Consider the following 270,684-nt stretch of genomic DNA (forward strand, 5'->3'; position numbering starts at 1 on the left):
TAAGTTTATTTGAAATCTTTAAAAATTTATTTAAACATTTTTTTTTTTAAATTACATGTACTTAAGTATTCACAGCCATGACACTCAAAATTGAGCTCAGGTGCATCCTGTTTCCACTGATCATCCTTTAGATGTTTCTACAACTTGATTGGAATCCTCCTGCGGTACATTCAGTTGATTGGACATGATTTGGAATGGCACACACATGTCTATGTACACAGTTAACAGTGCATGTCAGAGCACAAACCAAGCCATGAAGTCCAAGTAATTGTCTGTAGACCTCCGAGACAGGATTGTATCGAAGCACAGATCTGGGGAAGGGTACAGAAACATTTCTGCAGCATTGAAGGTCCCAATGAGCACAGTGGCCTCCATCAACCGTAAATGGAAGAAGTTTAGAACCACTAGGACTCTTCCTAGAGCTGGTAGCCCGGCCAAACTGAGCGATTGGGGGAGAAGGGCCTTAGTCAGGGAGGTGAACAAGAACCCGATGGTCACTCTGACAGAGCTCCAGTATTTCTCTTTGGAGAGAGGAGAACCTTCCAGAAGAACAACCATCTCTGCAGCACTACACCAATCAGACCTGTATGGTAGAATGGCCAGACGGAAGCCACTCCTCAGTAAAAGGCACATGACAGCACATGGAGTTTGCCAAAAGGCACCTGAAGGACTCTCAGACCATGAGAAACAAAATCTGAACTCCTTGGCATGAATGGCAAGTGTCATGTCTGGAGGAAACCAGGCACCGCTCATCAGCTGGCCAATCCCATCCCTACAGTGAAGCATGGTGGTGGAAGCATCATGCTGTGGGGATGTTTTTCAGTGGCAAGAACTGGGAGACTAGTCAGGATCGAGGGAAAGATTAATGCAGCAATGTACGGAGACATCCTTGATGAAAACCTGCTCCAGAGTGCTCTGGACCTCAGACTGGGGTGAAGGTTCATCTTCCAACAGGACAATGACCCTAAGCACACAGCCAAGATAACAAAGGAGTGGCTACGCAACAACTCTGTGAATGTTCTTGAGTGGCCCAGCCAGAGCCCAGACTTGAACCCGATTGAACATCTCTGGAGAGATCTGAAAATGGCTGTGCACCGACGCTCCCCATCCAACCTGATGGAGCTTGAGAGGTCCTGCAAAGAAGAATGGGAGAAACTGCCCAAAAATAGGTGTGCCAAGCTTGTAGCATCATACACAAAAAGACTTGAGGCTATAATTGGTGCCAAAGGTGCTTCAACAAAGTATTGAACAAAGGCTGTGAATTTAGTGATTTGTTTTGGTTTTTATTTTTTATAAATTTGCAAAGATTTCAAACAAACGTCTTTCATATTGTCATTATGGGGTATTGTTTGTAAAATTTTTGTGGAAAATAATGAATTTAATCCATTTTGGAATAAGGCTGTAACATAACAAAATGTGAAAAAAGTGAAGCGCTGTGAATACTTTCCGGATGCACTGTATATACTTAAGCCTATATAGATGCATATAGATTGTTTATATGATTATACAAATATTGCTATCTCAATAGCTAACAAAATACAAAAGTTGTTGTCTGTACCATTTTGGCAGAATATTGTTGCTTTTTCCCCTATTTCTTTGTTTCTCTCGAACTCGATTTATAATAGATTTTAGGATTATAAGTGGGATTTTGTGGCCAAATGATCCGGTAATAGAAGTCTGTTGTGGAGAGGAGCACAGCTGGTGTGGGAGGAGCAGTTTAAGATTGCAGAAGACAAGGGATCCCATAAGGGTTGTATTGAGAGCGATGCGAGCCATGCAAGAGCTTTTCATTCATGAAGATACAATTCAGCACCAACGCTGTGGACAGCGCACCACCTCCGCCACGGGTGTAGCCCAGCCGAGTGAATTCAACCAGTGTCAACCTGCTCTAAACGACACTATGCACTCAACTAGAGCCACACGCATGTGTACAAACTTGTGGGCTTACTAAACACCGCTTAACGCTATTCAATTCAACTTTCCTTATGGGATTCTGGCGGGCGAGTATGAAGAGCGCTTTCAGAAGCTGGAAGTGGCGGTCGGCAGTGACTCGATAGGCGTTATAGGATTTTTCACTCAGAAGGATGCTGGTGGGAAATGCCTGGAGACAGAGAGGACGAGATTTGTGGAAAGGCGCTGGAGCTTCTGTCCGATCTCTGCTCGAAAGGAGAGGTGCAGAATGAGAACTGTTTGGATTTCACCTATTATTTTCGCGACCTAGGGAGACCGAGATATTCGGACTCGGGTGAGTAGCCTATATTTATTTATTCATAAAACATATTTTAAATTTTTTATTAAGTTTTGTTTAGTGTAACAAATCGAAAACCCACGAAACAAAAATTTTCGTTAATTATGAGCTCGAAGATTTAGCTTAAACAAAAACTTGTTGCCATAACAACACCTCGATGTATGCCCCCCAAAAAAAAAAAAAAAGTTCGCTCGAGCGTTTTTTCGCGATTGTTCCTGTTAAAACAATTTTTTTTATACCAATGCACTGTGTACAAAGATGAAGATGTATTTTGTTGTCAGCAAAGCGAACCTCACCCATCAACTGACGCAAAACAAACAGAATTTTGTTGAAATTAACGGTAATATAAAACCACCTGAACCTACATTTGTCAGTCTTTTATTTCGTTGCATTTTTCTCGTGTATGGTTTTTTATATAAGCTTTTAATAGGCTACTATTTTATACAACAAAAATAGCAAATACATTTTTTTTTTTTATTATTTGCTTATTTTCTATTAAGGTATTAGGCCTATTTTATTACTTATTGTTAAAACAATATATTTTAATACTATAGGCTAAAGGCCTGTGTAGGCAGTTGTGTGCAGTTATATTTTTGTGTTTCCATGCTGACAGACAGAAAGGAGAACTTTACACACATGGCCCAATCATCATTCCCCACAGTCCAGTATTAATGACCTATTTAGAGCTGTCCTGTAGGTTATCTTGGCATTTGGAAATGCAGCCCACATTCATTCAGATTTAATGCTGCAGCATGTTAGCTGCAGTGTAATTTTAGGATTTACTCCTACAAGAACATTCAGAACCCTTTTGTATGTTTATGAATATTGAGGATAAATGAAATAGGCCTATATAAAAAGTTATAGTCAAAGTTCCTGGAGGGCTTAAAAGGAAATTTGTGAAATAAAGCATTGCCTGATTCAGTTCAAAGTACATGGGCATTTAAAAGAATATTCCGAGTTCAATACAAGTTAAGCTCAATCAATAGCAGTTGTTACTTTATATTGATTACCACACAAATTAATTTGGACATTCTCCCTCCTTTTCTTTAAAAAACCTAAAAATCTGTGAGATGCTTACAACTGAAGTGAATGGGGCCCAATCAGTAAACATTAAAATACTCAGTGTTTCAGAAATATAGCCACTAGTAGTTAACAATATGTGTGCTAACATGATTTTAGTAAGATACAATCACTTAATAACCTTTTCTGTGTAAAGTTATATTCAGTTTGAATTCTTTGTTGCCATGGTGATGTAACAACTTAACTCTGTAAAACTGACGATCATCTGTGCATCTCAAATAATGCACAAGGGCTTTTAAAATTTGGCCCCATTCACTTCAATTGACAGTACCTCACAGTACATTTTTTGGGTAATTTACATAATGCCACAAATGCTGTCGATTGAGCTTAACTTGAACTGAAAACGATATTCCTTTAACTAAAAATTGGTTGCTCCATTCACAGATCAAATCTCCTTAGGTCCTCCTCAGATAAAGTATTTTCAATCTTTATCTTTCTCAGAAAGACAGAGAGGTCACAAGAAGCCATTATGATTCCACCCCACCCTGCTACTCTGTACACAGTCTTTTTCCTTAACGCTTTCCCAACACTGACATCCGCTAACACTAAGCCTTTGTACCCACTGGTGAAAGATTCATTCTAATTCAGCCCCTTAAAACAGATTGTACAAGAACAGCTGGGCTTGGGCATCACTGAGCCAGAGTAACCCAGTAAATATACTCTCAGTCCGATGGGAATTCACATGCATCACAGTAAAGTGGCTGTATAGTGGAAAGTCTGTTGTAATGGAACCCATGGGAGCACGGCACTTTGTGAGGTTAATAACAAATCACAGTAATGGGTGAGTTATGGACAATTCACATGGCCAGCTGAAGAAGCATATTGACAGCAGTATGTGTAACTTAAGGCCCAAACACAACAAAGACAACAGGGGAAAATCTAGACCATGTCCTTGAGCAATGTGGCTGATAATATGTGCCAGTGAAAGGCTATTGACTGTGAGGGTTCGGTACCATTAGTTAAGTCATTATTTGAATCTATTCTCACCTATATCTAAACAGCAACTGATGTCTAGAATTTAATGTCATAAAGGTGTTTGATTGGTCGACCTATGAACACTTTTTTTTTCTGTGGTTGAAAAACATCCTGTCTTCGCATCAAATCTTTGAACAGTCTCTCCTTCCTCATTCTGATTGGCTAACAGCTGCTAGCATCACTAGTCCGGCACATACAGTAAATTTAGATCATATTTACAGAAATAGACATAAATAAGTGTGAATGTGAGCTAGGTGAATATGGTCTTTCAAACCACCCAAATGTATGCATGTTCATAAGTCTGGTGTACCATCGAGGGTGAGTAAATTGTGTTTTTGTGTATGACAATAGTGTGAGAATAAATAAATAAATCGATGCAGCACATGTGTCTGCATATGTGTAAACTCAAAACACAATTCTTAACACCTGCTGATGCTTAAGCAGACACCTTCTTAAAAAGACGCATACAAAATAATTCCAGATCTGGAATTGTATGTTATGTATCAAGCTTATTAAAATTAGCATGCAAATCGAGATAGCTGTTGCGATTTGACAGGTAGATCTGGCTTTAATCCACTTGGCACCTTAAATCCAAGAACTTCCATCTGATAAAAGACAGAGACCTTGAAACATGCTTCCCCTGGCAAAGTGTCGCGACCTCTTCTGTAAACATTGAGATATTGACTGCAGACCTCAGCAGGAGACTCATGTTCCTCTGGATCATGCATATATGGATGCACATTATAAAGTTAAAGAATATTTATTTTTGCTCAAAGGAAAAGCTTCACAAGTTTTGGAGGAGGGACAATGCAATCTCGCATTTTTGGAGCTGGTGTCATTAATCAAGCACTGGTTAAGTGAATAATTTGAAGTCACAGTTTAGAAATAGATTTGGTAACTTGTCAGATTGTGTCAAGAATTTATACAATACAAGGTTTAAGAATTCACTTTGAAAACATGAGGTTCATTACACAGTCTAGTTTCCATATTTGTAGCACTTACTGATGCATCATGAAGATGTTTCCATAGAGATACTCTGATCTTTTTGATTGATTGTATTTAATGCCTAAAAATGAAGGAATATTCACATTCAGTCATTACCAAATTCAACTGTATTTTACTATATTATTTTTAAATCAAATAAATATTAGATATATAATATTAGATAACACTTCGCAATATGTTAACATTTATTTATGCATATATGCATTATTGCCATTAACTTAAAATTATAATTTTTTTTCTTTAATGTTGGTTAATGTCAATATATAAATATAGGTACAAGCGCTAACTATCTGGGTTCAAGAAGTTTGAAAAAGAGGAGAAAAGGACCATAATTGCCAAATTTGAAGGAACAGAGCTGTTAGGGCCAAAGTCATTTCATTTTCAAGTCTCGTTTCTTGGTTGATTTTTTATCCGCCGTTTGAGTTTACTTTGTCGAACTTGTCCTAGACCGCTGGTCCGTTTTGCACAAAATCATGCATGAAACATCTAGAGACCCTCATGACAAAATTTGTCAAAACAATTTTGATTAGTCAGTTAATTTAAGAGATATAAGTAAATTAATTGTTTTGGCAGTGACCCAATTCACTAATCAACCTATATCTTCTGAACTATTAGATGAAATACATTTATTTGAGTAACTTAATGTCATGATGGTCTTTAGATGAGGAATGCAAAATTTCAGGTGAATTGTTTTTATTTTTCTGGAAAACTCAAAATGGCGAAAATGTGTGTTACCAAAAAGTGTTTTCAATATGTTTATTTAACAAAGTTGTCTTCAGAAGATTCAGACAAGACTTTGACATCTGCCAGGGCTGGACTGGCAATCTAGCATACCGGGCATTTTCCGATACACTTTGGGGCCGATCAGGGGCGGACTTGCCAGCGGGATAAACGAGCGGGCTGGTGGGTCGGCCGGGATAAGCAAAAATGAGCAGGCACATTATGCAGAACGGACCATCACATTTCTGCGATATGCAGAAAGGGACTCTCCCCTTTTCTCCCCAATTACCAATGCACTCTAGGTCCTCGTGGTGGCATGGTGACTCGCCTCAATCCGGGTGGCGGAGGATGAATCTCAGTTGCCTCCACATCTGAGACCGTCAATCCACACATTTTACCACGTAGTTTGTTGAGCGTGTTACAGCGGATACCTAGCGTGAGTGGAGGCTCACGCTATTCTCCGCAGCATCCACGCACAACTCACCACGCCCCCCACTGAGAGCGAGAACCACATTATAGTGACCACGAGGAGGATAACCCAACGTGACTCTACCCACCCAAGCAATCGGGCCAATTGTTTACTTAGGAAGCCTGACTGGAGTCACTCTGACTTCTCTGTTCATCATTTATTCAGCTTGTATGTTCGTATCCTAACCCTGAGGACTTAGTGATTATGATAAGTAAGGGAATATGATTTTGGTGCAGTTTATTTTAACTTTTAATATTTGCCTTGAGGACCATTTTTTAAAAGGCTTATTGGATTTGTCACAATGTTTCCATTGTATCAAAACACCCTCTGAAAATGGCTACCTAATTTTATGATTAGATTCACAGAAACAAGGATATTGTTGTATTCTAAGTACGCTGAATTTCATGCTCATGGATTATTGCACTATTGAACAAATGAAGCCCTTGATTCATTTAGTGTGTCATTGACACTGTGTGATGTCCCACTGAGTCTTTTAAAGTGCATGGAACAGTTTATAATGCTGATTACACCTTGACAGCATTACAAAAGGAAGAAATTATTAATCCATTCAATTTATGATTTGCCAGTATGAAACCTGCAGGAGGTTTTATCAATTGAAGTGTGACTAATGAAATGTCAGAACAGCCAAATCAAGTGGAGGCCAGCACTTGATATTTTGGTGCAATATTATTTTCTCTGGATTTATTGAGAGATTTAACTCATTTCATAATTAACTCATTGTTCTAAAAACTGTTTAGTTTTTTATAGAATGACTTTATATGAAATCTCCTACATAAAAATACATGTTAAAAGGAGACAGTGGGTCCAAAAGTTTGCGATTTCTATTTTGCATTTTTCTAATTTATTATAAATTTGTTCATTACAAATGACATGATCAGCAAAACAATTTTGTGCAAGACCTGAAGATCCACGTTAACCCAATTTGATTTGAGAATAATCTGAAGAGCATCTTGTGTGCTTCAATGGAATTAAGGAAATCTGACCTTTTGAACAATATAGTGAACATGGTCAATGTTACGAATTTGCTCATTGGATTAGTGACCAAGAAATCTGAAATATTTCTTAATCGCTTTATGTCATATATTTATGTCACAATCATTTATGTCATCTTTGTTTTTCCAGGTTTAAATTCGATTTTGAGACCCAGATATGCAATATGGTCCAGACTTTTGGGCTCCACTGTATATTTCTCAGTCAGTGAATCACAATAATTAATCAGTTTCTTTTTAGGAGGTTGTCTGTCCCTAAAAGGGTCATTCTTAGTAACAAAGCATTTATGTAAGATTCTTGCATATTTACTTGAAACTAGGCTGTGGAAATTCTTACCATCTCCTCATATAATTGTGCATGAGGTGTTCAGATTATGAAATATGATGAACTACAGACGTATTCTAAACTTATGTTCTTTAGCATAGGAAGAAAAGATGGAAGTAGACAGAAAATAAAGCAAGTTGGAAGGCCAGTCTGACAGGAATTTTTTTCAGTCCACACTAAAAGCGTCGGTGACTGGGTGGCCTAATTTAGAGTAACCGTCTCGAGAGAGAGAGAGAGAGAGACAGAGACAGAGACAGAAAGAAAGAAAGAGACAGAGTGGGTATTAAATGTTGCATCTATCACTGTGCATACAGGAGCTATAGTTGGTTCAACTCTAATCCAGATATTGGCAATTTCAAAATATAGCAATATCTGGATAACATTGTATGTTTGAAAGTGGTGCTTGTATCATATGAATCCTAAAATCGTTCATTTCCTGTACTCACTTTGGCTGTTGTTGGTGTAAATAATTCTAGGACCATGTCTAACACAGTGTCCTGACCAGGCATCATTCGACAAGTTCCCATCGACTGTCTCGCTGATCTGACTTTGAATGTCGATTTCTGGGTACCAGAACATTTGGAAGTAACATGTCAATTTGCTGTGTGATTGTGTTAAAACTGCTTTACGACGTTGTAACATGTTCACAGCCAAACAGAATATATGTTATGTTTAATATGCAATAATATGAAACAGGATTTTGGACCAATGAGATTTCGCAGTTAGCTGAGCCACCTGAATGTGGTGTTACAAATAAAATCCGATTGACTAAATGAGCTGTTCTGTTGCTCGTCACAGATGGTTAAGACAAGAACATTACATGGAAGTAATGGCTTTCATCGCTTGTCACTTTACTGGTTGTTTTCACAGTCTTAGACAACATCCAATAATCATCTTTGATTCTTTTTTGGTCTTTGCAGATGTTTCTGTGAGCCTATTGTCCCTTTTGGTGACTACATGTGGTTTGGCACTGTTTGCCGTCTCCCTCTTTGTGTCATGGAAGCTGTTGTGGGTTCCATGGCGCGATCGCATCTTGCCCAGCCTAAAGGACCACCAGGGCGAGCAGCAGCCAGTCCTGAACGAGGTGGAGGGCCTGGAACGGGAATACAGTGAAGACTTTGAGAAGGATCCCTCCGCCCCAACTGTGCTCCCAGAGTCAGCCATGAAGATCAGCCATACATCCCCAGACATCCAGCTGGAGGCTCAGTATAAGGCCAAGGAGCTCAACCACATCCACATAGCTCGCGTACAGCGGCAAGTCACCGAGCCAACCTCATCTGTCAGGTGAGTCATGTTTTCAAAACTTCATCAGGCTTAATCACCCCACCATTGATATTCATTTAGCAATCCCCAGTTGGCATTTGTCAGACAGTGTGTGCTCCTGTGACCTTCAGCTTTAATTAAAGTTCTGCTCACTTTAGTTATTCAGAAGATGCCTAGCATCAACAAAAATCCAACCCCATGAGTTAACTTGAGTGCTTTCTTCTTGCCTCAGGCATAACTCCATCAGGAGACAGATGAATATCTCCAACCCCGATTTCAACATGGCTCAATTCCAGAGACAAGAGTCCATATCTGGTACAGGCCTGGGCAGTATCAAGCCTGAGCTTTACAAGCAACGCTCTGTGGATACAGATGACGATAGGCGAGCAGACAGCTGTGGCCGCCTGCAGTTCATCCTTAAATATGACTGTGATTTAGAGCAGCTTATTGTGAAGATCCATAAGGCCCAAGATCTACCTGCCAAGGATTTTACAGGAACATCGGATCCCTACGTGAAGATCTACCTACTGCCAGACCGCAAAACCAAGCATCAGACTAAGGTGCACCGTAAGACTCTGAACCCCATCTTTGACGAGGTGTTCCTGTTTCCTGTGGCTTACGGCGAGCTACCAACACGCAAGCTGCATTTCAGCGTGTATGACTTTGACCGCTTCTCACGTCATGATGTGATTGGCCAAGTAGTGGTGGACAACTTCTTAGATCTACCTGACTTTCCACAGGAAACCAGGCTCTGCAGGGATATCCTTTATGTTAGTGCGGTAAGTCCTCCTCAATGTATCAATACAGTATGCTAAAAATAAGGCATCATTCAACAAGTTCCCATCGACAAGCAGTTTGTCACTGAACGTAAAAACGTCCTGGCTGATCTCACTGTGAATTCGGTGACATTAGGTTGAACGTTCTGCTGCTGAAATCGGTCTGTGCTTACCAGACATTGGAACCACTTCCCCTAGTAAAATGTCCACAGAGATACCAAACAAATGGCGGCAAATGCAAATAGTATTTTTTGTTAATTGATGTAGCAATAAAGTCAACCAGAAAGTATTTTAATAACTCCACACCCTAACTCAAATCCCAACACTAAACCTAACTGTAAGTGGAGTAAAATAATTACATTAGAGGGGAAAATGCTACCTCCGAATTGCGCTCATAATTGTTTTTGTGAACGTGGCTACTTGCTGGGTCACATGGGATCAGAACCAGGTTCATGAGGCTACATGTGCTTTGTAGCGCCACATGAAAATGATTAGACTTTTGATTATTATCGCGGATTTTAATTTCATAAACACTTTACCCTGTTTCTCACAACATGCTATCTTATGACATCTAAACTCTTTTAATATAGTGCATCTATCTGCATAGGCAATACATTTTACAGTTTGCATTACATAACCAACTACATTTACAGTATAAGCTTGTTAAGGCATGATCAAATTGCACGGTAGCTCAACTGAAGAGCATTGCACTGGCAATGAAAACTGCAGTATGTGCAGACTGATCTCACAGTGAAACTTGAAACAGTAGGTTGACATTTCTGTAGCTAAAATTTGTCTGTGCTTACTGAACTTCGAATCGCTGCCCCCAGCAGCCAAAGCGGTTAGTGTTGTTGGGTGTATGGGCAAGTTTGAGCTCTATTTTCCAGGTGAAATGTTCATGGAGTGGTGCCTTAAAGTGAGTTGCGTTCAGCTATACAGGCTGTAATAGGGTGAAGAGGAATGCATATTTTATAAACCGTTACCCCCAACCCAAACCTTAAACCTAAATCTAACTAGAAGTTAACTTTTGGAAACAACATACGGAATTCCTATGTAATCATGTTGGTTTGTGTCCTAAAGAGCATGTTATTTTCATGAGATCAGACTGGAACAATCACATTTCAGAGACGGAAGCCACATGGCCATGTATGAGGGCAAGGTCTCTTATTTATCACAAGTATTTCGCTTAAATGTATGTTTGTCAAAACAATTAAATTCAGAGTCACTTTTCTTCACAAGTGTATTTTTTTTACAAGTGTAGCAGTGAGTGAAAGTCTTAAATTTGTGGACCACCAACAATAGAACATGTGCAGTGGTGACAGTCTAACACAATATTCTGTACATAACAATATATATATTGTGAGGGTCCTTATATTTATTCTCAGTGGTGTATCAGTAACATAAAACAGTGATTAGGCACAGTATGTGGTATGTACTGTATACAGTATGTTGTAGGTATATGTTGTAATAGCTGCCATACATACAGAGGTGTTGCAACTCTGTGGGGGATTGGAGTGTATGACTCAAGATTATGCTATCCAGGTAGAGTAGGCTGGTGTACACTGATAAAAGTGTTGGATTAAATTAAGCCAAACACAAGCATGACACAAGCATGACCTACAAAGATTAATAGTAAAAGAGTAAAAAAGATTTTTTAAAGCACATTTAAAACTCCTTTCCAATTCCATTGCAGTGTGTACGTAAATACATACAAGAAGTCTAGGAATGATTTTAGATGGATATGTTTGGCAGGATATTTTATTTTATCTCTACTGATTATTAGACACATGTGACTGCTCCGAAGTAAAATCATTTATGAAAACATTTAATGGTCATACTGAAAGTACAACTGAAATATTTGAGGATAGTTTCCTCCCTCCCTGATCACTTCCATGCTACAGAGGTAGCAACATAAAAATATACTTACAGAAGTGTGAATATTTCATAATCACACTTGGCCCACGTAGGGGTGACCCACATTTGAAATAGCTGGAGAGTTTGCTCTGACATGAATATACAGCGGTTGTAGGTTTATTGTTTTAAATGCAGGGCAGCAAGATACAGATCTGACTGTGGAAATTGATCTGACTCATACCTCGGACTCTTAGGAGGGCATGCCCCAGTTGTCTGAGAGTAAATGCTCTGTGACAAGAAAGAACAATTTGTGATAGGTTTCCTTGATAAACATGCTTTTCAGGCAGTTTATCGGTACATTATGTGCATGACCAACTTTGGTTGATTTTTGCAGAAACTTCCACTTAACTCTATAACAGGGATCTTAAGCCTAGTCAGGCCCTTTTTCAGACCCCTTGGTGGATATAGAGATGGAGCAGGGATCCCCTGTCAGACGGATCTCACAGAGAAAGCAGAAAGAGTATGTTGACTGTTCTTTAGCTAAAATAAGTCTGTGTTTACCGAAATGTCAAACACTGTTCCCAGTGTCAAAAGCAGTAAGTGTTGTTGGGTGCATGTGCACGTGTGAGCACCATTTGTCTAATGTCCACTGAGGGGTGGCAAAAGATAATTGGGAAGCAATATGTTTTCAGTTGTATAGGCTGTAATACATTTAAGAAGAATGCATATTTTTTTACCCCCCAACCCTAAAATTAACCCTAAATGGTGTAAATGTTGGGAGGAAATGCAACATACGAATCGCACTCTTCACTGATTATGTGAACACGCTTACTTCCTGGAGTCTATGCAAAAATATCTGATATGAGATGGTGCTTGTCAGTGAGTCGCCATAATGTGGCCGATCCAAGGCTACTAGAACTCTCAGAAACAACATGCCGACTTCCCATATGATCATGGTGTCCCTGTTGTATACACATATAGTAATAGTGATAACAAGTCTTTTTAAATTCTATTAAAAGCTGTTTTTTTTTAAAGAATCAAACATTTCTTTGAAAGAGATAATAAAAGCCAGTGTATTTAGAGACATAGAAGTTAGCATGAGAGTGATAGCGTCACAAGCTTTTTCGGTGCATACTGTACAGTATAAGTGGGCCATTCCTCAAGGGAAAGCCAGCTTGGAGGAACACAAGCCACGAGTGCAGTCCATGCATTTTTCATTTTTGGAGGCTTGATTGTATATCTAATATATGTGTTTTTTAAGGATTTACATTTAGCCTGCAAATATTACTGTAAAACAACTTAACAGTTGTCTTCTGTTGTTTAGTATTTTATTGCAGACATTTATAAATCAAGAGTAAATTTGAAGCGTGTTATTTTTTCGATGTTTAAATAATTTCTCCTATCCCATCTCAATATGCCGAGATATCTATAAGTAAGTCATTTGTAGGTTCATTACCCCCAAAAGCATCACTGTGGCGCTATCAAAACGTTGTTGTGTATTTAAGCATCCCAACCAGTTCGCCATAGTAACACTGACAATCTGTTTGCCGAAACAATGGAAGACAGGGTGAGTGTTCGGGAAACAAATTTTAGCCATTCCTTTTGTTGACTGCTTTAAAGACAAACCTAAAAAATGGATATCATTTAGCCTAATTATGATGAATAATGTTTACACAAACATTTATTGGACTTATTGAATAAAGCCAAAGTGTGATTAATTTTTCAAGGTTCACAAAAGAATTATCATTTGTATCATCCATCTATATCTTCCTGTTGTTCACTCAATGTTATTGTATTAGGTTAATTGTTTTTAATATATAAATGACATCATTACAGTGTGCCAGCCCTGATTTCAGAGTGGCCTTTGCCTCCATACTAACTCTCTAAGTAATAAAGTAATACTACTTTAGGGATTCCGAGAATAACTTGTTAAAAATGCATGAGAGTTTCACAAGCAAAGCCGTTCTTATATTGAAATGAAATACAATCCACAGTACAGAATCATGACATACAAAAATACAATACATCGAAAAACAACCTTAAATATCAGTTCTGCATAAAGCAACTTTAACCTTTGTTTTCTTTTAGCCTAAGTAATCTAAATTCCATCGGAAATAGTGATTATGTTTGCTCAGATCTCTTCAAGGTGTAATTTGGGTCTACCTATTAATTAAACACAAGCTAGTTAAATGTATGAAAAGGCCAATCCAATCCACCCAGCTGGATAGAGAAAGATTGAGGTATCTCTAATCCAGAAGAGTAAAAAGGTCAATCAGCAGGATTTAGTGCTATTGGATCTCCTGTCAAGATTCACCTCAAACCTTTTTTTAACAGAAAGCTTTAGAATGCAACAATTCCAGGCTTTGAGGTATATATAGTATAAAAGACTTTTAATGACTTCAACCTAAGTGTATGTAAACATCTGTCTTCAACTGTGTGTGTATATATGTGTATGTATATGTATTAGGGCTGAAACTATTAGTCGACGTTGTCGATAATGTTTTCGACAAAAATATTCTTTGCCGAATAGTCATTTGATTTCATTTAACGTAACATGAGATCACATTAAATTGTAATGATGATACGCGAGAGCAGCACTGCCATTTGCACCTGATTGAGGAGAGGAAGAAAGAACAGATCACAGTCCAGACACACTCTAAACTTTCCAGACAGCTTCAGGTGATGAAGATCACAAAGTATAAGTGAATAATAATGCAAAATATGTAAATACAGAAGCACTCTCATTGAGGAACGAGCGGAGCCGGAGCTCTTTAAAGGAAACACCTCAGCGTTACATCTTAAATGCAGTTATATTAAGGCGTTATAGCTTTATTAAAGTAAAAATAATACGGAAGCAGATCATGTAAATAACTACAAACTCCAATACTGGCATTTCTCTGTGCAGTCAGTGCGAATGTCCCGATCAAAGTGGGAGAGATTGAAACTGCACCCGGCTGATGTACACGCTGTCGCTGGGACGTTCGTCCTTCGAGCTCACATGCTTAATGCAGCTAGATTATAACGTGATGACTTGTGATTTATTGAATTAGAATATATGTGTCACTGTGCATTTCATATCATGAAGAAAATTGGCAATATGCAGCTTTATTAACAAGAGGGAGTTTGTTTTTAGTGAGTTAAAGATGAATTGAAGTGAACCTAAAGGTGAGAGAGGGTAGTCTTTACCCAAATTATACACTGCAACAAAGTACATTTTTATATGATTTGGTTTTGGCTTGTTTTCCAATATAAATATTTAAAAAAATCTAATTGTTATCTGATGTTGAATATAATATCAAAAATGAAAATATTTTAAAATATCTAAAAACCCTTGAAAAAAAGATCCCTTCATCTGAGAAGTAGCATAAAATATATTTTCTTTTAGAGAAAATATTTTGAATATATGTATATTTTGTCTTTACTGAAGTATAACGAAGTGAAAAAAATACACTTATTTACAAAATACAGTAATATTTAAGATACATTCTCTAAAACACAAGTCTAAATATCTTATTTGCTGCTTCTCAATTAAATGTATCTTATTTTAAGGATTTTTAGACCATTTTAAATGGACAAAAACACTTGATAACAATAGGATTAAACTTTTAAAAATATTTGTTTCCCCCTTTAATTCAGTGAATGTCATTTTGAGGTATTTTTAAAAGATGATTTTGTATCAATACAAATGTTTGATTTTTTAAAAAAACTAAATGTCATGAAAGTGCACAGGGGACATTGGTTTTTTTTTAGGCAGTTGAGAATTTCAAATATATTTTCAAAAAAGTTGCAAAACAGAGTCAAGCCATTTCATATCATTAAAGGTTAGGGTATACCTTTAAATATATATATATATATATATATATATATATATATATATATATATATATATATATATATATATATCGCTATTTGAAAGCTTTTTCATGACTAAAAAATTAAAGGGACATGTTTGTCAACATATTTTACCCAAATGTTGTCAGAAATAATGTATTTTGTGAGACACAAAGCTGAATTTACACAAGGGGGCGCTAGATGGCTCACAAAACTGACTCTTCCATTGATCTGCATTCAAATTTCAGAATGTTTTACATCAAATTTTTTCAGTCTGGAGAGTAATTTGTAATTAAAACTGATAGTTGCAATGATTCATACTTGTTAAATCCGCCGTAGCAGAATCAATAAAATATTTATTTTTTAAATCCTCAAGTAAATTGATTGCGATTGTCCCATTCTGAACAGCGCTGCCAAAAATAACAGGTGCCACGTGACAGTGCTGTCTATGCACTGCCTGCTTCAGTAGTGGTCAGTCGAAAAATTGTAATCACCTCTTGCTATTTTGGCTAAATGGCTATTTTCAAGGGTTTTCCCAAAAAAAAAGGTTTTTTTAAGCACCTTGTACAAAACCTGTAACATGATATTGGAGAAACAAGGAGATGTATGTATGTGTGTGTGTGTGTGTGTGTGTGTGTGTGTGTGTGTGTGTGTGTGTGTGTGTGTGTGTGTGTGTGTGTGTGTGTGGAGAGAGAGCATGTATTTATCACTTTGTGGGGACCAAATGTCCCCATAAGGATAGTAAAACCCGAAATGTTTGACCTTGTGGGGACATTTTGTCGGTCCCCATGAGGAAAACAGCTTATAAATCATACTAAATTATGTTTTTTGAAAATGTAAAAATGCAGAAAGTTTTCTGTGAGGTTTAGGTTTAGGGGTAGGGTTAGGTTTAGGGGATAGAATATAAAGTTTGTACAGTATAAAAACCATTATGTCTATGGAAAGTCCCCATAAAACATGGAAACACTACATGAGTGTGTGTGTGTGTGTGTGTGTGTGTGTGTGTGTGTGTGTGTGTGTGTGTGTGTGTGTGTGTGTGTGAGAGAGAGAGAGAGAGAGAGACTGAGAGAGAGAAACATGGCAAGAGACATGGTGATCAGACGTGGACAGTCAATGCCCTTTGGATTCAGGGATATTTAATTGCCATCACTTAAAAGCTGTAATGTGAAATGTGGAAGAGACTCTAGTGGGGTCATAATTTGGTACAAAGACACTTTAAGGGGGCTTTCACCAGAGGGGTTACCAGGATATCATGTTTGGGGGGGCATTTGGCTTGTATGGGGGGCAACATAAACAATTGAAAAAATCGGCGCAAAATTAAGCTATACTACACACAATCTGTTTTAGTGCATATCTTTTTCTAAGCCAGGAACCCAGAGATAGGCACAGGGCCCTTATTAGACTATAGGGCTTAAACTGGATTTTTGTTGTGTCAGACCTCACTCATCTGCTAGTGATGGAAAAATATGCACAAAACAATCCACTTTTAAATTGTAAAATACATTCGGGGCTACACTCAAAACATTCGGGGCTGAAGCCCTGGCAAAATCGGCTGCCGCCGCCTCTGATCAGATGGACAGATTATTTCTCAAATTCTCAGGGGAGGCAGAGCTTATCCTATGGGAGGTACTGCCTCCCCCAGCCTCCCCCTAGACATGCCCCTGGCTTTCACACTGGGCATGTTTTCTACAGTCCGATTCCATGTGTGATTGTTGAAAATCAGAAAAATGGTAATGAGTTAGTGTGTCTCTGTCGAGGCCTGTGTCTGTGCTTAATGGTAGGATCCGAAAAGACTCTTTAGGTCGATTCACATACTGCTCAGCTCTTGAGGCTAGTGTAGTCAACTATGCCATTACAGACATGGATCTCTCCTACATATGTGCATTCATTGTCAGACCACAGTCTTCCTCATCAAACCACTGTCCTAATGTGTTCTTAAAGGAAGTTCAACACTATAGAATGACCAAGAGCCCAGCAAGCATACCTTTCTGGGTTTTAGTTTCTTAAGTGCATCTGTCAATTCTTCTCTGTGCTGAAAGTCTAGGGTTTTGGTTATTTTTTTTATTATAGATTCTAATTGAATCTTCTGATTTACATCAGAGCGACTCAATCGCTAACTGTTTTTAAATCCTCTCTTAAAACTTTTTTTTTTTCTCTAGCATTTAAAACACTGTGAAACACACATTTTTTTTGTCATGAATGTGTGGTTTGTCCCTGTTCCTTACTTTGTGTACTTTTCAGCACTTTGGTCAGCCTTGTTTGCTGTTTTTAAATGTGCTATATAAATAAAAACAAACTTGAATTTACTTATTATATAGATTTATATACATAGACTTATTTAGCATGTTTCTGATCAGGTCAGATTTTCTATGGAAATTTCTTTGCATATGTTTTTAAAATAGCCTTTCCATAATTCTCCATTTTGTATGGCCATGTCCTGGTTGTGTTGTTTATTCAGACTGTTCCATTTTCCCCAGAACGGATTATCATTAATTGAGTTTAGACAACATTAGAACAGAAATGCTGAAGCACAGCCCTGCAGTAATGTTGCCTTGTTAAAAATGTTTGGTTCTGGAAAATGGCTTCTTTTAGTATGGGCTTAATACACCCTTTTTATAAGAGTGGAGACAAATTTGACCCCAATAACTACCAAGGAATTTGTGTGAACAGTAATCTCTGTTGTATTCTGAATGCCTGGATATAGGCCTTCCTTACCAAGCACAATGTCTTGAGTAAGAGTGTGATTGGATTCCTCCCAAACCACTGCACCACCGACCACATTTACATGCTACATACGATAGTCAACTATCACGTTCATCAAAAAAGCAAAGGCAAAATGTGTTTATGTTTTGTTGATTTAAAAAAGCGTTTGATTCTATTTGGCATGATGATTTAAATCATAAAATACTACAATCCGGCATTGGGGGTAAAATGTACGACACTATCAATCTATGTATTTGGACAACAGGTGTGGTGTTAATATTGGCAATAAAAGAGCAAAATTCTTCACTCAAGGGCATGGAGTGAGACAGGGCTGCAGTTTGAGTCCAACTCTGGACATTAATGAGTTAGCAGTGCTACTGGAACAATCTTTAACAGCTGGGGCCAGATGTATAAACGTTGCGTATGCGCAAAATGGGTATTGAACTGTGCGTAAGCAATTTCCCACAAACATATCATGATTTATAAAAAATAAACGTTAAAGTATGCGCGCACCCATGACTCTGCGTACGCACTCTTCTACTGGTGTTTGTGAATTGGCAACTCCAGCTGGACAAGTAATGACCTAAACAGACTGATAATAAACTCTGATTTTCATTTAATTCACATTTAGATTAAAAATAATTAGTTAAGCACTTGAAACAGAAGTAATCATTATCAATCCAATAGAAGGCTCTATTATTTGTATGTAACTAATATAAAAAGTAATTCAAATATAAGCTGTAAAAGGGAAATTTGGTTTGGGGTGTGCTGGATTTGGAGAACTTTCCCATGTTATCATAGAGAAGGAACATACAGTGATTAAAAATGACAGCGAAAATTTCTTAGTTTTAGATATTTTCTGTTCTATTTCAATCATGTACTGAGATAAGTACAGCATTTGGATGGCAGAAGCTTTCTAAATACATACAAATTGTGCCATTGAGACTTAATGTGGTGAGTAACATCATTTTTCTCACCGTGAACGATATTACAATCAGTGCAACACACTTTGCAAAAGGCGTGGGTATTGTCGATATGGCTTCGAGATATATATATATATATATATATAAATGCGCTTGAGGCAGCGTGGAGGGGGGCTGGATTGTGACATCTGGCCCCTAATTAGCCCTCAAGAGGGATAAAGGCTGACTGAATATGGCAGTGCGACAGAGAGAGAGATTTACGAACAGCTGTCCAACACCTTTGCATGTTTGTCTTTTTATTTAAGTTTTTTATTAAAATATTATTTATATTCTCAAGCCGGTTCTCGCTTCCTTTCCATTAATCCCTTTGTTTGGACCTGCTGGAGAACTATTGTCAGAACAGGGCCCTGACAGTCCATTTAAAATAAATAAATAAAATTATGATCTTCCAGATAAAAAGCCAGATTAAAAGAAACCAGACACACATTCACTCTGGGAAACACTGCAATAGAACTCACCCTACACTATGACTAACTCGGTCTAAAGAAACAGTGCTTCAGGGCAAATTTACCCAAATAGACATTCCCGTAACAATTTTGGTGTAAAATATTTGATAGTATTATTATGCCTATTTCTCTGTAATGTTTGGGGTCTACTCTGTTTGGTATATTACTCTAGATGGGACAAACACCCCATAGAATTCCTGCATGCAGAATTCTGTAGAAACATTCTAAGAGTTCAGAGAAGAACACCTACTATTGCATGCCGGGCCGAACTAGGCAGATACCCCCTAATTATACATATTGAAAAATAATCCCTCAAATTTTGGACACACCTAAATTCAAATTCCCCTAACACACTGCAACATGAAGCCCTTAATACACAAGAGTTTAAGTCTAAAACTGTCCCCTTTGTCAGCTGGCACTGAACCTCACAAACCCACTAACAACTAGCAAACACCAGTTTCAGACCAGCACTGCTGAAAAAACCCCAAATCAGAATAAACCAAATCATAAAAGAAAGCAACAAATGCATATCTGGACCATTGGATAATGTCTTGTCATTATCTGTTTTGTGTATTAATGCTTTGGCAATATTGTATGTAAACACCATCATGCTAATAAAGTACTTTAAAATAAAAAAAATTAATTGAGAGTGAGAGAGAGAGAGAGAGAGAGAGAGAGAGAGAGAGAGAGAGAGAGATGGAGAGTGTGCGATCACCTGTTGATGTTGCTGTAGTCTGTTAGTCAGCTTTCTGAAGATAATGTCATTTTGGTGAAATTCATCCTATTTTCGCAGTGGAAAAGTGGGGTATTCCTCCCCATTTCATGGTAGCTGGTGGAGTCATTCACTATAGAAACCGCAATCCCCTCTGCTACTTTGAACAGTATTTTCTCTCAAATGTGGAAACTCCGGTAAGAGGTAAGTGATTTGAGTTTGTTTAATTAATCAGTCTGTTGTGTCTCTCAGCTGTGATGAGCCTTAATGCTGAAATTTAAAGCTATTTCATAGCTTTAGTAGTAATACGAGCGATCACGGAGTGCTCTTGAATGTAAACACTGACTGACGCTGACTCACTGTTCTTGTGATGTCAAGAACACAATAACCGCTCATGTCTCAGGCCGCCATTTTAGCCGAGCATCAACTCCAGCTCATCTGGTGGAGCTGGAGTTGAACAAATTCTGGTGGCCATTTCTCTCTTCTGATGTTTCTACTTTCGTTAAGAACTGTTCAGTGTGTGCTCAGTCTAAGCCATCATGACAATTACCTGCCGGATTTCTCCAACCTCTGCCTGTTCCTCATCGTCCGTGGTCCCATCTGGGTGTGGATTTCTTTACTGACCTGTCGCCCTCTCAAGGTAACACAACTATCTGGTTTTCTAAAGCCTGCCACCTTGTTCCTTTCAGAAAGCTCCCTACAGCCCTGGAAACTGCTGAGGCTCTATTCCAGTACATGTTTTGTTTCTTTGGCCTTCTGGAGGACATTGTCTCTGATCGGGGGCCTCAATTCATCTCCCGGGTTTGGAAGGCTTTCTGTAACCTTCGTTCAAATCAATGTCAGTCTCACCTCACTCTATTATCCACAATCTAATAGGCAGGTAAAGTGACTGAATCAGGAGGTGGGTTGCTACTTGCGAACATACTTTAGCTACAACCAGTAGGATTGGAATCACTTTTTGCCATGGGCCGAATATGCCCAGAACTCTCTTGGAAAGCTCTCTGTGGGACTTAAAACTTTCCAGTGTGCATTATCAATGCTGTTTTTGCCTGCTCCTTTAATAAACAACACCGCATATTGATCTACCTGAGTCTTCCACTTCTGCATCATTACAACAGTGAAGTGTCTGAGTGCTGATAGTGTAAGATCATCAGTACTCATTGAACGTCTCTTGTCCAATCAGATTTGAGGACTGGAACTAACTGTTGTATATATTGTTATACAACTGTATATGTTGTTTTTATATATATATATATTAGACATGCCAGTCTATTGCATACTGTGGCAACTCAAAAACAAACACAAAGACAATGATAAGCTTCATTTAATGAACCAAACAGTTTTCAGCTGTGTTTCATTTAATTGCAAGTGATTTTCTTGTTCCAAATTAGCAATTTAGCATGATTACTCAAGGATAAGGTGTTGGAGTGATGGCTGCTGGAAATGGGGACTGTATAGATTTGATCAAAAATGACTTTTTCCAAATAGTTATCGTGCTGTTTTTTACATCAGTAAGTCATGACTATATTTTGTGATCAGTTGAATGCCAGTTTGGTGAATTAAAGTATCAATTTTCTTTCTGAAACCGCAAAATATGTACATTATTCCAAACTTTTTGGCTGCCAGTGTATATATATATATATATACACATATAAACTAGGGCTGTCAATCGATTAAAATCTTTAATCTAATTAATTACATGGTGTCTCGATTAATTAATCGCGATTAATCGTATTTAATCGCATATACAAATATTTCCTGATAAAGCCCCTCATATAACAATAATTCAATATATAATGATGAAATAATTATACATAGTTATATTTAAATATTTAAAAAATTATATATATATATATATAAATACAAATATTCAGATAATTAAAATGCTTTACATTCTTGTGGCAAAAGAGTTCATCATTGATAAGACAATACAAAAAGTGGCTTTAGAATACAATGTATTGTTTACTACCATATTATTGATCATAAGCCAATCATTGGAATCCAGTTCACAGCAATCCATTTCACAAGTGAATTTGTCAATCAGTTCGAGATTTATTATGAGGGCTTGTTTAAGGACCCGTCAATTTCAACAAGCGTCAGACATTCTTGTGTAGCTTTTCGGGTGCGTTACGTCATAAACATAAAACTTTTAGGTCACTGTGTCAAGTTAAATATAGTTTAATACTTAGAACACATCTTGAGATCCCTTAGTTTGCATTTGCGCTCCTTCAAGTGTTTTGAACGCAAGAATGTAACATATGTTTGCAAAATCAAAAGTAACAGTCAGTATCTGGTGTGGCCACCAGCTGCATTAAGTACTGCAGTGCATCACCCCAGACCATGACGAACCCTACACTTCCAAATAGATCCCGCTCCAGAGTACAGGCCTTGGTGTAACGTGCATTCCTTTGATTATAAACACGACTCGGACCATCAACCCTGGTGAGACAAAACTGCGACTTGTCAGCGAAGACCACTTTTTGCCAGTCCTGTCTGGTCCAGGGAATGTCTGGTAAGGGCCTGCCTTACAACAGGCCTACAAGCCCTCAGTCTAGCCTCTCTCAACCTATTGCGGACAGTCAGAGCACTGATGGAGGGATTGTGTGTTTCTGGTGTAATCATCCAGTACCTGTCCCACAGGTGTTATATTCGGATGTACCGATCCTGTGCAGGTGTTGTTACACGTGGTCTACCACTGCGATATGTATATATAATTGGTTTGGATTTGTTCACTGATTCGTTAAGATAACCATTTTTGTAAATCACATTCTTACACCAGTAGGTGGCAACAAATCAAGGTCGTTCATGTGTTTCATGAGTCATTAAACCATTGATAGAGCACAGAGACCGAAATAAGTCTAATTATACTTTATTCAAATCAGCGTGTCTACAAAGAGACTATCAAGTGTTTAATTATTATAAGCGTTTTCCCTGCAAATGACAACAAAACATATAATTTTGTGAACTGCTGTTGTGCATGACCATCAAGGAATATAGAGAAAAGACATTTACATTTACATTTATGCATTTGGCAGACGCTTTTATCCAAAGCGACTTACAGTGCACTTATTACAGGGACAATCCCCCTGGAACAACCTGGAGTTAAGTGCCTTGCTCAAGGGCACAATGGTGGTGACTGTGGGGTTTGAACCAGCGACCTTCTGATTAACAGCCCTGTGCTTTTGCCACTACACCACCACCACTTAGACATAGCCTAAACATAGCCTAAAAGTAATTCCAGGTTTACGTCCTGATGTCATTGTAATGTCATTAGCATTAGTAGATGGGGCGTATTCATTCAGTTGGTCAAACCAATGATATGCTCCTTCACAGCCCACACTCCATTGCTATTGGCTCCTTTTAGTCAGTCTTAAATGCAAGAAAAGCCACCAAAGTGCCTTGCGCTTCAAACAAGTGCAGTGTTGCGGTTGCAGCTGTTTAAAACACTTACGTGCTGATTGCAAAGTCACAGATTTTTAGGTGGGCTGAGATTAATTTAAGGGGGGCAGAAGCCCTCCTAAAAAGGGTCTGGAAGCGTAAATGCTCCATGATTTTTTTATTTTTTTGATGTGGTGGCCAGCCCTTGTGCTTGCTAATAGGCCCTTAAACAAATAAAGCAAATGGGGGGTATTATACAAAATAACACTAGATAGACTCTCTCAGATTCATAGCCAACCTCTTCGCAACTGCACTGTAATTTCATTGACAGTGCGGAAGTGACCATAATTTACAGCTGACTTGATTTAAGTGCTTATGAGAGCAGAGGCGTCTGTTATCCTAGAGTCTACAGATGGAGGGCCGTAATTGAATTAGCCTGGGAGGAATTGGTTTCACAATGTCCAGCCCTTAATGTCTCTTCTACACAAAAAAGGTGTTGTTATTATTTGTGCCTAATTAAAAAATAAATAAATAAACCGCGCCCCTCCCACCATGCCCTACCCACCCTGACACGTCCCTAAGAGTAGGACTCGTAGGATATCGGAAATTATATATAACTGAATGTGCCATATCGAATTTGTGGAATGGAGCTGCCACAGAGGGCAAATAAATAATGAATGAACAGTGAATATTTATTTTCCTCGCACAAAGCTTTATTGAAAGACTTAAAATATACTGCACGAGTTGTATGGACTACTTTTATGGTGCTTTTTTGTCCTGTTGGAAATGCAGGCTTCATTGTATTTTTTGCCTCTGTGCAAGGCATTCGTCATTATAATGAAGCAACCAGGATTTGGCTTGATGAGTAGAATCCAATTTAGGCTTTAATCTGCAACAAGAGTCAACTTCTCTTACCTCTCAGTTAATGATGTCAGTGCTTTGTACAGATGAGGCACAGGCATCAAGAGGACACTTTCCCTTTCTCTCTTACCTAGATGCTAATTATTATGTGCAAGAAACAACAAACAAAAACTGCCTTCATTACATCAAGACCTGAGATGATAAAATGTATTTATCTCTCTGAATACTTTAGGTTTGATGGGGATTCTGTACTTGCCACAATATTTGTGCTTTTGGAAATAAAGACTGACCTCTGGTAATTTTGCATGGTGGTAAATGGTTTTCTGGCTGACATTTTCAGATGGTCCCTTACCACACCCTCCACAGTTTTAGCACATTTTAGCACAATGTGTGGACTTTTCAGACAGTCCCTTACCAACCATAGGCAAAATGTCCAATGAATATCAAGGCTAAATTAACAATATTGACGCCATCATACCACATTCAGTATGGGGCATATCGTGTTCCATGTTGATTCCAGACAGAACACATCATTTAGTTTTTAAATACAGGAAGATACCAGATTTTACAGGACGATCCCTTATTTTACAGGATGGGGAACAACCCTAGTCGCAAGTGAGTCTAAGTGTTCTGGGTCTGTGAGACAGAATAACTGTGGCCAGTTGCAGCCCTTCCAATCTCATTCCTGTTGAGCATTAATGAACACAGCTCCCAGCATGGCTGACAGTACAGAACGCAGTGCTGTAACCTGGCCAGATAATAAGCCTATCTCTGCTGCCTTCCTCCATGACCTTTCTGCTCAGCCGTAATATAAGGAACTTCTCACTGTGCGAGAAGCCCAAAAACTCTGAACTGCTCTGGATGATCTTAAGATGATCTATCTTAACAGGCCCTCAGAGCTCCTGAAAAAGCCCGCAATCACAGATGATTAGATTTGTCAAGAAGCTTTAGAAGCTCATTGAGGTGTGCTGACCAGTCATGCAGATCATGTAAATCAAGAGTTCAAGAAGGGAAGACAGCCCATGACCAGCATGCAAAAGAAAGTTTCACTTACACTTCATGGCCAAAAATTATATGGGCACCTCCTTCTTAATTAACAGGTTTGGCAATAAATTTCATTTCAGTGAAAACAAATTGTACTGCTGCAGCATACGATGACATTTGAGAGAATTGTGCGCTTCCATCTTGGTGGCTACAATTTGAAATGATTCATATTTTGTTTCATCATGAAAATGCCCCTGTGCACAAGACAAGGACTTTAATGAAATGGTATACGAAATCTAGTGCGGAAGACCTTGACCAGTCTGAACAAAGCCAAGAACTAAACCCCTTTGAACACCTTTGGGATGAGTTGTAACACCGACTGTGAGTAAGGCCCCATTCCAATTCATGCCAGAACTGTTTAGATGGGGATCAGGTCTGGGCTTTTGTGGAGGCCAGTGAAGTTCTCCCACACACAACACTTGGCAACCCATTTCTTTTTTAAGTGTTGTGCACAGAGGTATTGCCATGCTGGAACCCAAAAGGCCCTCCCCAAACTGTTGCAACAAAATGGGAAGCACACAGTCTAGAATGCCATTGCATGGATTAGCATCAACATTTGTTTGCACCAAAATTACAGGAATAGCCAAACCTGTTAATTATAAAGGTGGAGTCCATATAGTGTACTTTAGTGTGTAAAAGTAAATAGTTTATAATGTCCACTATTAGGCCTCCAACACTCATGCAACTTTGACATCATTCTCTCATATCCTTGGGGGAAAGATCTGAGATGCTAAGTAATGATAAGGGTTCTTACATGCTTTCAGCAGTGCTACACGCCCATCTAATCCCAGTGCAGAGCGTGTCCATTAACATAGATCAGTTAATAATTGACAGCACATGAAATTTCTGGCAGCTGTGGGATCCGGAAATGCCTGGCTGCCACGTGCATTATAAGCCCATTTGGGTTCTGTGCACACTTTGATTTATTACTAATGCATGGTCATCTTCCTCTATTTCATCCTGTTGTGTCATTGCATTAATGTGCCTGGAAGAACCAGAAAGCTGCATGTATGCATACCAGTGGATCAGTTATCTAATGGTAACCCAGGAACTAGACAGTCAACAAGATCACATCAGCTATATTACCTTTATGAATGAGGGCAATAGACTTAACTCCAGTTTGCTCCAAGGAATATGTAATGTACAGTACTGTAGACTATGTTCCAAAACATAGTGAGCTGCCTACATAGGCAGCCTTTTAAGTCATCAAATGTGCTATCCCAACCTGAAGGCTGTTTCAAAATGATTGTAAAGCCTTGTAAATGCTGGATTACACAACATGACTTTTAATAACTGAACTAGGTCTCATACATTTACAGACTAGACAAATACTGGTTATCACAAACCAGTATTTGAGTTGATCTGATCTGGTCATAAACCCCCTCTAAAACACGCACCTTCCTGTTTTAGGAGTCGGATGACATGGATAAGGAACAATGGAAACTGGCTGCAGTTACTCTGTTACATAGAATCATATTCGGAGGCTAAGAAAACAGAGTCGATACCATCATACACTACACTGTCTTCTCAGACTCTGACTTCTCTGAAATCTGCAGAAAAATGCAGACTAGCACCAACTTGACCCAACTGAAAATTGGGGCTAATATCACAGCTAAAGTTGTATAGTTTAATTCAGGCTTTACAAGGCCATCTTTTGGCCCAATTTGAAGGCACCATTGTATGTATTGTTAATGGAGAAATCAATGTCAGTGCTTTGTGAGAAGCTCAATGAAAAACTCCATCCAAGATGTATGGTGGAAGAAGTGAGAAAAATGTTGATTACAAATATAATTAGTTCAAAATCAAACCGTTTCAATAAACATAGTTAAACCTAAAAAAACTGACATTTTATCCAATATTTTGTGGGCTATGTTAGAATTTTTAGCTTACAAACATGCTAATGACAAATCAATTTGTAAAAGTCAATTCTCCTGAACACTTCGCATAAGATTCTGTTTTTGTTTGATGCACTGAGTTGCTGCGTATTCACATCTGACACTTATTAAGTTCTGTTTCAATTAGGATGCTACTTAAGAAGGTATCTGGGTCATTCTTACAATTTGGCTTTGAAACCTTTGAAATATAAAACGTAATTTTACAAGTATCTTTATGTTTAATCATTAAAGGGACATTTTAAAGATTGTATTAATGATACTGGTCAAGCTAAATGAAAAGAAAAAATTCCATCCAGTTAAATGGGCAGGGTCAGGGTGGAACATAACAGGTGGACATTAATTGGATAAATTAGCCATTACATGGTCTGTGAATGATATCTAGCAAACATATTTGGAAACATATATTGATGATTTTATTTCTGTTTCTATTTCTGAAATTTTTAAATTACATTAATTTTCCATTTATTTTCCCATATAGGGATGGACATGCTATTCTTGACCACATATGACTAACATCACAAAATAAAGGAACAAATAATTAAAACTAAATAGTAACAAACTTCAAATAACTCAAAATAATTTTGCTGAATGGCAGATGACCACCTCCAGTATGTGTGATGTCATTTCATAACATTTATCTTTAATTAAAGGCCACAGAGTGGACAATAAATCAGGATACACACCCCCAAAAAAAACTACACTATCACCACAAATGAATAAATCAAGCGTAGTGTTAGTTAGGCAGGTCACATGAGACAAGGTCACAATCAGCTGACGCTGAGCTGAACATGGCTTCTACCAATACAATTCAGAGCAGTTCTATTTAAGTCCTCCTATTCATTTCTTGCTGCCTTTCCATTGCATGGATGCACACTGCACTTAACACCCTTCTACATCCCCAGCTCCACCTCTTGTATGGTAGCTTTGCTTTTAGTTTTTCTTTAAATCGCTCTTATGTTCTGCACTTTTGGAATTTTTTGCTGTGTTACTGTGCCTTGTTATTGATTTATCAACTTGATATACAGTATTTGAAGTTCTTTAAGTGTCTGTTTAATCTATTATGCAATGTTTACCTGTCCATTTAATCTATTATGCAAATTAAGTATTATAGAACAGCTGGATAATTTCTGTGACTCCTGGGGGGTTTTATTTGCTGCACTCCTTGCTCTGGCAGCATGGATGGGCAGCAGGGGCTTAGATTCCTAATCAAATAAGCAAGTACACCCCCATATACATTTGATGGAAGTGATCATGACTGAAATGTTATTGAGAGAATGTAATACTAAACTCTTAAAGGAATAGTTCACCCAAAATATTCAATTATTTTATAATTTACTCACCATTCCAGATGTGTGTGACTTTCTTTCTTCAGCTGAAAACAAACAAAGATTGGTAGAAGGATATCTCAGCTCTGTAGTTCCACACAATGCAAAGGAATGGTGGCCAAAACACTGAATCTCCAAAAATCACATAAATCAGCATAAATGTAATCTGTATTACTCCAGTGGCTAAATCCACATCTTCTAAGGCGTATAATAGGTGTGGGTGAGAAAGAGATCAATATTTAAAGGGGTCATTGTATGCCCTTTTAAAAAGTGTTTATTGTGTGGGTCTACTACAATAGGTATTTATGCTTTTTTTTGTTTTTTTAAACACATTATTTTTCACATATTATACATTTCTGCATTTCCTCACTTCCAGTCTTTCTGAAACGCTTCTGTTTCGTTCTGGTTTCTATGAAGCCCCTCCTTCCGAAAATAGCAATGTGCTCTGATTGGTCGGGTGGGCCAGTTTGTTGTGAGTGGTCGACCACTTAGAGGGTGTGTCCGATATGTCAAGCCCTTTTCCATCACGAGATTCAGCTTCTCAGGTGTAAACATTAACAATGTCATCAAGTTTGCCTTATGAATTCGAGCCTGAGTCAGATCATGAGAATGCAGATTAACAAGCATAATTTATTCCTATAAATCTCCACTTTTACTTTAATTTCTACATTCTTCTTTTGTTTTTTGGCAATTCACATTCTTAGTGCAGATTGCCACCTACTGGTCAGGGCTGGTCAAAGGTGGAGACATGAGCAAATGACTTAAACACTTGCAATATTTTAACATTAATTAAAGTATTTAAAACTTCACTTTTAGGCCAACAGCAGTGTGTGATATTGAAAATTTGCTTATTTATTGGCAAAAGCCAAACCTATTAATATTGTAATTGGGTGAAAATAAACAACATAAATACCACAACTTGTACTGGGGAATTAAAACTGAACTGCCAATGTCGCAGTAAACAGGAAGGCAGCTCAATGTGTGTTGCTTTTTATATTGTTCTTCATTAAACAACAGTATAAATGTGTGGTGTCCATGTGATATAATCACCATTAAATTGATGGCTTAAGTTTTTGGCTCCCATTATAGGCTCATTATGATAAAATGTAGAATATGGCTTGCATTTTTAGTTTGCCTATTCTGTATGAGCATCGCTAATTAAAAAAGAAAAAATTTGTGACTATTTTCAGAAGTGATAATTAGACAGAAGGTTTCACCTTGAACGTAAAAAGTGGAAAGCAAAGTGCAAGAACAGGATTCCCTTGAGGTGAAACACTTGTCTGAACACACATCTATTCCCATACGTCTTTTAGCATTATATTCTTTTCAAGTCCTTACTGAATGTCAAAGCCCATTTCAGTGCTTTATATTTCTTAAAGAGGCAGAATTGTATAGCATTTTAGTTTTCCTTGCCGTCCACAACTGTATGTATTCAAGGTTTCTTGCACTTGCACACAATATATATACTTATTTTATATTATTCCAAAAGTTTGGAATAATGTACAGATTTTGCTCTTTCTGAAGGCAATTGGTACTTTAATTCACCAAAGTGGCATTCAACATCACAAAGTATAGTCAGGACATTACTGTTGTGGAAAAACAGCACCATCACTATTTGAAAAAAAGTCATTTTTGATCAAATCTAGACAGGTCCCATTTCCAGCAGCCATCACTCCAACACCTTATCCTTGAGTAATCATGCTAAATTGTTAATTTGGTACTATAAAATCACTTGCCATTATATCAAACACAGTTTAAAGCTATTTAGTTAATTAAATTAAGCTTAACATTGTCTTTGTGTTTGTTTTTGAGTTGCCACAGTATGTAATAGACTGGCATGTCTTAGGGTCAATATTAGGTCAAAAATGGCAAAAAAGAAACAGCTTTCTCTAGAAACCTGTCCGTCAATTGTTGTTTTGAGGAATGGAGGCTATACAATGCGTGAAATTGCCAAAACAACTGAAGACTTCATACAAAGGTGTACACTACTTTCTTCAAAGACAAAGGACAACTGGCTCAAACAAGGACAGAAAGAGATGTGAAAGGCCAGATGTTCAACTAAGCAAGAGGATAAGTACATCAGAGTCTCTAGTTTGAGAAATAGACACCTCACATGTCCTCAGCTGACAGCTTCATTGAATTCTACCCGCTCAACACCAGTTTCATGTACAACAGTAAAGAGAAGACTCAGGGTGCAGGCCTTATGGGAAGAATTGCAAAGAAAAAGCTACTTTTGATAGAAAAAAAAGGTTAGAGTGGGCAAACACAGACATTGGACAACAGATAATTGGAAAAGAGTGTTATGGATCTTAACCCCTTTGAGCTTTTGTGTGAACATCAATAGCAACTGCTACAGGAAGTGTGGTGAAATGTCACCTGAGTGTCTGGACAAACTGACAGCTAGAATGCAAAGGATCTGCAAAGCTGTCATTGCTGCACATGGAGGATTTTTTATAATTATTATTGTAATAGTCATTTTTCATATTATTAATGTCCTGACTAGACTTTGTGATCAGATGAATGCCACTTTGATGAATAAAAGTACCAATTTCTTTCCATAAGAGCAAAATCTGTTACATTATTCCAAACTTTTGTCCGACAGTGATGTTTAAGCAATATTACACAAGCAAGAGTGTGATGTGGCCCTAGAACAGCTCTGTACTGATTTGAGCCATATAGCACAATCGAGAGTGTGATATTGCTTATATACAGGGCCGTAGCTAATGATGTGAAAGGTGGTTACGATTCTAGAGGCCCACAACAAATGTTAAACTTTTTAATGAAAGTGACCCAGACGAAAATACAGTCAGGAGGCCCACAATTCCTTGCTACGGCCCTGCTTATATACAACAGCTACATGAACAAGTAAATTGAAAATAATTAGGAAAAACTGAGTACGTTCACAAAAAACACATTTGTGCATGCAACTACTTTATTACACAATGGATCAGAATGTGCAATTGCTGGTTCAAACCAAGTGATGCATCCAAGCCTCTTAAAACATCACTTCAGAACTACTAGTAACACAGCTTGGGCTGTTTCTAACATGTTATTGGAGAAACAAGGATAGAGAGAGAGATGGAGTGTGTGCAATCACCTGTTGATGATGCTGTAGTCTGTTAGTCAGCTTTCTGAAGATAATGTCATTTTGGAGAAATGCCTCCCATTTTGTCCCCTCCAATGTGGAAACTCTGGTTAGAGGTAAGTACCTTGAGTTTGTGTAATTAATCAGTCTGTTGTGTCATCTTTGATGAGCCTTAATACTGAAGTTGTTAGTAGTTTAAAGCCATTTAAAGCTATTTCCTAGCTTTAGTAGTGTAGTAGTAATAATAGCAATCATGGAGTGCTGTCGAATATAAACACAGACTGACGCTGACTCAATTCGTGTCACCGGCTCATATTACACAAAAAATTTGTCTTTTACCTCCACCTTATCGCTAAAATGTATAATGTTCAAAATGAAATGCAAAGAGACAGATTGCTCTTAACACATCTGCACTGCTCTTACACTTTAGTTTAGAAAAGCACTAACACACTGTGATACACACAGTGAAGCATTCGAGCGCTGATGGTGTAAGAGACCTGCAACAGACGTCATGGTTACCACAAAGCACCCCACTTTTAACAATAGTAATACTGTAGTTTCCATTTAGTAACCTTGATTTTACTGTAGTATAGTAACCATGACAGTAACATGTTAATTTTGTAGTTTTCTATGATTTTACTACAAATATCATGTTTAAATTATGGTTACTGAACTATACCAAAACACCTAAGACCCTATATAATATATAAATACAGTATATAATAACGTTTTATACTGTATATATATATATATAGAGAGAGAGAGAGAGAAAGAAATCTTTAAGATTTCTATATGTAAATGACCGAATTTATGATTGACTTTTAAATGTGTAATTTCTGTGCCACTAGAGTGTCACCAAATGGAGTTTAAAAAATACTGACTGTTTTCAAACAGCCCCCATCTGCCTGTCTCTGAATATTAAGCTAGGAGAGGATTTTTATTATCATTATTATTATTGTTGTTATTATTATTATTACACACTTTAAATTACTAGAAGCAGCTGTAATGCCCAAAAAAGCAATTTGGTAAATGGTCATATCCAAGTGAATGATTGTTCATAAAATTCACCACACTGCCATGGAATGAAGAAATGAATACACATTTCTCATGACCAGAAATTCAAAGAAGCTTTGGTAAATGTTATTTAATGCACTGAATTAACTATTAAAATATGTCATTTGAAAGTATCTTGTTTCTGTTTGGCTGTGTGTTTTAGGATAATGTGGATCTGGGCGATCTGATGTTTTCTCTTTGTTATTTGCCAACTGCTGGGCGACTGACCATAACGATAATTAAAGCCAGAAATCTTAAAGCCATGGACATCACAGGAGCGTCTGGTAGGCTCCTCACCACCTTCACCTCGAAATGACTTACTGTCCCTGCAATAATGATTTTTTTGCAACATCATGGGATGTTAAAATATAGGGCCCACCCTGGGCTCGGTAAAAGAACATTGATTTCATCGACTAAACACTTGAGAAAATGGCAGGGGATTTTTAATGTACACAAGTAGTGCTAAGCCTCTATTTTAGTAATTTTCTGTTTTTGTTTTCTCATTTAAGATCCTTACGTAAAGGTCTCTCTAATGTGTGATGGTCGGAGACTGAAGAAAAGGAAAACATCAACAAAACGGAACACGCTCAATCCAGTCTACAACGAAGCCATCGTTTTCGATGTTCCGCCTGAGAACATTGACCAAATTAGTCTTTTAATAGCAGTAATGGACTATGACCGGTAAGATCCTGTTCCTTATTATCATTATTGGGGAGTATCTAACTAAAAGGCATTACTTAGCTCTTTAACGTTGTGCTAAACTGTTTTCAGAATACTCTAGCTTTACCAATAACAAGCTACTTATTCTAAACGAGTAGTGGTATAGCGTGACAAAATGCTACATTGCTATTTTTGTCACATTTACAGCAAAGCGAGCTGAGGAAATAATCAAACACACTCTCCAAGAATGTCTCCAAATCTATTTTTTAATGACTTGTTTATTAATATTGTACCAGACGAATACTGCTCAGATATGTTATATAATTCCATAGTTACAGTGTGTAATAAAAATATATATTAATCTACGGTGGCCGAGAGAGCTCAACGTGCCTCAACCTAAAGAAGACGCATGCAAATAGAAAAAAACGCATGCAAATAAAAAAACACCCGCAAATTAAGAAAACATCTTCATCAGTTTCACAACACACGTGTGCTCGAAATATTCACAACACAACAAAATACAGAAAGCAGCTGCAAAAGCTCACAACACAACCAAATACAGAAGCAGCTGCAAAAGTTCACAACACAACCAAATACAGAAGCAGCTGCAAGTAACACAGACCACAACGGAAATGTTTCCGGGGAACCAAATAAGTGACTGAACCCGGCTGGGACGTGCTTACAGCAAAGAACTGATATTGACAAGAAGTGAAAGCCTATATTTTTTTTTTTATAAATAAACTATAATATTAAAATAATATTGGAATATATTGTATATAGAAATAATATTATAATATTATATTGGAATATTATACTTTTTTATAGTTCTTCTACTCTTTGCTTACAGCTCAAAATTCTACTTTATTAATTTTTTATGACATACAACTTGTATACAATATACAAAATGTATTAACAATATGTTCAATGTCATCAGAAATGATAAAAGAACAATGAGCTGAAAGCTAAAATAAATAAAAAAGATAGAGAAGAAGAACATGAAGGAAAGATATTAATCTTTACATCAGTTACACCAGAGCCATTCTCTCCATGGCTCTGAGTTACACTATACAAATTGTTTCATGTTATGTTTAAATTTTCATAAAGAAAAGTTTCATAAGAAGGTGTAGGTAATGTAGGGTCCAATGTTTTAAAGTTGAGACACTGACACACAGCTATATAACGGATATATAAAACGCATATTTTAACAGTTTTTTTGTAAAGTAAAAATACATTTATTTGCAACCGTTATGTTAACAGCATTATATTTCTGTCCTCAGAACAGCTATTCAGCTGATGGACAACGTGCTGCGTTGTCATGGGAACATCCCAGGTGAAAATAATTACGTTGGAAGTTGTCTTTCATTGCTCCCTTCATCAAGTGCGTTCCAAACGGCTACATAAATGGCACATTAGTGCCATGCTCACTCCAAAGTCCCACTTGAAGAGCTCTGCCGTCTGCCCTTCGAAGGGAGTAGGGCATAGGGATGCTCACGTGCAATAAGCACGTCCCAGCCGGGTTCGTCACTTATTTGGTTCCCCGAAACATTTCCGTTGTGGTCTGTGTTACTTGCAGCGCGTTTCTGTATTTGGTTGTGTTGTGAGCTTTTGCAGCGCGTTTCTGTATTTTGTTGTGTTGTGAGTATTTGGAGCACACGTGTGTTGTGAAACTGATGAAGATGATTTCTTAATTTGCGAGTGTTTTTTCTATTTGCATGCGTTTTTTTCTATTTGCATGCGTCTTCTTTAGGTTGCAGCACGTTGAGCTCTGTCGGCCACCGTATTAATCCCTTAAATAGCTTAAATGAAGTCAGCTAGAAATTTTATTTGGTAGCTTGGCTGCATTTGAACTACTTTATATCAGTTGTTCCCAACTGGTTTGCTATAGGACTCAGGTTTTACATTGGACATCAAGTGGCAAAATTGTTTTTAATGCAAAAGTAAACAAAATTGTCCTTAAAATCACACATAGAAGTGTATTACCGAATAACCTACTACCTATGAACTGCATAGGCCCAACTATTAACAAAATTATTAACTTGACATTCGAATTAGAAAATCTAAATTATACATGCGTAAACAACAGAGGAGTGATGTACCAGTCTAACATGGCACAAACACTGGGAAAATTATTGTATTAGAATAAGCGATATTACCAAGTAACAGACGAATTTGTGCAAGATGGCGTAGTTTGACTGGGCACGTTGACATCAAAAAGTTTTTCCTTCTCCCTTTTAAAAGTTGATGAGACTTTTTTTTATGCAATCCTAACTATGCATGATTATGGTTAGTTGCATTATATTATTTACATTTAGCATTGTTTTTCCCTGCTGTCGTGATCCTATCAGAACAGACCTGTAACCCATACATGGTTCTGACCCACCAGTTGAGAACAACTAGTTTCAAAGTAGCTTTCCAAAACACTGCTTGTACATCTGTCAGTTTTACTGCCATGCAGGAGCTAATCCAAATGTATATATCACAGTGTGGTGGGAGCTGAGTGCTGCGTGTCAAATATGAACGGAAAAAGAATCTAATTTAAAAGAAATATGCTTTTAATTTTTGCCAAGCACAGTGTTCAGAGACTATACAATTTTATTCTTAGTGCTGGTGGGTGATCTGAGGAACAGCATGAGCTGCTGTATATTCCCAATGCAGCAAGGGATTCATATCAGATTTAGATCACTGTCCTGTTTGTGAAGCATGAACTGCAGCATTTCAGTGTCTTACCAGCGCAGGAAAAACAATGAACAGACATCCAAATGTATGGCGACAGAGATATCTACTGTAGCATACTGATGTGGTGAGGAGTAAATGATTTATGAACAAATTGTGCAAAATCATTATGTTGTCTTTGCTGAAGGACAGCACTTTAAAGTGCCTATAAACTTACATGGCTCTGGAAAGAGACATTGTTTTGGGGCCATTATGGTAAAACTGTCACATTTTTTGTATTTTTAAGGATTTTGTGGATCTGTTCCTCTTCTTATTCACAGTGTCGGTCACAATGAGGTTATTGGTGTGTGTCATGTGGGGTATAGAGCTCAGAGATTGGGACGTGACCACTGGAATGAGATGCTCACATACCCACGCAAACCCATCGCCCACTGGCACCCAATTGTAGAGGTAATGTTGAGCTTATTTGAACATCAACAACAGAAAGTGTTTGGAGAGTAAAATTCAGTGACAACCTTGTATTAATTATGTTGCTGATGTTTTGAAGTTTTCTTGAGGTAATCAATAAAGTAAATATATGAATGAAGTTCAAGAAAATTCGATTTTTCATGACCTGAACATTAAAACGTGATTTAATAAAGCAGTTCAAAAGTTATTCAAGTCAACTCAAACCAACCAAATTTTTGGTATTTCAGGTGATATTTTGTCAGAGTCTGAAAAAAGCCCTACCTAAAGTCAAGTATGATGGGTTATTTGTGTTCACCTCAGCCCTCAGTGAGGAAGTACATCAGGGCTATTTTAGGAGAGTTTTTTCCTTTTTTTCCGAAGTATTTTCACACATTACTGCTCTAAAATCTTGTTTGCAAATCTATGACCTCTTAAGACCACAGACTACACATCTTCAATAATTCACAATCCCTGTCCTGCTCAACCATGTTATGCTCCCTGAGCCACCATAATATTAAACACAAAGAGCTTTATTGCCACAGTAAAGTGAAAACCTCTCATAGCCTCAGCTCAACTCGTAGAAGCAAATCACATTTCAATCCAGGGAATCAACATAATATAAGGCAAATGATAGACAATTTATAGAAATTTCAGGTTAAGTACAGTGTTTTCTGCACTTCAAGCAGGTGGATTGGATTGCAATGTTTGCAGGTATGGCACAATAACCATTGATTCAAAGGAAAAAGCGAGACTGCAAACATTCAGGCACTGAGAGAACTATTGTTAAAATACAATGAAAGTGCTCGCATCATAATGACATTGCGGCTCCTCAGCCCTGCAGTGTCAGGAAATAAGATTTAGCCTTTTCTCATGGCATGTGATTTGGCTGAGCTTTAAATGTGAAGTGTGCAATTTCTGCACAACCAACATAACCAAAAGGATTGTCAAAAATAAAAGGTGTGTCCCAAATCACACACTTCTGCACCATTCTACACCATTTTGTAGAGAGTGGAATGCTTACATTGAAAATGCAACAAAAAGAATTGTACTGGGTACCCAGATGATATACTTCTTCAACTAAAAGCAGAGTGTGGTGTGTTGGAAACTTAATGGTTGTGGCTTGCACTATGTAGCAGAAGGGGCAGAGTTTCAGGACTTAAAAAAACAATTGTGATTAATGGTGAATGTGGCAACTAGCAAAACTATTTTGAAGACAGCACCTTACAAATGTGAGATGAATACTTTACCAACACCCCATGCTGTGTAAATATATGTACATTATTTTATACATGAGTGTTGAACTTGGCTAAAGCGCTAATGCTAGCACTAGCAGTAACACATCACATGTATTTGAAACATCACTTTCATCAGCTGAAAACAAACAGCAATTGCTTCTGTGTAGTAAAAAGGTGTAAGTGTTCCATTTAGGACAGTACTACATTTTGAAAATTCATACACTACATGGCTGAGAGCATAGTGTACATTACAAGTGTATAGCGCATCATTTGGGACACAGCTAATGACTCTCTTTGTCCGAATTTGCATGGTATGCCAAAATAAATACTTTAAAATATAAAAACTGCCCAACGTGTTGACATTATAGTGTTTAAATAGTGATTCTTTCCATCTGATCCCAATTTCAGTTTTTCTCAGTTAACCCTAATGTTTCTCTCTGGCAGTGGGTTGCCCAAAGCACGACTGGTGGTAGTCAAGGATCCTGTAACTCCCTGAGGACACCTCCTTCCCCATAATGGATGTTGTGGAGTTTCAGCCATGGAGAAACCGGCATGGTCCAATTCAAAACATTAATGAAAAGGAGAGAAAGCAAGACAAATATCTTGGTTTTGTTAAAGGTCACTTTAAATGTGTGCACACACTCAATGCAGTAAACACCCAGGAGTCTTTAGATATAAGATTATCTGGATAGAACAAGAGTGTCAAGTCTACTGCATGTAAAGTGACCGTGTGTGAGCAGTATTTAGTTTTTACAGTAAATGAGTCTTGAAAAATCTTCTGCCATTGTTATAAACCTTAGTTGAGAAGCAAGTATTTTTGACATTGTCATGTTTTATGTATAAGTGTAACAAATTGTAATAACACACTAATAATGTTTGAGGTGTAGTGCATGGGGTCTATTTTGTGGAATTTTATTGTAAACTCTTACCGTATTAAAACACACAAGAAATGCATTAGCAAGACTTGGTTCATGATGTTGTCAAAAGAAATTGTGAAAGCAAATTTATGTCTATACCAAGCCAAAAATTCAAAAACAAATATTTAGATTTCATTACTAAAGGAACAGAGCTACAAAGATGAGGTTAAAGCTCTTACCGTAATTTTTCAACTGATTTCCCCCTCTTGCCCTTTCTCTTTATAGATGGCATGTCAGCAATGTCATCAACCACACATAACTGATACTCTTCTATTCTGAAATCAGTCGAGGGTAAAATATCCTATATAGAGGTCCCTGACAAAAGGGAAAAAAATGCAATCTGCAAGAATAGATGATTGATGGCTCTTTAATCAATGTCCTGCTGCACTCGGGCTTCCTGATGTGTGGGTTCACGGCAGTGTGAGGGGTTGAAACTTTTAAAATTATATTTGTCATACTGTGCTTTTTACCGGAGTCAGCAGGCGAGGGCTGATGATAGAAAAGATGCTCCTGCCAGTAGGCAGGTGGAGATCACAATTACTGACAGCTGGTAGTGCAAGCTGATTGCAGAACCCACACTCAAGATGAGGAAGATTCAAGCATCAAGAGAAAAGAGGAAAGTTATAACATCCAATCAGGAAAGTTATAGTTCTGATATTGCATTGCCTCAATCCAAAATTGTACGTTGCACACCTTATGTTATTCATTTTCAATACAATCTATATTTTTACATGTTCTGAAGAAACTGTGAGTGATGCTTGCCCGCAGGGTCACGTGTCCCCTCAGATTTTCGAACCAAGTTGATTTTGACCACAAGTTCAGAAATTAAATGGATCTTTAGTAATTATTGTAAGTTGCATGATAATTGTTGGAGTTTTATTGTGCAAATATTTGTATCTGTTCCATTTATTGTTTTTTTTTTTTAACTCTCATTTATCTCTTGTTCTGATGTATTTATTCAAAGATATTGTGTTGAAGAAGTGAGTAATGAGGGTTAATTTTATTTAAAATAATGGTTTGTTCCAATTTGCAAAAGTGGGAAAATGTTTGAATTTAAGCCAGCTGCACTAGGGGGACAAACAAGTTGGACATTGAGTGTTTGAGCACATGGACAAGGCTATGCTAACACTGCTTGAGTGCAAAGAAACTCCAGCCTCCATAGTTAAGGGAGGGGAGCTGGTACTGTTTTAGTACCTAAACAGGTTTAGCTTTTAGACTGGTTTTTTTTAATGTAACCTTGGTTTTATGTTAAATTTTAAACACATATTTTGCACCTCTGATGGAATAAACATCTTTTTGGAATGCAATTCCTTCTCTCTGGTGTGATTCTCCTTGTGACTGCCTTGGTTCCTATCACACATGGTGGCAGCACTGGGATCCAGGCCCGGGAGGACACAGCGGCTGATTGGGCTTATGCTAGTGAGAGTGCACCGACTGGCAGGAGCCAGAGCAGCAACGGGAAGGAGTCAAGTGATCCAAAGCGTAGAGGTGCGATACATTATGGTTGACGAGTGTTTGGAGCACATGAGTCAAGTTTGCTAACACTGCTTGAGTGCAACAAAACTCTGGCCTCTATAGTTTAGGGAGGGGAGTGGGTAGTGTTGTAGTACCTAAAACAGGTCTAGATTTTAGACTGTGTTTTTAAAAAACAATGTATATATATATATAAATAACTTTGTTTTTTTGATTGCTTTATTTGCACATTTTACACCTCCAATAAATAAAAAAAAATGTGGAACACCATTTCTTGTTATTCTCTTGTGACTGTCTTGGTCCCTATCACACAAGTAAGTGTTACCGCAAGTGTAATTGCGGTAATGGTGAGCGTTTCCAAAATCTCAATTTTTGATGGAGGAAAATGAAGTTTCAGTGTGGATCAGTGGTTTAAACGTAGCAAATTCAATGCATTTTCAAATGAAATTCTGTCATCATCGACCCACTCTCATGTCGCCTGAAACTCATCTGATTGTTTTTTCCATTGAACACAAAATGCCAAAGCTGCTCTTTTCCATACACAAAAAATGCATGAATGCCAGCTTCTGTAGCAAATATTACTTGGTTTATATATATATATATATATATAAAAAAATTTATATTTAGATCAGTATTTGAACCCAGGTCCTCTTGTACATTAAACCAAAATTTTACCATCAGACTTGCATGTACTATTCTTATACATAATTGTTAAAAAAAATGTTGGTCTGGTCTTACCTCAATTAGGGCACCAAGTGAGGCAGGATTGCCATTGGTACCCCCTCAAACATAGGTTAAAGATGCCCCTGCTGACCTGCAAAACTAAACTTGTCCCTTGTTCCCATTTAAAAAGCAAAAAAAAAAAGTGGGTTAGGGTTTAGGGTTAGGTAGGGTTAGGTTAGGGTTAGGGTTGGTGTTGGTTAGGGTTAGGTATGGTTAGATAATAGTAAGGCACTTAAATTGGAAGTAAATGGGGCCAGTCCATAAATGCTCAAATATACATTGTTTTAAAAGTACAACCACACAGATAAGGTTAGTAAGTGATGTTATCACACTGCAATCCTGTAAATCTGTATGTTTACATTTTGTGCATATACTTTTGTAGTGTATATTTGAACATATATTAACTTGCCCTGTTCACTTCCATTGCAAGTGACTTACAGTCACTTGTTTTATACAGTATATACACCGATCAGCCACAACATTTACACCACCGTCCAAAACAGGTGTTCGACTAATTCAGTAAATTGACCACATTTAGAACTTCTTTCGCAGCTAGATCCGTCAGTGTTTACCTAGTGCTGTAAATACAAACCTGAAATTTTATGACGCCAAGATGTGCTAATGGCTCACATTACTAATCATGAAGCTGACACTCTGGGGTAGAGGAACTGTTAAGAGTGAAGAGGAAAGTGTTTCCAGTAACTGCTGTGTTCTGTGGGCCCCACTGCTTCCTAATTACTGCCAGCATTATGAATTATTTAACAGTGCAATCTCTGTGATGTGCAAAACTGAGCCAAACTCTGCGCTCTCAGATCCTTCCATGTGGCTGATCTGTCACCAAACGGTGGTGCCCTTTAGTAGCGCAGGCATCATGGGAATTATGGTCCTGTCCAGGGCTGTCTCACATCTCAGTTTACCTTTTCTGTTTATTCTCGCTTTTCATCTTAAGTCTTAAAATCGAATTATGCTCATTTAAGTTGCTGATAATGGGGCTCTAATCAGACTTTACTTTTGTCAATGTTATCAGGTTGACATAGTGTTAATGAAGAAGCCTTAATGGCTTTACTGAGATGGATCTGAATGTTTTCAGTCTCCATGAAATGCTTGTTTAGTTAAATTTTGTGGCCTTGAATAGTGAAAACCCTTAGAAAAGTACTGTGGTGTGGCCAGATGGTACATTGATGGTACTGTATGTGTAATATTACCAGGCCATGGTATTTATGGTACTCCAAGGACCTTCAACATGTCAAAAGACAAAGCTTCTACCTTGAGACCATGTCCAAGTTCTGATGTACCAGCAGCGAGATATCCATTAGCATTCCCATTCATCTCAATGCCAGTTCTTTGGATGGCCTGAAAGTACACAAACTGGATGTTACCTTTTTTTAGTGAACACCCAGAAAATGTTCTAGAGATTAAACAACACTGTTAATTCATCAATAGCGCACCTTTGGTGAGACAATGTCACTTAATAGTCAAACGTTTTTAATTTCCCTATTCTTAGCATCTGTTGCTGATATGTAAATCAGTTAAATTAGTATATGATAAACCAATGAACTATTCAGAACAATATTGAGTGGGTGAGAAACATTCATATTTTCTGATTGTTCCCCACCTACACACCTGCTCAAAGACAATTTGGGGAGTCATTCTATATTTGCTTTCATCTGCAATTGGTTGCATTCACAGCAGTTACATAACACTATGCTTGGTAAGTGTTTTTGTGCAGCAACATCTAGGTCCTGCAACAGAGGCATATCCATTAAAAGCATAGTCCACCCAAACATTTTAATTCTTTCATTATTTACTCACCTTTACGTCATTCCAAACCTCCATTACTTTCCTTCTTGCATGGCACACAAAAGGAGATATTTTGCAGAATGTACTGGTCACTGATTACAATAAGACTTGTCTTCTGTAGCCATATGAGAGCTTTATATGGAAAAGGCTTAAATTTAATCTTGACTTCTTTTCTAGCTCTCCTTGGTGTATTCATGAGAGCTCTTGAGAGAAGTAGTGATGTCTGACTCATGAACGAACTGTTTGTTTGAGTCTGATATTTTCAAATAATCTGTAGATCTACTCACAAAACTGGTTTGAATGATTTGTTCAAATTGGATTGATCCAGCTCTCGAATTAAACTCACCGATCCGGTCGTATTGGTTAGCATGCTACTGGCGGGGAAGATTATCAGGGGAAAATTATTTAAAGTTTGGCCTGTAAAATGTTATCTGCTTTCATGTGTCTTGCTGATCATATGTTCACAGCAAAAGCCTGTAAGCTCAGGTAATTTATTCTTGATATGGCCACTAACAAAGGTCTCGTCCAATTAAGCTAGATGCGATATGGCAGCGTATGATTTTCAGTTCTAACATGTTCATACTAAATCATTTGTTAAAGGGATAGTTCACCCAAAAATTACAATTCTGTCATTATTTACTTGCCCTTATGTCATTCCAAACCTATGCTGTATTTTATATATTTTTTGTCTCATAACCAAATCATAAGGTCAAACCTGCTCCATACAGTAGTGCAATATTTGATTTGAGAGCTGCGTCAGAGATAAACATTATCAGTGAATAATGACTTAATTTCAGTTTACAAAGCTGTTGTATGACACTACTTTTATGACACTTTTTTTCTTTCTTTCTTTTTAATTTTTGGAGCTTGAGAGCCCTTGGTCACCATGAACTGTCGTTGAATGGCAAGAAATAAGTAAAAAAAAATTCCACAAATGTAATTGTGTGTTCCACAGAAAACAAATATGCAGATGCTATTTGCACCCTAATGCAAATAATGGCATATGCTATTTACACCCCGTTGCAAATAGTGGCAGATATTATTTGGTATAGAGGCAGCCAGCTGGTACGTGCTGTGCAGTATGTGAACCTCACTTCCCTGGCCTCAATAGCAGCATTAGCGACTGACGCTAGAGGCTGTAGCCTTTAGTCTCCTCACTATCGTGCAAACCACCCATGACGCCAGTTTGAATACCGTTCGGAGCGGGTCGAGCAAGACCAGATACAGTGGTGCCGTGACCCGGATGGGAGTGAGGTTTAGGGGGTGAGTGTAGCGTTAGCCTGCTGGCACATGCTTTGCAGTGTGTAAACCTCACTCCACTGGCCTAAAGAGGAGCACTAGTGACTGACACTAGAGGCTGGAGCCTTTAGCCTTCTCGTTAGGGTGCCTGCCTCCCATGCCGGTTAGAAACCCATTCGTAGCGGGTCAAGCAGGACCGGCATCACTGCAGTGTGTTTTTTGTGTTTATTTAGAATCCCTGAGACACACTACATTAAACCTAACTTTAACATTACCTTAGAAAAAAATAACCGCCAGTAACAGTAAACATGGTATTTTTTTGTAAATTTACTGTAACCGCAAAGTTAGCCCTGGTTACTATACTACCACATTACTGTAGGGCTGGACTGGGAAGAGATATCGCTGTCCTTTTCTACATATTGCAGGGCACCAAACAAGTTAGAACCGCTACTGGCCGCAGGAAATCAGTTTTCCCATTCAGGCATCAGTGACATCAGGTGCATTTTAATGTGGTCCACTGGAAATTTTATTTATGGTTCATTTATCCTTAGAAAAACCTTCTTGCAAGCACTGTGAGTACTGAGTATTATATTTTTATCCATGACTACTAGCACATTTTGATGCAAATTAAAGCCTTGGCATTAGAAACCATGATATCAAGCCTTTAACTACTGACCTGTGGCATCTCTCAATTTTATCTTCATCATGAGCATCAGAAGCTATATCTCTAGTTCAGAGGTGAATTGCAGCCCACATGGCATTCCAGCCTTAAATGTAAGCCAATTAAGGTGAGTAGTGCTGCATAGCCTATGTTTACATGTCTGTGATTTACAACCCAGGGGAATTCCATAAAAAATAGGGTTTCGCAGTAAGCTCACATCATTTAGTTGATAAAACCCTGCGAACGATTAATCATCTCTCCAGCTTAATTGTCAAGGGATTCCATGCTTTCACAGATGCCCAATAATGGTTTGTTATTAGCAACTAAGCACACAATTCATACACAGAATAATTAAGGCCTCATCCTTTAGCTATATTAGTGTCCAAACAATATGATGGTATGATCACTCTATTACACACACGCGCGCACATTAATGCAAACAGCAAAACCGCTGACAATCTGCTTCTCCTGTTTTATGTAAACAGTGGTATGTAGCATTAACATTTCCTACTAATTATTTTATGATATTTGATATAGGAACTTTAGATGGTTTGTGAATTATATACATGGGTTGTGATGTATGACTTTTAAAGGAAAGGGTGAAGGCTGGCTCAGGATGGACTGAGAAAATATCTCCAGGAGAACATAAGCTTAAATTAAATCATTTGCCAGGTGCAATCTCTAAACCAGCCATGGGCCGTGCATTTTAAGTCCAGGCCTTCAACACAAAACACAGTTTCACAATGAATACATTACGTGGCAAACTAGTACCAATTGAATACCAATTGACATTTTAAAAACACGGCCACGCACGAAAGCCAGAACTTGAAACGACACTTAATGCTCAAGCAAGCCTAATTTTAACTGCAGCATGACCGTTTTGTGAAATGAACGTCTCCTGAAACAGACATTCAAAAATCATACATTTTCATATGAATCTACCAAGGAGGTCTATAATGTAACGATGCTGCTGGTGGCAATGATGAAGATATTGACGATGGAGTGACGGACCCAAGTGCAGTTTATTAAACAAAATGTGAAATCCAAACAACCGTAAATCAACACGTGAAACAAACATGAACATGAACTAGACTTAACTATGACTTGACTAACAAATACGGTTGCATTAACAATACTAGACAAGAGACAATGGCAAACATGAGGGCTAAAATACACTGACATTGGGTAAAACAATAAAAAGAAAACCAATAAACAGACAGAACTATAAACAACATAACAAGACTAATAACCTTAAACAAATGACAAACAAGGGAACCACATAACATGAAACAGGAACTAGAATTCCAAAATAAAAGACATGAAAACAAAAACACAACAGGCTGAAGAGAGCTGCAAAATAGCGCTGCAATATGCAAAAAAAAAAGAGAAGCGAAAATGTATTTCTGAATTTCAGCGCAAGCCTAAGTTGTAATTTTGACTTCAAGATGCATTCCATTGCACTTTACCTAGCAGGAAGTTGTAAAATAGAACTTTCCGAGTTGAAAGGAGCACAGCACTACTTTTCAAAACATTTCAAAACTTGATCCGACACTGAATTACACTTTGAAAACTCCTGATGTTGCTATAACAATGCAAAAAGCACTTACTAATTTGCTTGAATTGACAATCAGTCCTGCTTTCCTGTTTAATAAATTACAATCACATGGTCATGCAGAAAATCTCGTGTTTTTAAATCCATAAGGATCTCTTTCCCAATGGTGATAGTGGCAATGACGACAATCTCGCCCTCTTCGCTTACAAATTACGTACATCACTTAAAGCGTGATTGCATCACTCAAGGCCAGCAAGAAGACCTCGACTGGGAAATATCCTTAAGACCACACTCACCAAGAACAAATAAATCAATCTGATTGGCTGATGAATCTGACAATCTGACTTTAGATGCCTATTTGCTTACACTGTTGAGGGATTCTGTGGAAATTCTGAAGGCCTGATGGGGTGGAGATCAAACTGCGCTGTTTCAAATCAAATCAAATCAAATCAAATCACTTTATTGTAACACTACCATGTACACAAGTGCAACAGTAGGTGAAATTCTTGTCGGGCATGCGATTTGTGAAACAGTTGTCACACTTTGCTTTTATATATATATATATATATATATATATATATATATATATATATATATATATATAGGAACCATTAAGGCTACAGTAGGCCTATCCAGTTTTCCTGACAAACCCCTGGGTGGCGCTATGATCATTTTGATTGTAGCTGGACTGTTTTCTGGTTGTAGTCTCCATATGAAGCAACGTAAAAACTAATGAAATGATCGTCATGGCTGTCATAACAACTCGATGTAGTTAGTGATATGAACGTAACTTACTTCGATCACTTCATGTCATCTACCAAATCGGGTAAAGCACTGTCAAATGATGGTCACATGTTTAATTATGCAGTTTTATGTAATATGCTAAGCATCATATTATGTGAGTGAAAACACAGGAGACCAGAAACAAAAACAGGCCTCCGTTATGAATGGTGGAACACATCTAAGTTCAGGAAAAGTTCAAGCCCATGTATACTTCTCTTGGTGCGTTCAGTTCCGTCTGGCGTACAGTTGTGTACGCAAAACTTTTAAAGTATAGATTATGCGGATGAATGCGAATGGACAGTACAATTGCGTTGTTATACGCTACCAAACATTAGAGGGCAGCACCGAGTCGTGTCATTTACAGGACATCTGCTCTGAAGGATAAAGAAGAAGAAAAACTGAGACTCAGCCATTAGTTGAAGCTTTCTTTTTTTTCTTCTTCTTCTTTTTTTTTTCTATTGCTTGAATGAAAATACAAAGAAGCCACAGTAAACATAAAACTTAATACATAACGTCAAAGCTAAATAGCAGCACAAACAAAAAAAATACTAAACGTAAATGACCAAGGGATAACAAAATAAATAAATAATAATTACATTTTTATTTTATTTTTTATAAAAAAATAAAAGGCCAAAAGAATATTGTACAAGGGGGTTAATTATCAAAATATGTCTCCAAATGTTTACACAATGTAAGGGCTTTTTTATTATGCATACATTTTAAGGATTTGAGGAAGATTGCCAATTCCTTCTGGAAATGCATGAGGATGGGAGGATTCTTAAAAAAAAAATCTAGATTTATGTATAAAGTAATTGGCCAAAACCACAATATTATTAACCAAAACTTCAACATCACCATTGAGAAAAACGACCCCATATTTTATAGATTTTAAAATCAAAGTCAGGTATTACATATTTCAAAGTTAACCAAACATGAAGGTCATCACAGAATGTTTTTTTAAATTTGCACAAGTAAAATAAATGTTCCAATGACTCTATGTCTGCTTCACAGAAGTTGCACTGACTGCAGTCCATTTTAAATCTATGTCTAAGGAACTCATTGCAAGGATATATGTCATTAATCATTTTAAACTGAACCTCTTTAGCCTTTGGTAGGAGAGGGAATGAAAGAAACCTAGTTCTAATCCTTTCTCCTTACAAAATTCAAAAAGGAAGCTTTCTTAAGGTTTCAGATCTTCAGACAGGTTTACGTAACACAGCATCCAAACTACAGTTTATTGAATACTACTTTTACCCTTCGTTTTGTTAATTATTGAAGTCATTATCTTCACTTGACAAATACAAATTCAAAGTAAATGATTTTGTTTGATTATTGCAACTCCAATTTCCATCCGGCTTCTTCCTAAATTCTTGAAATCTTAATTTTACCTGTATTTCACATAACTGTCACAGCTCTTGATGACATTCTCAATGAAACTATATGGGGACAGTAGGAAATGTACCACATTGTAGACACTCCAGTATGATTTTCTGTAAAGCTGCTTTGAAACAAAATGTGCTAAAACAATAATTACCATTTATGCAGCTACACAATAAATGAATGGGCTACATCGATTTTGAATGCCTAATGTCTCAGAGAAACCTATTAAATAACCTTTTAACCTTAAAATGAATATCAAATGCTTACAAATCTTTAAAAACAAAATCATACAGAACCAATACAAGTAAATGAAGGAAACGTGAGTTTGCAGTGAAAACATTTATTGGTACCTAAAAACCAATCAATGTAAAATAACTTTTTAAAGATTGCAAGACAAATTTAATTTAATCTTGTGGGATGCCTCCGGCTGCAAAACTGTCCTGGGAACAAAAGGCCTGTGTAATCATCTTCTGAATAAAAACCCAGAAGTTCAACTCTTCTGCCTCTCCACATGTACCCTGGTAGAGAGGAATTTAGAAAGGGACTGGCACTCCAAACACTCCCTGATGCTGAAGCTGTTCCTGAATTCAACACGGTACTCCTGAGATTATTTCTTCTAGTTGGCAACACCTTTTTAATTGTATGGACAAAAAAAAGATAAGCAAGCTTAACAAAAAATAAATGTATTGGTTCACGTTTTGACTGTATCATATCATACCTTTTAATTGTAAAATAAATAAATACATACAATTCAAAAACTGTGCATTGAACACCAAAGAAAAAGGAAGCGCTTACCGTCTAGCCAGGCAAAATGTGCTTCTTTCTGAAAGTACTCATCCATGACCACATCCCTAAACAATCTGCATACCAATGACAGGGTCAAGAATGCACAACCTTCAGTTGCTACAACAACTTCTTTCAATATCATTGTATGAATTTCAATGGGGAGCTATAGATTAACTGCAGAAAATCATAATATTCATAAAATGTCATTTCTATGGACATACACTTTCCTTTAGGCCACATTACATTATATGAAAGTATGCTTTAACTTCAATTTAGACAAACAGCTGCATGTCCAGCCAATGCAAAAAACAAACTAAATAAAACATCAATATATAGCTCCAATACTGTACCTATAACATGGTTTTATTTCCAATATAAAATTAAAGGCTGCAACTTTACCAGCTCCATCTGACTCCTGAAGGCACCATCTTTTGTAAGGCTGTGTTTGTTCTTCCCTTTGTTCTTTAGGTTTGGTGCTAAAAGAACAAATGTAAAATGGTAGGTACCTTAGAGTGCAAAGCAATGTAGGAAGCAAATATGCAGTTACATACAACTGCAGAGGGAAAGTATTCAATAAGTGGGCACACCACGACCTCCTGATCAAGGGCATGTCATCCTAACAACAACAAAAAAGAGAACAATTTTATATTTAATAACACTGGATATCTGTACAGGTTTTAACTCATTTGAAAAATGTAACAAGGCAAGGACATATTGATGCCCAAAGCAATATACAGAGTATACCATCACAATCCACAAAAAAATGAAAAAATAAGGTTATTGGGCAATATTACATTTAAACACTGAATTAAAACTTTATTTTCATCAAATGCAACAACCATCGCTATGTACTTTCCACAGTTGTTGCCTCTTATCTGCCTTGGGATTCTCAGAATTTAAGATTTTTAGGATTTAGTTTTGGGCCTCCTCCTTTAAATAATGCAAGTGAATGTACTCCATTTTGTTACGGTCCAAAATCCATATTTATGGTGCCTCAAAATAATCCACACGACTCCAGTTGACAAATAAAGTTCTTCTGAACCCAAACGATTGTTTATTTTTTAGAAACAAAACAATACTTGTATACTTTTTAATAACAAATCTTTGATTCCGTACATGTCTGTGGGAAGGTCACGCGTCATGTGGAGGCAGGAAGTGCGTCATTGTTTACAAATTAAACTTGCAGACCACGCGCCATTCACAAACCAAAACAGTCCAAAACAATTTCAAAACATTATAACATTTTTGTAAAAAATTCTAAATAATAATAAAAATAACCATCCTTTATTTTGAAGCAATGCCGTTGCATTATCTACTTGTGCTTTTTCTTTAGCAGATATTATATAGGCTAAATGACTGTCAGGAATTCAAGTTGTAGTAGTGAAAACAAGTGCGAGAGCATTTACTGAGATTCACAGGGTTTACAATGTTAGATCAATGGTACAGGTGATATCACACAGAAGAGAAGCTTCACAAACTGAAGAGGGATTCACAAGGTTGATTTCAAAATGTTACTATTGTGGTATGTGTTCATTTTAGATTCTGTACCAGTAGGGTCCTTCCACAGATCTGCGAGAAGGGCTAGTCAAGGAAATGATAATGATTCACAGCACAGTGATTTATCCTATTTAAACAGAATATGAATATCTAAATCTGGTGAATGATTTTTGGCTGAGGTTAATTTTGGATTCCATACTTTTAATATTCTTCAAAATATCTTACATTTTTGGATGAACTATTCTTTTAAGCTTGCTCTCAAAGATACTTTGTGACTAGGTGGTACTTGAATCTTCTGATTTGATTAAAGGAGATACTTTCCATGACAAGTTTGAGATCCACTTATTTAAATTAATTTGTTTGCTTTTAAATAAAATGCTTGACTTCAACTGTATCAGCAGTTTCCTCTGTCCACACTCTGCCATCAACGAGCTTCGCAATGTTCCTGCATAGATCAAATCCCTCACAAATTATACTAATTTATGAAAAAAATGTCAATATCTCATTTGGAGATAAGCTTCACATCTATAATTCTGTCACTGAACATTTGTTTATGTAAAAACTGTCCTCAAAACGGTTGCTTTAAATAAATTAATGAACACAACAAAACAAGAAAAAAAGGATTACATCTTAAAACAGAACTACTGTAATCTCTGAACACACTCTGAACACTTCAGAAACCTGAACGTGTCAGCATATGGTCCAAACGCTGCTTGCTCAATAGGGTCAAGAAAATAAATTTGTCTTGTCATTTGTTTCATAATTTGTCAAACGTACATGCAATGTTTTATACAAAAATCTCTGTGATGGTCTCTGTTTATAATTCTAGCATGCAATGCACTACTACACTCTTATTCTATGTGATGCTACAGCATGTAGGATAGTATGTGAGCTACCACCTAACGTAAATTAAGAAACAAAATACATTGTTAACATTTGAAAACCAATGTTTTGGATCCTGCCAGAATATAACTTGGCCACAAATCATTACATTTACATTTATGCATTTGGCAGACGCTTTTATCCAAAGCGACTTACAGTGCACTTATTACAGGGACCTTCCCCCCAGAGCAACCTGGAGTTAAGTGTCTTGCTCAAGGACACTCAAGGACACAATGGTGGTGGCCATGGGGCTCAAACCAGTGACCTTCTGATTAACAGATACATGCTTTAGCCCACTACACCACCACCACTCTAAAGTGAAATTACTTTCACATGTGAACTGCATTAAACATTACTTACACACAGCATCCAGTGACCAGGTATCAAGCTGGGAGAGCCACAATGTCTCTCTGGTTGATATCAGCCTGAAATGTACATGACAGAGAAATATTACAGAGCCAAGGAACTATAATGATTTGTACTCAATTGGATCTTACGCTCTTAATTCACACAATTAACAAAAGCCCTTTAGAACTCATAGGAGAGGATAACTCAGTCACAAAGTGGTGGCAGCCAGGTAGTGGCTACATAGGCATTAGCAGCATAAACATTAATATCCTTATACAGGAGAAGAACTGTCATATACATGCAAATTTGGTGTGTTGATGGTGTAGTGGGCTAAAGCACTAAATTGTTAAGCAGAGGGTTGTTGCTTCGATCCCCACAGCCACCACCATTGTGTCCTTCAGCAAGGCACTTAAGTCCAGGTTGCTCCGGGGGGATTGTCCCCATAATAAGGGCTTGGTATGTCACTTTGGATAAAAGCGTCTGCCAAATGCGTAAATGTAAATTTGGTTCCCAACAGAAGCAATAGTTTCATTTGGGTCATTGTTAGGATCCAATGCATATGCAACTTTAACAAATCACAAAAATGTATTAGAATTTTAGTATGACTACCAACAAATGATTACCCTTTGCTGAAGAGCTGGTGGTACTGGTTGACCCAATGATGCTCTATTTGGCAGCAAGTCTTCTGGAACCCAAAAAGTTATTTTTAACTTGACATATGTATGGTGGCTTGTGACCACTTTTTATGACCTCTGCGCTCATCACACTGTGGCTGGACAGCTGCAACACAGACATCTGATCACTTAATCTGAACCAAACTTAATTGAAATATGCTTTTCTAGACCCATCCTCTACAACAGCTACTTCATACCTGAAAGTGGACATTATACTTCAACATTAGCAGTTTCAGAGGACTGTGCTGTTGTTGAACAATTGTGTGCACATTGGTTTGCATGAGAGGCTAATCCTCTTGGGTAGTCATACATTTAACATTGGGTAAATGCTTCCACGAAAGGAGTACTCAATTCCTCCAGGGCATAATATGATGGCCCAGCCACCTATCAGAAGAAACAGTAGTGAAGAAGCAGCATTTTTCCCTAGCTACCTTGTTTTTTTAACAAATAAACCACCCAAACTGCAAAAGGCTACCATTCCATGACAATGTACATTTACATTTTAAAGCACCATTTAATGGAAATTTGATACATCGCACCCAATTTAGAAATAATTACATAAACAAAATATCAACACAAAGCTGCAAATTTTTAAGCCAAGCTAATAAATAAATGTGTAGGCTGACTTACCAGATGCACCCCATATGTTTTCAAACACCTTGTTTTAGGTGACTCTACATCCTCTGATTAGATTATTGATGATAGATTAGATGATTAGATACATATTGGAGACTTTACAGTCTGTTCCACATCCCTTACAAAGGGCCCATACGTCTTCAATCTAGACAGAAATTATAAATAAAAAAGGCAAACAGAATTCAAATAAAACATGACAGGAAAATGTACACTACCTCGAAATCTAAAAAATTTACTATGATGAAACAAATCATACTCTCAGATTATGCAGCTCATCAGAAAGCCTTTCCCCTGTAAGGGGTATGTCATCCTCAGTTGAGTCTTGCGGAACATAAACCTTTGCATACTCTCTATTGAGAACCATATTTGACCTCCTAGTATGGTAACCAATCCACATGGCCCAAAAGCCATAGCTTGGGTGTACAATGAATGGGTTTCTCGACCCACCTAATGACAGACAAAAAAAAAAAAGCAATATTAAATAAAACTCTTGGTATCTAGATGTCACTCCAGAAGTTGGGCACTATCGGTAGTAAATCGAAATTCCTGGAAAAAAAGAGAGAGAGAAATGAATACATAAAACCAGTATTTGAGTAAAGCAAAAGTGAATGTAACACAACAATAATCACACATACCATTGATCACACCAGAGAAGGGCAGTATCTTTGCATTTTTAGTGATGAATCTTGGCTCACACAATACAGTTTGGCATTTACACTCTGTGCATTTCACTTCTGTTGGCACCAGGTGTCTTGAAAAGGATTAGAAGTACTTTGAATCTCTGGATAGATCTAGTAAATACTTGGGAAGCTCACATGGTAGTTTTTTATGTGCCGTCATGTACTATCATTATTTAAATATATATATATATATATATATATATATATATATATATATATATATATATATATATATATATATATACAGTGAGGAAAATAAGTATTTGAACACCCTGCTATTTTGCAAGTTCTCCCACTTAGAAATCATGGAGGGGTCTGAAATTGTCATCGTAGGTGCATGTCCACTGTGAGAGACATAATCTAAAAAAAATCCAGAAATCACAATGTATGATTTTTTAACTATTTATTTGTATGATACAGCTGCAAATAAGTATTTGAACACCTGAGAAAATCAATGTTAATATTTGGTACAGTAGCCTTTGTTTTGCAATTAAACGTTTCCTGTAGTTTTTCACCAGGTTTGCACACACTGCAGGAGGGATTTTGGCCCACTCCTCCACACAGATCTTCTCTAGATCAGTAAGGTTTCTGGGCTGTCAGCTGAGAAACACGGAGTTTGAGCTCCCTCCAAAGATTCTCTATTGGGTTTAGGTCTGGAGACTGGCTAGGCCACGCCAGAACCTTGATATGCTTCTTACAGAGCCACTCCTTGGTTATCCTGGCTGTGTGCTTCGGGTCATTGTCATGTTGGAAGCCCCAGCCTCGACCCATCTTCAATGCTCTAACTGAGGGAAGGAGGTTGTTCCCCAAAATCTCGCTAATACATGGCCCCGGTCAACCTCTCCTTAATACAGTGCAGTCAGCCCTGTCCCATGTGCAGAAAAACACCCCCAAAGCATGATGCTACCACCCCCATGCTTCACAGTAGGGATGGTGTTCTTGGGATGGTACTCATCATTCTTCTTCCTTCAAACACGCTTAGTGGAATTATGACCAAAAGGTCTCATCTGACCACATGACTTTCTCCCATGACTCCTCTGGATCATCTAAATGGTCATTGGCAAACTTAAGACGGGCCTTGACATGTGCTGGTTTAAGCAGGGGAACCTTCCGTGCCATGCATGATTTCAAACCGTGGCGTCTTAGTGTATTACCAACAGTAACCTTGGAAGCGGTGGTCCCAGCTCTTTTCAGGTCATTGACCAGCTCCTCCCGTGTAGTTCTGGGCTGATTTTTCACCTTTCTTAGGATCATTGAGACCCCACGAGGTGAGATCTTGCATGGAGCCCCAGTCCGAGGGAGATTGACAGTCATGTTTAGCTTCTTCCATTTTCTAATGATTGCTCCAACAGTGGACTTTTTTTCACCAAGCTGCTTGGCGATTTCCCTGTAGCCCTTTCCAGCCTTGTGGAGGTGTACAATTTTGTCTCTAGTGTCTTTGGACAGCTCTTTGGTCTTGGCCATGTTAGTAGTTGGATTCTTACTGATTGTATGGGGTGGACAGGTGTCTTTATGCACCTAACGACCTCAAACAGGTGCATCTAATTTAGGATAATAAATGGAGTGGAGGTGGACATTTTAAAGGCAGACTAACAGGTCTTTGAGGGTCAGAATTCTAGCTGATAGACAGGTGTTCAAATACTTATTTGCAGCTGTATCATACAAATAAATAGTTAAAGAATCATACATTGTGATTTCTGGATTTTTTTTTTTAGATTATGTGTCTCACAGTGGACATGCACCTACGATGACAATTTCAGACCCCTCCATGATTTCTAAGTGGGAGAACTTGCAAAATAGCAGGGTGTTCAAATACTTATTTTCCTCACTGTATATATATATATATGTTTATGTCAGATGGTGGATAGCAGTTGTCTTCCCTCCTTCCTTCAGTTGAATCTGTCAGGATCTTCTCCACACTTTTGACATAATTGGACATTTCTTTTGGTGTATGAAATGCTTGCTTGGCATTGAACAGGGGCAGTGCCATGTGTTTTTCTTCAAATCGTATGTCACCATTACTCTTCAAAGTCTGCTGTAATACACAGTTTTTTGTTCAAACACAGATATATGAAATTTGTTGGGTGGGCCACCAATTTGCACTGACACTGACAAAGGAACACCTGGAACACCTTTGGTGTCTTCTGCCAGTCAGTCTGTGTTTGATCAGCACATGGGCAATAAGATAAGGTCTGCAAGTGGTCACATTCAAATGGGTGGATAAGTTTATAAACTATAACACAAACACAGGATGTACAGAAGAATGATGGCCCAGTGTTGGATAATTTTCTAACATCAGCATTTATAGTAAAATAGTAAGTAAATCATTCACTTGTTGCTGTGCGTTGTATTGAAGAGACACTAAAAAAAATCTGCTGCTTATTTCACCGAGATCATGACGATGCAGTCTTTCTTGTCTCCATGTAGGACATTCCCAAGAGGCAGCAAGGCAATAACGGCAGAATAAAACAAGTCCAAGAATAGAGCCGTAAGGGATCTTTAATGTTATATCCGTTCCAGGTAAGCAATAACCCTTGATGGAAGCAAATAATGTTCAGTGCCTGGTTTCTTCTCAAAGTATGAAGGCAAGACCCTGAGTAAAAAAAAAAAAATGTTGGGAGAAAGCATGCTGACACTGCAAAAAAAAAAAAAAAAAAAAAAAAAACTTCAGTTGAATTCAGAAGTTGTCATATACCTTGGCAAAATACATTTAAAGTTTTTCACAATTGTTGACATTTAATTGTAGAAAACATTCCCTGTCATAGGTCAGTTAGGATCACTACTTTATTTTAAGAATATGAAATGTCCGAATAATAGTAGAAAGAATTATATATTTCAGCTTTTATTTCTTTCATCACATTCCCAGTGGATCAAATGTTTTGGGTAGCCTTCCACAAGCTTCTCACAATAAGTTGCTGGAGTTTTGACCCAATCCTCCAGACAGAACTGGTGTAACTTAATAAGGTTTGTAGGCCTCCTAGCTCGCACACGCTTTTTCCATCAGATTGAGGTCAGGGCTTTGTGATGGCCACTCCAGTACCTTGACTTTGTTGTCCTTGCGCCATTTTGCAACAACTTTGGAGGTATGCTTGGGGTCATTGTCCATTTGGAAGACCCATTTGCGACCAAGCTTTAACTTCTTGGCTGATGTCTTGAGATGTTGCTTCAATATATCCACATAATTTTCCTTATTCAAGATGCCATTTATTTTGTGAAGTGCGGCAGTTAATCTTGCACCAAAGCACCCCTACAATATGATGTTGCCACCCCCATGCTTCATGTTTGGGATGGTGTTCTTCAGCTTGCAAGCATCACCCTTTTTACTCCAAAAATAACAATGGTGATTATGAGCAAACAGTTACATTTTTGTTTTATCAGACCAGAGAACATTTCTCCAAAAAGTATGATCTTTGTCCCTTGCACCTGCAAACTGTAGTCTGACTTTTTATGGCGGTTTTGGAGCAGTGGCTTCTTCCTTGCTGAACAGCCTTTAAGGTTATGTCGATATAGGACTCGTTTTAGTGTGGATATAGATACATGTATACCTGTTTCCTCCAGTATCTTCACAAGATCCTTTGCTGTTGTTCTGAGATTGATTTGCACTTTTTGCACCAAACTACATTCATCTCTAGGAGACAGAATGTGTCTCCTTTCTGAGCGGTATGATGGCTACATGGTCCCATAGTGTTTTTACTTGCAAACTATTATTTGTACAGATTAACGTGGTAACTTCAGGCATTTGGAAGTTGCTACCAAGGATGAACCAGACTTGTGGAGTTCCACATTTTTTAATGAGGTCTTGGCTGATTTCTTTTGATTTTCCCATGATGTCAAGCAAAGAGTCACTGAGTTTGAAGGTAGGCCTTAAAATACATCCACAGGTATACCTCCAATTCAGTACACCTCCTATCAGATGCTAATTGTCTAAGGCTTTGAAAATTTTCAAGCTGCTTAAAGGCACAGTTAACTTAGTGTATGTAAACTTCTGACCCACTAGTCAATTAAAAGTGAAACAATCTGTCTGTAAACAATTGTTGGGAAAATTACTTGTGTCATGCACAAAGTAGATGTCCTAAACGACTTGCCAAACTATAGTTTGCTAATATTAAATCTGTGGAGTGGTTAAAAAGTGTATGTACATTTCTGACTTCAACTGTACATAAGACTCCAGTGGTCACATCCAAATCTTCAGTAGTTATATGATAGGTGTGGGTGAGAAACAGATAAATATTTAAGTCCCTTTTTAACTGTAAATCTACATTTTCACCTCCACATTCTGGTTGGGATTGGTCAAATGGGGAGATTGCTAGTAAAAATAAAAAAAAAAGACTTACATCCAAATCTATCATATCACTTCTGAAGACATGGATTTTACCACTGGAGTCATATGGATTACTTTAATTTCTCCTTTATGTTATTTTTTGACATTCTGAGATCTGGTCATCATTTACTTCGATTTTATGGACTTATTCTTCTAAAAATCTTAATTTGTGTTCTGCTGAAGAAAGAAAGACATACACAACTGGGACGGCATCAGGGTGAGTAAATGCAGAGATTGTTTTAATTTTTTGGGAGAACTATCTCTTTAAGGCTTGTTTTCATCTTTACTTAAAATCAGTAAAGATGCTAGGCTTTTTACTTATTTTAATATAAATCTAACAAAACACTGATGTTTATGCTTAAATCAAGAAAAAAAATTGTTAATGGGGTGGGGAACATACATTTAATTCAAGATATATTCTCTGAAAACAAGTCATTTATAAATTCTGTCAATATTTACTCACAGTCATGTTGTTCTAAACCAGTATTACTTTCTTTCTTTCATGTAACTCATAAGGATATAAAAGGCAGAAGGTTAGACAGTAATACAGATTTAGAACAACATAATGGTGACTATATTGTGACTTCTCACTGTTAGATGAACTATTCCTTGAATATATCTATCTATCTATCTATCTATCTATCTATCTATCTATCTATCTATCTATATATATATATATATATATATATATATATATATATATCTATCTATTTATATATCATATATAGATATAGTATATATATATATATATATTATCATATATATATATATATATATATATATATATATATATATATATATATATACTATATCTTGTTGAACTAAAATAAAAATTTTCCCCACATCCATTAGGGCCTCACCCTTGTCCTGTTTACTAAAGCTCATGCCATGTTGATGCCTACTTATTCTGTGTATACACCGTTCTCCTTCTTGGTTCAATTAAAATGTTCAAGTCCATGAAGTGAAAGTACTAGAAGTAATAGCATAGTATATTAAAACATTATTTAAAAAGTAGAGCCTAATAACACCATATTTGCTATAATACATTTACAACACCATTGTATCAAGGCCTTAAAATGAATAATACAGTCATGTTTTTTTTATACCTGTTCAGCCTCCCTTTTCAAATGATGAAGATCCATCAGGAATGATAATTTATGGCTTTGAATACAAGTATTGTTGTTCATGCAGCTCTAAACAGCTGGAAGCTGATGGGGATAAAACAGAGGGTTGCGGAGACTGTTTGGGGAGCGTGCATGCCCTCGTTTGGTGGTGCAAGTGATGTTTGGGTCTCCAAGAAGGCTATGTTGTTTGATGTTTCAGTAGTTGTTTTGTAGTTTTGGTAATGGTCGTTTAACTATTTATACAATGGCTCCAAAAACTATTTGGCCACTTTTGGCCACTTAAGTGACAATTTAAAATGTATATTTTATTACATTAGATAACAAAACATCAAATCGATCTGAATCTGAAATCAAATTATGCTAGTCCTGTTCTTAGAAGTAACTTTACCTTTGTGTGCCAATTTTGCTAATACTTTATTTTTAAAATAAATATTTGTATCAAAAAAAAATTTTTGTATCAAACTTGCATTAGTGAGCTTTTATAGGCTTAATACAACTGTGTGTGTGTGTGTGTGCATGCATGCGTGTGTATGTGTGTGTGTGTGTGTGTGTGTGTGTGTGTATGTTATCGCTGGACTAGGATTCAGTCACAAACACTCAGAGACTGGTTAATGGATGCTCTGGGACAAGGTGTTAAAATTGTTTTAAAATTATTTAAATTATATAAATGATTGTTGTTGAAGTTGTAGGTTTCCATGTTAACCATGAACACAAAAATATGGGAAAATATAGCTCCCTTTTATATTGACATATGTTATGTTTTTCTTGCTTGATGTGAGTGTTTAAAGGCAGAGTGCTTTACTTTAGTAAATCAAGTGCATGGTTGTGTAGAGTTGTGATTGAATTAGGCCACACAAGTTTCCACATCAAATGTTTCTACATCATTGGAGCCTGCCATGTTGCCTTTGCAGTGTTTTCTTGGACAACAAACTCCCTGATGAAAAAAATCAAACCTCATTTTCAACATTTGCTTAGGCTTAGTGGTATCTTCATTCTAGTAATTCTGTAGTAATAAAAATAACACCAAAAATGTACATGGGCCCAAAGCAAATTAATATGGCAAATATAAATAAAATGTAATCTTGAACTTTAGTTAATGCAAAAAGCTGGCATTGTTATTTTTTGTTTAAGATGAGACAAATGTTTTAATGATGGCATTATGCAACAGCCTAAATAATACCTTAATTTAGGACAGTGGCATCAGGAACACATATTGTAAAAAGTGAGTTATCCAAGCTAAAATAATCAGATAAATCAGAGATGCTGGAATTAAGGACACATCTTCAATCTATGTAAACACACTTTCATTGTCATAGCAAAGGAAGTCAACAATGGACACTATTAAGACTGCTGTTCCCAGACTCCACAATGTTATTTTTGTCCTATTATAAGGCGCCATCTAATGGACAAAAAGAATCACCATGTAGCACAGAGTTTCAACACATTTTGACCACTGAATTAGAATTTTGACTTAATCATTATCTTTCCATTTGTGAATAATGGATTAAGAAAAGTCATTTTGATTCACACTGATCTGCTAATAAATCACTTAGGATGTTAGCCAGTCTGTCTGATCAATAAAAAAGAACTGGCTCAAAGAAATGGTTCGTATGCAAATGAGAAATATCTTGCCTATTTGTATTTAGAACAGTGCATAGCCACTAAAATGTTAATTCCATGAATTTTTCCACTTTGCAAGATGTATAGTCTGTTATATCTTTCTAATAAATATATACTTAATCAGAAACTATTGTCTTGACTATATTTACTCCATTAATTTGTTAATTGTTTAATTATTTGTAATTAGTGCTAGACCAAAACAACTGTAATTAATTCAGCTAAGTTTTGGTTCGAAGTAGGAGCATTTGCAGATGGTCCAATATTTTGTCAAATCAACCTCAAGGCTGCCTTTGAGGCCTGACACTACTTCCAGGAATAATATAATTTTTTATTTCCATGTCACTCATTTGGCAGTACAATTATAGTCTGTGTGCCAAAAATGAAGGTTAAGTTGAACAGCCAGTCAGACTGAAGCTTCTGAAGGTGTCCTGATGTGTATCCATTCTCAAATTTCAGATGGACAAACTGAAAATACCTTTGGAGAGAAAGGCAAGTATGGTGTACATTATATGCGTAGCGCAATCGTTATTTAAATTGTATAATCTGCAGATTTTATTTATCGAGTGTATGTGTATCAAGACATCTGGAGTTTACTATGGTTAAAAATACAGCGACAGCCTGTGAACGCTTGCCTTTTCAGCATCTTCCTTCGGATACAGTCCCAGAATTTTTTGGAACTCCACCTGGCTCCATTTCCCAGACTGACATTAGATAAGAAAGGAGTTCTCATAGTTTTATTATATAATGCAAACTGAACCAGACGGAAAGGAATTAGTGAGTGCATCAAAAGGGAAATATACAAAATGTCATTTTCATTGATAACCACACTCAATTTGCTGTTTGGCATGGGACAAGCTCAAAGAAAAACTCCTTATTTTATGATGCAATATTTTTTTACATGCAAATTTACATACACTTAGGTCGATGTCATTAAAATTAATTTTTAACCACTCCACAGATTTCATATTAGCAATTAGTCATTTAGTATAATTGTTTACAGACAGACTGTTTCCCTTTTAATTTACTATATCACAATTCCAGTGGGTCAGAAGTTTACATACACTAAATTAACTGTGCCTTTAAGCAGCTTGGAAAATTCCAGAAAATTATTTCAAGCCTTTATGCAATTAGCCAATTAGCATCTGATAGGCTAATTGGAGTCAATTGGAGGTGTACTTGTGGATGTATTTTAAGGCCTACCTTCAAACTCAGTGGCTCTTTGGGGAAATCAAAAGAAATCATAAAAACAATTGTGGACCTCTACAAGTCTGGTTCATCCTTGGAAGCAATTTCCAAATGCCTGGAGGTACCACGTTCATCTGTACAAACAAACAACAGTACGCAAGTATAAACCCCATGGGACCATGCAGCCATCATACCGCTCAGGAAGCATTCTGTCTCATAGAGATGAACGTAGTTTGGTGCGAAAGTGTGAGTCATTCCCAGAGCAACAGCAAAGGACCTTGTGAAGATGCTGGAGGAAACAGGTATACATGTATCTATATCCACAGTAAAATGAGTCGCATATCGGCATAACCTGAAAGGTTGCTCAACAAGGAAGAAGCCACTGCTCCAAAACCGCCATAAAAAAGCCAGACAACAGTTTGCAAGTGCACATGGGGACAAAGATCTTACTTTTTGGACAAATGTTTTGCAAGAAAACCAAAAAATTCCACCAAAAAAGACCAAAGTTATTCCTCTCCCTTTGCCCTGGCAAGAAACAGGTAATGTGCTGTTCAACGGCTTCGTATAATACCACCTCTGTAAACACCAACAATGAGATCTTAAAAGTCCACCTCAACAATCACACAGTGACAGATTGATTGTTGCTACCTGGGGCTGGCCGAATGCCTGCTTATTCCCCCAATCCTCACACCCTGCTGGATCTTACAGTAGATGAAAAGGGACCCATGCAGATCCAGACTTTGGAGGCAAATTGGTGATCTCCAAGCTGGATCATAGCAGTCTTGCAGTGGAGCAAACCTGGAATACCAACAGCAATGGCTGTGATGCAGATGCAGCTTCCATGATCTGTGGCAACTTGTATGTGGTCCACAATTCTCATTGTGGTGGCAGGTCCAGTATCCAATGCTTGTTTGATATTCATGACACCATTTACACAGAGAGCACCCCAGTGTTATTCTTCCCAAAGCATTTCACCAGTCACTCTGCTTTATGTTACCACCCCAAAAACAAGCAGCTGCATACCTGGGATGATGGTTATCAGACCATCTATAAGTTAGACATCAGAAGAAAGTTACTGCATAGGTCAGTTCTGCATGGTAGAATTCCAAGGCCAGTTACAATGAGATTCTTGTATCCAGCAGTGCTTAATTCTTCTTCCTAAAAACATCTAATCTGTTTGTAGTTTAATAGAAACCACTACTATACTTTGTTGTCGTGCAAAAAAATCATTTCCACACACACACAAAAAACAACAATGGAATATTTTTTTCCCTAACCTCCTTGGTTCAGTCAGGGAACTGCCAAGACTGACTTTTTCTTCTCAAATTTGTTTCTGATTTGAAACCATACAAGCATAGTGTGATATTACCAACAGGAGACTCTAAATTGTGCATTCTACAAATAAACTGCATTTCTGTAGGAATATCTAGAATGTAATGGTTCATCTATAATGTGTCTTCTGAAGAGAATATTTCATACAAGAAGAAAAACATTCAAATTAAGACATGTAGTGCTTTAATTTGCATGGGTGTGTGAATTTCTAGGTATTACGAGCAAGCCTGTTTTCCAAAATGCATTGGCAAGATTACTTAATGGGATAGTTCACCCAAAAATGAGAATTCTTTTATCCCAGATGTGAATGACTTTTTTTCTTCAGCAGAACACAAATGGAGATTTTTAGAAAAAATATCTCAGCTCTGTAGGTCCATGCAATGCAAGTGAATCATATAAAGGAAACATAAAAGTAATACATATGACTCCAGTGTTTAAATACATATTTTCAGCAATATAATAGGTGTGGGTGAGAAACAGAAGATTTAAGTCCTTTTTTACTCTAATTCTCCACTTTCACTTTCAGATGTGAAAACAACACTAAACAGGCACCATATGTGACTTTCAGTTTTTTCTCACCCACGCATTTAGCATTTGAAGATACTGATTAAACCAATTGAGTCTTGATCACTTCCATGTTTACTTTATGTGATGATGTCTGATTACCATTCACTTGCATTGAATGGACCTACAGAGCTGAGATATTTTTCTGAAAATCTTCATTTGTGGTCTGTAGAAGAAAGAGTCATACACATCTGGGATGGCATGGGGTGAGTAAATGATAAGAGAATTTTCATTTCAATTTTCATTTTCACATAACTGATGATTATAATAAACGTACTGTAACACCTAATCTAGGGGTAGTTTTAGAATGGACAGTCTAATGCATATTACACAGAATATCCTGCATATTACATTTCTAGATTAAGTAGTATACTAAGTATTTCCATTGTATACAAAAAAAAAAAAACAACAACAAACCCTCCGTCCTCCAAAATAACACTATACTGTGCCAACTTTGCATTAGCCATTGCTGTAATTATATATATATATAAAATAATAAGTAAATAATTAAAAAGCTTCTTACAGTGTTTGAAAGAGACTCCAGATTAATCATTGTGGTTTAAAAGTTGTAATAAATTTGGCGGAAACATGTATATATTATTCATGTATCATGCATGTTGTGTTCTAGTTGAACTTTGTTCTGCATCCTAGCCTGATAGTGTAAATTTCTTTATTTTCTTTGTTTATTGCTAACATAGAGTAACACAAAAAATAATAATATAAAACAGTGAAAATGTCACTATTGTAACTAATTGAAGAAATAATAGATACCAGTAACAAGGAAACATAAATAAAAGTAAGGACAGACGAAAATAAACTTGTAAATTGCCTTTCAGTTAGCGTATATTCCTACCTGTACTGGTAATCCCCATTGACCTCTTGCACATGCGCAGTTGCGCACTTTCTTGTAAGCCACTTTAGTAAGAGAACGTCCTTATTATTTTCCTGAATCTGAACTAGAACGGCCTGTACAGTAGATGACGCTGCTGTTCTCTCAAATTTCCCTTACCATTAAACAAGCGGTCATTTGAAACGTGTTTAAAGACGAATGTTACACTACAAAACGACATATTGGGAAAAACGTCTTATTTTATTATTAATACAGTAGCAAAACCCCTAAAACTGAAATTAAACTAAATATACAAATTGTTCCGCTCTCGTGCTTCTCTCAATGGTAAGTCTTTTAAATTGATTTTAATCGTTTTCTAAATAATACAGTTACATAATATGTTTCGCATAAATATCATTATAATAATCACGATTGCTATTTTATCCGGTTAATTTGCACATAATACGTAAATATTTTAGTGATAGGACACACCCCTCAAATTATATGACAGGTGATTGGTTATAGGAACTGTACCTCAATTTACAGGATGGATTTATTTTGGAGTCGCGCGGACCTATGTTAGCACATGTGCAATACATCAGCTAACTAGAGGATATAAAATCAGACGGGATTGGGAATTCCCTCCATTACAGGTAGGTTGCATTTTTTTTAAAAACACCCCTTCTTGTCCACAGAACTTTTTCGATGTATTGATAAATAGTTTAAAACATATGTAATACATATGCATAAACAAAACTTAAAGAGAGTTTGGAGGAAATAACGAGATTGCTATATTATATGTATTTGTCTTATTATAAATAATAGTGCGTTGTAAGCTACTTTAACAATAAGTTGACTTCAGTTGTTTGCGCAACGTGAATAAATATAGCCTTATAGCGTTTAAAGCGAAATTAAACTAAAATATACAGCAAACAATAATTTAAAAAAATTATTTGTAGCGGTATATCATCAGTTCTGCTGATTATAACATGTACCCATACTGCCCTTATTAAGGGGTTCTTTTGTTCATTAAGTATATACCTATACTGAATATATGCACCTATAAGCTTGACTTTGATGACCAAATAGGAATAATCACTGACCAGAAGATCAAACTTAACTTGATTGTCCAGTCAAATCCTGTAGGATCTGAGGAGATGAGTCATTCAGTATATGATGAACTTCTACATACAAGAAATAAGATACTATTATCTGACCACATAGGCTGTTCACAGAATATTTAGCTATTACTCGGCATTAAAGTCCATTACTGTTACTATTCACTGTCCATTATGATTTGTTTTACTGTCAGTCATTGTTATATTTTCTAAAACCTCTTCCTTCTGTATACTGACCCCATTTGTCAGAGTGAGCCAGCAGTCAGCATCAACGGTGTGCATTGGAAATTTCACTTGATAATGACTTTGTGGTTCAAAAAAGCTGTCTGTGAAGATCGTGTGCTCTGAGAAACAGATAAAGGCTTTTGTATTTGGCCACTTCCTTTGGCTTGTGAACACAGCACACAATTGTATTGCTCTTTGATGACAAACCACCGTTGAATGGTTGGGAAATTCAAATTTTGGGAAGGATATTGCAATTTCTTTTAACACATTCTAAGAATGGTGTCAAAGAAGAGCGAGAAGGGAGTGAAAACATTTAAGAAATTGTTTGGTTAATGGGTCATGTTGTTTTTAGTGAGAGGCCGATGTTGGCCATTCTGAGATTATTGGTATAGGGCAATAACTGTCTACCTGACCGATTAAGATGCGCTGACTCTCCTTATGTCCATTTCAAAATTTTGTTAAAAGCCTTGCAATTGGATAAAGGACACTTCCTGTTTTAAGATTTTTTGGGTGAAATTTGAGTAAACATTGCATAAAATAAGTGTATGTTTAATATCAACAACTGTGTGCATCTCATTTGCTGCAATTAAATAGCATATATATATATATATATATATATATATATATATATATATATATATATATATATATATATATATATATATATATATATATTGCTGTTGTAGTGGTGAATAGACACCCTGCATGTATTGGTATTATCCATTGAAAAATCCACACTCAAAAAAATATTTTAGCCCATTTTTAATATTTACACATTTTAATTTCATAATAAAATTCCTTCAAATTAAATTGTGTAATTGTTAACTAAATTAAATGAATAAAACTTTTTTATAAAAATGTAAATGCATAAATCTTAAAACGTCAGTTGACTGCTTGTCGTTATCTGTACTTAGTCTGCACAAGCTTGTTTAAAGTTGATTTTTCTTTTCTTGTGTGGCATCTATATGCCTAGTCTTACATTTATATGAAACTTATGTGAAAAATAATCTTTATACATTTAGGACATGCTGAAGGTTAAATACAATAAAACCTTTACAATTGTTACCTTTGACATCATCTCAAAATCAAGGGGCATCATCCCCATAACCAATGACCTTCACCTTTCGGTATCCTGAAAGAAATCTTGAAGTCTATTGAGATCATTGCCTGTTGGGGCTAATTAAACAGAACAGGTCCATTTAGGATTTATTTTAAAAACTAATGGTGGTAAGGTTGAAATATAGTAAAGAGTTCAAGAAAACAGGTGCAGGAGATCATTTGTTTCTCTGTTCTGAACACACATACAGTAGTGTCCTCAGGCATTTCTACTGTGCATTTACTGTGACTTTATTTATATAGAGGTGCATGTGCACGTCCTGATTGACCAGTTTTACCACAACCGTTTCGTTCCCAGAATGATAATTAGAAAATTGTAGTGATTGTCTCACACCACCTACAGTACTTCAGCTATCTCATTTTAAACTAGCAAATATTTGCATGAGTTCTCAGTTCAACTCTCCCTCAGTTATATTGACTTTGATATGTCCATTCAAAAACACTTGTATGTGTAATTAATGAAAAACGTATTAGTTGTGTTACCTACAGTACAGTATGCTCACAGCTGGTGTTTCTAAGTCTATAAACTCCTTCAGATTGAGATACAGAGCTGTGGAGTTCCCATGCAATATGCATTGGGCAGTATTGATGTCAAGGACCTGTAGGACGGAAATGTGACGTTTTGCCCCACAAGCAGGGCTTTCCTGTGCCAAACGACTCACTGACATTTTCACGGGCTCCGGTACCACAGTCGAATGCACCTGCTCAGGACTGACATTTCTCTTGTTACTGTGGAGGAGTACAGCATTCAACCTGACTGCCAGAACGCATCTTCTCCGGTGAGTAGAGCTCGGGATCGGCCGAAGGTTGAGCCACATCGAACTTACCACCGCCTACACTAGTCTCAGGCAAGGATCATGAATCATTCTGAGTTCCACGGTCCGTGCATGTAACATCATGCCAGAACTGTTTTGATCACTTGGACAGCATGATGTTAATAAGTGTGGAAGTGTTATGCTTGTCAAGTGATCACACCACATGTTGCCCAATGGCGTATTCATAAGGCAGAAATGTACGGATTCAGCTGCAACTCTATCCCCTTGATATTTGAACTGAGCTTTTGATGGGTGACTTAACATGTATAAAAGGTAACCTGCATTGAGATGGTAAACTTAGCTATGTAACCTTGAAGCAGTACATTGTAATATGAATCATAAATTGGAGGAATTTGATGTTGTTTTTTGGCCTTTGTTGTACCATCAGGGTCATTCCTTTCATACAGTGACTTTTGAACTCTGTCCCTGCATTCCAAACGTCATAAATTATGGCACTTCAAAGGCAGAAAAATAATTATCACCTTGCTGTTAGCAGGGTTTTTCCTGCCTAGAGAATTACTAAGTGGCCACCTCCGTCAAATTTCGTGCCGCCTCCGGCTGTCTACAAAACTCTGGTGGGTGTCTTCATGGAAAACACTAACAAGCATTGCACTCTGTGGATTGTCATTTGTAACAACAAATCTCGGCAATAATAATAAAAAAATTTCAGGTGTCGAATAGTAGCTTGATGTCATTTAACGTAACTTGAGATCATATAAAACTATAATGATGACACGCGAGAAGAGCTGCAGATCGAGTGTCTGATAGAAACACAGATCACAGCTTGGCAATATATCTTTATTTCATCCTTAATTAAAGTTAATATAATATGGGAGCATGCCATGTAAATAAACACAAACTCCAAAACTGTCATACTCTGTGCGGTCAGAGCCGCCGCTTCAACCAGTCGCGGAAGAGACACAATCTGAGCGGGAGTCGAGACCAGGAGAGATTTAAAGTTCCGCCGGCTGATGCGCACTCTAACACAGAGATGCTCGTCTCTCACCATCATAATACTCTTTATGGCTAAAAATGTTTACAGTGTTCAGTGACTAAAATGTCAATATGACTAAATGTTACTAAAATATGACTAAAATGTCAACAGTTTTCATTGACTAAAACTACATTAAAATTCCCAGACTTAGTCAACTAAAACTTGACTAAAAACAAATAGGATAAGGTTGACTAAATATGATAAAACTAAAAAGGACATTTGACACAGGACTAAGACTAAATTAAAAAAACAGATGACAAAATTAACCGTATTATTCAGTTGCCTGGTCATTAGGAGTGTATTAATGCAAAGCCAACGTTTACGTGTTCTTAACGTCACTTTTTTGATCAGTATGGTACCACCTCATTTTTAGCCAGGAAAAACCCTGTGTTAGGTAATTCAAAACAGAATTTCTAATAAAAATGACTTTAAAAATTAGTTCTGAATGACCGTTATTTTTGAGCCCCACTCTTTTCAGCACTACAAAGCTCTCACAATGGATGGTAAAGTCTTCGAAGGGCATAGGGCTTAAGGATGATAACTTCTTAATGGAATGCACCCTGTGACATCTATCCAAATGAAATTAAAATACTTGTGCTGTAATTTAAGTAAGAGTTTCTAAAAAAAGGATATAGAAAACTTTCTTAAATATGCTCTGGTCAAGCTCAGGTAATTTAACTTTGTTAAATATAACTTTGTTATTTACACCAGTGATTCCCAAACAGAGATATGCATACCACAGATAAGAAGGTTTCGGGGGTACACGAAAAGAGTTGGATTTTGCTTTGTTTAACCTATAAAACTAAATGTAGGACTTAATAGCCCAATAATAGGAATTAGGGTTGGGTAAAAAATTTACATTTTCAGAGTAATTGCAATCTTCCACTGAACAATATGGATTCTTAAAATCCAAAGATCGATCTAGATAAAATGCGAAGTTTAGCAACAAGGTTCCTGCGTGCTGAGAATAAGTTTGGTTTTACTCATTCCTTTAATGTGTGTCCAAAGACCAGTTCCATGCAATCCATTTGTCATTGATAATGTCTCTTTTAATTCTGTTTCTGTCCTTTACAGTCGTTAATAATAAATAAATAAATAAATAAAAACATTTAATTTTAATAAAGAAACTGGACAACTCCACTCTCGTTAATATGCACTCAACAAAAACAAAATGCTGAACTGCCAGTATTCTTAAAGAGCAGGTTTGGGAGGATTACTTTTGAAATGTATTCCACTACAGATAACAGAATACATGCATTATTCTAAATACTTTGGATTACTTCTTCAGCACTGGCAGATATTTTCACTTGTTTTGATTATTAAAACTCTGACAAAATGCACATGTTATAAATACATTCTCTGAAAAACCAAAATATCTTGCAGTGTTGTTTCTAAAATGTATCTTGTTTTAAGGATTTTTAGATATTTTTTTACAGGAAAACAATAAAAAAATTATGATCAAGAATTATGGCTGAAACGATTAGTCGACATTATCAACAACATCAACAATAAAAAATTGTCGACAACATTTTCCGTTGTCGAATAGTCGTTTCATCTCATTTAACGTAACAAGGGTTCACCTTTTAAAGTGAAAATACCATTTTAGCACTATCAATATAAATACTTAGTATTATATACATAGTACACATTATGCATTTAAAAAATAAACATGTAGGCCGAACTAAATATTAAACGGTCATGAAACCCCAAAACAAATTTTTTTTTAGATATTATAACAGTGTAACGGCTAAAGGATGGTAAGGAGGAGGTGGAACCAGCAGAACAGTCAACGTAAAATTTTAAAACATAAATTAACTCAAATCAACTTAAACACAAACACATAGTCAGAGCAAGGTCGAGTGACAAGGAGAGAGAGAGAAAACAGGCTCGCTGGTCCACAGACACACCGTCGCCTGGTCCTCAGCCACTCCTCCGACCTCTGGTGGATGACAGCTCGCTCCTCCCCTGGCAGACAGAATGGCTCCTCTCCTTTCTCGGTGGATGACAGTGAGTCCTCCGACTCTCGGTGGCTGGCAGAGACACCTCCATCCCCAGAAAGGTGACAGCGGCGAGGACTCCACGACAGTGCATCCCTCCTCCTTCCCGGGTTTCAGCACCAATGTAATGGGTAATGGATTTTAAGGAGGAGGTGGGAACTGGCAGAACAGTCAACGTAAACTTCAATAGCATAAATGAACTCACATCAACTTAAACACAAACACATAGACACACATAAACTTTGCCCGCATATGGCTCTCTCTCTCTCTCTCTCAAACTGGTGCCCCTGGCTCGTCTTTATCCCCCTCCTGTGTGTCCTCATGGCCCAGCCCCTCCCTCGTCACATACACACATATGTTTTTAACAGATATGAACAGGTTTCACATAATTGAATACAATGATTCAATTATGTTGCAGTCATTATGTTTATTTTTAAGGGTAAAGTGGCTATTTGCCCATTTTATTGAGCCATTTCGTTCTTCTGGTTTAAAAACAAAAGTTAAAGAAACTTCACAAAAATAAGGTACATACATAAATTCTGAGTTATGATTGGTAGGACAGTATATGTTCTTCAGTAGATTCTGAGATTTTCTCCGCAATATTCATGAGAGGGAACACTTCCGTCCAATCACAGTGATGACTAATGCATGAACTCACATTACAGCAGAAAATTACTCTTGAATGCAACAGTTGTTCCAGGCAGGCGCGAGACTTCAAAAGCACTTGCGGATCAGATATGAGAGTGGACCTTTACGCTAAACATCGTGATGTGATCTAAATCACTTGTCAGAATGGACCACAGTCCATATCCGGACCGGCGTGATTGTTTCTTGGCTGCAGTTCAGCTACTCATGCTCCAAACATTTTGTTTATGAAGGGAGTCTGTTAGACTAAGCACTGTTTCCATCGCTTATTCTTCATTTGTCAGACTCTTTTGTTTTCATCTACAATACACTTATGTGATGTTTAGCCATCTCTGTTGTGTGTGTATTTTGGAAGTAGCTCTTGACCCCCTTCCATCCTCCCCTCCCGGCCCCATAACCGCCCTCATTTTTACATCTTTTCCCACCCATTCCATGAGTCTTTGATGTCAACGATTCATGCGGAACTATAGGGGATGTTTCATGATACTTTAAAGACCCTGTGAATTCAGTAGCATATACTGCAGATTGCCTAAAAGCTAACAGACATTGACTGAAAGTTTGATTACATGAGGCCTATGTGATCCAACATATTAAGACCTGAAAATGTACTGCATAATACGAATGACTAATCACATATTGTAAATAGTCCTCTCATTGTCTGCCACCACTATACATCCAGATCCCACAACGACCCTTGTGACTGCTCTGTGCTTGCAACATTTGAACTGCATTACAGGACACTTTTCTGCAGGTGTCCCACATGATAACAGCTTCGTTATTCTGCCACTATAGCCGAAAGACATCATGCACTGAAAAGGATGAGCAATGCCCACGCAATATGTCATCCCATCAGCTGCTTACTGAACACACACATGTCGCAATGGTTTAATGCAGAGTGCTGAGTGGGGATGGTTAAGCTGTTTGAGGACTGCTGCCTTTGATGTTCTCATATTAAGCTGTGTTGACGTGCTGGGTTTATTGGTCTGACACCTAATGCTGATGCCACTTCCTCCCCCTGCACTATTTCTGCCTATGGTCTCTTAATTTTGCTCTCACTGTACAAAGTTTTTTTGACCACATCCATACTAAAAAGCTAAACACAGTGCAACAATTATAACAAAACACAAATGTCTCTAGATGCATTTTTCAAAGTTGATGTTCTTTAAAAATATGACAAGACAAGACAAAAAAAGCAAGATGAGGTTCAACGGTCAAAGAAGTCTATCTAGCGCACGTTTACATAGAAAAACTCAGATGGAAGAAAGGCACTTTGGGTGTGAACGGTGCTGTGACGAGGGGGAGGACGTTGCCGGGCCATGAGGATGCACGGCCAATGCTGAATTGTCCTTATCAGCCGGGAGGGGATAAAGACGAGCCAGAGGCACCAGTTCAAGAGAGACACAAGTGGCCACTGTGTGTGTGCCTCTGTATTTTTTATGTTATGTTTCAGTTTCTTCATAACATTAAAGTTATGTTGACTGTTCTGCCGGTTCCCGGCTCCTTCTTGCCCATCTTAAGAACCCCTAATATGTGACAGGCCCCTAATATGCTTTACTGTAATTGATAGGTTGATAATATATTGATGTTACTACATTTACTTGATTACTTGAAATTAATTGATTAATTATAGAGATTTGAAGATGTAAGGTGGTGTTCTGTATAGAGCCTTTGTCCTTCTTTGTGTGAATTTAGATTAGCATTGACTGCATACTAATAAGACAGAAAATAAGCCCAGTATAGATCAACGCCATAATAACGATTCTTCGTTCACCAGCCACTGACATTCAGATGGCGAACACTGCTTTACAGCAAGGTGAAAATATGCAAATAACAGAGTTGATGTGTTACAGCGAGATACCAGTTTAAAGTTTTAGTTGACATTTGATAGGTTTTCTAATGATTACTCATATGTTCATGGTCAGACTTCTCTCACGTGATCATCATTAACAATGTAATTCCAAAATACAGGGGCTTTCCGCATTAGCTTTTGTTGGCTAATCTAAACATCCTGGAGTAAATTAAGGAGAATGCTTATTATAACACCACAGTTTACATTCGGTTTACTGTACCAGATGCTGGGTCCACAGTCTCAGTCAGTATTCAAATGAAATGATGTCTAGCATTAACTTATTAAAGCTCAAAAAGAGAATTAGCTTGCTTGTCTGGTTTCACAATAGATCAAAGGTTATTGGATCCAGCAAGATCTATATGAGACTTAAAGTGTCTGCTTTTGTAAGTGATAACTAGAGCAAACACAATAGTGTTGTCAATACATGTCACATGTCATATGTCAAAGTAAAGCAAACTAAACTAGTTTGATGTGTCTCACTGGGTGAATCTTACTGAAACATATATGAGAAGACTATATAAATAAGAATATATATATATATATATATATATATATATATATATATATATATATATATATATATATATATATATATATATATATATATATATGTATATGTATATGTATGTTTATTAAATAAATTTAACATATGTATACTGTGTATATATATATTTGTTTGCTTTGAGAACAAGAAATCTAAATACATCGTATTCATAACGAATCATATTTATTCTGACACATCAGTCACACCTACTTTAATCAGGGCTTGTTAATTCCCATACTGCTGCTGTTGTTGTTGTTGTTGTTATTTGTTTTACAGATAAAAATTTGTATAAATATATCCTCTTTGTTTCTAAGCCACGTATGCCTTGTGTAAGAACTGGACACCACCTCAGGACTGTAAAACTATCCTGCTGCACCACTTAAAAGCTGTTTGGATTATTAGCTTATTTGTAATGCATTATATATTAGAAAATTCTCTGCATATGCAGATTGAGGAAAGAAGTAGAACCTAAAACTAGAATCCAGAACACACAGTATATTTTAGCCAATTTCTATTTAATTTACACATTTCAATTTCATAACAAAATTCCATCAAATTCAATTGTGTAATGTTTTACAAAATTCAATTAATAACATTTTAAATATAATTTAGTTTTTTAATTAATTAATTTATTTTTACTTTATTAATTAAAATTACTCAATTTAATTTAATGGAATTTTGTCATGAAATTGAAATGCATAAATCTTGAAAATATTTTTCGATTAGTGAAGCTGAATTGAGCATACTATTCTTATTTAATTTTAAATCGATATTTGGAATACTGTTAGCACCTTGACCAGATTTGGTTACAGTTAGTGAGGTAACATAACTAATAACATAAAAACAACACAGTATAATAATACAAGTTTTTTTTTGAATGTCAAAGAAAATCTAACCGATAGTTTTATAAAACCAGATTCAAACACTATGGTGGAAATCAGTGTTACCCCTATCAAAGCCCCCTAATAATACTGTGGCTTGGGTGGCCCTGTAACCACTATTAGAAAACAGTGTGATGGGAAACATGCAGGCTTTTCAATGTCCAACCATTTACATGTTTCCCTATTTGTGCTGGCTTATCAGGGTTTCGCAAATACACAAGATCAGCCAGGGTCCTAGTAATGTGCTTTGAATACTGTCCGGCATGTGATGTCCATGATGTCACTAATCATTATAGAGATAGCTGTAGAGGCACTCAGTCACCTGGTAACTCTTAACTCTTGAGTATGACATAAAATACTAAGGTAGAGGTTTGTTGGAACTGACTAAATCTGCCAGCATGCATTTTAGAACTTTATATTACTTATCACTTACTTTTTACTAACTATTATTGTTTTGTTTTTTTAAATCAGTTCTTATTACTTATTACTTTTGGACAGACAGAAATTCTGATTGCAAAGTCTACTCTAATTTCTGCTAATATTGTTGTATAGTCGCATGGTGAGAGATTTTTCTTAATGTTTCATAACTCTGATGATTGTTCCATGTCTTGTGCTATCATCTATTTTAGATCAACCTGCCTGCTAAAAACAAAATGAACTGTGGTTGGTCACTTTACGTGTTGGGCAAACATTCTTTGACTGTGTAAATGGGACTAATTCTTGGCCAGAATAAGTTGCAATGTGGACCAGACCAGACTACTTAAACCTTTTGGAATGGTTTAGTAAATGTGGCATGTGGTCTTAGAATTCTGTCTGTTATTTGCTTCATACAGTATATTGTCTGTTTCCGTGCTATTACTACAGTTTACTGAGGTATTGTGTTTCCATTTGAAAATGTGATTTAACTAGGTGTTTGGCTTTGAGACCTGTCGAAACACCACACATATGAAGAAATGTCCAAAAAAGGTGAAGAACGGAGAAATGTCCATAGCCGAGAAATGAAAAAAACACAAAGACGTCCGTGGGAACTAATGGTTTAAGTGATTTGTCAGGCCAGAATATTATAAAACAGATGATACAGGACAATTTCTGTGGTTGACATGATCTCTATCTGACTCATTTGATTGCATAATTAGCTTCTGAAGGAACAAGACCAAAACAGAACAAAAACCTTTCTTTTGAATTTGGAGTAAAATAGGACCAAAACATTTGCTTGAAATGTTTCATGAGCATCACCTCATAAGGATGAGTAAATAATGACAGATTTTAAATGACAGAAACATTTTCTTTAATTAGCACAAATTATTACCTTGACTACATACATAATTTCTCTCAATCTCAAGATTGATGTGAAATTAGGATGCAAGACAAAAAAAGGTACAGTATGGTACAATTTGCTTTGTGAGAATTATTTGGTAAACGGTAGAGGTGTTTCTTGTTCTACAAACTGTGCCTTATAATGAGTAAATAGGTAATTATCTCAACGCCATGATCAAATAAGGAATTACTCGTAGGGCATAATCCTACACACCCTTATCTTCTCGAATAACTAGGGTGTGTGCACAGTGCTTGAGGTTGTACTGAATTTTCCATTTTAGCTGGTGTTAAAAAGCATGCTATCTATTAATGAACTGCACCAGGCTGTACCCATCTCTTCTTGTCATTTTAACTGAAGGCTTATATTCACGTTCTTATCAGGGCTGTGATTATAGTGCTGCTGTACATTTGAATTCCGTTGTTTCAGCAGTGGAAGCTTCCAAAGCCATGAATAGAGTCAACACTCTCTTGTCATGTCAAGCTAAATTAAGCTAGATAATGAACCACATTGTAGTGTGTGCACCCTTTCAGTATGGTGTCCTTCAACGGTTGCCTTTTGTGAACAAGTGTGTCATGTCTCTGTGCCATCCTGGAACAAGATAGTGACTGGTATCTAATTTATATCATAATAAATATCATTTATGAGCATGTTTTATGCCATTAAGATATACTGTGTATTGAATAACATAAATAGGCTGAAAAATATTGAGAATTACTTTTTGTAGCCGTATCGCCCAGCCCTAATTGCTTTGCATTTGCTAGTGTGTTCTAGGTGGTAAGTCACCATGGAGTGGGGGTGGCGTAGTGGGCTAAAGCACATAACTGGTAATCAGAAGGTCGCTGGTTTGATGCATAAAATGTAAAATGTTTGGGGATTGCTTAGTGGTTGCTAACGTGTTCCTGGGGTTCTAGGGTTTTGACTTACAGGACCAAGTCAAAAGAGCCAACCCATAAGTCTCTATGATATTATCGATATGTCTCTGATGCTTCCTTCAATGTAAATCTATGGCATTTCATCCTTTTTATTGTCTGCCAGGTGAAAATCATAAGTCAGATTGATTAGAACCATTATAGAACACCTCTCCTTAAGAAGCCATACAATATCAGGCATCATACATCTCCGTAGCGCAAACGATACAGACTGATATCAAAGTAAAATAGAAAACCGTAGATTGACTTTTCTTTAGCTAAAATTGAAATGCGGCATGGGCCGGTATGAGATCTGTTTTCTAGTTGTAATAGAGGGGTGGAATCAGCTGTGTAGGCAGTACATTTACATGTATTCATTCATCAGATGCTTTTATCCAGCGCGACTTACAATTGTAAGCAAACGAGGAATACATTGTAAGCAAATCATCTTAAGGAGACAGTGGTACGAAAAGTGCTGTATTACAAAGCTGCATTACAGTAAGACAGAATGCATATTTTGTAAACTGTACCCCAAAACTCAAACCCTGAACCTAAACCTTATCATCAGTGTAGTAAAAATGTCATGTTAGAGAGAAAACTGCAACCTCAGAATTGCACTTGTTGCTAATTATGTGAACACAATTACTTCCTGGTTTCACCGTGGTGTCCGAACTCGTATCTCCTACACTGCTGATGCAACACCCTTCCAGTTGTGTCACAGGGGATGATAAACTCGCTGCCAATGTAAAAATGTCTGATAGGAGATGGTGCTTTGTTGTGAGTCGATATATCGTGCCTGATCCTGGTACCAGAATTCTCTGAAACAAAATGCCAACTTCTTGTGTGATCTTGTTGCACAATGACTGTATGTGCCAAAATGTAATACTTCTCTAATAATAAACTTCTGTAATAAATCTCTAAACCTAAGTATGAGCAATTGTAATAGTGATGCTTAGCTTGGAAGGCACCACCGATGAATATTAGCTAAAAGAGGATTTTTTCTGTAAAATAGTAATTTTGTATCACTTACCCATACGTTTCCATATACTGTACGTATTTCAGTCATTTAGAGTTACCTCTTTGTGTTTTTTCTTTGTGCTAATGTATGTGTGTTTGTAAGCCTGAATATATGATGTATAAATCTATTACATATGCCACAAGGCATGACAATGGGGTGAAACTGGACCCTGCAGGCCTAATTATACTCAAGTTTCTCACCATGGCTGAGGGCCCAAAGGGACAGGATACATCACTGTAGAGAGTAAAGGGTTTACACTTTGGAAAATATCAGCTCTTGAAATGGAAGGCACTTTTATCCAATAGCTTTAGAAACCTTTCATTCTTTATGTATCAAACACAACATTTTTTACTTCCTTTTATTTAAGTGTCATTTTATAAATACAGCTATGTTAACTGACAGTTACAACCCTATGATTTTTATTTACATGCATTGTTTCAAACCACTTGTGCCTAAGGGAATGCATGCAATGTCAAGCTATATTAACATCTTTGTAAGTTACAGTACAGCAAGGATGCAGTCTTAAATACACTAGGCTTCTTAATGCCTACTGTCAAATAACATTCATAGTATATGTACACACAAAACTATTTCTTCTGTGAGTATATTTACCCCACCCTGAATTTCAAAATGTGTCCCTTTCCCAATATCTGGAAGTGCGACTTTTATTCATTATGTTGCATAATTATAATGGCACATTTTTGCATGTCACAGAAAGTCAAACCAGCAGATGCAGTAGACGACTGCGCCATGGCTTCAGATGCAAGTCACATGTTAGAAGCAGCCTTGGAACAAATGGATGATATAATTGCTGGTAAGACTGAGCATACATTATTTTTATTTCAAGCCAAATTGTAAACCTCCCAATGAACTTTGCATAGATCAAAATTCTTTACTGTTAGGAGTGACCATGAACTGGTCTATACAGTTATGTGTTTCAAAACTAGATGTGGGTCATGATATTTATCTAATAACCGACTACTCGAAGTTAGTGATGTTGACTATTGATTATTTTGATTATTGACTTTTGACTTGATTATCTTGATATTTCTTCGTTTTTTCATTTGAGCAGTAGTGCTTTATTAAGCGTGCCTGCAGCATGTTGTGCTTTGGCTGTTAGATAGTTTGCACATCGATCAATATTTGCTGAAAAGACCCCCAAATAAAGATAATTAGATATAATAATATATATAGTAAATATAAAAATCAGATAATTGAATACATTATTGTAGCAGTGCAATTTTTTTATTAGACAATACAAAAAGTAGTTTTAGAAGTCAATATATTGTTTGATTTATTTCCATATCATTGAACAAGCCTTGCAATGTCCTACCATCCACAATGATACATTTTTAACTGAGCTCATTAATCTGTCAGAGGTAGTTCTGGACTGTTTTAATAGGATGCATTCTTGCATTTCATCAGCAAACATACGTCAGACAGATGCTCTCACTGTGCTTACATTGCGTTTCAATGGTTTTCAGTGTCTTCCGCTATAAACGTCATCTTTTTAGTGTGCTGTGTCAAGTTAAATGTAGTTTGATACTTTAAAAAACGTGTCTCGAGAGCCCTGCACTCTGCTCCGTCCAGCTGTTTTCAGTTTGTTACCTGTAAAGCTGTGTGTTACCTGTATATCAGGAGTTGTTCTTGCTTCCCTCTGCTGACTGAGACTGGCAAACACATGCAGGTGGCATCTGATGCTGAATTAATTTAACAAATTAAATTGACAGCCTAATTTTTAAGTCAACATGTCATGTTAAAATTTTTAAACTGCGCTTAAGCACCTGCAGTTTTTTCCATTACATGGTGCTACATGTACACTGTAAATCCCAACTCGCTCACTCTACTTAAATTTTTTGTGGAAACGGCTTGCACATAAAACCTTTAGTTTAGTCCAGCACAGTAACATGAAAGTTTTGAGTACACTTGACTCAAATTTAGGTGTTGTTTCTACTCAAATATTTTAAATGGTAAATGATCTGCACTTATATATTGCCTTTTTAACATTAGTGGTATTCAAAGTGCTTTACACTGCATCTCATTCACCCATTCACACACACACATTTATAGCAAAAGACACTGAAAACCATTGAAATGCAATTTAAGCACAGTGAGATGCTAGCACCAATGACAGCAGAGTTGCCATGCAAGGCACTAGCCTGCCATTGGGAGCAACTTTGGGTTCAGTGTCTTGCCCAAGGACAATTTAGCATGTGGAGTCATGTGGGCCAGGAATTGAACCGCGAACCCTGCGATTAGTGGCCAACACATGCTACCACTTGAGCCACAGCCACCCCGTGAACGAAATATTAATTTTATTGAGTAACAAAATCACTACATTAAAAACAATAATTTTTTTGTGTTCAGTAGACTGTTAAATTATATGCTAAGTGCACAATGTATTTGTTGGTAATTGGACTTGAGCACATTAGGCTATATATGCTTTTTATATCTTAGTACAGTTAACTCAAAAATGAAAACTTGTTGACTTAACATTAAAAAAAATATGTCAAACTAACATGATATGTGTTTTTGTGTCAAGTGTACATACATTGTTTATGTTGTTTGGACATTTCTGACCATTTGTGTAGACTCAACACTAAACTTTTGTGTCATGGATGAGTTGGGATTTACAGTGTAACTGTTTCGAACACAAGAACACATCTTAGGTAAACACCCCTTAAGAAACGCAGATAAGTGTCTACTCTTATACTATGTTTTTTCAACATATCTCTTGACCTGTGAACACTAATTGGATTCCATCCACACTGCATGTGTGAAGCTTGTTCAAAGAATAACTTGGTGTTGGATAATATGAATGAAAAGTATTATGCCAAACAAAGGTAGAAGGCTATTCAAAAAGCTTTGGATAGTTTGAATATATGGCTGTACATAGTATACTGATCATGAGATATGTTAAGAAAACATTGCATAGGAGCATACCATTTTAAGCTAGATAATGAGTAGCATTGTTGGGTGTGCAGCCTTTCAACACAGCATTTTTAATCAGTACTAAGCAGAGTAACAGGCAGCCAGTTTTGGAGGAGCTGAGCAGGGAGAGGATGTGGGGGGCTGTGTAGCCCCTCAAGCAAGCTCAAGGATTGCCAACATGATTTAACTAATAGATGATAAATGTTTAATGTAGGCAGTCAACAAATGAAGGTTTGGGGGATGGAGCTTAGCATGCTGTTTGCTGTCTGAGCGAAACAATATGAAGTACAACACATTGGGACAGTGGCCTGACCAGACTTTGACAAAATACTATAATATATTGAAATACTTAGTATTTTTTTATTTAATATTTGTTACAATTCATAAACTTCATATCTTATGATCACCTCCCAACCACATATATGTATACAGTTGCCCCAAAAAATATTTAGACACTTTTGGACACTCTTAAAAATGTCCTATAATTAAAACCATATGTCCTATTAGAGTAACCACAGGTGTAGTTCATCACATACAATTAATCTGGACATGTACTACTTAGTATGGCAACCAGAACATTTAATTTTGTCTTAATTTAGAATACTATTTAGTCATTTGAAACCAAATACATTTATTTTTGTGAAATGTTTTCTAGACAAATGTGTTTGTGTTATATATAAAAAAATAAAAATAAATATGTCTTTAAATAGTTTGATATTTTGTGATATAATGAAGAAACATTCATACAAATTGGCATTCATGTGTGGCTTAAGTGTCCAAATACTTTACTCAGGGCCACTGTACACTACAGTATATTGAATTTGAAAACATGAATATATTTAATTTATTGCAACAGTCTAAAGATTTATTTTTTATTCCACTGTCAATATATTAATTGAATGTGAATGATGAAGTGTCACTCTTTTAAAAGTGATGGAGTATAGGTTGATGGTTGTAATTGTACTGGATATGGACTACATGTGCCAAATATTACAGATGCATCAAGTTAGCTTTAAAAAAAAGCAAGATTTTATAATTAAATTGCGTTTGAATTTACATTATATAATTTAACACCATTAATGTTTAGTTATCAAATGTTAGGCTAAATGTGGACAGGCACTTAATACCATGGGGCTAAACCTAGATATAGACTTTAAATGAGTGTCTGTCTCTGTGTTAAGAATAGGAGGGAGTCATAAGAATTTACCACAGACATGCTGTGTGTTGTGCTGTGTGTTGTACTGTGTGAACTGGCAAATAACAATGAATGACTGTCCTGAGGATTTTTTCAAGGTTCTTGAAATGCCTCCATCTGCTGGTGAAAGTTGGAACCTCTCAAACAAAATAAAGATGCAGCTATAATCTAGCTTTAAGAATTTTAGTGCTCTTTTGATCATTTTTAGTGGTCATACCAGTGAAAAGAATGTGAAAAATTAATGCTGTCCTGCTTTAATTAAAGGGATAGTTTACCCAAAAATGAAAATCGTTTCATCATTCAACATCATCGTTGAACACACTAACACTCCATAACAAGAATGTTTCACCAAAGTCTCCATATCTACTGCTGGAATTGCAGTGTTAGTGTGTTCCTTAAGGGCATGTTTTATTAACTGGCACAGCACTCCGACCCATTCATTAAAGCAACCAATGAGGCCATTTCATGCCCGTAGCCAAGCAGGAAACTTGCGCCTGAATGCAAAATTTGTGCATTTACACAGTTATGCATAGTAATTTCACATTCTATCCATGCATACTAGTACAATTTCTTTACATTCTTTTCATCATTCATAGCATAGTTTGAAAACCGTGATAATTTTTTGTGATGCTAGTGGCACAGAAATTAAACACTTTACCTTTAGAATAACATGGAACCTATACGAGTATAGATTTAGAGCCGTTGTGACCTGGTTTCACTTTTTATAATAATGGAAAAGTGTGCAAATAATTGTGATTGCAAAAGATTAAAATTGTGCCCAGGGCCCTTATCCAGTGTCAACAGGGTCTCCTTTCGTTTTTATTGTTGATTTTGGCATAAACTAATGGAACGAAGTCATCATATGCTTTTATAGTAGTGTTATAGAATACTGATGGTTTCCAGATGTCTCTTCCTGTAAATTTGTCTCATTCCATATTATCCAGATGGAGACAGCTGGAACTGTTGTTGAGCTAGATTATGGAGGTGGCACGTGGCTGTTGTGGGTGATGGTTGATATGATGTGATGATCTATGACATGGTGTGATGGTGCATCTCTCATGTTCTCTTTCTCTCTCTCTTCTGCATCTCAATTCACTATTTGCCTGTTTTTTTACATTTGCTTCCTTCTCAACTGTCTGTTTTTACCTTTTGCCTTTTTGTCAGTTTGATATGATGATAAGGAACGGCATTGGGAAATATGGGGACTTTTCTGGATACCATTATTTAAAAAAATGAATCGGTCACTGTCAAAAATATTTTTTTTGCTATTTATACAGTATGTTGCATGCAAAAATAATTATTTTAACCGAAAACATGGCTACTTCTGAATGACCATTAATGAAGTATAATTTTTGCCCCCAGAATGATGTAGTTACATTACCATTCTAACCAGCAACATTTTGACCCCTTGTTGTAGGGTGTGCTAACCACAAGGTCAAGGCTTCAATATTTTACTTAGTCCATCTTCCTTGTTCTCTACACAGGCTCCAAGGCTGCAGTGGAATTCAGTAATGGGCTGTGTGACCTGGGCTCCCCATTGAGCATCAGGCCCTTGCAGGTGTTGCATCTGGCTGAGGAACTGCGACTGGCTCTGGAGCTGCAGCCCAGAGAGGAGGACTGCAATTATCTGCGCTCCCAGCTGCCCTGTACCACTGCACAGACCCTCATGGAGTGGCTGGAGAAAGGCTCGGTGAGACACTGTTGATGAGCACATTGGAGTAAAATACTCATATGGATTATGTGTGTGTAGTGTGCACTGTGCAATATAAAGTGGAGTTGTCATATCTGGGAAATATCAGGGAATTTGAAGCTTGGAAGAGTAATTAGGTAAATATTAATACGATATGGAAAATATTAACATAACGTTTTCAATTCTGCTATGGTCAAAAACATTTCATTGGCTAGAAGTTACTTTTTTAGTCTGTTCTCTTTAAATTAATTTATAACATTTTTGTCCAGTTATCCAAGCGACTAGAAAAGTCTTGGAAATTCATTGGGCAAAAATGACAATAAAATGCAAAGTAATCTCTTCTGTAATCAAAATACTTTTTGAATGTAACTATTCTAAATACCAATTATTTCAATTGTAACTGTAGTGGAATACAATTATTTATATTTTGGCTATGTTCAAATATGTTCTGTTTTTTTGTTACAGTTTTTTGCTTTTCACAACATTTCACTTTCAGTGAGTACAAAAAAACAACTTGAGATGCTCAAAATTTGTCACATCACACCTATTTATGATGAAGGTTTCTGGCATTTTCCCTAATTAAAATTTCCCTTAAAAAACAGTGTTCACGTTAACCCTTGTGCGAAGCATTTAGTGAATATTAACTGCAAATTTGGCACAAATAAATAGTTTGTGCACAGGATATTTTTTGTTGACAGTGAGGGCTAATAACACGTTAGCCAAGAAACCTGATATTTTTCCACAGTTTTACTGTATCTATGGTATTTTGATGGAAACTATCATAACTATTCGAAAACCACAGTCAGTTCACATAAAGGTAGATTTAAGCTTTTGAAATTGCTATTTTAAGCTTCCACTGAGTTAAAGTCCTCCCCCTGATCCCAGCTAGCTCATTCACCCGTATCTAACTCATGAACAATAATTACACTTGGAGGTTTGATGTTTAATGTTTTAGTTAGCCTCTCTGTTTAGTCTAGTGCCACATCCTCCAGATTTCAGTCAACACCTAGTAGATAGTGTTTTCGTTATATTCATGTTTATGTCAAGCACAGTGGCAGATGTTAATTTTAACATGTTACCGAGATGATAAAGTAAACATGTTTCATATTAAGTTTATCACAAACGTGCCAAACCCTTTTAACTTAAGTGTGGTGACATAATTAAGCAAAACGAAGACCCTGAAAGTGTTAAGAATGTTCAGTAAACAGATCTATTAAAAGAGTAGTTCACCCAAAAATTTTAATTATGCAATTTAATGTTCTGTAAAGCTTCAAAAAGCATTAAAAAAAACACCATACGACTTATTAAGTCTTCTAAAGCCATATGTTTGTGAGAAACAAACTGAAACTAATAACTAGTTGTTATTAAACTTAATATGGTCATTACATGCCTTTTTTATTATTTGAATATGTAAAGTAATATTATAGTTTAACAGTTATATGTTTTTTGCACAAAACAGTCATACATTTTTAAAACATGATGATTTTCCACCCTCATTCTGACCCTCTGTCAGAAACACTCAGTTTTGGTGCTGCTTCTCCTTTAAGACTTGACAGTAAATGGCCACTGTTATGATTGGCTCTCTGCTCTTGATTGACCTGCCATCTCACTGCTACTGGGCAGGGCTATGGTATTAAGGTAAAATAGGCATTGATGTGTTGTTGTGGAGGTGGTGAGATGCAAATGTCTACCACAGTGTGACATCACAATGTCGTTTTGACAGCTTGTTTTCAACAAGTGCTCTTTTTGCAGTGAGAAGGAAGTTTTGAGTTCTGAAACTTACAGTATGTTTTTATAGTACATCAACATCTATATGTTAAAAGATCAAGGAAAATGTTATTCCTCATGTCATGACACCTTTCAAATTTTAGTCAGTTCCTTACACAAACCAATCGTATGGCTTCTAAAGAGCTGAAATATAGCGCATGAGTGAAATGCGGTTTCTACTTTTCTGTTCTCTTTTGGGCTTGACAGTGTTTGGTCACTGTGAACTGCCATTGCATTGCAAGATCCGCAATCCTTAAAAAAATATATACTTTTGAATTCCACTGGACTATAACAGCATTCATGTTTAGAACAACACGAAGGAGTAAATAATAAAAATAAAAAAAATGGGTGAACTGTTCCTATAAGTTTTGAGTTTCCTGGCTGTTCCAGCATTGTGGGTCTTGCCTGCCTCAGAGACAGTTTCTGGCCCATCTTGGTGTGCATATGCATGTATGTTGCTTGGATGATTTTAAAAGAGTTGGGATCCCCTCTGAGACATTGATAGGACTGTGCTTCCTGCCTCTCTCTCTCTCTTATCTCCATAACTTCTCTCTCACACAGTCATTCTCTCCTTCTTTCTCTTGACTCTCTCAAGTCTCACTCTCCTGCTCTGCATTAAAAACCTTTTGGTCACCTTTAACTTGCCTTCCACCTGACTATATATCTTCAGGGTAAGTCTACAGCTGACATCTCTGCTGAGTTATGACAGCTCATTTCAGGCTTATGCTACTACATTAGTTTGGTGATGTGTAATCTGGCAAGAACTGAAACTTGCTCTTCCAGAATAGTGTTTTTCTTGCTGTGCTGTTATCTGTTATTGGCAAAAACAGTCACAAGACCTATTTTGGCAGAAATTTTCGGATTCCGATGGAAAATGCTTGCACATGATTCATGTCAGCTGCTTGCGGTGATTTGTTGGTCAATGAACTTGGATAATCACAAAAAGTGTTGTAAGCAACCTGTAGACAGAGCTCAAAGACCAATCAAGGGCCTTATTTTGAGTGTGTGTGTGTGTGGGGGGAGGGGGGGGGGGGGTTGGCTGGGATCTGACCATAAGGGGCACAACAAAGCCCTAGGGCCCTTCTTCAACACACGCTCACAAACACACACACACACACACACACCAGCAGCTCTCTGAACTCTGCTCGTCTCTGAGCAGGATCAAACACACATGCACCCTAATTACAGTCAGTAAAAACGGTGCAGGAAATGCAATCAAGTCCCCGACTGCTAGACTTGGGCATTAGAGGGGTTGGATATCTTTTTGTTCTTACATGCCGCAACTGGCCTGTGTTTGTGTGTAATGTTTGTTGACGATGCAGCAATGCATGAGGAATGTTTGTGGACAGTTGCAGAAATGCTAAAAGAGAGGTTCGTCATTCATCTCATCGCTGATTTGAGACCTGTCTAAACTGCAATAAGTATTCATATCAATAAAAAGTTAGTGCACGTGTCTATCTTCAGAGCAGTGGTTCTCAGTTGGTGGATTTGCTGAATGCAAATAATAACATGCAATTAATATAATCATGTTACGTCTCACGCATGATTGAACGCTCGAGCTGGTATGGACACGTTCAATGCATACCCACTACGACATTGATTTTTTACGATGTAAAAGACAGTTTGTGCGTACTGTGTTAATGACAAAATTTGTGTTATATGCAATGTGCGTGAGATGTTGTAGGATACAGCTGGCCTTCAGAATAGCAAAATAAATACCTGTAAGCATAACACATTTTATAAGGAAGGAAAAACTGTTGACATATCTTTTGTTGCATCCAAAAAAACTCAACAGTGTTTGCCGCAAATTCATCTGTCACTTGAAAATATGGCTAATACTAATACACTATTTAGCCCAGTGGTTGTTCCATGTGTTAGGCTGGTAAATCACACTTCTGCTGTTGTTTACGCATTTACTAAATTGTCAAATTTCGTCTATATGTTGTGTTTTACTGCAAGTTTGCAAGTTTTACTGAGCGCATTTACATGCACGTTCTTACAATGACAACACTAATAAGCTGACAACGTGTGAGGTCATGTAAATGCTTTTTTTGGGGTAAGCTCATAAACAGTTTAAGCATAAACCAATCGGCACATGAAGATTTTTGCTCATCATGCATTCCGATTTAGTGTTCCATATAAACATATTTACTGTGTAAGTAATCCAAAGTATATAAATGTCGTACGCATGCCTGTTTACATTTTGCTCTCAAAAGAATAATCCGATGATTTCAAATCTCAGGTAAATGTCCATTTCTTACATTATTACGTTCTTAAATAATTTTTTGGGAATAAGCTTATATTTGATAGTTATCAGTGTATTGGTGTGCATGTAAATGCATATGATGCACAATACGCTCACTATTGTTTTTTGTTTGATTTTAAGGATATTTTTGTCTACTTTTGAATGATAAACAATTTTGGTACTGCAACCCTCTACGGTCATGTTGGAGAAAAAATCGCCATTGGCTAGTACATTTTTGTTTTTACTCACCAGACTTTTGACTACATGTAAGCGTAATGCAACTGAAAAAGATATTAAGCAAACCAAGAAATGCGGCCTCTTCATATACTGTGTATGACTTTAGCAATATAGTATTGTAACAGTTCGTGGAAACGAGGATGCTGAGGCCGGCTTGACAAAACACATAGACATTTATTGTTGCATTTTCAGATCAACACACTACACACAAACAGCTTGACGCGTCTCTCTCTCCCCTCTGCCGCTTTCTCCTCTACTCCTGCCTCCCTCACTGGAACACAAGACCGTTGTGGCACACAGGTGAAAGTCATTCACACTTATCTTCCCAACCTCGATCTGCCCAGATGCCTTATAATTTTAATCATATTTTAGCTTTTTAAAAATATACAAATTTCACATTCTATCTATTTATATGATGTCATGAATTGGCATTTTTAAGAATGATTCAAGCTGTTGTCACCGATTGAAATTTCATACAAATGTTTTACAAAAAATTCACTATATTCACAAACCTAATAATGCCGTGCTGATTTTGATTTTGAAATTTGGCTGACGACTAATTGTCAAACAAATAATTGAGACTATGATAATGAATTGCCTGTTTTAGAGCAAGACCCATCATTGTCTGTTTTAGGTCTTTCACGAATATGACGATTTAATTGTCATACAAAATGTCACTATGTGAGCTTCATGCACACAAAAAAGTAATTTATTCAAATTTAATATAATAAAATAAGGGTGTATGATTTCCTTTTCTGGCTTCAAAAACAAATGACAATCAAATTGAAAATATAAAAGTATGCATCTTAAAATTTTGTAATTATCAGTATATTTCTAAATAACTAAAATATATCTCTTTATTTTTCAGATTTTTTCTTAGTTCATTTTACGTTTTCAGGCTTTTTTTTGTATTTATTTTTTTGTAACCCAGCCAACCTGTATAGCTATTATATTATATTATATTATATTGTATTCCTGCCTTAAATTCTTCACTTTCACACATTATTTTAAGGCTCTCCAATTGACTCACGAGCCCTTATTTCTCATGAAGGAAGACTTTGAGATTCTGTGTCTTGCATTTTATAATCATCCACGCTGCGGTTCCACAAGATGCTCAGAGTTCAAGCAAGACACAAACACGTTTTTCTGCATGCTCAAGAGACACTGCATGCAGGGAAAGATGAGGCTAAATCCAGCTTCATAATCGCTTGCTTTTTATTCAGTAAAAACCTATCGGTGCTTTGACACTACGCAACTGAATTCACTGAGTGAAATGTTAATATTAACATGTTAATATAAATGTTACATTTTAATATCAGTGTCTAAAAACAGACATATTTAGGCGCATAGCATTAAATTTACTTGCATATTCATAATGTAGAGAGCTGTACTGTGTTATGTCACCACTTGATCCAACTTAATATCTGGGTCTTGAGCAAAAACCAGTTGAGATCTTCTGGTTTAAAAAATGGACTTGTACAATAGGTGTCTTTCTGCTTGTATTAAAATATGTCTTTTCTTGTTTATGTATGCATGTGCATGTTTGCATGTGCGCATAGTCTGTGTTCATGTGTGTCTGTCTGGTGTGGCTCCAGCTGTGCAGCTGTCAGGATCACAGGCCTAGCCAGGTACAGCACTGCACTTCCAAAGCTCTGGATAAGTTGCGTGCTACGCTAATAAGACACAATCGGCCCTGCTTGATCTCAGATTTGAACCATTAATACTACATGATAGCTGACATAATCATCTTATCTCAGCCTCCAACAGCATATTAAGTCTTACAGTGGAAAATATCCCTGGCAGCATGTGATATCACCAAAAAACAGCACTGTAGAATGCAAAATTTTTCTGTGTGGAAAATAGTTCACTCCAGCTGTAGTAATTTAAAGGTTATGACAACAGTCCCTAGAGCGAACCTATTCCCCACTCCTCCATATAATCCACAAAACACTCTATGACACAAACAGGAAATGCTCTAAGCAATGCAATACGAGAAGATTGTATAGTGAGATGAGCTCGTTGAACTCACTGTCAAAATATGTACCGCATTTACAGAAGAAGAAAACTCCTCGGCTGTTAAAAAAGTACTTTTTTATGCATGCTAAATACCCAAATATATGACGTAGTAATAAGAACCGCCAACTATTATTTACTAAATGTACACATTGTAAGCACGAGGAACAACTTCCTTGTTGTGCGCATTAACTGAAACAGCCTGTGCATAGCACCATTGTAAAGTCAGCATTGCAAGATTATTGACAGAACAGGCTAGTTTGTATCTTTTCTGTTCCTTTATTGTCTCTGCCTCTATGTTTGTCCATTTAGGAGACAACTGGACAGCAGGGTTTATTGTAAAGTTAGAAGGACACATTTGGAAGAATGGATGTCTTCCACAGGAAACAGGGTCTTCAGCCTAATGAGTTACAGTCTTGAGTAGAAACAGATGGGCGAGTGCTGAAAGACAGTGTGCCTTTAAATATCCCTTTTCTCTCTGTGCGTCTCTCTCTCTTTCTTTTTCGTGCTTAAACAGAGTCACTGGCTTTTTTCAGTTCAGACTTGAATTGGGACTTAAACTTAATCACAGCCACTGTCTCACAAAGAGAAAAGGGAAAGACCATAAGGTTAAAATAGAGCGGAGGAAAAGAGAAATGATTTGGCGAGAACTACAGAGAGAGAAACTTTTGCATATGAAAGAGAGAGTTTCAGTGCAAGCAGATAGAAGGACAGTGCTGGGTAGCATGTAACGGGAGAAGAACTTATGGAAATTATGTTTTGCATCTGACACACACAAACTCATTTGTTGTTGAGTTGGCTGGACAACAGACACGGGGGTCTCGAGCAGACGTCTGGCTTTTGAAGCAAGCTTTGTGCAGTTGTCTAAGCATGTTAGGAGTCTTCGGCAGCCAGTATAAGGAGGAGGAGTAGCTTGTGGTGCTGTGAAACAGGCAGAGTCAATGAAACTCAGTGCTCAAATCTCAGTGTCTCCCTCATAATAGTGGGTAGAAATGGGCCTTCAGCATGGAAGAAGAAATTGACTTTTATAAGCATTTCACCTGGCTCAAAAAGGTAAGCCGGGCTGTCTGCGTATATAAAGGTTTTGCCTTTGCAATTATCTTTCCTTTTCCATTTGAGTGTTTATTAAATCCAAGCACTCAGCTTTATAATTCCATTTTCTTAGTGTTTGTTGTTGTAATAAGCAGATTTTTTTGACTGTTAAAATGTACATTTTGTCAACTTTATTAAGATGTGTTGTGCTGGTGTGGATGTACATTGGCACCTAAAAGTATTTGTTGCATTAGTTAAGAAAATATCAACCAACTTTTAATCAACTAATTCATCTCAAGGTCATTTTTAGTGGATGTATGAAGTCAGTTCCCCTCAAGTTCACACAGGTGTCCTAGCAGAGTAACCACAGGTGTCATAACATTAACCATGGATATGTTACAGTAATGTTCGGTGACCAGAAAGTGTCCAAATACTTTTGCTTTCATTTTCATCAATGCCTCTTCAATATTGTTTTAGAATTTTAAACCAACTTCTTTTAGTGAATTTTTTTTCTTTAAAAGTGTGCTTACATTTATGCATTTGGCAGATGCTTTTATCCAAAGCGACTTACAGTGCACTTATTACAGAGACAATCCCCCCGGAGCAACCTGGAGTTAAGTGCCTTGCTCAAGGACACAATGGTGTTGGCTGTGGGGATCGAACCAGCAACTTTCTGATTAACAATTATGTGCTTTAGCCCACTACGCCACCGCCACTGCTTGTGCTGTCTTTCTTAAAAATAAATGCCAATTGTGTTATAATGCAAATATTTATGACATTTATACATCTTTAAGTGTGGCTTAAGTGTCCAAAATGTTATTTGTGGTTACTGTATGTATATTAGAGAAACAAATGGCACCCGTTTTTAGAATGACTCAAGAGTCATCAGGCAGTGTTGTGCAGGTTTGGATGTGTGCCGGGGCTCTTGTGATTTGCAATAGTACAAAAGCTCTTTTTATACTGTTCTTTATAAATGATGCTGAGCTCATGCCCTTGAATACAAACAAAAAAGCTTTCTGTGACACAATACTCAGTACTTTGTGTAGTAAATCAAGCAGTAAAATTCAATTTGAAGGTGGTGGTGTTACAACGCCAGTGTGCACAACTGTTTTTGAAGGCAAGAGGCGTTGAAAGCTAGCACATGCTTGTCACAAATGATGGTTTTACAAGATATTGAAGGAATGTGGTTAGCTTGATATGGGGCAGGTATGTGTAACATTTAAAAAAGAATACCTCTGAATGGGCACCTTTGCTACAAATCTTTTACATTCCAAAGGATGAGAGAAATGACAGTAATTATGGCACATGTGGAACAGTAACAAAGCTAATAGAAGATGAATGGAGTGTATTACTGTATTACAGGGAGGGGCTGTATTTTAAACCTCTTAATAATGTCATACATTCTTAGTCAGCGGGGTAATAATGATCATGTAGTTTCTTCAGAGTTCCTATGAAACCATTTCAGGTCTTTTCAGTTCTGCAATCATGAAAAGAGGGAAATTCCAGGGCTTGTGGGATGTCTTGCTATAAACACGTCTCTCTGGTGGGGTAATAAATTGGATTGGTGCTTTGAAGCAGTAGTTCCCAACCCTGGTCCTGACTGGAGTATCCCCAACACTGCACATTTGGGATGTCTCCCTTATCCAATAGGCCTGATTCAGTTCATCAGCTTGTTATTAGAGGCTTCATGAGCAGAATTGGGTGTGTCAAGTAATGGCGACAAAGGGTGCGCACCATTAAGAAGTGATCATCCCTATGCCCTATTTCCTTCGTAGTCTTTACAACCATCGTTAAAGTTTTGGAGGGCTAAAATGTGTGGGGCTGAAAAATAGAGGCATTCGGGGACTCACATTTTAAGTAATTTTTTACTGGAAATTCACTTTGAAGTGCTCTAACAGCGTGAATATCATGATTGCTATTCCTTCTAAATGCCCTTCAGGGGGTGATTTCTCCTGTTTGGAGTGCAGGGAAAATATGCAGTGTTGGGGGTACTCCAGGACCAGGGTTGGGAACCACTGCTCTTGAGCATCATAAATCTCAATGTTTGAACTTAGTACTCTAAAATTTAAGGGAGCTCACTGTAAATTTAAAAATGTGGTTGAATTGGTGGTTTAGTTGGTACTTAAAATCAAGGTGGTGCCTAAGCTAACACCTGCAGTGACATCCTATTTTCATTACTTTTTTGAGCACTTTAATTTAAAAGTGTAAAATTTGATGTGGACCTGGTTAACCATCTTCCACAACAAGGCAGTAATTTTGCATACAATGTGGCAAAAAGCAAAGTCAATCACTCCAAAAATTATGTTTGTGTACTATTAAGTAAAGTGTAATGAAATTAAGTTTCCTGAACTTACATCAAAATAATGTTCACATTTACTCACTTGAATGAGTTAAAGGTTCATAATTATTGTTCAAGTCATAGCTCAATTTTTAATAATACTGTTTAAGTTAATTTTGGGCTCCTCAGGTAAATATAAAATGTGGTCACATCCAAACCCTTCTTTCTCATAAATGTTACCCTAAGACTAAAAGAACAAAGGCCTCAAGTTGTGTTCAAACTTGCTCTAAACTGAGCAATTACCATGCAGTGAAAGCTTCATGTCCGAGGCCTGAGTCCTTCATGCTTAGCCCTATAACTCTGCCCTCCTCCAGACATAAGCTCTAAAAAGAGAGCTTTATTGTAGCATTAAGATGTAAGTGACAGCAATGGATCATTTAGAGTGGAGTAACAGTTACTTTTTTCATTGTTATTTTGACTTAAAAACCTTGTGCAAATTACCTCATTCATTTGTAATCTCTTTTATTGTGTTTGCATTAAAGTGATGTCAGACCTGTCTGTTTAGAACTGTTCGTTTTCACACCAATGTGCCATTTAATACCTTTTGAACAACACTCATTTGAGACAGTTGTTTACTTTTCTTTATTTGAGTTTACTCCACCATTGGCAGCGATCCATTCATTCTTAAAAAAGTGGAAGAACAGGTTAGTTCCTCCCCTTGCCATCCCCCCCATTTACTTTCATTTTCTGTCTGTGTGTGGCTCAAGTTTTGCGATCTGAAATGAATGTTCCCACAAAGACAGAATAGGCTGAAACAACCTACAATTTGGGACTTTTTGAGAAATCCTCATAAGGAAAAAAGACATAAAGGTACCAGATAATGTCTTAATTAACCCTCAGAGACCCAAGCATTGATACTGATGATTGAGTTTAGGAAGCTGTTACATGCTATTTTTGCCCCACCAAACTACTGTTGTGATACAGTTACCAGATACTAATTCTAATAAAAATTGGTATCATATAATTGTTTAAACAATTGTAACAATTCTGTTAATAAAAAATATCCATTGGAAGTCCCTGCTATAATATACCATACAAATAAATTGTGTGTGTGTCCACGTGTGCCTCCACAGGTTAACCTCCAGTCCTCCAGCAACAATGAGACGTATCAGGAAAGGCTGTCGAGATTAGAAGGAGACAAAGAGTCTCTGGTTCTCCAGGTGAGATGTTTCTCTCAGGCCTTCAAGGCATACATTAGCTCAACATAATAACCTCAGTGTCAACACAATGAGATGACAACTAGCCAACATGCTCGTAAAAACCTCACAGGGTCAAACCAGGAGACTATAATGTCTCTGTGAAGGAAAGAGACATGTGACACCTCTGTGCTCCAGCTAGCTGCCCTGTCTCATGCATAATGGGACAGTTGTAGGTCACATACCTATGAGACGATCATAATGGAAATGTTAGGGGGTTGATGTTACTCAACACACAGCAGCCACCACAGTGTGTGTTTAGCCATTATCATATTAAAGGGATCGTTCACCCTCATGTTGTTCCAAACCAATATGACATTGAACACAAAAGGATAATGTGATAAATGTGTGTGTTTTTAATGTAGCATTGTTTGTTGTATGGGTAACTGTGTTAAACTGGTGGAACTGTAACCATGCTAGAGCTAGCTTGTGTTTAGCCACAGTTCACTGGCAGCTGTTTCTTTGATTTGCATAGAGAATCTGTTTTCCGAGGTACTGTCTTTAAAACTGCTATATTGAGGCAAACACCATGGTGGAAAAAATGTCGTAGAGGTTTGTAACAACACAAGGTTGTTTTTCAACTGCATGCATAAGGGCACCAAACAAATGCAAAAATATCTACATTTCTAGATTCTCAGTCACTGTTATAATGCTAAGATGTCCAGAGTGCATTGTAGCACATTGCTTTATGGTTGTACGTGTGTTCTGGGTGGTTATTAGGTTGCTTTTTAATGGAAATGTTCACCCAAAAATGACAATTCTTTCATCATTTACAGATGTGTATGACTTTTTCCTCTGCAAAACATAAATGAAGTGTTTTGGAGTGCTTCACAAATGAAGCACTCTAAAAAGCACATAATGGCAGCATAAAAATAATCCATAAGACTCCAGTGAGTAATTCCAAATCTTCAGAACTGATATAATAGGTGTGGGTGAGAAATAGATTAATATTTAAATCCCTTTTACTATAAATCTCCACTTTCACGTTTACATTCTTCTTTTTTGTTTTTTTAGCGATTTGCGTTCTTCGTGCGTATCGCCACCTACTGATCAGGGCTGGTCAAAGCTGGAGATTTATAGTAAAAAGGACTTAAATATGTATCTGTTTCTTGCCCACAGCTATCATGTTTCTTCTGAAGACATGGATTAAATGTCTGGAATTGGATGGTTAACTTTTATGCTAACTTTTTGTGCGTTTATTTGGTTTGAATGTCCCTTAAGTTAAATTCTTACGGTTAGGGGCTTTTAAAAATAGGGCAATAATAATAATAACAAGCACTGAAAGTTTCCTAAATGTCCTTATCCCCCATCCTCCTTTGTTTGGATGAACAGGTTCTCCCACCCAACTCACGCCATTGGTCAAGCCAGAGTTTCACGTGTCCGACCACTCATGCAGAGCAGTGTTTAAAAAGTGCCACAAGTCATCCTACAAATGGCTTACTTATTATTAATGTATGATAGGAGAAATTTGACACTTCACCTTTAAGAATGTAGGTTGTTTAGCTTTGTAAAAAGGTACAAAAGTTGCCATTCAACATTTGCCGCCCCTCTTGCACTCTGATTGGTGGATTGCCTTGTGCTCTAAAACACTGATAAACGTGATTGGCTCCTTAAGCCTTCAAGGTGCTCTACTTATCCTTTTACCTGTCCTACTGGTTGGCAGTCCTTCAGTTGGTTTTGAACAAAAGAGCACTTTCAAAGCAATTGCAACACTTGCTCAAATGTCGGTCTACACTACTGAATGGCAGTTTTTAACATAGCAATCCAGGTTTGAGGTAAATTCCTCTGCTGTGTTTACACGTTGGAGTTGGTCGTGTGTTGCAATCGTCATTAGCATACCTGTAGGAGGGACGTGAAAAGAAATCGCAGGAAGAAGAGAAAGCAAAGGAGAGGGCAGGTTTCAGGTTAGTCTGAACGTTGTCTGTTGGTTTCAGGTGAGTGTCCTCACTGACCAGGTTGAAGCTCAAGGAGAAAAGATCAGAGATCTGGAAAGTTCTCTGGAGGAACACCACCATAAACTCAATTCTACTGAGGAAATGCTCCAACAGGTAAGAGAGCATACTCAATATTTTCAGACTTTAATCCTCATAATCTGATTTGAGCTGAACTTTTCTGTATTTATTGTCAAATATTCTTATGTTGCTTCTGTTTGAGGCTAAATGCAGCCCAGCAAAACACATTGTAGAAAAATATAATAAAACAAATCTAATTTGACAACTGGCAGGATTAATTTCATTTGATTTAAATTCTTTGCAGTTAGCAGTGTTTTATATGACGTCTCTTAGACCTCCCAAACAGAAGTAATGTAACATTTTTACTGCTGGACATGTGATGAATGTTGTCAAGTTGATATTTTGTTTGTGATCAGTTCTTTTAAGAACATACTCTATAAAAGGAATGGTGGCTCAACCTGATATTTCAATGATAAATAGGCCTATGTTTTTTCACACCCCAAACAGATCATGAGGTTACATAGAAATCAGGGAAATAGAAGACAGAGAAGTTTAATGACTGACTCTTCTTCATGCTGGTTTTGCTATTGGACTAACTCAGTCTTGGTGCATGTTGTCAATGTGTACTTGCTTTATGAATGTAGGTTACTCAGTTCAAACATAATTACACCTAGTGCATACTTTCAGATCCAAGCGCATTTGACTAGACCAAACCAAGACATCATCTATGTGGAATTGTTTGTTTGATGAATATACAGTATAGTAATAGCAGTATAATGTGATAAATGTGTGTGTTTTTTAATGTAGCATTGTTTGTTGTATGGGTAACTGTGTTAAACTGGTGGAACTGTAACCATGCTAGAGCTAGCTTGTGTTTAGCCACAGTTCACTGGCAGCTGTTTCTTTGATTTGCATAGAGAATCTGTTTTCCGAGGTGCTGTCTTTAAAACTGCTATATTCCTTAAGCATTGCCAAGAGATACCGCAGTAATAGTTACTTTTTTGTGGGTTTCCATTGTAGGATATGAAAAATGTCATGTTTTTTAGTAATTGCTGAAACAAATTCACAAATATGCTCTGAAAAAGTGCTTTGGGTCATTGGGACAGATTACAAAGGTTATATGATTAACAAGATGGAACGTTTCTTTTCACTTCAGGCACATTTGAAAGTGGAAACAGTCTTTTAAAAAGTTTGTTTTGGGTACATTTAATTCATCTAATAAGTGTACAATTTATTATAGAAAGTATATAATTAGATAACTGGTATTGGAATACCAATTGAAGTTAATATTTATTTTGCCATTCCATACAAATTAATGTCAATTCTGTGAGAAGTGGCCACACATAGGAGCTTTCATTGTGTGCATGTTCAGGATTCCATAACAGAGCTTCTATGCCAACAGTCATATAATGATTGAATGTCAGAGATAGAGAGATAGAAGGAGCCCTCATGTTTTCCCAGCTTGATTGGACAAGTATCATACCATAGGTCTTTGTTGGCTCCTAGTTTCAATTTGTAAAACATATTTGCCAATTTTGCAAGGTTTAGATGTAGCGCTAATTTCCCAATGGTCAATACTTTTTACGTACACTTTAAAAGTTTCAGTCAGACTAAAACGATAATTGCTCTTTTTAAACTGTCACATAAACACTTTAGACTGACCTAAATTGTACTGTCTGATTTTTGCAAAGTAAGACATGAATAATTTGATTGTAGCTTGGCTTCGCCCAGGTTGCAGTGTCAAGCATTTACCCATGTTTCCATTGATCATGATATGAGTTTGGGGGTTGTACTTGCTTGGTTTGATTTTTGGAGGTTTTACTAAAAAGGGGAAGTCATAATGTGGAATAGGAAGGGGAAGTGCATTTTTTGAAATCTTAAGTTAGTGTATCCGTGGTGAAGATTCAGATTAATGTAATGTTTAATAATTAGGCCCAGATTGAATCTGCATTTTTTTTTTTGCATTTTCTGATAATTAAATAATCACACATGACAACCCAAACATAAAATGCATTTTGAATGCAACAGTAAAATGAACATTTTGGCATAAATTACCCTCATGTTGTTTCAAACTAGTATGACTTTCTTTCTTATGCAAAACACAAAAGAAGATTTTTCAGTGAATACCTTGGCCCGTCTTTTCAGTGCAATGCTAATGGATTTGAAGGGTTTGTTCACCCAAAATTGAACATTCTTTCATAATTTATTCACCTTCATGCCTTCCAATGTGACTTTCTTCAGCAGAACTCAGTAGGTCCTTAAAATTCAAGTGGACGGTGATCTGACAATTGAAGCTCCAGAATGAATGTCTTCTAAAGTGACACGATACATTTTTTACTTTTTATGTATTTTTTAAGTATAAAGCATTGCTTCCGGTCAGCAGCGGTATGCACGTGTGACGTAATCACGTTGGCATGCTCATGCGAGGACTGACGCACGTGCCACACACACGGAAGAGCAGCACTGTTTACAACTGATTAGGAGGAACGTTGTAAAGAAGCTTAGTTGGTTTTGGTTTAGATCTGTATTTGTATCTGCTTGTTTACTCACAATGGTGCGTTTGTGTGCTTATCCTGGATGTCTCAAGTGAGAGTAAAACATGAGATTATGTCTTTAACATGCCAACGCGAATTTGTCACATGAATGACCATGTGAACTCAGTGCTCTTGTGAATGCTTATACTGCTGCTGACCGTAAGCAATGGTTTATAGATTAAAAAGTTCTTAAATATGTATTTTTTTCACACCAAAAGCGATTCACTCTTTACAAGACATTAATATAACAGCTGGTGTCATATGGATGATGTTTATGCTGACTGTCTGCTCTTTTTGGAGCCTCATAAGTCTGATCACCATCCACGTGTATTTTAAGGGCCTACTGAAATGAGATATTTTTACATTTTTCTTCAAATGTGTTCTCCTGAAGAAAGAAAGTCATACACACCTGGGATATAATGAGGGTGAGTAAATGATGGGTGAACTATCCCATTAAAGCTTAAAAAGGACCGATGTATATCATAAAAGTATTCAATTTGTGCATCACATTCCAAGTCTTCTGAAGGCTTATGATAGGTTTTGGTGAATAACAACCTGAAATTTACCTTGCAATTTTTCAGTGAAAATATTGAAGGCTGTTGCACGTTCATGAAAACTACTGTATGAGAAAAGTTAATTCTGTTGCATAAAAGGGTCGAGATATTAATAAAAAAATCACCTTTTGTGTTTCACATACAAAATAAATACGTTTAGTAAATTATGTTTAGTTGTGAAGTGTGAATAATGGAATGTTAAAAACAATATATCAGTCTACCTTCAATGCAATACTGTGTTATTGTTTTTTCGTTTTTTACATACCATGGGAATACTATGATTTATGAATGTTGTAATCATTCGGCACCATAGTATTTATCAAAGTGCCACAAGATTACAATATGATACCATCTCTGTACCGTAATAGCACTACAGTACTTTTTTTTGAAAGGATAATAATGTGGATATACAATTTTTTTAATTTTGGAATTTTAAACACTGTTTAGGTTACCAGTGCACTGCTGAATTTAGCCCTCTGTATCAGGAATAGTAAGAAACACATTTTCCCTCTTTTGGCCCTCCGCCACCCTCCTGACTTCCTCTATCTCACACACACACATTCACACACACACTGGAGAGGCAGAGGAAGTAAATATAGCACAATATATTTAGTGGCGCTTAGCATTGGCCAAAATGTTGCTGTACAAGAACTTGCCCATTGGATCAGCGAGGAGCTGACTGTGTGCTGTGTAATTGTTACTGTATACAGTACAACTCTGTGTGTGTTTGTGTGCCAACATGTGTTCACTAACTTGTGTGTGGTTTAGGAGCTCCTCAGCCGAACTTCACTGGAGACGCAGAAACTGGAACTGATGGATGAAGTTTCATATCTGAAAATCAAGCTGGTCGGTATGGAGGAGGAACACAACTACAAAGATGAAGAGGACAAACATCATAAGGCTGAGGTACAGTATCAGTCTTTCAGTTCATAGAGGCCAAAGGGTTCGTCCATGAGATATTACTAGAATAATAACAACAATTTTCTAGTGCTTTAATTTATAATGGTTTAATCCTTTGGCTTTGGGGGTTAACGTCTGTTTACAGTACTTCCTCTTCTTTTAGGATCTGTCTTGTATCAACTGACAGCTGTTATTTTCTACACAGTTAAAAAAGAAATCTCAAAATTTGAGTAGCAAAATTGTGGACTCTTATGCTACAAGTAACCATTATATTGATGATTTATTATAGCTTATTTGTTTGTTTAATTGGGCAAAAAAAGCCACATTTTATTTCCAATATTTTATTGGAAACATGTCCGATCCTCTTCCTCAAACAATGTGTTAACTGAAGACTATAAAACATACCCAAATAATAGTCAATAATGTCAATGTCAGTTCTTACAGTTCTAGTTGATTGATTGTGGTTGACTGTTTGATGTTTTTTATGTGTCTTTTTGAGTGTCTCTGTCTGTAGTCCACCTGTTGGCTCTAATTCAGTTGAAGCCACACACAGTGTTTCTGCAGTTTAATCATTATCGAGATATAGTATATCAATAGGAAAGTGTGTGGTTCTGCTGAACAAAATCATATTTTGTATAGAATATTACTGTTTGTGGTTACCAAGCACGCCCTTTGAAATTCAAGCTCAGGAAACACGTTGATCTCAGTTTAAATGTTTTCAGCTGATATTTCACCTGATGTTTCCTTTTAACGTATTGAAACATTATGAGGGAATGGGAAGTCATGTTGGCATGGTTGTGTTGCATTTATGTAGATATTTTTAATTTATCTCATCTTAACACCTAATTACTTATCAGGCCCCAAGGGGACCTTTAAGCCCCTAAAGAACATAGTGTATACCAAATACTTAGACCAAACAGAGCCTCAGATAAACACCATAAAACTTTAAAGGAGCATCTGTCCTTAGCTTTATTCTTGAAACTGGCTAAGTGTCTGGCTTGCTGTGACAAGCTAAAAATGTGAAGGTTCCTTTTTTTAAGTATTTTCCCAAACACTGACCGATGGAAGTGGACAGGTTTCCAAGTGAGTTGTGTTTTCCAGGCCTAGAAGTCTTGCAAATGTTATTAGTGAATATATTTTGTTCTAGTTATACTTAGCTCTAAAATATTTCATTAGCTAAAAATTGTGTGCAATTTCTCAAAAATAATTTTTTTAATACTAAAATTATTGGACTGGTACTTATTAGTCAGCTCTAACTAAATATTGAACATATTACCTTTTTGAGTGCATATGTTTTCTAACCATTTAAAAAAAATATATTATTCCTTTTAAGACAAATACTTCAGTGTAATATGAGTAATTGCTAATTAGATAATTAGGCTGTTACCTATCAAATTCAATTAACATCAACTCATATTTTATGCAGTAATACATAAAGCTATGTCTAGAATAGGACTATATGTATACTCTGTGTGTGTGTGTGTGTGTGTGTGTGTGTGTGTGTGTGTGTGTGTGTGTGTGTGTGTGTGTGTATTTGTGTATATATATATATATATATATATTTTTAAGCAATATCACACGAGCAAGAGTGCGATATGGCCCTATATCAGCACTGCTGTGATTCTGCCTCAGGCACGAGGCCGCGTGCTGAGTCGGGAGACATCGAAGCACTTACCTGGATCTGGGCACCCACCATGGGACCGGTCAGTGACAGGGAACCATCCTCATAATCTGTCACAACCGCCCGGGCGTGGGTGTGTTTGTGCCACAGCTGGGCGTGTAGGGGTGGGGGGCCCGCCTCCGCATTACGGTGCCTACCGTAAATGTGCTGTGTCCGGTGGTCATGATAACCGCAGCCGTAAACACCTTTTATACCCGTATGTCTGGGGGAGTGGCATGCAAATTCCACTCGCCAATTCCAATTGACATTTTCTCAAAGCTCAGAGGAGTTTGGGGCTCCCAAGGGCAACCCCTAGTGTCACTACATTGACACAACGTCGAGTGAGTAACCGATAGGGACGTTTTGTACAGTACTGCATATATATATATATATATATATATATACATACATACATACATTATTTTGGGGGAATTTTCATCTATATAATTTCTGACCTTTCAAAATGGTGGCTGTCTGTATCTGTATCGTTTAGTGTTAAGTTTCAGACAGGTATACCAAGGACACAAAAACAAGGGAAGGAAGTAGACAGTGAACCCATCTGTCTCATTGTTATGTCTAATGTACATCATTCATTTGAGCTGAGCTATCAGGCAGACTTAGCCTTTCCCACCAACAGTTTGTTTAAAGAAGCATGATTTACAGATGTAAACATGCTCACAATTACACATACACATTCAAAACCAGTGTCAAAAAGGCAATACTCTGATAAGGGAAGATGCTAATTGGTAGAGACACAAAAGCATGAGTTGGGCCTAAATTTGAGACAGTGACAGATATCTTGATGAATGTGAAATGAAATATGCCAGAAGTGCTTACTGCTGTAAAGATCTTGACCAGCATTCAGCTGCACACAACTCACAAGCGGTTTTTAACACGAATCGACAATGGGTGTCATTCACGTTGAGAAGGTACAGGGTACATGTATTTTATATTTCATATTTCTGTGTTTTGAAAAGGGATCTGCAAAACTATTTTTCAAAATATAAAAAAAATGTATTAGTTGGTGTGTTGCCTGAAGGGCAAGTTGAATAATGGGTTTTAAGGAAGCCCTGATGCATTTACATAAGATGCGTTCTTCCATTCAAAAACACCTAGATGTAGTTTGAGCAGAATGAAAGGGTCTCAAGACAAATTTGAAAAGTTGGACTAAAAATGCAATGCTTATGGCCTAGATGCTCCAAAAACGCAACTGCCGTAGATGTTCGCCTTAATATGATTGTTTATCGGCAGTGCATTAAAGGAGATAAACATGTCTGAGAGGGTTTAACCATACAAATTCAACCATCATGACCCTAGTTTTGTGAAAATAGCTTTTTTAACAGAATAACTTGTGCAATACTGTACTTGGTAAATTTTACATTTCACAAGTGTATGTGAAAGTATTCAGTGACCAGTTAACATTCCTGAAAAGTTTCTGTAATTTTACGAAACAAGAATTATTTACACTTTTGGGTTTGTAGTTTTTAGTTTGCTGAGTGATGACTCAATATTGTAAATCATTCTGTCTTCCGTTTTTCCCCAAAATCCATTTAGCTAATAGCATTACACCACGCAGTCTTGGTACTGTGCTAACTGATTCCGCTTTACCATTTGTTGCATCAACAAACACTGGCCTGAAGTGTGACAGCTGCAAGGCTCCATTCAACAGGATGAAATGCTAGACATCCACTTCAGACATATCATAGACACAAACACTTTCACCACAGCCATCCCCCCACTCACAAATCTCTAAACACAGCTAAATATACTGTATGTGCAGAACATGCGCCTTATCATAAGCTTTAGTATCAACAGGGAGTATCATTGATATTCATTCATATGAAACTTCCTCAGGCTAACAGCCTTTACATTTCTGACAATATGACTAAGATTAGCTTGACTAATCCTTCACTTGTTTACAAGTGTAAAACAAACTTAACATTAACATGTTCATTGCATATCAAGTAAGATGTTATAATCAACATGTAGTACTATAATAGGTCTCTAGTTCAGATTAGGTACAGATGTTGTTCTCCCTCATCTGGCCTCAACATTTGTTTAGAATCACTAGTCCTTGTATTTAAATCTTTGAAATATAGTATCTTGGACCCCAGACAAGCTTGCCCTTACATAGACCCATCTTTAAATTGTTAAATAGGTCAGTAACTTATTTACCCTGACAAAAATGGCTCACAATGCAGACCCCTTCACCTCCTGGAGTCTGGCATTTACACCAAAGGACATTTTTTTCAAGACTAAATCTTATAGTTGAAACATAGGAACCACATTTAATGACAACATGTGGAAATACACCTCTTGAGTGGGCATGTGGCATATAAATGGCTCAGGGCAGTGGTGGCTCAGCGGTTAAGGCTCTGGGTTACTGATCAGAAGGTCGTGGGTTCAAGCCCCAACACCACCAAGACACCACTGTTGGGCCCTTGAGCAAGGCCCTTGAACCTATCTGCTCCAGGGGCGCCGTATCATGGCTGACCCTGCACTCTGACCCCAGCTTAGCTGGGATATGTGAAAAATAAATAATTTCACCATGTATATGCAGAAATGTATGTATAATGTGTGACAATTGGTCAAATTAAATTAAATTAATTAAATTAAATTAAATACTTACACTGACTCCAATAATGTTGTACAATGTCAAACAATGAATTTGTCTGTTCAGAAAACAAGGATTGATAATTTGACCATTATGTCTATTCATTCAGGAATCAACCGTAAGAATGGCCCAGTGGTCTCAGGGCCTTTGTTAAAGTGTTATTGGGCCAGTGCTGCTTTGCCACTAAATCTTCTATTTGTTGATCTTGTACATGTGTTTGTATATGCCTTGCAAATGGATACATTTGATATATGTGATATATTACACAGCAGAAATCATCCTTAAAGGATCAATACAAGTTAAGCTCAATCGACAGCATTTGTTGCATAATGTTGATTACCACAAACATTTATTTAGACTCATCCCTCCTTTTCTTTAAAAAAAAGGCAAAAATCGAGGTTACAGTGAGGCACTTACAGTACAATGGAAGTGAATGAAGTATTTGGAGAGTTTAAATGCAGAAATGTGAAGCTTAAAATTGTATAAAAGCACATTCTTTTGTTAAAACTTATGTATTATTTGAGCTGTAAACATGTTTAAATTGTAATTTTTACAGCCTTTTTAGGGTTTGTTACCTTTACATCATCATGTCAACAAAGTTGTAAAATTGGCTATAACTTTACACAGAAAAGGTTAGTAAGTGATTTTATCACACTAAAATCATGTTGACATGCATATTGTTTATGTCTTGTGGCTATACTTTTGAAATAGTGAGTATTTTAACTTTTAAGTGCCTCTTTTTAACTTAAGTTAAGTATTTTAACTTTTAAGATGAGAAGGATGATGACGAATCTAAATAGATTTTTGTTGAAATAAACATTATGCCACAAATGCTGTCGATTGAGCTTAATTGTATTGAACCTGGAATATTCTTAATGAGTATCTTTGTATTGTTTTCCAGTAAAAACAATATATATATAAACATCCTTAAAAAAAAAAATCTGATTTTCATTCTTTTTCCTTTTTTGTTTTTTTGCTTTGTTTTATTTCTGTTCTCTTAGAGTGTGGTTAATCTAATTAATGAGCTACAGGAACAGATGTGTAAATTCCAGGAGGAAATCAGCAATCGCATTCAAGAGCAGCGGGCCCTTGAGAGCCAGGGAGACAGTGCCACACGCGAGGTTCACGACCAGAGCCCCGATGTGGGCCTTGGTGCTTCGGACACTGAGGAATATTGCTGCCGCTGTAAAAGCGAAGGAGAGAATGTAGGCAGATCCTCCTTACGTGGTGGATTTACTTTAAGATTCCCCATTTTTCATCTTTGAACCATTTCCACTTTTGGAGACTCCAACAGGAATTATTACTAACTATTTCTCCCTGCAGTGAAATCAGTGTGTCTGCGAGCTCCGCTGTGGGAATTTCATGGTTGCTGGTGTTTGCAGTGTGTTCTTGTATTCTACCATTGGTTTTTAACAGAATGTCCTAACTTATTTTGGGTGTTTACCTGCATGACGGAAGTTCACTAACGCTTACGGTTGCTAATTAGTTCTAGAGAGCTTCCAGTGGGTTTTGGGTGTAGTGGTGATCCTTTGACTTTGCTATTAAATATTTCTTTCTTGGTCAATTGTATAACTTTTTAAGGAGCAAATGCATTATTTTAAGAAACCAAAATGGATTTCCAAAAAAAGTTTTTTTCATATTTTAACAGCACGGTTTTGTGGGAACTGCCATTTATGGATCCTTATTAAATCCTTTTCCTTGAATTTCCTTTTGTATATTGTTCAGAATGATCTTATGCTTTATGTGTCTATGTAAACATAAAATAAAACAATATTTGACATGATAGTTACAGAATAAAAGTTTAATTTGTTCATATACTATTGCAATAATGGAAGGTTATTTTTGTAATCGCTGTTCTGTATAATTGTTTGTTGATCAGGCATTGCTGCAAGAGCTTCGCATTCTTAAGAGCAAAGTTGATGAACTGGAAGGGGAGAAATCACAATATGAGAGGAAACTCAAAGCCACAAAGGTATTGTATATTTCAAATGACCTCTCAAAAAGATTAAATACTTACTTATTAGTCTTGGAACTAATTATTGGGGCTCTTATGGTACTGCTTTAAATCACTTGATGAGTGCAGTTTTCATTACTGTGGTCACATACTATTGGACACAGGAAGTGTTTTTGATTGGACAAAATTGTGTGCAGTGCAAGGTTGTTGGCCTGTTTTCTTGGAATAGAAAGAAAAACAAATTTGTGTTTAACTGCTGAAACAAAGATTTTCAGCATTTAGGAGTACACTAGTATATACAGTAGATGACCTCAATGGTAACAGAAATGGATTAAAAGCCACAAAACTTTCATTGGGTCTTAAAAACTTTATCCAACTTCTTCATTCTCTTCAGCATTTACTAACAGTTTTTTTTTTTTTTTTTAGCTTGGCTAAATGCAAACTCTTAAACTTCTTGCTTAAAACGTCTTGCTATTCCCATATCCCATATCTCCTCTAAGTATATATTAACTGGTGTCCATCTTCTTACAGACTCTCAGCATAACAAACATCACTCTGGCTTTCTCTTTCTCCAGCTCTCTATCACCTATTCCCTCCATGTCTGTTACCAGTCACTCCTGACCAAGCTTTCTGCTCTGAAGCTCACGGTCGAGCACACTCAGGTAGAGCGGCAGCATTGGGAGGAGCGCTGTCGGATAGCTCAGGTGCTTAACCTTGCTCCCACTCATTATCCCTAGTTGACCTCCGTGAGTTGTATGACACAAAGGAGAGGGCTATGATGGCCCAGTTCCAAATGGCGCCCTTAGCCCTTGTGGTCCACAATTTGGTGACGTAATGTTGCATTTTTTGGATTGTTAAGGCAAGGATATACCTTTTTTTTCCACGTGCAATAATGTGGCGTGTATGTCAAGTACTCTAACCTTTTAAATATACTCTTTTGACCATGAGCCAGCATGGACGCTTTCAACGCATGTGCACTTTGACTCTTTAGTACAGTCAGCTCCAGCCTTATATGGCAACAATGTGCACAGGTCTGCGCGAAAAATTGGGCTGCCGCACGGACTTTGCTGCTGACGAAATTTATGCCAAGCGTTTTCTGCTTTAGTAGTAGTAGACCCTGTGAACTCTGCACCAGGGTAACCATCATAAAAGAGCACATTGGACCCTTAGTGGTCTTGTGGACTTCATGGAAATTTGCAAGTGAAGACCACAAGGCTGCAAGTCATCATTTTGGACGGAGCTGAAGCCACAATACTTTTGGTGATAAATCAAAACCAACCTCTGCTCTGGACTTACATTGTAGAATTTGCTGTATTCTGGCTAGATTTTGAACTGACTCTGCTCTTTCTACACCCTCCCAACTGATCTAATGCATACTTTTCCAAGTGAGCTTCCTCTTGTTTCTTGGCTCAGGAAAAGAGTGCATCAAGGACGGTATACTGACCACAAAGGGGATGCTTGTAAGCACTCTCCTGAAACCTATAGTTAAATGGGACACCCTGTGATCTTCTAGACTTCATAGACATGCAAGCAAAGGCCATATGAAGTGCACCATTTGGGACAGGGCCTATGTTTTGTTGTAGTTCCTTGATGTCCACTCCTTTGGTTGTTTTACCTTCTGCTGCTCCCTGTGTGCCTTGCTCTTTCTTTCATTTGGATATGTTTTGTGTTAGGTAATTGGTCAGCACTCAGTCAATTGCTGATCCATGTTATTTTTTATGTTGTTGGCCAAGTCTTCACATGTACAAAATGTTCGTACATCATTGTTGTTTTTTCACAATGCCCCATATCTTTAAACAGTTCTTGCATCGCCACTGTTGCTCTCTAGTGCACCACATGGTCCAGTGGCAATCTTTTCCACTGCGAGTTGTGTCTAAGCAAGCAGTGTAGGGAGCAATGTATGAGGGGATGGGCTGCTGAAGGTCATCCATCTGTGTTTGCCCCTTGTGCTCATCAGTGGAAGAAGCATGTGTGTGTTTGTGTGTTTGAGTGTTCGTTTCATTTGATTTCATCCTCCGGCAGATTGTCTGTTCTGCCTATCTTCGAGGGAGCCTGGGTTGAGTAGGTTAACATTAGAAAATATAGAGACTAGCGCACCATGTCCATACAGAAATCCTTTCTGTAGACGTCATTACAGTATACGGATATGCCTGGTTATTTTCTGTATGCTGTAGAGAAAAACTATAAAAACACTTATAGGGTCATGAACTGGAAAATCAAACTTACCATGATATCTTGACATATAAGAGTTCATAGCACTATAAAAACATACTGTACATTTCAGAAACTTCTTCATTTCTGAAAAAAAAAGGCTTTATTGAAACCAAGGAGGAGCCAAAATGGCTTGTTCTCTACTTCCCCCTCACTAAAATGTCATAGTGAGGGATTTACATCAGCACAGACCAGCCTCTGCGTAAACAGATCAATGCCTACTTTATCGTCGACACTGCTTAGGCCCACCCACCAGTCTTGCGGTTAGAGCGGTGAGATTATTTTTAGATCAACAGGAGGTGCCATGATGGCTACGAAGATTTTAGGACGTTGCAGTGCCAGGTTGTAGGAAACTAGATCTCTTGCATTTGCTTCGCAAGGATCCCAACATTAAGAAAGAGTGGCTGACGTTTATTTTTAATGAAGTCCTGGATCGCATCGGTAAGAACGTGTGTTTGTTCGCTTCATTTTACCTATGATTCTTTCACAAATAAGACACAGTTCGAAGCAGAGAGACTTAAATTAAAAGTTGATGCAGTGCCAACTATATTGGACCCAACAGTGATGTCGCAACAAACAAGTGTGAGTATCCATGTTAATTGTTTTGCTTCGTATGTTACAGACTGTTAGATGCGTACTGAGTATTTGATTTGATCCTAGTGATAGCACTATGTATTTACACTTTATTTAGTACTGTCATACGTTACTCGGCATTTGTAAAACACAGAGGTGTTTCACCATTGGAAAACGATTAAAAGTAATACCTGTTACACAAATAGACAAGTAAATTACAGTGATTACTTATCATGCTGTCACAGACTGCAGTATCTGTGGTGTTTGTGGAGGGGGTTAATTCTGGATCAGACTCGGGCTAAAACATGTATGGATGAATTCCTCCGGTTGTCATTTTTTTAACAATCCAAAGTTTTCAAAACAACCCCACACGTGCGTAATAGCAGGGGCATTTACACATATCCACATGCAAAGATGTTACCCCATCACAGCAGTGGCCATTTACATTGAAGTCTTCAAGAACACACGCCCCAAAAAACTGAGCATTTGAAGCAGAGGCACAAAAACTGGATAGAAAATTACCAATTATTCCTAAATGATGACTACTTTTAATGAAAAAGCACACTGACATTATAAGTGGATCTCAAGGAACATTATAAAATACTAACCCTTGTCTCTTGGTGGGGATGCCTTTCACAGACTATCTGTAATAAGAGACTTTCAAACATAGTCTTTTTCATGAATTTACATGCTATTTACAGTTTAGAGCTTGTGTGTGAACAGGATCCATTGTCCAAACGTTTTAATTTCAGAACTGAAATACTTTTATCGTTAAAGCATCCATATTAATGCTATAGGTCTGTTCAAAAACCTAATGAGCTGTCTTGATGAGTCCTTCTTCTATGGCAGCATCCTAACTGAAAAGGGGCCTAAATGTGATTTGGAATGCTCTACATTCAAATAGTAGATCATGTACTCACCCTCATGCCGTCCCAGATGTGTATGACTTTCTTTCTTCAGTAGAACACAAATTAAGATTTTTAGAATATCTCAGCTCTGTAGGTCCATACAGTGCAAGTGTACGGTTACCAGAACTTTGTAGAAATCTGGAGATTTAGAGTAAAAAAGGAGCCATTTAGACAAGATTAGTCCTCATAAGAAACCTCTACATCAACAGTTTTATATTGTGGTTAACCTGGATCTGTTGCATTTGTGCTGTCAATGTCAGACTCTCCAGTTTCCCAAAAAAACATTAATGTGATCAACTGTGATGACGTGCGAAATGTGATCCATGTTAATCTATTTTCTGTATGGATGAAATGTTTATTTTCTAGGCAGAAAATATTTTCACTGTGTTCTCGAGGGTGCTTATCTGCTGATTCCATTTTGCAGGCAGAGATTGCCAAACTCCAGCCGCTGCTTGCTACGAAAGATGCTGAAATCGAGTGTCTTCAGAATCAACTTCTATCCCGGGGAACTGTCAGCAATGACATCACAGAGAGAGGTACATCTAAGCAGATTAAATCCTAACGAAAATGCTACAGCACGCCACTGAGGACTGTCCTGTGGTGACGTATTTCCTATTTTAACAGAAAGTGTGGGTGGGGAAAATAAAAGGCCTCATTCTTTTTTTCCTTTTTATTTATTTATTTATTTATTTTTTAAAATAACCAATAGCTTTTAGTTTACATCACAATCATGAATCATAATTTGCTACTTGCTAATCAGTTTCGGATTGTAATGTAACATATACGTACTCAGGAGAACCAGAAGGTAGATCCATTTGCAGCTTTACTTGTAAGGTCACAGAGAATATACAACAGGCAGAGGTCAGTATTCAAAATATACAGCAATGTAGGCAAATCCAATAATTGTGGTCACAAAACAGGCAGAGGGTCAAGGCAGGCAGAAAACAATGACAAAGAGTATTCCAGGAAAAGATCAAGGTCAAAAGTCAGGCAGCAGAGAATCAAACACAGGCAGACTAAAATAGATAGCGGGGCAAAAACAAGAAACTTCGCACTGAGCCGTGTTTGCAGTGCTTAAATAGTCCATGAAATGGGTTCGTAATCAGTCCCGCTGAGGATAATAGGAATCGTAGTTCGTAAGAACAGTTAATACTCGGGTGACAGTGCTCTCTGGTGGTTATCGAGGGGAGTATTCGTAACAGGTAATAGGAGGCGGGACATTTGATTTCAAGGGGTCTTTGATGATTACTAGCTGCATGGGAGTGACGTATGTGTTGGCATGTGGTTTAGTAAGTTTTGAGATAACTAACATGTGACTGTTTTGTCAATAATTGTGGCCTCTGTCCCCCTTCTTTTCACCGCTCCCTGTTGTAGAGGAAGTGTATAAGAGAAAGCTGAGAGACAAATGTAAGCCAACATTTCAAAGTCTCAGATCCTCCTATGCTATTACCAATTTGATCCAACTACCTCTCAGCGCCTCTCTGTCAATCTGCATAATTTATACTGGCAGGCTGTCAAGCCTGTCGTACCCATCCCGTCAATAGCTACCTGTGTGTGTGTGTGTGTGTGTGTGTGTGTGTGTGTGTGTGTGTGTGTGTGTGTGTGTGTGTGTGTGTGAGGTGGAGAGGGGGTTTTAAGTTATTCATGCTTGTCATCACACCCTGCAGCCACACTCATTGCTTTCCCATGGGTCTGTGAAATAAACACGTAATTCTGTAACCTATTAATGCATATAGGAGGGTAAATTCAGAGAAACCTTGGAAAGAATCAAGTAGGGATTATCTCACAGCTGTTTTTTATGCCACTGCATTTTACACATTTATTGTGCGACTAAGCATTTGATCTCAAAATCTGTTTATTTATTAACAGCTCAGTAGTAGGTGTAGCAACTTCTTGCTGTTGACTTACGACTCACAGTCATCACAGAATTTGAAACGACTTATACAGTAATTAATTTTTTTTTATACAATTAATAAAAATACATATTAGTAATAATAGTAAAAATAGTAAAGAATTGTTAAAATCTAATTAAATTATTAATTGTAAAAATATGATTGAAATATTGTTAAAATAAAATCAATTATACAAATATATAATTAAGATAATTATAAAATGCTTATTTGTAATCCTTTTTATTTGTTGTTAAATATATTGCATTATAATGAAAGATAGAAATGCCAAAAAATAATACATTGAATAAATATCAGTAATATACTAAAATATAGTATATTAATATAATAAAATGTAATTTACATAAATTGACATAAATATCCGTAATAAAAATTTTATATAAAATATAATAAAGATAATTAAGTATTTAATTACAGCACATATACGTCAAAACAGTTTAATGGAAGTATTCCCTGTTGGAAAACCAGGTCACACCAGCTTACGGTGTTCAAGCTGTTTATTATTAGCTGGTTAGCAGTCTTCCGGCCCCTGGCGGACGTAACACCCTGCCGTGTTCTCAGTAAACAGAAGGGGTCTCCCCTGGCAGCAGTTCTCCCACTCCTGGCGGTCGGCTAGGAGCCCCGCTCGGGGTCGGTGGTTGTCACGACCCTGCCGCATTTTGCGGCTGGTAGGAGTCTCCCCCCGCCCCTGGCAACGGCCTTGACAGCTGCAGGCAGTCGGCTATAGGAGCCCCTTCTCCCTACTCGGTCGGCGGCCATTCGTCCGCTCTCAGGTTGGCCGGGCTCCTCCGTCCCCCTGTAGATGGCCGCGGCTGCTCTGTTGGGGTGGATGGTAGTGCCGAGGACTCTACTATGGCGCATTCCTCCTCCTCCTTGGTTTCGGCACCAGTGTAAAGGGATTAATGGAATGGAAGAGACAAGAACCGGCTTGACAATATAAAACATATTTTAATGATAAACTTAACAAAAACACAAACACACACACAGGTGTCAGACAGCTGTCCGTAAATCACTCTCTCTGTTGCATTGCCATCTTCGGTCAGCCTTTATCCCTCTCGAGGTCTAATTAGCCTGATTAGGGGCCGGGTGTGTGGAATCACGACCCAGCCCCGCCTTCCGCCCTGTCACAGACACTTATAAGCCATTTGATACACCACAGTGTAGTGTTGATTGCAGGATGGGGTTGAGAGTGTTGACCAGCTTGTCTGAATCAGAGTCAATTTGTCTGTCTTTCATTAAAGACGCACAAAGCTCTGCTGTGAAGTCTCAATTAAATCACTGCTAGGCTGAAGAGCATGTGCAAACCTGGACAAGCATGTACACACTTACTGAAAATGATTTTCTAAAGGAGAATGTTTCATTTTTCACTATATCTTTTGCTGCTCTTGGCAATATCTTTGATCTGAAAGATCAGCACATGTCTTTCTGAACTGTTTTGAACATTTTTTTTTTTTACCTGGTTCACTTGACCAAAGAATGATTTGATCCGCTGCAGAGCAACCTCAACATCTTCCATCTGTTTGCTTTTGTAAATGTACTGTGATGTAGTGTCACCCCAATGATGTACAGCATACATACTGAATTTTGGTCTATATGTTTCAGATCAAGAATTGCAGAGGCTAAAAACTGGAATGGAGACACTAATAGCTGCCAATAACGAAAAGGTAAGTAAGCATTCATGCATGTTGCATTTGTTAACAGCTCAAAAACTGTTAGAAATGTTTGGTATTTTATTGTGGTTGTACCAACAAACTGAACATATAATCCATTTAAATTCTCAGGATCGCCACATTGAAGAACTCAATGCTCTCTTAGGCCAGTGCAGAAAAATGAAGGATGTTTTGGCCCTCTCTCAAAGTATGTGAGAAACCTTAATGTGTACTTTGCTGATCATGTCGATCATAGAGCAAGCATTGCTTTGTTTACCATTACAAGATGGATTTACCAAAATGATCTGCTTAATTCAAATGTAATCTTCATTCAATGTCTGTCTCTCTCTACAGTGACCAATGATTCCTTGCTATCTGCTAGCAGTGAAGAGGATCTAAGTGGCAGTCGAAAAATCAGAGCCCTGACCCATAAACCATACTCCGATATCATCAGATCAGAACTGCAGGTATGAACATGAAACTGCATTCGCTGTGACATTTACAAATTGTAACATTTTAAATAGTGAAACTAAACATTTAGTGTGACATAATTTGGAGTGGGATTCAATTTTTGTAAATCACGACGACAGACCACTAGACCACTACTGAAGCAGGCAGTGCATAGACGGCGCTGTCACCTGGCACCTTTTATTTTTGGCAGCGCTGTTCAGAATGGGCCAATCACAATCAATTTACTGGAGGATTTAAAAAATAAATATTTTATTGGTTCTGCTGTGGCAGATGAATCATTGCAACTATCAGTTTTAATTATAAATTACTCTCCAGACTGAAATAATTATATGATGATATAAAACATTCTGAGATTTGAATGCAGATCAATGGAGGATTCAGTTTTGTGAGCCATCTAGTGCCCCCTTGTTTGTCCCTTGATTTCATGGCATTGGTGTTATCAATGTTAAAACCTTTTTTTTATGTTTCAAAAAATATAAACACAAAAGTTGTGGAAAATAATTGTTGATCAAAGTTCAGAGGCTGCTTAAATATGCTTATAGTGATTTTTCAAAGCATGTTAACTGTAATATTTTCACACACACACACACACAAAGAACCTAATTGAACTCGCAAAATTTGCTGTTGTAACCCATTTAACCCTCTTTAGTATTAATTAAGTGTTATCTTGCTTCGTTCATGAAACAACATTAAATAATAAAAGAAAGAACAACAGCTAAGTTGTCCTTTATGAATAAAAACAATGTCAACATATTATAAAATGTTTACCCTCAGCGTTTATAGGCAAAACTGAACTGAAAAGTCAAAAAACTATTTGAGAATGACCCATCTTTAATTTGGGTCAGTTCCTCACATAAATCGGTTGTGTGACTTTAGGAAACATGGAACACAGCACATGAGTCATATGGACTAATGTTTATGGACCCAATTATTCACTTTAGTTGAAAAGCGAAGTACGTTTTATGGGAACACTACAAATGAACATCAATTTCATGAATGAACCCAGAATTGTTACTGAGGATATGTAGTTTAAGATGCACATTGAGATATGTTGTACTTGTAATAAGTGGTGTTTTATAAAAATAAATTAACTGAATGAATAAAATATTTTTATTTAAAATGAACACATAAAGAATGACATTGTTTTAATGACATCTTGAGCATATTCCTTGAAAACAAATAAAAATGTGCTTGAAAAGTCCTTGAATTTAACTTTGAAGCATCTGTACAAATTCTGCATACAAGTTCGATTTCAGTTGGACTAAAGCAATAATTCGTCTTTTTAAAACGTCATGTAGTGAAAATGCTTTAGCCCAATTGAAATCGTACCAGTACGATTTTTGCAAAGTCAGACTAACAGACCTAGATAACACGATTGTAACTTGGCTTCTTCCAGCATGTATATACATTAAAGGGTTAGTTCACCCAGAAATGACTTCCTTTCTTCAGTAGAAGACAAATAAAGATTTTTTGAAAAATATCTCAGCTCTGTAGGTCCATGCAAGGCAAGTGAATGTTGATCAGACCTTTTGTAGCTCCAAATATCACATTAAGGAAACATAAAAGTAATCCGTAAGACTCCAGTGGATAAATCCATATCTTCAGAAGTGATATAATAGGTGTTTGTGAGAAAGTTCAAAATGTAAGTCCTTTTTTACTCTAAATCTCCACGTTCACTTTCACATCTGTCAGTGAAAGTTAAAGTGGAGATTTAAAGTAAAAAAAGACCCGTTTCTCACCCACACCTATTGTATCGCTTCTGAAGATATGGATTTAACCACTGGAGTCTTATGGATTACTTTTATGTTTCCTTTATGGGATTTTTGGAGCTACAAAGGTCTGATCACCATTCACTTGCATTGAATGGACCTACAGAGCTGAAATATTTTTCTAAAAATGTTGTATATGTTCTCTACTGAAAGAAAGCCACATCTGAGATAGCATGAGTTTGAGTAAATGATAAGAGAATTTTCTTTTTTGGGTGAACTATTCCTTTAATCAGACCACAATTGACATCTGCTTTATGCACATGCTCCGAAATACAGAGGTGTCACACAACGTGTATTTTAATGTTGTCATGTATACTTGAACAGACTGTATTTCTCATGTATACTTTTTCTCACTGTCATTTTACTCTTCACAGATGTCTTCCAGAGGCCCATCGCCGCTCCTGGTCACTCCTCCATGTCTACAGAGGGATCTGGACTCCAGGTGAGCGAGAGGTTGTATTATTAACAGTACACTGATGATAGCAGAGTCTCGGGGCCCCAGTGGACTGCTGCCCTTTAAGGCAGGAAGGATCTGCTGCAAACTCACTGTCCCAATCATTCACCCAAGCAAATCTGACTTTGTCAACTCTCTCTCTCCCTTCCTTGTGCTCTTTTATGATTTTTTCTGGCCCAGCTGTCACAGTATACAGCCCTCCTTGGAGACCTCTGTGGTATCCATTGGCGAAATGGGCTTTTACAGCAGACAATGGCAAGTGGAGTGTGTGTGTTTGTTTGTAAGCACGGTTTGTGCTAGAATAAAAGGAATGTTCACCACAAAATAAAAATTTTGTTTTCATTTACTCACCCTTATGTTGTTTCAAACCTGTGTGACGTACTTTCTTCCATGGAACACCTCAGTGCCTCAGTTGACATTTATTAACTTTCATTGTATTGAAAAACATTCTGCTTAACATTTATGTTTGTGCTCCACTGAAAAATAAATGTCATACAGATTTGGAACAACATGAGGATGAGTAAAGGTCACAGAATATTCAGTTTTGCGTGAACTACTGTATGTCTTTAAGATTGGCTGTCTAACATAAGAGCAGCCTAGTCATTGTGACGTCATTGCCACACACACATAGTTTCTCATAGATTGAAAACTTTCACATCACACACTCCTCCACAAAGTCAGTAATGAGGATATGTTTGGTATTCTTATGGGACCACTTGTGCCTGAACTTGTTGCTCCAATCTCTTCAATCAAAATTGATTAAAAAAAATAATAAAAAAAATTCTAACATAGCAACAAGAAACAAGTTTGCTTGTTTTCTACAAAAATGTCAAACCAGGTTTAATCTAATGTTTCATGGTTGTGTCCTCAGGTCACTGCAGCGAATGTTGTCCACTAGTTTGGAAGAACTCCAAAGTGGGAGCTTACAGATGGTATGGAAACTAACTCATTTGATTAAAGGGGCACTCAGTAATTTGTTCCTCATTAAAATAGTTTTACTCCTAATGAAACTTAGCACTTACAATACATGAGATATAGACTCCATTCATATCAATAACGTTATAAAAGCTGTTTTATTACTACATGGAGAGGGTCCCCTCATGGGGGCAGCCATGTTAGAATCACAAGACCAGCTAAATACTACTCACGTAATCTTAGTAACTGCCTTGATAATGGACACTTACATTCATGGATTAAATGAAACATTGCTCAATGATGCTGCATCCACGCTGGTAGGTTTCAGTGTAAGTCTAAGACGTCATGCATAAAAAATGACTTGAGTGCACCTTTAACAAAATCCTTTTCTCAGTGTTCTAGATTTAAATATCTGTCCACTTATCTCATGTGCTTTGCTTTACCCAAATCTCTCTAATACTTGACTTACAATAACAGTAGTTCCATTCATTTTGCATGTGTTTCAACTAATAATGTGATTCAACTAAATGAGTGTGTGTATGTGTGTGTTTTTCTACTACTGTTTTTTTCTTAAGCATGTAGTGCACCAACCAGTAGAGCCTGTAATAGAGGTACTGTGCTACCAACTAACATTAACCCATTACCTAAAGCAAATACACTCTCTACAAACACAACATAATAACAAAAGCTTTCTCTGTGTAGAAACAAGCGTTAATTAACACTGTGTACAAAAATCTCTCTTTTTGGCTACCTAGTTATTTTAACAAAAATGCTATTTTTTGAGAAAACTGTGACACTTTATATTACAGTGGTTTTTTTTAATTATGCTTTATGTATTTACATCAGTAAGTAGTGAAAATTCTAATAAAGAACATTGCAGATATTTTTTTATGCTACCTCTGATTACAATGTTAATTTTCTTACTGTAGTAGTTTTATTTGTATAACTTGGACACTGTAAGGGAAAGTGTTGCCAACAGTAACAATATTTCTGATTATATAATGTTTAATTGTTGAAGGAGACTAGTAATCATATTTCTACTACAGAACCGATATAATCCAGAGAGTAAATACCAGACCCTCCCTGGCAAGTTTTGTCAACCAGAACAGAACGGAATGAGACTACAGCCGTGTTCCCCTCTGCAACTGTCTCCAGATGAAAGTGAAGACAGCGAATTTAACCTAAGTAAGAAATTATACATAACTACCTACAATACTTTGTGCCAAATTCTTTATTATTATACCAACTCACAGAGGCTTCATGCATCTATTTTTATTTTATTTTATATTGCACCATTTTAGGTGGCACCAATGGCAATAAGTTGCATTTTTATATAACTAATTAACTAGTATGGCCATTATAATATGTAAAAAAAAAATTATAATGAAAAAATTAATAAGTTGTTCTTTAAATGTTTAAAAAAAATATATATATATATATATATATATATATATATATATATATATATATATATATATATATTCTTCTAGCGAGCAAAGGGATCTGGGTTCAAATCCCGACCTGATAGGCCTGTGTATAATTAGTTTTATATAAACCAAGCAAAAATGTTATAAGAGTTTGGAGCGATACGAGGGTATGTAGATAATGACAGAAATTTCACTTTAAAGCAAATGGAAGCATGTGGAAGGTGTGACTTATTGAACTGAGCAAATGTAGACATGTGAATGCACGATTTCTGCTACAGTGTTTTAGACAAATACTTTTTTTTTTATCCGCAATTAATTCAAATTCACCTGAAATTTTAATTCACCCTCAAAAATCTGAGGAGGCATTTAAAGCATTTTGTTTTAATTTTTGAATGGCCATGATGCTTCTGCCAACTCAAATAATGTATGATTTATCCCATACAAGTTTTATTTTACCTTATTATTATTATTATTATTATTTTGTAGCTTCAATTGCCATGTCGCTGCTGTTATGTTTGTTTGCTCTTCCATTTCATGAGCTCCACAGACTGTACTCTTACTTCTTTTGTCCTCTGAGCTTTTCAACCATAACAGCTTTGCCTGGGACTTCTTAAACCATACTTTTCTGCATTTCTTTAACACTAAGGTATCTTTGCATGGGCATCTGTGTTTTTTATCTTTACTCTTTCTCTCTGACTAATCCCTCTCTCTGGCTGTGTGGCTGTCTCCGCACACGTTTCGCCTCTCTCGCTCCATATGAAGATCGCTGCCGAAGCGCCAGCGCTCCAGTTTTAGGTATTGTCCTCTCAATCTCCAGTTAGCATGCGACCACAGAACACACTCTAGCTGTGTCATATTGGATTTAACCTAAGCTCTGCTATCCCGATTCTTTAAGGCGGAAAGCAGAAGAGTCTCTCTCTCTCTCTCTCTCTCTCTCTCTCTCTCTCTCTCTCTCTCTCTCTCCACCCCTTATAGAGATTATAATTAGTTTCTATGAGCCTTGCTGCTTTCCTTTGAGTTTAAACTGGTGCTATGTGTAAATGAATGTGTCTATCTGGGAATAAATTGGGCTTCATGTGCATTTTGCCTTTGCTTATTATTAAAATTCTCAATTTGATTTGCCCTGCAGGTTTATTTGGCAACAATATAGCATTATGCATTTTTTGTTTCTTTTAAAGGTGAAGTGTGTCATTTCTGTGCCACTAGTCACTAGTGTCTCCAAATGGAATTGCAAAAATTATAACTGTTTTCAAAGTGTTTACCCCATCTTCCATTGTTCAGAGAGTCAAACAGAGAGTCCCGCCCCAAAATTACACCATTGGTTGAGCTAATGTTGCTGTTTAGGGCTTGTCAGGTTGCTCAAACAAACAGAGCAATGTTTTGATAGTGCCACATTGCTTAGAATTCAGCTTATGAATTGCTTACTGTTGTCTGCATATAAAGATGACATATGAGAAAGTGTTTTAACATAGAAAAAAATACACAATTCACCTTTAGACAACTCCAGTTGGCATGGCTTCTCTGCAACATTGTGACATTAGTCTGTGCTTTTCTTTTCTTCTGCTCTCTTGCATGTCTAATATTTGGTCCAGGACCACAGAGAAAGCACCAGTTTGCGGTTGGTGGGTACAGATAGAATAAACTGTATTCGGCCCAACTATTGGTAGATATAACAGTTTAAATAAGTGGATTACTTCCTGTTCACAGGAAAGACAGAGAAAGCGGATGACTCTACGCTGTCTGATCTTTCGCCCATGTCGTCTGGGGTAGACTCAGGCCAGCAGTCCCCGGTTTCACCAGAAAACAAGAAACATGAGAAAGGCATCAGAAAACTGTGGGGAAAGTGAGTTTTGTTCTCTACACAGTCCACATACACTCAAATGTTTTTTCGTTATGTATAATTATTATTATTAGCTTATTATAATGATATCTTAATTAAGAAAGTAAATAGAACAATTTAGATTTCACTTTAGCAAGTGTCATATTTAGAGTGAAACTACATTTTCAAAAGGAACAATGTAGGACAGGATCTAATCCATTGCGATTTGATTGGATCATAAAAAGTATACGGTCATATTATTGGGTTAGAAAGTTGATGAAATATTGCAAACAAAACTTACATGTATTTATTTAGAGTAATGTGTAATAATGTATCACACACAAAAAGATCGGAGACGTTTTTTTTTATTAAGAAAATGGGGTCAATTTTGATATCATGTCAACTTCCTATCAATTCATTTATCTTTGACTCACAGGATCAGGAGAACACAGTCGGGCAGTCTCCCTGCAGACAGTTCTGACTCTGAGTTCAAGAGAGGGGGCTTCAGATCCACAGCCGGCCCTCGACTCACCTGCCTGGGCATTGGTGTCTCATCACGGTATCTCATCAGCTACAATGAGATCTATTCTAAAGATACATACAAGCGCCTTTCATTTCATCCCCATCATTTACGTTTGTGTCCTGCAGTGAGGCGAACGCCCCCTTCTCGAAGTGGTCATGTGATCAGGTGTGCGTGTGGATGGAGGACTTTGGGCTGGGTCAGTATGTGAATATGGCCAGACATTGGGTCACAAGTGGCCAGACTCTCCTCTCTGCCTCCTCGCAGGACATCGAGAAGGTGAGAAATATGCAGCAGAAGGTTTTAACGTACTAGAGAGAGCTCACACTTCCTTGTAAGAGGCAAGATTCCTTTTTCAAGGCAATCTCCACTTTATAACACACTGGGTTAACTCTTAAACTTCTACAGTAGATTGTGACATTGTAGAGTGTGGCACCTCTTGAATGCATTGATTGATAATTTCTGTTGAATTCTTAAAGGGAAAGAGTGTCATTTTTTATCTTAAAATACTTTCTCCTATCCTGGCTAAATATGCTACTACTGTAGGGAAAGTTACTGTAAGTAGGTTGATTTCCCCAAAATCCTAAACACTGTAAATCTATGTGGTGCTATCAAAACATTGCTCTGTTTGTTTGAGCATCCTGACCAGCCCAACATGGCATTTTGAAATCAGTTTTTGTTTTTCGACCAATGGCAGACGTTGGGGGTGTTTAGGGAAGCTGTCTGAAAAAATGCATTCTTTTTGCAATTCAGTTTGCTGACGATAGAGGCCCATAAAATGCACACTTACTCTTTGTGAATATTTAATTTGATTACTAACAAGATTTCCCATAATTCAAAGGATTTCATGTTGAATTGCATGACTTTGGGAGTATAGATAAAATGACATAGACTAACATCCAGGTTTTAACAATCTAATATCCTCATGGAACACCTGGCCATTCCCATAAAATTATTTGGCTATGCCTTTCGCTTCAGGACTTTGTGGTGTCACTCAAATCCTGGTTTGCATCAACTTGTCATTTAACCTGCAATTTCATATAGAGTAATTGTAGGGTTCTACCTGCCAGACCAGCTTTAACCTTGGTTCCACATTAGTCATGCTGTCCGATTTAATAATTTGCTCTGCCAACAAACAAAACAAATATGCAGATGTTCAGCTTTGGTCTCCAGGCAATCAGGTCATATAGTAGTTTTGAAGAGTTTTCATCAATGATTTGAAAATATTTGCATTTTGCCTTCCTTGATAGCAATGTTAAAAGAAAATGTTCTATCTGCTAGAGCACCAGCTTTAATTCTGGGTTGATTTCCACAGGAACTGGGAATAAAACACCCCCTGCACAGGAAGAAACTCCAGTTAGCTCTGCGCTCCGTCAGCACCAAGATGACCGAAAAATCTTCAGAACTGGATCATATCTGGGTCACACGTAAGTACCCATGAAGTAAAACTACAAGACAATGATTTCAGAGCCATGTAGGTGCAGTACAAATGAGCGTTCCCTATCAATAATCTGCTGCGTTCAGTGGTTGCGTATTTGATTGGATTGGTTACACTCTGTATAAAGACACTGTGTTATTTCTTTTCAGGCTGGCTGGACGATATCGGCTTACCGCAGTACAAAGACCAGTTTAACGAAGGACGAGTGGATGGCAGAATGTTGCAGTACTTAACAGTGGTAAATATCTGTGTTGACTTCCTGTAGTTGCCTTGCTTTACTGTTGTTACATTAATATGTGTTTAATATTGCTGCTTTGGGTTTGTTTTCAGAATGATCTACTGTTTCTGAAAGTCACCAGCCAGCTGCATCATCTCAGCATCAAGTGTGCCATCCACGTCCTGCATGTAAACAAGTTCAACCCCAACTGCTTGAAGAGAAGACCTGGAGATGAGGTGCGAATGAGAGAAAGGGAGACAAAGAAATAAAGAGACGCATCTACTTTTTAACTTCTCAGATCCTTAAGATGACGCTCATTTGTTCATGTGTCTTGACAGAATAAGACGTCTCCTTCTGAGGTGGTTCAGTGGTCCAATCACCGTGTGATGGAGTGGCTCAGATCGGTTGATTTAGCAGAATACGCACCAAACCTGAGAGGCAGTGGAGTGCATGGTGGATTCATAGTGAGTGATTCAAATCAACTTTTTCAGTCAGCTCTAAGAACAAATAATTTTGTCATGCAAGTGTATGCGTATAGAGCAATAAAGGCAAAGAATCTGTCATTATTTACTCACCCTCATGACTTTTCTATAAAAGCTTCTACAAGGACAAAAAAGGTGCTATTAAAGCACCTGACACCTGTGCTATATTCCAAGTCTTATGAAGACATATGATATTAAATGTTATGTTACACAGTAAGAATAAAAGCGAATCCCGGCGCACACAACTCCACATGCCGAAGTGTCCTTGGGCAAGACACTGACCCCAAGTTGCTCCAATGGCAGGCTAGTGCCTTGCCATTGGTGTGTGAATGTGTGTGTGAATGGGTGAATGAGTCACAGTGTAAAGTGCTTTGAATACCATTAAGGTTAAAAAGGCGCTATATAAGTGGAGACCATTTATACCATGAGATTTGTTGCTTGTTTCAGATAAAATCAATGAGATGTTGAGAAATGACCAAATAACTTCAAAGGTGAAAATTCTCTCATCATCTACTCATCCTCATGTCATCCCAAGTGCGACTTTCTTCTGTAGAACACGTGATTATTTTTAGGAGAATATCTCAGCTCTGTGGGTCCATTCAATTCAAGGGAATGGTGGCTAGAACTTTGAAGTTCCAAAAAACACATAAAGGCAGCATTAAAGTAATCCATACCACTCCAGTGGTTAAATCGGTATCTTCAGAAGAGAGATGATTGGTATGGGTGGGAAACAGATCAAATTTCAAGTCCTTTTTTTACAATAAATCTTTACTTTCACATCCACATTCTTCTTCTTCTTTTGTTTTTTGCCGATTTGATTATTCATACATATTGCCACCTACTGGTCAAAAGAGGAGCTTTATTGTAAAAAAGGATTTAAACATTGATCTGTTTCTCACCCAAACCTTTTATAAAGCTTCAGAAGACATGGATTTAACCACTGGAGTTTTATGGATTACCTTTATGCTGCCTTAATGTGCTTTTTGTACCTTCAAAGTTCTGGCCACCATTCACGTGCATTGTGAAGACCTACTGAGCTGAGATATTCTTCTAAAAATATTCGTTTGTGTTCACCAGAAGAAAGAAAGTCACACACATCTGGGATGGCATGAGGGTGAGTAAATGATGAGAGATTTGTAATTTTTGGGTGAACTATCCCTTTAAATGAAATATATTTTAGGATTAAATCTTGTCTCTTTTTTTCCAGATTCTGGAGCCTCGTTTTAATGCAGATACCCTTGCTTTGCTCCTGAATATCCCACCTCAGAAGACCCTTTTGAGGAGGCACTTGGCAACCAACTTCAACAGGTTGGTGGGCTCTCAGGCTCAACAAGAGAAACGAGAGTACATGGAATCATCAAACTACTCACCACTCACCACAACGGCAAAAGTCCGGGTAAGAATTCCATATCAAATCAATTAACTCCACATGAAAGTGTGAGAGTTCATATTCGCTGACCAAATCTTTAAAAAACACCTTAATAAATGGCAACCTTACATCTCAGACTTAACATGAAAGCTCTTAGACACAAATATAACACATACAAATAGACACTTTTACATTTAATCTTAGTCGATGCAGCATATGCATTTTTACGCTTAGATTTTGCTAAGGCAAAAGAAGAAATGTGCTGAGTGAATGATCCTTCTTTATAATGCACTTACCATACTAAGCACAATGAAGCTTTAGAGGAAACATTTTTTCTTGATAAGAGAAATAGAACGTGTATGTTTCATACATTGCTTCTCCAGAGAGATCAATTATTTCAGCAAGGGAGGACACAGGATCTTATAATGTTTTCCTAGTGCCACACCTTTGAGTGCTATTCAGAGTAAAAGAGTTACTTTTAACCATGATGTTTCAACATCAGCACTAGGGGTATAAAATGTATGAATGCATTGCAGTGCAAGCATTATTATTACTATTGCTCATATGGCTTAGAACACCATAGGAACCACAAAGCAACACACTATTAAACACTTAGCACACCTTAGCAACTGCAAAGCAATGTAAACATATATTGAAAAATATATATTTTTATCTTATTTATTCCTTAGCCTCGTAAAATGGGTTTCTCCACTTTTGGACACCGTAAGAAACGTGCTGATGACTCTACAGACTACATCTGCCCTCTGGACGCATCCCAAGCCCAGGCCTTGCTTAACGGGGCCAACCGGCCCTACAGCGGCTTCAGGGGCCTGAGCCCTATCTTCGACAGGGACCCAGAGAGACGGGAGCAGGTGGGACCTTTACAGAACTGACGCTGTTGAGCTTGCTGCCAAAAACCCTCCCCCCATATCCCACCAACCGCGCCAACTTCTAAACAACACCCTGGTTCATTTCAGTGCCATTATCTAACACCTCAGCATCCCTCATTTACATGCAAAAGTATGGACACTACAGAAAGACACTCAGTGGAGGGCATGAAAAGTATTTGGATCCAATGGTTTAGTACTGTATTACTGACATCATCTTCATCTCACCCAGGCAAAAGGATTTAGTCCCAAATACTCTCTGGTGCCACTTTAACTGTGATGGAAAATTGGATATTTTCAACGAAATTACTTTGTATAAATTTTTATGAATCTTAAAAAAATATATAAATAATCAGAGATTTATCTAACAAGTATTACATTTTTATAACCTAACACCTTATTTGGACTGTTTTAAAAGACGGTACGTACAATAATATGATGCAATATTTGCATACAGTATATTTTAGGGATTTATTTAATGGTATATTTATATGTTGGTGAATTTTAAGTACACATCCAGAAAACGTCTGAATTCTGAAATGTCAGCGCATTCTGACCGACCTGACTTGTGGTATTTTATTACAATAAAACGCAAAATACTAATTTTATACGTAGCTGTCATGTCTCTTCAGTTAAAAAAGGACCCTTTGTCTTTTGGACTGTAATCCCAAAATATTGTGACATAAACCTCTTTAATCATTTTGATATTAAGGTGTTGTTGCTGTTGTTGTTTTTTCAGCACATAGAGCATTATACGAAACCTTCCAAAGACAGCTTACTGGATGATACAATATAAACAGCCCATGTGATAAGTCACAACACGCGTTTCTTTAACCTGACACACTGTCTATACAATTTTGAGCTCTTGCACAAGATACTGAAAAAATATTATAACTGCAGCTATAGATGCAGGTCAAAGATGTACATCTAGCATGTTTTCATAAAAAAAAAATAAACAGGTGAAAAATAGCACAGATGGACACCAAAACACATTCAGTGTGAACAGCTCCTTATTGTACATCCTTACATTCTGTCATCATTTTCCTTGATAACTGTCTCAGCTGTGTACTGTACATGACTTAATCCTCTTGCAAAGTCAAGCAACTGTCTATAATCACAAACTTTGCAGAAAGACATTGACATGCATGATTTACCAGCATCACTAACTAACTGGCTGTCATCCATGCATCTGATTACCACCAAACGCCCATTTTCACAATGTGAAGAAGTGTATGATGGGAAAGGATCATGCACTTTAGAGGAAGGGCATACTCCAGGTACATTCTAATTTACATTTTGTCTTAACATTGCTTTTACTCCCAAAACTTCCAATACATTATTATCACTGCTTCTGCTTAATGTCTCATCTATTAATAAAAACACATTATTTATATATAAAAAAATAAATAAAAAGTTTACACATTTTAATTTAATAAAATTCCATCAAATTGAATTTTAACAAAAATAAATTAATACAATTTTTTAAATTAAGGTTTTTTATTTACTCGATTAAATTAGATGGAATTTTATTATGAAATTGAAATGCGTAGATCTTTAAAAAAAAAAATTTTAAAAACATTTTACACATTAATATAATGTGCAATTAATGGCTGTTGTTGCGCTTAAATGTGTACATTGTTATACAATGTGTGACCAAAAATAGCAAATAAGCTTTTATATAGAGTTGTTTGATTTATTTGGCATTGTAGAAGCTGCACGTTAAAGAATCTGGCATGCAGATTGAGGCCTTATCAAAGGGAATTAACAACCTCACGGTAAGTGTATACTGGCAAGTTTTTATCTCTTGTGCTTATTAACCAGTTATTGCTCTAATTGAATATAGAATTTAGTGTTAGCTCAGGGATACCTATATCCAACTATATATATATATATTTTTTTTTACCGTTTTAGGTTTATAGGTCTTCTGTTGCCATATTTTTCATAAGATCTGCCATATTTATTTTTGGTACAATCATTTCTAATTTTAAAGGAAAATTTCACCCAAAAAGGAAGATTCTGTCACTGGTAACTCATTCTCATGTTGTTCCACTTGTAAAACTTTTAACCTGATCTTATGAACATCACATTACCGAAGCAACATTTTTGCAAAAGGAAATGACATGCCTTATTACACGTTTGGCTGAAGATTCCCAGTGAAATGTCCAGTGGGGGGCACCAAAATTTAACTTGCTTTTGGTGCCCCCCGCTGGACATTTCATTGGGAAACTGCATTGTCAATTGGGCATGCCAAATTGGGAAAAAAAGGGGAGAAAATCAAAAAAAGAATAGTGTTTTTCATGTCACATTTGCTTTTTATGACACTATCGATTAGGTATAAGGTTTGGGGTAGGTTTGGGGTTTTGTTGATTTAAATCTTGTTACAACATTAAACTTAATCTCATCTGTTCGGGAGAACATTTCACTCGCTTTTAGCGCCACACAGTGGACATTTCACTTCAGAACTCAGAGTTGTGTAATGAACCACATTATTTTATTTCGCAAAAAGGTTGCCACAGAGCACCCAGCCCCTTGAGACATAGAAAAAATGTATTTCAGAAATAAGCTTTTTTAATGTTGGTTTTGTGAATTGTTTTCTAAGCCTTGCTGTTTTGCAGATAGATGAATTCAATACAATTTGTAATTAATATCTACTCAAATTCCATTATTTGGAACAATAATAATAATAATTCAGCAAATAGGGAATAAAAATGTATAGATAAGGTTTAAATATGAAGGCAAGTGTAGAAATAAATGACATGAACACATTTAATTACAAAAGCCTTTTGTTTTTGTATATATATTTGCAACGTGAATTATCATTTTTGATTTCATAACTCTGTAGAAGAAGACGGTGTTTAGACTAAAGTTTAGGGCAAAATCTGTGTTTCTCACTTCATGCTCATAGCATTCAATGAATACATCACATTCGGTCAGGAGGTCACATATGGTCTAGTTGCACAAATATTTTAACATACCCGAAGCTCAAATCAGTCGGAACTCCACACAGCCGCCGTGCGACACTCCATTTGAAATTACTGACCTCTGGTCTGTCATTGGTTGTTTATCGGATGCAGTGAAAAGGCGGTTTCAGTCCAGTAAGAAAATGATCTTCAAAAATTTAGAGAACTTTTCAAGGTAAAAAGTACAAAAGTATTCCATTTAAATTGCACTCGAGTAAAGTACAAATCCCAAAAGATAATACTTAATTATTTTTACTCAATTACTTTACACCCCTGGTGACTCAGGGTATCATTCTGTCTAACATTTTACTTTTGTGTTCCATAAAAAATCAAAGTCTGAACAAGGGTGAGCTAATAATGACAAAATGTTCCTTTTTGGGTATACTATCCCTTTAAAATCAGTTTGGAATATACAATTTTCATTGAATATTTGAGTGGCAGGCGTTTTGTAGTTTGTCTTGTTGCATAGTTAAGTTAGAGAAAAGCTTTGAAGCATCTTGTGGAAACTCAAAGCTACTGTACATATAAGAAAAGATAAAGTCACTACTTTAACTCTTGCGCTGAGCTTCAAGCTAATATGAGCACCCTCACCTCCTCTCACTTACAGTACTTACTGAGCCAAGACAAGCTACTAAGAGGAATGAGATGCAGACAAACTGCCATAGTATGATCGGACTGCACCACATTATCTCTGCCTTCCCACCGAGAACGTTCTGGAATCACACCTCTCACATACTTCAGCCTAACCCTCCATACCTGCAGCTTTGAGCTGTCTGGCCTTCAGGACAAAACTGTCTAACACCACAGTATTAACCACACATATTCTCAATTGTGGGTGTGGTGTGCTTCTGCTACAACAGGGTGATGCCAATATTACCTCTTCACCACCCAGCACAAGACACAACATAAATAATTTATTTTTTACTAATAATTGGTTTGTTTTGTGATTTTAATGCACTATTAACATACACTCACCTAAACGATTATTAGGAACACCTGTTCAATTTCTCATTAATGCAATTATCTAATCAACCAACCACATGGTAGTTGCTTCAATGCATTTAGGGGTGTGGTCCTGGTCAAGACAATCTCCTGAACTCCAAACTGAATGTCAGAATGGGAAAGAAAGGTGATTTAAGCAATTTTGAGCGTGGCATGGTTGTTGGTGCCAGACGGGCCGGTCTGAGTATTTCACAATCTGCTCAGTTACTGGGATTTTCACGCACAACCATTTCTAGGGTTTACAAAGAATGGTGTGAAAAGGAAAAACATCCAGTATCGCGGCAGTCCTGTGGGCTGAAAATGCCTTGTTGATGCTAGAGGTCAGAGGAGAATGGGCGGACTGATTCAAGCTGATAGAAGAGCAACTTTGCCTGAAATAACCACTCGTTACAACCGAGGTATGCAGAAAAGCATTTGTGAAGCCACAACACGCACAACCTTGAGGCGGATGGGCTACAACAGCAGAAGACCCCACCGAGTACCACTCATCTCCACTACAAATAGGAAAAAGAGGCTACAATTTGCAAGAGCTCACCAAAATTGGACAGTTGAAGACTGGAAAAATGTTGCCTGGTCTGATGAGTCTCGATTTCTGTTGAAACATTCAGATGGTAGAGTCAGAATTTGGCATAAACAGAATGAGAACATGGATCCATCATGCCTTGTTACCACTGTGCAGGCTGGTGGTGGTGGTGTAATGGTGTGGGGGATGTTTTCTTGGCACACTTTAGGCCCCTTAGTGCCAATTGGGCATCGTTTAAATGCCACAGCCTACCTGAGCATTGTTTCTGACCATGTCCATCCCTTTATGGCCACCATGTACCCATCCTCTGATGGTTACTTCCAGCAGGATAATGCACCATGTCACAAATCTCGAATCATTTCAAACTGGTTTCTTGAACATGACAATGAGTTCACTGTACTAAAATGGCCCACACAGTCACCAGATCTCAACCAAATAGAGCATCTTTGGGATGTGGTGGAACGGGAGCTTCGTGCCCTGGATGTGCATCCCACAAATCTCCATCAACTGCAAGATGCTATCCTATCAATATGGGCCAACATTTCTAAAGAATGCTTTCAGCACCTTGTTGAATCAATGCCACGTAGAATTAAGGCAGTTCTGAAGGCGAAAGGGGGTCAAACACAGTATTAGTATGGTGTTCCTAATAATCCTTTAGGTGAGTGTACATGTGCTTATTATTTTGTTGAATATGCAAATGATAAAGCCTTTATTTTGTGTAAAAATGTAAAATTGTCTTAATAATATTTGACCTACCTACCTCTGCATATTCATTCTGTATGATGTTGTGTTCTTGTAGCATTGTAACTTGATGCAAGTAAATCCCTTGCTACTTATTTTGTGGCTGTCTCTATTTATCTGACACTTAAATAGTTCTCTTAGGCTTTTTTACTTATATCTATTTCAAGTCTGTATGATATGGTAAAAGCAGTATGTTTGGTCAAGACGAAATGGTTGTTTGCTTGTTGTATATAATTTTAATCCAATCCAAATAGTAAAGGAGGCTTGTTTGGATAGGGGGCTTTTTGCTACAAAAGATGAGCCAAAAGAAAATCTCTTTCTTGTCCTATGTATCCCACGACCCAAATGGCAAACATTGTCTTTGGGAGGTCCTTACAGTATGGTTGAGGCTTAAATTAGCACTTGTCTTAATAGGACTCAAAGGAGGAGACGAAAGACCTGACCGCAGGTTCACTCTCACCCAACACTAGGGAAAGAGTAATACTGGTGAGTTATTCTGTATGGTAATACTTTACATTTCAGTGTCTGTTAACAATACATGTTTCTAAAACTATGTTTAGTTACTATTTCAGAATGTATAAATAAGCAGTTGACACATCAAGGATTTTTTTATTAAAACGTTAGGTTAGAATGACATGACTCTAGACGCGAAAGTGAACATAAAATCATGTTAATTTAAAAGTTTTTGCCATTTTTTCCCACAGTTTTAATCACCTTAACTAGTTCATTTTAAATGGTCTTGCAATGTTACTAATTAATTATTAATTATGCTACATATATAAAGATTCATGCATATTAATTATAAAATAATTAAGAAAGTATAGCATGTCACACAAGGGACATGTTAAGTTCCCAAAAGTTATTTATGTCAGCTACACAATTTCATTTTAAATTATATTAATTACTAATAATATAATTACATTGTAACATACTGAAATGTAAAGTCTGACATCTTACATATGTATTATATGTATTTTTGTATATGCATGGGTAATACAAGGACATTTATGTCCTTATTTTTAATTGTTTTGAGTTGAAGAATACCAATGTCAATATCTCAATCTTGATTTTGCCACAATTGACTTAACTGAAAGCAAAATTTGAAGAAACAGAAAATAGTGTACATGTTGTCATATTGAATGTAATCATCATTGTCATGTTACAATATTTGCAGTGTATAAGGGAAACAACAATTTAACCTGGACCAGGAATGAACCAAACAGATCTTCAATATGCCAAAACCAGATTTCTTAGAACCTTATGGTCTAAACCCAACAAAACCACCACACCAGACCTCATCCCTCTCTTCTGTGACTGCGTCCAAGCTGCTTCATCCAGAACAAAGGAATATCTGCTCTTCAGTGACCCAGAGAGCAAGTTCCACCCGAGTTGTTCAACCCTAAGCGAGATCTTTCTGATGACCTACATCCAGCGCAGCAGCCAACTGAATCTCACCAACATTTTCAACTGCACGGCCATGACCCCAGAGCAGAAGATACTCCTGGGTGCCAACTGGGTCTGGGCTGTGCTGGATCAGCCGAGCAAGAACCCCAGAATGCAGATCGCAGTCCAGATTTTTCATCTACCAGAGAGAATGGAGGGGAACGTTGAGGAACTGTCCTTGGATATCTACAGTGAGATCATGCGAATGGCTGGAATGGAAGTTGTGTGGAAAACCCAAGCCGAGAGGATGGTGGAATTCTGTGCTTCCGTTGGCAGAGACTGTTACGTGCTTTTCATGTTCTTTGGACGCAAAAACGACGAAGGGAACATTTATGGCTTGCTGAGCAACAATCTGCATGCAGCTGTCGGAAAGTGTGTACAGATTGATCGAGTTTTTATTGATCACTTCTTCAAAGGAGCCAAATGCTTCGCCACTCCAAGCAGGATGTTGCAAGCAATCGTTGGCAAGGAGGGTGATGACCCTCTTACCATGCTTGTGAAATTCACCTAAAAACTTAAAGTTGCAGTAGATTATCTTGCTAGGTTTATTACAGATTTATTAGTTTATTCTAATGGGTAGCACCCTTGGTAACACTTTGAATGCAGCACCTAGTATACATGCTGCTGTTTGTACTTGTTTTCCCAGGTATTCTAAAAGGCTGTTCAAACAGAATGTGATTTTGCTTCAGTCTGTGCTGTTGTTTAATTGCTTTTCTACACTAGACGGACATCTTTGACCATTGCGTTGCACTGTTTTTCAATTGTTTTTCTATGTTAAACATAAGCTACAAATATGTGTTTGACCATTGCGTCGCCGCCACGTCTTGATGTTTTTCAAATGTTTTTTTTTGCTAGACGGACATCTTGGACTGTTGCGCCACACCTCGCTGTTTTGTTGTTGTTGGTTTATTTTGTTTTGTTATTTGTTTAGTTTTTTGCATCCCATGCAGTAGTGCTGAATTTTTTAGACGACGTGAGAGCTGCGTTCTGTTCTATTCATTGTGTTGCATCAATGTTTTTTTTTGTTTGTTTTTTTGTGTGCAAAAACGCTTTTGGTCTGAACAGCCTCTTATGGATAATGACTAGTATCTGGTGTTTTTCTGTATCTCAGTAATACCTAACTGAATAAATTGTGTTTTTTGGAAGTCATTGATGTTCTGTGTTTTTTAGTGGACTATTTAAATAGCTTTGCAAATTGCTAAGAAACTAGCTCAGGTTTTTTAAGTAACCTTAACAGGTATGTTGTTTTTAATATGGTTAATGTAACCAAGTACAGTTGTTTCAAAAGTCTGAGACCACATTAAAAATCTGCTTTGTTTTTTCCATTTAAACCTGAAAATAAACAACGTTTGGGGATTTTGATCATTCAAAAACAAAAAAAAAACGAAGAAATTTTTAAGATTCTACGCTATTTCTAGGTCTATAATCAAATACACAAATCAACATTTGGGCATGTCAACTCAAAAGGCCAGATTTCCTTTAAACAAGATTATCTTTAAATTAGAAAATGCTAATTAGAACCATCTTCAGTAGTGGTCCCGATATCAGGACCCCATTATATATTAAAATCAGGTTGATGGTCACTTCCAATGCAAAGCAGCCAAATTTAAGAGAACATTTCAACTCAAGTGCTAAACTCAGCATGGATCGGTTTATCAAAACTGGAAGGTAACTTTTCTTTAATTCTGAACAAAGAGAAAATAAAACATGAATTACAAATAATTTATTATTAAAACTATATCTGGCATTAATTGTGATATTTTGCCTCAAAGATATAAACCATAGAACATACATGCTCGCCAGATACTCTAATCAGTGACCAAAAACTCAGTATGTAAAATTGTTCTCTGTTTTGTAGCCTAGCTTGTCGAGGTTTGGCAGGCATGCACACTGGATCATGGGGGGTGGGCCACACATCACGATGAGCACATCACTGGCCGGAGGCGGAAGATGGTCTTTTATCATGTCAGCATCAACAAACCCTTTGCTGTATTTCCACCCTGTCACAAGAACACAGAGACAGAAATTCTTCAGAACTGTCTCTACTGCAGGGCAGTCAAATGATTATAAAAAGCACTGATAATGATATTAAATGAAATCAAAAGACACTGTAAAGCATTATGCTTAACGGGGGTATATTACACACAAGATGGAGTGGTAAATAGAGTATTTTGTACCTTCTGAGGGCTTGTCAAGTGTGTACCACAGGTTGAGTTTATCAGGGTGATTTTGACTAACTTCTTCCAGCTCTTTCTGTAACAATATGTCCTTCTCAGTCTGTGGGAGTAAAACGGTCTTAGAACACAGTCAAGCAACATTAAAGGAAAGTGATATAGTTTTATTTTCAGTGAATAATTACTTAAATTTCAGTCTGTTCTTCACACAAATCTATCAGCTTTTTTGTTCTTTTTGACAGCCTTTGGTCTCCATACACTTTGAGAGAGCAGTTCAGACATTCTGCTTAACTTTATCTTTTGTGTAACACAGAATTAAGAAAATCATATGGATTTGGAACGACGTGAGGGTGAGTAAATTATGACAGAATTGTAATTTTTGAGCATACTATCTCTTTAATCTCCATGTGCATATTGAGCTTCATTTTACAGTATTAAATAGCATATTTTGTATTCATATTTATATATTCAATATTTCATCATGGATGTGACTGACTTGGTTGGCGAATATAAGGGAGCACTTGGTGTTGTCTGTTGGATCTGCTGTTATGCTCCTTATCAACTGCAGCATTGGGGTTATGCCTGTAAAGCATGAACATTTCATCTTTAATTGGTATTTTGATTAATTGCACTGGTCATTAGCTTAATGCACAAATGCTTAGAAACATACATCGAAATAAAAAGTCTTAGAATCGTGCCATAATGCATCCATCATTACCTGTTCCACCAGCAATCATCCCCACGTGTCGAAACTTCCGCACTTTGGGTTCCGATTTCTTATCAGGTCGGATAGCGAATTTTCCTGCAAATATCAGTAAGAATGTCTATTATATTACTATCTCTTCTAAATAATTTTACAAATAGACAATATTTTACAGTATAACCCATTAAGTGTATACTTTCCACACATTTGTCATAAAAGGATAGTTCACCCAAAAATGTACATTTTGTCATAATTTACCCTCCCTCGTGTTGTTCTAAACCCAAATGGCTTTCTTTCTTCTGCAAAACACAAATAGAGATGTGAACTGACAGCAGCAGTCACCATTCACTTCCATTGTATGGAGAAAAAAAAGATGCAATGAAAGTGAATGGTGACTGAGGTTGTCATTCTGCCTAACATCTCCTTTTATGTTCCACAGAAGAGAGAAAGTCACAAAGGTTTAGAACAACATGAAAGTGAGTAAATGATGACAGAATATTCATATTCGGGTGAACTGTCCCTTTAAGGAGAGCCAGCAATCTCTAAATAATAAGACATCGCCATCTAGTGGTTAAGTGCAAATCAGCATCTATGACACTTTATAGAGACTTTGAAATTGCTTATAATACGTGAATATTTATTCAATAAAAACAATGCTTCATAATTAATACTAATTGAATTTTCTAAATAATCTTTGGCAAACCATTTACAGTTTTTGCATACCATTTCCTTTGTATACCAGTAACCCATTTGGCCCCCTGAAGTCAATAGTGTCTCCAATCTTCATATCATTCAAATATTGAGACATCTTGCCCCCATCAGGATAGTTTGGGTGAGTGTCTTTAAAGTACACCTGATGTGAGATATTGAAGAAAATTATTTATTAATGATTGTTGCATATGGAGCAGATCCACTGATCTATATACAGTATATAACAGATCAGTGAGCAGATCCAATTTTGGCAGATTCAGGTCATTCAACATGCTGGTTACTACGGCTAGGTTTGACTACTGGATATTATTGGATAATCTGTCTGCACCTTAATATAAATAAAGGAAATGTTCACCCAAAATGACAATTCTGTCATCATTTGCTCAACCTCCTGCACTCTAAACCTGAATGACTAAGAAAGTCTTCCGTGAAAAACAAAAGTTTGGCATCTTTTTCCATGCAATGAAAATCAATGGTAACTAAGGCTGACTTTCATCATAAATACTCCTTTTGTGTTCCACCAACAAAACATATAGGGGTTTGGAGTGACACTTGGTTGAACATTAGCAGCTACAAAATGGTTTATTGTGTATTACCTTTACAACTAGATCAACGTATCCCTGGTCTTCATCGCTTGAAACAGGTGTGTATGCTCGGATAACCAGGGTCCCATTCACCTTTGCAGACAGGTAAACATGCTGACCTATGATAACGAACACAGGAGCCAATACATGTTACAACTTCTTATTGTGATATTATTGCATTAGGTACAAGAGTGTCAAATATCAAATTCAGGGGACTCCTGATGTCATAAAACATTGACACAATGTCATACCGATAGGAAGACCAAGTACATGAGAAGAGGACGGTAAAACAAAGCGGAATTTTTTGGTGTCGTGAGTAATGTCCTGTTGCAACACAAATACGAAGGAGATATGATGCAATATTATTGCTGCTTTCTAGGAGAATACATATGAATATAATTACAACTGTAGAAGTCACAAGAATAACTATTAAGTTTACCAAAAAAAGTACATCAATGCACACACATACTACATAATACATTTTACTTGACCAAATCTTCCTCATGCTTGTCAATGAAATGTAAATGCAGACACTGTATATGATGCAGAATCATGAAAGCTGCAGTTTGATGCTATTGCTAAAACTGACCTCTTTGTCTGTTAGTCGCAATGGATATTTCACATTGGGATCCTGCAAGGTTTTTGGAAACTTTTTTGGCTTTCGTCCTCCATCAGATCCTCTTTGCTTCAGGATGAGGAACAGTATGGTGAACACTACTATATATATTCCAATTAATACAGGTGCTGTCTGCAACACACAACACACACATATGTATATTACACATAATATAAATGATCTTATATAGCAACATAGAAGCAACTTTCATTGTAAATTCATCATATTGAAAAGTGCACAAGAGCAATAAACTGCTTTTGGCATATTGAGCTGCATTTAGCATTGAGGTGATAATATGCATATGCCTGTAATCACCAATCACCTTCTTCCCCTGCTGTGTCATTCAAACCAGAATAAAATGAAGAGGCAAGTGTGGAATTGGCAGGGAGGGGAGGGAAGGGAAAGTGCTAATTGTTTTTTGCAAAGCACTGTGAAGAAAACAGGGAAGTTGTGAATGTCAATGCGTAAAGTAAAATGAATACTCACAAGAAATTGATCCATGCTGTAATCTTTTCCTCAATGTTCTTTATCAGTTAATATGGTCAGGGTTCACTGTGTGTGAGGTAGAAGTTTTTCATAGTTCATCTCATTCCCAACATACCAACCTTTGCACCAAGGCCAGGGGGTGTGTCTATAGAGAAGATGGAGTTAATACATTTCAGCAACTGGAGTGGACCCCTCATGGATCCCAGCCAATAGGAATAAATGATTCATATGCACAGGCTTTGACAGAGGATTGCGTCTGGCTCTTGATGTGTGTCTGTGAATGGTGTGGGATCACCCCACTGCCTGATCACACACTCTGAGGGTTGAGTCAAGGAAACCCTCAAAACAAGACACAAGGTCAAGGTTTCACAAGGAAAAAGTTTAAAAGCAACAAAGTTGGAAAGAGCGAAACTGAACAGCAATTATTAATCAAAAAAGAAAACCAAAGCCTTTCCAGTTTCAACATAATTTTATCTGAGTCTGTGTTTTTGTCAAGGTTTCAAAAGAAAGAAAATTCAAAGAAAGATTGAAAGAAAGAAAGTTTGAATATTCCCAAAAACATTATGCCTGCTCTTTTTCTTGCTTTCTCCTGGTCACCATTATGTAAATAAATGAGATGACACATACTGTATGTGACTTCGCAGCATTTTATAAAATTCTCAGTGCAAACAAACAAGTGTAAGATTTTATATTCAATGACATAAATTGGTGGGGGAAAATGTTTTTAATTTTGTGAGTAGCCTAGCTTGTAACCAACTATCCATTGGTGTTGTTTGAGTGAAATCTGGGTGTGCAGCTTGCCTGCCACAATTGTTTTTAAAGAGCCATTTCTAAACTTACCCACTAGAGGGCAGCATTTGTACAAATTACATTCCCTACTGTTAAAAAAAAAAAGTTGTTCTTTGCTCATTGTACAAAGGTGCCACGGTTTTTGCCTGGCAGGCAGCAGCTGTCCTAACACCGCCCTCACACTAATCCTAACCAAATGCAGCCTGTAAAGCAGAGTAGCCTGTCAGAAACAATGGATACACCTTTCTCCCATCGTGGTGTTCTTTTGAGCATTTTAGGGCTCCTCACCATGCATAATACCTCTCTGTCCATCTCAGTCAGTCCAGCACATAATATAACAGACGTCAATCCATGTCCAATGCATTGTTCACATACCATTCCTTCCAACACCGATATGTTTAGCTATACAGGTTTGTGTCCTGCTAAAAATATACATAGACAACCATTTATCTGGAGAGCCACCAATACACAGAAGAAAAAGTGTAACCAGGAAATTAAATAACAGCAAAAGTACATGTTCAAAAGTTCAAAAGCAGTTAAAAAGGTGATATCAAAAAAGTGATAATTTGTTTTTATGTTTACATTTAGTCATTTAGCAGAAGCTTTTATCCAAAGTGACTTTAAACTGAGGGATATCACACACAATTTGTCATTCAAGTGCCAACAGTATCTGCAGTATCGCACTGCCAAGTTAGAAGAGTAAAGTAGATTAGTAGAAGCTACAGCTGGAGAAGAGATACAAAAAAATATATATACGATTTTTTAATTGCAATGTGTGATTTATTACAAGGCACACAGAAAGAAAAGACAGAAGGGCGAAGGAAGAAAGGAAGGAAGGAAGGAAGGAAGGACAAATATGGATGGATGAAGGAAGGAACGGATAACCAGTTGGATAACCTGGCTAAAGTTTTTAAAGGCAGAGATGTGACATACACATTTGGCTGGTCCATGCCACAGCCCAGCAGTGGAGGGAGGGTGGTATTTCCTGACAAGTTGAAGGGAGTCAGAAGTGAGCTTTGACTGAGAGTCACTGAAGAGCTCAGCTGAAGCAAAGCCACATTATAGTCAAGAGAGGTGCAATTGAACTGAGGTTGTGTAATTACTTTCCTCACATCCCAGGTCTGAGAGAAAGAAATACATGCATTAAAGAGAAAAAAAAAATACTGGCAGCATTTGTTCACCCTCATGTTGTTCAAACTCGTACAAATTTCTCTCTTCTGTGGCTCATAAATGGAGACATTTAAAAGCTTGCACTGTTCGCTCTTTTCCACGCAATTACAATGAATGGGGACTGGAGATTTCAAGCTTCAAAAAGGTTGCAAAAGCACCATAAAAGCAATCCATACAACTCATGTGCTATTTTGCAAGTCTTTTGGTTCCAGAACAGACCGAAATTTAAGCCATTATTCACGGCGAAGCTTTACATCCACCGTAGTTCTCCGTGGCACATTCTTTTTTTCTTCTTATTTCTTTTTCTCATATATATATATATAATTTTATCCCCTTTTTCTCCCCAATTTGGAATTCACAATTCCCACTACTTAGTAGGTCCTCGTTGTGGCACGGTTACTCGCCTCATTCCGGGTGACAGAGTCTCAGTTGCCTCCGCTTCTGAGACATCAATCCGCACATCTTATCATGTGGCTCATTGTGCATGACACCACGGAGACTCACAGCATGGGAGGCTCATGCTACTCTCCGCGGTCCACACACAACTTACCACGTGCCCCGTTGAGAGCGAAAATTACATATCGCGACCATGAGGAGGTTACCCCATGTGACTCTACCCTCCCTAGCAACCGGGCCAATTTGGTTGCTTAGGAGACCTGGCTGGAGTCACTCAGCACACCCTGGATTCGACCTCACGACTCCATGGGTGGCAGTCAGCGTCAATACTCACTGAGCTACCCAGGCCCCGACTCCATGGCACGTTCTTGAGAGAAGAAGCAATGTCTGATTTGTGAACCAAACTTTCTGAGTCTGATTTTTTTAATCATACAGTTGATCTGGTTCATGAAACAGTCTGAACAACTCATTCACAAATCAGGCACTAGGAGAGTTAGGGCAGATGTCAACATTTTCTGTGAATAATGGCTTAAATTGAGTCTGTTTCACACCCAAAGTTGTCCTATGAATTCAGAAGACTTGCAATATAGTACACGAGTCATATTAACCACTTTTATTGTACTTTTATGCCGTACTTTCATCCTTTTTGCAACTTGAAATCTCAAGACTCCATTCATTGTAACTGCATGAAAACACTGACCAGGTCCACCAAGTCTTTAAAAATTCCCATAATAAAGAATGACCTACAGTTTTGCAACAATATGAGTTTGAGTAAATGTACACTTTCTGGATGGACTATTCTTTTAAGACACAAGAGAAATTATATCTGCTAAATGTGATTTAAGTAAAGATGTTATAGGATCAACATTCCCATCAAGCAATTATTGAATTTGTTTATCTGATAGAGCTGTGATCCACTGATACTGTAGGAATGTTGTTCCAGGACCAACAAAAAATGTTGACTCAGGAGCATGTCCTATTTGAATAAATCATGCTTACCCGTTCCTTTGAGCCTCCTGTCTTGATAAAAATATCTCTTTCCTGCAAAGAAATTGACACTCTTCATAAAAAAAAATTATAGTTGAGAGAAATAAGGATTGTCATTTATATTAATATTAGTCGGAAAAAATAGTGTCGCCCCAAACTCACGTCATAAGTTGAGCCAATGTTGTCATGTCAGGCTGCTCGGGATGCTTAAACAAACAGAGTATGTTTTAATGGCACCACAGTCACAGATGGCTTACTTTTAGTTGTCTGATGGAATATGAGAAAGTATTTTAACATCAAATACGTAGACACATATCATATCACGTGAACACATTTACATGGCACGGGGAACAGTCTTAACTGCAAATTGCATGTTGGTTAATCACAGGTCATAGACACAGTGTGCAGCTGTAAGAATCCATGTTGATTGGATGATTGCATCACTGCAATGATGAACGACGGCACCAGGTAAATGCTCACGTGATACAGCCAGGGCATATTCCCGTAATCCTTTCCTCTCCTCGTGACATCCAGCCCAGAGACAGCAAAGACGTCAGGCACTCCACACAGACCTAAGAAGTCAATGGATTTCGACCATGAATATTTGCGTTAAAACCGAATACACACTCACAATTAGTGTACAGAGATACCTCCGTTGTATTTTGTGAACTCAATATGTGTATGCTAGCTCATTTTTTCAAAATTGTATTCTACTTGAATTCCATGTATAGTTCTAGGGCCTTTGAGACAAGAAACCTTCCTCAAAACACTGTAGTGGAGAACAGGCCAAGAGAATAAAAAGACAAAGCCAAGTGTGTGCAGGACAAACCTGCCTGTTGAGACAACACTGCTGTCATTATCTAGTTCCTCCCCCTGATCTTCATATGCCGTATCTCTGAGATCTATGAGGAAATGTACCATTAAACATCATATCATTTATGATGCAATTTCACACAGCAAATGTCTGTGGTGTGAATGAAAGACAAAAATGTTTTTATAAATTTCTAATACTAACCATTACTTTATGGTTAGTATTCTTTCTTATCTTTTTTTTTATAGTTTTGTTTTTTCTTTTTTAAATATAAAAAAAGAATATTGGTGTATATATATATATATATGTGTGTGTGTGTGTGTGTGTGTGTGTGTGTGTGTGTGTGTGTGTGTGTGTGTGTGTGTGTGCCCTGGGGGGACAGGCGTCTATGACGTCTCCTGGTGAGAGCAGAGCTAGGAGACTGAATCCTCACCCTCGGGGGTGATCATTTACATTCTCAGTGACTCAAACACACGTTTGTACTACCTTGAGAACTACATTTCCCACAATGCTGCACTGCAATTTCATCAAGTTGTGTAACAAATACTAGTCCAACTGTAACAAACTGTAACACGCTAAACTGTATCAATGCTATATCTATATTCTCAGAGACACACGTTTGTACCTACATCTTTCATCCTCACCATCAATATCTCCGAACACTGTGAGTGAATCGTATATGCAGTTCTGATTCCTCAAGCTCAAAGTCATCAAAGTCAAGCTTTAAGATACAAAGTAAGGTCATCCTATTGTTATTATGGTGTTATATGATTGATACTAGATTGTACTGTACATGCAATTATGGCTACTTGACAAGGTTTGGTAAGAAACAATGCAAAATCATTTTTGGAACTATCAAGTAACAACCAGTGTTACATGGCGTAACATTATAATGACTGTGTGTTGACGTCATGACGTCGTTTTTTTTGGAGTCGAAATGAGTATCACGTTCTCTTTAGCAGTGAAACCGATCACATTAGAGCCTCTAATCTCACTGCATGCATTCATGACTGGACAGACGGGTCACAACAAGACAGACAAGAGATCCCAGTAATGTACTGTGCTTTATTGGAGTACAGAGTGCTAGACAGGTTTTTACCTTGACTATGTGGCCCTCTGGGGCATAAATGACCCAGAGGCATAGGGTGTTGTTGCTGTAGGGTTGTGGGTAGGCGGGGCTTTGCACACCCCCTTGGGACTGTAACAGCACCATTGTTCTACATTCAGCCCCTGCACAAACACGAAAGGTGAAACGGACGGAATGGAATCCGGTGGGCGACTTTTGCAGCACGGTGTCGCATTTCTGTGTGGCAAGGGTCAGACTGAGGGGAGCGGGGTGGTGATTTGAACCTGGGTTGATCCCTTTCCAAACTTGCTGCTGGTAGCCAGCCCACTGCCAGACATGTAACTATGGAAGCAGTCCCTTTGAGATAAGCTGTCTGAGGGCCCTATCTGTCCAGTTGCAGTGCGAATACAGAATTCTACTGGGGGAAAATTACTTCTCTTTACCATTCAAGCGACCTAGGGGATTGAACATACAATGCCGACTAGGTGACAGAACAACAGATCAAACAATGACCTCTTATATGTCAATTTCTCGTGTCATGACCCCTTTAATACAACAGGAAAACAACTTGTTATTACAAGCTCAGGCTCAGATATTTACAATATTAGTACTGCAGGTGTTTTGTGTGCATGACACACAATAAAAACAACAATTATTGAGATTCCATGTCTGAAGGAAAGAAACTAACATATTTTGAATTCTCCTAGTTGTCTTACTGTTTCTTCTTCTCACCATTCATCTTTCTTCATCCACATAATTAGTTAGGTAGTCACTTTGGCACAATGCATCATTTTCCAGATCAAACTTCAGGAACTCCAGTAGAATACTTTGACAAGCAGCAACTTGAATGGACCACCAAGATATTCTGCCAAATTAAAAGCAAAAAAACAAAACATAAACTGCAATCAAGTAAGAGAAATTTTCTGTGACTTTGGGCAGCAAATATTTAAGATATTTCAAATGTGACTCGTTGTTATAGCTCTTGTCTGGATGAGCAGGATTTCTGATCATGCTTTCCTATATTTCCCTTTCAGGTACAACTCCAGCAGCTACACTGCACAGGGACTTGTAAGTAAGAAATCATGTAGCAGAGTCAGACTCTTTTATCCAAAGCAACTTGCAATAAACGTACAGTATTAGATGCTGTCAGAGACTAGTTTGCCCGAAACTGAGCATTTGTATTCAAATGAATGAGAGAAATAGGAACTCCTAGTTGACTGTTACACTCTCTCCTATGGTAAAGCCACTCTTGAATCTCTTGCCTGGGATTGTTCCTTGAAAGGGACTTTAAGACCATTCTGACTGTACATGTTCTTAGCAATGAATAAAACAGAACGTATGTGTTTCAAGACAGGTTTTTTAAGTTAAAGGTCTTTTAAACTTGACAGTGACTCTGTGTAGAAATGTGGCACTCCTGTGTGAGATGCTGAAAAAACCACAAGATGTGGAGTAATGGTCAAATATGTCTGTCTAGTAGATGTTTACATAAACCTGAACATGAAATGACCATAACAATATTCAGATTTCTTTGATCTGGTGTAAACGTTTAAATAATATTGCATGTTATTCTTCATGATTTGTGAATTCAAGTGACATCATCCGTCATTTAATTCCGATTCTTTATTTTATAACGCATAGCTCCAAAAGTTGAACATCTAGAAGTATAAAATCTCGCTCAACTTGACCAGTCTGCTTTGTGAATTTTTCACAGCAAAGTTTTTGTCTGTCAACCCCTAACACAAACAAATTCCCTGAAGCAACTTTTAGTTCAGTGCATAAGGGATCACAAACTGCAGAGTATGATCCAATAACCTTTAAGATAGCAGCCCAAATTTGTAACCACCACATCACATGACCCATAGAAGTGTAAAAGCAAAACCAAACCTTCCTTTTCTAAGATTGAACTTGATCCATAGCAAGAACATTAAGACATCAGTGAAGACTCCATGTGAGCCTCTTTAGATAGAATTTGAATCTGTTGTAATTCCAGCTTCAACCACAGCCCTTACCCCAGGACATGACCCCACTGCCACCCACCGCCCATCTTCTCTGGGGCAGAGGAGGGCATTTTTTTTTTTTTATCTCAGATGTTTCTCCTAAAATTCCATTGGAGAACTAAAAATAGACCAAAATTAGACAATTTGACAAATAGTACGAATATAGAGCTATTCAATAATGAGCATTATTGCTTGATGCTTGACTTCAAGTTGATATCTCTTTTTATCTAACATTTGATAGCAGACTTTGGTATATTGACACATCTCAGAATATTTGCTGAGAAGTTTTTTTGAAACCCTTGTGGAGATACATGCAGAATTAATAGGGTTTATTCTTGAGGCTTCTGCAAAATTCCACATTTGCTCTCAATTTAACAAAATAGTATAGGTGCTAGATTAATTTTAGGGCAATGTTTTCACTGTCCTCTTACTTGACAGGCATCTCTCACGCCTCTCTCTGGTCCAGCACACAAGACTGTACAGGTCTTATGTCCAGGTCTGAGAGTTTGCAGGATATGTTTGCACCTGCTTTGCTCTACCAGTTCCAGGTGCACCTCCTGAAGAACTGTTGGAAGTGGACCTCCTAAAGAGAAGACGAACCATTTTACCTTCATGCTGATAATGGTTTGAGATCTTTGAGGTCTTTGAGATACTTCTCTCAATCTATTTAAAATGTTTTCTTGTTATGATGTTCAAATATCTTAGCACTCTCTTTAATTCGACCCCATCCACCTTGTCTTGGGTGGACACCTCTCACCAGGATAAAGCAGACAAATAGTAATCGATTCACCTGTTGAGAAAACAAAAGGCATATCTATCGGTACATACCTACAATGCAAAAATATGCAAATTCTATGACTCAGACATTTCTGTTAATGTTGGAAATGTATCATGGAAAGATTACCAAAGTTAAAGTTTCTTTTGATCTCCAGCAAAGCGATGCCATAGCCCATGGGCGAGGAACGTTGATATTTTTCATGGAACTTCACCGTCTTTATGCGGAAGCTCTGCTCCCCTCTGTCAACCTTTCTCTGATTGAAATCACCTTCTACTGCCTCAACAATGTGCAAGAAATCCCTAAGGGCAGGCAATATTCAAGAGTCACTGAAGCATTAGCTGTTGAAAGGCCAAAAGTTGTGATTAGTCATGGGTATGTACTTACGAGGGTACACTTGCAAAGCAGTGAGCGGTAGTCAACAGCCACTGGTCTGTCAAGATGGCTGCAACACAGTAATGTGATCCTCGGATCCTAATAGGCACCTGTAGATGATTGTAAAATAGATGATATGTCTACAGGGACATCTCATAGCTTTTGTTTATTAAGAGGGATAAATATGCAATATTGCAATATTTTATGTGCCAGCCATGGATGGGAGCCTTGTCTGGCCTCTGACTCTCTGACAACCTTCAAAGAATGGTCAAGGATTCTTCTTGATTTAAAGGAGCCACACTTTGCATCTAGACATCAAGAAAAAGTCTGTGATCCATACCAGTGTTTTTACAACTGAATTAAACATTATCTTACACCTGAGATGGAGGGATGGCCATGTGGAGACAACACAGCAAGCTGAGAAAGTCAACAAAGGTCTTGAAGGATAATTCAGACATTCTGTGTCTTGTGCTGCAAAAAGCAATGACTGTGGTATTTATAGAAGGGTTTATGGGTGCTCTCTTTGACAGATATCCCATTTATAGTGTCTTGTACTCATTAAGTGGATTGAGGCAGGAAATGGGCATGGTCAGCACAGGATGACATGGCTAGTAAAAACAAAAAGTTTAAACAAGCTAACATGTTACCCGCTTGGTGTATAGGATAAATACTTTAACTACTTCATTTAACACCATCATAATATAATTATATATATATATTATTTTATATAAAATGTTATATAGCATTACAGTTCAGTCTACTCACATTAAGGGCATAATTTGATCATAAAAAGAAGACAATTTAGAATTGCAATTAAAACAAATCTGAAGGAAAAAAGCTCAAAGATGTTTTTCCAAAAGGACAAGATTTACATTTCAATCTAAAGTTTAATTGGAAGTTGATGGATTTTGGCATTGTTCAAGTTCTGACTTTGAAATGTGCAAACACTTGTATTATTTTGTTTTACTAAAACTGCTAAATCAAAATTACAACTAAACTGAATATAGGAAGATATTATGCACCATAATACTTGTGATTAATATATTTTATTAAGTGACAAATAGAAAAAGACATTTAATGTATATGATGAATATATGATGAGGAGGGGCTCATCAATTCCAGAAATTAATGAATGTAAATTAAATGGCATCCTTTTTTCTATACTGTGTATATATATATATATATATATATATATATATATATATATATATATATATATATATATAACTTTTATGTATGCATTTATGTATATTATATATATGGACATCTTTGCATCCCATCTGGATAAGGCAGAATACATTGCTGCGAAAACTTATTTGCCACCCGTCCTGATATCTTCTGTTTTCTCACACTAAATTGTTTAAAAAATTCAAACAAAATCTAAAATTAAACAAAGGCTATCTGAGTAAACACATAAATACAGTTATAAAATTATAATGTTATTTATTGATACAAAAAAGTTGTATAATACCAACTGGGCCTGTGTGGAAAACTTCTTTGCCCCCTTAGTTACTAAATCCTCAAATCTATGAAACTGCAATCATAATGGGGTTCAGCTGGACTAGACACACCCAGGCCTGATTACTGCCAGCCCTGTTCAATCAAATCAACACCTAAATATAACTTTTTCAGCAGCATGAAGTTGGCTAAAAGGTCTCACCATGTAGTACACTATGCCAAGGTTGAAAGAAATGACAGAAATGATGAGGAAAAAGGTGACTGAAATACATCAGTCTGGGTTACAAAGTTACTTTAAAGGCTCTGAACCACAGTGAGAGCCATTATCTCCAAATGGAGAAATATTGGCACAGTAGTGAACCTTCCCAGAAGTGACCGACCTTCCAAAATTCCTCCAAGAGCACAGCAACGACTCATCCAGGAAGTCACAAAAAAGTCAAGGACAACATCCAAGGAACTGCAAGCCTCTCTCACATCTATAAATGTCGCTGTTCATGACTCCACTATCAGAAAGTTGGCCAAAAATGGCATCTGTGGAAGTGTGGCGAGGCGAAAACCACTGCTAACCCAGAAGAACATTAAGGCTGAATAAATCATCAGAATTTTGCCAAAACACATCTTGATAATCCTCAAACCTTTTGGGAGAATGTTGTGGACTGATGAGTCGAAAGTGGAACTGTTTGGAAGACAGAGGTCCCGTTACATCTGGCGTAAATTAAACACAGAATTCCACAAAAAGAACATCATACCTACAGTCAGGCATGGTGGTGGTAATGTGATGGTGTGTGGATGCTTTGCTGCTTCAGGGCCAGGGTGACATGCAATAATTGAGAGAAACATGAATTCTTCTCTCTACCAGAAAATCCTAAAGGAGAACGTCCAGTCATCAGTCTGTGAGTTGAAGCTCAAGCTCAACTGGATTATGAAGCAAGACTTGTCATCTTGTTACTTGTGACAGTTAATATAAACCAAGGAGGTAGAGGGAGTTTTTATGTGGATTATGTTGTATTGTACTTTGTTTCATAATATCAATATGATAAGTTGTTTGAGCAATATGAATTGACACATTTTAATTCATTTTATTTTCAAGCACCCAGATTTAGATTTTGTCCTTATCTGTGAATGCAATTTCTCACATTTTAGTGTCACTTTCAAAGGAAAAACTCGTGAATTCTTCGCTGTTGGGAAGACAGTCTCTCCAGTTCACTTTGCCTTCCATCTAGAATGTGTCAGAGAATTTACACAAACTGGCTGCAGAGACTAGTAAACAGTAGGGAAGCTCTTCTTGACACAAAAGACAACCTCAGCTAGATGGCAATATGAAGCTTGCCACTGGCAGCATCAAGCCAACCGCGGCTGTGTGTCCTGTCATAAATTATCAACATTTTGTCCCAGGTTTTTATGCCTTTGTCTAGAGAACAAGAGTTAAAGGCATAAGTCTTCTAACAACAAAATAATGTTTTAGACAAACTGACATATCCAGTTCAGTCCATTCAAACATGGCCACTTATCACTGCAATGTGGAGCAGAGGGGGAAATAGAGAGAATTCAATTCATACACCGCTTTTAAATCTTATCAGCCATCGGTCCATGCAAATTTAGTGAGGTGTAACAGTTCTGGAAGTTAAATAAAAACTCTCTTTTGTGCATTGATATCAAAGTGTTATCTCTTGTTGCCTGGCAAAGCCAGTAAAACCATAGTACAGCAGTTACAGAAAGCCAGAAATACCTGAAATTATTTGTCTCATGCAGGTTCCCATCATAAATCATTCCAAAACACATCTCATCATTTACAGTACAATAGTCGGACGTTTACTACTATAGTTTGAACACCACCAGTAAACAAATTCAGTGTAATTTGCAGATGGCGTGATTTTATCTCTTGCGATCTGTGTAATATTTAAAGCCTCATAATGTAAATAAATAAAAAAACATGCAGACATCACAGAGTGATGAGCAAATGGCCATGTGTCTATTCAGTGTTACAACACACAGCTGCTGGCCATATTCAGGGATTGACCTATTGGCTACCACACACTGGTGCTTAATGTTATTGGATTTTACATCAACACTTTAGAGAGATGGGCACTACACTCTCTTGACAGATTATGGACAAAATCCTACAATCTGTCTCATAGGGGGGATCTTAAACCCTGTATGCTTTTTAAATACTCCCAATGCATTGTGATACCTTTCCAGAGCAAGCCAGCCACTCTCACTTTATGCACATTACATTGTCAAAGAATATGGGGGGAATATAGACCTATTATTTACAAATATACTATATAATAAATAAACTGTTAAATAAAATACAGTTAAAACATATGTAAAATAAAATGACATACATTTTCATGCTTTTGCACAAGCAATCATCACAAAGCGATCGCCCGTGACGTCATAACACACGCTTGATGGGTTGTGTCGTCAGTCCTCCTTTGAAACGCATCATCTGGCAACCCATTAGTTCCTCTACAGCGAGCGAGGCTAGGCTACATCCATCCCCCACTGCGTTTCCCCATCACTGCTGGAGAGATCACTGGAGCCCACTGATTGTCACGCAAAAATAGAGCAGTGGGAATTTATTACATAAAAAATATCAGGTAAGATCTTGTTTTCTTCGATTATTTTAGCTCGGCACGTTTTTAAAGAGTGAATGCTAGCTGTTAGCACACTTTCGCATGCGTGGTTATTCCAACGCCGGTGAATACGGGAAAACCTCCCCGAAACGCGCTCAGACGCACCGCAGGGAAAGTATGCCTAGCTGCCGTTTTTCTCCCAATACTGACAGGAATTAAATTGACTATTTAATCGAAAAGTTCTATATTTTAAATATGTTATCACAAAGACATTTTGTGTCGCATACAAACAGCTTGTGTATATTTTAACATATGGGCAGGTCGACTTGAAACTTTGCAGACTTTTATTATATTCTCACTTCTTCTCTTTTAATAAAGTGATTTTAGGAAATAGTCGTATACCAGAGTTTTTTAAGATGTAATTGCCTAGCAATTGTGAAATACCCCCCCCCCATATGCTTTTGATAAATGCATAGAATTATAATTTGTGTAACAAGTAAGATTAAAACTTAAGAATGTCTATTATTAATAAGTGTTCCATTACTTACAATTTTTATGAAATGTCAAGCATGTGTCATTTTGCTCGAGCCAACGGTCAGTCAACGTCATCGTTCTGCTCAACCGCCACACGATTATTTCAAGCTGTCAAATTACATTCGCAGTTTATTTGCTTTCACTTGTATGTTAATATATGTTAGACATCTCATTGTTTGTTTTTTTGTATTTTGTAACCTTCAGAAACTTTGTAATTTGTTTGGTATCTGCTCATCGGGTTTCTTTAAAATGTCCGACAGACAAGGAAATAAACGTCCGACAGGATTGACTCGGCTAATTAAAAAAAAAAAAAAAAAATCTGCTATTGCAAATAATTGTGTCAGTTTGTTTCTTTAACAATCCTCACCGCTGTTTTTGAATGAAGGTCACGAGACGTGAAGGCACTGTAGTCTCGTGACAACACCAATTGTGGCTCGAGCTTAACATTATCACTGTAACTGCATCTTTGATACTGTACAAAAGTACCGAGGCTTATCGGTATTTGCTAAGCACACTGGATATCCTACGCCATTACACTTGAGAACTTGTATTTAGTTTCCTAATGTAAAGCGTTATGTTAAACACCCCTGACTGCAGTCATTTCCTATTTCTTGTTATTGTTGTCAATAACAAGAATTCACTTTGGTATATGTCTTACTTGTTGCAGTACTACAATTCCTCGGGTGCCCACATGTATGGCAGGTACCACTGTGATGCATCAATTATTCAAATTGAGGATGTGGGATCCAGGATCAATTTGCATCTGCTGTACATGAAAGGGGACTTGATCATGTCAGATGGCCCTATATAGGATGCAGTATAAGTTGGATCTCCAATCGACTCCTTTGCTTGCCTTTCTTGGGCAAGAGATCAGCTTTCTGGATTTGAATTTGTCACCATCTCCATAGGGAAGATTTTTTTGCAGAAGGTTTTTTTTTTGTTGTGGCACACAGCTCTGTTCCCCAGAGTTGGGAACAGTTTAATGATTGTCACGGCAGTGCTGCTTTTATGTCCTTACTCATAGACGTGCTGAGTGGCTTTTGGAAAGAAATTGCTCTTCACAACATCTTGTCTCTGCACCAGTAGAGTGACCTCACCTAACCCTTACTATTAAACCAGCATTTATTAGCCCTTGTAGACCTTGATTGACTGCTTGCCAATATATCTAAAGATTTAAAACAATTTTGGGAAACTTAAATGATGGTTAACTAAAAAATGAAAATTCTGTCATTATTTACTCACCTTCATGTTGTCGTTTCAAACCTGTATGCCTGAATTTCTTCCGTGGATCCCAAAAAGAGGTGTTAGGCAAAATGTTAGCCTCAGTCACCGTTCACTTTAAAAAAAATAAGTAATGTAATGTAAGTGAATGGTGACTGAGAATAACATACAACATTAAACATTAATGTATTAACTTCCATTAAAGAATGTACCCTGTTCGAAACAAGTTAAACTCAATTGACAGCATTTGTGAATTATCGCTGGGCCATGCCACCATGCAATGTTTCCTGCGGACTCTGCTAGTTTTTGTGGTACATGCAGCTATGGTACTTAGCCACCAGTGTTACGCAATAAACAATACGAGGCTGTTTATTGTTCTCCAACACCGGCAAAACTTGTTTAGCTTGCTTAAATATTGTAGTGTGCGGCTGGATTGAGTTTATTTAAAACATAAGAAAGTGGTTGACTGATATTGAAACATCTTTTAAAGGATTTTTTTTATTTTTTTGTAATGGTTCTTCCATGCAAAATATGGGAATAGGAACTGTTGCTTTGCTACAATATTGATTTGTCTTATCGATCACTCAGATTATATCTTATATTATTACTGATTAACTCTGTAACTGACTGAAAGACTGTCTGAATGAGCCGTATTGGCCTGCTATCAGTGAACGAGTGATAAGAAGAATGAATTGAAGTGGGCTGTAATTTTAGAACGCTATTAAATTTGTCCAATCAATTAGTGAAATATAAAGCCTTTTGTGGTCAATTCACCTTAAGGCCATTTGGAGTTAGATGCCTTTTTACCAATTACAGTAAGTAAAATCTCATTGCGGTTCAGGATAGTAAAGCAGTAACACTTAAGTATGCATTAGGCAGTTAAAAACACATGATTGCTATGGAGTAATGCAGCCCAGTGAGATCTTGGCAAGAATGTGGAGGAAGTCTATGAAATAATTACAGCAAACTGATGAAATGGCATTAGAGGCACGATTTGTTAAGCAACAGCTTTTGGTTTCTTACAGGTCTCTGTTTAGGTATGATCCCCTGTAAAATGGTTGTGATAGGGTTTCAATAATGTTTCTGCTCATTTTGTGTTTGAGGTTTGTAACAGTGGAGGGAAGGTGCACTCAGGATGGTCACCATTCCAGAGTACTACGAAGGAAAAAATGTTCTCATCACAGGGGCCACAGGCTTTATGGGGAAAGTACTTCTGGAGAAGTTGCTACGCTCCTGTCCCGGCATCAAAGCTGCCTATGTGCTCGTCCGGCCCAAAGCAGGACAGGCTCCTGGTGCCCGTATCGCTGACATGATCAATTGCAAGGTGAGTATGTGCAGGCTTTGACCTTGTTGGTTGGGAAATTAAAAATGAACAATTTGAGCCAGGTCTCTAGGTATGCATTATGGGTATTCCCAGACTAAATTAAAGAACCAGTGTTGATTCTCCATTGCAGATACTTTTTAGACAAAGTTTTGGTTCTGTTCTGTACAACAAATTTAATTCTATTTTACCCAGTTCTATTCTTGTATTTGTTTATTCTAATCTATTCTACTGTGTGTTAGTCATGTTCGTTACTGTCAAGCGCATTTTATTGAAATCTACTTGAAGTCATGTGATAGCTCTGTGAATCATAAAAGGCTATTTAATAAGTAACTGTATAAAATGCACATAAAATGCACACTGCTCCAGCACGACAGTGAATGGTGCTGCTCTGTTCACACACACACACACGTTTGCGATATTTGAGCACTACTCAAGAACAACGTCTCAGATGTTGATGCTCAATAGTTCGGTTCACTTATAATAAGCTTATTTACCAGAATTTGAATAAGAAGTGAATTAAACTACTGTGAACTTGCCTACAAAAAGACACATACAGGAATTTCTGGAGTGTTCAGAATGTCAAAATAAAAACATGAGGGTTTAAAAGTTAAAGGTGTACGATTGAGATATATTACTATTTATAATATATTATTATTTTTATCATTTGTTTACAAATGATGGTATCGGGATCGGTATTGGTCGTTACTGAGCTTTCCGATATCGGATCAGAAGAGAAAAAGTGGTGCATCCCTAGTTTTATTCTACTCTACTATATTCTGTTCTGTCCTATTCTAAATTACTTTGTTCTATTTTATTTAGTTTTGTTCTATTCTATTTCATTTTATTCTACGCAATGCCATTCTGTTCTCGTTTTCTAATCTGTTATGTTTAAGATTTTCAATCTACTGTACTTTTTCTGTTCTATTATTTTCTTTTTCGTTCTATTCTGCTCTGTGCCATTCTCTCCTATTCTCTTCTTTTCTACTCTTTTTCTATTCTAGTCTACCCTACTTTGTTCTATTCTTCTCATTCTGTTATTCCATTCAAATTAATTTTGTGTTCTAATCTTTTCTGTTCTATTGTCTCCTCTGTACTACTCCTTTCTATTCTAGTCAGCTGTATTTTGTTCTATTTCACTTTACTCATTTTCTTTTTTTTTTATTCTATTCTTTTATTATACTGTTTTCTTTTCTGTTCTATTTCATTTTGTTCTACCTTACTCCGTACAGTTCCATTTGAGAAGCATGCACCAATATGTTATGGAATTTAATGTTTAATGCCATCCATCAACAATCTAAAGAGAAAAGCCTTATCAGCAGCATAGGAAACTATGATTCCCTCAGGTCAGGAGTGAATTTCCAGCTTCAAGATCCTCTTAATGATGTTGCAATCATTGCCTAGACTTCAGCATGTGTTTTAGTTTCCTGCCTTTCTAAAGTAACCTAGGCCTCTTGTTTCTTAATGTTAGCATGTAAAACCAGATTTCAAGCGATAACTCTCAGGGTACTATGAGAGTGTTCTGGATTGCACTGATAAGTCTTGTCACCTTCTCTATTTGCTCTTTACACACTGTGGTTATAAACATATCCTGCCATTTCTGGCCATATGTTGATAGCGTTTTTACACCGGCTCTTCGTGGCAGGCATTAATATCTGTGTCACAAACTGAAATAAAGCCTAGCTATAGTGCTGGGCTAGGCACTTAAATTTAATTATTGTGAAAACGGATCTTGGGCCTGTGCTGACATCCCTTTGAATGTCTGCCTCAGCTTTTCGACAGACTCCGAGAGGAGCAGCCTGACTTTGCAGAGAAGATTGTGGCAGTTAACAGTGACTTGACTCAGCCAGATCTGGACCTGAGCACAGAAGACCAAGAGACCCTCAAGGGCTGTATTAACATAGTGTTTCACTGTGCTGCCACTATTCGCTTCAATGAGCCTCTGAAGTAAGCTATAATCTCTTCCCACTATGTTGCACAGCACAAATTTTTATCTACATCTAAAGGTTTAGATCCCTCTGATTCATCACTTCATCACAGGAAGTTGCTAGGTCTTTTACAACTCTTCGCTTTAGTCATTTCTTAATGTCAGACTGTGTTGCAACTAGTTCTGTATATCAAAATAATCAGATCTACCAATGCTTCTGCAAAGCCATCACAGTTCACTCTTTCTGTCCCCTGTCTGCTACAGAGATGCCATGCAATTGAATGTGCTGGCCACACAAAAGATGGTAAGCTTGGCCCACAAAATGAAACATCTGGAGGTATTAATCCACGTGTCCACAGCCTACGCCCACTGTGACAGAGAGCTCATCGAAGAGGTGGTCTATCCACCACCTGTCGATTACAGAAAGCTCATAGACACACTTGAGTAAGTATTGAAATCACGTAACCCCTTATTTGTCTTTGGCCAACAAAAATTTCTGCAGTCCCTTTTCCCCTTAACACTTATAGCCTAAAGCTTGAAAATCAATTCTTCAGTAATAAATGTGTATGTTAGGGACACATACATTACCACATACCTTTACAAATTACTGCCTTTTCTATAAATTGAACAGCATTTGTTTAGGGGCACAGCTCTGGCAATCATTATTTTTCCATGGGGTCCATTTAAATTGGTAGTAATTTATTTATTTATTTATTTTTTTGGAGCAAAAATTCTCATAATTGATCATTTTGTATTGGACTATTGTTCACCCTCTCTCTGACTCGGGTCAAAAAGTTTGCCACCCTTGGTAAATATGAGCAAAGAATGCTGTGAAAATAAATCTGCATTGTATATCCTTTTGATCTTTCACTAAACAAAAATTCACAAAAATCTAAACTTTAATTGAAGTAAAACAATTGAAAGAGGAGAAATATCTTAATAATAAATATTTTTATCAAACACATTGGCCACAATTATTGGCACCCTTAGATAGTCTTATGAGTAAAATATATCTGAAGTATATTCCCATTCATATTTTACATTATTTAGTGCACCTGGGTGACTAGGAACATGAAATTATTCAGCCATGACTTATTGTTTCACTGGGGTATAAATATGAGGTAACGCAAAGGCCAAATTTTCTTAATCATCATTCACAGTAGGTTAGACTAAAGAAAATAGTTCTGATGTGCGGCAAAAGGTTGTTGATCTTAACAAAATGGGAAGTGGCTATAAGATCCCACACGTCCTGGAAACCCTGGAATTTTGCAATGTAGTTTTCCAGTCATGGAAAATTCATGAAAAATACCTAAATATCCTGGAAAATATGAATATAACCATTTGACTGTGTTGCTAGCAAGGTTTCCATTACAAGCACAAAAACATGGTAATGATCTGACTCGGAATAGGAGTCAAATACGCAAATTTGTAAAGATTTTCACTGCTGGCGGCTGCACATTGTGAAACAACATCAGCAGTAAAGGGCGCTTACACGCTCATGATTACAACAGCAGCCAATCGTGGTGCAAACGAGGCAGATCTCTTGATTGGTTACAGCTACGAACAATCGCGTGCCTTGGTTCAGCGGCGCATACAAAGAAAGAAGCGGCATTCGTGAAACTTCTCATTCATAAACAAACTGAATGACCTGGTACTTGTACCGACCAACTGAATGAGAGGGGCATGTTGTTTGTTTACTTCAACATCGGCATGTGAGTCTACCTTGTTCATCATGGAGAGAAAAGGACAGAAGAGCTATTAATGTGTAAATGTTTCTACACGTTGAGGGGATGTCACATGACTTGTGTCATAGACTTGTGTTAAGTCTATGAAGTGATGCGTCAGCAAAACCTTGGCTCACACTTCACACCAAAGTGTTTTTCACACATGTTTTGCCTCTCTTTGAGAGCAAAGTTACATTTAAATATTTTAAAATGGTTGAAATTTATGAAGTGATGTTGAATGTCTCATAATTTCCCTCTTCGTCCTTCCGAAGTACCATCCCCTTTGAAATCAATGCATTTGCAGTATTCTCTGACGCAGCATAAACTTAAGTCAGTGTGTAGGCACCCAAATGTGGAGGACAAAGCGCTGCTTGACGCTGGTGTTTAGCAGAGCTTTGACTAAACTCATGTGAAATGCACTTTACAATGATGAAGGGACAACATTGTTATGATATTATTGTTGTCTTTTCTGATAAAAGTAATGTTCAGCAGTTTAAATACTGTAGGAAAATGATACAGTACATCTGCTTTGTTTTTATAATGGTTGAACATTCTAATGAAGTCAGTAGATTTGACATGCAAATTTGAATAATGTAGACGGTAAGGATGTTATTGATATTATTATTATTATTATTATTATTATTATTAGACTATTATTGTTGTCTTTTTGGATGAAAAGTCTCTTGTCAGATTTTGGTTGTGAATATTTCAAATGATTCAATGACTCACTCATACCACATTAGACTTTCATTTTTCATCTCAATTTCTGTTCCTGGGTAGTAAGTGTTATTTCCTAATTGCTTATGCCTCAAAAGTATAGAAAATGGCTATTATTCCACACAGTCTTTGCTTTTGTGACCAGGACAGTGATATATTGAAATTGACCTATTTCCAATGAGGAAACGGGTGAATTTGTGTCTTTTCATTCACATAAAGTCAGATAAAAACAATGCCATTGAGCATACTGATATCTGGAGGTGATAAACTTCTGTCAAAAACACACAGAAATGGCAAAATAAAAGCTCTATTTAAATGGACAAGTGTTTTTGCTTAAATATTACACTTGCTGGGCGCATGAAATGTCCTTGAAAATTGTGGCTTGAAAAGAATGGGAACCCTGGAAAATAGCCAAAGCATTGAAAATGCCCATTTCCACCATCAGGGCAATCATTTACAATTTACAATCAACTGGAGATCTTAAGAATCGTCCTGGAAAAGGACACGTGTCTATATTGTCTCCATGCACAATGAGGAGGATAGTTCAAGTGGCCAAAGTATCTCCAAGGATCACAGCTGTAGAATTGCAGAAATTTGTTGTGTCTTGGGTCAGAAAATAAAAAATCTGATATCACCTACATCACCTCAAGATGTTTGAGAGGATTTCAAGAAAAAAGCCTCTGCTCTTATCAAACAACAAACTCAAGCAAAACCAAACACTACTGGAACTTCAAATGAGACCGGGTTCTATGGTCAGATGAAACAAAAAAGAGCTTTTTGGCAGCAAACACCAGAAATGGGTTAGGCACACACAGAGATGAAGTATCACCCAATGCCCACAATTAAATGTGGTGCCGGATCTTTAATGTTGTGGTACTATTTTCAGCTAGATGTCCTGGATATCCTGTTCGGATACATGGCATAACGGACTCTTATCAAATACCAACAGATACAAAAATCAAAGCCTGGCTGCCTCTGCCAGAAAGGTTACAATGGGCCCTGGTTGGATCTTCCAGCAGGACAATGATCCAAAACAAACATCAAAATCAACATAAAAATGTTTCACTGACCACAAAATCAAGGTTCTGCCATGGCTATCCCAGACCCCTGACCTGAACAAAATAGAAAGTTTGTGGGCTGATCTGAAGAGTAAGAAACCAACATAGCCTCTGAATTTGAAGGATCTGTAGAGATACTGTATGGAGGTATTGTCTCAGATCCCTTGCCATGTGTTCTCCAACCTCATTAGGCATCATAAAAGAAGACTCTGCTATTATCTTGTCAAAGGGAGGTTGTAAAAAGTATTGAATAAAAGGGTGCCGATAATTATGGCCAATGCGTTTTGGAGAATTTTATTTTTTTATGTAGTAATGAGATATTTTCCCTGTTTATTTCAATTAAAGTTTTTTCTTTTTTTTTAATGAAAATATCAAAAGGATAAACACATAAAACACTTTCTTTGCTCATATTTACCACTATAAATATGCTGTTTTGCAGCTTTGCCTTTAAGACTCGTATGTAAACAAACTCGTTTGTGAACATGCAAAAGATTACAGCTTTTGTTTTTATAAATGGTCTTTTTGAAATGGGGAATATGTTTTGAGTTCAACAAAGAGTTCACAATTTTTTCTAAATAGTAGTATCTTACTGTATTTTATGCATGACTATTTAAAGGAAATTTCTAGCAAATGAGTGAAGAGACTTTTAAAAGCTGTTTCTTGGTGGTATGTTAAAGGTGAAAAACAATGAGAGCCTTTATTTGTATGCTAACTTTACCAGGTAAAGTTAATCTGGTTTAAATAAAACCGGTTTCAAGAAAGTTGCTGATGAGCGAAAAGCTTGCGATGCTAAAAGTAGCAATAAATCACAGTAGTAACTGGATGAAACGCTTTTTTGCACTTTCTTACCTTCCCCAATTGTAAAATTCTGACAGGTGGATGGATGACAAGCTTGTCTCTTTAATGACACCAAAGCTTTTAGGTGAGCGGCCTAACACCTACACATACACTAAAGCCTTGGCAGAACAGCTCGTCCAACAGGAGTGTGGGAACCTCAATGTTGCCATTGTCAGGCCCTCTATAGTAGGAGCCAGCTGGAAAGAACCATTCCCTGTAAGTATGCTATCCTCCCACATAATTAAAAGGTAATAACTTCGCCCCAAAACCTTGTGAGCTGCCTTGCTGCCTTCCAAAGGCCAACGTGTAATTTGGTTGTCTGCAATGCTGATCGTTCCGCACACAGTACATGTGACGCAAATTGCGTTATCCGCACAGTCTGTGCTGTCTATGTGTGTTCCAGTTTTTTGCAATTTTCACAATGTACACCCGGGCCTAAAGGCATTATCCTAATGAATATGTAACCTCATAATTGACGATTTTGAGCGCTTTTTCTAGGCAGCAACTCAACATCATGCCACATAAATTACACTGCATAGGAGACTGGACTTGCAAGTAATTTTAATATAGTTTGACATTAAAATGTTGCCAAGTTGATGGCGTGAGACAAAAAATAATACATGGCGCACAAATTGGGTAAAATAATAATTTAAGGGATCTCACTAGGTTATTTTTTAACATGGGTTCCTCATTTCCTCTTACTTTGCAATCTGTTAAAGGGCTGGATTGATAATTTCAATGGACCCAGTGGAATATTCATTGCTGTGAGTACCCAGTTAACCTTTTTGGACTAGATTTAGATGCACTAGGATTTCAGTTTGTATGATTACTCAATGGTTCTTGATGAAAAGCAGCTTTTTTGTTTTTTAACAGGCAGGAAAAGGGATTCTGCGAACAATGAGGGCTTCGAATAACGCCGTCGCTGACCTCGTGCCAGTGGATGTAGTCATAAACACAACTTTGGCCGCTGCCTGGTATTCTGGATCCCAGAGGCATACCAGGTTGGACATCTACACAATCAGCAGCAAGCACACTAAATCCCTCACACATGAATCACTGGAAAATAAGTCATGGAAGGGATGCCAGCACTTTTCCAACACTGTTTCTTTGTTGCAGGCCGAGAAGTATGTTGGTGTACAACTGCACAACAGGAGGGATTAATCCATTTCATTGGGGTGAAGTTGGTATGAATCACCTTTTCAAACCTAAATCACTGCATGAGTCAGATGTCCGCAGTAGCATTCATTGCTTCATTTTCTAATTAAATGTTTTGCCCTTAAATGCAAATTGAAGAATTAGCAATGTCAGAGTAAAAAGGATTCCCACGCTTATTAATTTAACATGTTTGAGCAGGCTTGAAAAATATGGCTGTTGCCAACCAAGCTCGTTGTTTAGTCCTGTGTGTTATTGGAACGATTTTAACTTGGAAAGAGGGTATTTGTACACAGCCCTGGCTCTGTCGGACCGATCCACACAACACTGGTGCGTTCACACAGCATTGGCAATGAGTGTGCATGAATTCTGGGTGCGGAGCTTCTGAAGGAGCACTGAAGGGAGGGTTATGTTTGTTGTCTTGTTTATAAGACGCTAGACGTTTATCATCTTTTATTTAGAATGGCCTTTTTGTTCATAGGGAATCGGAGAGTGTGAAAGGGCATGATGAGTCTGAGGGTGTTGGCAAAGGTTGATTGAAAACATACTTTATAACTTTAATTCCATTTGGTGCCACTAGTAGTGCAGAAATTACACACTCCACCTTTAAGAGACAAATTAGCTTGGTTTAAAGGAATAGATCCTCCAATAAAATGTAATTCTCATAATTTACTCACCGTCTTGCATGACATTTTCTTCAGCAGAACAGAAATATTTTTAGAGAAATACTTAATCTATGTAGGTCCACTCTAAATCTCTACTATAACTTTCACTTTCAGATGTGAAAGGGAAACTAAACAGGCACCACATGTGACTTTCAGATGTAAAACTAGAGATTTAAAGTAAAAAAGGACTTACATTTGTATCTCTTTCTTACCCACACCTATTATATCACTTCAGAAGAAATGGATTTAACCACTATAAACTTATGGATTATTCTGTTTCCTTTATGTGATTTTTTGGAGCTACAAAGGTCTGATCACCATTCACTTGCATTGTATGGACCTACAGAGCTGAGATATTCATCAGGTTAAAATATTTCTGTTCTGCTGAAGAAAGTCAGTCATACACATCTTGGATGGCATGAGGGTGACTAAATGAGAATTTGTCATTTTTGGGTGAACTATTTCTTTAACACTGATGTAGTTAGATTAAGCATTCTGCTGTAGATGGACCATTCTTTGTATTGCAAATTACTGAGAAGAATTTGACAGTAGTGTTGACAGGGCTCAACAGAATAAGGAATTTTTACAGTAAATTAATACAAAAAAAATTTGCAATATTAGTTTGGAATCATACAGCAATGAAACATTCATTGCTTACATTTGTTGGGAAATTATATATTTTTTTTAGTTACTGATTGGTTTCTAATTTTCAACACATTCTTAAGACTGCACTGGCTAAATAGGGCAAGTGACAGTTTTGTCTACTGGCCCGAAACACTCTTCCATTCGCCTCGTCCAGGGGACCTTCCTTATTGTTGAGCCCTGCAATAGAATGAGTACAGTGATGCTTTCAAAATTATCCCAATGCAACCTCTTGGCTTTTACACCAAAGTGGTGCCAGTGCATCTTTGCACCATCTAGTTTTGTTTTGGCTTTCAGGATTTTATTTTGAAAATTGGTTTAAGGGCCTGCTGCCAGTTTTGCTGGTCCAGAACCATCTTTTATTTGGTGGAAACATGCAGAATGGGGTGCGATTGTGTACTGTTTAGGCATGTTGAATGTGCTTCCAAGGTTAGAATGTTGCTTTTTATCCCTTAACCAAGTCATACCTAGCTGTGCCGTTTACTCTGTTGAACCCCCTTTTGTCTCATAGAGTACCATGTTATATCCACTTTCAAGAGGAACCCACTCGAGCAGGCCATCAGGCGGCCCAATGTAAATCTCACATCCAATCACCTTATCAATCAGTATTGGATTGCTGTAAGCCACAAGGCACCAGCATTCCTATATGATCTCATCCTCAGGATGACCGGAAGAGAACCCAGGTAAATCCGACTGCTCGCCCCGTCCCTCAGCTTCCTATTCCCGCTCTCCCTCCTCCACGCTTAGTCTAGCCCAATGCGCGTCACGTGTCGCTCAGTGTCTTGGGGAAGGATGCATAACCCATTCAGAGACTGGCTTCTGCACTCTTCCATCCACGTGTCCGCTTTGCCATGTGTATGTCCTGTAGCGATGTGTTAAAATGCTTTTGTATGTTGTATGCCTGTATTCCTCTCCACAGAGTACTGCATAAACATGACGTTCAAGACCAACCCCTTAGAACAGGCTTTCAGACGCCCCAATGTTAACCTGCGATCCAACCCTTTTACCAATCAGTACTGGACCACAGTGAGTCACACCCTACCTGCCCTGCTGTATGATGGGTTTCTCATGTTGATGGGTCAGAAACCCCGGTAAGATCTTCAGTCCCTGCTCCAACCCCGTCACCTCCACCACTGGGTGTCGGGTGTGTGGTATGGCATGGCATGGCCGGTCGTTCTGCTGGGAAGGATTCCAGCCTGGCCATCTGCTTGACTTCATGGCATTGGACATGCTGCTGGCAGGCTACCATGTCATGAGGTGCATGGAGTTTAGTGCAAGCACACTTTTTTGTGTTTTGCCTTTTTGTGAATACATCTGACTGCATTCAGGTGCTTAAAGCAGTGTTGTACTGTGAGGTCAAGGAGATGGATCCATCCCCCTTCGGGTCATGTTTTGAATTTTTTCTTGTGCCGTGCCATCAAGTCTTCAAAAGAGGTCTTTTGGTCTGCTCTTGTAGCACATGAAAACCGTGGAAGTTGGGAATGATGTTTTGATCAACACAACAGCCTCTATTAACAAAGCAAGTTGGAGTGCTAAGCTCAGATCAGACAACTGGCTCTTTACTAGAAACGTTCCACTAAGTGCCAAAAACGGCAAGCTGATCAGAGAAAAGCACTTGCTTTCTTAAAGGGATAGTTCACCCAAAAATTGTAATTATGTCAGCATTAACTCATCCCTCATGTTGTTCCAAATCACTTGACCAAATCACAATCTAAAAAAAAATATATGGCAAAACATTATCCTTACAATTAAAGTAAATGGTGATTTGAGGTTAACATTCTGCCTAACATCTCCTTTTGAGAGGGGAGATAAAAACATACATGTTTGGAACAATATGAGGGAGAGTAAATTGCACCTTTAGTAGTTGTTGTTGTTGTATTCTCTTGGAGTGAACTATTCCTTTATGTAATGGGACCAGGCACCAAACACTGCTTATGCAATTGGTTTAACCAACCATAAAAAAATATTCAAGATTGCTGCCTTCAGATTTGACATGGACAAATGAGAAGGACGTTTTTAATTATTAATAGAATATTTTAGCAGTTTGACAAACATCCATCAGTAAAACTGCATATCATTTTAGGGAGTAAGCGTGTTTGGGAACTGGAAATGAGAGTACGGGTTCACCCTAATGCACCTTTAATTAGATGCATTTCAGTTCAATGTGGTATTCCAGTAATGCAAATTCACAATTAATCCCCACATTGCTGTCATGCATCTGGTTTAGGGTACAAGTGTATTTAAAGCTGTGGAAGTTTTGAACGTGTGTTCTAACACCAAGTCAATGTTTTTATTTTATTTTTAAGTTCATTGTTCTAATGTCATGCATGTTTTATGGTCATCCTTCTGTCCAACTCATAAGACATCTTGGTGGGAAACTGGGTGCTTCTGGACATTTTAATTGAATTTCAATAATGGTTTTAAATTTCAAATAAAGCATGAAATTTGGCATACATCTGGCATGGTAAATATATGTGTCATACCAAAGATACAAACAGCAAATATCTCGAGCAAAAGAAAAAAAAAAAAAAAGTGTGCTCAGGTGCTCTCCAAGATCATTCAAGGTCTGTTAACCATTTTATTGTGTGATCGTTATTCAACCAAATCATAATGGAATCCCCAGTTGTGTTTGGTCAGCAGTGCTGCATCGGGATCTAACCTACATCATATAACCTAAAGGATTAAAGCTTTGAGCAATTTCACAGTTTACTAACTAGGTGATTTAAGGCTATCTAATTTAATCAGCACTGTTGTACTAACCTGAGTTTAAGTATGTTATGCAAAATATGACTATGTATATGTTAAGACGTTTGTGGGATCCAAAAAGTCTAAGACCACACTGACAGTCTGAGATTCAAAATCGAATGAAATTTTTTATGGTTTAAAGGAAAAAACAAACAAATATTGATATAACAAAAAATGTATAATTCTGCACTTTTATAGGTCACTTATCAAAAAGCAAATTAATAATATTGGCCATGTTAACTCCATTGTATAAGGTGATTTATTTGAAGCTTGAGTGCATGCTGTCATTAAAACAAAAGGAAGAAAAAAAAATTTAATTCATGTTGATTAAAAAAGATTAGTGCTTTTTCACAAAAATGTTATGCTGATATTTTTTTAAAATAAAATTTGTATTGAATTAAAAATGCAAAATAGAAGCATTTTCACTAGTGGTCTCAGACTTTTCAACCCCACTGTATGTAGAAGACATTTGTAACTAAAGCTGAATATTCAAAGTTATTGCTATACATTTAAAACAAAGATATTTAAGAGCAGTGTTCCTCGTTAGTGTTTTTTAATAGTTGGTGTTGCTGTCGCAGTCACCATCTGATCTTTATTAAATCGATTGCCCTTTCAGGGATTAAACTAGACAAAAAAAAAAAATACAGCACAAGCTGAAGCTAACGCTCACATGTCTCTCCTGCTCGCTCCTTCCATTGTTTCCGTGGCGATGCAGGATGATGAAGACGATCACTCGGTTGCACAAGGCCATGATTGTGTTGGAGTACTTCACAAGCCACTCGTGGGTGTGGAACACTGACAACGTCACCATGCTCATGAACCAGATGGGCTCTGAGGACAAGAAGGTATGTGTGTGTGTGTGTGTGTGTGTCCCATCTGACTGAGTTATATAGATTTAAATGTGTCCATTATTTAAAATCTGAGAGTTTGTGTATTGTAAATTAAACTTGCTAAAGAAAGAAAAGTGGAACCATGGAACACAAAAGGAGATGTTAAGCAGAGTGACAGACTCTGTGACAGTCACTGTTCATGTTTGTTGTATTAAAAAAAAAAAAAAAAGATGCAATGAAAGTGAATGGTGACTGAGGTTAACATACTGCCTAACATCTCCATTCTGTGTAAGAAAGTTAGTCCTATAGGCTTGGAAGAATGCTAGGGTTAGCATTTGGAATTTTTCTTTTTGGGTGAACTATCGCTTTTTTGTCTCTGTGTTGTTCTGTACAGACTTTGCTTGATGTGATTCTGTGGAATGTCATTTTTCTCCCCAGGTATTTAACTTTGACGTCAGGCAGTTACATTGGGCAGAATATATGGAGAATTACTGCATGGGCACTAAGAAGTATGTTCTCAATGAGGAGCTGTCTGGACTTCCTGCAGCACGCAAACACTTGAACAAGTGAGTATTGAAATCCTCATGGTTACCATGAGGGTAACTATTAGTCTCACTGAAAACGTAATTGAATTAGACAAGTCACTGTACTGTTGGTTGCTAGTAGGTGTTCCTTCCCGAATGTGCCATCCCAACTGTATCAGAATCTGGATTGGTAGATGCCGCATTGTATTGCTGCACATTTGCTTTAAAGGGATAGTTCACCCAAAATGACTCGCCCTCATGCCATCCCAGATGTTTATGACTTTTTTTCATCTACTGAACAGAAATGATGATTTTAAGAAGAATATTTCAGCTCTGTAGGTCCATACAATGCAAGTAAATGGGTGCCAATATTTTTAAGCGTCAAAAAATCACATAAATCAGCATAAAAGTAATCAATAAGACTCCAATGGTTAAATCAATATCTTCAGATGCGATATCCAGATGCCACTGGGCAGGGAGAAATTTTTCTGGCAAAAATCGCTTATATATTTATCTGTTTCTCACGCACTTGTATCATATCACTTCTGAAAAAATGTATTAAAACACTGGAGTCGTATGGATTACTTCTATGCTGCCTTTATATGCTTTTTGGCAGTCATTCACTTGCAATGTATAGACATACAGAAATAAAATATTCTTCTTAAAGGGATAGTTCACCCAAAAATGAAAATTCTCTCATCATTTACTCTCATCAGATATTCTTTTAAGTTGAATACTGCTCAATTATGACTTGACCGTCTCTTATGTTGCCTCAAATAGTCAACTCTCATTGAAAATGAATGTAGCTTGTGCCTACAAATTGCTGTTGATTTGCCCACTTTTGCCAGAACTTGCAGTGGTAGAATCAAAGTCTGGTTCGGACCAAGCAATTGACTCAAACTAACCAAAAGACTTGAAGAATGTTCTTTGTTTTTTGACTGGATTTGCAGTTTTCATGCAATTGTTTTCTTTCCTGTAGGCTGCGGAACATTCGCTACACATTCAACACAGTCTTGGTCGTTTTGATCTGGCGCATCTTCATCGCCCGTTCGCAGATGGCCAGAAACATCTGGTACTTTGTCGTCAGCTTGTGCTTCAAGTTCCTCTCCTATTTCAGAGCCTCTAGCACCATGAAATACTGATCCCCCACACTCCTCCCCCCTTGTCCAATCCCACCGGCTATGCACACACTTCTGCTTTGCGATACTCGGGACTCTGATGTCCCTGCAGGGTCAAACATACAGGCGTAGTATCTGCTATCCTCCCCTCCTTTGCAAGTTTGCCCTTAACTCAAGAGTGTAAGTGCACACTTGCTACATAGAAAGCATGACTTTTTGGACCACAAGTTCAAAGAAGTTCTTTGAGCACATTAAAAGCGAGAGCATTCTTGCTGAGCGTGTTTGAGCACTTAACTGTACCCGTATCACCTCCTGACCTCGAGCAGGTCATGGGCGTCTTTTGATTATTATGGATTACATACTTGCCCACACTTGTTCCAGGCATTGCTTGTTGACGGCAATTACCTGTTTCCAACTGTAATCAATGAAGCACAAGGAAAAGAAAAAATTAAGAGAGATTGGTTGGTCTCAGCTCTGTGCCTACAATTCAGAAATGATCTTGTTTATCAAGTGCCCGTGTCTTTGTTAAATCCATTCTTTTTACATTAGGGTCTTTTGTCTTATTAATTTCCTCTCTCTTTGAAATGAGACGAAAGCAGTGATCATGTTCACATCAGCGTCTTGAGCCTCTAAATTTCATGCCTTACGTTTATGTCTACACACATTTCTTTACTTGACCGTGTAGTCTTCGATCAGTCATCTTGATATACATTATTTGTACTACTTGACCTCTCGCTTGGGTTCATTTTGTTTTGTAAAAACAATCAAGCTTCTGGTTCCTTGAGTCATATTTCTGACAATCTTATAGCAGGTTTGTGCATATTTCAGAAACATTAGTAAATGCAAGCTTCAGTTTGCTAGCTTGCTTAACCTACTGCCTTTTACGAATAATCGTGAAACACGGTCAGAACGAATTTGTGTCAGTTGTTTATAAAATCATAGTCAATTGTGTTGATTTAAATGCAACAGTAACTAGAATGGTTTTATGAACTATTCACATGTGCTGGAGTAGTAATTTATTAATTATGTAAATGATGTATGAGTTTATGAATAGTTAATCATCTATCAAACCATTTATACGACTATTGAATGCAACAGTTGGTTTTGGAGATGTTTAATTATGAATTTATGTAATGATGGTTTTACGAACATTGGTCCTTTTCATAAAATATAAGAACACATTTTTTTAAATCGTTCCTAAATCCATTCATACTCCATTTGTGCCATTAAACTGAATGCAACAATTTACGTAAGAGTGATTTTACGTATGATTTACACATTCTTTCTGCATGTGCTGCATGTTAAAAGGCCCAGAGAATGGGTTTACATAATGAAATTAATTAACATAACCATTTTTAGGTTGTCACATTGAAAGCGACAGGATACGTAAGAGTGATTTTACGAACAATTTACCAAGAAATGCGTTCTGGTCAAGTTTCACGAATGAGGCACAATGATTTTTCTCTTGCCATGACTTGTAAGTGTTCAGATAATAGACTTTTGTACATAAATAATTTTTGCTTAATGTTATCCTTTCTTAAATCACACAAGCTGACAAAATCTGCAGCTGTGTATAGACTTCAATTCTTTAATTTGTTGAATTCATATGTTCTTCAGCAGAGTCAAATTTCATATCAGAAAAGGGTGAAGGTTCATTTAATGGGATTCTGTTTTGTTTTTCACCATTTATCCTCTTTATAACTGTGCCTGAATGTTAATGTATTGTGAACAAGAGCTAACGGATGTATATTTTCTAAACCATTTCTGTATAACTATTTAGATAGTCATTTAATATTGTCTGCTATGTATTTTTCACGTTTGTAATAAATAGGAAGTGATTGTTTATTATGGAAAGTACAAGTGAAAGTATAATATATAAAATATACTGTATAAATCAATGTCCACACGTGCTTCTAATCACAAGAAAGGTTCATTATTTTTACAGTAAATTATATTAGTTAAATGTTTGTCATTTCAGCCAAACTTTGCACAGCTTATTATCATACTGGGAAATGCTAGTTGATTGATATTGTTACTAACTGAATTATAGATAAAATATTCTGTATTTTCTATTAATGGTTTAAACCACTTGTAAAAGGGATCCTTGCCTTAATTTTAGTGTTTTAGACAGGATCCATATTTTTATGTGGGAATCTCAGTGGAATGGTCATTTGGAAAGAGAATTCTGTGTATTCAGGTTTTCCTAACGAGAACAGTTACTCCAAAAATAAAAAGGAAATTAAAATTGCATGCAGCCATTTCAATGTTTGTACGTATGTGTATGTATGTATATATATTTACACATACATAGAGTATATAATAGTAAAATCTATCCTATTTTGACTTTTTGGGGGGGGGAATTAGCCATCACATGTAAAAAAAATTAAAAAAAACCGGTGAAATGGTTCACCTTAATGTCTCATTTTACAACTAATTATATATTCCTCCCTGATCTTAAAAAACAAAGGGTGAATCAAAAGGAAGCCAGGTCTTGATGCAGCAAATGTAGTTTGTTTCCCTTTTTTCCTGTTTTGTCTGCCTTGTACGTCATTTGTTTTCCTGTGGGGTTTATATCCCGTAACATTGAAAAAATAAGTGAACTGTATTCCCACGGAGAATTGAAAATGCCACATTAAAATGTCAGTGAGGGGTACAACAAAAAAGGGTGCCTTTGTAAACCAAAAGAAATAAGTGAACTTCTTGAGTTGTCATTTTCATTTTATGCTATAAGCGAAGCAAATTGTTTGAATGTATGCATATATTTTAATACTTATTGCCCTGATTGAAATATATTGTATCTCATGTCTGGGTGTGTTTTTTGACTGGAAAACATTTTACGATATTACACAACTGTTAAACATTTCACCATCAAAAGTCTACGTTAGTGTGAAAACATGCCACTTGAGTTTGAATTAATTACTCTTTAGTGTTTTCAGCTACGCTTGACTAGTCATAAAAGTTTAGTTCGCTCGGAAATGAAAAAGTTCATGATTTACCCACCCCCACTTCGTTCCAAATCCATATAAGAACGTTATAGGGTTTGGAACGAAGTGGGGGTGGGTAAATGTTGGGGAGAATGTTATAGGGACTGACAACCTCCCACCATTCGCTTACATTGTGAAGTGAATGATGACTGAGGCTGTCAAACTGTTTTTGTGTGTTTTCCATTGAAGAAAGCAGTTTTGGAACCCCATGAGCGTTGGTAAAGAGAGAATTTGACATTTTGGGTGAACTGTCCCTTTAACTTGTTTTATGTCCAATGCAGTCTAACACTGCCATCTGCTGTTCAGACATGAATAGTACTTGATCATTTTTTAATGCTTATGCTATGTTGTAATGTTAATAGTACCAGCAGATAATCATTTTATGCAAAGACCATATTTATTATGAATGCTTAAAATGTCCATCTTGGCCAACATTGTCATAATCTAACTAAATATTTCTTGAACAAAAAAGGTTACTTAAAAATCTTGCATCACAAATAAGAGCACATCCCAGAAGGCACTATAATGCTGGTAGAGTGCAAAGCTTTCTGAAGATACAGGCATTACAAATGAGGCTCAGACAGAATGCACATTTTCTCAGCTGAGTTTGTGGAAAAATCTACAGAATGGATTTAAACATAAAATAAACAATAGTAGAGGACTGTTTATTTTACTAATGTAGGTCTACTGCACACATAGAAGCTGAAGGCATTGCCAAAACAGGTGAATATATTTTAGAAAAGAAACAAGCAAGGTGCAGAGATGTATTTTGTGATTGATGGTTATAGTTCCAATTCTGCAGGAATTTTTTTGGCCGCAGATTCCTTGTGAGCCAGGTGATCAGTCTAAGATGCCTTCACCAGATGAGTTCCTCTCATCCACACAAACTGATTCTTTCCTACAATATAAAAACAAAGCAATTGTTACATTATTTTTATATAAATGTCTCATTGGTTTGTTTTTTGGTCCTTGAAATATTATCTCTGCTAATACACATTGCTTCTAATATACATTTGGGTTTCAAAAGTCTTGGCTCCAATCTGATTGGCTGGCTAGATTACAGTTATAACAGGTCAGCCTTGTACAACACACTAGCAAAGACGCATGCAAGGACTGAGGTTGGTATGAATGTGCTCGCTCACCCGAGGGGCTGACAATGCAGACCTGCAGCACAAGGGCAGCTCTCCAGTGGGCCTTCCTCGTCCCACAGTAACAGTTCCATTAGCTGGTTAGGGTGATCACTACAGCCCTGCCGTTCCTGTGGCTTGGGGCGGCACACGGGGAAGAGAAGGGCTAGAGATGAAGAGATAAATCAGAGAGATTGATCTGTCTTGATTTTGCTCTTCCTTGTTATTTTTGTTAGTCTCTTTTTAGCTTTAATATAACACTTGTATTCTTTAAAGTCAGAGTTTTAATCGTTCTTTATCATTCTCACTGTATATTTGGTAGTTTTTCTCTTAAAAAGGGTCAGTAGGTGATGTTAGCGTTAATGTGGAACTTCCATCAGACTTAAAGGTGTTATATGTAAGATGATACACGTGTTTGAAATGGGTACTGCAGTCTAAATACTACAAATATTGGACAGTTGTCTGCAAAGCTCACGCGGGTTGTCAGAACGAGGACACGCAACAGGAACGAGCGAAACTGAAAATGTCAAGCGACGAGCATTACACTGTAAATTGATCAGCTTATGCATACGTTTGCAATGTTTTTATTGTTTGCAAATTATTAAACAGCTTGTGTGGATTTTTTCATGATCCAGTTCGTTTGATGGCTGCAGCACACAGTGTTGTTGGCCTGCAAACTTTTTCAAATCTGGCAACACAGCGGTGTCGAAATACTATTGGTGAGTGGGAAGTGGGCGGGATCACACAGGCCAAAACATAAACAGAAATTAAGACCTGGAATTGAAACTTCAAAGTTGAATATACTGTCTGTAGCATTGTTGTCAGAGAAGCCAGTATTTCAACTTAGCATCCTAATTCTCTAAATTACATATTATGGTCATTTTATGGTCATTTTATGATTTAGTACAGTAAAAATATTACATATAACAACTTGAACCACGATTTCCAAATATATTAAACACATGGCCCATCTTTCCAGAGCCCCGCCCACCAAAGACATGCATGCACACAGAGATGCTTTGAGAGATGAAGCAGAAGAACATCTCAATGTCACACGCAAGTAAATGAAACGGTAGCAAAATTGCACTCTTTACACAACAATCTGACACACTCAGCTTCCTGCTGCCCATAATATAGTCTTCTTTGTGATCTCCCAGAAAGCCCTCAAATTCTTAGGTTTGGCTAAAAGAATCTGACTGCAGCCCACGTCCAAATATTTCTCCAAATGTTTACAGAGACTAGAGCTGTTACAAAGACAAGTGTGATATTAAATAACACTCATTTCATTGATTTTAACAGGTAATAGAGAAATAAACTAGATAACAGAACCTTTCATTTACTTTGCTTTGTTTATATGCAGTTCAGTTGCAAACACTTTGGCAATACAAATGCAAATGACAAATATTTCCCATGCCAATAAAGCCTTAAAACTGAAACGCCACAGATAAGAAGAGGGGTATAGCAGATACCAGTGAAGAGGAGGAAAAATATTAGATGGACTCCAAACTAGGACATTTAGTAGTGTCTGTGGTTGGTTCAAAACCGCATAAATGTTGCTGGTGCATATCACATGTCTGAATCATGAAAATCTGGCAACGGAATGACAAATGACTGAAAAACAATGTGACCTTGAGAGTGTTTTTGGGCCAGGAATAACATTTATTAAGAGGAGTAATATTCCAAACTCAAGGAAACAATTTTGTAATTTCAGGGGAAATCTTCTAACTTGGAGGCCCATGCACTCTGTGGAACTTGATATTTTTCCAGATGTGTTCTCATGTAAACCACTGCCCATTGCGGATAACTTACAGTATATATTCTCCATGGCCAAAAGTTTGAGGACACACTCTTCTAATTAGCTATTGCAGCTTTACCCATTTCTAACAAGACCATAAAATCAAGCACACAGCCATGCAATCCCCTTACATACTTACATTTACAGTACAATAAGGCAAACTAAAGAGCTCTGTGACTATCAGTGAGGCTCCTCACAAAGCTAGGTCTGTAAAGAAATGGTTTGCTGAGTCTGGTGTGGAAGAACTCGATTAGCCAGCACAAAACTCAGCATAAACCCCGCTTTTGAAATTAATTGGAATGCCAACTGCGAGCCAGACCCCATCGCTCAAAAGTTCCTGACCTCACTGATACTCCTGTCTGAATGGGAGCAAATGCCGCCATGTTCCAACATTTAGTGGAAAGCCTTCCCAGAAAATTGGAAGTTGTTACAGCACCAAAGGAAGAACAAACTTGAACTTATTAAAAGGGACAGTTCATCCATTTACTCACCCTCATGTTGTTTTAAATCCATATGACTTTCTTTCTCCCCCAGGAACCCAAAAGGAGGCAGAATGATAGCCTCAATCACCATTCACTTTCATTGAAGTTTTTTTTTTCTATACACTGAACGTTAATGGCGATTGAGGCATCTCCTTTTGTGTTCCATAGAAATTATGACAAATATTTGTATTGGGTGAACTATCATTTTAATACCCAAATACCTGGTACTGTTTCGGTGTCCATATACCGTATGTGTTGTGTATCATACTATACTGTGGCAAAGTTTACATTTATTTTTCATTCTTTCTAACTTTCTTGAACTTTTACACTAATTTAACGTTTTTCCACATACATTCCTACCTTTGTGGAAGGCACAGCAGTGTTTAGGACTGCAGTCATTCTGGAATTGGCAGATTGTTCCAGACTGTCCTTTAGTTCTCTTCTGAGTGCAAACACCCCACACACACAGCTGATCGCCACAACACTCCTCATCCTTTGTGCATTGCTTTGAATATAAGTAACAGAACAGGAAATTAGCAAGAAAAGAATATTCTAGAAATAGTTCACTCAACAATGAACTATGCAAACAAAAAAATCTTGATCTAATAACATATTTACAATAATAGAGATTGCAAGGCAAGTATTTCAATTCCAATTTTTATTTTCTCTTTTACACAAATTTCTGCAAATAACTACAAAAAAAGTAAAAAAAAATAAATAAAAAAATGCAGTTTATTGTTCAATGAAAATCCCAAAAATACAATTTGGTAAACAACCTCTGGTTTACGGTTTCCCCATTGACTTGCACCGTTAGAATGTTCTGCATTAAAAAATGTAACCTACTGCGATAGCATCAAAGCATTATTTGCATACTGAATTGCAACTGGACTTTTCTTTCTTTCACCTCTTTAACCACCTACAGCACCTTTACAAATCAAAAATGTGATGTGCTGTGGTAATTATTGTGCACAGACACCAGAAAAACACTTGCAAATACTAGTATTTCCTTCAGGAAATGTAATTCTAGTTTTGTTTCCTGACTAAAATTGATAGCCCCTAAAATTAGACATATTTTCTTTATATAATATACTATTAGTCTCTAAAACTTGTTTTCATAAATGACGCTTACACTTCAAAAATATTTTCTGTTTTGGGACATACAAATACATTTGCTTCCAGCACAAGCATGTTTGTTTGCTTATGTTATGCTTAAAGGGGTCATGACATACCTTTTTTATTATTTCAATATATTCCTTAATGTACACTTTGACAATTTGTAAATATTTTTGCACAAAAAACAGTCATATATTTGTGAAACATAATAATTTTCCACCTTCATTCAGCTGCTTCTCCTTTAAGACAGTAAACATCCACTGTTATGATTGGCTTTCTGCTCTTGACTGACCTGACATCTCACTCCTCAATGCTGCTGGGCGGGGCTACAGAGTAAAAAGTTAAAATAGGCATTGATGTGTTGTTATGGAGGCGGTCAGATGCAAATGTCTACCACAGTGTGACATCACAATGTGGAAGAAATAGAGAAATAGTCGTTTTGACAGCTTGGTTTCAACAAATGCTGTTTTTGCAGTGAGGAAAAAGTTTTCATTTCTGAATAATTTTTTTTTTATAGTACAATTAACTATTATATGTTAAAACATCAAGATAAAATTGATTCCTCATGTCATGACCCCTTTAAAGGTGATTGAGCTATATATATAATTATAACTTAATTTTTTTTATCTCACTGAAAATGGACTTTAAAAAGCACACACCATATTAGCTGCCTGGCAGGGCATACATCTGGAGGTGACAATCTCATCCAGGCAGTAGCTGCCGTCCCCACAATCCTCATCAATCATGCATTCCTGCTTGAACAAGCATAAAACACAGATATTATATACTGTACAGTATATATAAAGGTACAGTATATAGAGAGAGTGAGACACTGTTATTACATTTACAGTTGAGCAAACATCCCATCATTCATATGAATAAACCCTGGTGGACTGGCATAAATCAATTTTGTTGGGTGAAAAATTCCCACATGATGCCATTAGTTGCCTTATAGTGACAGATAGTACTAGAGTGCTTATATATATATATTAACTCTGCTTTCTCTATGCAAACTATGGCATTATCGCTAAACTACTGTAATAGGGTGTGTGTTTTAGTTTCAGATTTGCCACCAGGAAATTCCAAAGAGTTGTTTCGCCTCCCAGACAGAAATCCAATTGGGGACTCTACAATAGAAAGACCAACCTACCATTTACCAGAAAGAAAAAAAATATATTTTCTGGAACATTTGCAACTGCTTGGCTTCCTAAAATAAGTGAATACTTTTTTAAACAGTCTTATTTTAGATGCCACAATGTTGTACTGTAAATCATCAGTAATTAACTCATCGGCTGTGTCATAATTAATTCCACATTTAGAGCTTGAGGTGCAGGAAGATAGTGCTCAGCATGAACCGACCACTTAGCAGCCAGGATCAAAACCATGCCATCCCCCTCTAAACTAACATCATCAAGAGTCTAGCACTCAAACACTCCAGCAAACAAAACAAATTCCATTATTCCGGGACAAAAACAACTTGTCCAATTTCGTTTTTGTTTTGACATCAAGCATACAAATTTGAAATATATAGAAAGCATGCAAATTAAATTATTCAAAATTTCTCCTAGTTGTAAAATCATTGTCATATGGCACAATAATTATTACAAAGGCATATTACAGTGAAACAGTCTGGTCCTGGAAGTTAAAATCCTTTTCATTTTATTCATTCCCAATGCGTTGAAAGTTCTCGTGGTGGCATAGTGACTTGCCTCAATTCGGGTGGCGGAGAACAAATCTCAGTTGCCTCCACGTCTGAGACGTCAATCCACGCATCTTATCACGTAGTGCGCGTGGAGGCTTCACGCCATTCTGCGGCATCCACAAACAACTCACCACGTGCCCCATGAGACCACGAGGAGGTTACCCCATGTGACTCTACCCTCCATAGCAACTGGGACCATTTTGTTGCTTAGGAGACCTGGCTGGAGTAACTCAGCACGCCCTGGATTCGAACTCCCGACTACCAAGTCAGCGTCTTTACTCGCAGAGATACCCAGGCCCCCAATGTTTGTATATTTTTAATATACAATTTCCATTGTTTTGAATTCAATTATGTAATTCGCTATGCCTCATGGGATTGTAGTTCATTCCCTTGTGAAAAACGTTAAGTACCAAGTCTTGTACCCTTGTCTATATTTCTGTTTTTTCAATAATTATTTGCTTCAAATCAAAGTTTTTAATGTTGTGATACACTTCGAAGGCTGTTTGGTTTCGTTCATGGCTTACATCTCTTTTATGAAGTATTTAATGAAGTATTCCTTACGGAAAACATTAATGGGAACAATACTTCCGGAACCAAGATGTCAAAAATATGGGCGGGCATTGTAGAGCTATTTCACATGGCATTCTGGAATATTTGATTCTGATAGGTCCACTCAAATGTAACAACCACTCAAATTAATATTTCATGTCCATTTATTTATATGATAAGTAGCTGTAAATAAATGAGATATTGTATACTAGTTCTGAATTGGCATCCTGACCAACCTGTTGGACTGTTTGTCAGATTATTCTGCGATAATGTCTGGGTAACTACACATTATCCCTTAACTATGAGTTAAGATTTGCCATACTCTGCAAAATTGCTATAAGCCACTAAGAGTTGCCTCATGGCAACATCACTGCTGGAACTAACTCTTGACCACAAATTCCCAGTGCACCACTTTCCATGTATTTTTTCCAGCTGTTCTGATTTTACCATATACTATCACAGTGCCAGATGACAGCATGGCCAAGAGTCTCTAAAGACACTGCAATCTATAAAATTGTTTATAGCATGCGGCAATGCATAAGCACATTGTATTTATGCACGTGTGCATGCAGTTTATCTAATGTAATTGCTCTGGGTCTGTTATAATTGTAGCTGATATATTTTAACTGAACCAATAAAGCTATCAGCTATTAGACTGAATGTTATTATTCAAGAAAATTTAGTGCGTCTAAAAGTAGTGCAAACTAAAAACATGGGAATCCGTTTAACTCTGAGTTTTAAAGTGAGCTTTAAAAGGACAGATTTGGAACATCTGTCCCTCGGGACAATTATTAAATGGTTTACAACAATTCTCCATGTTTAGAAAGGTTTTCTTAATGAGGCAATGCAACGAGTCTTGATGTGCCACATGTTTACCAAGCAAACAGCGGGTCCTAGTCTTGGTGAAGTGGAAAATACATGTCGATTTTAATAAATAATCTTTACATTCCTCAGGTTTCCAAGGTGCCCAGGGTGACTTACAAGAATGCATACTGAAACTTTAAATGTCTTCAAGAAAAGGTCTACCAGACCACTTTCTGAGCAATTAAATACAATTTAAATGAATTAACCTAATAGGCGAGATATACAGTAGATGAGATACAGACTTACATGATCTACTTCGTTCCACCGCCCAGTGTTCTGAATGACAGTTCTGGAAAAATCTGTTTTCCCAGTCTTATTGTCTGTTTCCTATGGAGCACAACCAGGTGTTTATTCACAGATAAGGAAACAGTCAGTGCTGGCACAGCAATTACTCTGATGATGCATTAAAATGCTTTCTTATGTGGCAGTTGACCTCAGATCTGGTCTTCATGAACTTTAAGAGACATATACAGTATATAAATCATTCCATATAATATATCAATCATTCCATATTTCATACAGTATATAGTATCCCATGTGTAAATACATAACTAAGCTAAACTAAATCATGGTAAAGAAAAAAAAAACAGAAATACCTTGTCGATACGCTCTGTTAGTTGGAAGGTCCTTTTGCCAAGCTTAATCTCCCTTGAAGTTTCATTGTAAAAATTGTCAGGGAAGTTGCGTTCATGTTGTAACGACTTTGAAGACTCATTGTCCATCTGATTGTGTATATTTATCAAATAGAATACATTTTGCATGAATAAGCAATTATTTATCTAAACTGTGAAAAAGTTATAATTAAAGTTTTTCTATTAGATATCCCCAAATATTGCATTTAATTCTTGTGCGTAAAGGACAATTATGCAATGTTGGCTAATCTTTAAACTATTTGTAGCACTTTGGCTTTTAATCCTGCCATACCTGGTGCACAGCCTCCTCTAGTTTCTGCTGCGTGTCCTCCATCAGCTTTTCCACCTCCTTAAACATCTCATTTAAAGTGGTCTGTCCCTGCATCACATGTGCCTGCAGGGTGTCAGTGATGTCCACATGTCCAATTCTGTGAATTGAGCTCCCTACCACAAAGCCCATATAAAGGGAGAGTAGCACAAATCTCAGCATAGTTTTTGATCAGGCAAGTTACTCCTGCTGTCTCTGGAACGTGGTTTATTAGGCAACTTACTAAGGGGGGGGGACCGGAGGGACCGGAAAGAAATGTTTGGCTCCCAATTGAGTCTGATGGCTGAACTATTAAAGTGGCAGCACACTGGCCTTCAGAAAAGAGTTAAAAAATGTAATTCGCAAAAACCCAACACTTTAAAATCTTAGCAATATCTCAAATAGTATATCATATGTTTATTGAAGCAATAAGCCAGAGGCTGTGCATTAGCAGGTAGGTTGGTTTTATAATAAATATTAATACAATTTACTTAGGGACCATAGAGTTGGATTTGTTGTCAATAGCCTACTATTGTGATTTGTGCAAAATTATTATTATATAGCTACTTATCATATAAGTAAAATATTTACATAAGTGCAGGTTAATTAAAGCCATAACATTTTCTTGCAATTCCAAAATGAGTTGATGGTGTTTTGTAAATTGTTAAAATTTATGCGTAACAAAAGCGCCCTTCAATTATAGGAACCAAATGTGGGCGACATCATACCAAGATATTGGCTATGCTAAATTGCAAACAGATTTTTGATATATTGAATGGTGTTGCCATGGTGACGCGATAAATTAACATAAAAAATGGGAAAAAGTAAGTGTCTCATATCTTCTGCGTGCATCAAAATTGAGCCAAATGTTTGACATTGCGGGCAGATCACATTGATGTGGCTATTGTGGGTCACGGTCGTAGCGCCACCTACTGGCAGAAGGAAGTGTGTCACTTTTAACAGACTTTGAAATACCTCTTATGTTTACCTGAATGGCTTCAAATGTTTGTTTTTTTTAATAATGTCAAGGCAGTGCAGATTTAAAATTCTGAAGGGATTATTGATATCTTAATAATTATTGCCATGGCAACACATTAAATCCCATCATTCTTTATGTATAGTCACATGTTTTGAGATACTTTGCATGCTTGAATTTTCATGATATTTTGAACACATATCAGAGTTGTTGGCCATTAGGCCTGGGCAAATGTTAACACATGGGCATGGCTTGGAGCTCTGTAGCGCCACCTTATGACAAAAGTGGTGGGGTTAGTTTCTTCTATGGTCACCAAACTTGCTACATACATTGTTCTCATCAAGCTGGACAACTTTCAAAATTACAGTCATTAGCTCCACCCAACAGGAAGTCGGCTATTTTGGATTGAATGTGCATTTTTGGAAAATCGCAGGGCCTGAACTTTTGAATACTCCTAGGGATTCATGTGACTGGCACCAAATTTAGGGAACAGATTTTTTATATTCTTAACTGCAATAAATTTATCCCGAAAAATGGGAAACAGGAAGTGTCTTATATTTTTTGTGCGCATTGTGTGATTTAGATGAAAATGCAGCTGTATGTTTGGTAATGGGAGCTGATCATATGGATGTGGCTATTATGGATCACGGTCATAGCACCACCTACTGGCAGCAGGAAGTATGCCACTATTTTATTTAAATAGCTCTCTTGTGTTTACATGAATTTCTTTAAAATACTTTAGAATTATGCCAAGACACTGCTGATGTAAAATTGTCAAGGGATACTTGATATCTTAAATACTATTGCCATGGCAACATATTAATTGTTATTAATCCTTTCTTCCTATATTTTGGTGTTTTTGAGGCAATTTGTGTGTAAGATTGCCCCTGTAGCACCCCCATTTTCACCTACAGTCATCAAAATTGGTACATATATAGTTCTCATCAAGATTTCGGCACCAGTGTAATGCAGTTCAATGGAAAGGAGGAGGCGAGAACCGGCTTGGCAATATAAATAATATTTGAATGATAAACTGAAACAAAAGACACCAACACACACACATGACGGACATGCCCGTAAACAATCTCTCTCTCCCGCACCATCTTCCGCAGTCAGCCTTTATCCCTCTCGGAGGCTTGATTAGCCTGATAAGGGACCAGGTGTTAGAATCACGACCCGGCCCCACACTGTTGAGACTTATTATAAATAAACAGACGATTAAAAAATATATATAGTTTGTCTATTATTTCCATGCAGTCTATGGTACTTGTATATGATTGTTGACAGATCTGTCGCTGAAACTGCAGAAGAGCTGTACACCTATTATCATCTTCACCTGCTGATCACTTTAAAATAAATGTGAGCTTTTCTAAAAAAAAAAAATTATATAAAAAAAAAATCATGACTTATATAAATTTTTCTTTTTAACAACAAACTTCCAAGTGTCTCCTTTCAAAAGAAACCATGCCTGCAAAACAATGTAGGGATGAACTACAGCCATTATATTTTGAGTATGTCCTTTTAGGCTAAAGTGCTCTAAACAAGGGGTGCACATTAACAAGTAAATAATAATAAACTGTTGCGCCGTGTCTCGCTGATTTTTCTTCGTCTCACGCAAGAGCTTCGCGTTTTTTAGACGCCGCGTCAAGCAAAGTTCTTTTAGCAAGTCTGTTCACTCATCGGTCATCTTGGGAAGGCTCATGTGCAGCAATTTTTCTATCTAAACAATCGTCATACAAGTGCTGCTCGTATCTACTTGAATGGGAAATGACCATAATCTCCAAAGAACATATTTCAAATAAGCAGTAATATCTGACAACACCTGTATCATAAATTGTGCTTCTTTACATCATATTACGATAAAGAAAAACGTAATTATTCTGGCTTGCTAATGCCCATGCAAGGTTGATTTAGTTGATTGACAGGCAATGTCTATCTAAAAGGTGATTGGCTCTTTTACCTGTAAGGCGGTAGCCTACTTCCTTTCTACATCCGTTTCCCGTTGGGCGTTCCAAATTCTCACATTCATTTTAGTAGTGACCCGTCTCTGGTGTCGAGTTTAAAAGAACTAGAAGCGTCTCGAGACGCTCTTCTGCCACAGTCCTGATCTGTTCAATGCGTTGCGGCTATTTGTGTATGTGTGTGTATTTATACTACATTGTGAGGACCAAATGTCCCCACAAGGATAGTAAAACCTTGTGGGGCCCAGCCAGCGGTCACTATAGCTTAGGCTATTAACAGGGTTGGGGAGTAACGGAATATATGTAACGGGAAAACGTATTGAAAATACAAAATATAACTGAATTCCACTACATTGTTAATTATAATACAGTTACATTCAAAAAGTATTTTGATTACTGAAGAGATTGGCTACTCTTCATTTGATTACTTTGCATTTTATTGTCATTTGTTTAATTTAATATTTAGTTATTTCAGATGGAAAACATTTATACATGTATAAATGCGATCCAAAGTGCATTTGAACAGCGGTAAAACACTTACTTATGATGTGTTACATTCATACAAGCAGACAGGGAAGTAAGCTGGAAGTAAGTTTGGAGCAGAAGAAATAGAAAAAAAAACCTTGTGTATTGTCAGCTTCATGCTAAGTTAGTTTCTAGCCATTTTACATGCACATGTTACCAGGCACAATTATATTTTTTAATCAAGAAAATTCACGTTGGATCATAAATTTTTTTTTCTTCTAGTAAGACCTTTGATAGGGCAAAAATCATATTCTTTATAATCATTTTTTAATTGTTTTCCTTTAAAAATATCTAAAAGTCCTTAAAACAAGATCAATTTGATTTATCTTGTTTTAGAAACAACACTGCATAAGATAATTAGGTTTTTCAGAGAATGTATTTTTAACATGTGTATTTTGTCTTACTGTACTGACAGAGTTATTATAGTCAAAACAAGTGAAAAAATCTACCAGTGCTGAGGAAGTAATCAAAAGTATGTAGAATACTGATCTTGAGTAATCTAACGGAATACGTTACAAATTAAATTTTACAGCATGTATTCTGTAATCTGTAGTGGAATGCATTTCAAATGTAGCCCAACACTGTTTATTAAACATACTAAACAATGTTTTTTGGAAAATGTAAAAATGAGATGAAAAGGAAAAAGGTTTCAGTGAGGGTTAGGTTTAGGTTTAGGGGTAGGGTTAAGGGATAGAAATTATCGTTAGATCTGTATGAAATCCATAAAATGCATGGAAGTCTATGAAGAGTCCCTACAATTATATAAAAACAAGTTTGTGTGCGTGCGTGTCACACCTATCCTTTCTCAATGTGAATTCCGTATGCACATCCTTTGATCTTCCAGTAGATGGCGTCAGAGTACCCTTTCTCGTTCAACACTGTGGTATGATTCGCTACTTTAATGACGCTTTCACCTGCCAGTGTTTGTGTGATTTTGTGCTGATCGTGCAAGCAAAAATCCAAACATTACACGACTATTGTAAGTAAGATAATATGCATGGTGATCATATTTATAAAGACTTAAAAAGCATGCAATTTAGTAACTTTTTGTATTGTATAACGTGGTTAGCAGCAATAGAGACCCTACTGTTAGGGAGAGAGTATGAGATAGTAGTGAGAAACAAATGGCTTCCCCTGCTGTTTGCACAATTCGGCAATATTTCATAGCACAGGTGCGAAGGTGCTGGTTTAATGCATTCCATTCTCGGAAAATAATAATATAGTAGGCTATTGCATACATTTAAACCTGAAAAAAATCTTTATTGTTAAATGCATGCATTCTAATAAAATAACAGCTCTTATGAAACCACAAACTTTAAAGTTATTCTGTGGTGGCTGACCCAAAATTCAACGGTGGGATTCGCCTTCCAAGTTTGTCTGATTTTCCCATTTGGGCGTCATGTGAAGCGCCGCCTCTAATTTTAAAAGCGCATAAAGACCAGTCAGTCGCGAGCGCGACAGATATTCATAAACAGCCGAGTGGATGGAGATAGTTTAAAAACGTTTCCCTAAAAAAAATACAGTGTAGAAGTTATACGGATAATATCGGCCACTTTCAAACAAATGTTGTATTGTAGCTGTTGTCGCTGGAGCTGAAAGTCAATCTGCAGAGGAAAAAGTAAGTTTGTTGACGCACATTATTTGAGCGCGTGTCAGTGCACGAGCTGTTGACGCGCTACACCGTGCACGCGCTGCTTTGACAGGATACGTTGTTGCCATAAATGTAAAGATGTTTCTTATTTAAATATGAACAGAGGTTTAGTGATGTAGTATGCGGTTGTCTTGAACTGCCGTTACAAGACTGAATTCACAAAGCAATAATGGTAAGTTTGTATTGGATGTCCCATTTGGTCTTCGATTACATCTTAGTAAGCTTAGTTACATGAGTGGTGTAAATAATTTACTTAAACTTTTGGGGTGCTTGTCAGCTGTCTAGGTTTGTAGTTGATGTCCTAGGAAATGCCAATATAGCATTAAAAGCACGATTTTGGCCATTATATCAGTTGTCTGATACAGTCATTGACCTAATTGACCACATTACCAGATTGTTTTGCTCCAGTTATGGCTGTTCTCAGGTAATTAGTTTGGATGACAGGTGCACAGGTATGTTTCTGTGAATAAGTAGAGATAGAAAACTTTGACCAAACCTGCAAATGTGCCATAGAGGTGTTTTGGACATGGCCCTTGTCCACATGTTCATATTAAATGTTTGTCGTTCTTGTCAGGTGATAGTTTTTTTTTTTTTTCTCCTGGTGGTCCAAGATTACTCATTGTTGCTCTCTATTGCCTGGAGACTGTAGAGATTCACATGCTCAGACTGGTATCAAATGTGTCTTAATAATGAATCAATATTTCTTCATGAAATAATGATTCCACCTGGTGCTTCTTCTGTGTTTACATCTTCATTTAGTTTTGCAATGAGCATCATTTAATGTTGCAGTGACATTTAAAGGCAAGGTGGTCACACAAATGTTAATTTTAGCTGGACTTTGTATGACATTAAGTGATAAATGAAAACTATTTATGTAATTAGTTTTGAAGACATCCTCACTATGCAACATTTTCCACAAGTGCCTAAAACTTTTGCACAGTACTGTACATTTTTACCATTTGGATGAAACCCATTGTGATGTGTTTTCGCCCTTTTAACCCCTCAATCACTTTTTAGATGTTTTTAATATCTTTTTTGCCAATGTTAACAATATCTCCTATAAGAGGTTTTCAGTATATTGTCTCCTCTGTTGCCTCTATGGCAAAATGACAGTTACAAAATCCCTTTCTGGAATATGCCATTATATTATAAGGGCCGTGCAGAGATGGACAGAAATACACTAGAATTGTGGTGTTCGTCTATCATATGGATTTCTGTTGAATAGACCACATCTTCACCACAGGCATGAGTAGAGATCCACAGAGAGGTTCATGAAAGAGGAAATTATTCTGGAAATCGAAGCCATAGTTTCCTGGCCAAAGGGCCAACATAAATGCTGCCAGAGGTCTTGTTTTTCTCCCCATATAATATCTACAGTTGAATTTCGAGGAGAAATGTAGATATGAATGCTGAATGTTTATCTGCTGCATTGCTGACAGCACTTAAAATATCACACGCACCACCCCTGTCCTCTTGGACAAGCGTGATCCTCTCGTTTTGTTTCATTTGGGCAGCATTTGTGAAGATCTATTGTATCAGAATGCTTGGGCACAACTCCAAGGAAAGATAACACGGAACGGTATGGAAGTCTCCACAAAATACGGGCTGCTCGTGGTATTGCATAACTACTTCTGCTGGCTTCTGTTTCACATACCTTTCACATTGCAACATTGGCTACATTTACATGCACACTCATAATGCGATTATGGCAATACTGCGATTTAAACTGTTGCCAATGTTAACAGAATATTGAGATTGTGATATTGCGATTATGCTAATAATCAGAGTAAGATATGTGGAGTCCTGTTTTAATCGATTTATACCTGTCATGTAAATGCTTTAATCGCATTTCTTCCACACTTACCTAAGTGCGCCTGCGCCAGTGCTGCAGACAGATGACGTTGCACTCAAGCACAGGTTCAAAAACATCACGAAACAAAAGCTGCACTTCTCGGCTTCATGCGAAATGGCAGTTTCTTGCATTGTTTTCCAGCAGTGGTGCTCCCATCTGCAGAAGCTAGAGCCCCACGGCAAAAGAAAACATATTTTCCCCGAGTCGTAAATGTCAGTTTGCAGTCTTAATTGAATGTTGGTGAGGTAAAAAGACTGTATACCGCCAAAAAATGGCAAGTACATCTTTCTAAGAGTTTGTCCTCATGGGCAGAACACAACAATGTCCAGCACGTGTATTCCAATTCAAACAAGTGACTCTTATGAACCAATTCTTTTTAGTGGAACAAAACAGACAGCACATCTAGTGTGGTTGAATATGACTCCTATTAACCAGTTCTTTTAATAAATCGTGAAAAAAGACTCCCAAACTAACTGACTAATTTTCCTTCTGCTAAGCTGTATTTAAAGATACATATTTGCAACAATGTTTTTTGTAATATTATTTTATAAAAAAGCATTAAAACATCATATATCTCAACGAATAATCAGAGTATTGGCAAGTATCATGTAAACTGGATTGAAGAGGTTTGCCAAAATGATGTAAACATCTTTATCTAATTCTTCCTTTTACTCAGATTATTACAATAAAGAGTATTGGTGTACATGTAAACGTAGCCATTGATTCACTCAAAGCAGAAACGAGGCCGTTTTGTGTATAGAACAATCCTACTGGCTAGCTGATTCTGACTCCAGTTGGTGCATGTGGAACCAATAATGCTTCTTGAAGCCATCTGTGCTCTGTACTTTTACATAATGAAACTGAGAGCATCTGTTAACCTGTGTTTATAGAGTTGCTTCATATTAACATTTAATGTCTTGAGAGGGTTGAGACTGAAAATGCAGTACTGTTTATAATAATACTCAGCTCAGTGGGCCCGTTATTCTTATTAACATTACTGTATGTATGCAGTGTTTGAGTGAATTGCAATAGTGATTGTCATGATAAAAATTAATAGAAGGTTTCTGCAAATGCAGAATATATTCATTTGTTGTGAGTGCCATTAGTGTAATTAGTGTATAAGACCAAAACTGACCTAATCCACTTCCACCCTCGTGGAGATATGGTTTACAGTCAGTAATCCAGTTTTAGTGGAACGGAAAGGCTTTACTCCAGGGTACACAAACTTTCATTTGTTGAGATTGTTTGGGTGTGTTCCCTGCTATTAAAGATGCCATTTGACATCCAAATCTGGAGTGGCGTCACATTGATTCAGATTCTTTTAACTTCCCTCATCACATTTCTTTTATAATACTTCCTTCTTTTTCCCAGTGGGTTAAATAGGGTGGAAGTGGAAAGTTGTGTGGTCATGTTATCATAGGAGCCATATCATCAACAAAACGGGATCAGTTAAAGCTGCTGCCAAAAATCTGATGTCTGCAATTATATTTGTTAGAATATGAAAAGATAACATCAAATGAGCTTAAAATATTATTATTATTATTATTATTATTATTATTAATTATATATTAAAATTATTGACAAAATTGATTCTTTCCTCATATTTTTCTTTTTGAAAAGTTCATTTTGTTCATCTGAAATGTTCATTTGCAATGGTCTCGTCTATGTTCAGAATAGCATGCTACCATACTATTACTATTTCCGATGTAGTATATAGTGTAGACTGTTTTGTATGTTTGCTGTATCTTCTGCTGAATACCCAGATGACCCATTACCATGCCAAAATGTGCATGATCCTCCTGACCCCCATGTGACGGCTGTGTGCATTTTCCATTTCCCTTTATGATTTGTAACTAGTAGCACGTGTGGTGTGTGTGTGTGTGTGTGTGTGTGTGTGTGTGTGTGTGTGTGTGTGTGTGTGTCAAATAGTTTCCCTAAAAATGTATGTTCTGAAACGAGGACAAAGGGAAGTCCCTTTGTTGTGAATTGTAAGTAATACCAAGCTATAGAACCAATATGTTTTTTTTCCAGGGCCGATAACAATTGTTTAGCAATCAAGGAGACCAATAACTAATGGGGCCAATATACATTTGCAGTAAAAATTAAAAGTTGTGTCCAAATTTACACACTCACAAACTCCTTTAAATGTCTATGTGTAACCGGCCCTGCTCGCCCCACTCGGAACGGGATTCGAACTGGCGTCTCCGGCATGGGAGGCGGTTGCACTAACAAGGAGGCTAAAGGATACAGCCTCTAGCTTCAGTCGCTAGTGCACCTCTTGAGGTCAGGAGAGTGAGGTTTACACACTGCACAGCTGTTTACCAGCTGGTCACAGTTACACTCACCCCCCTAAACCTCACTCCCATCCGGGTCACGGCACCATTGTAACTGGCCCTGCTCGCCCCGCTCCAAACGGGACTCGAACCGACGTGGGAGACTGGTGCGCTAACAAGGAGGTTAAAGGCTACAGCCTCTAGCGTCAGTCACTAGTGCACCTCTTGAGGTCAGGAGAGTGAGGTTTACACACTGCACAGCTATTTACCAGCTGGCCACGGTTACATATGCACATGTGTTTAATGAAATACTGCAAAACAGAACATATTAATATTATAAAGAAAAATTCTAGAAAACAACATATCAACATTATTATTTTTTAAATAAAGTGGAGAGTGCTCCTAGCAGCATTTCTTTTGAACTGAAACTTTAAATGTATAAAAATGATGAACTAAATGGCTCATAATAGAATGTTATGTATTAACAGATGAGAATCAAAATTATATGAGATGACGCTTCATGAGGCTTGCTGGCGAGCCCGTTTAGTCAAGTGCAAAAAGGGCAATGGGATTTTATTCACAATGGAGGTGAAAGATTTAGCGCTAGCAAAGTTGAAGTTATGTTTGCTAAACCTCCTAACATTGGTTAGCTAGCAACCACTTTCAATACCATCATCCGCTATAACATATAAAAACAACAACTCATACGAGCGAGTACTCTTGTTAAATCAGTCCTTATTTCTGCCGCCCATCTATATTGCTCCCCACTGTATTTCTCCATTGTGGTCTACTGTTGTTGAAATAACTGTATCTGCAGCTCTACTATGCTTCATGTTATGGGCTGGGGGAGAGATGCCCCGTGTGCTGAGCACGAAAGGGCAGAGGAAAATATTCAAATATATAGTGCTGAAAAATGATAACATTTATATTCAAATGAAGCAGAATGATCCACAGATTTGTTACTGTGAAAAGTTATTTAAAAATAACGAACATGTTTTTGAAAAGTATGTCAGAAAACTGGTCCATAGCACTCATCCGAGTACTTAAAAATTAACAAAACATTTAAAGTAGCGGAACCAAAACAAAAATCAAATGGAACTAGAGGCGCTAATCATTACAACCAAACAGGCGTCAGTGAAAATGTTTGAAGAGGTTTCTATTTTTGGTGCTGCGCCCATAGATGCAGTTCACGGAAATTGACGCAATGGTGTTTGGTCATGTGACTCCGTGTGTCAGAAGTTTTACCCTTAAATGTCTCCGAGTGTTCTGAACTGTATGCAATGGGTTTATTTCAATTATGCATTGCATTTAGCGAATCCAAAATAGCGAGTCTTTGCATGAGGCTGTGGGGTCACACAAGGTTATACAACAAACCACACTGTGATGGGTACTGTTATACATTGCAATGCCTGTTGACTTTTTAGTTGTATTTCACTTTAAATTTTCAATCAATTTAAAATTTTTATTTTCAGTCGTAATTTAATTTAAATACTATTTTAAAAAAAAAAGAATGATGTAGGAGATGGCATATAAATTGCAGAATAAAATAAACTGTATACTAGTATTCAATTCTGAACATGGCTTGTTTACTTTCATTGACCAAATTGACCATAATTCACACCTTACCTTGGAAGTTTAGCCTAAACTAAATTGTGAACATGCAAACTCAAACTCATTTAATGCCTGAAAAAATTCATTGAGATGACCAATTATGATGATGATTTACCCAAGGACTTCATTAGTCTAAAGTTAAGGCTTTGAACCTTGCTGTACATTACTGCATGGTTATAGGATCGCACCATGTCAGAACCGGAAACTCGAGACCTGTCTATTCTGAGCAGGGACAATCTGAACATTTCTGCAAGAACATACCTGCTTTAACACAGCAGTACAGCAAGATTTTGTAAAACTCAATGCTGCAGTTTTGTGGTTTAGACATCATTGTATTCTTCAAAATTTTAAATGATGTTGAATGAAAGTTGATCATCTTTAAATTGTGCTTAATAACTGCATCAAAAGGTATCATTTTATTGCATTTTCTTATACCTACAATTAGGGCTGCACGATTTGGACAAAAAGTCATATTGCTATGATTTTGACAAATATTGCAATTGCGATTTGAACCGGTTATGATGGACATGTTTTCCACATGTTCAACTGAAAAAAAGGCTGCAGGGGTTTTCACAATTGAGCCCTCTGAAAAAATGTCTCAGTTAGGTTATTTTTAAGTTCAACCACAAACAAATAAATATATAAACGGTGAAACAAAGTCTTCTTCATACCGTCCACCATGTACCCGTTTTTGTCCATTTTGTGATAGGGTCTCAGCCCACTAATCATCATCATTAGTTTTTGAAACAGTCAACTTGAATATTAGGAATGCTCCAATCAGGATTTTAACATCCGATACTGATCTCCAATTTTCTTTTCATCTCATCAAACGATGCTGATCATTTAACTTTTTATCAGCAGCTCTGTCAAAACTGGTTATATGTAAGCTTTCTGCTCAATGTCACTGTTAACTAAATTTCCCTGTTGGTAAAACCATAGTTGTTGCCTAGTTTTTGCTGTCAAAAATAATGTTGGTTGATTTGAATAATGCAATACACACAAAATGTAATTTTAAAATATAAATGTTACTCTTTATTCTAGGCCTTAAAAACTAGTAGGCATATACAAATTATTCTTTATATAAGATAGTCCTAAAGAATGAGGCTTATTGTCAAAAGTTGAACTGATAACCCATTGGTGTAATTAAATTTAAAAGTGAAGATTTTGGTTAGTTTGTCACCATTTGATTTAATTTATTTTTATTCATTATTTTATTATATTTAATTTAGTAATGCATTATAGTATAGTAACTAAATATTGAATATAGATTTATTATATGTACGTTCCTTTTTCATTTTGTTGGATGTTGGTAATATTAGTTCCGCATTCACTTGTTTCCTCGGGGAGTGTAATAAGTGTGACAATATGTCGTGAGATAAACAAATGACAGGAGACTGGAGGAAGATATGTTGCTGGGCTCTGCAGGTGTGACGTTTATAAGCTGTTTGCTCAGCAAGCATTTAATGAAGATGTTTGAATTATTCCCCATCTTGTATTCCGTGTTATTATAATGATACCTGTGCCTTGCGGAGACTGAGATGCTGCTACCGCAGATAATAATAAAAAACGTTTCATGCAGGATGCGCCAGTTGAGTGTAAATAAAGCGTTTAGCGCACGTAAGCAAACGGAACCGAACTCTGAGCACTTCTGTTACTCTAAGCACGAGAGGGAGTTGTGGAGTGCAGAAACGCTCTGAAAACACCAACAATGCTCTTACCTAATATAGACTGCAGCGGTTTAATTAAATCGCAGCCCTTCCAGTTTAATAATCGCACAAGGTCATATCGCGGTTTCGATTTTATTTCGATTAATTGTGCAGCCCTACCTACAATAGAAATGCAGAATTTGTTCAGATATATCGTTTATGTCGTTAGTGGGCCTGGGTAAATATTGACTTTCCAATTAATTACAATCTTCATTTTGAACACTCCCGATATTGATTCTTAAAATACCAAGATCAATCTTTTACAGTACTTTTACTTTAAAGTGTACTTCAAATTTGGTTGTGTTAGATGCAGTCGTATTATATCTGTTAAATAAATGGCAATTGAACTGTATAATTTGGGCCCTGTTATTTTTTTTATTAATATTTTCATAATTTACCAAATTAGAAGGTTCCATGTATAATTTACAGCATTAGTTGAAAGAGAATTTCTTTCATATGCAAGCAAAATGGGTGTCATTACTGAAATATACCCAGGTGAATTAATCAAATCAAAACATGTTGGGATCAAATCGAGAACTTGTGAATCAAGTGATGATATCTGTATCAACACCCAGTCCTGGTCATAAGAAAATTTAGTTTTGCACAAGTACAAACCCCATATAGCAAGCAGTTATCTCTCTTGCAGGAATCTGAGAGAATCGTTGGTCTGTCGTTGATTTTGATGACTTTAGGGATTCCTGGGTATGGGTGTTGCCCGGTTGAATGTCACTAGACCAAATCTTTTGCTGAAGACGCTACTCTAGAGAGCTCATTACGGTTTTGACCTACATCTCCCCCATCATTATGCCTAACGTATTCATGTGTGCCTTTGTGTGGCTGTGCAGAGTTTGTTTAGACAAGTGATTGCATATACTATTCTCAGGAACCCTAAAAAAAAGTTGATTCTGCCCCATTGCAATTTTTATTTCTAGATCCATCTCAGAAAATGGCACAAGGGTGCATGATTATAACAAGTGGCAAAGTTTTAACGAAGATGTGATGAGATGGGGCTGCTTTGAATTCTTTTCCATCAAAAAGCAGCAAAAAGTGCACAAACAGGAAGGACTTGGCCCTCACACAAAATCAGATACCCCAGCTCGCAACTACTGTGCTGAAAATGGTGCTGCTTGGCACTTTTCATTAATACTGTCTAAGAAATAAGAAAAGAACAAAAACATCTGGTTTCAAACCAAAATTATGTACTTTTGTGTACTTTTCAAAAAGTTGAAAAAGTTCACAGGGAATAAGTGTCCCTGTAAGATAAAGCGCTAATTATACAGAGTTATTTAGGACCAATATCTCACTCAGGCAACCCACTGACTTGTATGTAGTTTACATTCCTACATATTTTAAAACTTGACATTACATTTTTGTTTCAACCATTTATTGCATTTTGTTTGTGAGCTTTTTTGGGTATTCTAGACATTTAAGTGTGATATGTGTTTGTCATTCCCAAACAAGATCTATTGTGTGCAAAAAAAAAAAAAAAAAAAAGAAGAGAAACTTGTAATGCTGACTCTTAAAGTAATATCCAAAAGTAATTTGTATTGTGTTACATAGGCGATTTCATTAACTGTAGAGTAGTATCGCTCTTACTACTTATAGGTCAGTTGGATAACAATTACCAACATCACCTCAACCAATGAAACCTAACTCTCATTGACCGCACCAAGCTTTGGTGCAGTGCTCTCAGATTACTTTTGTTTGCCTGTAGAGTTAGTCTTTTCCTCAGGCAGTAAACCTATTATCCATATTGACTTAATAGGGCATACTATATATACTGTATAATCTACTAGAGAAGGTTGACTTCAAATGCCTACCGTATACCTTGAATAATCTTACGGGTGCAGGAATGTTGACTCATAGGAATTCTAGTTTGAAGTGGTGCTATGTTCTATTGAGCCCATTGGGATGCAATTAAACTGATTTTCTGGCATCAAAGCTGAAAGCTCCTTCAGAATGGTTCCATCAAGAGCTTATGGTGAATGACAACTCAGTTCTGCATGTCTGATTGAAGGGTCCCACTTAGGGAATCATTGTGACGTTAGTATTGTTAATGATGGACAGTATTGTCAAATGAACTGGCCACTTTTAAAAGATTAAACTATATGGTGGTTTTTATTTGTTAACATTTCTTGCCACTAATAATTCTTATTTTTTCATTTGTGTTAGTTCATAATTTTGATGAAATAGTAATAATAATAATAATGATTAGGTGTGTCCAAAATGTATAACTGGCAGTGTTTTTAAATGTAAATGTAGATCCTATCCTAGGTAGTCTTGCTCCATCCCCTACTTAAGTCCGCCTTCTTATTCATCTCGTGTTATTGCTTAAAGCACTAATGAACTTGTGGTTGTGTAACTAATTTTTTTCTTTTACTATTCTTTTTTTCCCCCTTTTTAGTAGTGTGTCAGCTGTAATTTTTTCTGATGGTTGCCACTAGGGCTGCCCAATTTATCGAAAAACTAATTGTGATTTTCGATTACGGCTGCCACGATTATGTAATCATGAAAATGGACGATTACAGCGTTCAAACAGCGGTTGAGTATTCTAACCAATCACTAATCTGTCTGTTGAGCAATGAAACTGCAATGGCCAATCAGAGCTGCTTAGATTAGATGAGAACTGATCCTAATGTGCAAGTTTTAAACCATCTGAATGCCCAGATGCTTGCTTTATGTTCTTACTCTGTTCGCGCAGCACACAAAAATTTATATTGAAGAAACCTCACCTGACACTTGAAAAGAAGCTGTAGAACAAGAGCGAAAAGCACATTGTATTTATTTTGAATTCATTGCATATTGCACCGCTTGCTTTGAACCTAGATGTTAAATAAAATGCAAATGAGCAACACGACAAAACTAAAACGATCCCGTTCTAATCAAGGCATAGACATGGTGTGAATAATTGAGTTGTTATGCTGATTTAGTTGAGCATTCGCGAGAGTGCAGAACTTTGTGTGGAGCGTCTTGAGCTTGCGTCGAAATGAAGGTCTCAAACAGTGTTAAACTGCAGTGAGTGACAGCAGTCATTGTAATGGGAGAGTTTGTTGCATTGTTCGATTTCTGTGTACGATTTATAAAAAATGTAATAACAGTTTTGTTTTGTCATGTTAATAAGTAGACCAATGTGAATTTGATTTGTACAAAACAGCAATAAAATAATTCAGCTTAACTGTTCTAAATGTGTTTTGGAGGTTTAGTCAACATAAAGTATATGGCATGAATAGCATATTTCAGGAATCACCGTCATTGTTATCACGTCTGCTCTTATAAGACCCATTTGCTACGCAGCTGGTATTGATAGATTTAACATTTTCACGAATCGCAAAAACTCTGATTGCAAATTTCCAAAGTGCAACCACTGAGGCCAAAAATGATCTAACGATGATCTTACGTGTACAAGATCACCATTGAAGATCTAATGGGATGAATGGACCCCTGTCTAGCCACATAAGGGCTTACTGAATGCAATAACTTGGTAAATTTAAATCAGCTGTTAATATGTTTGAATATGCCTTATTATTTACTGTACGTGGACTACTAATTTAACCAGTAATTTGGCAATAATTCAATTTATTCTATACCATAGATATCAATTTACAATCATTTTAATTTACCTTACCTTAACAAACATTATTACAATATAAAATACAACATAATGTTTAAAAGATGCTTAAAAGAAACTGGAGCGCAGATCATATCCACCATTGAAATCTGCTACTCTGAGGAACCACACGGTTGCTTAATTTGTGACGTCACGGTAATTACATTTTTTAATCGACATTTAATAATCGCGATTGCAATATCAAGAGCAATAATTCACAATTATGATTTTTGCTATAATCGTGCAGCCCTAGTTGCCACACTAAATTTGTTGTACTCATCCAATGACAATTAAGTGTCTTATTTCTTATGCACAATTATGATTTTTTTGCTGGATTTAGGACTTTGGTTATGGCTACTTTCCTGGTTTGTCTCGCTTGAGAAATCAGCATGATCACACTAGAAGTCGGCATGTTGTTTCCGATAATTCTGGTACCCTAAGATTGGCCACATTATGCCGACTTGCAGACAAGCACCATTTCCTATCAGACATGTTTGCATCAGCTTCAGTGTGTTAACCTTCCCCTGTGGTACAACTGGAAGTGCGTTGCATCAGTAACTTGTTGAAACCAGAAAGTAATCGCGTTCGTATAATCGGTGATGAGTGCAATTTGTAGGTTGCATTTTCCCCTCGTAACATAACATATAGTTCTTCCACTGATGGTTAGGTTTAGGATTGGGTTGGGGCGTACAATTTATAAAACATGAATTCCTCGTCACTGTATTATTGCCTGTACAGCTGAAAACAACTCTCTTCACAACTCTCTTTTGGCACCCCTCTGTGTACATTACACAAAGAAAATGGAGCTCAAACGTGCCCATACACCCCAAAACACTTACCGCTTTGGCCACTGGGGGGCAGTGTTTCCAATTTTAGCTAAAGAAAAATCAACCTAAGGTTTCTGATATCTGAAACCGTGAGATCAGTCTGGAGAAATATCCTCTGAGGCCTATTTCAGAACATGGTTTAATTTAGTGTTGGGAATTTTTCCACAGTGCTTTGCCTACATTGAGCAGTGACGTTCAGAGCAGTCTGTGCAGCCATTGGTCCTTCGAGAATTCAAGGGCTGTGGATCTGAGTCAAGTTATATTTTTGTATTTTAAGAATGACTGGGTCAGGAACAGAAAAACAGGAATAAAGAGTGGAAGAGGCGGCACAATCAAGAGAGCAGCCGGTGCCACCCTGCAGATAAATGAGAAGTTCTTGCCAGCTGGAACAAACGTAAGTGACCCATCAAGTGTGGAAATGGAGAGAAAGATACAGAGCTGCTGTTGCACTGTAACTGATGTAAAAAATTTTTTAGAGCAAATCATTTTCACTAAAATGTATGTCCTCATATGGGACAGCCTGACAATGTTGTGAAATTTCAAATAATTCCAAGCTATAGAAAGAAACAGAATTATAAATAGAATTAAAGCTGCAAGCAGCGATGAACGGGCCCTGGTGCACGTTGGGGCTGCTGTGACAGGGAATGTCACAAATTATTTTAGCATTTTTTAGCACTTAAATGTTGTTAAGCGTGTATCACAGGTTAAAACATGTCATTTCATGTTGCCAGTTAGTGGCGCTATGACTACAACTGAATATTGGCACGTAGATGTATTCAGGCCGGGACTATTATCAAACATGTGAATTTTGGAGCAGATTGGACATTGTATATGATTATAACAACCTCCTGTTTCATGGCAAAACATCAAAATTTGTCAGACCGTCACGGCCACACAGTGTAGTGAAAACTCAAAAGCTTTGCAATTTAGCATAGCCAAGGCCTTTAGATTAGAATAACCGAATATTAACTAGATCTGATGAAATCTCTAGGAGGAGTTCATTGAAGAACAAGGCCTGGAAATGGCAAAAACGAAGCAAAAATCTAAATGGCTGACTTCCTGTTCAGTTTTGAGGGTCCAAGAGACTTTTATTTTTTTAGGTATTGGTATGTTACACATGTGTAGGTGGTGCTATTGAGCCATTTTGCCACACCTAATTCTGAAACATATCAGATGTACATTTTCACCACTTCTGAGGTGTGTGCAAAGTTTCATGAGTTTGAGTATGTTCAAGCCCTCAAAAATGTGATTTAATTTGGGAAAAAAATAATAAACTCCTAGAAAAACATTAAGGTCCTAGCACCATCATTGCTCGGCCCTAATTATGTTTCCAGCCATGTTGGTTATTCATATTATTGAGACATTACTATTCTACTTCATCAACAAAGTAAAAATCTTAATGTTCTTTTGTTGCACAGTCAAACAAACAAGTGATAGCAAGTGCTAAAGCATTTTTCCAATCAGAAACTAGCATAATTCTGATACAAGTAATGGCCAGCATCGTCCAATCACTGCCAACCATGTTAAAATAAAATGTAGCATTTAAAATTCTGAATCTGTACTGATTACCATTGTCCTATGTCTGCCATCCATGTTTAGAGGTCTAAACATCATCTGCAGCCTGAAACTGAGCTTTTGGTCGGATGTAAGTAGTGAATGCACTTGGCTGCATAGGAAAGCTATAGGATACTCCTTTGCTCCCTATTTAGTTAATGACTTAACCCCCAGTGTGCTGTCTGTCTGCACTGATCTCAGAACAGTTATATTGACCTTAACTCCATATAAAGCCTCTAAAAGCAAAATATTTTTCTGCTTTTTGATGAAACCATTGATTTTCAATGTGATAATGCACAGTGAATATAGGATTTATAAGGGGAAAATAGCCCTATAGTCCTCGTAAGTAGTCATTGTGTTTAACAGCGTGCCGTTTCGCAATAAATCTCTAAAATTTTCAAAATAACATATCAGATGAAACTAGAGACTCATATCTTTTGACTCAAATATTCAATGTAAAAAAGAAAGGTATCTTACCAGATATAGTTTTGTTGGCATTTCTCCCAAAGACAAACTCTGCTGTGATTGGTGGCATATTGTTTTGTCACATTACTCGGTGTGTCAAAAGTTTAATGCTTTACCGACAGCCCAGAGTGTTCTGAACTGAAATCAGTCAGTTTAAATTAAATTATGCTAAGTATAGCTAAGACAAAACACAATGTCTGCGCAAGAGGATGTATGGTTATAGGTGAAGTGTGTAATTTCTACACCACTAGCGGCACCAAACGGAATTGCAAAAATAATGTTGTCGAATAGCTTCCCCAAACACTCAACCTGTCTGCTATTGGTTGGAAAAAACCGATAGTCACAACTTAAATTTCCCTTCCAAGTCTACCCATTCCAAGTTATTTTTTATGAAAACTAACACCATGTCCTAACTGGGAACAACATAACATGTTTCTAGTGACAATTTTGTTTTGTAATTTGTCTGTCCATACTGAAAGCAAGAAATGCTGCATGACTTGACACTTGTATTTAATATACAATTGAGCTGTTCATGTTATAGTCCAAAAACCCAAATGATAATTGGCATTTTCGAGCCATGGGTTCCCTCAGGATGTTTTTGAGTTTTTATTATGGCAGTTTTGGATTTACTAGTATATTGAGGTCTTTACATATATTACTTGAAGATACATAGATGTTCTCCAACATAATTAAAAGCATATTTACGCCTGTCACAATTATGAATTCATCATCTGATCGCGTTTTTTTGACCTAACCTTATTTGAGATAACTGCGATTTATTGTGCACTTTAAATTCCAATCGCATTTTACTGTCCAAACAAGGTTGTGAACAACATGTTTGAGTGTCTCATTCAATTGAACTTCGAACGTCCCACTGAGCTGCATGCAGACCGCACTGAATGCAGCTCACGAATAGCGCATGAAGATGAACCACTACCGAACCAGGCTTGAAGCACTGCGCTGTGTGCGGAGGTTCGCGCCAAACTCCAGTGATAATATAGTAGGCAATAAGGCAAAGTGCTCTGGTTTTAGTGCTCAAAGTTATTTGTCATTGTGGGTTCCTACACACAGTGTTGATGACAAACAGTGACGCAGAGGAGCCCTGTGTCACCTGCATTATTTCTGTGGAGATGATAAAATGAAGGAAAAAAAAACAATCTCAATTTCTTCATGTGAAATAAGGGCTTGTGGGTTTAATCGGAGAGCCTTAAAGTAACGTGTGAAAGTGAAGAATTTTGGTCAGAAATATTTTACTATTGCATAATATAAAATAAGTGACTAATATAATAAGTGGACTTTGTTGAGAAAATGTAGTGTATCAGTGAAGAGAATATAGCCTCTTTAAAAAGTAATGTTGAAATATTTTTTGGCTCACAGGTTCTGTACAACTGGGCCAAACTGTGTGTCCTGATTCCAGGGTTGAACATTCCTTTGTTCTGTCCAATTTGCTTTGCTCTGCATGCAGTAATCCTATCAAACACTTAACTCTGAGTTAATGTGACTCTTCTAGCCCATTTTACAGCACATATTTGATTTACCACCAGAACTTCAGGACCGATAGCATTGTGTGTCCCAAGACATTGTCCTATGGTTCAGATACCCAAGATATCAGGATAACTGACATACACTTCTGTCAAAACATTTTTACATACTTGACTGAATTGGTTTCTCATGGTCTTCAAGACTGTTTGATCTAAATTCGTAACCTTAAAAGCTTGAAAGTAGTTTTGTAGATAAATATAAGTTGTGCCATTAGATATGGATGATTTGGACTGGATTGTAAACAACAGGCAACAAGTGCTCAGCATACATAGGAACTCCTTCAATACTGTTTAAAATGCATCCCAGGATTAGTGATTTTTTTAATGGCCAGTGCCGATATCCAGAGAGCGGAATGGCTGATAGGCCAATACAATGCCGATATATTACACAATGTAATATAGTAAGTTCAAGTCAGAAGTTTACATCCACTTAGGTTGAAGAGTTTAACTAATTTTTTAACCACTCCACTGATTTCATATTAGCAAACTATAGGTTTGGCAAGTCCTCTCGGACATCTACTTTGTGCATGACATGAGTAATTTTTCCAACAATTGTTTACACACAAATTGTTTCACTTTTAATTGACTATATCACCATTCCAGTGGGTCAGAAGTTTAAATATACTGTGTTAACTGTGCCTTTAAGCAGCTTGGAAAATTCCAGAAAATGATGTCAAGCCTTTAGGCAATTAGCCAATTAGCTCTTAATTGGCTAATTGGAGTCAATTGGAGGTGGAACTGTGGATGTATTTAAAGGCCTACCTTCAAACTCAGTGCCTCTTTGCTTGACATCATTGGTAAATCAAAAGAAATCAGCCAAGACTTCAGAAAAAACATTGTTGACCTCCACAAGTCTGGTTCATCCGTGGGAGCAATTTTCAAATGCCTAAATGTACCACATTCATCTGTACAGACAATAGTACACAAGTAAAAACACTACAAGACCACGCAGCCATCATACTGCTCAGGATGGAGACGCATTCTGTCTCATAGAGATGAACTTGGTTTGGTGCGAAAAGTGAAAATCATGATGACCATCATTATGTTTGGAGGAAAAACGGTGAGACTTGCAAGCCGAAGGACACCATCTCAACTGTGAAGCATGGAGTGGCAGCAGGGCCATATCTAGAGCGGTGAAATGTGGTAATTATTCTAGAGGACCACAGGTCCAGGGGGGCCCCACAACACATTCTAAACTGTATTTTTATATAGAAAAGGGGCCCCTGACTGCATATTGCTTTGTGCCCCTTTCCTATTAAAAAATACAGTTTAGAATGTGTTTTGGGGGCCCCCCTGGACCTGCGCCTCTGGGTGGTAGCATCAAGTTGTGGGGGTGCTTTGCTGCAAGAGGGACTGGTGCAATTCACAAAATAGATGGCATCATGAGGAAGGTAATTTATGTGGATATATTGAAGCAAAATCTCAAGATATCAGCCAGGAAGTTAAAGCTTGGTTGCAAATGGGTCTTTCAAATGGACGATGACCCAAGCATACCTCCAAAGTTGTGACAAAATAGCTTAAGGACAACAAAGTCAAGGTACTGGAGTGGCCATAACAAAGCCCTGACCTCAATCCGATACAAAATTTGTGGGCAGAATGGAAAAGGTGTGTGAAATAAGGAGGCCTACAAACCTGAATCCGTTACACCAGTTCTGTCTTGAGGATTGGGCCAAAATTCCAACAACTTCTTGTGACGAGTTTGTGGAAGGCTACCCAAAACGTTTGACCCAAGTTAAATCTTAAAGGCAATGCTACCAAATATTAACAAAGTGTATGTAAACTTCTGACCCACTGGGAATGTGATGAAAGCAATAAAAGCTTAAATCATGCTCCCTACTATTATTCTGATATTTCATATTCTTAAAATAAAGTAGTGATCCTAATTGACACAAGACAGGAAATGTTTTCTATGATTTAAATGTCAGGAATTGTGAAAAACTGAGTTTAAATGTATTTGGCTAAGGTGTACAGTATGTAAACATCTGAATTCAACTGTAAATAATGAATAAACACTTTTTTTATTTAGAACTATGTTAACTCTATTTCACACTAAATTTTAACATATAATGATATTAGAAAATAGAAAATAATATTGTATGCTAAATGGTAGATAGCAGTTTCTTCTGATTTCTGTTTAGTCATCAAATTTTATTACTTTATTTGCACATGAAGAAATATGTATATATATTAGGAAGTAGTCCATCAACCATGAATGGCATGTGCGCATTATCGATCGCATTTTCTCAAAAAATAATCAAACCAATTGCACATACATTGCATAGTGAATATAACATTTTACTTTCAGTGCACATGCAGATCCAGTGCAAGCAGCAGCAATCTACTGACTGTTTAAACAACCTGGATCACCTGCTTGGATTGTCACAGACTTAGTCATTGATTTGTGAATCAGAGGAACTTTTGATTCTGATCCTGAAGTTTTGATTCCGGCTAATAGAATATGTGCTTCAGAGGAATTTATTAGATGAGCGCTTGACAGGAAGAAAACACTGGATTTTTGTGAGGTTCGTGAATTTCATCCATTTAAACGAGATAACTGCATATTTGCAGACAGTTATATGATATTAGTTTTATTGATATTTTCTTTTTATCATTAGACAAGACAGTTAAAAGTTACAAGGAACTGTTGTACATGAAACAGTTGAGCACTTCAACATTATGAGCTGAAAATCATCATCATCATCTGCCGCGGCTCTGATATGCGGACCATTTAAATGACACTGTGCTGCACATGGTCTATTATTGTAGTAACGCGATGGGCATATAACAACAAAATGAACTGTGACTGGTCGTTTACATGTCTCAGTTGCTTCACATGCAAGCTGGTGATTCTCAGTGCCCTTAAGAAAAAGAATCGGCAAAATAGGAAAAATTTATCGGCCTGTGCGATTTTTACAAAATCTGAATATCTGCCTCGGCAATATATTGGTTGACCACTACTCCGTATGCATCATGAAGATAGTTGAACAAATTTTCAGATTGTGCAGAACTGTAATCTAGGCAAAGGGTGGTTGCTTTAAAGAAGATAACATGATTTACATTTTCGGTCACTACAGAATTCCCACATTGATTATTATCATTTTAAAGTGTGGAAATTAAGATTAATAATAAAGAATGAGTGGGTGTTTCCAAACGTTAAACGCCGTTTAATCAAGATCATTTACCTTTTTATATACAGTTCAAACAACTTCAACAGACTGCAATTACTATTTTGTCATTATACTGCACTGTATAGACATGTATAAGATGTATTTCACATACAGTTGGCTGATTGGAGATTATGGATCAAAGTTTATGGCACTTTTTCCTGGTGTAGAAACAAATAAAAACTGGTTTTCGTTTTCATCTTCCAGTCTTGAAAAGGAATGCCAGCCTCAACAACCCCTTGAATCTCCTGCCATCAGAGGGAGAGGGTGACAGAAAACGGAGGGATGGAGGAGACGGAGGATGAGCGGGCATCTCAGGCCAGCCAGCTGTTTGAGAACTTTGTGCAGGCCACCACCTGTAAAGGAACCTTACAGGCCTTCAGCATCCTCTGCAGACAGCTTGAGCTGAACCCCACAGACTACAGAGTTTTCTATAGCAGTCTGAAAGCTGCAGTCACCTACTGGAAGGCTAAAGGCCTCTGGGACAAACTGGACAAGAGAGCGAGCCACAAGGAGTACAATAAGGGCAAAGCTTGCGTGGACACCAGGGTAAGTCTATGTAGAACTCTGCATTTGTACAGCCATTCCGAATCGAGAAAGCCTTTTAAATTCCAATTCAATGGATTTTAATTCAATTTGAATTGAGGTCGCAAAAGAATGGAGAAGTGGAATTAAAATGTCCAAATATTTGTTGTATAATTGTCTTTAGGAGAAGTATCTCAAATTAACTAAAATACAGAATTAATGGACTGGAATTTTCTGAGGTTTATTATTATTAGAACACTTGTGTGGTTATACTGTGGGATGAGCAGCCATATCACCTGTAGCTCAAGACTGGTTGCCCACTGAAGCTAAGCAGGATTGAGCCTGGTCAGTACCTGGATGAGAGACCACCTGCACAAAACCACGGTTGCTGCTGGTAGAGGGGTTAGTGAGGCCAATAGGGGGTGCTCAACCTGCAATCTGTGTGGACCTAACACCCTTGTATAGTGACTGGGACACTGTGCTGTAAAAAGGAACTGTCTTTCGGATGAGATGTTAAACCGAGGTCCTTACTATCTGTCGTCATTAAAAATCACAGGGCATTTCTCATACAAAAGTAGGGGTGTAACCCTGGTGTCCTGGCCAAATATAATATATAATCAAATTTTGAATGTTGTAATTTTTTATAAAGTTATCTGAAAGCAAATAATGGACATTTTGAGGGCTATTTGGCAAAATCTTGTTTTAAAGGTGCTGTGAACGATTTCAGCTCCTCTAATTCCTCGAGACTGAGCTGTTGAATAAGCCACACCCCCTCTTTTCAAAACACTGCATGCCAAAGATACCAAAAAGAGCTTTGTTGAGTGCAGAATGTCAATTGCCTGATTAAAAACATCTCTGCTACTTGTGTAAACTAAAGAGATTTGAAATTGCTCTCACCAGCAACTAATTTTGTACAATTAAGAACATGTTTTAATATCCACATGTTTTTAGTCAAAGCACTTTGACTAATCTCTTCTCAAATTGTTTATGGCTTTATTGGTCTTGTATTCATTCTGTATTTTACTAAATGAAAGAGGAAATGATGGCTGTTTTGGATCAGCATCATACAATTTTAGCAATTTTTCCACTGCAGTTAACCAGTGGATTTAGGGGTCAAAGTTTAGGCTACAACTCTCAAGTCTGTTTTTAGACTCAGCAAAGTCTCTTGTTTTTTTCTGTAAAATTGCTCTACTAAAAGACTATGTGTCTTATTCTCATTGTAGGTATGATTTGGTAATGCCTTAACACATGATAGTAGCATGATCTGTTTGCCACGCTGCCATGCTAAGCTAATCAGGGTTAACATAATTATAGAGAGCGCAGATTGTCTTGCTTCTGAAACGATGTCTCATTTACAGTGTTACTATAGAATCAGGGTGATTCTTAAAGTCAATGTGAAATGCCATTCGCGTCCCGAGTGAATTTAGTTGTTCAACAACAACAGACGTAGGATGGGACTTTTTATGCATTTAAAAATTTAATTAATGGTGAAAGGGGGCATTACATAGCAGAGTGGAGCCAAATGGTTAGAGGGAGGGGTTTCGTGACATCATCAGAAAAGCAGCATTTCAGAAGCAAAGCAAATTACTTTTTGATTAAAGATTGCAAAGGTGAGTTTGTTTTTGTTTTTTTGCGCATTACAAAAGCTATACTAAAAGTAGAGATTAAGTGATTTTATTTATTTTAATGTATATGCGTACTTCATTGACCTTTTAAATAAGAATGTCTGAAAGTTTGCTCCATTGGCCATCCCAGGTGCCACCCCAAAATATTCAATATGATTGGCCAGCTCCAAAGTCGGAGGTGGGCATTCAATACCGCCAGACAGAACCTAGTTTACAGGTAATTAGGTGGACTCACAAAAAGAGCGCGTACAGTCATCCAAAATGAAATATGGCTTGAACACGCACTATACGTTGTGCAACATTTCATATCCACGTGAAAGCGACCACTGAAGCGCACCTGTGAAGCGGGCTTGATTAAGTCAGGTGAGGGAGCATTTCAATATAAACAAAAGTTCCATTCACTCCAAACACTACACAACATACAAACACTATAAGTGAACAGACCTGGACTCTCAAAAATTCCTTTTCTGCCCTGCCAGCTGACAAAAACAGTAATGCAGTAAAATAATTCTTCATATTACTAATTTATCATATTTTTCTGACTAAAACTCATTTATGTGTGTATAACATCTGTGTGCATTATACTGTCATTTTTGTTTAAACGTGAGGATAGCTTGTTTACTTGCAAGGAAAACGGTTTTAATGTCAAATAAATGTAAGTAGGCTAAATGCATTAACAACGTAAAAACATCTTATAGCATTGTTTAATTAAATCCTATTACATTTGGCAGTCCCAATAAATGGTAATACTGAGTGAAATTCAGGACAATGTATAGCCTAGATCTATGATAAGAAATATCATAAATATCATCTTTGTCACAAAACAATATCCTACTTGATAGAATTACATCGTGCCATTGTATCTTTATCTCTCCAAAATTGCACACAACTACCATGTGTTCAGTGTGAGGAGATGCACTGTTCTTAACAAGAGAGTAACCATGTTTTAAGAGATGCTTACATTTAGTCGTTAATCAGACATTTTATCCAAAGTGACGATTGGTGAATTGTTTTTCAATCTAAGATGTTACTGTGCTTATAGTATGAATTTTTAGGACTGCCAGATTTGCGTTGGCCCATTTTCAGTTTGTACTGTACTCTCCTGGTGGTCTTCCATGCTTGAGAGACTGAGTTTAATCCTTCAGCTTGGCTTTTAAATCCAAGTTCAGCTTCTGTTAACACTTCTCTAATTTCCTGTTAACAGGAAACCTGGACAGACCATCAATAAAATACACTGAGATAAAGACTGATGGCAGAAATGGTAGCTTCCATATAAAGAACATATTAATTTGGTTGCAAAGAACAGAAGTAGGTCTGTGTGAACGAGAACATATAGTACATCACATTCAAGGGTTTACAATATGACTGTGCTTTGTCAAATCAGTAAAACATTTACTATTAAAATACATTTAAATAAATTAATTACATGTTTCAGTTCTATGAATGGTGGCATCTCAAAGGGATTTTTTCAGTGAACATACCTTAAAATTATATAAACATCTGACAGTTTTTTGCAGTTTTTGTGTTCAATGGTATATTCTCTCCAACGTTTCATTCATACACACTCTTACAATTAGAAGCTCACAATAAAAGTGCAAAAAACTGCTTTCCCACTTTATTACTGGCTGTAATCCAGCCTTTTATGGATATGTCATTGTAGATCCTATATATGGACAATTAAACCTCAGCAATTATCAATGATTTTTATCTATTATTTTTATAGAAAGTACAGTACCTAGCACTACAAGTATCGCCATTGGTGAATTTAATTACAGTTATAATCCCTGGACTATTGTGACAGACAAGTAGAGACATCTGCCTGTTTTTGCACACCGATAAAGCAGTCTGGATACACGGCGTCATTTCTGTCCTAACATTTAAAAATTATATACAGCACCTATTGGTAAATTCTTGGTTTGAACTTGCTTTGCTCAGGGCTTGATGTGACAAGTTAAGTAGTTTTATGGGAAGAATGAAATCATTCAGTTTGATTTAAGCCAATTGAGCCCACTCTATTGGTACAGTTAAAAACTGAGAGAGAAAATTGGGTAATTTTGTCTTTGCTTTTGTTGGAAGTCCTTTCACTTTTAGCAGCTCTCCAAAGAAAGAAAAGCTTGTTTGAAGTGCCGTAAGCACTTAAGTACATCCCAGAACAGTTTGTTGGCCACATTTGTAAAAATTCTGCTCTTGATGAACTTCTGACCTTTTAATTGTTACCATGTGCTGTTTCCACAGTGTTTCATTATTGGTGGTGGCCCCTGTGGCTTTCGGACTGCTATAGAATTAGCCTTGCTGGGGGCCAAGGTGGTAGTGATTGAAAAGAGGGACACCTTCTCCAGGAACAATGTTCTGCACCTTTGGCCTTACACCATCCATGACCTCAGGAACCTTGGAGCTAAGAATTTCTATGGGAAGTTCTGCGCCGGATCTATAGACCACATCAGTATGTCTCACCTGTTCTAACCAGGAACAATATTTTAAAGGGATAGTTCACCCAAAAAAGACAATTAATGGCACATATCATATGTCGTTTCAAAGCTGTATGACTTTTTCATATTTCTGTGGAAATCAAGAGTTAAGCAGAATGTTGGCATCAGTCACCATTTACTTTAATTGCATTGGAAAAAAAGATGCTGTGAAAGTGAACGTTGACAGAGACCAACATTCTACCCTAACATCTCTTTTTTTGTCCCACAGAACAAAGTTATACAGGTTTGAAACAACAAGAGCGTGAGTAAATGTCAGCACAGTATTTAATTATTGGGAAAACTATAACTTTAATTACAACACGCTAATAACTTCTTGAATGTGTTTGTATCCTATTCCCTATCAATACCCTCACTTGACATGTAGAGACACCATAACATGAGAATTAGATATGATTTCACAGTAGGAACCTAGCCAAAGACATGTCCTACATCTTCCTGTTATGATAGATGTTGTAATCACATGCAAGGATCTGTGTATGTGCCTGCATGGAGAGATTCTAAGTTTTGACAGTCTGACGTTGTATCTCTTTCAAGCTCTGCCAACCCATCACATTGTAAGTCTGATATATTCTTTTATATGGTCCCAGAGATAACATGAGACCAGCCCAACCAAAGGAGATGTAAAAAAATTGTCTAGACAGGATTATGCAAATTGTTTCCCCTGCTTTTCTCTTAGAGCATAGAGTGGCCCGATGCCAGATAGCAACCAATATCTTCTGTCTCTCAGTTTCCATGTCTGAAGGCCTATTCACACCAAGTCCAAACGTTTGAATAGGAACAATGCATTACTATGGCACTATTCACATCGGGTCTGACAAATCGTCCGCCGACAATCTGAAGGTTTTTTTTTTCTTTTCTTCGGACTGCGATGAAACAAGTTTTGTCATTTTTACAGAATCACTGCTCATTCCAGCGTGTTGGTGGTGATAATCAACTGGCAAACACCGGCAACACGCAAACCATTTGCTAACTTTTAATTTGACATTGAGAAAAATAAAAGAAACAAATACTTAATTAAAAAGAGCTGGATGTTCTTGTTGAGGAAATTACTGCAAGGAAAAATTTCTCCTTGGGAAGCTTGATAATTATATCACGTCAGATAGTAAGAGGTGGGTAAATGGGAAAAGGTGGCGGAGACCGTCTCCGCTGTGCCCAACTCCTATAGGGATGTGGATAGGGGGTTAAAAATAAAGTCTCCGCTTTCTAATGTATAATTATTGTGTTTCTATGAACTCTAAAGATCTCAGAGAGAGCGCCATATGCAGCATGATTGTTCACCACATTAAGAAGCTTCAAAACAACATTGTTGTTTGAATTTGGTGATAACATTTACATAGTTAATGTTATCACCAGTGGTGGCTCAGTGGTTGAGGCTCAGGGTTACTGACCAGAAGGTCAGGGGTTCAAGCCCCAGCACCACCAAGATGCCACTGTTGGGCCCTTGAGCAAGGCACTTAACTCCAAGTTGCTCTGGGGGGATTGTTTCGGTCTATAATAAAATTTCAACATAAACCGCCCACTGCGATTTCAGATTCGATGTGAAAAACCCAGTAAATTAATTAAACATCTTACCTTTTAAAGATTTAAGACAACTGTGAGGCTATCCTAAATTTAAGATGTTATTTACCACGACTTAAGAATTTTTTTTTCTTTTTTTTTTTAAGAGAATTTGAATGCTGAAGATAAGATAAAAAGATAAGAACTTTCTTAAGAAGTTTATTTGGAAATACAAAATATGAAAAGTTACAAATTAAGAAGAAAGTGGTAGTTAAGCAGAATCAGTTATGTCAAATCAGGTAAATAAATGCTTTAACAGCAACAACCTACTGTTTAGGGGTGAAATGTTTTTTCGTAATGGTCCCAGCATGAGTAGATCTTTCGTCTGCAGTTCGTCTCGCAAATTTGTCAGGGAATTCAGTTTCTGCAGTAAGAGCCCCCCTTTAAATTCATAAGACTGATTCAAACTCATTTAAATCTGATTCATTGAAAGAATCAGCTCATAAGTGTCATTTGTTTGTGAATCAGGCTGCACTGATTTTTGTCTTTTTTTTTTGTTTTTTTGTTGTTGCATGCCACCAGCGACAACACAATAGAAAGACGTTGTCTACTTATTTTCTTTATAATATATTAATATTTCACAGTACCCAGTCTTTGTATCACAATCAATTCAGACTCCAAAGCCACTCAATATAATTTATTTTGCTGTTGCACTGTAGATTTAGCAAAAAAGAGGAAACGCTGCCTAAATGTATCTTCTTCGTATAATGAGCACCAGCTAAGCTCCCTGCCTAAATGTTTAAATAACATTCCTCATAAGAGTTCAAAGTCATGAATCAAACCATCCAGCTCCTACGTAGATAAATTGCAACATTATAAACTTTGATTTGAGGCAAAAAGAATTCCAATAAAATTGAACAAAAAGAGAAAGGCACAAGACGAATAAAACAAGTTAAAGAAATAGAGAAATTTCAAACTATTGATTTAAAGTTGCTGATTATAAGTATAAAACCAAAGGTAACATTTTATGCAAAATTCTCAGATATTTACTAAGATACAAGTAGTTTAATGGTGTAGTTCAGAGCTCTTTTGGTGCACTTTGTTTGCCGTGATTCTCTGATTGGTGGATCTGTTCACTTCAGTGTTATAGGTAGTGTTGTTCTTTAGCTGGAATTCCTCTTAAACGCATCTAACGACTGATAGCTTCAACAGCAGTATATACCATCAATGAACAACCTCGGAGCTCACGGTTATTGTTAAAAATCGATTTGCCGATGGTGAAAATGACTAGCATTTTTACTTATTTATTTGGGCTTGTGTCCAAAACCAGCAATAGGTCATGGCAAGATTATTTCCTAGTGGATTTCATGTGACTTCCTTCTATTTTCAGGCATTCGTCAGCTGCAGCTCATGCTCTTAAAGATCGCTCTGATTGTTGGGGTGGAGGTACATGTCAATGTGGAGTTTGTCAAACTTCTAGAGCCGCCTGAGGACCAAGGCAGTAATGGTAATTGACCAATCAGCAGTCAGTTTTCTTGCATGCCATTGAAATAGGTTTTTCAGAGATCAGTATACAGTGCACTGTAGTTTTGAGTACTTCATATCATTGTCAGCAAGCTTTTCTTGCTTCTGTGGACAGGATTCAGAGGACAGTAACATGTATCTTATGTAAGATTGTCCCTGTGGTTGGCACTGCATTGAACACTGTGTCCTTAGCTCACATTTATTGTTCATCGTGGAACCTGATATATCTGAGGCACTCCAAGCCAACATAACAGAACCCATGCAGCCATAACAAAATAACAAATTATATCAGCCATCTCTACTTGTTTTCTTTACACCTCAAGATACCATGTAAGAAATCACATGATCTGGAAAGGATGACTACTCATTTAGCTGGTAATCATGAACTTCCGTCTAATGTCTTAACACTTTCTTTTGCCACATGCATAAACAAAATACACATGCATGCACATAGGTTTTGTTTTAAGAATGTCATCACAGACAAATGAAAGTATTGTTATGTAGTTTAACACACCCATTGGCCTAACACTGTTTAAATGTCAAACTACCAAGAGATTGTTGCAACTTCTTACTTCAAGTTCCTAGTGGATTTATGGAAGTATATATATAGAGCAAGTGTCATTGGGTTCTATAGCACCCCTCCAGCTATACATTTTTGGTCAAAAAAAGCACCATTGGCTAAACGTCAAATTATAGAGGTGTTAAACATGGATAGAACGCAAAGGATGTATTTTCCGATACATAAAGCTGTTCTCCAGTATCTGAAAAGCCTACCTGATGAATGGCCACTTTAAACATGGCATAGTGATTCGTTTGGACCTATTGGTACAAAGCAAACTGAGCTGGTAATGCTCTACAACTGTCATAAACAAAAGAAAGGGCAACCTAAGTTTGTTTATAGTCTGATGAGTCCCTTGTGAATTTAACCAATTGGGTGTGTGCATTTCAGGGCCAGGATGGACGGCTGAGATCCGCCCATCTGATCACCCAGTCTCAGATTATGAGTTTGATGTGATAATTGGAGCAGATGGTAGGAGAAGCACGCTTGATGGTAAGCATGTAGTAAATTACTATAAGTGTTTTTACCAAACATTGTATCTAAATAGGATGTAGACTTACAGCTGATAGTTCTTGATCAAATTTGGTGCTTGAACTCGTGACATTTTACTGATGGAACACATCCGCTGGAAGTTATTTATGGTCTTGTTTGACTCAACAAGGGTTTACACAGTGAGAGCAATGGTACAGGTGATATCACACAGAAGAGAAGCTTCACTAACTGAAGAAGAGGTAACATGCAAAACAGCAGAGTAAGCTCTAAACAGATATCAAAGATGATCAAGAGCAAATACAGACAGGTAAATAAACAGTCCTTGTGTGAGACTTGACAATGAAGTGGCGTGAAGGTGAGTTATTTATGCAGGCAGTCATGAGCGAGTGAATTGAGTGCAGGTGCGGTGAATTACAAATCGGGTGGTGAGGAGTGGAGGGATGAGGAAGGTGCAGAGCCCGAGGGAGGCGTGACAATGACAACGTTTTCACACATACCTGAATTCGCTGTCGGCACAGCCGATGAATTCAGATATTGACCCTTTGTTTCTTTCGATGGTCCGAAATCCTCAGGGGTAAAATGTTTACCGCACACCCTCCAATATTTGAGAGAATGTAAGGGGTGTATCGATATCCAGGTTATAGAAATGGCTTTTATTCCATAATTTGGCTCAAGCATAATACAAATTAAGCTAAAAGGCCTTAAATGGTTAGTTAAGCCAAAATGCTCTCATCATTTACTCATTCTCATGCTGTCCCAGATGTGTAAGACTTTTTCTTTTGCTGAACACAAATTAAAATTTTTAGAAGAATGTCTCAACTTTGTAGGTCCTTTCAATCCAGGTGAATACTGGCCAGAAATTTGAGCTCAAAAAAGCATATCAAGTCGGTTGGCCAGTTGGTTTTGGCTCAGAACAGACCAAAATGTAACTCCTTCTGTTTTTCACTACTTCTTGACAGCAGTCTCCTTGGTGATCATGATTTCAAGCTTGATTACACTTCTTATAGTGCCATCTAGACAAAAGTGCCATCTCTGCGTCAAGCACTAGGAAGTGTAATTTAGCTTGAAATCATGATCATGCCTAGAGACTGCAATGGGAAGATGTACAGTGAAAATGAGTTAGATTTAGTTTTTTTCTCACCCAAAACCAAATGGGTCACTTCAGAAGACATTGATTAAATCACTGGAATCTTATGGATAATCTTTATGCTGAATTTAGCTTCAAAGTTTTGTCCAACATTCACTTGCATTGTATGAACCTACAGAGCCGAAATATTATTTTAAAAATCATAATTTGTGTTCAGCAGAAGACAGAATGTCATACACATGTGGGATGGCATGTGGGAAAGTAAATGATGAGAGAATACAATTTTTTGGGTGAACTATACCTTTAACATGCTCGCTCACTCGAGTTCACACGAGTGAACTCTTTGACAGGAAGTTTTCCATCTAGTCACAGGAGGGGTGGAACGGCACTCCTTTCATTGCTTCCTGCTGACACAGCTTGGAATGCTAGCTTATTGAATTTTTTGTTGTTTTATAAATAGTATGTGGAACCCCACTTAATTTGTTTCATCGCATGAGCTCATAACGTGGCATTTGTAATTCAGCAAGCTGTGTCCAGCTACCGTCTTGGAAATAAAAACTATTCTGAAGCATTTTAATCCAATTTTGTGTTTATAAATCTGTTAACATTTGGCAGTCTGGTCCAATGAGGCAGGAACGTGATGTTAAAAGAGTAACAAAAAATGTTGGTTATTACTATCTGGTTCATTTATCAAACTGGAAAAGGTAGGTCAAGTCAAGCAGATTGCATTTTTGCAAATTTAGGTCATCAGAATTTTCAAAGCATACAGGAAATGTGCATACTGTGAATGGTATAATACCATATACTGCTGAAATAATAATAGTAGTACGCTATTACACGGTGTGGTGGTCAGGGCCATATTAAGGTCCTGGGCCCCGGGGCCTATAGTTTCGCTGGGCCCCTGTCATTCATCAGCGCGGGTTGGGGTTTCACTTGATGATCATGTGCTACATGGATGGGTTTAGCCATTGTGCACCCTCTTTGTGTTTACGTACGTGCCTCCCGCAGAATGCGTTTACATATGCGCCCTCCTGAGAACTTCGACAGGAAAATATCATGACTGGGGAACTAACAATGAACTATTGTATTTTTATTTACTAACATTAACCAAGATTAATAAATGCTGTAAAAAATATATTGTTCATTGTTTGTTTATGATACGTAATGCAGTATCTGATGTTAACAAATGGAACGTTAATGTCAAATGTTTCCGACTCTTGCACTAAGCATAATAAAACATTGAAACTTGTTGTGCCAAATTGCACCCAAGCTTGTGAGAAGGACCAAACTGCTTGTTAACGGAGAAACGTCATGTGATTATTGTGGGTTAGAGGTGATAAACGAATGCTTGTCGTGTGTCTGCTTCCATGAAAGGAAAAGATAATATTGGTGCTATCACACAAGAGGGTGCAAAGACTGTCTTACGTAACTATTTTTGTGAAAACACTTTTGTTTTGCACAGGTATCAATTAGGCAAAACAGCCTACATTTTGGACCTGAAGGACTATTTTTTTTCTTGTCAGTATGCTGCATTAGCAATTAAATTATCTGTTGATTGCTATTGACGTGTTTACCTTTTAAGAACATTGCACCTACAGCAGTATCTTATAATCAATGTCAGTAATATATTTTCTAGAATTAATGGATATCGTTGGATATTAAAAACTATTCCTATTGGGTAACCACTCTCATGTTCTGTTTTTTCTTTTTTTTTTTTTTTTATTATTATTTTGTGTTAAACTAGATTTTTATATTTTCTGAAGGTGGATGAATGCCATAATGCTGGGCTGTTCTGGGAAGTTACCAGACCTTTGCTATTGGCCAATAAGGTGGTTGCTTACTGGCCCAAGTCAACAGACTCCCTCCCCTTGCCTTTTCTCATCACTTTTCTTTTCTCATCATTTACACACCCTTATGCCGTCCCAGATATGTGTGACTTTCTTTCTTCAGCAGAACACAAATTAAGGTTTTTTTAGACTAATTTCTCAGCTCTTTTGGTCCAAACAATGCAAGAGAATGGGTGCCAACATTTTGAAGCTCCAAAAATAACACAGGTTAGCATAAAAGTAATCCGTATGACTCCAGTGGTTAAATCAAAGACTTCAGAAGCGATTTGATAGGTGTGAGAAACGGATCAACATTTAATTCAATTTTTACTATAAATTCTCCTCCCTGCTTAGTTAGACTGCACTTTAACTTTCACTTTCTTTTCTTGTGTTTTTAGTGATTTCACATTCTTCATGCATATGCCCCCTACTTGGCAGGAAGAAGGATTTCAAGCAAAAATGTACTTAAATATTGATCTGTTTCTCACTCACACCTATAAAATCACATTAGAAGATATGGATTAAACCACTGGAATCATATGGAATACTTTTATGCTGCCTTCATGTGATTTTTGGAGTGTAAACATTTTGGCACCATTCCCTTGCATTGTATGGACCTACAGAGCTGAAATATTCTTCTAAATATATTAATTTGTGTTCTGCAGAAGAAAGTCATACACATCTGGGATGGCATGATGGGGAGTACATTTTTGGGTGAACTATCCCTTTAAATGCAAGTCTATAGGAGTTGTGTTGCCTGTTTTATCATCTATCAGGTAAAAATGGTAAGTTCCCAAGAAAAGTTGTAGCATAAATAGGCCGCACAATTTGAGATCTCATTCATGTCCGTAGCACAGACCGTGTTGGATTACGAAACTACTTTTTTTCTCAGTGATTCAATTAAATGGATCTTTACAATACATATTTTTGAAAGCAGATTTGCAGAATAGAAAACAAAACTGGAAAAATATTAGAAATTACTTTACAATATTAAATGTGCTTATTACACTGCAGGCTTTAAGAGGAAGGAGTTCAGAGGAAAATTAGCCATCGCCATCACGGCAAACTTTGTCAATCGCAACACCACTGCAGAGGCCAAAGTGGAGGAGATCAGTGGCGTGGCCTTCATCTTCAACCAGAAGTTCTTCCTGGAGCTGAAGGAGGAGATGGGTATGGTGAAACTTGCAGCCTCTTGCAACAAACACCTTAAAGGGATAGTGAACCCAAAAATGAAGGTTTAATATTGATCTATTTCGCACCCACACCTATCATATCTCTTCAGAAGTTATGGATTTAACCACTGGGGCCATATGGATTTCTTAAATGTTGCCTTTATGTCCTTTTTGGACCTTCAGAGTTCTGGTCACCATTCACTTGCATTGTTATGACCAACAGAGATGAGATATTCTTCTAAAAATCTTTGTGTTCCACAGAAGTAAGAAAGTCATTCATAACTGGGATGGCATGACTTTGAGTAAATGATGACAGAATTTTCATTTTGGAGTGAACTATTTCTGTAAAGGTGTTAAAGATGTCCTTATTTACTCAACATCATTTTGTTCGAAACCAAGCAGTTTTTTCAGCGGAGCACAAAAGGGGTGTTGGGCAGAATAATAGCCTCATTCACCATTCACTTCCATAGCATCTTTTTTTTCCATACAATGAAAGTGAATGGTGACTCACTAACAACATAAATAACATAAAGGTGAGTAAATGATGACAGAATTTAGATTTTTGAGTGCACTAACACTTAAGGGGTCCTTAACCAGTACTGCAATGATCCTCTTGTTCTCTAGGACACATAATAATAGTAAAATACTCAGCAAACCTAGCAATGTTCTGCCTACTGCATTGTTTATAAATGGTGACATGCTCCTAAATTATTTTTAAATCCAAAATGCATCATAATTAAAATGCTGAAACATAAGTAACATCAGTGTGTAATACTCCCCTCCTAAAAGTTAGAGGTGTGAAAAACTGGACCGTATTCTTCCTACACAGTCATAATTTGGAATAGTCTCATCAAAGTTAATGATAGAGCGCTATTCATCTTATCCAATTCATAATACAGCATTAATAAAATTGTCATCCATTGTGGAAACACTTGTCATTTGCACAAACACACTAATGGATCTCATTTGTCTTTTGTACAGGGATTGATTTGGAAAACATTGTCTATTACAGAGACAACACACACTACTTTGTCATGACTGCAAAGAAACAAAGCTTGCTGGAGAAGGGAGTGATCATCCATGTAAGTCGTGTGTTCTAGTGTAAATCACAGTAGTTCATGATGGCATTTTATGACCATCCCTTCAGAAGTCCAATCTTTACTATGGTTGTGTTGAACATGTTTGACCCCTTTATGGGACCAAAAAAGGATTATAGGGTGAATTGAAGGGGTTGCTCTGGTTGGAAGAGATAAAGGATCTGAACAGTGAATAGTGCCTAGCTGGTTCCACTTTTTCCCTCACCAACTCTTTGAAACAATGACAGTTTAATGAAACCTACCGAGTAACATTAGTCACAGCTATTGGCTGGAACAGGTAGTGTTCAAAGTGAGGGCTTAAAAACCCAGCCAACGTATCTGCCAACCGGTTGTTTCTGCGGTGAACTAAATGAACCCACAAGTGGTAATCTACCACAGTCAGCAGCCACTGCTTTTTATCACAGACAGACGGATTACTGGCTGAACAAAGTCAAGTGAAACGTGTGAATCTTCAAAAACCATCTTTGACTTCGGACAATATATCAGGGGCTTTAGCCCACGAGGCCCCCCTCACAGTACCACCTGGTGAACCTCACAAAACCTGTCAAGAACATTTCAAAGTCATATTTCACCCCAAAATCAAAAGGAAAAAGAGTGTATACTCTCTTCTGAAAGAAGATCAACTATATTCTTCTGAAAGATAATTAATGCAACAAAAATGTCATTCTCATTTCTTAAAAATACATGTATGTATGTATATATTTACTACACTGACGCACCATGATCCCTACAGGAAAAACTGCTTCGAAAAGGGACTAAATGTCTAATTTCACATGCTAAAATGCTTTTTTTTTTTTTCTTTTTTTTTAGGGCTTGGGTCAGTATAAGTCTAATAATTGTAATTAGCCTAGTTTGAAAACAGTCAAAAACTTTGGGAGGTCCCCACCATTATGTAAAATAAATTGTGTGTGTGTGTGTGTGTGTGTGTACATGCCCTATAGTAACCATTAGCATAACGAAGATGATTATTTGATCTCTCAAAAGCATTAGAGAGAACTATTTCATGTTTATTTTGAAAAGAAACTCTATCAGGAAGCCCTGTGTCGGCCTCTGTGTCAGATGTAATTTCTTAGACGGTGATACAGGATATTGCAGCTGAGTGATTGAAGTTCTTTATAGTGTTTAGAGTTCATCTGAAGTCTTAAACTCTCTCACCCTAGACAACGGCCTTGGGCAAGCTAAGTGGAAATGGCAAAAGTCCTGATGATGAAACCCTACTCGTTACTCCACCATACTGATGATGTTGCTCTGTAATCCTCTTAAAATAAGCTGCTTGTTGCATTGAAATATGCCCCATTGTTTTCAAATGCTTTGATTGGAACGTTTGTGATTAGATAATAATACCTGGAGACGTTAGCTGCAGTTATGAACAGTGGCACCAACAAGTGTTTGGAAACTAAAACCAGACTTACAAATGTATGAATGCAATTGCATTCTGTTAGAAAATATTAAACCAAGTGGCCTCTATTTTTTTTTAAGAAAAATAGCACAAACACTTGTCATGCTAAATATTTAACAAAAAAAAGTTTGTTAGGTTGTAACCCTTGTGTTGTTCATTTTGTGCTAACACATTTTGTGTTCCCGGTCACTAAAGTGTCTCATATTGCATGTATCACAAGATAAGATATTGCATTTTATCAACTTGTTTTTGTAGTAATTATGACAGGTTTTGTTCTCCTTTTTAACTCTAAAAAATATAATATATATATATATATATATATATATATATATATATATATAATTATTAATAAAAGGATTTATTGAACTGAGCTTATGTGGGGGGCACGTACTGCTGATAGAAATAAATAATGAATGATGTGTGTGTGTGTGTGTGTGTGTGTGTGTGTGTACTTTGTGTTTTCAGATACCATATGTGAACAAAGTTAAGGAATATTATTCCAAATTATTTAAAAACAATATAGTGATGGAAAAAAAGTCATCCGGGTCAAAATGACCGGAACGTAAGAGTTAAATTAAATGATAAAACAAAAGATGTTGTTCAACATAATGACAAAAGGTATTTTGGACACTTTATTGTTGTCAAAATCTTCTTTAGACACCTGTGTGAACTCTGAACTGACTTCATACCTTCACTAAAATGACCTTGTGTCCAGTTAGTCAAAAGTCATTTAAAAATGGTGAAAATGTGAAAGTTTTGCCATTTTGTTTTGCAAATGTCACAGGATGTCATTTATAATGCAGTGAGTTCTGTTCCGAAGTGTGCAAATACATTTGGGGGGCCACCGTAATACCTAAAAATAAGAGTAGATGCATAAAACAAATTACTTTTTTTAAAGTATCGGGTTAGGCAGCTGTATGTAGGTGCCATGTTCGTGAGATGTTAAAATACATATGTGCAGTGGGTAGCTCAGCAAGTATTGACGCTGACTACCACCCCTGGTGTCACAAGTTTGAATTCAGGACATACTGATTGATTCCAGCCAGGTCTCTTAAGCAACCAAATTGGCCCAGTTGCTAGGGAGGGTAGAGTTACATGGGATAACCTCCTTGTGGTTATGATTAGTGGTTCTTGCTCTCAATGGTGCACGTGGTAAGTTGTGCGTGGATCGCGGAGGGTAGCATGAGCCCCCAATGCTGTGAGTCTCACGGTCTCATGCACAACAAGCCACATGATAAGATGAGCGGATTGACTGTCTCAGAAGCTGAGGCATCTGAGACTTGTCCTCCGCCACCCGGATTGAGGTGAGTATACGCACCACCACAAGGACCTACTAAGTAGTGGTAATTGGGCATTCCAAATTGGGGACAGCTATAAATGTACCTGCAATTACCTGTTTGCAGTTTCTCATTTCTTTTTCAAATAACATTTTGCTTCTACAGTAAAGTGTTTTTGTCATAATTATATTTGTCCTAAATTGCTAAAAAGGTTTCTACTCTTCATCTGACAGGACTATATTGAGACGGAACGGCTGTTGGCGAGTGACAATGTGAACCAAGAAGCTTTGCTCTCATACGCCCGTGAGGCTGCAGACTTTGGTACAAATTATCAGCTACCCTCATTAGATTATGCAATCAACCACTACGGCCAGCCAGACGTAGCCATGTTTGACTTCACCTGCATGTACGCCTCCGAGAACGCAGCACTGTTGCGGGAAAAGAACGGCCATCAGCTGCTGGTGGCACTGGTTGGGGACAGTCTGCTGGAGGTAGGCAGAAATTATGTTAAATTGTATACAGTATTTGGACAATCAAGCCACACTTAAATGCAAGAATGTAATTCTTAATAAGTATATATACTCATTTTTAATAAGTATAACACATTTTTTTGGTTGCAGTTTATAAAAAAATAGATACATTGTTTAAATTAAGTATTTTGTACTTGAGTACTTAAAGCTACACTATGTAACTTTTATTTCATTATGTTATTAATGAGAGAGTGCAACAACCATCTTCCAAACCATGTCTTTACCCAAATACACTTTGATAAACATATAATAATGATATTATATTATAAATGTTTTATAGTTGTCAGGACGGATTTCTCGGGAAATTGCACACATAAATCATTCACCATACGTGCCACGTCATATCAATACACAGAGACAACAAGATCTAGCTTCTGTAACGCGTGTGTGGGAGTAGCTGAATCTGAAACTTTGTTGTCTCAACGAACGATAAAAATTGACCATGGATCATTCAAAACAGCAAACCTCCAGGGAATCACTTTGTAAAAACAAAGAAACACCGAACAGAGCAGAGTCTACAAGCAAAAAGGGAAAGCGACAGAGTCCATAATAAAACCCGAATCAACATCGGCTTGGCTTTTCAGACATGGCGACAACTCCGAGATCTGAAATTATTTTAAAAGCGACCCAGAGATGGCTTTTTTCTTACTCAACAGGTAAGATATATTATTGATATGGTTTATGTATAGTTGTGTAATCACACACCTGTCACATCTTCACTTACTAGAACACATGTGTATTTTCTTTATACCCTTTAATCCTTTAGTCCTAGGCTTGCCAAGGACATGTGAGTCTTGAAAAGATGTTGCCCACTGGTTGCTAACAATGACAATCTATAATTAGTTACTATCATGGTCTATTTGACCAGAATATCCTGCAGTTACAAAAACTTTTCAGTCGTTATATTTAATATTAACAAACGTTGCCTAACATTTGTAACGTCATTTATTTCAAAACATCCATTTTTCCAATAATTCAAAACAATAGAATAAGATATGGCACTTATCTGCTCTGATGACATGTTTTCAGATATCTGTCTTTCCTTTTATTTATTTGTTCATTCGCTCTAATAAGATGTTTTGTATTTATGTGTACACTGGTGCCTTGAACCACATTCATCCACACAGACGAGCAGAGCCGAACCAAAACAATCTTCTTCCATAAGACACATGTAGTTTTATTTTTTTTTAACTGCTAGAGGGCCAAAAGTGACATAATGTAGCTTTAAGTGTTAAGTATTTTGACACTTTCTGGTTGTCAATCATTAGTGGAACATGTCCATAATTATGAACTACAACTGTAGTTACCCTGCTAGTGCGCCTGTGTGAACTTGTGAGAAACTGATTGCATACATCCACTAGAAATCACCTTGAGACCAGTTGTAATACATTGCAAAAATGGCCAAGAACAGTGAAGTTAGTTCTGGAAAAAGCTGCAGCATCATTTGTTTTCTTTAATAAGTGTGACTTGAGTGTTCAAAAGTGTCCAAATACATTTTGGGGAAACATTTTTCGCTGTATGTTGCCATGTGGTAGACGTATGCAGCACTGAAATGACAAATATGGTCCTCCCTATTGTCTTAGACAATAAGTTTGAAACTTTACTGTATTAAAGCATGCCTAAACCATGTCCAAAATTGAAAACAGGAAGAGATTCAGTTGTTTACTTTTGCTGCAAATACATACTTGATTTTTTCAACATGCCACCTGACTGTAAAATGTATTTTGTTTAGAGTCTTGTGTAAACATGGAGTATTCTGTTTCTAATTTTCTTTGTTTGCTTTTCCCTTTTCTTTATTTCTCTGTCTCCAGCCTTTCTGGCCCATGGGCACTGGATGTGCTCGAGGGTTTCTGGCTGCGTTTGACACAGTATGGATGATAAAGGGATGGACTCAGGGAAAAGACCCCCTTGACCTCCTGTCGGAGAGGTAAGAGGGGATATTCGGTCACCTCTGGCCACTTTAGGAAAAACGTTTTAATTTAAACATAATTGTATGATCCATATTGTTTTTGCTCTTCTCAGTTTTGTCCATTTTGTCCCTTGTTTATAGGGAGAGCATCTATAGACTGCTTCCTCAAACTACTGCCGAAAACGTTTCAAAGAACTTTGAGCAATACACCATAGACCCCGCCACCCGTTACCCTAACCTCAACTCTACCTGTGTACGACCAAATCAGGTGAGACTGATTCCCATAGGTCTGTACACATCTGTTATCAACATCATTCCATAATAAATACTTATATTCTTATCTCAGGTACGGCATCTTTACATTAACGGCGAGCAGGACTCAAGTTCTCTGGAGCTCAGTGGATCACGCAGATCTGTAAACATCTCCAGAAGAGGTATATCTGATTTTGTGCTCCGTACCAAGAAGGTGCCAAATTGACTGTGCTTATTTTTTGTTAGTTCGTTCATTCATTCATGCATGCATGCATGCATTCATTCATTCATTCATTCATCCATTCATCCATCCATCCATCCATCCATCCATCTATCCATCTCTACATCCAAAAAAGTATCCTACAAATTGAACCTACATTGCATAATATATGCCATTTAATTTATTACACATAGCCTAACTATCAAGATCTCATTTAGTTTCATTTTCTTGTCATTTATATCATCAATATAATGTAGTGGTGGCATTGCATCAACTAGCCACCTGATCCATGTTTGTTTTATCCCGGCCTCACCTGGAAGCAGCCCCACAGGAACAATGACTTATCTCTCCACTCACTCAATCAAAGAGGTCATGTTACATGACGAGAGCCTCAGAGTCAACACAAGCATATGTAGACCTTATTTTTGTAAGGCCTTATCACTCTATAACACACTGGAATGGCACGTCATGCGTGTTACTCTGCTACATGCTCCCATGAAAAATTAAACCGTGAACCCTGTGTACTTGGTTTGCATCTCTTTTGAGATGGGTGTGTTTCAGTAAATAATCTGACCAATCGGAGCTCCATTCTAAAATTGTGTTTCGCATCACAGGTAAGCAGTTGACCTGGCTCATAATGAAATTGGCTCTAAAAACTAGATTCTGATGTATTTGCTGTCTGAATATGTTAGAAGTTTTCTACTCAAACACAAATACTCGATTCACTCTGAAGTTTGTCATCAATTTGAATGCTTGGCCTCATTTCAGAGTCAGAGGTGCGTCCCAGTCGGCTGCTGTTGTGGTGTCAGAAACAGACCCAGGGCTACAGGAGAGTGGATGTGACTGACCTTACAACCTCCTGGAGGAGCGGCCTAGCTCTGTGTGCCCTCATCCACTGCCAACGACCGGAGCTCATGTGAGAGAGACCACAACACACACATACAATCTTGTTTTAGTCCCATGATCAAACCCTCATTCACTTCAGTATCTCTATGGGTTCAAAAGCTCCATATCTCACAAGATGCTCCTCAAGTCATTCTCCCACGCACATATGACTAAAAAGCCACAAATGCTCCATTATTGGGCTTGTCAAAGTCCTCTTTGATCCCGCACATGTGGTGGCTCTTCCTTCCCAAAAGCAGTCAAAGCAAGTTGTTTGTTAATACTAAAGGACAGAAGCTTTTATTTTTCCCTGCGGCTCATTGAAAGTACTGTATTGACTTCCTAGCCACAAATAAAGATCTGTATCCTCTTAAGAGGGAACTTTAAGTGATCAATCGACCTCAAGAAAGAGGAAAAGGTGAAGTTTAAAAATGACCTGACCTCTTCCATTCAAGCAGGAATATGTAGCGCTTACACAGGAGCTTACATCATCGTTTTCACACTTGCCGTCTGCCATAAATCTTGTCGCTCATTCTGATCCCATCTGGATGTGAAGGTAAATGGCCCTAATTTTGTCATAAAAACAGGCAGTTAATCACTTGTCTGTCCAAAGACACTTGCAGTTGGATGTGACTCATAAATTGTCTCAAGTCGTTATCGTCACACCATTCTGCAAGACAGCATGTTTTGGCAAATATTACTACTGGTAACCAGGGATACAGATCGTGAAAACACAGGATCTCATTTTATCTTTTGATTTACTCTTCTTTTTTCCTCTATTTCTGTCTCATTTTCTCTCCTCTGGTGGTCTGTTTTTCCTCTCTCTGTCTATTTCTTCCTCCAGTGATTTTGACACTCTGAACGAGGCAGACTGCACTAAGAACAACCAGTTGGCGTTTGACGTGGCAGAGCGCGAGTTTGGCATCCAGCCGGTCACCACAGGGAAGGAGATGGATGCTAAACGGGGGCCAGACAAGCTCATCATGGTGCTCTATCTTTCCAAATTCTATGAGATGTTCCGCAATTTGACTCAACCTGTTTCAGGTAACAAGTGTTTTCATATGTCACCGCTGAAACCACCAATTGCCATCAAGAGGGCTAAATTACTTAACCTTAACCTTGGACCTCTAATTATAGTCCGTTTGCCACTGAAATAATTCACTCACACCGAATATTCAATACTGTCACATGTTTATAAATGTTAATAAACTTGTTTAAGAAAAGTTCTTATACTGTACTTGGTAAGATTGCATGTTGCACAAGTGCTGCAGGACTTAAAGGAAGGCATTTAAAAAATGTTGGCATGCAAAATGTGTGTACAGAACATGGGTTGGGTTGATTGCTGATGTTGTTCATTGGTGCACCTGCTGTGCACATGGTCTCTGTGTTTGAGCCTGGATGTTTTCAAAGTTGCCAAGTATAAAAAAAAAAGATCTTGTTAGCCTACTACATACGCAAGCCAGTTAGAGTATGTCGAGAATGGTTCTATCCTGGAATAGAATACAGTATTTTCCTGCGGACAAAGCAAGCAAATGTATCATCATTACATATCATATTTACGGGTGGGAATCACAAGGTAACTGGTGATATAATATCAATATTTTGGTCACGATACAATACTATTGTGTGTGTTGTTTTTTTTTTTTGGTGTATTTTGATATTTCACTCAATGTTTCTCATTCGTCTTCATCAGACTCAAGAGAACTGTTTCAAATCACCAAATGCATTGCTAAATTAATATAAAAGTGCCAGTTTACAAAACATGACCAGTTTATTTCCAAAGATCTATGTACAATGCAAAGCCATAAGCATATAAGACCATTATGGCTTTATGGAGCAAATTTACAAAATCTGTGTCCAAATATTGATACAATATCATGAGAAAAGAATATCAAAAATGTGTTCCTACCTCTAATCATATTACAGGTACATATTAGCTTCTTGTTAATTAAACAGGTGTACATTTCCTGTTCATTTTTAATAACATAATGTATTGGAGCGTAATGCTAACTGGAGTTTTGTGTTTTTTTTTATTTTTGCAGGTGTACCCAAAGAGACTGATCCAAATAATGATCCAAATAATGAAGAATATTCGGCAAAGATCGAAAACTCTGTTTACAACTCGATAAATCTTACACTGCCACGAAAGAGGATCCCAAAGGTAGCCTTTGTGCCCCTTTACCTGTCTGAACTCTCCACTGCCACAGTGGCATAACTTAAGAACTTATCGAATATAAACTTTGCCTGCATCCAACCCTGTGCAAAAATGAATATTGCTATTTTCCACAGTTTCAAGATAGATTGTGCTATGAATTTAATTGTTTGTTGAGCAGTGACACTTTCTGAAAATTTTACTTTCATTGTGTGATCGTATTGAATGTAGGAACCATATCACCAAAAGTAGAGATTGTGTGTTTTGTTTTTTTATCACAAGGTTGATAAGAAGTTGGAAGGCAATGACTCAAACAAAAAGAGGAAGAAGGCCACCAGCCACCTGGAGGAGGTATGTCAACTTGCCCTTTTGGTGTTGACGACATTTTGTTTCCAAACTTCCACAATTTATTGCTTGTTTCCTCTGATTGGTCCACTTCTTTGTTTTTGCACAGTTGATGTCCAATCAGAGTGCCCCCCCTGTAGGTGAGAGAGGAGAACAGAAGGAAAATAAGGTGCGCTCCATGGCAACTCAACTGCTGGCCAAATTTGAGGAAAATGCTCCAAGCTGTGCCTTGCGCAGACAGGTATGGACAATTCCTTGTCTTTTTCTTCTTTTATTAAAGCAGCCATTGTCACTCTGGAGATATTACATTTTCTATGGTGTTGGAATCCCAAGCATACATTTTGAGGTGTCTTGGTTACAATCTCAAGAATGTTAATATTTCCTAAAATTAAATGATAACCGAAAGTGTATTGAGGCTCTTTGTGGTCATGCAGACAAGTTCCAACTTTTGTCTCATCGCAGGTTATTTACTATATTGGAAATAGTGACTTTATTCTTCATGGTATCAATACTCTGAGTCAGTAGAGAGCAGCAGGAATCTCTGATCTAATACAGCTCCTTAACCATGGCAATAATACCATATGAAAATCAGTCTTTGTGTAGCAAAAGTAGACGCAAACGTAAACCATCTGGATCTGCTGACTTCTGGATCCTTGCCTGCAGTGTCTGAGCTCAGTGGACCATGATATAGATATTTCAAAATGAGTGCATGGTGGTGTATTTCAAATATAAGTGTTTTTGTTATAGCACATTAAGAGATGCCACTGATCAGAGTGTGAAAGCTTTATATTGTGACTGTGTCATATTACGAAAGTAAAATTGGTTACAAAAATATTGACTAAAGATTGGCAGGCTATCGTTGATTGAGAAGAATCAGGAGTTTTTGAAGTTACTTTGACAAAGGTCTACTTTGTGAAGTAGCATATGTCTGCTAAATAACAGATGGTTAACTTCTGTTTAGAAAACGATAATAGTTTTAAACATCACAAGTCCTAGTCAACAAAAAAAGATTGTTTCAGTCAGAAACGATGCAACTAAAATGCAAAGTTCTTTTATGTGGATTCATTACAGTTCTTCAGGAAACATGCATAGTATGAATCAGAATATTTTTACTAGCTATAATCCTTTAATGCAGTACAAGAGTGTGACTTCACAATTGCTGTCATTGTACCTTTTTATATTTTGTGTAGATTCTATAATAAACAATGGTCATTAAATGTTCTGGCTACTCATTTATAGGCTTAAAGGATATAGGTCACTCATAGAGTGATTATACTGTATATGAACAGTCCGGAAGCCGCTGAAGATTGGGTTAAAAACAAACATGTCAAGTATTTAATATTTTGCAGTTGTTAGTCTTATGCATTTCACGCCTATTCCTTTAGTTGTTCCGTTCTTGCATACTATGCTACAGTTCCTTTTTCTGTGCATCTTCTAACTTGCCTCTATATATTTTCAACCTTTATTTGTGTTGTCTCCTCTGGTGCAATGTTTCTGAATCTGAGACTGAATCTGGCTCTGATGCTGAAAAACCAATATCTCTGTACATGACTGAAAACCTACGCTTTGCCAAACCTAAGAGCCAGCCCACACCCCCTCATTCCCCTCTACCCAAACCAAAATGGCAGGTACAATTAGCCAGTGATGGTACAATCTATCCACCATTCCAAATTAGCCACAATCACATGTGTTGCTGTATTGATTCCATCTGCATGTGCAGTGCTAACATAATAGTCATGAATGTGATTTACTCAAGTGGAACACGTCACTGGATCAACATCCTTTGTTGTTCATGGAACAAGATTCCTATCAACCAGTCATTGCTTTAACCCTACTGCTAACCCTAAAATCTGAAGGCAGTGATTTACATATACGCATTTGGAAGACGCTTTTATACAATAGCGACTTACAGTGCACTTATTACAGGGACAATTCCCACTTGCTCAAGGACACAATGGTGGTGGCTGTGATGATTGAATCAGCAACCTTCTGGTTAGCAGTTCTGTGCTTTAGCCCACTACACCACCATGGGAATGGGAATGATTTCCAGAAATAACAGTGGGTGTTGATTCAGGAACATTTCCAAGTTGGACTTGTGCGAATCATGTTAAGTACATGAAACTGGCATCAACTAATTGTCTAACCCAAATTGTCACCCGTGTCTTTCCAGCCATCTCCTTATCTAAGACTACTCGAATCCCAAACACGACATGAATCTCAGCACAGAGATGGTCAGCATTCTGACCACCATATAGAGATCCAGTCAGGTTATGAGCAGACGGAAATCCAGTCCAACCACAAACAAACTGAAGTTCACCACAGTTTCAAGCTAACTGAGATTTCCTCCAGTTATCAAACCTGTGAGTCCCATCCCATATCTTCTCACATTCCCTTCAAAGTTCTCCAGCCAATTTCTCAAACTCTGCTACCTTCACGGGCAGCAGACCCATCAGATTCTCTCCCAGTAATTACACCAGCATTGGGCGGGATGTTCCAGTGTCTGCAAAAGCTAGAAGAAGAAATCAGCCAGGTGAATGGTGTAATGCATGAATCAAAAACTTGTTTATTCCCTAATCAATTTAGTCCCTCGTGTATTCCCTTGGGCCCTGATAGGGAATATATATATTTTTGGTGTTTTTAAAAGCAAATGTCTATTGCCAGGGGTCATACTTGGGGGTTATGCTACTTCGGTCTCTGGAATTTCTGTTTGCCAATCTTTGACCCCGTTTACACCTGGTATTAAGATGCATCTTGGGTTATCCAGTCGCATGTGGTCAGGTGAGACACATCACCGTTTACACCTGATCGCTTAAATGGTTCTCCTGTGTCCTCATGTTTGGATTTTTAGGGGCGGGTCTCCGTTTCATGACGACATACACAATCACTATGTCAGTGTATTACTGCATGACATTAAAGCACAACAAAGTCAGAAAACACAAAAACACAAGAAAAAATGGTGCGCCGTTTCTTCAAATCTCAAATTTCAAGCAGTTATTTTAGGGGATTACCTGTGTTAAAGGAACTTCAAATGTTTGTGCTTCTCATCTCTTTTGATATCAGACACACTGAAGAAGTTCTGTTCAGTTCTCGTGCTTGTGTATGTATTTGCATTCAATTATCAGATCAGACGATCATTTCCTTTTTTTTAAAGCTACTTGTAACCGGCGAAGTTTAAACTCTTGTTTTAGCACAGCGGTTGATTGACAGGTGAGGGGTGATGCTTCGCTGCTGTCTGGGATGCATTCAGGACGGATTATCATTTACACACCAAATGTGATGTCACATGCGTTTTTGACCACATTCATATATGGTTTTTGTGATCGTTTTAGACCCCGTTTAGACCTGTATTTAGCATTGACCACATGTGATTGGATCACCCGAAATGCATATTAATTCCAGGTGTAAACGGGGTCTATAAGAATTGCCTAATTTTTAACTTTTTCAGCTCTGCATGGATAATCACTTTTTCCTGATTGCTACACAAATTTTTTTTTTTACTTTTCTCTCTTGTGATACTTTGTCTTTCTCGTTTGCCATTTGAATAATTTGCAGAAAAAAGCCCAGTCTGAAATGACTAGACAATTTAACAAAAAGAGCATAAAGGAACGAGCTCAGCAACTGAACTGCCTGTTCTCTGGCAAGATGCCTCAAACTCAGGTGAAAAGCTAATACTGCCTGCCTGTACAGACTGTTAGATTGCATCCATAACACTAATGCACGATGGTACAGCCATCAATAGAAAATTGATGTGGTCAATAGAAAATAAAGATGGATCAATAATGTTTTTTTTCATGGCTGATTATTTTATATTTATGCTGATTGCTGTGTATCTGCAATTTGATGTTGAACTCATTCTGCTCCGTCATCAGTAGAAGGGATTAGTAGTCATTTATTTGCCCTCACTTGACCTTACATCCTAACACGTGGGAGTTTTCCCTCTCAGAGGTTTTGGAAAGGACTTCAGAGATTCAGGGACTTAAATATGCTGACACACAGTGATCTTTTTCTCTCAGTACTTCATTTACAGTGACCTTCTTTTTTCAATTCTGACTTGTATAATTATTGAACACAACAACTGAGGCAGAAGAAATGTGGAACAGTTTGTTTCGCCAGCATGCTTTCATTGCAGCAGAACTAATCAGGAATGTGTAATATAGTCAGGTTGTGGTTGGCAACTTTTCTAAATGGTGTCCTCTGTTTGGTCTGTTTCTCTTTCTGTCTTACCCTCAATTTTTCTGTCTCTCCTTCCCTACTCTGTCACCTTATAGTGTTTAGTTCCTGAATAATATGTGAATTGTGGCGAAAAATTTCCTTCTGATTTCCTTAAAATCTTCCTGCTTTTCTCATACAGGCAGATGAAGCCTTTTTTGCCACTTCCTCCTCTCCTTCTAAAATGTCCTCAGAATGCTCTACTCTCTCCTGTCTTCTGTCTCCTGTTCTTTCAGTGCAACACAAACAGGTAAAACTGAACACAAAAAGAACACACTTCATTTCCTTTTCTTCTTATCCTTTATTTTCCTTTATTTTTCGTTTGCAGCCCTTTTCCTGTCATTTTTGCTTTGCTTTCAGTTGCTTTGCTTCTCTTCGTTTTCCTTTCCATTCTTTTCCTTCTCATTTCCTTACCTGTTTTCTTTCCCATCTTTTTAATTTTCCTCCCTTGTCCTTTCATTTTCTTTCCTTTCACTTCCTTTCTATCCTTATCCCTTTCCTTTTTTCATTTTACTTTCATTTCAACCTTTCACTTACTTTTTTGTTCTTTTTCTTTCCATTTACCTTTCCATTTCCTTTCCTTTAATTTCCTTTCCTCTTTTCTTGTCCATTGTCCCCTGTGCCTTTCCTTCCTTTTCCGTTCCTTTCTCTTCTTTCCATTTCCTTCCTTTTTGCTTTCATCCTTTTTCCTTCCATTTTCCTTGCTTTTACTTCCTTTTCCCTTGTACTTTATTTTCTTCAGGGACTGTCTGCAGTGCTAATAGACATTTGCCAGATGTTTCATTTTCCTAATGGATTTCAATTCACCTGTTGTAGTCTCTGTCCTTGAGAAAGGCAATTTCAGATGGGCAGCCTGACACTTTTGTCTGACAACCAACCCAAATCCATTTCTGTAACAAGGCATTGGTCAATGTATAGAACAGCTGAAATAGTGCGTTAAATGATGTGATCATACTGATATTACAGGAGCTCTCATATACTTAACAGTGATTGTTTTAGGCTAGATATACGACGGGTGCAAAATCAGCACAGAATGTAGTTTCTTGTTGTTTGTGGGATTTTCAGTAACTGACACAAGTGTCAGAATCCATAAATAATGTTGAAATGCCCTCTCCCATTGGTTGTAGTGCAATGGAGATTCAGAAACAGACCAGAACCATAATAAACATACAGACTGCTCTGAAATCAGACGTGTCGAGTGCCTTGATGCCTCCAAACAGGTATTCAAGATTCTGAGTTATGATTATCCTTCCTGCCTGAAACAATTTATGAAAATAAAATAATAAACCAACCTTAACCTTGCATGTCATAAATACTTTATGTTTTGCAGTTAATACATCTGTTATTTTTTTCTTGTCTTCTCAATATATTTAATGAATTGGCATTTAACTCGGGTCACGGTAGTGATTTTACATATTGCATTTCCTGCATGGATTCCTGGCTAGATGTAATAAAATAAGCACATCACTTAAAGAGAGTATCAAATGTATTATTAATATAAAGCATTGAATTGCAAATATAAAGCATTGTTTGCAGAGATCCCTTTGTTTTTCTTTCTGGTTTGAATATTTTGAGCATCTGTCACTGGTTTCCTCTTGTTTTTCTGCCATCTACCTACTGCTTCTCATGTTCTTGGTTTCTGTTTCTTAATTTCTATTCATATTTCTCCTTTTCTCTTTATTTTCTTTATCTATCTCCTTGTTATTGGCTGGTAGAGAACAGTGGGGAAGGTTTCCTCTGCCATTGGGGTTAAAGCAGCTACACTGGCAATCTTGTATGAAACTGATCACAGGCCTAACAAACCGCTTACCCTCTCACTGGTAAGCACTTCTGTCCTAAGAAAAGATGCTTGTGAGAAGCATGTTTAAGAGAGACTGTTTATTCTTCAGGAAGCAGAATCCTCAGCAGATTTAAGAGGAGCATTAACAGCCTCATGTTTTTGTTCTTTTTACATGTTTCTAAACTGGTTATATATACCGATGATCTTAACTGGAAATCTTTTGATTTTTCTAACAAAGAATCGGACTATGTAGCAAAGTTAATGCCTCAGGATTTAGTCAGGTATTTTCTTTTTCTCAGTTTTCCTCTACAAAAATATCTTGTGATGGGTAGAACTACAAAGGCATCTACTACTTTAACAAGAGTATGAGCAAAAAGCAAGAACATTGTGCATGCTCTTTTGCTGACGGCCAGAACTTTGTGACATTCCCCATAGTCAAGAGAATCTTTGTTCACAGACAGAGGCCTGAAGATGTACAGAATCTGGGGCAGTGATATATATACATATATATATATATATATATATATATATATATATATATATATATATATATATATATATATATATATATATTTTTTTTTTTTTACCTGGCTTATCAAAGCACAATACTAAAGCTTTATGCCTCTTCAATGAATAGCTATATTGATTTTCAGGAAAATGCTGTAAATGCTTTGGCTTGTGAGCTAATTAAAAGGTGCACTCTGTAATTTTGTCCTATCCATTGAAAAGGTATTACACTGAAGAAATAAAGGAAAATATAAAAATATGTTTCAATTCATGAACACTCACATGCTAATGTGCTTTAGTACAATGGTATAGGTAACTTAAAACATTTTCTTTCTTTATAATGCATTCACGCTGCTGCAAGTGGCAGTTGAAGTACAAGACGACTGCATTATCAGCCAACAGAAACTGAAAATTACTGAGGGCACCTTTGTCATCAATTAAAGATTGTACTGTGTAACAAAAGGTTTTATCATTCTCCCCTTGTGTGATTGCAAAGTCTGTAACCTTAGAACTTTGACCTGGTCACTTTTATATTTATAATATTGTAATTCACAAAGGACCAGAGTTGTTTGTGCAGTATTGCTTGTTCAATGTTTATTAGCTGGTATTGCCCTAGCTTGCACTCTATAACACCCGACCACTGTGATAGTTTGGCAAAATATCACAATGTGCTGTTTTAAATGTAAAAATGGAACCCTAAATGGATTATTCAATTGTTCCTGAATTGAGTATCAGAATAAGATCACAGACTACCTGGCTTGTCCCCTCGACACCATAATCCAGTGCATCAATGCCAAGTTTACCCTTTTCTCATAATGTAATCGAGCCTGCTGTGTTTTTCAGACCAGCCTGCGGAGGGAGTTTCCTCAGGGCATGGGTGGCAGTGACACCTGCCACTTCTGTAAGAAGCGAGTGTATGTAATGGAGCGACTCAGTGCGGAGGGATACTTCTTCCACAGAGAGTGCTTCCGCTGTAACATCTGTGGTTGTACATTGAGACTAGGCGGCCATGCTTTCGACTCAACTCAAGGTATGGCTCATTAATGACATTGTTTTGCATTTAATTGTGTAGGATTAGTGCTTTTCTTCATAAAAAGCACTTATTTTACTTGCTATCTTTCAGATTTACAAAGGACTATAGCCCTATGTTTTAATCATTACATAAATGCATAAAATTGCATTAACGTTGAACAGACAATGTTTTTAGTTCATGATAGATTATGAACATATTTTCTTGCAGGCACTTTTTATTGCAAGCAGCACTTTTCTCAATGGAAAACCAGTAGTAGGCAACGAAGAGGAGAGGTAATACATAAGTACAGTTATAACACACAGTGCATCCTATACCTGTATGCGTTTTTCCGAGTCTGGTACCTAGAGAGCAGATTGACCAGTGGCTGATATATAATGCAATTTTGAAATTGTGTAAAATTCCACTGATTCCATTTAATTTAAGCAATGTTTACTCAATCAAAACTATTTGGAAACTGGATATTTGCATTATGCATTGACCAGGCTGTTTGTAAAATTTAGAACTGATGCAAGGCTGAAATAACACCAAATTAATTGGTTAAGCAGGCACCATCATTGACCAATGGTGATTAGTCTTGAAATGGTCTAATATTTACCTATTTTCAGTCAAAGTTATTAGTATAACTAGAGCTTAGGTCTTCTTCTACTCAAGCTATTATTACACTGCTCTCTGGACAAATCAATCCTGATTGGTCAATTGCACCATTCAGTGGTCTATTTCTGAATAATGACTGGACATCCCGGGATAAACTTATAACAGACCAGTCATCCGGCTATTGCGAGTCATCATTCCTACTTCTCGTATCACTCTGTGATCAGTTAGCTTACTAAAATTAATATTTCAGATCCATTTATTTATTTACTTATTTAGCAAGTATACTTGTAATAAGCGCGATAACGAGCAGTCACGTGGTCATTTCACAAAATAAACACAAACCGGTTCATCAAAACTCCAACGCAAACCCGAGATGGAATTCAGTGTTTCTGGAGACTCTGTGGTCTCTTCTCACATAATAACAATTTCAATGCTGATCAATATATATTATGTCCATTTATTTGGCAGGTAACCATGTAATAAGTTAGATAATATGCAGTCTGCCACTCTTGATCACAAAAAAAAACCCTTCAGCAAGATACAAGACCCTTCTGCTCCACGTCTGTGTCCAGTCTGGGTTTATTTGTGATCACAACAAGCTGACTATATTATCCCTTACTTTATTGTGATTCATTCTTTTCATCAGTGTATGATGTATTACATTTGATTAATGCTAATGACATGTATCTTTGAACAAATTCTCTTGTAGTATGTTTGAAGTTCCTCTTACAAAATATAATAGAAATACATACACTTTGCAATGTTACTATACCCCTTCTCATGCTTTACATCATTCTGACATCCTAATTACATTATGCAGGTGTACGGTGGCAGCAGACCCTCAACAAGTGCTAGTTCTGATTACATGGCCACCTACGGCCTCCACAGCCAGCCCTCAGGTACCCTGACTTCCCTTATTAGGAAAAGTCTGCACTGGCCACTGCACGTGGGCCGCACACTGTTCGGTACGCCCCGCCAGCTTGCCCGTTGGATGCATAAGGCGACCCGGGCTGCAAGGCTGCACATCAGAGAGCGTCAGGAGGACTATGCCTTCCTTTATGAGCTTCTGAGTCTGGGCGTACCCTTTATATATGTGCTGCATGAGATTGCAGGCCAGATGAACCAAGAGGGGAACGCTCTCCCCCACAGAGCATGATAAGAGTCAGTCGAGCATTGCAGGGGGCTCTATGAATGTCTTAGAGCGGTCCTCCGTACTGCTGGTCTGATTTGGGGTAGACTTCTTAAACTCAGTAGACCTGGTGAGTCCTTTATTTGCCTATGCCATATTTAGTGTCGCAGTCTTACATGGGCACCTTTTGCAGTATTATGCGATTGCACACAAAGCTGAATTTGTTTTCTTTATGCTTCTTATAGGGATAGTTTATTCAAAAATTCAAGTTCTGTCTTGTTTTTACACCCTTATGTTGTTACAAACCCTTATGACATCGACCTTGTAACATGAAGGTGAATAAATGATGATAGGATTTTCATTTTTGGGTGAACTATCCATTTAAACAAGTTAGTTAACTGGTACTTTTTGCTGTATTGTGCGATTTGCACCAAAGCTGAACCAAATTAATTTATCTTTATTCCTCTTAAAGGAATAGTTCAACCAAAAATTTTAATTCTCTTTATCATTTACTCACCCTCATGCCATCCCTGATGTTTCTGACTGACTTTCTTCAGCAGAACACAAACAAAGCGTTTTCGTAAAATATCTCAGCTCTGTAGGTCCATACAATGCAAGTGAATGGTGATATGACCTTTTGTAGCTCCAAATATCACATAAAGGAAACATAAAAGTAATCCATAAGACTCCAGTGGATAAATCATATCTTTAGAAGCAACATAATAGGTGTGGGTGGAAAAACAGACAATATTTAATTATTGTTTACTCTAAATCTCCACTTTCATATGTGAAAGTGAAACGAAATGAGCACCACATGTGACTTTCAGATGTAAGAGTGGAGATTTAGTTTAAAGTGCAATTACATTTTGATCTGTTTCTCACTCAACTATTATATCGCTTCTGGAGACATGGATTTAACCACTGAAGACTTAGATTTTGTAATTTTTGAAGATGACTTAAATGCTGCCTTTATGTCCTTTTTGGACTTTTGGAGTTCTGGTCACCATTCACTTGCATTGTATAGACCTACAGAGCTGAGATATTCTTTGTGTTCAGGTGAAGAAAGAAAGTCATACACATTTGGGATGGCATGAGGGTGAGTAAATGATAAGGGAATTTTGTAATTTTTGTGGTGAACTATCCCCTAAACTACGACTATAGGGGTCTGCAGGGTTTAAGAAATGTTCAGCATTTGTGTGATTGCAATGTTTGACCAATTGAATAAACCAAAGCTGATAAACCAAAAGCACTTTACTGAAGGGGTGTGCAGCTTTGTCCTAACTGCCTGAAACTGCCATTAACATAACATGTGCAATTAAAATGCCAAACAACATTGTTCTCCCTGTATAATGCATTATGGTGATTTAGTTAATGAGGAAATATGGTAGGTTTATCTTTTCTTTTGTTGTGTTTGTTAAAGGAATGTTAACATTTTCTTGTATTTTAAAGTCTTGGTACAATAAAGAATTCAGAAGACCTTAATATGAAAAATAATTTACTTGCCTGATGTCTTTTCAAGCCCATATGACATCAAAACAATGTAGGCAGAATGTTTGCCTCAGTCACTATTTACTTTTATGAAAGTGAATGGGAATTGAGGCATGTCCTTTTGTGTTCCATGTAACAAAGTCATACCGGTTTGAAACAACATGCAAGTGAGCAAATGACAACAGAATTGTCATTTTTGGATGAACTATTCGTTTAAAGTTCACATTGTATAACCAAAGTTTGAGTTGCATTTTGTGTTGTAATGTAATGCAAGTAGCCTTTATTGGCAAACTGCATTGTATTCTGAATTGTATTATGTTGTAAAAGTTGAGGGAATATCCTTCAAGATTAGTTTTTCCACTCACAAGTAAATAGGGTAACGTTTCTAATGTTCAATCAGTGTTCAAACATTCCACTATGTGTGGTGTAGAGTTTTACGAAATAATTTTTTTTTTCTTGCACGGTGTTCTTCGTTTAATGTACTGAACAAGCATTATTATAATTACAGAAAAAACACTTTTGATTGAAGTGCTGTTTCCTAAAAAAATCTCTCTAACATTGCTTCTTTCTCTTCGTATTTCATTCTTCCATCCTTTACCACATCATACATAGTCTTTTTCAAGTTTCCAATGCTCCAACCCCGGATTGGCTGAACCATGAGAGCCTGTATTGAGAATGAAGCATGAGTCTCATGTATGAATGTTTCTTATTAACCATTCGCAAACAGTTTGTGACATCGCTGTGCCTCACCGAAAGATGAAAATCCTTTTGTTTGCACCTAGAGCTAACATACTAACAGAAGTGCTTTTTCAATGTGTGGTTTTCTCACTAGTGGCATGATTGACTGCGTCCCGTGCAGTAACACTCTTCTCGTTTCTCTCCTTGTTTGTCCTCTATGTTACAGAGGCTGCTTTACTATCCCAATCCCATGTAAGGCCACTCTTTTGTTCCTTTTCCTAAAAACACAAACTGAGGTTGTCCGCTTTAGAGATTGCACAATTTTTTAAAATCCTTTGAGGATAAGCTTTTATGTAAATTTTTAGCTACTTTGCCTGTGTATATCACAATGAAAGACTGTTTATCTTAAATTATAATATTTTAAGCCTGTAAGCATACAATAAATCAAATTTTAACACAAAAGACTTTGTTTCTGCCTTTTGTTTGCCAATCCAGCAAGCTTACTGTGTAACCGTAGCTGTCCCAAAGAAGCATTAGTCTTCATCAGTGAAATTATGAACTTTTTAATACAAATATTTGAATGTAACACAACTATAAATGCTCAGACCTACTACTAGAAAACCAAAAATGTTTTGTTGTTTTAATGACCATATTATGGTACATACACCAGACCCTTTGCAAATATGTCAGATGTTAACAGAGTTAATGAGTTCTTGAACCCTCCAAGTCAACTTGGTCCCTTTGGGTCTTTTCTGTCCTCTTCAATTTTATCTGCCTGTTGTAGGTGACTGCACACATTTAAAAAATGTTTTTTAAAGGTGAAGTGTGTAATTTCTGCACCGCTAAACATAAGTGCAAAAATAACATCAGGTTTCCTAAACACTCACTCTGTCTTGATAAGACAAACAGATAGTCCCGCCCCAAACTCATGCCCCAATGTTGCAGTGTCGGGCTGGCCGTGATACTCAAACAAACAGAGCAATGATTTGAAAGTGCCAAATTGCTTACACTTTTGGGGAAAATCAATGTAGAAATTGCTTACTTGAAATTATCTCAGCATAGACATTACTAATACTTTTACGGAATAAAGTATTTTAGCATCGAAAAATTTAAAAATTCTCCTTTACATTTTTTTTATAATTTTTTTTATGTCTAGGCAGTATTTTATGGCAAAATATACAGCTGAAACTTCAATTAAATAAACTTTTTAGTATATTTTTAAATTGGCTTTTTTTGTAGGGTTTAGAGGCATCTTTGATGGCCTCTTAAAAAGTCTTTAAATCTTTTCACACATAATATGCAGTACATTGAATACACACAGTGTAAATATAGCTATTATGGAGCGTGTTCAAGAGGAGAGCTAAATAATTAAGCCGTTCACATGGAGAGTGCATTTCAACGTTATAATGTCCACTTTGTTTCAGTGTCAGTGCCCATGACATGGGTACATTTTCCATGTGTGAAGGTACCATTAATGCTAAAAGATGTTTACAAATATTAAAGCAACATATACAGCCCTGCACTTTCCAGCAGGACAACGCCAAACCACATACTGCCCAGATAACAAATGCATGGTTGTTTAAGCAGAGAGTGCGGGTGCAAGATTGGCATGTCTTCAGTCCTGACCTGTCTCCAATTGAGAATGTGTGCTGTAATTATGAAGCACAAAATATGGCAATGAAGACTCCGTGCAATTGTGCAGCTGAAGACCTGCATAATGGATGAGTGTGGGAAAATTCAGCTTGCTAAACTTAACAAACTTGTGTCTTCAGAGCTCAAATGGTTAAGTGTTATTAAAAGAAACGGTGATGTTACACATTTCAGTCCAAACTTTTTTGGAGTGTTTCAATCATTTGACTTGAAATGAGTGCATATTTTTGAACAAACGATTAAATTCACAAAGTAAAACTTAAAATAATTTGTTGTTGTTGTAGTGCTTTCAATACAACACAGGGTGAATAGAATGTACATATTACTCCTTTTTATATATATATGTGTGTGTGTGTGTATGTATAAGCATTTTCCATACTGTCCCACCTTTTTCGGAATTAGGATTGTACATTCCAAAACATTTATTCATATTCTATTTAAATTATTCAATTTAAATGTTTCCTAATTCGCCCTTTAAATCAGGGGTTGTTACCCTTTTCTGACCCCTAGTATAAAAATGTAATATTTTATTGGTAACACTATAATCACTTTCATAAATAGCATTAAGGAACATTATTATGCTAAACTAGTGTTGACCTCATTTCTCAATGAACGACCTACAGTACATCCATTGCAATGTTCAAGATTCATCAAGCCACTGCATTGTTCGACAGAGAGAGATTTGTATTTGTTTAATGATGGGTTTTATGCTTTATAAAAATAACCGGTAATACAAATATCATATAAGAGATTTTCTTTTAAACGAAGATATATAACACATTTGTCACATTAAGCCACAACTAGAAGTACATCTGGAATATGTGTTAAAGATTATACATATCATCCAGTAGAAAATCCTCTCTTTAAATAATAATCTGTTTAATGAAATGTTAAATGTAGTAACACTTCAAAGTCTAATGGTACCCCTCTGCATTCATACAGTAAAGTGCTGCAATTATGCACATTATTTTATAATTTTTTAAGCTTTATTTTATTTATATTATATATTGTGGTGGTGTTGAACAGACATTTTTAAGGTGGGATAGTTTCTCAAAATACAGTGCATGAAAACGGGGGTCCAATTTGTGTGCTCACATGTGTTCAAATTCAGATTGACAAATGATTGTGTGTGGACACCTGCAGGAGCCGAATCTGATCCCACAATTAAGATCGACCAGAAGGGTTTGTCTCATCCCAGCACTTTGAAAGAGACCCTGGTGCAGGTCTTCTCTGGCTCAACAGAGAACATAAACATGAGGTTGGTCTGCAATACCATGTCAACTTCATTGGAAAGCATTCCCATTCCCAGCCAAACAATCAGACTTTACATTTTCCATGACAAATAGCAGTAAAATCCCAAACTGTGCACTCAAAGACCCCATTCATGTGTTTCTTATCAGAGCCATATGAGATGAAGAGATTCAGCGTTGGCTAATTTTTTTCACTTTTTGTAAACGTGTGTGTGTGTGTTTGTGTGTGTGTGTATATACAAAAATATATAAAATAATAATTATATATATATATATATATATATAAAATTATTTATATAACAGTGTAACAAAATGGTTTAGAAATTTGAATTTTACATTGCACTTTTAAATAATGGAGTTTTAAAATCCGTTTTAAAGCCATGTACACCTCAGGCTAATGTTGCATGCTTGGATTCTCTTCTGGCTTTTGTATCACTGAGGTTTGGGAGTGGCAGTCAAAGCCAGACTTTCACATTAAGTGTATATTATTCTTGGCTGGTAGACTTTTCTTGCAGCGGCTTGAACATTTCCAGTCACACATGCTGCTTGTTAGACAACAGCAGTTCGGTTGCTATTGTCTTCTGAATTATTTGGCAAGATAATAGTAATTACTGATAAATACACTTTGTAGGCCTATAAAATATGTATAGATAAGTTGTTGAAATAAAATACTCTCCTTGTTTTTAAAAGGCTGTATTACGGATAAATATGACTAACTTAACTCACTTTAATTTCCTTTTTTCATTAGTGAAACGCTCTGTCACCAAAGGAGAAATTACCAACAAAAGCAATCTCTGGAAGAAGAAAATTCAATCCTGTACGCGTCAATTCAGTCTTCCACCAAATAACAACATGGGAAGCTTAAACGGATAGTTCACCTAAAAATGTCATCATCAGAAACCTGTATGACTCACTTTCTTCTGTGGGAAACCAAATGTTGGGAAGAATATTTGCATCAGTCACCATATACATTCATCGCATGACTGAGGCTCTTAAAGGCCCATGCATACATCCTACCAAATCAAAGAGCGAACAGGTGTGACATCATTTAGAAAAAAATCGGGGCAAAACTAAGGTGTTTTTGCATTTTATTTTTCAGTGGTTCATAACAGCTGGCCAGGGTGAAATTTCAGGAAAATGTCTTACCTTCTGCTAAATACCTGCTTTGAGGATGACAGCTAATCAGTCAACATGAACACACCAGTGTGCAGTTATTAGAGAGCTAGTGCAAACTTACTTGCATCTCTACGATCATTCGCATAGAGACATTTCCATGTCTTTGTTGTGTTGTTGTTTAGTTAGTCTACTAAAGGAATCAAATCTACTCAAATACTCTTTAAGTGCCCATTCACTATATTGTTTGATATGCTGTTTAGCTCGTCTGCCTTCTGCAGCTGAAAGACATTCATACATCTGCCCAAAGTTAGATATGCCCATCAACATTCTTTTGTCTGTATTCTCCACCAATCTTTGCAGTAGTATCAGTTTCATCATAAATTACAGTAACTGTGTAATCAGTGCACATTATGGCTGCGTAAAGCCTGTTAGCACAATAGCATCATGAATTCTAAATGTAAACATCACAAATTACACATTAACTACTGCATATAAATAATCATAAAGTTGTTAAAACAGCTTATTTTTCTGATCTCGTGTGAATCCTACTCATAGAATAAGGCATGAGGTCATTGATATAACATTTTAATGCCATATTAGTTCATGTTTAACACGTAGTCTTGATTGTCCTCATTTTAAAATGTACTTCTGAACACCTCCCATAGCGGTTTGGCGGGTGTCTGAATGTTCTCAAACAGTATGTCGAAGAAGAACTTCTTCATAAGTGTGCTGGAGCCTTAATGTTTTTCCTAACATCATATTTTGTGTCCCATGAAAGGAAATTAAGTCAAATTGGTTTGGAACAACATGAAGGTAAGTAAATCATGACAGAATAATTTTTTGGGTGAACTATCCCTTTAAAAGACAAGTTATTGACATGTTACAGTGTTATTTTTCTGCTCAAGGTTGATTTAAAAATGATCCATATCTTGACAGCAAAAATGGGGTTGTGATTCAGCCTTGGTTATTGTAGTCACAGTGATGTCATGTGCTGTGTGCGCTAATCTGAATTCACACCTTTAATAATCCTCACTGGATTTAGATCAAGTGTCATGCATGTTCTATTTATAAAATCTAATGCAGCTTTAGGTCACACCTGAACAAATGCGGTTCATTATTGGAGATTAGTTTTTGTATGTATTTATTTGATTTAATTAAAGGGCATAAATAAATAAAACATTTAGAGACAGAACCAAATCTAAACAAAACTGTGGAGAAACTTATAGAAGGTAGGCTGAACAAAGAGTTGATGTGACTTTTACATTTTACGAACTTTAAGTCTATAAAGCTATGTAAACTGAAATTAAATAAAGAGTAAGATTTATCTATTGACATTTGTAGTTCAACCATAATGTGCTGATCATACCCGCCATGTTCACTAGAGGAAGCTGCTGCTCCATTTCCCAGTCAGCGGAGCGAGGCAAAACAAAAGTCGTTACTAGAATTCAGAATACACAATTAACTTTTTTATTTTCAGCTAATTTATTGTAAGTAAAAAAAAAAATAATAAATGAAAAATATTTGCATAAAGTTCATTATATACAGTTTGCATAAATTAGCAATTTTTTGACCAAGTCAAACCCATTGGTAGTGTAACTTATTTGGCCAAATTGCAGTGTAGTGTAGCAGAGAGCTTTAGCTATTTAAAGTTGTATTGTGAGATGGACTAAGATACTTGCCATCCCATTTTAAAACGAAGTCAACGACAAATTAGTGTCCCACTTTACTTGTAATCACTCTTCATGCAGTATATAAAAATACAAACAATGAGCTAATGAGGTACTGAATGATGTACAATATATATGCAAAATCCTTGTTTGCCCTCATTTGTCATTGGTGTAACTTTCCCTTTTAAAAATGTGTCTTTCCTGACACAGTTTTCACTGTCAAAGGCTGAAAAACAGACTACGGAGCCTCACAGCCCCCTAAAGGAAGACAAGAAGATAACATCCCTTGAGAAATCCCAAAGATCCCACTATATTGTCCACATATTCTTCCCGAGCCCTCAAAAGCCAGCACTTCCTCTTCAGAGCAGATTTCTAAAACCACAGCTATTCCCCTGGAGGAACTGAACTCCAGCAGTCCCAAGTGCTGTCTTTCTCCGAGAAGGAGTAGCTGCTCAACTGGGACTTAACCACACCTGGGACGTTCTCAGCCTCTGGAGAACCCACCGCTAGAGCTGAACAACCTGACAGCGCACCTGAGTTTCCTCCGAAAGATGAAACAGAACCACAAGCTCCACCAGAGCCCAGCCATCATCGATATTACCCCAGCCCACCACTCTTTGGCTTTCAACCATGGGCCAACAGTTTCTGGAAATCCTTCTCTACCAAGGGGAACAAACCTGTGAAATCCAGACCATTGTCTGAGGGGTCCTTCAACCTCAGCTCCTTGTTCGGAACCAGCTCCCAGGAAAACCAGGATGAGGAGCCCAGCAACCAGTCTATAGATGACAAGTAGTCCAGACTGAGAAGTGGAAGTGAGCTCACAGCCTTACTCGAGCAGGTGGCTCTCAGTGTTAAGCCTCCCAGGGACACAAAAGATGATATGGCCTCCTGACACACAGGAAGCTCAATTTCTTATCCTCCTTACAGATCAAGAGAAACGAAAGGGCAGATCAGAGCAAAGGGGACAACCAGAAGGACATCTTGACAATACTTTCCTGGTTTAGGAGCAAAGGTTAGTGCTAAGGCAAGCATCACTATTACTGTTGCTTATACTTGTGGTTAGCAATAATAGCATATTTTATATACTGTATCCCCTAACCCAAACCCCAACACTAAACCTAACCATCGATGAAGTAAAAATGTAAACTTTGAGGAACAATGCAACCCCCAATTGCATTGTTATTGATTATGTGAACACGATTACTTCCTGGTTTCCACATGGACCAAAATTCATGTCTCTGAGGCTGCTCATGCAACATGTTATCCATAGTGCCATTTGAATTTGAATTAATGCAGAAATGTCTGATGGAACTTACTGGCGCTTGTCAGTAAATCGGTAGAATGGGGTTGATATCAGGGCACCGGAACATTCTGTAGCAACATGTCGAGTTTTCCTGTTTCCTGTTGTCTAAGCTTTTTTTAGCCCAAGGACATGTTTGGTGTGATAATGCCTAAGAACGTTTGAAATATTGGAGTTTGTTGGCATTTGTTGGGGCAGTGTGAATTGGTCTTTAAACAGGAAGTGCCCATTACCATTTAGAAACTGTACCGTCTAGAATTTTTGGAGTTGTTTTATTTGGACTGCTTGGTCCCAAAATCCAAACATAACCCTGGAATGGCATTCAGCTTCAGTACTGTGATATCATGGGTTAAGTAAAAGCTTATCCTTAGACCCTAGACAGTTCACATTAGCCGAGCTTGGTGCTCGCCCTCACATACCCTTTGTGAGATCAAGTGATCTAAAGTTATGGTGCCACCCACTGTCTGCACATGATGTAAATCAGTCGTGCTGCTCGTGTCAACTTCTTTATTAAATGCAGCATGTTTATCTCTTATTATAATCTCCTACTGGCTTTCATTATATTCCTGGCATGCAATATTCATATAACTTTAGGACATGCCACTTTAATCTTGTGTTGTTTCAAAACATCTCTGATGGCTGTAAAAGAAGAACAACAAAAAAACATTCATGCCACATTGATAACTGTTTTGATGACAAATATATGATTATACTGTATATTGAAAATAGTCTATAAAAGTTGAGTTCTGATGTGCACAGTTGGTTCATTTTACATTTATGTTCATAATGGTCATATCAATCTGATCTATATCAATAAACCTTTTAATGTTTTTTTTTCCACTGCCTGGTAAAAAAAACATTTACCTAAAATAAAATTAATGCTGTCTTTTAGGACTCATTATATATTTTACTGAACGAATCATCCTGATTTCTTCTCTTTTTGTGTATATCTCACACTAAATTGTTTCAAGAATTCAAACAAATCTAAAATAAAACAAAGGCAATCTGAGTAAACTCAAAATACAGTTTTTAAATGATAATGATAATTATTTATTTAAGCAAAAACATTATCCAATAACAACTGGGCCTGTGTGAAAAATTATTACTAAATCCCCAAATCTATGAAACTGCAATCATAATGGGGTTCAGCTGGACTAGACACACCCAGGCCTGATTACTGCCAGCCCTGTTCAATCAAATCAACACCTAAATATAACTTTTTCAGCAGCATGAAGTTGGCTAAAAGGTCTCACCCAGTAGCACTATGACATGATGGTTGAAAGAAATGACAGAAATGATGAGGAAAAAGGTGATTGAAATACATCAGTCTGTGAAAGGTTACAAAGCTATTTCAAAGGCTCTGAACCACAGTGAGAGACATTATCTCCAAATGGAGAAAACTTGGCACAGTACTGAACCTTCCCATAAGTGGCTGACCTTCCAAATTTCCCCCTAGAGCACAGCGACGACTCATCCAGAAAATCACAAAAAAGCCATGGACAACATCCAAGGAACTGCAGGCCTCTACCAGAAAATCCTAAAGGAGAACGTCCAGTCATCAGTCCGTGAGTTGAAGCTCAAGCTCAACTGGATTATGAAGCAAGACAATGATCCAAAGCATAGGAGTAAGTCCACCTCTGAATGGCTCAAAAGAAGCTAAATTTAAGTTTTGGAGTGGCCTAGTCAAAGTCCTGACTTGAACCCGTTCGAGATGCTGTGGCAGGACCTAAAACGGGCAGTTCATGCTCGAAAAACTTCCAATGTAGCTGAACTAAAGCAGTTCTGCAAAGATGGGGCCAAATTTCCACCACAGCACTGTGAAAGACTGATTTACAGTTAACAGAAGCGTTTTGTTGTGGTAGTTGCTGCTACATTTACATTTATGCATTTGGCAGACGCTTTTATCCAAAGCGACTTACAGTGCAGTTATTACAGGGACAATCCCCCCGGAACAACCTGGAGTTAAATGCCTTGCTCAAGAGCACAATGGTGGTGGCCGTGGTGTTCGAACCAGCGACCTTCTGATTAACAGCCCTGTGCTTTAGCCACTACACCACCACCACTGCTAAAGGTGGCACAACCAGCAAATAATTTTAAGGGACAAGTTAGTTTTTTGGGTGATATAGGTGTTGGATAACTTTTTTGTTTCAATAAAAATTAATTATATATATATATATATATATATATATATATATATATATATATATATATATATATATATATATAGGGAATTGGGGCTGTTTTAAAGGCAAAGGTGGCCACACCAAATATTAATTTAGCTTTTTATGTTTACTGGACTTTGTATGACATTAAGTGATAAATTAAAACTATTTATGTCATTATTTTTGAAAACATCCTCACCATGCAACATTTTTCACAAGTGCCTAAAACGTTTGCACAGTTGTGTGTGTGTGTGTGTGTGTGTGTGTGTGTGTGTGTGTGTGTGTGTGTGTGTGTGTGTATATATATATATATATATATATATACACACACACAATATATACAGTGCAAAAGTCATCTGCACATTAGATGTTTCACAAAAAAACACAAAATAGGTATTTTAAATATTCTGTTTTCAGTGTCAATAGAAATATAAATTTTAGATTTCAACATTCACTTTGCTTATAAAATGGAGTAGAAGAAATCAAAGAGTCCTGCAAAAGATGGCATGGCCCCCACAGTGCCCAGATCTCAACATCATTGATCACGTTTACATGCACTTAAGAAAACGGTTTATTCCAGGGTTTTAGCAGAAAGCCCAACAACATGCCAACTCAGTGGAAAGAATTATACATTTCTGGGAGTCCAGTGGGAAAATAACATACACTATAAACTGTACTCATTTATACACACCAATGTAAAATATCAGCTGTCCCTCACGTTCATGTAAATGCGCTCGTACATTGAGGGAATCCCGGAGTTTTACGTAAGAGGGAAACCCCACTATTGCAGCGCAGTTCAGCTGCAGATCACAATAGTAAGTTAACGAAACAAACACAGCTTCAACAGAGAATAAAATAGTTAAGTCTTCCTCGGATGTCATGTGTGTTATGTTCACAAGCATTGTAGGGAAATTATGTTGCTCTAGAGAAAGATTTGAAGAGGCAATTGTGAACTCTGGCAACACCCTATCTGTCAACAACCTTGATAAACTGTGCCTAAAAAGTGTATCTAGGAGAATTGGTGCTCTTTTGAAAGCTATATATATATATATATATATATATATATATATATATATATATATATATATACACACTCACCTAAAGGATTATTAGGAACACCATACTAATACTGTGTTTGACCCCTTTACGCCTTCAGAACTGCCTTAATTCTACGTGGCATTGATTCAACAAGGTGCTGAAAGCATTCTTTAGAAATGTTGGCCCATATTGATAGGATAGTATCTTGCAGTTGATGGAGATTTGTGGGATGCACATCCAGGGCATGAAGCTCCCATTCCACCACATCCCAAAGATGCTCTATTGGGTTGAGATCTGGTGACTGTGGGGGCCATTTTAGTACAGTGAACTCATTGTCATGTTCAAGAAACCAATTTGAAATGATTCGAGCTTTGTGACATGGTGCATTATCCTGCTGGAAGTAGCCATCAGAGGATGGGTACATGGTGGCCATAAAGGGATGGACATGGTCAGAAACAATGCTCAGGTAGGCGGTGGCATTTAAACGATGCCCAATTGGCACTAAGGGGCCTAAAGTGTGCCAAGAAAACATCCCCACACCATTACACCACCACCACCAGCCTGCACAGTGGTAACAAGGCATGATGGATCCATGTTCTCATTCTGTTTACGCCAAATTCTGACTCTACCATCTGAATGTCTCAACAGAAATCGAGACTCATCAGACCAGGCAACATTTTTCCAGTCTTCAACTGTCCAATTTTGGTGAGCTCTTGCAAATTGTAGCCTATTTTTCCTATTTGTAGTGGAGATGAGTGGTACCCGGTGGGGTCTTCTGCTGTTGTAGCCCATCCGCCTCAAGGTTGTGCGTGTTGTGGCTTCACAAATGCTTTTCTGCATACCTCGGTTGTAACGAGTGGTTATTTCAGGCAAAGTTGCTCTTCTATCAGCTTGAATCAGTCGGCCCATTCTCCTCTGACCTCTAGCATCATCAAGGCATTTTCAGCCCACAGGACTGCCGCATACTGGATGTTTTTCCCTTTTCACACCATTCTTTGTAAACCCTAGAAATGGTTGTGCGTGAAAATCCCAGTAACTGAGCAGATTGTGAAATACTCAGACCGGCCCGTCTGGCACCAACAACCATGCCACGCTCAAAATTGCTTAAATCACCTTTCTTTCCCATTCTGACATTCAGTTTGGAGTTCAGGAGATTGTCTTGACCAGGACCACACCCCTAAATGCATTGAAGCAACTGCCATGTGATTGGTTGATTAGATAATTGCATTAATGAGAAATTGAACAGGTGTTCCTAATAATCCTTTAGGTGAGTGTATATATACATACCAAGTGGTTAGTACCTATCAAAAGTGGTCCAACCTACCTAAAGATTGTTGCAGACCACATACACCCCTTCATGGCAGCGGTATTCCCTGATGGCAGTGGCCTCTTTCAGCAGAATAAAGAGCCCTTCCACACTGCAAAAATTGTTCAGGAATAGTTTGAAGAACATTACAAAGAGTTCAATGTGTTGACTTGGCCTTCAAATTCCCCAGATCTCAATCTGATTGAGCGTCTATGGGATTTGCTGGACCAACAAGTCCGATCCATGGAGGCCCCACCTCACAACTTGCGTGACTTAAGGGATCTGCTGCTAACGTCTTGGTGCCAGGGGCCAAAGGACACCTTCAGAGGTCTGAAGGTGTTATCGACGGGTCAGAGCTGTTTTGCTGGCACAAGGGATGGCATATATATATATATATATATATATATATATATATATATATATATATATATATATATATATTATAAATAACTCTACATTTTTCATTGTTTGCTATAAAGGTTCACAGAGGCAACTCTGAGACACAGGAGAAGATTGTCATCAACTTACCAAAAGAGATCAGCTGAAAAGACTCCATAGGTCTCAGGTAATCAAAGCTTTCTCAATATAAAAGTATTTTTTTTTTTATAGCAAATGAAGGTAGATTTTTGGTAGTCCTGTTATGAAAGTAATGAAAGAACATATGAAAAATTGCCATATCAGTTTACCCTACCGGCTTACCCGACCCAATACCCGTTGACTTGATTTAGTCTGTTAGCCAGAGACAGCTGGAAGAAGCTGAGCAGAAACAGAGAGCTCTGGAGGAGAAAGGTGTGGCTCTTGAGAAGATCCTTAAAGGAGAAACTGGTATGCCACATTTGAGGACACTCACACAGGATTGCATGTGGAAATACATAATTATCAGTCCCATTGTCCTCACATGTCACTGGCTCCACCCACTTTACTGTGTGATTTGGATCAGATTAATTAAAGGGTGTCATGAAAACATTATGTTGCTGGCAGGCATGTGAAAGCAAGTGATGCTGTTTGCTTATCAAACATGCAAACTCGCTCTCACATATTATGTTCAAATGAGATGTCAGTGTTTTGCAATGATTATTAGATTCCTGACCTTGATTAATTATATTTATATATGTATGTATATATATATATATATATACATACATTTTACTTTTGCATAATCCTTCTTTTCTTTCCATCTTCCTTTTTTCCTTCCTTCCTGCCTTCCTTTCTATTTTCCCTTTTTTCCTTCCTTTTCCTTCCTGCCTTCCTTTCATTTTTCTTTGCTTTTTCCTTTCTATCGTCCTCCTTTCTTTTTAATTCTGCCATCCATCCACCCTTCCTTTCTTCCATCCTCCTCTCTTCCTTTCTTAGTTTCTCTTTTCCTTTTTTCTCTTCTTTCTGCCTGTCTGTCTGTCTTTTATTCATTTATTAAATGAATGGATTTATTTCTGTCTTCCATCTTTCATTCTTTATTTGTTTCCAGAGATCAGTACACTTCAGTATTTGTCCAAAGAAAGATCTTGAGCCTCTTCATATTGTATACACACTAGGCCATACCAAGACTAGCACCAGCCCTGCATATTCTGACCGCATGTACACAAAGACAACCTTCAAATAAGCTGTACCTTATTGTTTGACTTTATAGAGGGGGGAAATTAGCGATTCAAATAATAGTGATTTGCATTCAAACTAAAAGGCCATTTAGAGACAAAATTATTTCGAAATGACTGCGGAGGTAATGGGTTCTGTAAATAGGCAGAGAAAGGGAAAAGTGCCCCCAAAATGAGCTGAAAATGTAATGTTTCATTATTTTGGAGAATGTTGATCTACTTGGGGGTTATTAAAGGTAACAAGTCTTTCAAAGGAAAAAGCCAAATCGCAGCTCCCTTTTAACATACTGTATAATGAGTTTATAATCATATTTTTGAAAGCTCTAAGCTCTAATTATCAGGACAGTGAATTGAATTTGAACATCTCCTAGAAATTCACTTTCTCCCATCCTCTTAGAAATTCCTCTTTTAACAACGTAGAACCTAGAAAGGCATTCTTAACCAACTGTATCTCCTTGGAAAAGCAAGAAGTAAATGAAACTTTCTCATATATTGGTTGTTGAGGTCTCCTTTAGCAGTAATACATAATGCAAGCAAAAGCATTTCTATAAGTGTGTCATAAAGACATCTTATTCCTAGACTTGTTTTTGCAAAGTACCCCTCTCTTGCCAGCATCACATTGAACAGAGCATGTCTTCCACAATGTTGCTGTTGGTTTAGAAGACATCCTTTTGTGAAATGGACAACAAGGTTACAGTGTGTCTTTTACTGACTGCATTGAGTGCAAGAATATTAATAAATGCACTCAATGCAGTCTGCAAAAATGATTTAATGTTGCACTTTGACCTGTCAGAATCTATTATTCAACTTGTTTACATGTCTTTGTGTGTATAATTGTATTAAGATGAGGCACTGTGGGGATGTGCTTTTTTTGTTCAATAGGTTCTTTGTTAACTGACATTTAGCGGCCTCAGTGGACGAAGAGTTGGAGTATGTTGACAATGACAATGCATGAAATACCTTACCTTGTGGGAGACTCAAACATTTTTGGACTAATTGAGACACTTAGCTTAGCTTAAGCATTTTGGCTTGAATTCACTTTAAGTGTTTTTATACAGTCCTAAAATTATACCTCACCATTATTGTAATGCACAGGGGTCATTTTGAATAATGTGAATTACACATGAGCATATCAGGGTTTCCATGGTCATGGAAAACCTAGAAATATCAGAGTATTTTAATATTTGAGTATTTGAATAAAATATATTTTCCAGTCATTATTTCAGTGTCAGAAGCTTGAGACTTCATACACTGTCAGTCAACTGTTTATGAACTTAAGAATTTGACATATCGGCACAGTTGTGGCAAGTTTTGACTATAGTGTCATGTGTTTACTGACGACAGCTCATCAGATGGGACCACGCACCTACAAACCTGGTTCAAACTGGTCCTGGAGAAGAACAAATTGGCCCGATATGAGTCAAAACTCATGATCTTGTAAGGACTGTGACTCTGACTGTGTTTTATCTATAATGTTTCTGTCTCTTATACTGTACATTCAAGTGCTCAGGAACTGGAGTTGGAGGACACTCAAAGTCGCCTGCAGCAAGACCTGAGATGTCGAATGGCCACTGAAGGTGGGCTTGTATTTGAAAAATATGTATTTGAAAGGTTTGCTTCATTTTTATTTTTTTTCTAGATAAAAGCATCAGCTAAAGCAAAAATGATTCACACGATTTAGAATAAAACTCTAATTCTTATTCATCCACAATGAATTCTGGATTTGTTGATATTTGTTCCATGTTAAATGTGGATGAACTCTTCAAAATGAATCGGATATTGGATTGGATAATTGGTTGTTAGAGTGATGGCATATTGTAAGTGGTGCAGCATTTACTTGTGAACAGGAATCTTTAGCTGTCGAGGAAGGTGATAATAATTTGCAAGTCAATGGTTGGTCCTCAGCCTCCGGCAAACACAAGTTTATTTTTATTCTTCATGGTGAAGCTCACTGTTTACCACTGAGACAAATGCGGTGTTATCCCTTTGATCACTGAGGTGTCCTTGATTAACACCTGATTATGATGTTTATTCTTAAAGGAATATTCCAGGTTCAATCAAAGTTAAAGGAATAGTTCTCCCAAAAATGAAAATTCTCTCATCTTTTACTCACCCTCATGCCATCTCATATGTTTATGACTTTCTTCTGCTGAACAAAAAAATAGTTTTAGAAGACTATTTCAGCTCTGTAGGTCCTCACAAGTGAATGGTGACCAACATTTTTAAGCTCCAGAAAACACATAAAGGCAGCATAAAAGTAATCCATAAGACTGCAGTGGTATAATCCATATTTTAAGTGAAATGATAGGTGCGTTTGAGAAATGGAACAATATTTAAGTAATTTTATTACTATAAATTCTCCCTGCCCAGTAGGTGGCGATATGCAGGAAGAATGTGAATCACCAAAGACACAATATGCATGTTCAAGTGGACATTTATAGTAAAAAGTACTTGCATATTGATCTGTTTATCACCCATACTTATCATATAGCGTCTGAAGACATAGATTTAACCATAGATTTAACACAGTTTTATGGCTTATTTTGATGCTGCTTATGCTACTTTTATGTGCTTTTTGGAGCTTCAAAGTTCTGGCCATCATTCACTTGCATGGTTTGGATCTACAGAGCTGAGATATTATTCTAAAAATCTTTGTTTTGTGCAGAAGAAAGAAATTCAGACAAATCTGTGATGGTATGAGGGTGAGATGAGACATGATGGGGGAATTTTCATTTTTGGGTGAACTATCCCTTTAAGCTTAATTGACAGCATTTGTGGCATAATATTGATTACCACAAATAAATATTTTCAGTTTGTCACTCATGGTTACATTAAGGCTCTTACATTACTCACAGTTTCAAAAGTATAGCCACAAAACATAAACAATATGCATGTTAAATCACTTACTAACCTTTTCAGTGTAAAGTTATACACAATATTACAAATGAATTACCATGATGACACAATGCTGTAAATCCTAAGCGAATTCATCACAAGTCAGTCTATCGATGTCAAACTGAAATCAGTTTCACTTTTGGTGGTCTGAGCCTATGTGAACTGATGTAGTAGCATTATATCCGATTTTAAATGAGGCCTCCTGTCTTTGTATTGCTTCAATTCCTAGACTGTGAAAAGAGTGCATGTGAGCTGGCCGAGGAGCAGAGCTTGCTGGTGGAGATCATGAAGGTGGTGGAGAAAAGAGACAAACTAGTGAGTTTACTGGAGGAGCAACGGCTGAAGGAGAAGGCTGAGGACAGAGACTTGGATAGCATGATCCTCTCTAGGGGCTATCGGTTCCACTGGACCTAAAAAAACTCACTCTGCTTTTCCTCATATCTACTGGATTAATCATTTTACTTGAGCAATGTGGGTCTTCTGTGGATCTACATTCTGCAAGATAAACTACTGAAGATTGAGAGAGAATATTTTTTGAACTGCTGAATCTTGAATGCTTTGAAAGGAAATGAACTAAAAAACAACAACATGTGCCTTTTTATTAACTAAAATTTGTTCATAAATGTTCAATTTCATTTAGTCAAAGTGTTCAGGCTAAAGTTGAAGTAAAAGTTGCACAGCCACAGAGGTGAGGAGAAAGAACAATGGTGCAATGATATTTGTTAAAGCTGTTTTGTTTTTGGACTTGTTTGCTTTATCTTTCTGTGTTGTTAAAATGTGTTGTGAAGATGCTAATAGAGGCCACAGTTTAATGGCAGTTTTGTGGAAATGTTGAGTTTACTCTGTTTCTCTCTTAGTCTTGCAACAAATGAGCCGTCTCGAGTGTTCTTAAATTGCAGTTATTTTTAAGAAATACCAAATATCATTGATTGTTTTATAAACCAAGAAGCACTTATGAAAATGTTTGGTTGGTTTCTGGTTTTATTTGTCTGTCCCGTTGTGTAATTGATTTAATAAATTAAAGAAACTATAAAACAAGATTGGCCTCTTTGATTATATCTCTTAAAGTTACTAAATAATTTTCTTCTATCTGGAATGAATGTATAATTAAATATAATTTGCATGGCAGCTCAATATTTCACTCAAGATTGAGCTTGAACAACTAGTTCTATAATTAAAGTATATATTTAGATGTAATTATAAAATGTATGTAAATATTAAATTAAATGTTTATAAATATGTATTATGTTAACTATTATACTGACTAAATATATTGTATATTCATAAAGTTTACATTTAGATTGTATTATAATTATATAGGCTAATTATATCAAATTTGATCAAATGTAATTTATAAATATTGTATTAAATTGTATTTATTTAAACCTAAATGGATAAAATAAGCATTTTAAAAATACTTTTTTACATTTAGATTTAATTATATATAATTATGAAATGTTTGTAAAATATACAGTAGGTTAAATATTATTATATAGTAAAATGTTATGTATAAATATGCATTATATTAAATATTTTACTGACTAATTATCTTAGGAGTATATTGTAGATTTATAATAAGTTTAAATTTAGATGTAATTATAGTTATATAGGCTAATTACACAAAAAATAATATAAAATGTTATTTTATACATACATAATTTATTTCAACGTGAAAAATAAGCACAAAAAAAAAAATTATAAATAAGCATATAAGCACCTAAAAATATATATAATAAAGAAGCATTTGAAAAATACAACTAATTATTATTTTATTTCATAAAATATATTTTATAAGAAAGGAATATTTAAAAAAAAAACTTTAAATGTTTAAGCAAATCTGTCCAGATTTTATGCTAAATCTATAAAAATGTACAAAGTTCTTGTTTATCATCACGCTTTATCCTACATCCGGTGCCTCATAGCTCAAGCAAGAAATAAAAGTTGAAATAAAAAAATGTCCTCATATTGCCAGCTCACTACGAATATCTGGACTTCCTTGGGAAAAGAGGGTGGGATCAGAGGGAAAAGGAAGCTCATTTCGGAAGGCTGTGCAAATAGCTGGAATTCCGTTTCCGTTCTTGTTCCTGGGATTTTATTCCGTCGCCAGAGGGAAATCACACAATATTTACACTTTATTGAGCCTCATTGTTCTTTTGAAGACATCTTGAACCGATGGCGTCTTCCCCGCAGAAATCTCCGTCCTCTCCCAAGTCTCCAACTCCAAAGTCTCCGTCCTCGAGGAAGAAAGATGACTCATTTCTGGGGAAACTTGGTGGGACTCTGGCAAGGAGAAAAAAGGCGAAAGAAGGTAGAAAAATGTACTTTAAATGCTTAGTTTGCGATGCGTGATGTTATACACTTTTTGTATTTTTAATATTGAATAACAGATCACGTAATGACAGTACAGCAGGAAAGTATTCGTGACGACAACTTTTCAGAAGTCCTCAGAACTCCCTCCTCCGACAGGACGGGCGCGAGCAGCATTACTTCTGTTGGCACTGTCAACATTTCTGTTTTCTTGCATATGCTATGATACATAAAGGGAAACAGAGTAGAATATGTTTAAAGCAGTGGAAAACGCAATGTTTACGCTCCAAAGTTTCCAGTGTACCGTTTTCTGCTGATGTGACGTCATAACTGTTTTCATTATTTACGATGTAACTGCGCTTAATGCAGTATTGAATATGATACCATCATCAGTTCAAATGTTTCCCGCAAATTATTTTTGTAATTTTTTATTATTGGTATTTATTTTTGTAATTTCTTTTGTATTCCGTTCCAAAATATGCACCTTGCAGGCATGGTTATGCAAATCTTTCAAACTGTTTTACCACAACTGAAAATAACTTGTGGAAACAATGATCAGATTTATTTTTTGTTTTATTTTTTTAAAGACATATATCACAAGTTGGCACATTATAAAGTGTTCTTAAGCGGAGTCTTAAGCCAACACCCAGTCTTGGTAGTGTTTTAACCATGTAAGGTATTCTGTCTGGACAAGGCTTGAGATGTTATTGTACAGGAATGAGAACAGAGTCATCTCAGCCTTGAGACGAGAACAGCTGCACAGCTAGATTATACCAATAGTATTCCCAACCATTTGTAGTGACATAAATCTGATTTCATTCTCCTGCTGAGCTTGAGTTTCTTTCCCTTCCAAAATCCCATTTTTATCAAATATAAAAGTTGATGCATAACATGTATTTTTTTTTTTTATCAACATCAAGTTTGAGGTTACAAATATATATTAATTTATAAGTACTAGCTGGTCACTTTTTCCTTGCAATGTTTAAAAAAAAAAAAAAAAAAAACTTTTTGCTTTTTCACTAGTTCGTTTGAAATGGTCTTGTGGTGTGCAGTGTTGGGAAGCTACTTTAAAACAGTAGTTTGGCAAGCTGCTCATAATTTAAAGTAACTACAAGTTACTATCAAAATGTATCTAGTTACATTGAAGCTACTTAATGAGGCAATGTTTTTACAATGTTACTATCAAACCAATAATATTAATAACAGCATTTACACTAATAACATTTATTAATTAATAAACATAGTAATTTCATACATTTAATGAATAGTAACAAGTTAATAATAAAATAAAATACAACAATATAAAATAAAAACAGAAAAGATCAGATGACATTAAAAATCATTTTTATACTATCCTTCACACTTTTCAGTCCTCTTGCTGTGCACTGTGTCTGAAACATTCTTTGTTTCATAGAATAGAATGGTGTTGTTTATCATTTTCTAATTTACCCATCCCTGTACTTCTTGTAAAAATAAACCAACTGTGGTTGGTAGATTTACAACCATCAGACAATCTCTTCTTAGAGTGAGCCGTAATAAGCTGCCAGTAGATGGTGTAATCAGTAGCGGTTTTAACCACCATGCAATCCATGTAACTGCCTGGGGCCCCGGACATCAGTGGGCCCCTGCCCCAGTAGAAAAGCTCAGCAAAAAATGCTTGAGGGGTGGCATATCTCCGCAAATTCGCTGTTGTCAGTGCTGTTCATGTTAGAGATCCACCGGATTGGGTCAGTTTTTCAAGTAGGACTTTTAGTTCTGGTTTGTATTTTATGAAAAAAATATACTGATCTTCCAAACTTGTTTCGCCATGCACTCTCACTCACATATACATGTGAATGGATGAGTTATGGGCCATTCATACAGAACGTGTTTTTTGCCTGATTCTGCTCTGTTTTTCCATTGTTTTCCTATGTAAACATGCGCTGGATGAACGTCCATGCCTGCTGCACTGCGTCTCGCTGTTTCTTCAGTGTCTCACAGAACCGGCACGTTTTTAGACACTGTCAAAAGTTATAAAGAACTTCAGGTTCCAAAAAACGCTGTTTCACTGAACGCTGTTTCACTGAACGCTGAATGCCGTTTAACTGACAGCCGTGTCACTGACCGCCGTTTAACTGAACGCCGTTTAACTGAACCCTGTTTAACTGACAGCCGTGTCACTGAATGCCATTTAACTGACCGCCGTTTCACTGACCGCCGTTTAACTGAACCCTGTTTAACTGACTGCCGTTTAACTGACTGCCGTTTAACTGACTGCCGTTTAACTGAACCCTGTTTAACTGACAGCCGTGTCACTGAATGCCATTTAACTGACCGCCGTTTCACTGACCGCCATTTAACTGAACCCTGTTTAACTGACCGCCGTTTAACTGAACCGCTGTTTAACTGAACCGCCGTTTAACTGACTGCCGTTTAACTGACTGCCGTTTAACTGAACCCTGTTTAACTGACTGCCGTTTAACTGACAGCCGTGTCACTGAATGCCGTTTCACTGACCGCCATTTAACTGAACGCCGTTTAACTGACAGCCGTGTCACTGAATGCCGTTTAACCGACCGCCGTTTAACTGAACCCTGTTTAACTGACAGCCGTGTCACTGAATGCCGTTTAACTGAACGCCGTTTAACTGAACCCTGTTTCACTGACCGCCGTTTCACTGACCGCCGTTTCACTGAAAGCCGTTTAACTGAACGCTGTTTCACTGAACGCTGTTTCACTGAACGCTGTTTCACTGAACGCTGTTTCACTCAAAAATATACTGTTTGTTGCGCTGCGTCTAGATTGTTTTTAGTACAAGTTCAGGTTGCAAAGAGGTGAATGTTACAAAGTTTAACATTATTCCAAGCAAAGTTTCAGCGCTTTCAGCAATGTTTGGTTTTCCTTCTGCTCTAGTGTGCTGAGGGGCCGCCATGCCTTTTATGTCTACTGTTACAATACTGTAACGAATGTTGCCAATGATGCTTACATAAAATACAGCCTTTTGCAACATGAACAATACACTGCAGCGTTAGAATATAAGCTCCTGGTGAAAGTAAATGAAATTGAAATAAGACAGAAATATATCATTATTGTATACAGCAAATAATCAAAGTAATAATAATAATACTGTATCAAATTACAATGACAAACTGGACAACAATAAATAATTGTTGGCTTATAATAATAATCATAACAAATAAAAACTGTAGTAGGTTTTACACACACTGTTCATTAATAAAAAAATGTTTTATTGTTTTGTAAAAATATATGTAGGTAAATATTGTTTTTTTTCACTGTATTTTGGAAAACTTGCATTTTCAAAATTGATCAGTTGCTTGGGGCCTCAGAAATCATAAACCCACCCCTGGCGGTAATGCACTATTTTAGTTGTGATCTGCCGATAAAGAAGAAGAAAGATCTGGCCTGATTCCGAGCAGCAGCCAGAATATGCTTTAAGTTTGTCAGACGTTCTGCTGGTTGAAGTTTGGCTTCTATGCAAGAAAGATGGCTATTTGTTATAATTGGACCAAAACATCATGTACCGTTTAGTCACGCTACACCACTACTTGCTGGAAAGAGAACTTCACTACTGTCAAGCTACACTGTTTTAAAAGCAGCTGAGCTACTGTCAAGCTACTGAAAAATGTAGTTAATTTAGTAGTGTCACTACTTGTAATTAGCTACTCCCAAACACTGGTGGTGTGACAAATGAATTTCTAAATGTATAGACCATTTCAATGACTATTCGTCAATTTAAGGAAGTGCTGTTTTCATTCCTTGAACATTTCCTGCTAGAATTGAAACGCATTCAAAATCTTCATTCATAGTGACTTTAACACGATTTATGTAAAATGTCATTACTAAAATGTGGGACATGTTGTTCAGTGGCTGGATGCTCCCTGGATGCCTGGACATAACAGAAATGAAAGTGTTTAGATCTCCGGTTGCTTTCCAATTTGCAAGGTTTCTAGAGTACACTTCTGTAAGATTGTACTGCATCCATCAGCACTCACAAGACTAAATGAGAGGAAATGCAGCTGAGCCTTCTTATGCTCTGACTGTCTCTTATTCGCTCATCCGGGCGAGTAATTGTTGTATGATTTGATGTGGAGTATTTCATGTCTTGTACCCAGGAGACATTTAATGCTTATTGTTGCATTGCTGTCATGTGAGGATAAACAATACTGACCCTCAAATAAGTCTGTGGATTCATTAGTGGATCTCTTTTGTGTCCACTTTATTTGTGACAGAATGTAACATTACTCGGTCACTTTAAATAGTATTCTGATTTGTAATATATTATTATTGTTGTTGTTATTGTTAATAATAATATAGTTATATTACACTCTAAAACCCTCTGGATTTTATTTTTGCATAACACTGCAGGAAGATCTTAGAGTTTCTGTCTGTAGGCTAGTTCACAGTAGTTTTAATCACAGTAGTGTGTGTCAACAACAGAGCAGCGCTGATTCCATGAAACGTGCTAGGCAGGCAGACAATATTTTTACAATTAAATGCATCCTTCATAAAACTACTGAATGGCTTCAAGAGACTTTGAATACAATGCATAAGTCATATGGACTACTGTAATTGTGCTTTTATTTTTCATTAATGCCATATTGAAACTTGACTGTAACGACCATGGTACACAATAGCACACAATACTGGAGCACTGGAAAACACGCTAATGTGCTAATGACCAAAAGAGCGATCACTTCACATCTGGTAATGTGGACTTTAATGTGCAAACGTTTAATGTGTAAACGTTTTTTTCCAGGTCTTTGACAAACCAAAATCTTGCCAAACTCTGGATTTGAAAGAGGAAGGTGGATTTTGAATAGTCTCTGACGCGTTCATGCTGGCAACAACTTTTCCATGCTGTGGGTGACAACAAAGGAGTTCCGTTCTGTCTCAGCAGCAAAGCATAATAACTGGACCATCTAAGGGTTGTAGAAGTTGAAAAATGTCAATTATATCGATTTTTGGCACATGAATATCGATAAAATATTGTAACGAAAAATATTGCAATACTATAACACATTGTCCACCCCCCCCCCCCACCACCTCTAATAGATGGATGGAAAGATAGATAGATAGGTAGATCGAAATAAAGAAAGAGAGAGAGAGAGAGAGAGAGAGAGAGAGAATAGTATTTAAACATTGGACAAAAAACTGTGTAGTGCAGGATGAGTCATCAATATTTTGGTCTGTTTTGCAGAAGGCCTATATCTGCTAAAAGTACATTTTGTCAACTTTCAGGAGCACACTAACGCTTCGATGGCTTCAGAGGGGGGGAAACACAATTACATGTTAACCTTAACACTCACTGTAATACAAGATATGTGACGTCTCTGTCATGCCTTTGGATTGTATCCTCATCCCGCCTCCACCCCCACGTCAGTGTGCAACAGCGGAAGAGCAGCTGTGTGTGTGGTGGAGGTGGTGTTGATTAATAGGATCTTGTCCTCAATAGGAGGCCTCTGGAATCCAGCACAGTATGTTTGCATCCTCATAATCACAGCTGTAGACAGAGATGCATGCCGGGTTGTAGTAGCGAAGAACTGTCATCTCAGGTTGTTTTTAGGGGGAAATAAGAAAGGATGACTATGGAGAGGAGGAGTGTTAAGTTAATGAGGTTCACTCAGTGGCAAGTATATTGTGTTTTGAAAATTAGAAGGGGCTTCATAGCGAATGCAGCATTTAATTCCCAATATGTTGATGGCCTGACAACATTTTACAAAAGTGTAATAAAGGTTGCTAGATTTTTACATTTTATGAATGCGATGAGTGGTGCTTATCCATACAAAAGTATGCTTGGTTGTTGTGAATGGTTGCCATGAGCCACGGCGTTGCTGTGCAGTTGCTAGGGTGTTCTGAGTGGGTGCCTAATGGCAAAGTTAAAAGAGGTCCTTAAGTATGGCTTGGGTCCCTCATTCAGTTAAAGTCTAATGCAATTGTTTCCCATTTAATTGTCTACCAGCTAAAAAAAAAATCATAAGTTGGATTACTTGGAAAGGTGATACACAACAGGCCGCACAATTAGATGTATCATTCCTTTCTGCAGCACAAACATTGCATTCGGTTCGGAATTTGGTGCAAAAGTTTAATTACATGGAATCAAAATACACACTGTTTGCTTTCATAATGTACATTCTTGGTGTTATTGTGTGAAATGAATTGGTGCACGTAACCAAAAACAGTTTGTCTTTGTAATATTTGATCAAAATTTAATAACTTACTCAACCTCTGAAAAGATTGTCCTTTTCGTTCTGACGTTACGTCACTGTATTTAGAAATAATTGTTATCTTTCACCCATTGTGTGTTCTATCCCATAGTGTCAGAGCTGCAGGAGGAGGGGATGAATGCCATTAATCTCCCCCTGAGTCCCACACCTTTTGAGCTTCATCCTGAGGACATCATGCTAGGTACTGAACCTGTAGCCCCATTACTCAATTGATGCCTCTAGATGCTACCTCAGGTTAATAATAAGCTCTTTCACTCTCCCATGTCTTATCGGTTTCTGTCTCATTTGCTCTTTCTATGTCTTTCGCTTTCTCTCACAGAGGAAAATGAGGTCCGCACCATGGTGGACCCCAATTCAAAGAATGATCAGAAACTACAGGAACTCATGAAGGTTGGCATTTAAAGGGCGGGTTGTTGATTTGGCAATGTAACCAAAGACTAAAACAGATCTAATGTAAATATTGTTGGTTATATGCCTAATTTAGGTGCTTATTGACTGGATCAATGATGTGCTGGTGGGGGAAAGAATAATTGTGAAGGACCTGGCGGAAGATCTCTATGATGGACAGGTTCTTCAGAAACTCTTTGGTTAGGAAGTGCTTTTTTTTTCAAATCCAAATCTCATTACATAGCTGCTTGTCATTGGCTGTACAGAGGTTTATTAGACTAAAGAACCAAGCATGCACTAGCAGCTGTACACTCCAATAATTATTTATAATTTAGTACAGCATTCAGGGAATTTTAAAATTGTGCTTTTCTGGTCTCGAAAGTCATTGAAATTTTGTCTTTTTATGCTCTGCTCTGAAACATTTAATTGGCTAGATATTGATGTTGTGTAAGGTAAAAGTTGCTCACAAGCCAAAGTGAGGTCCGTTTGTTAGTGAACTGTTGTTTTGATTTGGCCCTTTTAAATGAATCACTCAAACCAATTCACAATCTGGTTTGAATGATTCATTAGTGAAGCATTACTGAATCGCAAATTACTGAAAAAGGATGTGAAAATTAATTGTTAAAAAATATGGGAATCCTGTTAGGATCTCTGCAGGATTTCCAAGTATTTCCAGTTATTCCAATGAGATGTTCTTCATCCTAATGTCCATTCTGATGTGGTCATGCGTATATTCATCCCATAGAAAAGCTGGAAGGTGAGAAGCTCAATGTTGCTGAGGTGACCCAGTCTGAGATTGCCCAGAAACAGAAGCTACAGACAGTTCTGGAGAGGATCAATGAAGCTCTGAAGGTCTCCACAAGGAGCATCAAGTGGAACATTGACTGTAGGTCCCTAGAGCTTGCTCTTAAAGCTGAAACTTGTCATTGAAAGGCTGCTGAATGAAGAGCAGAAATGTAATGTGCTGTTAAACATGGACCTGTATTGGACATTCTTGAAGTGTCCATTTAGACATGCAGTGGTGTACTTGGGCTTTACAACAAAGGAACGCTTGTTAGGTTTAAACCACTATTGATGAGTGTGACTGTAGCATCAGGCTTCAAAGGCTCAGAAAACACTTAAGGTTATGTAACAGCATCCTTATTGGATTTTAATCATTGCACTTTGTTGAAAAGACTCTAAAGAGATTGCAGGTTGTTTTATTGTGTTTTATGAGGTGGAAAGATGTATTCGCTTTATTGGTTATCGTATTAAATGGAGGCAAACATCAATCCTGTGTTCTTGAGTAACAGTTCACTAATGCTTGCTAAAGCTGAAGCCACTTCTCAGCTTGTTTCATATCAACACAGATCTTAGTTCATTCAAATAAATTCAGGGATTCTTAAGAATTACATATACCGATTTAATTTTTACATTTGTTTGATTCTTGCTAGCCGTCCATGCCAAAAGCATTGTAGCAATCCTCCACCTGTTGGTGGCGCTCTCACAGCACTTCAGAGCTCCAATTCGTCTTCCAGACCATGTGTCCATACAGGTGGTTGTGGTCCAGGTACGTATGTTTTTAGATGGTAATATTCTATGACTTTGCTTATAAATAGCTTTTGTTATAATTATGTTTGAAGCAGATAACAGTTGAATCAAGGGACTTTAATAAATTATTTCAAAATGTGTGAATGAGGCAACAAATAAAGTGTCAAAAGAGAATATTCTGATGAAAATGTGGATGCCACTGAGCTAGCATCAATTACAGAAGCATATAACAATTGAATTGGATATACAGTAATACTCAGGGTTTCCACTATCAGGAATTATAAAATTGTCATTCATAGGCCTTCAAAAACCATATAAATTAATAATATCTTATAAGTCATATACATATGTATAGTTATGCTCATCTCTAAAATACTTTAGGGCCTAGAAATTGCTTTTTGTGAATGCAATATCAATTACATCATTTAAAACAAATATATATTATCCAGTAATTATGAATGACTGGAAAAGTCATTGAAGCTAATCTGCCAAAACGTGTGTAAATCTTTTTTTGGAAAAGATACTCGTATACTATTACAGCTAATGATGAAGAAAGGAAAAGAAAGAATCTTCGGACACCCTTTGTATTAATAAAATGTTCTTGTGTATATACATTATAATACCTGCGTTTAATTACATTTGTAATTACACTGTTAACCAAACCCTACCCCAACCCTTACCCCTAACCCTAACCCGACTTCTAAACCTTCCCATACGTCAAACTCAGTAGCAGCAAATTTGAATGTAATTTAATGTTAGTACGTACATGGTAGTTAAATACACATAATATAAAGTGGGACGTAAACTTATTTTGTATTTTGCCCCGTTGCATAATCTAAGGAACCCAATGTTTTCCCATAACAGATATATTGATGGGTCTTACATACAGCAAGGATTTGTTAAGATATTGAACTTGATTTTCATAACTGATCTTTCCTCTTCTGTTTAGAAACGAGAGGGCATTCTCCAGTCCCGACAGATTCTAGAGGAGATAACTGGCAACACGGAGTATGTTAACACTGCCATCACCCTCATTTTCAAATCTCACCCACATGCGTTAATAAAAGTGTCAATATCAGGCTTTAAAAATCTTGGCACCTTTTGAAATGGCTCCTTTCATATGTTTTAATCATTATGCATTAGATCACTGATTACAACATGGCGTTTGAATTTGTCATGGCACTATTTTGTCACCCTTTGTGTGGACACACCACACACTGACACACATATGTGCAGAGCTGACTGACTGTAGAATGGTCCAGCAGGCACCTGGCAGCTGGGAAGATAAGTGTGTGTTTTTTTTGTGTGTGTTTTTGTGGAATACTTCTTGAGGCTGTTGTCTCACACACACACACACAGTAGCTGCTGCTGCCCAGGTTGATGGCTGGCGGGAGTGATTAGAGAGTGTGGAAGGAGGGGGCCTCATGGAGAGGGTGCCCTGTCCAGGGTTGTCCCAGACTTGTACAATCGATTTGATCACCCTTCTAAATATCTGCCCTATTTTGTGCCTGGCTTTCAGTGATCATAACAGATATTATGGCACTTGATTTATAAGATATACATTTTATACTGGCTTCCCACAGTCATGGAAAACCTGGAAATATCAGGTGATTTTAAGGCCACACTTTGTTTGCACTAAATAAATAAATAAATCTAGGCCTGGAAAAGTCATGGAAATTAATAACATTTTAAAAGTCATGGAGATTACTATAGTAAATATAATTTTTTTTCTAGTTTTGCTCTTCTCTAAAATATATTATCTACTGTAAATATTGGTATTGAGTAGAGTAACACTTGATGTCTGATTTGTGAGTTAATCATTCTTTGAAATCTGTTCTTTTCAGTGAATCATTTAAGAAAGTTCACAAATGGTAAATGATTAATTATAGAATAATTGTGAATCAAAATTATTTTAAAAAATCGAAAACAAGTGGAAAGGAAATGTATTGGTAATATCGTGTTTATATAAATGAAGTGCACAGCTGATATTAGTCCTTTTAGCTTCACATTGGACAATTACATCATACTGTGAATTGATTTCAGACCTCCTAATAAATACCTCTGATAAATGTCCAAATGGTGCTGCCGTCTCCCCTATTGTTTCAGTTTTCAACATCCATTCACTTACATACAGCATACAGTATATGAACATATACCGTAGCTAAATATATTTAGATTCAAGATATACTACATTTTGAGTCTAATTTAGTATCTAGCTTGGTATACTGTATAGTGACAATAGTTTTATCTTTTCTGTTTCTCCATAGGGCATTATCTGGCAGGCATGGTAAGTGTTATAAACTGTTATTGTTTTTAGTAAGTTAAATAACACATTTCCCTCATGGGTTTGTGTCATTTACTGGGTTTCTATCTACGTATTTGTATGCGCATTTTGGTATATCAAATAAAAACTGCTAGATGGAAACACCAAGGTGCAAATAAATCTCCCAAAAAATTGTACGCTTTCTTGAGGTGGATAAATGTTTTATTCGATAAGAAGAAATGATGGAAACTATAATGTAAACGCATTTACCAAATAAACGCCTATTGAATTTATCAGGAATACATGCGGACCAATCATTGCATCGGAAATGTTGCTCTGGTCATCCTGAAATAGTCGCATACAAAAGTGAACAGGTTTATTGACACTTTTGAAAAATATCTTCTACTGTAGATCCACACTGTAAAGTCATTAGGAAGGAGGATCGCACACACATAGTACTCCCAGAACTTTGTGACGCGCTGTCGCTCCCAGACACAAGACACATTTCTTTGTCGTGTTTTGTCTATGTGCTATAAACTGGGAATATTTTATTAATAAGAGTCACAGTGGCTACAATTTATCCGGAGGTGAAGATTTTGTTATTTTGAACATGTGGGATGGAAACATGTTTTTTTTTTTCGCCCATTGTTTTTGCGATATTATTTTTGCATAAATTAAATTAACAACTTGGATGAAAACATAGCTAATGTTTGTTTGTACATATGTTATTTCTTTAATAGTTCATTATTTTCTAATGAATGGGCATGTTCTCTCACACAGAGCGTGATGCTTTTGACACTTTGTTTGACCACGCACCTGACAAGCTCAATGTGGTGAAAAAGGTATGATGAAAGTACATGAATACAGCCAAAGACTTGAAATGTACATCCATAGACAAGCCTAACCACATATGTCACTGTTTTCTGCAGACTCTTATTACTTTTGTGAACAAGCACCTAAATAAACTAAACCTGGAGGTAGCTGAACTGGATACCCAGGTATCGCATCATTTATAAGACATTGACAATATTAGTATAGTATTTTTGTAGTAGAATGTCATTATTGTATGTTTTATGGGGTTAATTCACTCAAAAAAGAAAATAACCAATCAATTAAACCCATATAGGTTTGAAACCGGAATGGTTCTGGTTCTCATTGAACTTTGGTGCTCAAAATGGCGATGTGAATTTTAATCTGGCTTGCAACATGTCCTTATCTAGTTAACTCTTATACCGTAATTTCCTCTTCTCTGTCTACTCTTTAAAAACAAAATGGCAAAAGGTAAAAAACAAAAGTTTGTAGAAACCATTATTGCAACATGTAGCTTTAATATAGTTGGCGTCTGAAACGGGATTCTCTTGTTCTAACTCCTGCATGTTTGTAGTTTGCAGATGGTGTGTATCTGGTTCTGCTGATGGGACTTCTGGAAGGGTATTTCGTCCCCCTCTACAACTTCTATCTTACCCCTGAGAATTTCGACCAAAAGGTATGAATTAGCAGCATGTCTGTGGTTCCCATGCTGCAGTGTGGAAAGCCATCATGGTGTGCTATGTTGAGTGTCATTGAGAAGGGGTGGTGTTGACAGCCGGCCCAGAGCACAGGCGGCTCAACTGGGTCACATCCAGCTGGCCCGGCTGCTGCCAAATGGGCATGTAGTACCAGGAAGCATCTGTAATCTGCCTCTGTACAGGAAATGGATAAGTGGTGTGGCTTGTAGCTTAGTGTGCTTGTGTGTGGGTTTCAGAGATAACTACTTTAGGTCTATCTACAGTCCAATTTTGTGAAATTATGTACTCTTTTTTTAACGCATGTCCCACTTTGTACGTCTTTAAGGTGTCACAATATGTTTTTTTTTTTACCTGCAGGTTCAAAATGTGTCTCTCTCTTTTGAGCTGATGCAGGACGGTGGCCTAGAGAGGCCAAAACCCAGGCCTGAGGGTAATTCGAGCATGCCTTTGTTCTTTGCAAATCCTATCATCTTACTTTTGTCATTGTACTGTTAGGCTATTTTCTAATTTTCTAATTTTCTAATTTTTCTCACTGCTACTGATATTTCCATAGTTCTCAAAATGTTGCCTTGTCTTGGTTTTGCTATAAATTAACTTTCCATGATAGATAGCTAAAGACAGTTGTATATGTATAAAAGCATCTGCTGTTGAGTTCCTGAAAAGGTCATTTTTTGTTCATCCTTTTATTTCTCTTTCAGATATTGTGAATTGTGACCTAAAATCAACACTTCGAGTTCTTTACAACCTTTTCACCAGGTACAGACACGTGGAATGAAAAGAAATGTGAAACATATTTATGGGGAACGCAGATTTTTTGACAAGCAGAATATGGTGTTCATTATGGAGTATCGTATAATGCCACTATACTATTATTATATACAACCGTCATTTGTCTTTAAGATGGTTGTAAAAACACTAAGAGTATAAATGCTTTTATACAACAGCATTCTATTCCTCCAATGATCCATTGAAGTCTTGTGAACTGAAACTGTGTTTGTGGAAATGGAATTGGCAGTTTTATATTTGTTTGAGATATATAAATCCTCAAGTGCCTATAAAATATTGAAGGTATAAGACACAATCCTATCTTGTACTTCACATTATTCTTAACACTACATTATTTTAATGAATTCACATTGACAGCTATGTTTTGTTGCTAAAAGCAATCACAAATTCAAACCCCACATCAGCTGCATTGGATTTTTTGCAGCTCAATTTCCAAGTGGGTATCTGACCAAATAATTATGAGTTAGTTTGAATGAGTGGTGCGCTCACTACGTATCATACTTTAATGTCCGGTCTAATGTTTTAATTTTCTACTCAGTAGTGCCATGCTTTTCCTGAATGAATTGAAAGTGCAAAGGCATCAACCAAAAGTATTTTTTTACTGATATACTGTTGCCACAGAAATGTGGCTCAATGTATTATTTTCATGTATTTATCGAAGACTCCATAGCAAGGGTTGCAATTGGTTTTCTTTTTTGGTCTTTTAATTTATTTATCTTAAATCTTTTGCATCTTGGATCATTATGGCAAAAATTGCATTTGGAATGAACATACTTAACAAATCCCCCCCCAAAAAAACACATGTTTTCAACAAAGCTAAATCCATGAATATGTAAGACGTGTTTATATTGTTTGATGTATTTCATTGCATTAGTGTCTTTTATAGAACTGCATATCATAGTTATACAACTGAATTCTACATTAAACGTGGATGAATCATCTGCCCATTGTGATTTTATTTCTCCATTCCATTTCCTCTCCCTCTGCCCGAGCCAACGGCTGCATTCTTGAGTGCTCTACTTTGATTTAAATTGTATTGTCACAGATAGGCTCCGCTCACTTCACTCTCTGGAGCAGATGCTTGCAGCTTTAAAAATACTGCAGGAATGACCAGCAGACATGGGGACCTTTTGTACTTAAGTGAAAGGCTGTTAGGGCATCATTTACTTCCATTCAAAACCATCAGCATTCACATGGGAATCTGCTTAAGAAATGCGTCGACATTCTTATTGAATTCTTTCAAAAATGATGGCAAAATCAATATGATCTGATCTGATCTCTTACAATTTTGCATACTCTGTATCCGATGGTGCATGAATCTTTTACTTTGATGCAATCTGAACAAAGACAATGAATATCAAATGAATGATTCTGAATGATTTCAGAGGATGATTTTCATGCACTGGATAGACTGGATTGAAGTAGAGGGACTTCACTTGGATAGACTCCCCAAAGCTCTTGTCTCTTCCTATCAGAATAGATCAGGCATTTTTCAGAAAATTACACTTGCACCAGAAGTGAATTCTTGAGCCTGTTTGCTTTAGGAAATTGTAAAGATTTATACTGTTTGGATGCATTATATAATAGATAGATAGATAGATAGATAGATAGATAGATAGATAGATAGATAGAAGAGCTGTTTTTTGTAAGTATATGAAGAAAACATTAGAATTGAGAATGTTACACAACAGGAAGCCAACAAATTAGAAATTGAAGTTATCACAAAAGCATTGAAATAAAAATTTTTGTAATCGAAGTGGAAAATGACAGAAAAGGACACCCAAGTGATCGACTGACCTATATGCAATGCCCCGGTGTTGTAACCATAGGATGCAATTATATTGTCCTTTAGCTTTATCTCCATCTTTTTAATCTTTGTTGCCTATCGGCACATTTTTGCATTAATGAAAACTCTTTCGAAGTGCTCAGAGGTTAAAGGGTTGAATAACCCTTCGTCCATGGAACACAAAAGGAGATGTGAGGCAGAATGTTAGCTTCAGTCACCATTCATTTTCATCGCATTGTTATCAACATTTTATTAAAGTTTTATCATCAAAATGGTGTTTAAATAAATGAGTCAATGAAAACTTTAATCAAATTAAAATATAACCATTCAATTTCAACATTATATTGTATTATTTTATCAATTTCTTTTAAACAGCCAACAGAAGTACGGAATACACTTCATGATTGATGAAATATTCTGAGAGTAAATATTTCTCAGGGCAGTCCGAGCACTCATACAGCATACAGCTGCAGATGCCACTGCAATTACTACTTGAAGTTAGACCTTAAAATACATCTATAAGTACACCTCCAATTTAGTACACCTCCTATCAGAAGCTAACTGTCTAATTTTCTGAAATTTTCCAAGCTGCTTAAAGGCACAGTTAACTTAATGTATGTGAACTTCTGACTACTGTCATTGACCCTTCTGTAGTCATTACTTGATGAATAGAATTTCCATAAGAAAAAAAAA

The 270,684-nt window shown here is 37.2% G+C and overlaps 7 protein-coding genes and 1 pseudogene across 22 annotated transcripts; 6 read left to right on the top strand and 2 right to left on the bottom strand.

Annotated features, from left to right (window-relative positions):
• Positions 1–1,813: 1,813 nt before the first annotated feature.
• LOC127640416 (synaptotagmin-9-like) lies at positions 1,814–40,349 on the top strand. Its single transcript, XM_052122966.1, has 7 exons — positions 1,814–2,245; positions 8,753–9,116; positions 9,328–9,874; positions 33,205–33,325; positions 33,551–33,722; positions 36,695–36,824; positions 38,501–40,349. The coding sequence occupies exons 1-7, from the start codon at positions 2,098–2,100 to the stop codon at positions 38,570–38,572; spliced, it is 1,554 nt and encodes a 517-aa protein (XP_051978926.1). The 5' UTR covers positions 1,814–2,097; the 3' UTR covers positions 38,573–40,349.
• Positions 40,350–61,608: 21,259 nt separating this feature from the next.
• LOC127640263 (olfactomedin-like protein 3B) lies at positions 61,609–71,393 on the top strand (annotated as a pseudogene).
• On the top strand, positions 65,638–132,890 carry LOC127640413 (liprin-beta-2-like). 10 transcript variants are annotated; one of them, XM_052122954.1, is made up of 29 exons: positions 65,638–65,715; positions 79,205–79,304; positions 84,101–84,306; positions 95,012–95,098; positions 97,069–97,182; positions 100,943–101,080; positions 106,350–106,553; positions 107,228–107,320; positions 111,419–111,530; positions 114,507–114,568; positions 114,686–114,761; positions 114,908–115,020; positions 117,168–117,235; positions 117,428–117,502; positions 118,119–118,179; positions 118,738–118,773; positions 119,209–119,347; positions 121,297–121,432; positions 121,845–121,967; positions 122,057–122,207; positions 123,244–123,355; positions 123,516–123,604; positions 123,697–123,819; positions 123,922–124,047; positions 125,273–125,461; positions 126,124–126,306; positions 128,031–128,096; positions 131,962–132,033; positions 132,722–132,890. In XM_052122954.1, exons 2-29 carry the CDS (start codon positions 79,241–79,243, stop codon positions 132,743–132,745), a joined length of 3,042 nt encoding a protein of 1,013 aa, XP_051978914.1. In that variant the 5' UTR covers positions 65,638–65,715; positions 79,205–79,240; the 3' UTR covers positions 132,746–132,890. The 10 variants fall into 10 exon arrangements, 9 of the variants coding, with proteins under 9 accessions (XP_051978914.1, XP_051978915.1, XP_051978916.1 ...); XM_052122955.1 differs by lacking the exons at positions 131,962–132,033; positions 132,722–132,890 and adding an exon at positions 129,889–130,491; XM_052122956.1 differs by lacking the exon at positions 118,738–118,773 and having other exon boundaries at positions 65,639–65,715.
• Positions 132,891–134,517: 1,627 nt separating this feature from the next.
• LOC127640402 (NADH-cytochrome b5 reductase 2-like) lies at positions 134,518–153,482 on the bottom strand. Its single transcript, XM_052122932.1, has 19 exons — positions 152,632–153,482; positions 152,441–152,534; positions 146,643–146,740; positions 146,385–146,557; positions 144,216–146,270; positions 142,436–142,508; positions 141,968–142,178; positions 141,769–141,873; positions 141,619–141,660; positions 139,987–140,174; positions 138,265–139,475; positions 137,752–137,910; positions 137,414–137,486; positions 137,175–137,281; positions 136,591–136,720; positions 135,883–135,966; positions 135,661–135,746; positions 135,168–135,267; positions 134,518–134,990 (listed from the first exon to the last, which is right to left on the bottom strand). Exons 11-19 carry the CDS (start codon positions 138,277–138,279, stop codon positions 134,818–134,820), a joined length of 927 nt encoding a protein of 308 aa, XP_051978892.1. The 5' UTR covers positions 138,280–139,475; positions 139,987–140,174; positions 141,619–141,660; positions 141,769–141,873; positions 141,968–142,178; positions 142,436–142,508; positions 144,216–146,270; positions 146,385–146,557; positions 146,643–146,740; positions 152,441–152,534; positions 152,632–153,482; the 3' UTR covers positions 134,518–134,817.
• On the top strand, positions 150,552–170,479 carry LOC127640401 (fatty acyl-CoA reductase 1-like). The gene is made up of 12 exons (XM_052122931.1): positions 150,552–150,688; positions 153,523–153,743; positions 155,512–155,687; positions 155,932–156,111; positions 160,042–160,219; positions 160,723–160,767; positions 160,877–161,004; positions 161,120–161,187; positions 162,974–163,145; positions 165,923–166,052; positions 166,476–166,603; positions 167,541–170,479. The coding sequence occupies exons 2-12, from the start codon at positions 153,555–153,557 to the stop codon at positions 167,701–167,703; spliced, it is 1,557 nt and encodes a 518-aa protein (XP_051978891.1). The 5' UTR covers positions 150,552–150,688; positions 153,523–153,554; the 3' UTR covers positions 167,704–170,479.
• Positions 170,480–171,049: 570 nt separating this feature from the next.
• Positions 171,050–179,465, bottom strand: LOC127640635 (dickkopf-related protein 3-like). The gene is made up of 7 exons (XM_052123316.1): positions 179,220–179,465; positions 178,892–179,017; positions 178,542–178,622; positions 175,840–175,932; positions 174,428–174,572; positions 171,806–171,956; positions 171,050–171,561 (listed from the first exon to the last, which is right to left on the bottom strand). The coding sequence occupies exons 1-7, from the start codon at positions 179,415–179,417 to the stop codon at positions 171,504–171,506; spliced, it is 852 nt and encodes a 283-aa protein (XP_051979276.1). The 5' UTR covers positions 179,418–179,465; the 3' UTR covers positions 171,050–171,503.
• A 4,687-nt stretch (positions 179,466–184,152) lies between these two features.
• Positions 184,153–237,679, top strand: LOC127640466 (F-actin-monooxygenase mical2b-like). Of its 7 annotated transcripts, none has more exons than XM_052123059.1 (26): positions 184,153–184,314; positions 203,155–203,496; positions 207,333–207,540; positions 210,474–210,590; positions 211,557–211,658; positions 215,586–215,741; positions 216,725–216,825; positions 219,750–220,007; positions 221,858–221,973; positions 222,097–222,223; positions 222,302–222,389; positions 223,196–223,343; positions 224,154–224,353; positions 225,352–225,470; positions 225,744–225,812; positions 225,916–226,047; positions 227,312–227,434; positions 227,977–228,336; positions 229,359–229,463; positions 230,158–230,265; positions 231,143–231,235; positions 231,731–231,835; positions 233,146–233,332; positions 233,543–233,607; positions 234,750–234,828; positions 237,451–237,679. In XM_052123059.1, exons 2-26 carry the CDS (start codon positions 203,233–203,235, stop codon positions 237,504–237,506), a joined length of 3,486 nt encoding a protein of 1,161 aa, XP_051979019.1. In that variant the 5' UTR covers positions 184,153–184,314; positions 203,155–203,232; the 3' UTR covers positions 237,507–237,679. The 7 variants fall into 7 exon arrangements, with proteins under 7 accessions (XP_051979019.1, XP_051979016.1, XP_051979017.1 ...); XM_052123056.1 differs by having other exon boundaries at positions 227,977–228,166; positions 228,248–228,336; positions 234,750–237,679; XM_052123057.1 differs by having other exon boundaries at positions 227,977–228,166; positions 228,251–228,336; positions 234,750–237,679.
• Positions 237,680–255,211: 17,532 nt separating this feature from the next.
• Positions 255,212–269,140, top strand: LOC127640715 (alpha-parvin). Its single transcript, XM_052123418.1, has 13 exons — positions 255,212–255,508; positions 261,823–261,912; positions 262,051–262,121; positions 262,216–262,318; positions 262,864–263,004; positions 263,552–263,667; positions 264,598–264,656; positions 265,916–265,935; positions 266,692–266,753; positions 266,841–266,909; positions 267,296–267,397; positions 267,777–267,849; positions 268,118–269,140. Exons 1-13 carry the CDS (start codon positions 255,373–255,375, stop codon positions 268,192–268,194), a joined length of 1,119 nt encoding a protein of 372 aa, XP_051979378.1. The 5' UTR covers positions 255,212–255,372; the 3' UTR covers positions 268,195–269,140.
• Positions 269,141–270,684: the final 1,544 nt, after the last annotated feature.

Source organism: Xyrauchen texanus, chromosome 49 (assembly GCF_025860055.1).
Source record: "Xyrauchen texanus isolate HMW12.3.18 chromosome 49, RBS_HiC_50CHRs, whole genome shotgun sequence".
Lineage (NCBI taxonomy): Eukaryota > Metazoa > Chordata > Actinopteri > Cypriniformes > Catostomidae > Xyrauchen > Xyrauchen texanus.

Coding starts and splice junctions, on each gene's coding strand:
- LOC127640416 (XM_052122966.1), top strand. CDS start 2,098: ATGCCTGGAGACAGAGAGGACGAGATTTGTGGAAAGGCGCTGGAGCTT. Junction 2,246..8,752: donor ACCGAGATATTCGGACTCGG/GTGAGTAGCCTA, acceptor TGGTCTTTGCAG/ATGTTTCTGTGAGCCTATTG. Junction 33,723..36,694: donor GCAGTAATGGACTATGACCG/GTAAGATCCTGT, acceptor TCTTATTCACAG/TGTCGGTCACAATGAGGTTA.
- LOC127640413 (XM_052122954.1), top strand. CDS start 79,241: ATGGCTTCAGATGCAAGTCACATGTTAGAAGCAGCCTTGGAACAAATG. Junction 125,462..126,123: donor CCACAACGGCAAAAGTCCGG/GTAAGAATTCCA, acceptor TTTATTCCTTAG/CCTCGTAAAATGGGTTTCTC. Junction 132,034..132,721: donor CTAGGGAAAGAGTAATACTG/GTGAGTTATTCT, acceptor CAATATTTGCAG/TGTATAAGGGAAACAACAAT.
- LOC127640402 (XM_052122932.1), bottom strand. Junction 137,487..137,751: donor TGCGACTAACAGACAAAGAG/GTCAGTTTTAGC, acceptor GTGTTGCAACAG/GACATTACTCACGACACCAA. Junction 137,282..137,413: donor TGTACTTGGTCTTCCTATCG/GTATGACATTGT, acceptor TCGTTATCATAG/GTCAGCATGTTTACCTGTCT.
- LOC127640401 (XM_052122931.1), top strand. CDS start 153,555: ATGGTCACCATTCCAGAGTACTACGAAGGAAAAAATGTTCTCATCACA. Junction 160,768..160,876: donor CCAGTGGAATATTCATTGCT/GTGAGTACCCAG, acceptor GTTTTTTAACAG/GCAGGAAAAGGGATTCTGCG. Junction 163,146..165,922: donor ATGACCGGAAGAGAACCCAG/GTAAATCCGACT, acceptor GTGGCGATGCAG/GATGATGAAGACGATCACTC.
- LOC127640635 (XM_052123316.1), bottom strand. CDS start 179,417: ATGCTGAGATTTGTGCTACTCTCCCTTTATATGGGCTTTGTGGTAGGG. Junction 175,933..178,541: donor GGTGGAACGAAGTAGATCAT/GTAAGTCTGTAT, acceptor TTGTTCAAGCAG/GAATGCATGATTGATGAGGA. Junction 171,562..171,805: donor CTGCATTGTCAGCCCCTCGG/GTGAGCGAGCAC, acceptor TTTATATTGTAG/GAAAGAATCAGTTTGTGTGG.
- LOC127640466 (XM_052123054.1), top strand. CDS start 203,233: ATGGAGGAGACGGAGGATGAGCGGGCATCTCAGGCCAGCCAGCTGTTT. Junction 225,813..225,915: donor CCACCAGCCACCTGGAGGAG/GTATGTCAACTT, acceptor GTTTTTGCACAG/TTGATGTCCAATCAGAGTGC. Junction 228,337..229,358: donor TAGAAGAAGAAATCAGCCAG/GTGAATGGTGTA, acceptor AATAATTTGCAG/AAAAAAGCCCAGTCTGAAAT.
- LOC127640715 (XM_052123418.1), top strand. CDS start 255,373: ATGGCGTCTTCCCCGCAGAAATCTCCGTCCTCTCCCAAGTCTCCAACT. Junction 263,005..263,551: donor CATCAAGTGGAACATTGACT/GTAGGTCCCTAG, acceptor GATTCTTGCTAG/CCGTCCATGCCAAAAGCATT. Junction 266,754..266,840: donor AGCTCAATGTGGTGAAAAAG/GTATGATGAAAG, acceptor TGTTTTCTGCAG/ACTCTTATTACTTTTGTGAA.